This window comes from Scophthalmus maximus, chromosome 10 (genome assembly GCF_022379125.1).
Source record: "Scophthalmus maximus strain ysfricsl-2021 chromosome 10, ASM2237912v1, whole genome shotgun sequence".
Lineage (NCBI taxonomy): Eukaryota > Metazoa > Chordata > Actinopteri > Pleuronectiformes > Scophthalmidae > Scophthalmus > Scophthalmus maximus.
Genome location: NC_061524.1, coordinates 7893926 through 8097014, shown reverse-complemented (window position 1 = coordinate 8097014; position 203089 = coordinate 7893926). Strand labels below are relative to the sequence as shown.

Genomic DNA, 203089 nt, shown 5'->3' with positions numbered 1-203089 from the left:
TGTAATTTTCACTGCTCCAGTTGTCTCCTCCAACTGCGTGGAAACTGGAATTTGGCAGTGGACGAACAGAGTTGCTGTAGGCAGGATCTGATCGATAGAAGGGTAAAAGAATAGAACGCTTTCCTGGCTACCCTTTTTTTTTCATATTGATTAAATTGATTGACAAAGTCACTGTTCTTGTTCCGTCTCTCCAATAGCAGAGCATCTAGAGGGCTCTAGTCTCATATTGCTGCCTTTCAAATGACAAATGTGTATTGATTTGGCCAGTCGCAGACGCCCTGTCAGTATCAACATTCAGACTCATGCGACTGATTTGTTTTCGTCGAGCCCCAAAAATGTCCCGTTCCCCAAGTCGCACGTTAACAACGGGATTACAGAGCTTCTGCCCAGACAGCTTGTAGAGTTTGTAGTACTCGTTATCACATAACATTGAAGAAATTATAGTTTCCGTTCAAGTCTGCTTTGTTGATGTCTGGACACTTTGTTCTTCAGCAGCTGACACTGGATACTACCTATCGTGTTCCCTTATTCTGATGATGGAAGTGTGAAGACAGTGTCTGTATATGTACAATATATGTTTTCAAAAAGTTCAACTTTAGGCTGGAGAAGTAAGAAACTGCTTTTGTCACCAGTAAAATATTTTTGTTTAGTTTTTACCTGCTGTGTAGAAGTCCTACCTATGCCCACACACTTGACTTGTTCTCATTTCCATAATTATATATATGTTGTAAATTATTATTGTTATAATTTTTTTTAACATTGTGTGTGAAGGTATGCAACATTTAGATTTTGTGTGTGTACTTTTATCACTGCCAGGGTCGTTCTCTTTGCTGTCATACTTGAGTCCTTTGTTCCAGTTACATAATGTTCTTGACAAAGTACCAAAAGAGATTTCTGGTATTTGTGAAGATAAGAATCACGATTGTTACCTGGATTTTATTCCACAATTTGTCTGTCTACCAGTCTAGAAACCTGAGGCGATATAGTTCACATTATTGCAAAATACGCAAAAAGAATCAAACCGAGGCAGACAAGAAGCTGGAACCAGAAAATGTTTGCCATTTTCACTGTAGAAACACCCACGTGATCAGTTATTGGTTATTACATCTTAAGCCCAATCAATTCTGCATTTGTTGACCAATCAATGAATCGACCCTATTGTCCCTGCGCCAGAAGAAAGTCTGAAGAAATGTGTTCACAGCACACAAAGGGATTAGTCACGTCAGTTTCGCCATGTGTCCCGGTACAGTCGCTCAGGAAAAGGGCCTGTTCGTTGATCAGCAGCTCTATAGGAAGTTTATTACTCAAGAGACGTGGCGTTACGAGTCTTTTGATTGCTAAGCAGCATAATTTTCCTTCACTGGGATATTTACCCTTTTGATTTTTGCCCAATCTAGAGAGATAGTTACTTTATTTATCCCTAGCTGGGAAATTCCGGTGTAACAGCAGCACGTTTCACACAGCACACTTTAAGAATATATACAATATATACACAAACAATTGTAAAATGTAGGAATTGCAAAAAAAATATAGAGAATAAGAATAATACATTTAAAGAATTGATGTGAAATATTAACAGTAGAAGTAATGCAGTAGAATAATCAGTTACCGGTAGTGTGCAGAGGAACATGGTAACGTGAAGGTGCAGATGCCTGTCACAGTCCAGGCCACATGAATAAATATGAGGCATCTGTGACATAAGAGATACTGCCTCTGGGATCCCATTACATTTGAGTGCGATAGCATGTTAACATTTGCTATTTAGCACCAAAGTGCAGCCGAGGCTTGTGAGGAACCTCATTTGCTATTTGGCAGGCATTTGGAAAATGACATTTTCGTGTTTTGATCTGCTGACTGGGCTCGACACAAAGTCTCACAGAGCCTTTCCTTTAACCTCTGGAGACAATTACACATTTCTAAAATAGTTGTTGAAATGTCTCAGTTTCGACCAAAGTGACGAAATCTAACCGAAAGGATTACCCTCCTTATTTATTTTCCTTTAAGTTTCAGTTTGCTGAAAGTTATCGAGGGGAGGACCATGCCTCTCCCCCCTCCATCGAAGAGAGGGCCGCAACGTGACGAAGAGAAATGAGATGCGCCTCCTGCTTGTGTAACCGTGAGCGGCGTGATGGAGGGGCTACCGCTGCATGCCTGGCAGTCGGTGCAAGGGCAGAGATAAGAGAGTCGAGACAGTATGGAATCTGATACGGTGCATGTGCATCATTTCCAACTTGTGGAATACTAATGTCAGCTGCTCCTCACGCTGGCATGAACGGCCGACCCTTGTGGCTCTGCCCGCACTACTTCTTACCACAAATTCTGCCCGGTCAATTTCTTTCCCCACCATAACCCCATTTTCTCAGCCAATCCACCTGCGCCATGGAAAGACGAGGGGTGCCCGAGTCCTCGTTTTGGCCAAGTGGGGCAAGCCATGTCGAGCTTCTCGACTGTGGTGTACAGCCCTTCTGACGAGCGGGGTTGACCGACGTAGTGTAAGTACACATGAAACCTGTGCTTCTTTATTCAAGGCCCGATTGTTGTGTCTGCTAACCGTGGGTGCCCGGACAGGGCTCTGATTCATGGTAATGCTTTATTTGACAGCAGCGCTTCCTTGGCATAGTTTGGGGGATTTGTTCTATTGCAAGCTAGAAAAAGACGAGTCGTCGTTTTTGTCTGGCTTTGCAGGCGAATACGCATTACAGACCAAGACCCAAGCCAATGTGCGTCCTCCATCTATTCATACCACTAACTGGCTTGTTGTCCCACACTGGAAAATAAATATCATGCGTTTGTGGTAGATATCAGGGAAATGGAAGACAATATGTGTCAAATTTGATGGCTTTTTATCTTAAGCCAAGGTGATTGGCTTGATCTTGGCGTAGTTAACCTCACATAACACTACAGCGAGGGCTGCACGGTGGTGTAGTGGTTAGCACGTTGTCCTCAGAGCAAGAGGGTTCTGGGTTCGAATCCCGGTTCAAACCAACCGGGGCGTTTCTGTGTGGAGTTCTCATGTTCTCCTCATGTATGCGTGGGTTCTCTCCGGGTTCTCCGGCCTCCTCCCACAGTCCAAACACATGCAGAATGGGGTCAGGTTCATTGGAGACTCTAAATTGACCGTAGGCGTGAATGTGAGAGTGAATGGTTGTCTGTCTCTGTATGTGGCCCTGCGATAGGCTGGCGACCTGTCCAGGGTGAACCCCTGCCTCTCGCCCAATGTTAGCCGGGATTGGCTCCAGCCCCCCCTGTGACCCTTAAATGGATAAAGCGGTAGACGATGGATGGATGGAACACTACAACGTATAAAGCCCCTGGTCGCAAAGCAAATTATGGAAGTGATGTTGTTGAACACTCTTGATGGCTTTTTTCCCCATCATGCTGCCAGGTAGAACTAAAAGCCATAGCCAAATCAAAAACAACAGTCAAGCAGAGTGATTGCCTTTTCACTTTGAATGGGGAGGAGGAACACATCCAGTCATCAGGCCTCATTTTATTACCAGCAATTCCCCCTACATTTTCATTCATTACACGGCAGGATTTGGGCTTTCCACATTTGGTCTCCATAGTCATATAATCATATTAACCATGCTTAGAAATGCAGTTAGACCGTATAACCAAATCAGAACAGCAGGGGTTGTAGCTCACTCTGAACACACATTTTTTATTGATTTTATAATGTAATGTGTTGAGAGATGCTGTGCACAATAAGTCTCCGTTCGGAGGTGAGTGAAGTAGCTCCACCGCTTTATGCTCAAAATCACATGATGGCCATTACAGTACTAAAGTCATTTGGGTTTTACAAAGGAGGAGGGGGGGGGGGGGTCGTCAATCAATTGTAGGTCTCATTAATTCACGCTACAGAAATTTACCAAAAACACTGGATGCACAGGCATTTAAAGTCATACCGACTCAAAGCAAAAGTTCATTACTAGCAGACAGAACAAGGATGAAATTAATTTATTGATTTTTTTATTGTGTGTGTGTGTGTGTGTGTGTAAAATTGTAATTGTATTTCTGTGTGCTAATCTCAGTACGTATTTGCAGATTTGTTTACAGACACCGAAATCTGATTACGCACACGGATTGAGATACAGTTACGTAAATCTATGCACACATAATATTGCTACAACATGGCCCCATAATTGATTATAAATATATTACCATATCTGCAGAATAGGTATTATGTTTGTGCTTAATTTCTCTGTGATACATAGTCATCTTCAATATCATAATATCAAAACTACTGCAACACAATAAGGATGAAAAATGGAAAAAGGCAGGCTCACTGATGACAATGTCAGTTATTCTACTATGACATTTCTCGGATTATTTTATTTAGCTAAACCTTGAATCAGTAAGATAAACAGAGAAATGTCACGCTTTCCCTCATCACAACATTCCATATTTGTACATGTTTGGGGTACACAGAAGCAATCTGTGTTCCAATTTACTTGCAATGTTGTTCAACCTCTTTGTTGGGAATAGAGAGAGGTACTGTCTTTTTTTCACAGATTTTTCATTTGATAAATGTGGTGAATGTACAACTCATGAGCACAGCACATTGAGATAATATTCACAGACGGATACGTCTAAACCAATTGTGATGCCTTACACCTATTCCATGTTTATGTTGTGTTTTGATAACTCTTACATACTCAAAACAGTCATTAGAATATGGGCCTTTTAATATCTGTAGCAAACTTTCATTCAGTAGTAGTCGAGATACTTAAGTTTGGACCAAAGTTCGTGTTACGAACAACACCTCTGGTGTTGCTTACAATATTTCCATAAGAAATTAGATACATGAATGCAAAGAGCAGTGAAGACTGATGTCGGAATTCATTGAGCAAGTCAGTCCATGTATTCCTCCTACAGAAAATCTCCTTTTAGACATTGACTAATGTACATCATCACCATGTCTGGCCGACTGAATGTACAATGCCACCATATGTTTTGACTATTCAAGGAAAGACGGGCTAATGGCTTGGACGGGTTTCCTTGTTGTTTTCAAGGCCAAATTTTCAGTTCATCCTGTCCTAGTTCATCCTTCTTCGCCTTCAAGGTTACATAGATGCATATCCCACAAGTGTCACGTTGTCCAAACATCAGATATGCTCAAAAGGCCGGATGGGAACTCATTCAGTAATTTAACACTCTGAAGTTCTTGTTCTATTGTATCTGGACATGTGCGAAAGCTCAATCTACAGTGTATTCATACAACAATCCTCATATACTCCGATGACAGAGTTTATTCTAATGGAACACTTACAGGCCCTTTGCTGTATGGATGCTTTCCGGCTTCTCAATGGCCATGCTTGCCCTTGTGCGTTCAGCTCTTAAAGTCAACAATATATTCAGACAGAATAGTGCAGTAATCCACAGTACTGTGGGCATGTCTGTAGAAATGCACTCATAAATAATACAGAGGTCATTTCGCTGCAAATAGCCTCTGTGTCACTAGAAATACTAGCGGTAAGATTATCATAATGCCCTGCCTCGTGAATGCTTTGCCCAGACGTCGCAGAATGTTTTCCAGAAATGTTCCCAATTTCCCAGCATACATGCGGCTAAGCGCACAACTCAAAATCTTCAGCACTTTGTTTGGAGGTGGTGGATTGGAAAATGCTCACATAAGCAGATCATGTAATGTTCATATGACATGTTCTGGGCCTCTTTTGTTTTGGATGAGTTTGCAGATGAGGTCTGGACTTCAGGTTCACCTCTCAAGTCAGGCCTTGTATGCAGTCAAGGTTCCATGAAGGTGCGTCAGAGGCAGGTTACACACATTGCTCCTCGAAGCAAGGCATTAGTGTCACGAGTGCTCACGCGGTGTTTAAGAATGCACTCTGACATCCTCCCTGCCCTCTGCTCATATGGAGCAGGCTCATATAGATGATCTGCCAACGCATGATCACGGGATAAAACACAGTAAATAATCTTGGCAGAGATATACGGGGAATATAGCATAAAAACGGGAAACGGCTCCTGCTGGATATGAACACGAGGCATTGCCTCATATATTACGTCTTCTATTTTTACCTGCCCTCCGACAGAGTCAATATGTAATTTGGTAATGGGCCTTGAGCGATTTCTTATTTTTCATCAAAATGAGTACAGTCACTTAAAACATGTTTGACGTCGATGTTTATGAGTAGTTTCTTTTCGGGCTGTAATGCTCTCCTGCAGGGCTCACACTAGTAATTAGCACTGATTCATGGAAATAGGACTGATTGTGATACAGGTCACTGAGCTGCAACACGCGCGCTGGAGCTGACTGGAGATCCACAGAGAACAACAGTGTAGTATGGTGAAAACAGGAGCATTCTGGGAGATGATGTTCCAGCTCTCAGGCATGTTGTGTGCACAGCATCGCCGCAGTGCACCTACCAGTGAAGCGGAATTCCATAGTAAGGTCTTGACCTTACTATAAAAAATTCATGCCTTGAGATACAGTATGTTGTGATTCGGCGCTATATGAATAAAACTAATTCTAACTGAATTTAATTGAATACCGGGGCACAAACTACATATAATCCATTATTGTTTTTTTGTGTGGGAATGTATCCCCAGAGAGCGAGGATCGCATTGCATCAGGTTGATGATGAGGCCCTCCAGGCAGCGCTGACTGACAGGCTGGGTCAGTCTCACTGATTAACCAGCCGGCGGAGTGTCAGTCATGGCAGAGGAGGAACACACTAGATTGTGGTTGACACTACGCGGATGGAGGTGTGGACCTCAGGCAAGGAGCTGCACTCGTGACACCGCTCTGGGGCTTAGACTCCAGGTGCAGCTTTCTCCGCTCGCACCTCCCTCCCCTCCTGTGGCTCCAGAGGAAACTGTGCTTGGCCAATCTATAGTGTGGACTGTGGGGCAGTGGTTGCGATGCCATGATTAAAGTACACTGGAGGCTAGAGAAGGTTCTGTGTCGTTTGAATTGTAATGGATATAGTGATGCACCTAAATACTTTTTGAAGAGGTATGTTAAAAGAAATTTTAAATCAATGCCAATGTCTGTATGCCAACACGCTTACAATGTCAATATCAACATGCAGATGTAATGCTTACCATCTTAGCTTACCAAGAAAGGCTCTTGTTGGTAGCATTGCATGAATTATTGGACAAATTTAAAATATGTCATCACGATGTCGTCAAAAGTCAGGTGGATAATTAAAGTTCTGACAGTTCATCATACGCATTATGTGAACTGTTGCTGTTGTTGTTTTCATGGAATTCATTTTAAAAGCTTTCAGTCTGAGGTTAAAGTCAGGAAAATGTCCCTCGAGTCCAGACCATCCACAATATGTTGAGGTATATCAGCCCAGAGCAAAGTGGTGGAGCGACTGGCTGACACTTCCATCTTTAGACACTATAGTAGTGTGGTTAAACAAAAGGTATTTACACAAAAGTACAGGGCACACAGCTCAAAAAAAGTTGCAGTTGATCTTTAATGTTATGTAAAAAAAAGTTTTCATTATGAAATTCATGTGCGGTGCACGCAGGGTATGCATCGCCTTGCCAATGCCTTTCATTTAGTTTCACAGAATATACAACCTACATATGTATGGGTTTCATTGATGTTTGTACCCATTGACACTAAGTGCGCTTGAGTCCGGGATGAAGTATTTTATTTTTCGAAAGGTCACCAGATAACCCTGAATCCCTCTTGTCACAGCACCGCCGGCTCCACTACAAATGGGGTATTGAACACCGGCCGAGGACAGCGTTAGCTGAGGGATGGCAGTAGAGTAATCAGGCCAGAGAGATGGATCTGTGGGTCGTCTCCTGTGGTCTCTGGGAAAACTCTAGGCACCTGTGGAAAATCACGCAGGAGACAATCCTTGAAGTTGTCGAAACCGTGATCAATCATACCAGGTTCACAATAGATTTTTGGGGATCATTTGCATTTTATTATTTTTTTTTAAATATATATATATATATATAATTTATTTATTATTTATAGTTTTGCAAGTAGCAAAATCACCAAACACATGAATGGGAACTCTCTTTGCATTGTAAGACATTCACAATCACTCACACCTCAATCAGCCTGCACCACCATAGAAACAAAGCCGTCTGTGTTTAGGTTTGTGTGTCTGTGTGTATGCATATGCAGTGAAGTGCAAAAATATATTCAGACAGCCCCAGGCATGAAGTCATAGCACGAGAGCAATGTGTACCTCATATAGTGGAGGGTGAGTACAAGTGGACAGGAAAAACCAAACTACTGCGACCCTCGAGAACCCTTCTCCCTCAATCTAAGACGGCCCCAGAGCAACACGCTCCTTCCATCTTGTGAGCGGGCTACGACGATACCTGTTTACATTTACATTTTTACTCAGATATTTATGGGGTCCTAGCAAAGAAAAGTAGGTCATCCGGCATGCAATCCTCCCCAAACCTACGCACACGATAATGAGGTCATGGTTTCCTCTCCAGAATGATGTCTCATGCCCAACATTCAGAGCTGCCAAATCAAATTAGGATATTAGATTTGTTGTTTCTCCAAATCAATTCTAGTAGGGGAGGTGTTGGCTTTTGAGAGGTGGAAATAAAATTGAAAAAAGGTGAAATTAATCAGCTGGCCTGTTTGGCTGCAGTGCCAAATGAGAAGTCATAGTTACGTTGGGACAGGAGGAACTTAACTAACTCCCTCTAATTGCTCTAATTTTTTTTTTGTTGATCTCCTGCAATGAAGGACATCATTTTATAAGAATATGATTTGAAACAAATAATACAATATTAAAATCGGGTTAAATAAAACCCTATTTGATGAAAAACAAGTAACCGTGTGGCACAGTGGAAGCCACATGGTTACTCGTTGACGATCTTCTAAACTTGTCAGTTTGATTTTTAACGATCTGGCGGAATCTGGATGACTGAGCCATGGCTTTTTCTGCTTTATTCTGCTCTCAGCCACTGGTGCGAAAGCCACGCCCAACAAACACACACACACACATAGAACAGGAAAATAAAAGGGCTCATTACCTAACACTTCACCCCCCCACTCTCAAAAAGCTCTAACCATTACATTTGAGTGTTTTTTTTTGCTCTCCTGCCATTTTCCTCCGTTTGAACAGCCAAATATTCAAAAGCTTGTTGCTCCTTCTCTGTCTGCTGGCCAAAAACACTGTTATGTATGGAGTCAGGCAAATGATGAAAAGTCATCATCTGATATTATCAGACAGGAGTTTCCATGTGGTTCCTTCAGAACCGGTGTGGTAAAATCAAACCTGGCAACATGAGTCAAACAAACCAGACTGGGATGAGAATCCCTCAGAAATACATTTACCTCTGCTTAGCATTTCCTTCATTCTTCGCCCAATGTTCTCTCTATAATAAGATTAACTTTCAAAAGATCCCGTAATCCATCAATGACATTAGCTCGAGAATTCCATCATGCCAGCGAGTCAAAATACATTACTGATTAAATATGGGATAGATGAGTCTGGCCTTGAGCCTGCCATGTGGAGATTGCATGGTACACTGTCAGGGTCCCCTTCATTACACACCTCTCTTTGGTGAAGAGGAATGGACACAGTGTGTGGTGGCGGCATTGTGGCTTTAGGGGCTGACCATTGCGGCTCATCTCATGCCGTCTTCCCCACAATTCCCATCTGTCTTGGTTTCGTTCTAGCTCTCTAAGCGGCGAGACTTATTAATGGCTGTGTGTCAGAGATGAGGCTCCACGTTCCCTCCCCAGTAAGGGGACGTGGAGCAACTATGCCTCTACTAATGATCTGGAGGACTCACCGGGTTTCTGATCGATTCTTTCAATCTGTATAGATTTTGATTTAATTGTTCCGGGTTGCATTGCATCAGTTACATTTTAGTCGACTGTTTTGAAAATCTCCTTGTTGGACCCAAAGGTAGACGCAAACCCAGAGATGTGTGCGTAATGAAAATTGTTTATTGTAGAGTTTTAAGAGAATTTGTCTGAGGCTTAGGCCGGGATTACTGGGGAGCAGGGCGAGCAGCCGAACATGGAGTTTGGCCAAGACTGATTTGGCATTCCTGGAGAGTTGCGTGGACAGCAGGAGGTCAGAGTCGGGGCTGCCTGGGTACTGGATCTCAGCCTGAATCTTGTAGACAGGACAAGAAGCTGGACGAGGCAGGTCACATGCACAGGTAGAAGGGAATCTGACGCCCCGGGCGAAAAAATTAACTGGAACCAAAAGCAACACAGGGGGGGGGGGGGATGCACAGTGTGCGCACACAGCTGCACCAGCTGAAGCGCTAGTGACTGAAATGACAGCGAGGAGCAGTCAAATGATATTTCAACTTGCCTGCCTGACACGAGCAAGATTGCCGGCTGACAGAAAGTCTGAGCAGATAACCAAGTGTATTCAGGGGGTGATAATAATTGTGAGCCAGAGACATGAAGTGTAGCCCAAAGACAAGTGATGAAGTCAAAGAGATTTTCTCGCAGCTCAAACTAATATCAACTTTATTATAATCACATTGACAGCAAACATATAATGTGACAGAGGGCTTTCACAAATACACCGAAAGAACGGTGGAACTAACGCAGGATCCTATTGTGCCAAAGGGACGCCCCTTTTCCAAGGAGGTGAAAGAGAATATATTCATACAAGACTAATTATTTTAGAGCCCAATTTAGCAAGTATTTAAATATCATTACCTATTCTAGTCAAAATCTATCACTGACATTCAGATTTATTTTTAGTCTCCGTCTGAATCTCCCAAAGCTACCAACAACACGGGGCCTTTCCATCCAGGCCCATTTCATCAGAATTCACCATTTTCTGCCCTTTTTTTTCCCCGGGTTTTAAAATATTAATATTGAAGCGATGACAAAATGATGACATCTTATCAATTAATGATGGGTGTAAAAGTGCAGGGGAAATAGAAAGCCCTAATGTCCTTTTTCATCTTGTGTAAAGAAAGACTGATGTTGTGGAATATTTATACACCAGCAATTAGACCCGGCCTTTTAAAGTGGCAATCTCAAAGATTTTCATTTAAATAAATGCCTGTTGAGTCACTGTCCATCGACACATTAGGTAACACAACGGTGACTGAGCCTATGCCCCACTGATGAAACTATTGCAGTTTTAATGTATTTACAGTTTTATGAACCGGGTGTTGACATTCCCCCCCAGAAAACATAAACGTAAAAAGTTGCTGCAAATGCAAACCAAACATTTTCAACTCTCTTAGCTTCACATCAAAAGCATGTAACTGGAAAAAAAACATGAGTTGACTTTCACAGGAAGTCACAGGGAATGCAATGTGTTTGTCGGTGAGTGAGGCACTCACGGCAAATGTTCATGAAAAATGTATCTACCAAACAAGCTGTTGATTCACGCGCACGTCAGAGTTGCTCGCAGAACAAGGTCAATTATTGCCCGACTTCTTTGTTTAAACAAGAAAAGTTTGGTAATCTGCCCCTTGGAATTCTGTGACCATTCGTATTAGACGTTACCGTCGGTAACCACAGGTATCGCCACATCATCCAGCGCTGATTGCCACTTTAACCACTCCCAGCTCTGACAAATCATTCATCATCTACGAGCAACGTTCGTGGTGTTGTTTTGAACAGCTCGATCACGCACTGATTCCCATGCATCCAAAAACCCCCCAAAAACGTTTTAGTAAGATGATGATGAGTCAGTGCTTTGTTTCCAGCTTGTTGCGATGCGAGAGAAAATATTCAAAATCATTAAATCTTTTCATATCTATGCATTTTCTGTATCTCTTAAGAGATGAAGGCAATAAAGGCCTAAGGCAATGGTCAAAAAAAGATAGTAAATGATTTGGTTTGCATGCCATCATGAGATAATAAAGTTATTTACTTGGATTCTGTGTACAGTCTGTTTGGCTCTGAGGATTTTTCGTCCTCTGCAGCAGTTTTAAGAAGCCGCGTTTTGTTGTGGAGCAGCGCCAGCTAATTTGCTGGGTGTTATATTTATTGTCCTGTGTTGACATGTGAACATCAGTCAGTGTCTCAGCTGATACAGAATCAGTTAATGAAACCAAAGATTTTAATTACATGCACTAAAATCTCTAATCCCTCCAATCCCTCCCCATTGTACCTTTAAATTGGGAGTTGAATGCATAGAAAGAAAATGATTGAAATAAATGACCTCGAAAAGTATATTTGTTCCTTTTAGACTCAGTGGTTCTGCATTTCAGCACATACCCAGATGGGCAAAAGAGCTCTGACATTTCATGAGGGATGTTCGACTGTCTGTAACTGCGACTGTGGATGATGATCAAAGCAAAGACTGACACAGTCAAATGTTAGACCTCAGACATCCAGACTGTGTTCAAGTCGCTTTCATTTCGGTAGCTTTCTTCTACACCACCAACAAGTATGGCCTTGGTACTAACCTGCTGACTAGTCATAGTGACACAGACCAACGTCATTATTAGCTTATTTGAATGTGATCTCAGCTTGCAGTCAAAATAATTGATTCTAAAGTTCTTCATTCTGAAATAAATGTCCAGTCAATGCTAAATTGGATTGAGACAATCAAAGCACCAACCACTAAACCACCGTGCAGCCTCAATTCAAATCAATGAAATTACATTTTTATTTGTATAGCCCCTAATCGCAACATACATTTTCTCAAGGCACTTTATATAGTGAGGCCGAGACCTCACAGTATTACAGAGAAACCCACCATTTGAGTCCAAACATTTACGAAATGAGCATCATGCTGTATTGGAGAAGACTTGAAATGAGCGATTGAGACCGTAAACTCCTCAGGAAAATGTTTACTGACGATGTGAATCAAGTGAGAAGTAGAGGGTCATTTTCTCATAGACTTCTATATAAACTGTCTTCTTTTTGCAACCTGTGGAGTCGCCGTCTGTTAGTTTTCCCTGAGAATACAGGCTTCAGTCACTTCCATTCTTATATACAGTCTATGATTATAACTTACAAGCCTGTCACAAGCTGGTAATGTGACTATATCACATGATGCACGAAATATCCCTCGTATTTAATGTCCTTGATCGAGAATAATTCATAATAATCAACATTGATGCTTGATGCATTATGTTAGATTACCATTTCTTATTTACACGGGCTATTCACAATTTTTATGGTCATGTATATGTAATAATGATACTAATGAATGCAATGGTAATGGACAAAGCTTGGATGCTTTCAAGCATTCGAGTCGGCCCTGTACCATTTACTATATTTTTCAGCCTTTTGTCACAATGCAAATTCAGATAACAACATACAGTACCATTTTGCCATCACTCAGTCCTATCTGTCACAAATAGAGACTTTCACCCCAGAGCTCCAACTAAAACTCGTGGATCAAACACACACATCTTCATACACAGTAATTACTTTAAAAGCTTGTCATGTAATAGCTGCACTTACCTTATAAAGCTCACTTTGAATCTGTGCTGTTGGATGAACACTTAAGTGTTTTTTTGTGGTTTTTTTTCGCCTTTCAGGTTCCTCAGTTCAGCTGCTTTGTGAGTGATGCCCCCCATGACACATAAGCAGCTCTCTGTCGTTGGCAAGATACAGCTTCATTTCGCTGGCAATGAATGATGGTTTGTGCTGAGGTTAGTGGTGATAAACACATCTACCAGGAAGGCGCCGACATAGCAGCATATTTTCATGCTACACAACCAAACAGCCGTTGGCTACGATATGTTTTCAAGAATTCTGGTGGTCTTTTGGTATTTAAGAGCCACAGTGGATGGAGGGAAGACAGAGCAGTGCTTTCAAAGCACTTGAAGAGACAATGCAATTTGCCCTTTCCCTATTCAGGGCGTACATCTGAAGAAACAAAGAGAAAAGGGATCACCTGTGGACTGCAGGTTTGCAAGAGAGAGGGTTCAATTACTCAGTTGGATCTTTGGGCTCCAGTTAAAAGCATAATGACACCCACAAAGTCCTCAAATTCAGCGATATATGAGAGCCCTGTAATTAGTGAGTCAGAAAAGCACAAATTTGGTGATACAAATGGGAAAAAGTGGATAACACATTGTTCAATAGATGGAACTTTCCTCTGTCTAGTTTAGAGTGACAAGTCTTTGTGTCCATAGTATACTTAATGCACTTTCAATATTACCCTTTTGTATATGGATTCCAAATGTCACAAGGTCACATCAATTGGTGCAATCTGTGAACCAGGGGGGTGTTGTGTTTTAGAAGTCCCCAGAGGGGCGGATCATGAGGGGGAGTCGATGACAGAGAGGGTTGACATGCCTACCTGCACATCTGTATTGGATGGAATACCCAATAATCAAAAGCAATTTGCTCAGTGTGTTCAACTGAGTCAGACAATATTGAGGACATTTCCTTCTAATGTCACCATAAAAGGCCATGTGATGTGCTCTGGAGACGTTGCTGCAGCTTCAGGGCCGTTTGAGACAGTCCATGATGTGTGGCATTGTCTTTGGAACATGCATGTGGTCAAACATCCATCATCACAAGTAGGTTGCAAATATTGATCGCTTCAATGTAGGGGCAGGACAGGACCTTGAAACCACCTCTTTGGGGAGAAACGTGATCTTGAGAGAATGAAGAGAGAAATTAATTTTTCCAGCACCAGAGAAACTTCAAAGCCTTCTGTCATTTAGTTTTCTGTGGTATTACTTGGCAGAGGCTAAACTAGTTACACAGCAGATCGAAGGCCGATGCTCTCATGAATCCCACGTTCTTTCTTTTGTCATCCTTAAAGGAGACAAATTATTCTCGTATTCAGGTTCAGTTTTTTGGTTCATAATTTGGGTTATTACTTGAAAAGGTCGACATGCTCTAATGTTCAGTAAACACATCAGTTTCCTCATACTCTTCATTCCATCAGGGGTTCAGCTATGCCCTATGACCGAAAGCGAACCCCCAACCTTCTGTACCAAGGTCAGCAGGGTAACCCGCTAAGCTACACCAGGCGCTATGTGAGACAAGACAGCCTGTCTTGGTCGCTGTGATGAGGAAAAAGTATGGAAAAGACTGTAGACAATGCTGTAGGGACAATACTGTGGTTACCTAAAGATCAAGACATTGAATAATACCTCACTAGTGAGTCTTAAATTAAGGTGGTTGTTATCAAGTGCTGAAATATGACTACTGAGGTTGTCAGGGACACTTGACATCATCACACCAAACAGGAAAACTGATCTACTCACTACTTGGCCTTTACAGGCTTTTTTTTTTATATCATACTCACATTCTTAGAAACTATTATCAACTTTTAAAGAGCAAAGGTTTGGAGATGTAATCTCACAAAATCAAATTTCAAGTGGGACGCTTAGAGGTAGGAATTTCAAGTCATGCGACAGTGGTGTATTTTGTTTTTAGTCTAACATTAGCTGATACCTCTGGGTACCTCTATTTAGGCCTCAAAAGTAGAGTTCATTTTGTGAAGATTCAACAAAATGTATAATGTAAGTATCATGTATAATGTAAGTATCATTCAAAAATATGTCACCCCTCCAGCACTGCAGTCAACATTGAAGGTAGAATAGTCTTCCTTGGATTTGAATTTATGACAAACCCTTCTGTTTTGGAAAAACTACAAATAAAACAAAACAGTGCGTAGTTGCTTTTCAAAAAATATATTTTAATACAGACATTTTTTTATAACCAGCGTGCATCTATGATCTATACACCCATGTAAATCAAAGTCAAGACAGAAGTACTCATGACACAAAAACATACAGCATAACAAGTCTTGACATGCCTTTCTAGGTACAACACAACAGACGACCAGAGGTGCTTGATATTCAGGGTAGGGAAGTGAGAGATAGGAGCCATAACCCATCTATACATGGTAGAAGTGTGTGCCCCCCCCCCCTTTTTATCAGCATGCAGTGCAGTCTTTTTTTCACCAAAATGTAACACTGGCAGGTTTGTTTGATTTATATCCTGTCCGATCTTCAAGGTGAAGTCACTGTATCCAAAAGCCCCTTCACACCTACTGTATCTACAACCCAGCGGGTCTGAGTGTATGTATGTGTGCAAGTGGTGGGGAGGCTGGGGAAAGTTTGAATGCCATCTTTCTGATACTGAAGACAGGTGTCACTGACCAGATGTTCTATTGATGAATAGACATTACAAAGGTAGGCAGAGCTGAGGTTGTAGATTTCCTATCAAGACATGGCCCTACACACCAACACACATTTCAAGCAACGATATAACAAAGTAATATTGAACATCTTGTGCCAATATCTGCAGCTCATTTCTCCTCACAAAATTCCATTTTGTTTGCTAAAATAAACCAGTGTATTACTAAATACTCCGGCTCCTTGGCCCACACTAAAACTAAGACTGTCATGCAGTAAAGGGGCTCTCGCAACATTAACTTTTCTTTTTCCTGGTCGTGTGGCGTCGCTGCCTCTGATGATGATTTTTGAATGAAGCCCCTGGCTCACTGGGGTGCCTTGCCTGGGCTCACGTCCACACATTAATGTACCTTTTCAGTCAATAAGTCATATCATATAATGTAAAAAAAAAAAAGCTGAGCTACCCATGTAAAACCTTACGTGGTACATTTATAACAAAACTCTTATTTGGCCTTACTGCAGAGGTCAGGCTACAAACCATTCGAGCCATACTTCGTTGTCAGATTGATGTTTGACCATTGTATGTCAATTGATTGGTTGCATGTATTATCCCAGAGAAAGTTCATACATATTTTTGCGTTATTCAGCAGGGCCAAGAGAGATATCTGAAAAACACTCGGGTTTAAATATTTTTTTCTTCTAGGGAGTGTTTGCAAATTATGCATTTACAAGTTGTGTTTACACTTAACAGCCAATCAACTGATAGCCTCTTGATTGAGGACCATTTGCAAGACAACTTGGAAGAGGTTGACTGTAACACTGATCATGTGGAAACACAAAACATGGCCATACTGGAGTAGAGCAATTATATTTCTTTTACAAACAGTAACAGCAAATTCGGACACATTTTTGTATACACTGCTTTAAAAAATATGAGATATGGCTTGGACATTTTCACATCGGATGGATTACCTATGCTACAAAATAGGGTGCATGACAGATGAAAGCTTCTTATTTTTGGTTCACTTTTTATGTCGGAGGGGAAGAACTGCCACCACACATATTTCTAAGCTTTTAGCCAAATGTTGTCAACTTACACTCGCATACAGAGAACTCGAGAATATTAGCTTTTGTTCAGAGTTATGTTTTAGGCCATTTAATATATGTAAATCTGAAAATGACCTCCTTTGAGAAAAAATATTTAGATCTTGCAAAGTGTCTTTGCAAGCTAGCTAGTTAGATAACCAGACTGGCTAGTTGCAAAAGTTGACTCCGTCTCAATCCGGACACTGCACACTATGTCCTCTGTAAATGATGCTGCAACATTTGACAGCGATATTCCACTGTCTAAGACGCTGCTCCTTGTGCGTTCTTTACTGCCAAAGCCGTCATTTTCACAAATTAAAAAAAATTGGGTTTTACGTCTATTAGCGCCTCTTTCACAGAACACAGAAGCCTTACCGATTACGAAAAACAATGATTAGTGCAGGTTTAAGTTGCAAAAATGTTGTGAAAAAGTTGTAGTTTCCATAGTTAAAAACAAAGCAATATTAAATTGTAATTCTGGGAAACATGTCTGTGAGATAGAAGCTAACTTGCCAGTTTTCTTTACCGTGGTCTCGTGCTGTTTTGCTAACTACGAGGCATCACATTTAGTTGGACGCGGATGCGTCGATGCTCAAAGATGATAAATGGTGCCAGACACGATTAGAACACACACTTAGTTCATTGCAAACGGAAACCACAGTGTTACTTTTTTCAACACAGTGAATCGCTGTTCAAGAGAATACAGTGTTTTGACAAATATCCAGTAATAGTGAACAAACATGCACCACAAAGTCAAGAAGAAGACATTTTACATCTCACCGCTGCGTCTACAGTAGCTAACGCCGAAGTGTTCAACCGCGTGACAGTGTAGCTTTAATTTTGCTGTTAACCTGTGCCAATGATGGGAATACTCATTTTTGCACACGGCTGCTCAGTAGAGCTACTCTTGTGCCAAGACATTTATTAGTGCTTTGTCTCCACAGTGCCTATAGAGCGCTTGTTTTAATACAGGCAGTGTACTGCAATCTTTGTGTGTAGTGTGTGTGTACGTGTGCCACTCGGTTCTGTGCATGTTTGTTTATCCCCTGATGGAACTTCATGAATATGTTGCATCGGCCTCCTATATCTGCAAAAGAGACACTAGGAGACCTGCATCCTGAAGTCCCAATGCCCATCTTCGCTAAAGATGAAAGCTTTGACCCAATCTAGTCTACGCGGGCTAAAGTGTGGTGAAAGTATCCAGATTCAGAAGACCACTCCGTCATCTTGACGAGCGGAGATGAATGAGGAACGCGCTGCCAATGTACTGAAACAGCATAGAAAAACAACGCTCTCTCTGCAGGCGCCATCACAGGGCTTCAAAGGAGAAGGCGAGGACGAGATGAAAGGCTGGATGTATTGTGGTGTTTTGAAAAGGGAAAAAAAAACCCAAACTGGCTAGCACTATACTAACTGATGTCAAGGTTTGCATTTTTAGCAGTCTCTTTTTTTTTCCACGGGTATACGAAGGCTGATGCTATATAGTTGAATCAAGTGCCCTCTGATGTGACACACGAGCAGGTTTGTAGTGATGGTCACGAGAACATTCCAAATATTCTCTAATATCAGGACAATGGGGAGTCCAGCAAGCAAATATTAACAAGCTATCTAGTGGATGAAGAGCTGGGCATTTTCAAGACTCCTTCTTGTCCCCGCTGTTGTGCCTTTTCAAATATTGAACAAACTACTGAAACATGTCAGCGCACAAAACATTTTTAATGTTCCGTGTCTGTCCTTAATTTCTTTTGCCTTTACAGCATCCACCGTAAAAACCCTTTCAAGAGCCTACTCTGTTTTGCGCCCTCCATCTCCCAAAGTTCAGTAAAAGTCCAAACAGTATCTAGATTACAGAAGGTTATTATGGGCCCTGGTGATCTCGAGGACAGTAAGAGAACACCTACTGGGATGAGGTCTACTGTTACATCGGACACACTTTGTTCTCCGGGATGGGCAGCTGAGCAAAGGAGCCACAGTCGGTTTGAGAATCGTCAGACCTGGGTGATGCACTGCCACCCAGGGGGATGCGGGCTGCAATCGCTGACATTTCTCCTGTTTGACTCTCTGCAGTAATCCCGGGTCGCTCGGAGGTCTGGTTCATGTTGCCGTCTGGGATGGTCCCCATGCCGGTGAAGAGCTGGATTAGGCATTTCCTGAACTGGGCAGAAAACAAGTGAGTTAAATGCAGTTAGCTTGACATGAGTTTAAAATTTGCCATTGCAATATTTTAGGCATCATTTTTAAAGTACATGGAATATTATCTATATTTAGCTACTCAAAAAGCATACGCTCTGGCCCTTGATCAACTTAGGCAATTTTTTGTCCCTATGCAAAAAACCTGTCTCTCCTAGGTGAAATCAGTTAGTCCGGAAAATACAGTATACTAATGACTACTTCTAAAAATCATACACCATAAGTAACTATATGACACAACATGCAACTGTGTCTGTATTGTCCTCTCAAACCCGCACACACTTGCGCAATGGCAGTGACAATGAGGCCCTGTCCATAGCTGTTCTTGGAAGAACATAATCACTAATAGCCCCAAAATCATTGCTTTCCACATTACTTTTAATCTAAACACACTAATTGACCTTTTTCAGTGTTGAAGTTCCCACTCTGTGAAGCCCCGGGGAGAAATCATGATTCCTGACCCATAATGACCTGTCTAATTTAACACGCAAGCCTCCTATCCGCTTGCCCCAAGCCAGTTCTCCTTCTCAACGTGTGCCATTAACTCCTCAATTACCCGCATGAAAAAAGCAGAGGGCTACCCTATGACTTTGTTCCCTCTGGCACCTTAAATATGCTGTCAAGCCCCTCACATCTAGTACGTGTACCAGACTTTCCTAAACCCTTCTGTTTCTTTAAAAATCTGTTTTAGGCTTTTCTAGGCAGTCAAAAAGGCTGTGACAACAGTTTGGATATTAACTCTGCAATACCATGATAGATCCTGTACTGTATGAATGCATATATCCAAATTAAATAATGGTCAGTTGATTGGTTGACCCTTTATTTTACATGGATAGAAACTCTAACTAAATAGATGATGCATGAAACATCTCTGTGCTGCAGGTGCCACTGCCAAAGGCTAAAGACAAAAAAGGAATTTCACAAGAAGAATACTGTACCTCAAACCTGCACTTGTTCTTATTTGGGGGGAAGCGTAATGAGTTGTAATACACAAGAACATACAGTATGACCTTCAACAGTTGTTAATGCTAATTTATTATCAGACAACTTGCCTATTCACACAGACTGCTGACACGTAGCTAAATTAGGATCAGCACGGACAGTTAAACGGTTGGTATATGAACTCTTCAAACCAGTTCTAAAGACGTGTTGTCACACCACATCAGAAATCAGATTAAAAGCACCTCATAATGAGGATAATCTCCAACAAGACTTTCACAGTGTTGCGCTTGGTCGTTCACACGTAGTGTGTAACAAATGGAGAGAAAAAGAGAGCTAGAGAGAGAATCACAATTCCCGGCTCCTTTTCTTTTCTGCACAGCCGACCAATCCTTGGTAGGAAGTATGTGTGAATGCCGGGTCATCTGTGTCGGAAAGTTACAGAAATGGTTTGACATACAGTGACCGTTACTGTATGTCAAACCATTTCTGTAAAAACACCACTATCCGACATTTTTTTTTTAGGTGTCTGCTTTGCATCACCTATTGCTCAAGCATTGTGGCAATGTGTAGCCTCATGTGAAATTGATTTTAAAGAATACTAGTAGAAGTGATAACTGGATATTTCTAGACTGTTCTGTCATCTTCGACCTTTTGACCAAGGAAATCCCTGGGGGCTGTCTACCTCAAAAAGTTCTTCTACAAGTAGCTGTGGCCATGCATCATAGAAATCCCCTGAGTCTCAATCCCCCCCCCCCCCCCCCCCCCCCCTTATTCACTTTGTTATGTAACTCAGAGGCCCCTGTTCAGACCTGGGGTCAACGTCCGTCTGGGGCAATCCGATCACAAGAGTACAGTGAAAGTGTTAATGCCAGGTTTGAAGAGGGCCAGACGGGGAGAGAAAGGTGTATGACGGTCAGCTGATCTACAAGCAGGAGACGAGTCGAAGCAGCGGGAGCTCAGCTTGAATCAGAATCTGCCCGATAGGTGTCCTTGTTAACATCCGGCCGGTGTCTTAGTGGAGAAACTGGATGACCCATTTAAAACGAGTGCAGCTTAAAAGTGGGGCAGTCAGACGGACTGCAGATTGTATGCAGCTTTCCCGCAAGTGGGTTCTTATATTGTGCAATGTGCCAAGCACATATTCTGTACATGCACTGCAGGTGGACTTTTCTGAAAATAGATCATTTTAGAATCTTACATTTAGTTATGTTCGCCACAACTGGCATTGGCAGTTTCAATGTTCACTATACTGGCAGGACTGAATAGAGAGAAATAAAACCTGACATGTAAAGTGAAAACTTGCCCCAGACAATGGAGCAATGTGCAAATGCTGAGTGATAAATGTGAACATGAAAAGGCCGTTAAGCACTTCAGGAGAGTTTTTTTCAACTTTGCACAATGCTGCCTCCAAAGCGGGAAGTAAAAAAAAACTTCAAACAAACTGATGTGACATCAGTAAATTGGACACAGCATGCTTGTGTTTACCAGAGATACAACAACTGCACTAAAGTCTTCTAGGAGCAGGCGAATCCTGCAGGGCATCAGAGATTTGCTTGAGGACACAGTGAGCTCTATTTTTGCACACAGCGACTGTTTCCCAAGTATCACTCAGTGCATCGTGACACATACTGTACATCATTCACACAACTGCCACAGCACAAATTATTATCATTATGAAATTACTCTGTAATCATCGTGGGAAGCAAGTGTCAGCTCACAGAAGAAGTGTCAGACATGCACTGAAGGCTGGACATTTTCCTGATCTTTTCCTGTCGGCCCGTCTAGTAACATCGCCAGAAAATGTCATCGTGAGCCCAGTCTCTGAAAGATTTGCGGCGAGCGAGTGGGCGGGTGAATGTTCTGGAAATGTCCCCGCTCTTGTGAACGCGTCTGACTCGGACCATGTCCGGCTGTGTTCTACATATGTGAACGGCAATTCGGTTATTCTGAATAAAGTATGATTGTTTTACAGAGAAGCTGCCAAAACAATTGCACTGTGGTTACAATACCAAAAGTGACTAATGGAATCTAGAAGCATATGGATGGGGCTTTTTATATTTGTACAGTCAACAACGATTAGCCAGAGCGTGTGAGTTTCACTTACACTGAGAAGGAGAGCTGGACAGCATAATGGAAAATTAAACAAGGTACATGACATGAAAATAATGTCAGCACAGGCCCTTTCACATTTGCAATTCTTAAGAGCATTCCATAGGTGGCTAATGTATTTTTTAATAATAGAGGCACACATGGACAATTGTGCCTTATTCATACACTATGAATTATTGAGAGACAGACTTACAGCCAACATAACAACTGGGGGAAAAAAGGCGTCTTAGTATTCTGCAGCAGCTTTCATCTGTTGCACACATGCAGTGATGTGTCTCAGACGTGGCAGAGGAGTATCCGACCATCTACTCTGCTGTCACCAGTTTGGTGCTGGGCACTGCACTGCGCTGAGCGCACAAGGCTGAAATGACCAAATCGACTCTTCTAATCTGAACTGAAATAAAAACACAATCCCTGGGCTCTAAAGTCAAGAGTTACCTGTTTGTTCATGAAGACATAGATGACTGGGTTGTAGACGGTGGCTGTCTTGGAAAAGAAGGCGGGGATGGAAGCCAGCCTCGGATCGAGTTCAATGGTCGGATGAGCAGTGACCAGTATGGAGAAGGCTGCGTATGGCGTCCAGCCCACCATGAAAGCGACAATCATGACCACCACCATGCGGGTCACCTGTCGCTCTGGCTTCCTGGCAGTGGCCAGACGACCATGAGATACCTGGAGGATGCAGAAAATGATGACTAACCCTGTACAACTCAGCACTTTCCAACTCTTTGAGTAGTCAGAATTTATCAAATTTGATATTCATAATCGAAGCCCAGTGTCAATTAATAGCTCAAACTAGTCACCACTGCCGTGATGGACAGCCCGTGGTGGTTGAGTGATAACAGTATGAGGGCTGAAGTCTATAGTGTCCAACAGGTGAAATAGTCAGCTTCCCGTCCTTGACTCAAAAAGCTCCATTTCAGCAAAACCATTTCCTTTCTGTTGTTTAAACAGGTCGCAACAACTCTTATTTGATGACGATACATTTACTGACTTTAATGAATAATTAATTTACTAAAATAGGAGGCAAACTCTTCAGGGCCCCTTTAAAAACTGCTCCTGCAGAGTTTAATTGTTACTGATGAAGCTCCTCGTGCACGTCTCCTTCCCCCTAATTAACTACAATGGCTCTCAGTAGAGCACAGACCTTCACCAGGGCCAAACAATCCAATATGTCTGTCTTGGACCTTATAATTGGAAAATGAAAATGGAAAAGAAGGAATTAAGCTGATAATCTGCATCAAAGAGTACTTTTTGTGTGATCCTGCCAACAAATGCACAGTCATGGGTCAAACCATAACGTCCCTGGCAGAGGTAACTACGGGCCTACAGCAGGTCACCAAAACTGTGTAGTTGGATTCCCGTTGAGGGCAGTTGCCTTTTTGGTTAATTTGGATTTTCAGCCTTCACTACAACCACCATGAAACAGTCTACTTGTCAACCTATGTCGCACTTAATGGCTCCAGTGTGCAGCCTTTAGACTTACTTTTTTATCTCACCATCCATGAAAGTTTTATCTACACTGTCAGATATTAGGGGGACTGATAAAGTTAATGAGTGTACATCATGAAAAAAACCTGTAAACTTACAGGAGATGCACGTGTTTTTTTCTTTATATCATTTGTCAGCTGCAGCTATACATCATTTGAAATCCAAAAGACTGAAAAGACAAGCAGTTTGCTTTAAGAAGAACACAGTCCCTCTGTGATAATAACTCTTCCTTCCACGCACAACTCAATCTGATTCCTTCCATTCTTCCTACTAGTCTCTGCTGCCGACGTCGAAGTCTTATCTTTCTGAAAACTGAAAAGAATGATGGTAATGCATTTGTGTGAAATCTGAAAGCACACCTTATGTAATGGTCAGAAATTGCTGTCCATGTGTGTTAAATGAGGACTGACCTTCCTGAGCTTCCGGAGGAGTTTTCCATAGCAAAAGAATATCAGTCCGAGAGGGAAAATGAAACAGGTGGTGAAGAAAGTGATGATGTAGCTGTGATCCACTATGTTGGTTGAATACCTGTGCAGAGACAGTCAAAAAAAAGAGGTTGACAATCACTCTTTTGGTCTTTTATACATGCATTCATCTACCACTGCAATACAGTTTTCAAAATATAATGGTTTACTAAACAGAAATCTCCCGGTATCACGTAAAAGTTCACATAAGACCAAACCAAACGGTTTTCTGAGAACACTCGAGTGTCTCTTTAAGAACAAAATGGTTAACAGTTCCCTATTTTCTCGGCTACGAGCTGAAGGCAAAATGTCATTTTGACATTCAGAGGCTTTTATCTGGCTGGAAAGAAAGATGGCAGTTTTACACCTCATTTGAGCGCCATTTGAAAGGGACATTTCACAGCTGAGGCAAATATCTGTGGCACAATCAGGCGCCCAGAGGCCTCTAATTTAGTCTAATTATGTTATTTCCACGATAATACAGTCCACCGTCAAATAAACCAAAGCCCAGATTCATTTGTAAGGAAGTACCAGGCGAACAGTGTTTTGTGTGTGTGTGTGTGTGTGTGTGTGTGTGTGTGTGTGTGTGTGTGTGTGTGTGTGTGTGTGTGTGTGTGTGTGTGTGTGTGTGTGTGTGTGTGTGTGTGTGTGTGTGTGTGTGTGTGTGTGTGTGTGTGTGTGTGTGTGCGTGTGCGTGTGTGTGTGTGTGCGTGCGTGCCATGCTTGCATGCACCTTAATCCTTGTTGAACCAGGGAAGTGAGGCTGAGCACACATTTGTGATGCTGTAGATGCTCATTCCTTATTCAAATATTGCCATCATGTGTCACATATGTAAAATAGTAATTCATGATGAAATATTGGTTCATTTGTTTAATTATTTACTTGCTCAGGCAGTTGAAAAAAACTAAAACTAAAATTTAAAGAAAAGCATTCAGGTGCTGGTCCTCCGAGAAAATGGCTTCACTTTCCGGGCCAAGAGGCGGCACCCTTTTTTTTATATACAGTCTATGTTTGATACACTGGACAAAACAAACCATTCGATTTCCCCAGTGTGTGCGCCAAAAAAAAAATCCAGAACAAGCTTTCTCCAAAATCGCTTACTGCCCCTTTCATGAGCCTCTTCTTGTCTGTGTTGGGCATTTTAAATAATCTCCAAGAGGTCGCCAGCCAAACTGCCATGTTTGATGAGGTGGATAACATGAACCTGTCCTGCCAAATCTGTCAAAACAATTCCAAAAAACATAATGAGTTTAAAGAAGAAGTCTTCCCACCACCAGCTGGTGCGCCCCTGCTCATGACTGTCAGAGTGAATCTGCTCATTTACACCGGGGAGCTCAGTGCTGCTCCACAGCTAAAGTCAAAACAACACTGGGGTTGTCAGGTCTTTTTGTTAAACTATCACCAGGGGATACCAAATTGTAAAACGTTTGAATCCAACACGCAAGACAGGTTTCATTTTTATTTCAGATGAACAAGCTCAATGATGCGTGGAAATCTCACATCAGCCACCACTCTGGCTCTTTACTGTGGCTTCAGACAGTATTGTATTTCATTTCATATCACGCCACTTCACCTCTCACTTAGCGAGTTGGTCCACAACACCACGTGTTACAATGCCGTCTTGCGATCCCACCCGTTCATAAAGCGACTCATGTGACCCTAACAACTCACATGTGATCTCATGCGTCAGGTCACGTGCACTGTGGAGCAGGTTGTCTTCAAGGACCTCTCTGTATTTATGTGCATTCATCCTTCCCTCAGATCTGACCAGTCCACTCGTCACTGACACCTTTTATACAAACTTCTTGCACATAACAGCAGTCATTTTGTCATTAAGAACAAAAAAATATATATATTAGTTGACAACTATTCAACTGATAAAAGCGATTAAAGTGACCTACAAAAACAGAAACAATGATGACAACTATGTATAATAATGTGAAATGGACCAATCAACAAATCTATTAAATTTCTTTTCTGTGGAATCATGTACAATGAGCTTATCTTATCAAGATTATCTTATCTTAACATTTCTCAGACAGGTAATAAAATTTCAGCGATCAATGAAGTGACTGACTACAAAATGCCCCCAAAAATAAATACATAAATTAGAGAGATATTTTAACAAGGGCAGTGGACATGGCTCCTGATCTGCTGTTCACACACAGACATTCCTAGCAACTCCAGGGAATGGCGTCGGTAATTTCCATCTGTGTTTTTGTATTACACATCTTTCGGAATAGCTGGGCAAAAGAAGGTAATTAAAATCATCCTCCGTACACTGGCGGTGGATCGTGTCCGAACCCCTCACCAAAGGATTGAGCCACATACTGAAAATCCACTGACAAAATCCGTCCATTTAATGTACGCTTTTTAAGATTTCAGAAGCCGTCCACGCGCTGAATATTGGCACGTACCCGGTGATAAAAGGACGCACACAAATGAGGCATTTCAAATGCATCAGCTTGTGCCTGTGGACCTCACACACCTGTTAACCAAATCTTTTCTGACAGAACTTGTGTGCATCCAGAGGTGGAACAGGTCAATGAGATCCCCTCATGGAGTATCTCCATGAGGGGATCTCATAATCGTATTGTCTCAACCTTTCATTCCCCACCCCCTGTATGCTCCATCTGAGTAATGTTCCCTCGCAGGGCTTGAGGCCAACACTCCGACCCCTATCTGCGCGACTTTGATCAAAGCAGCTAAATAGCATTACCCAGATGGCGCCCTGAGGGCCGAGGTTATAGCTGACCTGCTTCTTTAATTTTTTTTCCATGAGACACACTTTGAGCTAACACAGCTAAAGCAGCATTATAGATCTGAGCCACGGGCTCAAACGTCTCTGATCTCTCTGTGTTTTGTGTGCGAGGTGTGTGGTGATGCTTTTCTGGGTTAAAGGTTGAGTTGAGCCACAGGGGTTACGCGAGGGTTTAAGTCTGGTATCAAAGCGGCAATGGACAACTAGCGCTGCTTTCAGACGTGCAATGAAGTCCAGACATTTTCCTGAAATTTTCCAGAGGGTCTATATGTGATAACACATGTGGCTCCGGACATTTTCATAAACGCATATTTTTTCCCCGAAAAAACTGCGGTCTTCAGCATGTGGGCCACATCACCCAAATGGCAAAAGCTTATTTTCTCACTTACTCATTGTGCCTGGATTTTGAGATATTGTGCTCGGAAACCTGTGCCGCCACCTCAGTACAATGGAGGAGAATAGAATTTAAGTTTGTGCCGATCACAGCGGTAAAACTGACGACTGAAAAAATTCCACAGCGATCCATCTCCCTGCAAACGTCACTGTCACCCGTTTGTAATTGGGTCGATTGCTTGGGCTGTAAGAACTGGCGACAAGAAAACATCCGCAGCAAGAAAGAAAAAGTTGGAGAGTTCTGTGGATTGACCCTTTAAGATCACTTTTGCAATTCCGTGTGATGCTTTAAACAGTCATCGATCTCTGTGGGTTACAGAGAGAAGAAAAAATGTAATAAAATGTCTTTCCTACCAGTCAGGTTCACAGGTGGTCCCGATCCGGCTCACGGTGTATCTGTTCCAGCCCAGCACTGGGGGGAAGGTCCAGATGAAGGAGAAGGTCCAGACGAACAGCAGACCCAGGATCGCATGCCTGGCCTGCAGTCGGATGTTCCCCAGGGGCCGGCAGATCACGAAAAACCGCTCGAAGGACAGAACGGCCAGTGACCACAGGGCTACGATGCCTGAGGCGGACAGCAGGAGGTCAGTGTGAGGAGGCTTAGAGAGAAACACACACCTTCAAGTCCTGGGATAAGTTTGTATTACCTATGAAAATCTTTTGTTTGTAATAAGTAGTAAACCTAAAGGGCATCCCTTACTCCTCTTTTCCTGCACCGAGTGAAATCTCCTCACTTTAATTTCCCCATTGTGGGTCCAATAAAGGTATATCTTATCTTATCTCCAATTTTGGAACGTGTCCAGCTGGGATCGCCTGCTTAACATCTCCCCCTTCTGTGCAACCACATCTCTTAATGTTTGAAAATAATGTCCCAATTCTCTTCAGCGCAGAGGTTGACGTGGCAGCGCTGTTCCTAGGAACAATTTAATGATCCGAGGTGACTGCCTTCTAATTGGCCACAAAAAGCGGACTTTAATCAAGGTAAAAAGGCCACTTTCACAGACCAGTTAATTACTTTCACGCCAAGGAGCTGCGAGCGCCTGACTCTCAGGCTCACTAGAGAGCGGAAACCCCGATGTTCATGTATGTCACACATATTTAAACATGAGGCATGCGAATACAATTGACGTCAATACTGCTGTTTTGTCCAAAGTGAACTAAAATATGACCATCAACCTGAGCTTCTGCAGACGAGACAAACTAAAAAAAACAGAAACAAGAAATATTGTCGCCCTGAGCTGATGTGGGGAAGGGTGAGCTTACCAATTTCTAATTTACTCACACATACCGCCCAGGCACCCCAACATGACGCACATACGCACAGATTAGACTATTGCAAAAGCAGCTGTCAATCACTGAGGGTAATTGGAGCAGCTTTTCCACCACAAGATGCTTTTAACGCTCAAGCATCACCACAGTGGCCTATTGATTATAGATCTGCGAGGCTTTCCTAAATGATCGTTTATTGCATGAGAATGTTTCTTACCAGCTTCTCCTCCTAATAACAAAATATGTGTTTTTTTGCTGCAGCTGCTCTTTGCCCTGACTAGTACACCTCTTAAATCATTCATGGTGCTCGTCCGGGTGGTAATTCAGTGCACCGCCAGGATCCACCATGCAATCTATCCATGAAATACAGTAATTCTCATGTGCTCCTGGTTGTCATGCGGGGCGTAAGATGGCTTTCTCCAGCATGAGTATGTAAAGTCTATAACCTGGGAATATGTGTATTCAGATAATACACATCGTAACACGTCTGGGAGAGAGAAAAAAATCCATGTGGTACCAAAGCTGCCTCATTCAAACGCCACAAGTTATTGAAAGTGACCAACTATTGCAAGTTAAAGTAATTTGATCATATTCTCCAGATAGTAAATTAACATTAACATTTTGTTGTTTAAAGGTCTATCTGGCAATCTGATGTAATAAAGGCACCCTGTGACTTCCCGTGTCACTCCTCAGTAAGTTGTAGAAGCCAAAATAGGATTGTGCAAACCAAGTTACCCAATCCAATAATGAGCCCTTTTGCCCGACATAAGCAAGTTCTCTTCCTTGATGTACTGGAGGCTACTTAGCAGGACCTCTTTATTCTGTCTTTAGCTGGAGCTCCAGTAGAAGCTGTGAAACCAAACCACTGACTTTGTGAAATGTTATTGGTGGTCACGGTGCTGGTAACGTATGGCAAGTCATGCACTACAGTGTGAGGGGACAGTTCTGTGCCGAACTGCTGCTGACATCCGCCGTGACTGTGGATTTGAATTCTGCCTCAAAGACTCACAATGGGCTTTGTCACTGATCCTACAGGTACAGTGGTGAAAATGCAGATACAGGACCTCAGACAGACAGGTGACTTTTTTCCCCCACGGTTGGGGCTTTTTAATCCTCATAAACGAATGATTTATTGATTTCATTTTGCACACACTGATACTCCATCACCCCAACACTCGTGCTCCGATTTCAGTTTGCCGAATGCTCCATAATACAGATTACATGGACATAACTGCATTGTGAGGAAAGAGCTTTACAGAGTGCAGCGGGATTTACAAAATCTATACAAGAGCTTAGTGAACAAGAAAGTTTTCAAACTAAAAAAAAAAAGCACTCCTCTGCGATTAATATGATATTTGTACTGTACTTTACATTGTGTATTCAACTGTATGTTCTTTAAGTCTCACTATGTTGCATAAACAAGTCATATTTTTTAATTTTGTCAATAGCTGTAGTGGCACCGATTTGTCCTTTTTATATTTCACCTCCCTCCCAGATGTCCTAATTTATAAACAGATGTTAAAGTCAGTGCTGATGGAGGTCTGATCATTTTGCCATGTGGGGATGCTGTTCATCTCACAGCTTTGAAAATAACTGCAGTTATGAAAGTAGCATTTATGCAGCCATGCAATTAGTGCTGGGGGGGAAAACGTGTAAACCTACCAAAAAAAGTGACAGCAAAGCCCTCCAGGATGCAAGCCCACTTCCCGAGGAAGAAATAGCCCCTGGAGTTCGTCAGGAAACTTATTACTCCGCCGGTGAGGGAGACGAGAAAGTCAGCGATGGCCAAGTTGACTATGATGTAGTTCAGGGGCTGTCGCAGTTGCTTGAACTTGAAAGTGACGAACATCACCAGGAAGTTTTCGCTCAGCGACAGCGAGGTGACCACGAACATGAGCACCGCCAGGATGGTGAAGTTCCACGGCGCGATGTTCCTGATGGGCGCGTTGAACGGGTCGTCGGTGGCGGGCAGCTCGGCCGCCACGGTGAACGACACCGCGTTCACGGACAGGCTCAGAGTGTCCATCGTCCGGGCCCGCGGAGGAGGCGGCTACTTGCTCGGTGACCCGGAACCCAGAGAGACCCCCGTCGCGTCTGCTGCTCTCATACCACCAACTTCGCGCGGAGTCACTCGCGGCTCTGCGCGCTCGCCAGTCTGCGGTCAGACACGCTGGCCGCGCCGCGGAGCGTCCTCTGCGCCCTGGGACTCTGCCTTGGTCGACTTCTGGTGTGGAAACCCGCGTCGGCCGAGGCGCATGGCGGGACACGGGTCCTCCCGCGGGGGCTCTGACCCGGGCTGCCGTTGGAACGCGTGCGTCTACAGCCTGGAGAGCGCGCGAGAGCGGAGCCGCGGCCGCGCGTCGCCGGCAGAGGCGCGTCTTGACATGCGCCGGCAGCAAGTGCGCGAATGTCGGATCCGCGGCATCTTGGAGGCTCTTATATAGGCTGCTCCGACATCGCCGCTGCCCTCGTGGGGGACGCCACGCGTCCTCTCCCGCGTGCGCTCCTGTTCCGCGCGCGCGGCCGAAGGAACGATTGCGCCCGCTGAGTGTTGCGCGCTTGACGCACACTCTGACCGAACCCGGCGGCTTGTCGCGGCCATCGATCCCACTCTGCTGTTTTAGGGATTGACCCCAGTCAAGTGAGGTCCGTGCTCTTTGGGGGCGCGTTCCCAGAATCACACATTGACGCCTGCTGGCTTTGCCTTTCTGGAGCACAAACTCGTGCACCGTGCGTAATGAGACAAAACAGCAGGCCAGTTGGTGGAGTGATCAAAATGAAGTACGTGTCCACCACTCACTTGTTACCTGTAGAGCTAAAATGCACCGGCAGCTTTGAGTTTTATGTCAAACACCAGCATGGACCAGTTAAATGAAGCCTTTTAATGAACTTGGAGGCGCCGCTGCACAGGAGCTACGATTCACTAGTCAAAAAATGCCTTGTCTGACTAATTCAATCAATAACAACAGCCACCACTCACCAACAAGCTAATGAACTTTAAAAAAGGAACAATTAATCGCACAAAGATTGAAGTTTTACTTCAGTCTTCCAAAAGTCACAACGTTTACCACTGTCACCTTTTAGACACATATCGGTTGTGACCCCGAGAGAAAATGATCAGTAGCTCGAAAGGTTGAAAGAGACATCTACGAGCTGAAGTTGTACTGAAAAGCTGCGACTGACATTAAGCTGATTTCCTCCTCTTGTATTTCAATAATCACAGATCGCACTTTAAGGCAATCATGGTCATTTGTATTTTAGGTTCCAATTTTCAAGTTTACCTACAGTCAGAACTTGAAGGTCAAGTCCACACAGAACTTCTCCTAAAGGGGGAATCACCATCCCGCTGCGTCCTCCTCTCTGCCCTGAGTCTTTGATCCAGTTCCCTCTTGTGGAAGCCAGCTTCTCACACCAGTCACCATCACGTAAATGAAGATTTATTGCCTGCGCTGTCTGTCCAGACCCCCGTATGACTGCTTCTCCTTTGGCAGGGGTTTTTAAAAGTGCCATTGCCAGGTCTAACTTTTTACTTTGCTCCAAAAAGAGTCGAAGGAGCAGATCCACTTAGTTTAGTCTCTGTGGTTTTCATTCGCTCTGCAGTGGCACCGACTTGTACAAGACCTGAGAAAACTACTACTTTTGCATGGAGCATTAATCCAGCGATTTAAATGTCAGAGACGAAAACTAAACAAATACCGAAGAAATCCCAATAGTGTAGGTTACAACATGACATCACAACCTGATGTTGACAGACAACACAGTCCCACCTCATCCCACATTACGTGATCGCCGGAATCACATCAGGCCAGTGACCTGTGGAATTGGCGGCTCCAGCTGTTTCGCAAAAGCTCAGGATTGGAGGGAAATTTCAAAGCCCACGGGGGGGAGAACCCTGAGAAGCACTGGCAGCTGAGGGACGGACGCATCAGTGATCCTTCCCTCTGCTCTCTGTTACAGTGTGTAAGTGCTGAAAGTCAGAGAGACCCTGCACAGATGTCTAGTTTTTTAAGCAAACCATTCATGAAAAACTGGAATTTGATGACACGTATAGACGCGTAAACATAACATAATTAATGTCACTTGTGAATGTCAAACATTTAATATGTTTTAACATCCAATGATACAGTATTCATCCACCCCAATATAATTTTTTTATAGAATATTGTGTATTGCCTCCCCACTATATTTTCTGTTACACTGTATATATTATTTCTGTTTTTATATATACAGTTGCATGTTTACTTATTTATTACTTCTTTTTTTTTTCACTGATGTTTTTTTTTTCACTATCCCCTTTTGTTATTGTTACGTGGCAAATTTCCCCATTCTGGTCACCTCGGGTTTTAGTTTTTTAGAACAGCATCCGTTGTAGTTCTAGTTTTAGAACAAATCAGCTTGGAAAAGGTGAAGCCTTCTTTTGTCCGACTCCATTTGAAAAGGACAACCTGTGGTGGCAAATGTGACTGTGAATTTAAGTTTATCACTGTGAACTGCACAGCGACATGCTGGAACAGGTGCAGAGGAGTGCAGGACGAACGGCCGCTTTAAGCAGCCTTGGCTCAGAAATATTCCTCACATGATATAATATAAAACTGATATGAGGCTATAAAAAAGTAGTCTTTATGTCATATTTCATAAGCCCACACCTGCCCTTCCGTGCTCCCCTGGTTTCCTGTTGTAAGGCCTCTCACCAACACAAGAGTCTGGAGCATGAAGGTGAGATAATGCTCTGCTCTCCCGGTGGACAGGAGGAAACAAGGGTCTTGTTTATTTCACTTCCCATGCTCACATTCACCATCACCTGCCGAGTGCAGAAAATGCCCTCCAGCACTGGAGCGTGGGTGTGTGCGTGTTTTTCTGTGTGTTTGTGTGTGTGTTTGTGTGCGTGCGTGTGTTTGTGTGTGTGTGCGTGTGTGTGTGTGTGTTTGCGATAACATCCTGGGACTTATCCTAGGTGAGTTTAGACATGGGTGCTTCACTCCACTCGTCTACCTGATGATGGAGTGAAAAACAGAAAACAGTTTGGAGACTTGGCAGTAAATTGTTTTTCTAAAGCTCTCTAAGTTCACGGTTGGACACACTGATGTATATAGTCTTATACGGGGATTTGAACTGAAATGTTATGACTACACACACGCGCCCGCGCGCACACAGCTTTTTAAGATTTGTGAATACAAGAGGCTGATGGTGCACTTTAAGTTCCCTCGCAGACCGGTTTGGTTATCAGAAGTCGACTTAAAAAACATAAATAGGGATTTAGTGTGCCATGATTTCAAAGGTTCTACGCAGTAACTACCACACAAACAAACATTTCAGCCTCACTGGGGGAAAAAAAAAAATTCCAATACCATCCGCATCAGGCATTTGAGATTTCATGGCCACTTTGAACATCTGCCTCAGCAGACCTGCAGACTGCATGTGGCACCGGAGCAAGGAGTGTGTCTCACATGTTGATATAGTTGGCGGCTCTACGCCGAGCATTTTAACATCAAATGCACATCATGGCTTGTTCACAAAAGTTCACAAAAATGAGCTCAAGACGAAAATTACATTACCCCTGTACTATGTGTGTGACAGTGATCAGGAGAGTCGGGGGTAATGCAACGTATAATAACCATTATACAACAATAAGGTGAATGATTAATTCACCTCATCACTCTGAACGTCTTTTCACAATGTTGCACTTGATTATGTGATTATTAGTCGATCTAATTTTGGGGGATATGGGCCCAAAGCCTTGTGGCTTTTGCATTGACCTGCGGTTGTATCAGCAGATCACGCCTTTATTATAATGGGGAGTGGAAATCATGTCCTCATGAAGGGTTCATGTGTTCACAAACGACATTATCATATGAATGCAAAGAATGTGGGGGAGAGACTGGGAGAGACTGGGAATGTCAGCGAAGAAGAGCAACACGTCAGTCAGACAACGTCTGTGCTGTCATATACTTGTTTTCCTGTTTGTCTGCACAACACAAGTTAAAAATTTAAATTGATCCCACTAACAATACTGTTAAAATTAAAACACACTCCTCTATTACCTTAGAGTGTCGTGAAAACTTCAAAATATGTGTATAACAGTTGTGATGTGAAAGTCTTCAGAAGGGTTTGGACTCGAAACAGACATGGTTAGGAAGTTAGAAGGTATCGTGTGATGACTTATGCAAGGCCAGTTTTGATCTTTTTATTGGGGGGGCTCATTCTTTAATATATCTAACCGACTTGAACAAAACAAACCATCCTCAAAGACGGTAGCACCTGCTGTCAAAAACTGTAATTTTTTTATAGTGTCCCTCCAGGTCAAAATCCACGTTAGCATCAAAAAGGCAAACTTGATGTTCTATTAAATTCGGATTATGATTTAATAGGATGCAAATATTGAAGGCCATCCAGGGGAAGATGTTTGCCCGTCTTTGTCACACGACTGTCGAACAGCGGCCACACTAATTCATTCTTTCTTTGTGAAATCACAATTAGGCAGACGGACAGTTCCGGCCAGCCCTCACAGACCCCCTGCCATCCCCCTGCCATCCCCCTTGCTATCCCCCTGCCATCCCCCTGCCATCCCCCCTGCCATCCTCCCCACAGCTCTGCACGTTTTCCAAGAGTTTTGAGTAATGACTTAGTGAAAGGTCCTACATTGATTACTCTTGAGGCTCGGCTGGAGGGTACGCTCCGTGAGCTAAAAAGCAGCAGACCATCGATAGGACTCCCCCGGGGAATTGCACAACCCCCCCGCCCCCAGGAGCCGACTGCAAGTGCTCGTCTTTATGCATGTGTTAGACCCAAAACAAACACAATAGGTTGTTGAGAAGGAAATGGTCTCCAGCAGAGTTCATGTTGGTAACAGAGGAATGAGTCTCAGTATTTACATTTCATACACTGGGAGAGACGGGAAATGTTCAGCAGTCAAAAATAATCTCATTTGGATTCTTCCGTCCAAATCATAACTTCTTTTATATTAAATTATGTTTAATCTCACAAATTCAATAACCGTGTATTTCACTGTCTCCTCCCTGCCCTTTTATTTTGAGTAGTGAACGTTGTACCAAAAGAAAAGCAAATCTGACAGACAGTAGAAAAATATATACAAAAACACACAGAAGGTGCATGGGGAAATGTTCAAAGAAAGAATAGCAACATAAATGTATGGTTTATGGTGATTCCATAGCAATTGACCCAGCACAGGAGCTCTCAGTGAATGTCATAGATTTTCTTCTTTTTTTTTAAATCTGTGAAGGAAGGAAGGAAAGAATGATACAAAGAATGATAAAAATCCTGGTATTAAACTCAGATTAGCTCAAACTTTAAGTTATAACAAACAAAAAAGTGCTGGTTGTGGAGCAATAGGATATTTGCAAAGTTTAATAGAAGTTTTCACATGAATTTTTTATTTGATCAAATCCATGACATGAACCAAGAGAAGTTCTCAATTGTGGGCGAGTTGCCATGAAATGACACTTATCTTGACTTCATAGATCAAGTAACCTGGAAGATTCATCCTCGCTATCACCATCCAAGAATTTGTGTATGGTGTGTGTGTGTGTGTGTGTGTGTGTGTGTGTGTGTGTGTGTGTGTGTGTGTGTGTGTGTGTGTGTGTGTGTGTGTGTGTGTGTGTGTGTGTGTGTGTGTGTGTGTGTGTGTGTGTGTGTGTGTGTGTGTGTGTGTGTGTGTGTGTGTGTGTGTGTGTGTGTGTGTGTGTGTGTGTGTGTGTGTGTGTGTGTGTGTGTGTGTGTGTGTCTGTGTGTGTGTGTGTGTGTGTGTGTCTGTGTGTGTGTGTGTGTGTCTGTGTGTGTGTACACTTTCAACATTGTGAGGACATCTTGGCAGGTCCTCCAGATGGACAAGAGAACAGGTTCAAGACTTGGTTTCAGCGGCAGTGTGAGTTAGAATTAGGATTAGGATTATATGAGGGTAAGGGGTTGGGGTAAGGTATTTAGTTTAGTAAGGGTTAGGGTTATGCATTGCTTTTTTTTTCCTTATTATCACAGCTATAGTTAATAATGAGGATCCTGAGATCATGTCCTCAGTAAAATTTTTTCTCAAAACTGTGTGGTTTTAGCAACACTGGAGGAGTTTATATCGTCCCAATAAATAAAGGAAACATTCAAACAGAGTGTGTATTTTACAGTGTGCTAGATGAGAAGATTAATATCACACTGCTCTTATCACAGTAAATGTGAAGCATAGCTTGGCCAAAAAAAACAGAAACCGGCGAAAAACTGACCTAGCTTTGTGTGACGTAAAAAAAATTTAAAAATCCACCTATCCAAAGTAGTAGTAGTAGTAGTAGTAGATACTTTACTTATCCCGAGGGAAATTCCGGCATCCAGCAGCATTTACAAACATACATACATTAAACATACATCAATCCTACATAAAATAAAAATACAAAATTAAATTAAATATTAAACTAACTATAAATAAAAACTAGCTTATCACTACAGTGCAAAACGGGAAAATGTGCAAATGAAGGTTGAAATAATAATAATCCTTTTCTATTGTCCTCCCTGCCTTTACTAGGAGCTGCTGTACAGTCTGATGGCCAGGGGGGCGAAAGAGTTTTTCAGTCTGTTGGTGGAGCTGGACTGGGACAGCAGCAAATGATGCGTTAAGGGGACTTGACTTGGACCTCGGCATTTCAAAAACCTATAGCGACAGCTCTGCTGTTCATTTCACATGTGATGCAGAGTGACATCATTCATTTAAACTCCAGGTGCAGCTCACCGGTCCACAGGATGTCACTTTGAATGACAGCACAGACGGACCGGTTAACGCTCAGATTTTTGTAGCAACGGGCCTCAACTATTTTTCTTGAATCCGAAAGTTTGGGTGGACTCGGAGGAGACCTGACTCAGCTCAGCCACTGCAGATGAACCACGGACGGTCGTCCAAATCCAGTTCGCTCCGGCCCCCTCTGATTTCCCTCCCTTTGAATGAACACCTATTGAGTCGGCGGTCCTATGTGAAGCCCAGATGACCTATGACAGAGTGTCAGTATCATTCCTGCACCTTCAACCCCAGTTAATTTCTTCCACTCTGTGGACCTTTTATAGATCAAACAGCCTCGGCACCGACTGTGTGTGTGTCTGGTCTGGGAAGGGTGGAGGTGACAGAATAAGACTTTGTTGACTTGTTTTGATGACACTCATCCTGGGACCTTTCACAATATGCCAGTCGGACGAATGACATTACACGTTTCTCTCTCCCAGTTTATTTGCCTCCTCCCTTATCAGCCACATGAGAGGCCCAGACAACCTCCCATCAGGAGATGACTGATAATTGTCTGCGCCTTTCCAGGAAAATGCAGGTAAGGGAAATGGACTGGCATTTATCCCCCCCCCCCCCCCCCCATTCATCTATAGGTCCTGCTGGAGAAAATGGAGCCGAGGCTACGGACCGCTGTAACTGTAAACTGAATTTCTTTCATGAATAAGAAATGAAAATCTGTTAAAGTTTAAATTCTTTCTCATTCTCATCCTAAACCATTCAGACGTCATGTTCACCCACAGGTAAATTGGTGGCATAATAGCAAAGTTGGGAATAACGGAATGCTCTCATTAAGTCACACACGTCAGCGGCAATCAAACCTCAGCCTTTACCGCTACTGTAGTTATCTTATTCATGTTCCCCCCGCCACATTTGGAACCTATATAAATGCTAATTGCTCCTTTGTAATTGTACACAATGCCAGGCATCCCCTGCACATGCTAATAATATGCAACAGTCCCACATGAAGCCGCTGCAACCTTTGTGATTGTTGAGATAAATGACTTTGGTGTTAAACTGTTCATTTGACGTAACCTTTTAGCACCGTGCTGAACAAGAGAGCTCAGCATTATGCCGTTCATTTGGTGTAATGTGACACTCACGCAGACGGGCCGCCACTGGTGCCGCAGTGGTTTGACCTTTACAAACCACTCTCCAAGGGGCGTGTCCCTAAATGTCGGATCACTTCCTATCATGGAGGAAAAAGTTACTTATGTCTTACTTGTTATCCTGCTTACGTACGGGGAAGTCATGTGTCGAACGCTACAACGTGCCAGAATCATGTGCACAATTAAATCATACAAATCCGCCTGTGGTCCGCCTGTGCTTCTCATTTGGTAGTGGCAAGGGTAGATAAGAATATTATAGACAGCTTTAAAGTTAGAACCCTTGAGATCTACACAAAACAAAATCCAAAACTGACCAGGAGCTCAGTCAAAGGAGGGTTTCAACCGTGGTCTGTTCTAATATTTAGTATCTTCCAGTCTGATATGTATCTTTTTTTTTTAGTTTCCCTAACACAATGTCACAGGACAATACATTCTGAGACTACAGCAACTGTCATTCCTTTAACTCAAATGCATAAGCATACAACCTGATGTTACAGGTGGTGGAAGGGGGTGGAGGAGGGTGCAGCAGGCCAGGCTGAGGGAGAGTGAGGCCGACGAACGGACAGTCCTTCATGCCTTTAGGACGTCCCACACGTGGGCAGGCAGAGAGGGAGAGGGAGGGGTCGTCACAATATCAAGAGTCTAAAAATTAAAAATTAAAATAATCCCACGTAGGTTAGGTATACAGTGAGTTAAATCTTCAGAACCTGCTGCACCATTCTTTCCTATTTTGTGAATCATTTTACACATTTATTCACAATAAAGACGGATGCGTTGGGTGTCTTTGGACTAGACTTTAAACAGATGTTTGAGTCGAAGGCGGGTCACTGAGCTGACACGTGCAACGTGACTGACAGCCAGTGGATCTTGGTCGCATGTCAAATCCCTCTCATTTCTCGTCTGCATCTTTTCTTTTTTTTTTTAAAGGATTTCACTAATATCTAGTGACTTCATTTTGAAGTCAGGGCAGAGCCGGTCAGTGAGAGGTGAGACCACTGATAAGAGCGACGTTAGCTCCCCGTGTGGCTGCTTGGAGAACATCTCAGCGGAGCTAAATGAGCATGGCCTCAAGGGAGGAGTGTGATGGAGCAGCTGGCCGTCCGTTGGGACCTTCAGCACTGCTGGAAACCCAGACTGGATGCCCCTGATGCATGTCTCAGGCCACAGACACTTCTCAGAAAGTCAACCAGATTTATCTGCCCTCGCCCTCATGCATGTTTGTGTATGTGTGTCTGTGCACGTGCTTGTGCACGCTTATGTGCAAGTAGGAATATGTGGATGTCTGCTTCCCGTGTGAACATATGGTGAACTTTGCAGGCAGCTTCAAAGCCTACAAATGTCAGTCTGATGCCAATGTGCTGAAAAAAAGTGATACTGAACAGATTTTCCCCTTTGTCTTCCTTCATGTTCTGGACAGAATGAGCATTGACTGTTTTAAAAAAAAAGATGAAGCTGTTATTCTCTGGAATGACCAGCAGAGGGCGACTCCACTGGTTGGAAAAAGAAGTCCTTTTCTATAGAAGAGAAAATGACTCAAGTAAATAGTATAATTAACAAAGCATATGAGAGAAATTAAATTAAAAAATTGCAGTCGACTTTTGCCACATTAACCCCACGTTCATTTCTTCACATATTTTTTGTTGTTTACTGTCCAGTCAAGGAAAAAGTTGGACAGACATCGATGAAACTCCAAATGAAATCTTCCCCAGATTAATTAAAACAAATCTTTAAATCTATCTTTAAATCTAAATTCTCTTCAAAAGCACGAATGGGATTGCATTTAGAGCAGTGCAACTCCAAGGTGACAAGTTTCTGCCGGCCTTCAATGAGGTGCGCTGCAAATTTGAGATAGAACACGAATCACATCAAGAGGGCAGCGGGGAAGGGCGAGGCAGGCGGAGGCGGCGCTCCAGAAGCGAGGCCGGCCTCAGCTGTTCGCCTGGAGACTCGAGAAGGCCGGCGAGATGTTGATCTGTCTACATGCAAAAAAAACCCACAACCCCCCTCCCCTTCCTCATCTCCCTGCGACCACATGGGGACTTTAGGCAGACATGATGTTCTTCACTTCCTTCATCTGTAATTCACAAGATGACCCACTTTGTGCACATCCAGATAAATTAGGCCCATACTTTCTAATCAAATGACCGATAACTCCGATAACCGTCTTATGATCTCGACCAGATCAGTCAGTCAGCTGTTTTCCTTTGGGTGTCAACAAAAAGAGTGTTTATCAAACGGTCCAGATATAGACTGGACACCATAGACGGGCAGTTGTGCTTGAAATTAGTTCTGTTGAATCATTTTTACTGGATTTACACAATTAGTGAAATAATAACAAATATACAACTGATCAATATAATATCAATTATATTGTTAATGGTTTATAATAAAAACATTATGAAATATTTATGGAATAGGATTGATATGCATCATTCTGCTTGGTAACTAAACAAAACAAACCTTACTGTAGAACATCACGGAGGACGACACCTCTGGAGGAAATTCCCAAAACATTTGATTTTTGGAAATGAAAACTGTTTGTTTCTACGAATGCCACTCTCACAAAGCATGAGGTCAAACACTTAACGTCAGCCGTGTGTGGTGCCGAACTGTCTGTAAGCCAATGTTATATATTAAAAGTAAAAACACAAAGCATACACAAAGAAATGTTTCATAAGTGGAATCTTTAAATATGACAAATGAAGCTTAATGTGAAAGTCTGCATGTTGCTTCTTTTATAATTCATGTGCAAGAGCGAAGCTCAGTTCAAGAATGTAAACGTTGATTTCGCTGCTGCTCGAGGAAGATGTTTCTCTCAAACTCGTTCAAACTAAAATGAAGCAGTACAGTATTCCTTTCCTGAATATGCACATCATCAACTGTGACTTTATTGGATCTAAAAGATTGTGGCGAGACACACGTTCTGATACTCTTTGTTGAGTGCCAGAAAACGCAAAAAAAAGAACATTTTCACCAACTCCACATACACACTACAAAATGTTCTCCTAATGGTTGAGTGGATCAGTTTATGTTGGTTCATCAAATGTCTCCAGACCTACTGTCTCTCTGCACATCACTTCATCATCTGCTTTGATCATTTTCCCACTGAACAAGGCTCTGCCACAAATTCACCAGAGGTAGTGGAGTTTTTTTTTCCCCGCCTGCATTCTTTCAACTTCTATATGAAAGTAAAGATACATAAGCAGAAAGCAGCCCGACAGATTGGCAGGGCAGGCAAGTGTCCAAGTTAGGAGGGGAAGAGAACAGCTTGAAGGCTAATGAGCCAATCAAGTGGATATCCTCTGGAAAAATATGTCAGGAGTTGCTCTCATCCTGGTGATGTGCTTAGCTGAAATGTGGCTTAATTCCTCTTCAGACACACACACACGCACGCACGCACGCACGCACGCACGCACACACACACACATACACACGCACACACGCGCGCGCCCTTCTCAGAAGATTTAGATGAAAGAAGCAGAATAAACCTATTAACCTGTTGGACAACATGTGAAAAATACCACATCACTACATTCAGCATCTATCAGATCCCTGACAAAAAACATATTTTACCAATGTGTTCCATTTATTTGTACACCTTGCTTCATTCATCAGCAATTTTTCCTCATGGTGTTCATATAATGCATTCTCATGCTTAAACGTTACTTCAGTATTCTGAGGTGGTGGTTATCTCCCAAAGTCTTTTCAGTGTCCAACTCTCTTTCCACAGGTAGTGTTTTCTTACAGCGTAGAGGAATCTTAACACCCCAGAAAATGTAATTTCATGGAAACTTCATGACCTGGCTGAATATGGAGCAATTGAGTCCAGTCTCCCCCCGCGACCCTTTAAGGATAAGTGGTATAGCTAATAGATGGATGGATGAATTTGGATTCCTTTCTTGCACAGAGCTAAGGGTTTTCTTCCCCATCATTTAAATTGGAACTGCTTTAACTAAATGAACTCAGTTCAGTCATTAAGTCCACCAAGACACCAGTAACAATTTAGCAATATCGAATCGCTGATTCGTGTAGCCTATGGATAAACTGCACACAATATCAGTCTGGAGTAATGGATTCAGCTCTCGGACTTGTCAGTGAGATTTTCGTGGAGTGCAGAGGCAAAGTCCTCGGACTGACGTCTGTCTGAGCACTACAGTCCGCGTTGCTTAAACAGAGTCTGACACACCACCAGCCTCATGTGAATTCATGAGGGCAGGGGAGTTGGCGACAGCTCTCCTGTAGTGAATCACTAAATGGCCCGTGAGCAGGCGCCGGCCCTGGGGAGAACGCTCAGGGTGGAGCAGCTGCAGACACGTCCACAGTCCCCAACTGAGGGCCACTCAAATCCTGACATTGGTTCATAGCAAAGCGTAGATAACGCGCGGTGCGACTCTGTATCAACCCAGAGAGCTACAAGAGAAGAGAGGCCCCCGGGAGAGAAAATGGCAGGCGATAACAGAGGTTTCTGCTTCGGATTACGTTCATGACGGAGTGCTCCGCCGTGGCCCAGCGCCCGCTCTCCTTCTCCGCATCCACGTGCAAATGTCACCTGGAAAACACGGCACCATACAGCAAGTTACAACCTCGGTTTGTCTCCAGGTTTTATATGGGGACACAAACAACAGCTTTTTCAGCTTGAAAGCGCTCGAGTCACTACACGATGGAGGTGATGAATGTCTTCGCTTGGCCCAAACTCTCACCTGGTGCAAAGTGGCATCATGCACAAGTGTCTGTGAGCGTTTCAGACCGACACGGCCGTCATTTCCCCCAACCTGTCGTTACCTGCTCCAGTCGCATTGAGCACGCTTCGCATAGGCGTGTCGGTCTTAACATGAGGTGTGGGCCGCCGCGTATTGATATTCCGAGGCAGTGTAAGTGATATACACCGTTGATCTGCTCGCAGGTTTCCTCTGCATTTAAAAGGGTTTGGCCCGTGACTTTGGTTCAAGGGTTCAAAAATCTACATTTTTAAAGTTAGGTTATGGATGAGACAGTGGTCTCGAGTGTGCCGCATGGCTGCCTGCAGTGTCGGTGTGCAAATTTCCCCCAATATGTGTGTTTATTTATTTATATATTTTTCATCCTGTCAGGACACGCCGGCTCGCTGCATTTGTCAGGTAATGCGCTGAGTCGACTTCATCATTATCATACATCTCGTCCCTGTTCCTGTACCGTTGGTCCTCTTGTCCTTGCATGCTCACCAGTTTTCTCCCCGTGTGTTGTCACCGGCACGTTTCTTGTTGCATATTCAGTCGTGAACGCGGTAGAATAATTCTTTTATTGCCACTAAGTGTCGAGTGACTCTGAAACATGAATAGTGAAGGAAAGCGGCGGCGTTTGTGACACATAACATCTCCCACCACCACATTGAGCATTACTCTCTGCTTATTGCTCTTATTTTAAGGATTTGAAATTTTGATTTGTGGATGAGCAAAGATATTGTCAAAACAGTGAGTCATGTGTTGTGCTCAGTGTGCCTCGTTGTATATGATTACCTGGTGGGTGCACTACTTGACTCATAGGCTTATTGTAAATTCCACTTTATTACACTGATAATTTGAAGCAAAGGAGTCTCTAATACCTTTGCCCAGTGGTTTTGTTTTCTGTTTGTTTAGTCCCCCTCCCGCCCAGAACTTCATCCAAGCTCTGTGTTTTGTCAGGATAGGACCCACATGCAGACTCCAGGACAGGCAGATTTAGTGAAGATGCTTTAATAATGAAAAAGCTGGATAACAAGCATGCGAGATGAGCTGACAAGATTGGCAGGCAGAACTACAGGCGGGGTAGAGGAAACATGGAATAACACACAATGGTAACAAGAACACTCTGGAACAGAAGCACGACCCTTGAGCAGACGAACAGACGACAGAAGGGACCAAAGTTTAAATGTGGTTTTCTTCATGCAGAGCTAGAGTTGGCTGGTCATTGAATTGTGATGGGAAATAATTTATCTTTATACCGACTCAAAGCTATGACATGTTTGTGTTTCTGTATGAAGAAAAGGCCCACGGCAATGCATCGAATAATGTGTAAAATATGTCTAATGCTGCAAGATGATGCCACATACAGTGTTATGTGGTATAGTGGGTCTGATTGATCAAGTGATTGATAAACCGAGTGGTGACGCTCTCTTACTAATGCTTTTTTTCATCAACTAGAGAAGTTGGGGTCGGGAGGGAACCTTTCCCTACTGAACCTCTGAATCTGCCAGGGTCAAACTCATTTGCTACCAACAGCCTCAGTGGTCATTAATGATTGGACCTGAGGGAGTGAAGCTGACACTGCAGCAAGGCAATAGTATGGATCAGTTGTTGGTGTCGCACAGGCTCCTGTGGTCATAACAGACAATTCTTGACAAAGCGTTGGGATCACCCCAAAAGAAACAGCAGCAGCAGGAATCTCGGGAGACATCTTTAGTCACAGATGTGCAATTGGCCCAGGGAAACAATGTAATTCAACCAGCAATAACTGTCTGCAATAGCATGTTATTGGTTTATGTTTCTAGTCACCTGATGCATATTTCAGCTCCGTTTTGGTCTCCGCCAACGCCTACATGCCACGTTTACCATTGGTAACGTCAAGCAGGATCTCACTGGAATATTGCATCTGAAGGGATTATTTCAGTCAGTGTGGAGGTCTTTTTCATGCAGGCACACAGTTACAATACAAGTCATTCACATCAAAATGAAATGGGAAATAATAATAATGGTTTTTCACAGCTGCGCCAGAAGCTGAAAGGAAGCCGGGTCACTGTGAGGTTACGATCTAATCCTGATTTACTCACAGAATCACATCTGAGCCCATGAGCTGAGGCTTTTAATTGCTCTGAATGACAGTCGCCGTCTGCAGACAATACCTTCATTTGTTCCTAACACTATGTGGCTGGACGGTTACATGTCGGACATGACGGGCGCAGTCGAGGTGTAATTACGCTCACCGTTGATTCACAGTCCGGCCGATCTCCTGCTCTTCTGTTCCTTTACAGTCAGATTGTGCGATGAGGTGTCCGGCTGAGCTGAATGGTAATGAGGGCACGGAGGGGGGCAAAAAAATCCCTCGTGACGGGTCGCTATCATCCATCAGCCTTTATCCCGAGTCCACACAGATCTCCTTCAGGCCTCCATTATCAGCCGTGATGGTGGAGTGTGAATGCTCATCAGATTTTCCAGGAAAAATAATTAGCACTAACGGGGCTCTTTAATACTAATGTGTATGTTTTATCCGAAGCCTCCTGATCCATGTTTACACAGCACCATGACCTTTAAAACACACAGATACTGGACACTCATAGAAAATGGATGGTTTTGGAGGGGTTTCCTTCCTGCCATCAAATGCGTCTTTGTTTGGAGGCCGACATGGGTACGATGCCCAGGCATCGGCTTTGTACATCTCTGCGAGGTGCTGCAACATGTTGCGATTCATCAAGCGGCTATACCTCTCCTCCACCTCCGACCGTGCGCCAGTTCAACTCGGTGAGGGAATAAATGAGCTGTCGGGCAGCCCGCAGGAGCGCTCAGACAAACCAAAGATGGGACTCTCCGTCTCCTCGCCACCCAGCGCGGGCATCCACGCCGCTGTGTGCCGAGGCTGCTGGTCGATCGATAAACCTACACGCTAATTGCTTCTTGAAAAAGAAAACGCGCGCCTTTAGAAGCCACTTAAAAAACATCGATTGAAAATTTTGTTCTGCAAACTTGCTCTTCGGGGATGACTTTGGAAGGAGCAGTGGGCATTGCGCATGAAATATCCTTGTTATCTGGGCAATTTTAAGTTCTGACCCAGAAACAAGAGCTGTGGCGCCGGGCCCGGCCGCTCATTTGTCTTCATCTGGGTAAACTTCTTATCCTTCATCTGCCTTTAATTCTCTCACTTCTTATTCACTCGGTCATCAATATCGGCCGCAGCCTGAGGGGGGCGGGCCAGCTGCCAAGGAGAGCCCACATTGACACTCTCTCCGTGACAAATGTCCTCAAGAAGAAAAGAAAATGCAGAATTTTGTTCAGGAAAGACGGGGAGACTCAAACCGTGGCGGCTGCCGGGGCCTTGGAGCTGCGTCAGAGGCAGCGCTGACCTTTGGGTGTCGGAGCGATCAATCAGCCCGACCCTGTGGGTGCTCCTGCCCTCCTCAGCAGCCCAGTCCGTACCCTTGATATCTGCCTTACAGGGGGCATTACATTAATCTCAGCGCTGACAATTGTTACCAGAGCACCAGACGATGCTCCGGCAGCTCCTCCATCTTACCCAACGCCAGTCCTCTGGTCGACTTGATGACCACAGATCGTTCTCAGCCCCACGAGACCCGTCTCATTTCCATCCTATCCTAACCTTGGATTGTGATTCTGTGTTTTATATTGACAGTCCAACTTCTTTTGGATCAATGAAATCATCATACTGTGAAGAACTGTTTTTCTACCAACTGGGTTTGTCTAAACACTGACTCACCAAAAGGACACAGCCATCATTAGTTGGACATCACTGACAAATTTCAGAAAACTCTAAACCAATGGGCTTTCTCTTTTGGAAACATTAACATTTTAGCAAAAGGTTAATGTCGCATGATTGACAGATACTGTATCTCATTTCGATGCTCAACTCCCCCAAAAATAACTAAATCAAAGCGTTCCCGAATGCAGATGCTTTTAAGAGACACTGCTGTGATCATCCGAGGGTTCGGTCGTAGCGATCACTGCATTAATTATTCGACGTGTTCAATAAGGGCTGGTGTTTATCACGTCTGAACTCAGTTATCGGCCGTCGTTACACCGGATCCACCTTCCTCTGTTTTGTGTCATCAATGGTCGTGTCAGTATCATATGAGCATTCTTAAAGTTCACATAGTCCACATTCTTTCAAATCCACACGATGCCCTATGCAATAGCAACATTCAAACAACTTCATTCATGTGGTCCATTCAGGTTTAAGTCACACACACTTGAACTTCCATCCTTGTGAGGACACTCAGTGACATCATTTATTCCCTGGCTCCTAACCTCGACCTTATCACAATTAAATGCCCGACGCAAACCTCACCTGGGCCATAAAACCAAGTTTTAATAGCTTCTAGGATTGAACTTGCCTGCATTCCTTAAAAAAATGCTCCGATTGGTCCAGCCTGAGAGCGGATTGACTCGCAAGTCCTGCAGATCACAAGCACCCGAGTGACAAGCGTGTTTGGGTCTATGAATCGCCTTGTTCCGCCTTGTGATGGTGATCTGACAATGCCGCTCATTTTTAAATCGCTGTGCAGGTGCTGTTAGTACAGCATATGGGTCTTTAGTCTGAGTCGTGCCCAGTTGTTGCGAATAGGAAAAGAACACGGCTCAACCATCCTCCTAATGTGGACTCTGTCCTCTGTATTCTACACCGCCTCATTTCTTCCTTCATCCCCGTCATCGTTACTACATCTGGCTGAGGTCACCAAATAACACAACACAACGATGGTTCACATGCAACCTGCACAGGCAATCTTTTTCCCCTTCTTTCTAAGGACACTCTCACAAGAGGAGGTCTGTGTAGCTGGTTCCTGCTATGATTTTCATACCTACGCGTTTTTCGTATTGAGCTATAAAATAATTTCAAAACTCTGCCGCTCTGCTTTCAAGGCAAAGCTTCTCCAGAGAGATAATTATAAGTTGAGTTAAACCTCAGCGCTCGAAACCAAAAGGATACCTCCACTTTTTATTCGGACTATAGTCAGGACGAAGTGTCCACGTGAAAACTGTTCGGTTGCGGTACAGTTTCAAGAGATTCGAAATAAGCGCAGTTCGAAATAAGCAGCCGCAGATCTGCATCAACACGAAAATTCCTTGACACTGAACTCTCCTCACCTCTTCGCCTTCGCCAAATTGCATTTACACACGTGCAGTGTACAAAATGGATAGTTAGTTGGAGCATTTTATGATAACACGCTGCGCCGTATCTGTGAATCTCCACTTGATTAGATCTCTGCACTAACGACCCAGAGCAGCTGGGACGCACAAGGCCGCAGGCTGTGTGTGTGTGTGTGTGTGTGTGTGTGTGTGTGTGTGTGTGTGTGTGTGTGTGTGTGTAATCTCAGTACCTCAAGGTGACTGTCTCTCCCTTGATCTCGCAGAGGGACTGAATCAAACACAGATATGTAAGGTCACTTACAACATTGCCATTAGTTAGGTGAAATGCAGCCTGCAGCCAACTGAGACATCATGAATCGGATGCTCTTTCCCATCAGGCACTGTGTTACTTACAGCTGCCACTACAAGATGACACATATTACACATGCAGCACATTCAGAGGGGAACAAAAAAAATATAAAAACCGTTTGTCCCATTTGCATTAGTCTGAGGCACAGAGTGTAGAATTGATGCCGTGTTTCTCATCACGCTGCAGCCACAAAGCAATAAACTGACCCGAGTAGCCTTTGTTAAACCAGCGATCACTGAAGTATCCTAGGGAATTTCAAAGGGATGAAATTCAAAAATCCATAAGTATCCGTGGAAGACATGGTTGTCTGCCGTCCAGAACCTGCCCGGGCCGAGGAAATAAGGCTGCCCGAGATTTTGGCCAAAAGCGATGTTTTCCTAAGATCCAGTCAATGAAAGCCCAGCTGCATCACCCAGCACTTTCATTTCCCTCATGTCCCCCACGTTATTGCTCCCTGATCTGGGCAGTAATGCGGCCTTCAATCTCTGATTTCCAAATGGCCAAATAACACAGAAACAGAGAAAAAAAAGAATGTTTTGTCGGGAGCAACGTGTCCTCAGATGACTGTCCTTCGTCGTGCCTCAAGGTTTTACACTGTACTTTCACCAGGCTCGTGTCACAGGAAGGTGATTCAGTTTGAGATTAAGGGGAAGAAAAAGAACTCGCTCGTCCGACGTCGTTTGTCGTCAGAAACCGTGGAAGAGAACTGGAGCGCGTGAAAGGAAAAGGCCTGAACTGAACCTACCTGTTGCAACGGACCCTGAGCCAGTAAGATTTCAACAGGACACTTGGCTCGTGTGTCAGCATTTTTTTTTACGTACTGTAACCACGACTCAGCCCAGATTCACTGCCAGTGTTTGGATGTCTGATTGAGACGTGGGCACGAGGGCCGCCTTTCACTCATGGTCTGAACACACTCACACACACACACACACACACACACACACACACACACACACACACACACACACACACACACACACACACACACATACATACACATACACATACACATACATACACACACACACACACACATACACACACAAACACACACATACATACACATACACATACATACACACACAAACACACACATACACACACAAACACACACACACACACACACACAGACACACACACGCTAACTCACACACACACAAACACACACACACACACACACACACACACACACACACACACTCTCACACACACAGACACACACTCACACACACACACACACACACACACAACCAGGGGGCTTATGCAGTTTGTCGTCCTTCGCCTTGACGCAGGCTGCCATCTAGTGGCTTTACTGGGATCCTACGCCTCCTCTGATGTTCACAGTGTTGTTAGAGACTTTCCAACTCACTCTACAGGAAAATGACAAACGATACCTAGAATGTTTTTTGTGATGTCATTACAAAAGACAAGGTCCAACGAATTCAGTGTTTCCCAAAAGCCATTTCTGCGGTATTGAACGCAACCTTGGGTAAAGACATAGACTGAAAACTAGAGTTGTGTACTGATGAGTGGAAAAGGTCAGGTTGTGAGGATTCAGGTGAGCAAGTTTTAGAAGTATGATCACCTTAGTGATGTTCTCGAAGCAAACATGAGTCAAATCCCAGTCATGAAGTAACTCCATTTTTCTCGAGTTCACTATCAGTATATTGTAATCTTGTGTGTTTAAATCACATTATTAATTTGCAAAACAGAAATTAATTCATGGTTTTCGTTTTGTTACTAGGTGTAACTGGTGTTTTGTTGCCTGTTGATTTAAAAAAATGCTAGGATATGTCCTGTGTGTGTGTGGGTGTGTGTGTGTGTGTGTTTGTGTGAGTGAATTGTTTTCTGCTCCTGGCCTCTAGAGGGAGCCACGGGAACTGGAACCACTGTATTTATTTTGAAGGCGCATGATGATGAAGGTTTCTCTCTGTGGTGCATTACAGTAGCTCCAATGCTGAACACACACAATAAACTATTAATTATTACAAATGAAAAGTTGTTTTTAAATTAATATTGGGTATCGTGAATCTTTGTGTAATTAGTGACAGTAAAACATTCAAAGTTTACTGAATAGGCCCAAGGTCATTAGTGAAGTCATTTGAAGTTTCTGTTAAATGGATCACATTGAATATGTGTTATTTATTTTCTAATATATAACTTTTTGTGATTTTATTATTGTTTGAACCTTTCCTGAAGCAATTTGTAACTAAATGTAACTATGCAACGTGAGGGAATGCAAACAGGTCACATACTGCTTGTGTATTCTGTTATTCAACTATTTTTTACGTAATATTAAAAAAAGAAATGACAGAATATAGGAGTTTCTGAGAAAATTAGACGGCAAAAGTTTAAATATTTAAAGTGATCAATGTTTGCCATCCTCTGAAATTTGACCTGATGCTTCAAATAAATAACAATAGAGTAAACGAAACAGAAAAAAATGTAATCAATTCTGATATAGTTTTCCTTTGGAAACTGATTTCACACTTTGCTGAGTGACCAGCTGAGATGCAACAGAAAAAAAACTCAAAAAATGAAAAACTCAAAAATGTGTCAGTGGCTAAACCATCACACCGCTCTTGACTTCATTGACAGGAAAGCAGCTCATAGAGTAAATCTAGCAGCTTCACTTCGTGCCACTAGAGGGCGCTGCTGGACAAATTATACAGGTTTTCACTTTGATTTTCTTTCCACACACTGAATCACAAGATTGAAATGGTCCCAGCCCGTTTTCGTCCGTTTGACTGATCAGTGTGTGTTTAGAGACAGAAACCCCTCGTGAGAACAGTCAGGAAATAGTCTCACATGCTTGTGAAAATTCTATGTTTGCTTTTTAAACAGTTATAGTCCTTTATTTTCGTGCCTCTTTTTGGGGGGATACTTTTTTCATTTTCCAAAGGGACGTATTTTACATGGCACCTGTGTGTTTGTGTTTGTGTGTGTGTGTGTGTGTGTGTGTCGCTGTGATAATTGTTTGACTGGCGGAGGGACACCGACCGGGCGGTGTTGGAGCAGCTGGACGTCCCCCGGTGACCGAAGCAGATCCACTGTGGCTCCCAACAAACGTCTTTTTGTCCAAACATCTGCTTATCTTCCCTGTCACTGCTCCGTCAATTCCCATTTGTGTCGAGGTTACACTCAGATAAGATTATCTTTACGCTGTTTATTAACCTATTTCCCTTCAGTGGTGGGGACAAAGGGCCCCGCGCAGCGCGCCACCAGCAGGCCAACGACCCATTACTGAAAAAAAAAAAATCAGAATTCACTGCGTAAATCAACAGTGTTGTGTCACTCGGCGCTCAGAGCAACAGGTTTTTAACTCTTCTACTGCTAATAAATAAATGCTAAATAATAAAATCCTACATTCTGTAAAATGTTATTATTATGCGATTGATTAGTAGTTTTAATATTGTAGGCTTGATCAGTTACATGGGATTTTAATGTCTTCTCTTTTTCAATAATTATGTATCGAAATGTTCCATTTCTCTAATGAGCGCCGCATGTATTTCTTTGGCAAATCTGACTTTAAGAGTTTAAACTTTCGAAATTAATTGTAAATTTACGAGATGAAATTTAAAAAAAAAATCGAATAATTAATTATGTTAAATTTTTTTTTGTTTTTTTACGGTGACGGGCTGTTTGGCAGCTCGCGGTCCTCTGGCTGTTAGATGAACTGGAGAAAGTGCCAATCTTTCTGTAATTGATCTCACGCTGGGTCAGCCACTAACTGCTCCATTTAACTCCACCATCATTTTTTTTGCAAAGACGAAGTAGATTGAGCAACGGGTGTCTGGCAAGAAAATATATAATCCGCTTTTCTTTTCTTTTCTTTTTTTTTCTTCTTCTCCCAACAGCTTCTCCTGCAGTGATCATTTTTAGAAAGACCTTAAAACAAGATAATAAAATCAATGTATATCATCAGGGGGAGATATATGGGAATAAATTAGAGATAGAGGGACATTAACAGGATTAGAAAAAGTGTGTGTACTGCATCCCCCTGCAGCCTGGAGAAATACAGTCAAAATTGTGAATCACCTCGCGTTGAAAAACCTTTTAAAATCCACAATCTTTCCCCGGTGAGCAAATGGGCAGCAAGGTGCATTCGCCGGAGCCTTTCAAATGCTAACGTGGCCCATATTTCACTCTTACAACCTGCTCACATCTCCATAAAATATTACAGCACTCAGAGTGATGACTGGAGCCTGGAGGCTTTTTTCTCACTCACTCACACACACACACACACACACACACACACAGACTCACACACACACACACACACACACACACACACACACACACACACACACATATACATATACATATACACACATTCTCAGTCACCGTAATAACACGTTTGCCCCCCCCCCCCAAAAAAAAGAAAGAAAAGAAAAACAGGGATTATCTCCCTCATATAAAATCCAGCTCCGTCCTTTTAAAGACTTTGTAGCTACTCTCAAAATGATCCGCTTCACTTTTGTTTATTTGCTTTCACCCTGAAACACTGATGTTCAACAAGGTGGAGTGAAGAGATTAAAAAGAATAAAACATTTTTAGAAGGTGGAAAACAACCACGACCGGAATAACTCATTTATCTCATTCTACAAAGTAAAAATGAATCAACGACACAACTGCTTGAGCAAAGGAAATAAACCAAAATGAAAAAAGACAAAACACGCTGCCTGGACGAAAAGTCATAAGCATGAACATATTATCATATCAAATATGGTCTATCATCTTTCAAAAATCGAATGTAAAATTATCTTTTTGTATTTATTTATTTTTTACGACAAATTAAGTTGGCTAAACAGAGTAATGTCCCCGTGTCTTCTCTGTCTGAGTCACTAACATCGTAAAGATTCGCTCCTCGCCGCCGCCGGGTCCATGTCCCACTTTTAATACACTCAGCAGCTCATAATGTAAATGTATATTCTTTGTCATATGTGGAAACAATGATTTCCACGCCGGGAGACGCATCATTAACAGCAGCTAAAAGATCTTAATAGAGTGTGGCTGGCGTGGTGCATTCAGGGTCTCCTCAGACAGACCCTGTCTGTAAGATTCTTGGATCCACATTCAATTGATTTTAGCATGATTTTGTTTGTTCTGTATTGCTCACATGGTACAGAACATTTTGAGAAATTCTCTCTGATTTTCATGAATTGAAGTAAAAAAGAAAACATTTTTTAGATTTATTTAAAGTAAAAAAAAAACTTTTTCTATGAAGCATAGGCCCATATAAATCCAACTATCCTATTTACCATGTTAGCTTATTTTCTCCTGGCGTTGACTCGGTACATAACGTATCTTTCAGACGACGAAACATCATCCGTCATTAATAAATCCAGTCGGTCATTGAAGCACTAACAACGGCTCACTCATTCTGCAGCTCACCAAAAAAAAAAAAAAAAAAAGTTCCCCTTTCCGACGGCGCGTGAAGGCAGCCGCAGTTCCAGCGGAGACCGCACGTGTGAAGCGGCGGAGTTTCCCTCTCGGCCAATCGCGGCGCTGTCACACTCGGGCCCCGTCCAATGGGAATGGCGCGCGTTCAGGTGGCCGCGCTGTTATCAGCTGGTCGCGCTTCACTCTGGAGCTGAGAGCGAGTCAATTGATGGCGAGAGCCGCCGAGACCCTTAATGGTTCCCATCAAAGCCACTGAGAGCATCACCACGGCGGACCCACTTCCGCGAGGATCCCTGTGGCGGACGCGCGCAGCCGCCTCCCAGCTGACAGAGCTCCGACCAAAACAAACACGAGGAAAGACAGTTTTCGCGGGAGTTTGACGGAAGCGCTTCGCCTCCCGAGAGAAAAGAACTTGGGGTGTTTTGGCTCCAAGTCTTGGTCCTCCTCCAGCCGGGATACTTCGCGAGAGGACGGACATCGAGCGGCTCCTGAACACCACAGTCCCGCTCTGCGCCCTTTGACTTTCTCCTTGTTTTTCCCTTCCCCGTTTTTTTTTTTTCTTCCCAAGTGAGTTTGGTGTTTCATGTTCACAAATGTTAGCGGTCGGGCAGATGGAGGCTAACCGGCAGAGTGCTTTCGTCCTGGGCAGCACCCCGCTGGCGGCGCTGCACAACATGACCGAGATGAAGACGTCCCTGTTCCCGTACGCGCTGCAGCAGAACCCGGCGGGCTTCAAGGCGCCGTCGTTCTCCAACCTGAACTCCCACCTCGCCGGGGGCACCCCGCACGGAATAAGCGACATCCTGGGGAGACCCATCACCACGGCCGGGCAGCTGCTGTCCGGCTTCCCCAGGATAAACGGCCTGGCCACCACCGCAGCCGCCGCCGCGGCGGGGATGTACTTCAGCCCGGCGGTGTCGCGGTACCCGAAGCCCCTGGCCGAGCTGCCGGGCAGGGCGCCCATTTTCTGGCCCGGGGTGATGCAGGGATCCCCGTGGAGGGACCCGCGGCTTCACTGTCCCAGTAAGTCGTGTCTCTCTTGCCTGTGCACTTGAATCGTTCGTTTATGAATTGTGTAAATTCATAAAATAGCCAGGGCTCCACTGTGGGCTGGCAGAATTATTATCGTTATTATACGTTTGGCTTGTCTTGTGATTTTATATGGTTCTTGTACGAGTCCTGTCATTACACAAAAAATGATCCAGCGATATTGTATTTTTTATAGTAATCTCAGAAAATCTAAATCTAGTTTTATTAATATATGTATATAGCTTTTTAATAGACAACATTCACCATGAAGGTGTTAGTGCTCGTCAGACACTGAAGTGTCTAACACAACATTAAATATTAATACTGTGACACTTGGCAGGACTTTTAGACCTGTAAAATAATAATTCAAAAATATATGACTCAATGAACCATCGTAAACAATCAGTCAGTAAACTCCCCATGTTGCTCAGACACTGAGGAGTTTTTTGGGGAATATTTTTGGGGCTCGTTTTGTAAACGTGTAACATTTAGTAGCGTCACATTTTTACTTGCAGCACAGTTTATTAATAATAATAATAATAATAATAATAATAACAATAATAATAATAATAAAAGTTTTACATCAACTTCCACGTTCAATCACATAACCCGTGTCTGCTCTGCTGTGTCTCTTTTCAACAGCTCAGGGGAACATCATGCTGGACAAGGACGGAAAGAAGAAACACTCCAGACCCACGTTTTCTGGACAGCAGATCTTCGCGCTGGAAAAGACCTTCGAGCAGACCAAGTACCTGGCCGGGCCGGAGAGAGCGCGCCTGGCCTACTCCCTAGGCATGACCGAGAGCCAAGTGAAGGTACGGAGACACCTGTCTGGAAACATGTCTATAGAAAATGTAGAAATTATGATTATTATGATTGTGATTATTATGATTATTATTTGTATTATAATGAGAGGAGTCGTTGAAACTGTGAGATCTCACTTTTAGCAGTGCAGGTCAAGAAAGACAAGCTGTATCTGAATAATGATATACAACCTGCTTATTATTATAATTGTTCATATTATTAATATGATAACTTGTATTTGTGTACAGGATAGTTTACACCTGTCGTGGTTGTTTCTATCTGGACCTGTTGAGCATCATCTCACTGTGCCCTCTCTCCTCCTCCTCCTCCTCCTCGTCGACAGGTTTGGTTCCAGAACAGAAGAACCAAATGGCGGAAGAGACACGCGGCGGAAATGGCCACGGCCAAGAAGAAGCACGACTCCGAGACGGAGAAGATGAAGGAGAGCTCGGACAACGAGGAGGACGACGAGTACAACAAGCCGCTGGACCCGAACTCGGACGACGAGAAAATCACGAGACTGTTGAAAAAGCACAAGGCCACCAACCTGGCGCTGATCAGCCCGTGCAGCAACAGCTCGGACACGTTGTGATGGTGCCCTCAGCTGCTGAGGGGGTGGGGTGGGGGGGGCAACGTGGTGGGGGAGGGGGGGGAGGGTCCAGCAGAGACTCGTCGCACTCTTTCGGACCCCCTTTCCACCTGACGTGACGAACATGCGTCTGAGAGGGGATCGAGTTTTGAAAAAACAAAACAACCAAGCGTGCGCAAAGACGCGCTGAGGACGCGTTGGCTGCATCCAAACCCACTTTTCTCACACACACACACACACACACACACACACACACACACACACACACACTGCACTGCCAGCTGACTGACCATGACGAGTTCACGTCAGTCGGAAAAAAGGACACAGATATCGGACTGTACTCGGCAGTGAGTGTCTCTCTCTCTCACACACGCACACACACACACACACACACACACACACACACAACAAGTGGAGTTTTAACAACATGGTGTAAATGTAAAAAAACAAAACACGAACGTACGATCCGGATCAGTGTTGGATTTTATTTAGCGTGACTTCGTTACTTCGGCACTTCTTGCTGCTTTACCGTTTCTCCTGCAAGTGCAACTAATGACATTTGTTACATTATCGTTATCTGTATTTTTTGACTTGACCCCACGTCAGGCACCTTGAGGTCAGCGAGGCCTCCGCTCTCGTCCCCGAACCCCACGTTTGATGGCTGATGATGTAATTGTCAGTTCTGCTATTAGTTATCTAATTTTTCATCTGAAGACAAATGATATTGTCATATTTTTTTTTTGTTGTTGTTTAAACAAAAAGCAACATGGTTTTTCTCCACGCAGTCTTATGGGAGGAGGTCTTGAAGCTGATGAGAATCCAACACTGGTCCGGGTCCCGGACGCATGTGGTCGAGGTGCAGGTGTGAACGGGGCCTGCGATGCTTGTAAAGCTCAGTCTAACCAGGGTATCCACTGTCCTCAGAAGGTTTCGATGGTGGGGGGGCGCAGGTTGGAGATGAATGAATGCTTTAGTGCTGTAGCCTAAAGGATTGAGAAAAAAAAAATGTACGTGAGATTGTGTGTATATATATTTTTTACTGAAATAAGTTATGTTGTTTCCGCGAGTGGAAACGTGGCCGCCTTTCTTTCTTTTTTTCCTTCTTCTTCCCTCCGCAGCCCTGACGCGCTTATTCCCTCCCAGATATTCCCGCTGCTTGGTTTTTATCCCTGCAGAGCAAAGTCGTGCCCCCCCCCCCCCCCCCCCCCACTTTCCTCTAACCTGCTCAAATCCTCCGTTCAGCAACCGGCACACAAATGTATAAGCGCAACAAAAATGCTGTAAATAATAATCACTGTAAAGGAAGAAAAAAAAAACACCCGCTTGTTTTCACGACGTCACACCAGATACACACTTTTCTGTTCTTCTTCTTTTTTTGTTTCAATTTGAAAGAGTTTTATGTTTTTACCTCATCACCACACAGCGGAAGAGACAAACTGGACTTATGTTGGAAATTAAAGAGTATTATTGCTTCCGGGAAGGTTATAGGAAGAAAAGAAAAGAAAAAAACACTTTGTATTATGAATAAATTATTTAACAAGCATTTTTTTTGTTTTTTGTTTTTTATTATGGGTTTTGTTTGAATGTATGGGCTTAATATAAATTAAAAGACAAATTCATGACTATCGATAATTGAATTTCGTTATTGGGAACGATGGTGCTTTTGGAGGAATAATGCTGGTGTAAGGATGGTTTATAATTTCGAAAAGATTGGAGGATTCATGACGGAAAATAAGGCACTAATTGTTTTATTCTTTTTTAAATAATAAAACATTATATTGCGACCAGATAATACAAATAATAATAATAATAATATAAAAAAAGGGCCATGTGATACTTTCATTTCTTTTTAGGTTCTGCTTTTATTTTTGTTAATAGTGGATAAAAATTCTATACTGCATTATTTTTATTTTTTATTATAGCAAACAGATAAATATAAGGTATTTAATTTAAAACGAATATTTGTCATCAGTCATACTATTTCAAAACGTGCCATAATTATTGTTATTACCATTTTCGTTTTTATTGCTATTAATTTAAAACGTGTTATTATTTGTAGTATATTTGTGGGATATAGCTGTTTCACCAAAGTCTCTCCCACGAGTCTGTTCTCCTTTAAAAGATAATTTGATATTGATTCTTTTTAACGCTTGATTAATTTATTTCAAGAACTTGTCTGGTGACAGTTTGGGCCTGTGATGTTCGAGGTCTGGTGAAAAAACACCTGATGGATCCGTTCTCAGCTCGGACTCGGGTGAAGTGGAGCTCCTCTGGCAGAAGTGCGCCCCCTCTGTCTCTAGCGCGCCGCTGCACTTGGTGTCATTCCCCGGCAGTCTGCACACTCTCCCTCTGGATTCTTCTGCCAATCTGGAATTAACAGTCAGGAAATCACGTCACGTTATTTAAGAATCTCTAATAATCCGAGCATCGAGTGAATCCTTCCATGTCAGATCTTGTGATTCTGAAGCAGGAAAAACGAAGCAGGAAAATACTACTCCTGATACTATATCAGCACTTTTTTTAACTAAAAAATTCCCCTAAATTAACCCAAATAAATGATTGGATTGACTGAACTGTTGAGACTCATATTCAGGAAACAAATTACACAAAAAGTCCTGTCTAAATTGCACAATTATTTTTCAAATGTTACAAGAAGTTTAAAAATGGATTGATGTGATTCATTTGTGGCTCACAGATGCAAAGTGGTGGCAGATTTTTTTGTGGGGCTTTGGAAGTGGAGAATATGAATATCCTACATTAGTCAATCTTACAACAGTACAGGCCCATAGGAATATTATTTTTCGTTTGCTGCTGTGCAGAGGCCCATCTTCAGTCAGCTAACCCTGGTGTTTCCCCACTATCATCACTATGCTGTAATAATAATAACAATACACTGATGATGGTGTGGAAGGCTAAATGATTTTCATACAATATTTCACACTTGTTGTGCTGTGAAGAGGAACAATGAGGACAAACAACCGTTGAGCTCTATGGTTTGTTTTTTTATTGCTTGAGAACTGCATCACTTACAGTAGAGGCCAGGCCGTCCAGAAGGGGCTAGAATAAAATCTCTATCAGCCTTTATAAGATGGAGTGAAGAAAAAACTGCGGCTTATACTCCTACAGTAAACTCACAAAGCCCAGCAGGAACGAAAACAAGCAGGTTTCATTTCTTTTTTTTTCGTTTTACACTTTTTGCCTAAGAACCAAATCGCACGAGACAACATAAATTCTGTGGCAGGCACAAAATCATTTCTACTTAAGGTGATTTAGATTTATTTAAAAAAAAAAAAAAAAATCACGGAGGATCAATCTGACGGCTCCACACAAATCGGAAATCTGTAGTGTAGTAAATGAAATCGTTAAAAAGAAACGCTGGCGTCTCCAAACACACCCTGTAATGCTCAAATTATTTGCAGTGAAGGCTGCTGAAGGCTACATACAAAACAAATAAAAAGCAAGTCTTCCTGCTCTCTCCCCCCGCGCTTAGAGTTTCTCTCTCTTTTTTGTGTTTTACATTTCGTAATCAATACCTTTACCATCTGACTTAAGTATTTTATAACTCGTACACACTTCATTTCTGTGTGGGATACTTGGCACCATAACGCAGTAACAAAAATAGACAAGAAGAAGTTTACATTTTAAGGATACCCAAGCCTATCTAAAAATATCACATTCAGAATCATAATATCATAGAAATAAGTTAGAGTGAGAATAATAACGTGAGAGTGCTATGTATGAAACATTATCTTATATACTTGCATGGTCTCTATGGCACTGCTTAAAACATTCTTGGATAGGCGACGAGTCACTGAATAGGTTTTTTTTTCTCTCTCCTCCGGTTTCTCTCGTCTTGCACTGACTCGTCAAAAGGTCACGGTCGACGCTCGGCCCCCTGCTCGCCACTTCAGCATAAACATTTTGGTAAGAATCATAAATTATCTCTTTAAAAAGTACAGTATATAAAATGAGACTCAACTGATGTCAGGCATGGCAGTGTGTTGTGCACACAAAAACAACAACAACTCAAAAACCCCCAAAAAATAATAATATATATATATGTATATGTATATAAATTGTTGAACTAAACTGAAAAGATCGGTCTATTCTAACAATGGGACCAAGGAGTTTGGTCAGAGAAGAGAACGGCACTAAATTCATCAACAAACTCTATGTTATAATGTCTAATGTACAAATAAACCTAACAATATAGATACACAACTTTTTTGCATTGCACTTTTGTTTTTTTTAAACACCTTACATACTGTATGGAAAGTAGTTCCTATACACAGAGGCATACCTAAAAATGGCAAGCACGGTGTCTTAAAGTATGTAGTAAGACTGATTTCAATTAGAGTTTTGGCAAATGAGGCTGTGGCGTGGAAAAGAGTCGTCCGTCCTGCTTTTCTCCTCTCGGGGGGAATGGGGTTGCATGGCAACGGTGAGGTCAGCGATGTGTGTCTTGTCTGGAGCCGGGGCCCTCGGGCGCTCGTCCACATCTCGGCAAGTGTTTTATGGAGAGAGAAAGGGGCTGCGGTTTTCGTATGAATGAGGTGTCAGGACAACTGCAACTGGTCAGCACGGCTGAAAAAAGTTTGTCTAGGTTCTTCAGTGTACGCTTGTGCAAAGTGTGTGTGCGCATACGTGTGTGTGCGTGTGTGTGTGTTTGTGTGTGTGTGTGTGAGTGTCAGTGTGTGTGTGTGGTTGTGTGTTTGTGTGTGTCCATCCTGTTTGTTTCTCCGGTGTTCTCACAGAGGCGCTTCACGAAATATGTTCTCCCCCCCTTTGGCAACTCTTCCCTGTGGAGGAAAAAAGGAAAGAAAGAAAAGAGAAAAGCTTTATTCCTTAAATTCCAAGACGTCACTTCAGTCAAAGAAAAATGACCTGATGCCGACTTCTCTGAGTTAACGTACGAGATGCAGCTCAAGTGGTGTAAAGCAAATGTCTTAAAATGAACAAAAGCATTTTAAGCAGTCGTGTCACATTTTTCCACTGATGGAGTTTTATTCCAGAATAAAACTCTTCAATCAAGGCACTTTTTATTTTTTATTGGCCTTTCAGAAATACTGTTGTGCACAGTAATGAGAAAAAGGGTCAAGCAAATCAAAGCAAACAGTAGCAACAATGGGAAGAATTATAATAAAGAAAAAATTAATATTTACCACGACATCACTGCACCACACAACACTTGTGCTTATTTGCATTAGGTTTACCTGCCCCCGCTGTTATTCGGAAGGACAGGAAGACAGGCTGCCGGGGAGGGAACAGAGACGAGGCACAGTTAGAAAGTACATGCTGAAGACTTTATTAATGCTCTCCAGGACAAGAGTTCACTCTCTCCCTCTCTCAGCACCGACGAGACACAGGTTAAACTCACATACCAGGCCCATGCATTTTTGCGTCCGCGTGCTAACTACATCGGACATTTTTTTAAACATAGCCAGCTGTGATTTTAGCGGTGGTGTGTGGCTGCGAGGTGACGGCCGCTGCAGTACAAGTCAGTGTGCTCGGGTTACCTCGCACACACACACTACTGCCCACATCGCACTAAGTGATGATGAAAGACCTGACTTAAGGCGCCTCTCTTCCAGCACAGGGCCTTCCGTCTGACAGCGCAGAGACTGAAGCAACAGTGTTAAACACTTTATATACAGTCAGCTTTACACACACACACACACACACACACACACACACACACACACACACACACACACACACACACACACACACACACACACACACACACACACACACTCTCTTGTACAATGACCTCTCTCCTTCATTTTAAAGCTTCTTCCTGGAAATAAGGGCTTATTGTTGAGCAGCGTTATTCCAGAAATGTGTAGAAATGCTAGTGGGTGAAATGCACTCACAAGTCATGAAAACGTCTGGACTTCAGTGCATGTCTGAAAGCAGCTTATGTACAATACGTAGTTGATTCACCAAATGTGTTGACACGTATATCTGCCTCGTTTTTGCTCCACGATCAGGATCACAATCAACAGTTCATTCACAACAGCACAATCACACAAAGTGAGGATGTGTGTTACCTTGTGGTCCCCCATGCAGACATTGGGCCCAATGTTGTCATAGACTATAGACTTCTCTTCGTTTTCAGGCTGTGGAGACACAAAACAAAACACAAAAATATTTTTGTGATGAAAAAATGTGATGAACAATTGTCGAACTCATCGTGTGAAGGGACGAGTACACACAGGGTGCACAGTCAGCAGCACCCTGTGTGTGTGTTTACACTGTACAGTCATTACATGCTTGTATCAGGTTTTATGACACATTCATGGAAGAGCAAACAATGTACCAGCTTCATTAAACACAATTAAACACAGGATTAGGTTTCCTTAACCTTTCTAAATAAGAGTGGGCCCCAATATGTCTTTGAGGTGGCAACTGTTTTGGAGTTGTTACATTGGTTAATCTGGTAGTAACAAAAGTTTATTGTGTCACCAGTTCAATCAATATTCACTTTGTAACTTTAGATATATAATCAGGGGAACACAGCTACTGTTAAGTAGCTTAGACATTATTGTATACCTAATTCATTATAGATTAAGCCAATTTACAGGCACATCAAAAAAAAATCAATCACTGACTAAAGGAAGGTCAGAAACATATTTGTTATATATATTTTTTTCATTATCACAAATGTAATGTAAAATATGAATTGATTTAGTTGAATTCCTTCAATGAATCACTGCTACAGAGTGAACGCACCTTTAGAAACTCTGCAGAGATATTTTTACTTTGAAACTAACGTGCAGCGCAGCGGAGAGAAATGGGAAGCAGCGGTGAATTACAAAGTGGACATTTGCCTCTCGAACCAAATACACTCCCACTGCCATCTAAGTGCCCATGTGAGAGAATCGTGTTTCAATATCACTGTCTTTGCACAAAGAAGCCGTTACCCACTCACACATGAATCTGCAGACTGGAGTATAAATCACACTTGTCTGGTCGAACTAAAGACTTTTTAAACAGCCGCCCCAACCCCCATGTACGCGCGCGCACACACACACACACACACACACACTGGCTGGTGGGTGGGTGCTACCAGTTGTGTCTCGGTGATCTGCACTGGCGCTTCAGACGAAAGAGACAGAGAGCCTGAGAATGAACCATAAAGCAGAATCCAAATTAACTTCAGACCAATCCTGCAGCGGAGCAGGGTCAGCACACTGTGCGCCTCCACCTCACTACCTCTTTCTAGCGGGCCACGCACTGCCACCTCGCTATTTGTCTGGCAGCCGGCCCCCCGAGCTCCCGCCTCCCACAGCCCCAGATACATTCATCAAACACACACTTGATAATTTACAAAGGCAGCATAAAATTGTGGATTTTTCGGGCTGCATAATCTTTAGACAGATAAACAAATTACCCGGGGCCCACCGGCGGAGAGGGAGCGCTCGCTCGGATAAACATTCATTACTGGCCCTCCCGGAGCTGGTGCCGCGCCGCACGGCCAGCAGGCAACCTTTGGCGTGTTAGGGCTCGGCAAGCAGAAAATAACATGATGGCGAGTTAACCGACCGTGCCATGATAGATGACGCCTCACGCTGGGCTGTTTACGGGCCCATGTCTCAACAATCTGTAACGCTCAGAGCCAGAGAGTGTGTGCTCAGTGAATCATCAGCCAATCTGCGAACACACTAACTGTTCCACTCTGTTCCTGCATTACAAGCAATTAGCCGGTGCTTAAGGGGAAGAAAAGCAAACAACAACCCAGCTGTGTATGTGTGCGCGTGTGTGTGTGTTTGAGAAAACACTTTTTTTCATAATTCTGACACACTCAATTGGTGAAAACAACCTGGGCGTAACGTTAAAAATGATTGACAGTGTGTTTTACACCTACGCTGTTGTAAGAATCTGCACTCGTTCACTGTTGTGTCTGAGTCGCTCTGCAGTTACACCGCCGAGACACTAGTTGGCAGGAGGGTTTCTATGCTACTGTGTTGAGTTTCAACATGTCCTTCAAACAAGTTTCAAACATGTTTTAGCCTGAAAGTGAAGTTTGAAGTATTGTAGTCTGGATGGGGAAAAAGAGCTGTTTGGAAACGATGGCGCAGTCACCCGCATTCGCTTCCTGATTGGTTCATATGAGTCAAGACTCGACTACCAGCGGTGAAGGCAATACGTTATAAATACTTATTTTTACGTACTAGCTCCACCTCGTCATCAGTCCAAGACAACAAAAAAAATCCCTTTTCTTACTTTTCACCACTGTTGTCTCTCGTACATGGTAAGACTAAATGTGATGCTACCTAACGGACCAATTACAGTGGTTGCGTTCTGCATTGTATAGCTACATTTCTGGGCAGGCGCTCGGCATCAGGGTACGTGACTACGTCGCAACGAGGGTGTCACTTCTCTACAGGAGTATAAGCAGGGCTGTACTGTGATACAGTGTTCAGTGTTATTGTTCTAGAGACTGCAGAGACCTTGTGACGTTTCAGTCAGTAAAGAAGAAAGGTCAGGAAGGAATTTCTCATCTGTGGCAGACAAAAGAAAGACAAACTTCCTGAGCAGCCCCCCTGCGGAGGCATGCTACTGTACAATACACACTGCTGCTTTGTTTTTACACACATTAACAGATGAAAGACTGTGTGTTCCAGCACCGGAAACCCTCAAAAGTCAAAGCTGAGCTTACTGCTTTTTGGTTGTCACAGCACTTCATCGATATCACTAGCACTTTGAGATTGCTTTTAGCAATGAAAAGTGCTCTATAAATAAAATGTATTATTATTATTATTTTTATATCAAGAGGTTAGGTTGGGGAAACCTTTGCAAAGCTGCATGGTGGATCTCTTTTCACACTGGACCAAAAAACAACAACTTTTGTCTTCAGTGGGAAAAGGTGATATCAGCCTTAATTCCTTGGTCAAATGACTCTGCAGTCGTCAGTGGTATTTATCAGCAGCAGCTCTGAACTGCAGAGATGGAAACATGACATACGAATGGATGGACTCATTTTAGCATCTTTTCTGACTCCTTTCAGAGGCAACAAAGGACTTTTGCATCCATCTGTAACTTCTGTGACTCGTTGCCATCTCAGACACAAAGTACATCTGTCTCCAGTCAGTCAGTGCATTTAAAAAACCCTAATATATAATTTAGGTGTAAAAATTAAAAAAAATTGAGTAGCCCAAAAGACTAAATAATCATGAGTGAACAGACTGAAGCACAGGCTGTAGGCGGAGGTGGCAGATCGGTTACAGTTTACAATGCTGCGATGGATTAAGAAGCCGAGCGGGTTCCTGCAGGGTTCAACTCTCGGAGGAAGGAAACAGATCTGTGGTTTTATGAACAAGATGGGTGCCCACTGGAACTCTATATGTCTGGAATATATACACTGTGTAAGTGGACCCATGGCTTAGCGCTGCGAATTAATATTCACAGACACCTCATCCTTCCATCTGTGAAGTGACCGAGGAGAGGAGGGTAATGTGGATCAAGGACGAAGGAGTTGTGGAAATAAAGAGTGCGGCATTAATAAAGACCCCTGTGTTTTAGTGGAGGGGGGAGTGAGGACGTGTGGGTCAAGAACAAAAACCCTGTGGATGTGGATACAAAGCGTCAGATTCAGGCTCACCTTTAAGACCAGGTCTCTGGCAGAAGGAGACATGAGGATTCGGTCGCACCAGGCGGGGCATCTGGTGTTCATGTACTGCTTCCCCTGACTGCTGTCTTCACTGTACGGATAACTGAAAAGACACAAATCAGAAAAATACAAATGACGCACGATAAACACCTAAGAACATCTCGTAATTTATGAGCGTTTAAATGCTATCCAGGTAATAAGGGACTTTATATTCTAGTACAGTGCCGCGCAAAAGGAACGAGACACTAAAGCAAAAGCCCACGAGGAGAGCAATAAATATGATGCATGCGAATCAACACGGCTGCAGAGGAGCAATAAATATGAGACGTCACGTCATCCGCCTTATCTCGGAGACGATGATCAAAATGTTTTCCAGAGAAAACAGGAGGTCCATTAGTATGACCAATCATCTGAGTAATCTCTTGAATCAACACACATGGATGGCTCAATCAAATGGGTCTTTCTCTGCCAACTGTACAGGTTGTGTGAGTGTGAGTGTGTGTTTGTGGTTGAGAGAGAGAGGGAAAATAAAAAAGAGGAGGGAATGAGAGAGCTTTAGGCGGAGTGGGCCAGAGGGAGATCCAGTTGCCCATATGTATAGCTCCATCCCTACACGGTCATCAAAAACAGATTAGGTGCCGCGGCAAATGGCCAAGAGAGAGATTATGTCTTGGAACAGCAGGGAACAATCGTATGATTTAAGCGGCGGCAGGGCTGGAGTCGAGCGGGGAGCCATTGAGCTGATACAGATTTACATTGTTGAGAATTCAATTTGCCCCTTCGACTCATCAAAGTGCTTCAGATTTACACGCCACCAATCCAATTTGTTTGTCGGCGCTCATCAGGATGTAAGACTGGGCTTACACACTGTAGTACCAATCCAATTTGCTCCTCCAGTGCCACGCGTGCAAACCGTAGCATAGCACAAAGTGCCTCCTCTTTGGGAATGGTGATATCCTAATGATAAAATAAACACACACACACACACACACACACGCTAGGCCTTCGATTCATCACACTTACCAAGCTCTGATGGCTTTACTGGACTTTGTGCAAAGGCAGACTGTGTTTAGTAAGCATTTAGCTGTGGTTGCTTTATATGTACTGTATGTTTGCATTCAAATGACTTTACGTGTCTGATACTACGGCTGCAGCTGCAACCACCACTACAAGTTCTAGTGGTAATATGAGTACAGAACATCATTTCAACCAAAACTCTTGACTAATACACATGGACTAAATGCAGAGGGACAGTTAGCAGTTGGTTGTATGTACAGTGTGATTCTAAAAGCACAAGAATGCTGGCTGATTTTAATGTTTCATCTGAGCAGAAGATTTAGAAACTGTCAGGCCACCATTAGAGTGCTTTTACTTCTGAACTTTTAATATGTGATAGCGATTGCAAATTTCTTGGACTTCACTCTTTTTTCTTTTACATTCTTAAAGGCTGAACATATTTGGCAGAAAAACAGCGAACAAGTAGGTGCTCTACTCGGGTGCCACCCCTCGCCTGCATGTTCCTGCTGTTATGAACTCTGGATTCTGGACATTTTCTGGAGTCTAAGATTACTTATTGGTGAATGTTTCCAGTGCTATTTTGTGCATATCTAGACCAATTCTGGCTATTTCTCTTTTATTTCCAACTATGTCAATGAGTAGAGTACAATGAAATCGGTCAGACTGATCATTTTACAAATTCACTCACACGAGCAGAGATATGTGCTGTCAGGGGGATCGTTTCTGTAAATAATGAACATACAGTATCTGTCAGTAAGTTTATGGCAACTTATGTGGTAATGGGGTTAAGCCTGGGGCACGCACGCACGCGCACGCGCACACACACACACACACACACACACACACACACACACACACACACACACACACACACACACACACACACACACACACACACACACACACACACACACACACACACACACACACACACACACACACACACACACACACACACACACACACACACACACAGGGAGAGAGCCCCCTACCAGGTGTACAAACAGACCTGCTGAGAGCTACTTAGAGAAGTTCCCTGCCTCCAATTAGCATTAATAGCACTTAAACCATGGGGGAAATGCATGGGGTTTTTAGTATGCTAATCAAAGTGATCCCGGGATAAAAGAGAATGAAGAAGAGCATGAAGAATAGGATGAGTGACGCGGAGATAGACAGGGAGGCAGAGGAGAGGGGATAAAGACGGATCAGACAGAAAGAGGCAAAGTGAGGGTGAAAGAGAGCAAAGTCTTCAAAGGGCCTGTGGAGCTGCTCGACTTCCGGGTGGCCTGAATGCTCCCGCTTCCTGAGGGACGGTGCCTGGCCTCAAACAGCCTGTGAACAATCCTGCTATCAGGAACTCTGTTATAGCTTTATTGACTAACAAGCCGGGGTCATTTTGGTGTTAAAGAGATTGAGAGAAAATCAAGTTTCCCCCCTCACCTCCTTCAAACAATGAACTCCCGGCTGATAGCAAACTTCCCGAAGCACTTCAGCGACAAAACGCTGTTATCGTTCCGTCATTTTTGATGACAGCCGGCCATTGTGGAAGCTGATTAAAAATACCTCACAGTGGCCATTAAAGGGCCATTCCGTGTCCCAGTGTGTGCAGGTATAAGTTGTTCCCCTTTCTGTTTTACCGCACCCTCCATTGGCTCCAATAGAGATAACAAGTCTTAATGCAACAGCAAACAGTCGAACGGCGCACTGGGGCCAAAATGATAAATGTGTCTGATTAACGAGCTCACAAACCTATCGGCGAAGGTAAACGGTCCGAGAGGGCGTGTGGGCTGGAGGCCGTCAGCTCATATCAGACACTTATTGCCTGCAGCAAGACTAATTACACTAATTAATGGGCCAGGCTGATAACTCCCAACAATTGTGTTCCTGTGTGGGAGGGGGAGCAGCACTTCAACGTATCCACACATAGTGAGAACACGCAAACAGCCTAAGAGAGATGTACAATAAAAAGGAGAGAGCAAAAATGATGAGAAAACGCTGAGGACCAGATGTGACAGTGTGAATAGAGAGTCTGTTCTTTAAATAAAGGTTCTTTGTCTTTAAGGAAGAATAATTTGATGACAGTCACACAATAACAGGTCAAATGGCTGAACTACTGCCTGACTGGGATGTTTTTGAACCAATATGTTCTCACTTCTCAATTCATGCACCGGAGCAAAATATTTCCCAGATTTCAGATTTCCACTGCTTTATGACATGTGCATAGATTTGTTGAGACGCAAACAATTTTGAACACTAACTTCCATGGCGGAAAAAATACAGATTTGTTGTCAACCTAAAAATCTAAGGGAAAACCACTTCATCTTTTTGTAGAATTAAAGATCGTATGTCTAAACTCGAAGGTTGACTAATATATATATTTTCATTATTTGATTATATTATTTAGTAATTAATCAAGCATTCTGCCAAGTCCAATCTTTTGAAACACGGTTGCATCATTGAGAATAAAAGTGGGACACGGCATCTGTCTCTTGAGTGTGAGATAAGTTCAAAAGTAACAGCTAAAAAAAAGATGCTGCTTTTAAAGAAATTCTACATCAAAAAACAAAAACATCTTTACAGTACATAATAAGCTGATAATCTACAAAAGTTCACAAGTGATGAAAAAACATAAAATGACACTCCTTAGGCTAACTGAAACATTTATCTTGCCGTGAGTTTTACAGCTACCACCTCTCGCGTGAAGCTGAGGCAAGAATACTGTTTTCCTGCACGTTCTTCCGTTCTTTTGTGCTGCTGACCACATCTCAGATGATACGTGTGTGTGTGTGTGTGTTTACAGTCACATATTGAGACCCTCCATCACCCATCGAGAGCTCATTCATTCATGCTTGGTTTAGGGTTTAATGTTTGACTTGGCTGCTGACACATTACTCACATGCTTTCCGGCCGATGTCAGCTTGTTTGTCTTGCAATAGTAGAAAAAAAAGAAGAAAAACTGGCGAGGTGAGCAAGGGCCCTACCTACAGTGTGTCACCGACACCCAGCCTCACCCAAGCCGAGGGAGAGGCTGCCGTGGCATACGTTACTCTACTTTACAAGCTACTGTCTCTACACACCCAAACAATGAACGATAAAAAGATAAAATATGCTGGTAGCCCAGACTACCTACCAACATCACTAAGAAAAAACAAATTATTATCATCATTGATAAAAAAAACAGTCTGACAGCGCTATGAACACAAGTGTACACATAGCAGTCCCTGGTCTCTTCTCGTTCCCCTTCTCCCCATTTCTCTCCTATCAACCCAGCAACAGGACGTCCACCCACCCAGAGTCCGGTTCTGTCGGATGTCTCTTTGTGTTGCCAAGTGCTTGCTCATGTTTTGTTTCTCTCCATATTGTTGTAAGCTCTTGAACTTACTCTGCAAAGTGCCTTGAGTAAATGTCTGTTATGATTTGACCCTACATAAGTACAATTAATATAATTGAATTGATCTGAATTCATTGCTCCAGGCCCGACTTTCTTGTCCCACGTGCGCCTTTCTCCCGATCAGAAGCCATTACTTTGCTCTACATGGACACAAATGGGGCTATTCACTTGCTCAGTATTTAATGAGGGCAATATAAACTTGGAAAATACAGAAAGGGCTGGAAGCTGCAGATAAGAGTCATAGCATCAGCGACATCAAGGGTCAAGGGAGTGGCCAGCGCTGGGCTGGCATCGGCTAAAAAGTCAGAAATTGTGGGGTTTCGAACGACTCACTGCCTCTACAGCTATGTTTGTTTGCCGTTGTCAGGGGAGGCTTGGCAAAACACACACACACACACACACACACACACACACACACACACACACACACACACACACACACACACACACACACACACACACACACACACACACACACACACACACACACACACACACACACACACACACACACACTCGAAAAAGATCAGCCAAACGCTATCAATAAAGCTGGATGTTTGCTTCAGTTTGTCGAGCTGGGAGGCTCGCAGGCACAACATTGGCATAGTGCAGTACAAACAGAGCGAAATGCCATCAATAGCTCATGGCTCACAGCCTGCTGGGGGCTCAGCTATGACATGCTCTGCCTTTAGCTGCTCTAAATGAAGACGAGCAGACACAGATGGCGTCCATTCAATTCTCCCCGTGTGCGAGTGTTTCAAGCAAAAGCCTCCCACTCAGTGGCATCATCTCAGACAAGAGGCAATGACACATGACAGCGGACAATCTCCGGCTATTATCGCCACAATGGCCCCTCATCATTTTCACTGGCTCTCTAGTAGTTAGAATGATGGATGCGCTGATGGTTGTAAAACAATGTTCCCTGTTCAGTAGATCAGCCTGTAATACTCGGCCGAGTGGCAGCGCTGAGCCGACACGAGCCGCACACTTACAGTCGCTCGGCCGCAGCGCTGTGGCCAAACACCGTCGTTAAACAACCTCCTTATAGCACGGTTGTTCATAGTGCAGGGAACAAGAAGCCTCCTTCATATAGGATGCAAACAGTTGGGCTATAGGAGGAATGTATTGGCAGTGAAATACACGTGGTGAGAGGGTGACATCATTCGTACAGGCCTTCAGAGGCCAGGCGTGTTGTGGTAAGAGTGTTGTTCGCAGGACAACAACAGTCACTGTGTGCAGGAGAGCCATCTGTGTGAGCACTTCCTATGAGCTAAAACGAGTCTCGAGAAAATCCTCCACTGCTCTGATAATTCACTCATGCTCTTATTAGCAGTTATTGAGGACTTGGCAGGAAGCCATTTGTGTCACCAAAACGTCCTCTCATTTGAGGGGCAAAGTCATTCTGCCCTTCATTGCCATTCATGAACCTGTGACTGTTGTGGAGTTTCCCAACCTGCACTTTAAAAAAATGTGAGCTCACATGCCGACGCTGAACCAAATAGCCAAGACAAAACTGTTTATGTTTCTGCCTCCACTAGTTTCACCTCTTTGACCTCTGGGCCACACTCTGGTCCCTTGCGTCTTTCCAAAGTCTAGACTTGACAAACACATTGGACTGGAGCCATCCTGTTAGGTCTAACACATTCCCTTCGTTCTACATGTGCTCGGCCAAGCAATGGAATACATGGAAAAAACACCAGAAGATGCTTTCACACAGGAAAAGCAGCAAAATTTGCATTCTCACGTACAGCCCCTCCAGAAAGGTTTAAGGAAAATGTTCAGACTGACTGAAAGCAGATGAAGATACAAATATTTCCAGTCTGCTTGCCATTTCCCAAACTTTACACTTTTAGGTTGCTGGCAGCCGAACGTTTAAAAAAAAGAATCCAGGGTAGGTCTACTTCTCTTTCATTACATTACATTAATTTCCATCCATCTTTCCAGATGATAAATGTCTTTGTATACATGTAGCTGCAAGAGCCTGCATGGAGTAAGTAAGTAGGTAACAGTAGCTGATGAAGGATGGGAGCTGCCACTTTTTCATCGCTGGCCAAGAAGAAACCCTAATTTCCACATTTTTCGCTCTTACAAAGCACCACATCTAAACGTCTGTGAACATGCATAAATAGCTGTAATGCTTCTAGTAACACAAGCTGTATCTCACTAGTACTCTCTCCACCTCTTTCACAAACACAGACACTGGGACAGCAGCCATCTTTTACTCTCCTCCTCCTCCTCCTTCTGCTCCCAACTTTTTCCTCCCACCATCGCTGCACAACTTCCACACCATGTCGCTGCCATGAAATCACTCATGGTTTGTCCATTGATGGAGTTGTACCGCCACACTTATGTCACTCAAAATCTCCGTCAAAGCCCATTCGCAGTAACCATGTTACGGGCAGAATACATTCTTCCACTGCTCCCTCATTGTCCACTGCATTTCCTCCTGAAGCCGGGGTCCCGATTCAATTTTTGCATCGATCTCACGCAAAAAAAGGCCAAAGAAATCAGATCAGGGGAGTACTAAAAGCTTTCCCCTAAATCAATCAAAATGCATGAATAAGTTACTGGTGCCTTAGTATGTTTTAGAGCATATTACCTTTATTATGCCATTTCAAATATGAAATAAAAAGAACCATAATGTATAGTAAAACTTACCATAATTTTCATTCAAATGGCCGCGCTGTGGCCTACGCAAAGATAATGACATAATGGCCGGTTGGAGTCTCGTACATTACGCCTGATGGAGAAACTGTGTCCAAATAAATGATTGGTTTCAGATTAATAGACTCGACTATTCTCTGGCAGAACACTGGCTATGAAAACCACACACGGGCTCCTGTGTACGACTGCATGTGCGTTGCATAAGTCGTACGGCGGCTGATCAGTGCGCGGCGGCCGACTGGCTCCAGGTCCGACTGTGACGAGGCCCGGGCAAATTCCTCACCCCAGTGCCCAAGTACTTAGACTTGTCACGGCCAACTTTGACAGACGAATTCTTGAAAGTAAAGAGATGTGCATTTCGCGACTTGGGAGTGTCTGCAGCAATGTCAGGAGGAAGAATTCAAGTGTATGTATGTATAGGGACAGAGATGTATGACTGTTCAATCCAAAAGATTGGAGATGAGCTGCTGCTCAGGGAGGAATCCGCTGTAGTTACCAAAAGATATGAAGCTAGAGATACAATTTTCTGAACCGCGACTGCTGCCACATATGTTATATGTCCATCGGTCAATTTGTTATCCACCTGACAGCACGTCTCATTTTGGGACAACTTCCTACCCGGCGCTGGACAACAGACAGAATTAACTTGCAGATTAAATGTTTGTGACCACTATTGATTTATAGATTTGGACAAAAGTGAGCCGTGTGCGTGCATGAGTGTGTGTGCATGCGTGCGTGTGTCAGCGAGGGTGTGTTCTGATGGCCTGCATTAAAAAGAGTAATAACCTCACAGATGGTGAGGGGCTGGTCCGGTGCAGGCTATGTGACGGAGAACAATCCTTGAGGCTTGATTGCTCAAGGAGCACAAGGCAGACCTGACAGGGGGAGGGGTACAAGTATATATGTGTGTGTGTGAGAAGTAGGAGGAGGGGGTTGTTTAAGTTTAACTAGGCCACTGCTACCCATTACAAGGCTGACAATCAGGCGTGTTCCCCACACAAGAGTAGATCAAATCAAATTTCATATGCTGCTCCCCGGGTTCCATCTATTTGATTCATCATCACCTCAAGTATGTGGAAATCATTTGCATTCTTCCATTGCAGCACATTCATTTCTCCCTGTGGAGAGATGATTCAGTATTATATGGATAGGTGCAAAAGTCAGCCAGTGTAAAAGGACAATAAATCCACCTGTCACTTATGCAAAGTGATGTAAATGGGGTCCCTGATTAAGACACAGAGTCATTTAAAAAACAGGGACTGGAAGAACCTTGACACACACTCACTCTCTCTCTCTCTCTCACACACACACACACACACACATTTTGATAGCGCTGTGTATTTCAAGCCTCACTCTCGCTGACACACACACACACTCACACTCTAAAATCCCCCACCGCCCTACGCCTGCCACTAGAGCAGTTTATCAAGTAATTATTGTTTGATTACAGCGTTTCATTATCTGCACTGATTGAGTCACAACCGACGGCAAAGGTCAAGCACCATTAACGCGCTGCTCCCGAAACATATTTCCACGCCGGCCGCGTGTTTGCCCTCCCACTCCTCTGAAAGGGCTAATTGCAAATGCATTTGTTTGAGGAAGAGGAGAGGAGACCACCCGCTCCAATTTCCCCCAAGTCCCACTGAGACGGAATACCAATGGCACTCAGAGCCAACGCACGCCGACAAACACAACACACACACACACAACACACACACACACACACACAACACACAACACACACACACACACACACACACACACACACACACACACACACACACACACACACAGATACACATGGGAGCAGTTTGGGACCAAATCCAATCGCGGTTAACAACTGATTCCCATCAAGCACAGATCTAAACAGCTCTCATGGAACCATTTTGGACAAAAGAGGGGGGTTGACCGGCTCCTTTTGATCTTACATATTAATAATAACTCTTCATGGCCAAGGTCTGGTGAGCATAATCACTGCCTTTACCAACATGTGCACTATGGGTGGACTCTTAATGCACAAGGTTTGCTCAACTCATGTCATTGCCTCACTGTCAAGCGAAAACCATACATCTTAAAATTCAGTAAAATTCAAATTCAAATTTGGTTTCTGATAAACTGCAAGATTATGTGTGCTTTAATGATTGATAAAAAAAAAATTTTCTTAGCTCATTGAATTTAACAAATACATGGTTTACACAGGAAAGAGATGATTTGTTATTATTTCTGTTGTGTTATAGGTGTTAGTCTTTTGAACAACTACAGTTGTCCTACCTGGGTGGGAATGAAATCTCCAGTTCATGCAGGCGATCCTTGTACACCGACAGCTCTTTGTCAAACTCTAAAAGCTATAGAAAGAAAAAAAAGGAGAGAGAAAAGTTTAAATTATTAGCATTTAAAAAAACAAACATTTTTGATCACAGAAACTGAGCCTGAATAGTCATACAGGTACAGACACACACATTCCTCTCTAAAAAAGGGTTCGGACAAACAGTTTTCCACCGCAGACCTCTGAGAAGTTTTTGTGATTAGGACTGTTGTCCAAAATTGTCTTCAGAAAAAAGGGAGATTTTTCCCATTGTACAGAGACGTACCAAGACAATTCAAGGACATTGTCAAGCCTCTTTCTGACTCATGACACTTTCATTTGATTTGTCTCCTTTCAACTGAAACCAGGAGTCAATAAGTTGTAAATAAGAATAAGCCCAAAAAGAATCAATGAGGATATTTGTCCTTATTGAGCCACATCCATACGCCCAACATTGACAGCAGTTATGTGTGTGTGTGTGTGTGTGTGTCTGTGTGTGTGTGTTCCCATAGCCCTGTCCTACCGGGGGTCTAATCTCTCCACACCAACAGAGCATCCACACATCTTCATCAATCATGTCTCCTCACCCAGCTGTACTCTCTCACTAGAGTGTACACACATACTTCCCCCAATTTCCCCCCTTTCACAAAAGCCATAAATCATTAGTGAGAAGTGCAATTAGCGGCTCCTTGTACACATTAATTATCTGGGAGATGAACAGGTAGCGCGGGCACCTGCATGACTGCCTCACTGAGAGACTGACAGTGACGTTTCCCAGCAACCCCGGCGGACCTTGCGGTAGCCCCACCCTTCCCTCGCAGACAGGAAGCCATCAGGATGGAGGCGAGGCATGTTCGGTTAGTGGTAAATTGGGCTATTGTGCATGTTTCAGACAGCGGGCTACAATTATGGCCTGATGAAGATCTCATCCTAGAGTAAGGCAGTCTGACGTTAATGACATTACATTGGTGTATTACATGCAGCGATATGTTGACGGATACATGATGAAATATCTGCACATGGGTAAGATGGGACACAGCAGAGGCATGGGAGGAGGGAGGTGGATGTCACATGAGTATTATTATATCAGCAGAAGGTAACTACAGTCTTCCATCTACACTGACATATTTATGTTGTGCATGTGTGACCATCTACACGTTGTTTGTCTCCACATGACTGTTGAGTACACGTGCAAATCAGCCAAAGTCGAGTGTGTGCTTTTGCAGCGACGCTGTGTTTGTGTGCGTGCGTGTGTGTGTGATTATGTGTCAGTGGTGTAGAACAGTGGCCATTACTTGCAGGCAGAGGGGGCCTCCCAGACGGAGTCTCAGTGGTTCAGGAGGGCAGATGTGCGGCATTCATCAAACTCACACTGCTGGGGTCACAGGAGAGACTCACACACTGTGGATGAGGGATGGCAGAGCAGGGGATGCAACCCCACGCTCCACTGTACACCCCATCTCACCATCCACCCACTGGTTCCTTCCTCTAGTGTGTGTGTGTGTGCGTTGCAGTCTGACTGATTGTGAATTTTTGAGGCTGGTATCAATATTGATAATTGTGAGCTTTAAAAAAAGTAAAATCTGATAATTCATTGTGCAGCTGTTTTTATACATAAATATAGAACCTTTTTTAAAACCCCCATATTATGCTGTGCCTGTCAAGCTATCTTAGTTCAGGCATAATACATGTGCAATCTACAATAATGTCTGAAATCTTCATCTTCCTTTAAAAGAAAAAACATGGATCCCCGATTTCACTCCGGGGCAGAGAAAAGCAGCTTCTCATTTCTAGCCGCAGACTATTGATTTTGTCAGCTGCGACAAGCAGAATATATCAGCTGCACCTTGCTAGACAATTTCGCTACAAACAGAAGCTTCACGAGTAGATTGAAATTGCCGTCTCTGACGTGACTTTTTGATAAATTAATCTGACTACAGCGCTCACAATCTAAATACGTCGTCCTCCAGCAGTGATCGACACACCGGTGTCGACAATGTTGTTATCTAACATCATGTTTCATCTCCGTGGTCTCCCAGGTCTTAACAGACATCGGCGTAATTATTGTCAGACGGTTATCGCTTGTCCACTTCATATTTGCAGTTGTCCGAGCTGTGGAGCTCACAGGTAATGGAACGTCAGCTGGAGAGTCATTTGTTCCCTGAGTTTGTCCTTCAGGCACTGTCTCTTCCAGCAGGCCTGGTGCAGGATTGAAAAGGGAACTTGCAGTGTGTTTACCCAGGAGGAGGCACAGACCTAAAGACCAAAGTCTGTAGACAAGTGCCTCCTTTTTGCAATAAAACCAAAGATTACAGTGCATGAAAGACTGTAATGTGATGTTCGCCTGTAGAATGTTAAGATGTGCTCTGTACCTCTTTTTTGTAGATACAGTATACAGTAAATCCTGCTCAGAGTTGATAAATAGCCTTATATCTGCATATATGCACCACTACACTTGAGGAGGAAATACTACACAACAGATGTGATCGTCAAATTAAAAAAAAGTAATCTGTAATCAGTGGAGAGGTTTTGTAATTAATCAACAATTTAAACATTGGCCAATAGTATTTTTTAATTAAACAAATACAATATATAAATACATTTTTAATGAATTGTTGCCGCAATGTGTAAAGGCAGGGAAAAGTTGCAAGTAACTTATCTCTTGTTGCTTTTCTTGTTTAATAACTACTTTTTGTGTTGACATTGCTTGTTACTTACCAACTACAACTGATACAGACATTTTGTAGTAAATTGATATCAGCCTTTATATTGGTCCATTATCTGTGTGTGTGTGTGTGTGTGTGTGTGTATGTGTGTGTGTGTGTGTGTGTGTGTGTGTGTGAGTGTGAGTAAACGTTTATATAGCAATGCATGCTACAATCTATAACTGACAAATTTCTGTATGTACCCATGTGCTTTACCTCAAACAAACAGAATCACAACTGTGGTACATAGTACATAGATACACCTCAGATTATAAGTGTGTGACCGCTTGAACAGCAGGGGGATGAGCAACATATGGCTGTGTGTGTATCTACCGAGTGTGTGTAGCTTAGGTGAATTTTGAGTAATTCATTCAGGTGAATGGAAAACCCTGCAGCCACAAATTTCACACTACATTTCATCCCGGGTCAATTAAGCATAATGCCCTGCTGCTCTGGTAGGTCGGTGGTAAAAAACAAACAAAAAAACAGCTCATATTTGTCCGAGGCCTCGTGACTCTATAGAGCCGGGAGACGGCAGAAACGACCTTGGATGTCATTGGAGGAAGCGGTGCGAGATGATTCTGCTCCGGCAATATCGCAGAGGGAGAGAGATGAAGAAGTGTCTGGGTAAAAACGACCCTGTCATGGCCTCAAATTTCTGACTCTGCTTGGATGATCAGCACGCTCTTAAATCAGAGTGGCAGTGATAGTTTAGCGGCAGGAAGTTGAGGGAGGTAAAAAAAAGAAAGAAAGAGGGGACATGAGGTCTTTGGCCCCTAACTGTCCCTCTTAGTGTGCTGGCCCGATTGTCCACCACCTGTAATTGTGCTTTGATTTACGCATTGTCAAATATCTCCTGTGACAACACCTGCTGCCAATAAAACCCATCAATAAATGTAGAGGTGAGAGGTCATTTAATTTGATTTTTACACCTCACACTTGGGCTTTCATTGCAGGGGCCATATTTTTCCTTCTTTTTTATGGGATCTTCATTATTTTGTGTGGAAAAGCGATAAACTGTCACTGACAGCGGGAGGGTGGCTGATTGGTACTGGGAGGGTTTAAGCCCAAACAACACGACACTGAACTCTTATTTTCATGTCTGTAAAACATGGGGGGGGGGGTGGGGGGGGGGGGGGGGGGGGGGGGGGGGGGGGGGGGGGGGGGGATTAAATTATTTGAGAATGACGGGGAAAACTAGGAAAGATTTGTCCGCATGTGGACAGACTTTTTTCAGCTGAGACGCATCGTTAGACGATGGAAATATCAATGGGAATATCTACTAAACAAAGCGAGGCAATGGCAGCGGTGCAGAACGCTCACTGTACATGTGTGCTGTTCTGATAAGGGCTAAGTAAGCAGTCGATACTTACGAGCTACAGTAAAAACCATACACCCAGTGCAGCATTAGTTTATCTAGACCTACTGTAAATCTTTTAAGGTCAGATTTCATTTAGCAGGACTTCTGTATTACTTACACTTAAGTTCTTTGATGGGTAAAATCTGAAAGAACTTTGGACTTGAAGCAGCATTTGTTCTCTCTTTCTTTTTTCAATGTCCCTTTCAAGTTTAAAAACGGTCTCTGGGCTTGAGTAATGCTGAGTACGACGCTGCCGGCATCACAAAGAGAGGCAGGCGAGACAGAAAGGTTCATCACTTACTACAGCTAGTACACAAACACACCCTCCTCCTACCCCCCCCCCCCCCCCCCCCCCCCCCCCCCATCTGCCGACACTACGCTGATAAAATTATAATAAAGAGATACTGAAACGAAATCAATGGGGACGGCCCAGTGGGTGTGTGAGGAAAGAAACCGTGCAGATCCACAGATGCACAGTACACATTCGCGCAAACACACACACGCAAACACACAACCGCGCTGCTCCCATCTCTCCAGCAGAGCGAGGCCCCGCAGTGCCCCTTGACGCCACGAGAGCCCGGAAAATTTAATCTTCCCAAATACTCATCAGGGCTCTCCATCGTCCCGCCTTGACAGCGCTGGGGATAATTAATTATACAATTTCGTTGGGAATATCGACTAAACAAACCTATTAATCATAGCAAAAGTCAATAGGCATGGACACATTCAATCATGTCCTGGCCAATGATTACTCCTCTCAAAATACAATAATTATTTTCAAGAGCTGCCTCGAATTAAATTTCTGTCAAGCTGGTACAAGTCTTACAGTTGATGAAGGATGCAATGGATTTTTCTCCCCCCCTTCCCCAGTGGAGGAGTGTGAGGAGGAACATTTATCCTTTTGGAAAGGTAGTTTGTTTTATAAGGATCATAACATGGTGTGTTTAACTAGACCATGACCATCAGATTATCTCTGATGCCCCCATTATGTCGTCCATCTTGTCAGGCTTGGTGGGGATCAGGAGAGGGAGGATGAAGTGAGGGGGTGCCTCAGCCTGCTGCAGCTACTGTTACACATTCTGGGCTCCTACATATTCCTGCTGTTTAAATTCAATGATGTCTAACAGTACAATGCGCAGGGTCAATAACTGCCAGCTTCTCCATCTCCCAAACTCCATCTCTGCTTAACCAGTTGAATGATGTCCATGACTTCTGTTTTTGGTGGTGGCTTGTTGATATGATTTCGCAGGGGAACGATATTGAGAAAACAATATTTATCCAGGAAATGTGATGAATATTTCTCTAAAAGAATCGTCACATCTCCCAATGGATGGTTAAACAATAAATAGCCAACAAGATTCCAAGGAAAAAGAGTTACGTCAGGCTTATTTATTTTGTTAAAGCCTGCTCAGGAGCCAAATAAACTGATGAATTCAAAAAACCATAATAAACTAACTCAAGGATATTTTTCAAACTTTTCTGTCACTAAAACTAACTTGAAACCAACTATATTGTCCTGATGTAGTTTTGGTTTGGCCATAAAACTAAGTATACAAAAAATAAATATATACTATATGTTTATTTCATAAATGGGAGCTTACAGCACATAACAAACAAACAGTGTGGCCACATAATGTGGTTGAGACCCCATGATGTGGAACATTAATACACTCGACCCTGACTTGGATAACCGTGTTGGACGTGCAAAATGGAACATGTGTGCAAAATCAAAAACCTTCATTACAGCAAAAGCTTTGTTCCACTGTCCAACATCAGGCAGAACTGTTAACATGTTGAGAACCAAAACTTCAACCATTTATTAGCTCTAATCAACAAATTCTTTCGAATCGAAATTTCGTAAAGCACAATATCGAGTTATCACCAATAACTTATATTATACTTTATATAGTGTGGCAACCGTGTGAATAGACTCTGTGCCTTCAGTCTGCCGAGACCAGTGGCTTCATGGACTGTTCTGTGGGTGTGTGCGTCTTTTTATAAAAGGTCCAACTTTGAACTGCTTAATCTAATATACAGCCATATAAAAGTGCAAGTGTGTGCCGAGTGTTTTTCTTCTGCAGACACTTAAGACTCACTTCATCCACACTTAGTCTTATTTAAAAGTTATCCCAGAGACATTTGGCCCCTCAGCTGGGACAAAGAGAACGTGTGTTGGGCCAAAGTGATGCGAGGCTGTCAAATAAAGCGTCTGCATGATGCGCCTTGGCAGCTCCAAGTGACTCGTTTGTATTTTACCATTACACTACACTTCCTGTACCCACTATCCAAATAGTAGAAAAAAGCCCTCAAATCAAATTTTGCGGCTGCAATGACTCTTTTGATTGATTTCATTCTCTTGTGTTGTGTCCCTTTCAGAAAAAATATACATAGTCAATAAAAAAAATGCATTTGTGACAAATAACTACAAGAGGGGGGATAAAAGAGAAGATTAATAAATAAAGGATTAGGAAGCATAAGGGAGACTTACTGAGTTCCCATTGTTTTCCCGGAAAACGTCCTGGTTGACATAATTAAAAAACTTCTTTTCAAGCTGAAGCACAACCTAAATCAAAGGAGAGAGAAAAACGTGATTAATACCAATACGCATGTGAACTTCAGGTTGTAATTAGAGAACTAATGAACAGCGGTGCATCACAGCTCTGTTCATTCTGTGTGTTACCTCTACTTAAGTTATATGACAATATAGACAAAGAAAATAATTCATATCTGAAGTTTTAATTATGTTTGATGTTTATTAAAATTGTGGAATTTCACATTGAATCAGTTTATTTTAATTGAATTGATGACATGCTCCCAGTCTGCTGTGGTGTTAGCCGTTAGCATGCCAGCCCTGCTAGTCCCTTATTTTATGAAGATGGGCAGATAAATGTTGTGGCAAGTAAGAAGTTATTTATTTTTTTTAATTAATATTTAGCAAGAAGGTGTTAGGATGACAATGCCATTCAAGTTCCTGTTCAACAATATAAATATTAAACTTTATTTATAGAGCACTTTTCAAAATCCTCATTACTAAGCACAATAAAACAGATTAGTTATTTTTATTTAAATCACTAGTTTTGGTATGGAACAATTTATTGCATAAAAACCTGTGAAGAACAGAAATACGGAAATTAAAACTCAAATTAAAATCGATAAAAATAAGTCTTAAGAAGGAACAGCACCAGAACAGGAAGAAGCACGGACTCAGCCGACCCGATATCCTCGGGGAAGGTCGGTTATGAAAGGTGAGCATTGATGCATCATTATCTTACCTTTCGATCATTATCACTTTCTCGAAATATTAGTTTGTCGACTTCGTTGGTGTCGGCGGCCCGGACTGTCTGCATGGTGGCAGTGGAGCAGAGACTCTGCAGATGAGAGCGGAAGAGAAGGAGGAATTAATCTAACCGTGTACACGTTTGAATGAAGAAAAAGAAAGATAGACAAAATAAATCATTTTTATATTTATTTCATTGTTACCCAGATGTGCATAGCTCAAGTACGGCCCACACTACCACACATTGTGCAGTAGTTTCCAATTCTTTGTGAGCAAATTATCACTGAAGCTCTTGTACCCAACTCCATGCACAAAACTGTGCCGCATTTGAAAGATTTTTAAAAGAACCATCTCACAAACTACCACCTCCACTGTCCCTCCGCTTTATCTTGGTCTATGCACTGACCCCGCGGACTGTGTGCATGGTTAAATTCCCCTTTGTGGACTCTTTTAACAATTAGTTAAACATTCGGCCATCTGTGTTTGAAGACAGTTGAATGAGGTAATCCCTCAGCCAGTGGTTCCCATACCACACGGCGGAGACTGGGCGACCTGATTGAAATTCAAAGCACAGATCAGATAATCAGGTCAAGCCAATATAGCTGGCAGAAAAAGGCCCTTTCTAGTGAAATGTCACAAATCAGTCCCGCTTCGGACACGAAGAAACTTCACACCAGATTAGAACAAACACGGCGCTCTGAGAGAAAGTGGAGCAACTCTCTGCAGTCCCCCCGCTCTGCCACAACCCCATTCCTTCATGCTCACCCCCCCCACCCCCTTCCCCAAAAGCAACTTTCTAAAGCCCTAACAAATCGCTCCATCTTTCACTCATTTAGGCCATCCAAATGCAGGGTCAATATGGTCCCCTGGCAGCCAAATGCTAATGCGCTTAAGTGCGCTTAAGCAGCTTTGTGCAATGAATAGGCCAAAGACGGAGCTAGTGAGAAGGGCAAGAGATACTTTCCCTGTCAAAAAGTCATTGTGGCCCCAGTGAGCGAAGACAACCACAGAAAGTCATTTTTTTCCCTCTGATTAGCACCAAATGTGGTCATGTGGTATACTTTCTGTTTTGTTGTTAGGTTTGGATACAGGTGATAAAAACTACAGCGTTTCAAGAGACTCTAGCACGGGTTAGAAGTTAAACGTTTAAAAAAATATGTTTCTGAAATGGTCCTTATCGTTTCTGGATTCAACAAGAATCTTGTTATTCTACTAGCGCGCCTCCTTCTGCCACCCTGCTTTGCAAATCTAAAAGTCAGTCGAGCAGAAATTCCTGGCCACCACATGGCTACTGCTGAAGCCAGAAGCTCAAACTGCTCACTGGCACAATACGAATATTAAAAGCCCACAATTAGCCCCCTTTTTCCACAAATCATTTTTTAATCCAGCAAGCAAAGCGTGGATTAAAAAAAAAGGTTCATCACAAAACATGTCCTAATTTGGCAGTGGTACATCACCTATATTTAAAAAGTACAGGCAAATGTATGTGGAGACAGGATGACAACGAGACAGGATGATACATGTTGGCTCCTACTTAAAGAAGAGTGGGCTGACATCATCCTCTGTGACATAACTGAGCCACAGGTTTTGTCTTTGTGTGAGCTAGTACCTTGTGCCAAGTGTGGCACTGCAAGGAGGGTTCACTTTGAAAAAAAGAAGACAATTAGCTAATGCTGCCTTTTCTTAAAGAAAAAAAAAGAGAAAGTAATTCCCCAGAATGATTACACTCTGGATTTGTGGGTGAATTAAACAGTTTTAGCTTCAAGGAAACTAATGATTCCATTGGCAGATTTTATAGCCGGCCTGTTGCGAGAGCAACAACAAATTGCAGAGTTCTGCACATCACTACGGGTGTGGCCAGTTCGTAAGGTTACCTGAGCTGTTTTCAGACACTGATCTCCAGAAAGTGTCGGGGAAAATAGGGCAAGTTTGCAATTTACATATGATGAACGCAGCAGTAGGGGCGGACCCCTACCTTTAAAAAGGAACATTCTGTGGTGTCTGGGTAGAGAATGCAGGAGGACATGAATTCTGCAGTAAGCAGATTTTTTGCTTAGTCATCAACACAATTTCCCTGAATTTTTCCTGCTGATTCTAACTTGGGCTCACTCATAAATTTTACTAGGGGGTTTGGGGGAGAAATGTCCTGAGCAGCATCTTTACGGTACATTCTCGTTCTCACATACAGACCCTCCTGGAAAAGGGTGAACAACTCTGGAGAAGACCCTAAGCATACTGCCAGATGCTGACATGTGGCTGATTGATCCATTGACATGGTTCACTGATTGACCAATCAGCGCATCGGAGCAGTTGGTGGTGGGTGATCGAACGCGATTGATTACGGCTCTTCTACTGTCGTCCTCTTTGAAAAAACATCCTCCACCTCCAACAAACACATGCTTCCTGCTAATCCCAGCATCTCAGTCATAAACGCTGTCCACCGAACACTGATATGGGCAGAATGAGAACCCCATGTTGTCACTTAAGGCTACATCAATGCAGTGATGTCTCCTAGTGCCAGCAGAGCCCAGGTGCTTTTGCACAATCTCTGAACAGATCTCTCTCTTCAAAGTCCCTCGATTTACATGTAAACACTCTCTCGCTGACCACCCTAAATTATATTACTATAATTCATTTGGCCGCAATTGGCTCCGTCTGTGATACATGCCAATTAGTCTGAGGGAGACGGAGCCGAGAAGACGGGCAATGGGAAAATATTAACGAGCAGCTGTCAGGAAATAGCAGCTCTGGTCCAGGAGACAGTAGGGATGTCTTCACTCCACCGCGCTCCTCAACTGATCCTGCACAGTGACTTTGCAATACATTCTCTGCATTATGGGTCAAAGGTCAACACTGAGTGTTTGTAGAGGGCCAGAGGCCCGGGGGGCAGGGATGAGAGGTTGCCGAGGAAGGCGCTGGCTTTGTGCATCAATGGAGGATAATCTCATGACTGTCGGAGGAGGAAGCGGCTGTTTAAAGGAGCTCTCTATTCCAGCTGCTCTCCTTAGAAGAGAGGTTAAAGCAATCTTTCCCACTTCAAAGACCAAAGGCAAAGGCACACACACACACATGCACCACACACACTCAAGCCTTCTGTCTATGGTCCTGCCAACAGATGGAGGTGATCCACTGTCCCCAACTTAAATACTAAGACCCCCCCCTCCATGCATATCAAACACAGGGGTGTTTCACAAATCAACAGTTACAAAAGAAACCAACAGAAAAAAAGATGTTAAATTAGAATCAAACTGTGAAATCTTAACTGAAATATGTTCATTGTATTAACAAAAAATAAAGCTTTATCTGGTTAACACTGGCTTCCTACATAGTTGATAGATAAAAAGGAATTCTACAATCAATAAAATCACATCTAAAAAAAAGTCCATCGCTTATTTATCTTTGCTTCCCCAAGCCCATTAGTCTCTACTGAAGATGTAAATCTTTAAAAACAAAATCACCAATAGATTTGAAAAGACAGAGAAGTGGAAATAAAAAATGGTTTTCATATATTAGTTTCTGGCAGCAAGACGGTGTATATGGGACTGAAGATGAACTAAAATGCGTGTGTTCATGTAAGTTAGTGTTAATTTAGTGAGCTGTATTTAGATAGTTGATAGATTAGTCCTGAAATACAAAGTCAAGGTTGGTTTTCGTCATTTAAGATAACATCACCCTTTTTAGTTTTTCTTTTATTCTTGACTTAGTCAAAGATTTAAAAAAAAACATTCCAGTCCAGTTTCAGTGAGGACCAAGAATGAGCCTTTTAGTCAAACTTCAGCTAAATGCTTTTAAATAGGATTTTATCCAACTGAATTTAACATTTAAACCTGGAAAGGGGCAACAACAGGATTTGAGATCCAGTGTGACCTACAGTACTATCTAAAGACCTTTTGACAGTGTATGCATTTGATTTATGCATCAGTCCACACTGGAATGGACCTGAAGACATTGTAGTCGGTCCATAGATGTCAGTTGACTTTGCATTTTCAATACAATCAGGATCACAGTCGGTTAAGTACGACCCAGTAGCAGAAATCTGCGACGTGACGGGGCACGAGCCAATGCACAAATCATCCTAACTACTCTGGAGTTCTTATATTTATTCCTACCGCCCTCACCCCACTCCCACGCAATGATTCACACTATTCAATAAACAGTCATTCCACCAATATAATAATCCACTGAGTGCATTTGGAGCTGAGTGATTAAACCTCAATTAGGTAGAGCGAGTACGAGGCTGTGTGCGGAGAGAGACAGAGGATGAGTAGACAATGAGCTAACTATTCATTCTTCATTACCAGAGGCAGGGGACAGGGGCTCCCCTTTGTGACAGCAGGGGCAGTGGCATTGTCAGAATGCGCCATTATTCTCTCGTTGGCACGCAAAGCGCGGCTGCCAGCTGAGCGAAGGTGTGCCAGCGGGGCTGGCAAGTTCAGCATGAATTGCTTAGCACTCCGATCGCTTTTCTTCCGCTCGCCACCGTTCATCACGCCCATCCCCGCGTGCATGATTGCGACATCTGCCCGAGCAGGGTGGAAGGGGGCATCCAAAGTAGGCAACAACAAATTTGGCCTCCCGTGTTCCTGCCAGCTATTACACAGGGAAGCCAGTAAATCAGCTGTGACCCTTCCCCACCCGATCTGACTGGACACAAGCCAGAGTTATCCTCTCCTCTCTCCCCGAGTCCGACTAATTTAATGCCTCCAAACACAGTGGATTCATCACTGACACACACACACACACACACAAACACACACACACACATATGTGGCACAACACAGGCAACATGGAGGACAGTCAAGAGCGGACACATTATCAGCCGCAAAGTTAGCCTGTGTGTGACCCACTGGTCAACGCTTGACCCTAGTAAACCTGGTCTGTGTCAACCACGACCAGCAAGTAACACACACACACACACACACACACACACACACACACACACACACACACACACACACACACACACACACACACACACACACACACACACACACACACACACACACACACACACACACACACACACACACACACACACACACAAGCTCTCAACCCTTCCCATGAACTCGCTGAGCTGCGTGAGAGCCGACGCGGAGGCTTGTTGGCAGTGTGTGCGTAGTAGGAGGTCTCCTAACCTGCCACGCCCTCGCCAAAAAAAAAAAAAAAAAAAAAAGCTCCGAGAGGTAAGAGGGTGTGCGAGGTAGAGATAATGTGCCCTATTTATCTTGTGCATTATAACATCTGGGAAACTTCTCCTAAAAACAATGGCGCTGCATTGAGGGCTGCCATTCTGGCTTTACCTTCACAAACTGGCCAAAAGCATTTGTCCCCTCGGAATGGATAATGGACAGGCCACAAATCATTCAGGACAACAGGACGGAGGGGTGTGTGTGTGTGTGTGTGTGTGTGTGTGTGTGTGAGAGAGAGAGAAACTGAATGTATGTGTATGTTTTGTGTGAGAGTGTGATTGTGTGTGAGTGTGAGTGTGTGTGTTCCCCCCTGGTATTTAACTTCTCTGCTGGCCCATTCTGCAGGGCCCCGCAGGACAAATTGCCCTGCATGGTTGTCTTTGAGAGGCAGTGCAGCGCGCAGAGAAAGGGACAGGGCTGAAACACAGGGAACAGGCCTATAAAAATTCATCACTTTGACCCCGGCGACCTCCCACTCCTGGGGGGTTACACACACACACACACACACACACACACACACACACACACACACACACACACACACACACACACACACACACACACACACACACACACACACACCTAAACTCATGGTCTCAGCTGGGAGCAACTCTTCTTAAATGCTCTCCAAACATTTTAGGGCTAAAGATTCATCGTATAAGAGAAACACTCAGTAACTTAAAGCAGACAACTCGAGCCACCGACATGAAATGAGCCTCCTCTCCGTCTCTTTCTCTAACACATGCACACTCGCAGACACAATGGCCATGCAAAGAAGCCTTCTACACAGGAAAAGGCCACCAGATGCTTCATTGTGACTGTGTCTGTGTGTAAAGTAGTGGCAGTAAAAGGAGGGTGGGTTCTCCTGAGGCATATTAGTCCCACTAAGAGGAGGACATTGTTTCAGGCCCGGCTCTCGACACATTACTGCCACCTGTACAAAGAAAACCTAATGAGAGATTTAATCTGAGAAAACCTCCCCTGCCACTTTTAGTCAGCACTTTGAAACCAGGCGCGGCAGATGTCTGCAAGGCTGTTTAACGCACCGACTTCTCCTCACCTCTAAGGCCATGCATGCTTAAATGCTCAATAGCATCTTAATGTGGCATTCATTTGAATGTTGTTAGCTGCAGCTGTTATGTTTTGAAAAGGGAGCTTTGTGATCCGAAGGAGTGGGCCCGCCAGCGCCACAGCCATTCATGCTTTTCTTTCAACGCTTCGGTGAACATTTATCCTATTAATGAGGAAACAAATTCACATTACAACCGTGAAGCAATAATTGTAGCACATTGAAAACATTGCCAAAATGGAGCTATTGACGGAGGGAAAACACTTACGGAGCACCGGAAATCATTGCACTCTCATTTAATTTACCTATTCCACCGTAGCTCTCGCTGAGGATCAATTAAAGGTAGCAGAGGTGAGGTAATTTGTCGCTGCTGAGTCAATTACAGAATATCGAAGACCCAATCAGTGACTGGTGATTAGCGATGGTCCAATAGGAATGCAGTCTGTTGAGTTCATTACTCGGGTATTCGATAAAGATCATGACCAAACAATTAATGAAAGTCTGATCCTGGGCCCCTTTAGAGAGGACAGGAGCTCGGCGAGCACCGTGCGGAGATTGCTCGATATGATCAACTAATTACACTAAGATTCAATCGATAAACTCTATAAACCGAAAATTTTTATTTTTCTTCTTCATCTTCTCTGTAGCAACAGTTAAGCCCCCAGAGCAGTTGACGGCCTTTTCAGCCAGGTGACCTTCCTTCCTTCCAGTGTGCACTGGAGGAGAAGACCCCGGTGGAGCACAAAACCCTCCTCGCACACAAAGAACATTGATTCATTTGGAGCACCACCCTTTAATTTGTTTGCACCATTTCATCTAAATGATGTGCTTGTCCGCCAGGGTGGGAGAGAGAGAGGTGTAATTCAGCCAAGCAAAGGGGGGGAAGAGGAAGGTACAGCGGGGGGGGGGGGGGGGGGGGGGGGGGGGGGGGGGGGGGAGGGGTCTTGACACCCCAGCACAGGGCGCTAGGCAACCATCTAGTGGGTGGGCTTTGTGATACATTTTACCAATTTTTCATGCCCATCCCTCTTGATGTGACCCCACTCAGGGCCTTTTATGCCCGTGACAGCTCTGCGCAGGAAAACATGCTGCCGCTCTGATAGCATGAAATCGGGAACAAAGACCCCCAGGGAGAGGAGAAGGGGGCCACCGAGGCACGCTGTGCTCCGGTCCCGCCTGGCTCCGGACACAAACAGATGTTAGGCCAGCCCCGGCTCTCTCTGCCCCCTGAAAGAGGAGGCCCTGTCGGAGAAATGGGCCTGAAATGCATTGTTTTGGACCTCCTCTAAGACAAAAACTGCAACCACTCCTTCTGAAAGGGCCCGGCAATATGGCCGTCACAGATAAATCACACAAGAGGGGGCTGAGAGAAGAGGCCCATGAATTCTCAATGTGGCCCTTAATGGGCCCTCTTAAATATGATGGGATATTTGTGTGTGAATGGAGCCCAGTGACTTTTAATGTCAGGTTGCAGAGTTGTTTAAAAGCCCATGGTGCCAACGCGGGGTTTACAGCTACAATGAGCCGTGCTGTAGGAACATCACTCTGCTGCTGACAGTAAAGATTCTCGCTGGGGGAAAAACCTGTAGGCCAAATGTTTAAATATCGCTCACACCTCTTCTGGCTGCTGTAACAAAAGCAGCATTTATCATCACTCATCCTTTTTTTCATTAAGTAAAGGAATGAGCTGCGGCAAACAAACACCACGAGTTAAAAGATATTGCCTGAGTTGAATAAGAATTGCGAGGACCGACCTGTTGAGTGGGCAGTGAATTCAGCCATGTGCAGTCTCATTCTTATGGAGACTGCTGTTTTGCATATGCATTAGAACCAAACTATAATGAATATAATGCTGCAAATGGACGTCGAGATGGTGTGTGTGTGTGTGCATGTTTGTGCACAACCCCCAGAGACAACATGTGTTATCTTGGCAACCACTCGATCCTTTAGAGAGAGAGAGAAAAGCAATTATTGTGTTGTGCCTGACAAAGGCTGAGGACTGCATTAGTCAAAAATAGACTGACATCATACAAGTTGGACACTAAATGTGCCAGGCACAAAGAGATCCCTATCCTTCACAGTTTATGCCACATTTGATCTGGACTAAATAATAGCGTCACTGTTAGGCTGCTGCTGTTCGTGCTTGCGGGATTTTCAAAGGCGCGGGGTCCACGTCGACGCGCGGGAGACAAAGACAAAACATCAATAAAGTAAGAGATGAAGAAAGACAGAGCTGGGAGACAAACTTGATTATTGATGATTTATAGAGAGGATTGCATTGTTTGGAAGAAGTGGTGGATTAAACAAAAACGACAGATTCAGTATCGAGTCGTCGTGAATTCACAGACTGATGGGATTATTTACTAATTGAATTTGGAATAGTTATATTGTTTGCATAATCTTGACAATGACATCACGGTGATGGAGACTTATCTCCATTATTTAAATAAAATGCCAATAGATTAAATTGCATTATGTAAAAGAAACATTTTTTTTTTTATGAGTTTCAGACTGTTGGAGTTTCAGACTGTTGGATGGATAAAACAAGCTATTTAAATAATTAGGATTGGCATTTTACAGATGAATCAATGACTCGAGAAAAGAATCAGTAGATTGATTGATAATAAAAAAATAACCTTTTGTTGTGGCTGTGATTTGCTGACGTGCTGAAGAGTGGGGAGACATTTTCGGAGAATGAGGAAATGAGCTTGACAGGAAGTTAAAGATCAAACAGGACAAAACAGAGGAGAGAGACTTAGACTTAGAAAGATGACGGGACAAAGTAAATGATAAGATAAGTAAGTGACAGGATGAGTGAGGGGAATACACTTGGGAGAATGAGGGTAAATTTAAGAGCATTAAGTACTTTTATGTTTTTAACAGCAGTATTTAGCAATTTACAACAAAACTCAGCAGAAGAAAATAAAAAAAGCCTGAAACATGTGCAACACGTCGGTGTTTCTGGGAGATAAGCGACAGTACAGCAGCAGTTGCAGCAAATCTGGTGTTAAAAGAGACATCTCAACTGTGGCTCCAGCTGGAGGAGACAGCAGTGGTGAAGGATTGAGGGGTAACTCAGGTTACATCCCTGACCGGGGCCAACCCTAGGGGGCCTACGAGGCAACCGACCCCCCCCCCCCCCCCCCAACCCCAGGTCCAGTTAGTGCCAGGCTCTGCGCTCATCCTTGGCCTTGTCTGTCACGCCACCCCACCGTTGGCATGGTGTTCCCTGCTGCCAGTCACAGTGCCGCCCCTCTCCAAGTACACAGTGGCAATAGCATGGCTGGCGCCGGGCTCAAACGGCCTGTTGTTAATGAGCAGGACCAAACAGAAGCCATTGCTTGTTCTTCATTTGCCAGCGTTTTAATTATATGGACAGCGCTGCCATCAAAGCTGCATCGCTCAAGTTACGCCCTCATAGCTGAAATCCTCCTCTGTGACTTCAGTGCTGTATTCATTAGCGTCGATAAGCAAACGGAGGGAAGAGAGAGAGAGAGAGAGAGAACAGACGCTGTTGTCTGGAGGGAATAGTCTCCCTCTATATCCAGATGGGTTATCTGTGATATAATGGGTCCTCATTGTGATAGATTGGACTCTTCTAGTCAGATAATATGCTTTTATTGTATTGTAAAGTAACAACTCCAAAAGCTTCACCTGTGCAGCTCTAAACAAGCCCGGGTCAAATAGCGGGTGTTAATAACTTTGCTTGTCTTTGTATGGCGTAGTAAACAGGGGAGGGTGACTGCACCGGGACAATTAAGACAGTGTCAGGTGGGTTGTCCTCACAGAAATGTATATTGATTTAGTAGGCTACAACGGACCGTGTAGAGGATTTGTAAATACAATTTGGCGCAGCACTAAAACAGTCAAATACAACCCTCCTCTCAGTTGTCCCAGGCTTGCTCACCAGCTACTCTATATTTGAGAATTAATTAAGCAAAGGTAGAGAATAGAGCACAGCTCTGAAAAACTAAGGCATTAAACTGTCAATTTTCATATAATTAAATCTGATTAGCTCACACGAGGGTCGGCTTGTGTGTGTGTGTAATATGCGCGCGTGTGTGTGTATACATCTGTGACTCTGGGTGTAAATGCAAGAGTGCATGCAGGAAGCTGAGGGCAGCCAAGGAGGCTCGCGGTCCCCAGTGTCAGGGGTTCCACAGAACAGAGGCCCAATCAGTGCTGGCCCACTGGTTAATGGATGGATGGCACCCAAAATTAATTAGCCTGACTAATGTAGTGTACACTTAATTACACTGGCCACCTTTTGATTTATAGAGGGCCAGACACGCACACATGCTAGTCAATTCAGACTAAAAAAAGAAAACTGTTTAGCCTTTACTGGTGCAAATTATTTACCCAGACTGGGTTCAGCAGCCGGGACAATGGCCATCAACTATTTGATGAACTGTTGTTGGTTTGCGCAGGTGACATGCACCGACAACATGTTTTTTTTTCTTTGATCATTCAAACTGTAACAACTATAGTATCCATATTAGGATATTAATAAAGACAGCATTAATTAAAGAAAATGATAGTGCTCCCTAGATAAAAAGTTGCAGAAACTCCTCTTTGATTCTATAACACTTTCCCAGACTGGGTCTAAAAATTTTTTTTTGGTTTCTCCAAATAGCATTTATCCTTTATTTAATCAGGAAGATCCTATTGAGATACAATATATCTTCTGCCAGGGAGTCCTGGTCAAGATGGGCAGCAAGGAAAAAAAGAAAGTTTCATTTATAAAAACAAGAAGGAACAGAAAACACAAAATAGAAACTAAAAACACAGCAAACAGACCAAAGCACAGAATAGACACCGAAACGAACGGGAGTCAATTGCAAAAATGAATTAAGGAAAATATATATGTTTTTAAATATTAAAAGCAATGAAAAAAATGAATTATGGAAAATACAAAGCACATGTTGAAAAAATGAATTGTATATGTATAAAAAATAGAGGAGCAATTCATTCAGAGCCTAATGAATATAATACTAAACATACTTGCAACAATAACCTTAAGTATAAACAAACACACACACATTTCCACCACCGCTGTCATGGGCATGCGCACTGAGCGCTGCCACCGTGTGAGAAATGAATGATCTATCATGTTGGCCTGTCATTACCGAGCATTTTACAGCATTCATTAGGAGTGGGGCAAGACTGGGCCCCACCTTTAATTTCATGCTGCTCAAGCGAGAGAAAGGACACAGGACAAAAGGAAGGAAGATTGATGCCTGAGGTCCGGCCCGACGCACTTCCAGCAGCTGCAGACAGGGGGTGCTGGTCCGGACTGTCCTCCAGTCAGTGAGAGGCCAGCTAGCCTAATGAAATCTGTCCATGTAGCAGCAGATCAGGCCCAATTAAAGCAGCCCCACGCTGTGTCACGGGGACAGTAGATCAAGTCAGCAATTAACCTTTGCGCTGGCCTCTATCAATCCTTAAATTTCGAGCAGGCTGGCCAGCAGCACACAATCTCTGCAGATATTAAATTTACATTCTATTAAGTTTAATTAGGAGGGATTTTAAATATACTAGGAATCTAGGCACAGGGCCCTGAGACTGTCATCGATATCGCTGATTCACGGCCACTGGCCACCTCAAAGGACACACACAGACACAGACAGACACACACACACACACACACACACACACACACACACACACACACACACACACACACACACACACACACACACACACACACACACACACACACACACACACACACACACACACACACACACACACACACACACACACACACACACACACCCTTCTAACTAAAGCATGGAACCAAGAAAAAAAACAGTGTTTGCTGTTGGTGTGAATGGGTCAACAGGGGTTATTTGACCTGGCCTCATGTCTGAGATTTTTGAAAATCAAAGCGCTGAACATGGTCCCCATAATAAGATTTTAGGGGTTACTATAGAATAACTTTTGTCCCATTATCTATTCTTCAAACATGACAGATATTGGCAGTTTGCAAAAAAGATTCACCATCCTGTTCCTGCTTGCTCCCCCTGAGTTTCTCATCACTTGAACTGTAAATCTGTCTGCACTGTTTTGTGAACTAGAATCAAGGCTTATTAAATGTCTTTGAAAACATAGCTTCATTTTGAGGGAGTGGACAGTAAAAATATGACAAAATACAGTATTAATGAACGAATAATGAACATAAATTATCATTGCTACTCATTCCTTTAGCAGCAGCAACGAACCAGGTGTAAAATTTCAGAGCAGCAGTAAAGGTTTAACTATTCACCAATCAAAGTCGGATTAGGGATAACAATTGTGTGACTACATGGGTAAAAGACACATGGGTAAAAGACACAAAATAAAAGGAGACAAAAGGGAAGTGGGTGAGAAAGAGTGATCAATATTTTAACTGAAACTTCTTTATTTTAATTAAGGCATAAAGTTGATGAGAGGAATTGCATTGGATGATCAATAATAGGCACAGAATTGAATTTTGTGCTTGAATTGCAGGGATCCCAATCCTCTATCTCCTAATTATCCATTATCCAAGAAGATTTTAGAGCGGAAGTGCACACCAAAAGAAAATATGTCTATATTGAATTACCCCATGTCAACAACCTGTTTTATCCAAACAACTATACAAAATTCAATGAAATCTGAAGTGATGATTGTAGGGAGCCTAGTGTGTAACGTGGGTTGAGGTTCTATATAATACATGGGGTTTGTCAATAAAAGGGGTGTAACTCAGATTAATCCTTTCACACAGGTGGCCTTTGAAATGTCAATGATCTAACACTGGTGCTTGGATCCTGTTTGAGAACTTGCGAATCCCATCTCATGTGCTAAAGGTGTTACGGTCTGATTTTAATCCAACAGGTCTCCAGTGAGGGAGTAACAGGCAGAGAATCTTTAGTCAGTTAATTACTACTGGCTTGAATGTGGCTTGAACACGAGTGCTCGGTAAGGGATTAAAAGAAAAACGGGCAGGCAGCATAACAGCAAGTGGACTGTGAAGTATCTGATTTGCCGGACAAAACGCATCCTTTGAGGTTTCCCGTTTTATCAGCACCGATGCAAAGCGTGATCAAGCCAAAGCATGATCAGACCCAGGGGAGAGGAAAGACAAGGATGGTGGGGACTGGACCACCTCCAGGCTGCTCAGCCCTAGCATTAGTCTCCACGTGGCTGTGTCCTTTGTCTGCCAGTCAAAGGGCCGCTGAATGGGGGTCAATTGAAACCAATTCCCTATGTCGGACACAATTAATGGGGTTGCCCGGGCTGGGTAGGAGGGGGGCGGCCGCAGGCCTTTGGTTACTGATCCTGCCGCACAAGCATGCCAGGAATTTGCCACCTGGAATTTGCCTGTGACAATAACAAATCCACCCCCTTCCAAACCTACCTCCTTTTCTGTACACACATGGATACATCCTAAAATACCCCCTGTCCCATCCACCCACCCACCCACAAAAGAGGATGGGTAACATGGGAGTGGCTAGTGGTTGTCCACAGTCTAGTTGCCCACAATGGACCCGGGGTAGAGAAGAAGAAGTGGTTTAGTGTGCAGCTGTAGTTAAATGCACTGGAGTACTTTCTGATCCAGTGACTCTCAAAGTGGGGCCTGGGGATCCTTCATGAGAGCGTCACGGTTCCCCTTGGTTTTCATCAAAGTAGGTTCATTTTGCAATTATTTTGTCCACTAAGCAGCACAAAAGTATCTATTTGCATAGCTTCTTCAGGCCCTTTTCCTATTGATTGAACTCGGAGAGAGAGAAAAGTGATGAAACGGAGACTCTCCGACAGTGAGAACGAGGGGCCAGCCTCCCTCTGTCGGAATCAATCTTCGGATAAGTATGGACGATCGATCCAACCACCGGCCACATCTACAGTTAAGCACTTCAGTGGATGTGCACTAATTGTCCTGTTGACATTAATTGTCATTAAAGGGCTTAAAACGGCCTCCCGGCTGTGAGTTACATCCTGCACCGACGGTCGCAGCCCATTTGTTTATTGGTGATGTCACAGCTCTCGCTGGTGCAAACACCGGTCACTGTTTAATCACACAGGTCGACCACTGCATGGGACGGGTTCACGTGAAGCAGTGCCGCACCCTCTAATGGCAAGTTTCTTTTTTTGTTGTCCCCTTTAAATGGTCACTATGTTTGAAGAGCTCAATAAGCTAAAGGGAAAATGTGTGTGTGTGTGTGTGTGTGTGTGTGTGTGTTTGTGTGTTTTATGCCATAGTGCACCGCTTTAACTTTCTGAGGGGAAGTCTAAAAGCCCCCCCTGCATGGTTGCCATTCCCCTTTAAATGGGGTGAATCAATCAGATTCATTTGGCCTAACAAATTGGTTTGTGTGTGTGTTTGTGTGTATTCGCTCTGGATGTAAAGAGGGGGCCAAGGTGCATAAGAAAGGTACTGTGTGGAGGTGAGAGGGGCCAGAGATGGATACCCACTGATGCAAGCCCAACACATCCCTGGAAAAGGGGTCGCGACCCTTACTGCACTCAAACAGCATTTCAGAGCGGCACAGACACACAGTGGGAGAGAACAACACAGACGAGACAGGAAACATGCCGCGAACCCAAATCATCTCACCTGACTTTGTATGACTGGATTCTTTCCTTTCTACTAAATGCATCCATATTGTATTAAACTGAGTATTGGTAATAAAAACAATTTTTTCATTTCATATCATTTATTATGAAGAAAAACTGAGTTCTTTATCACAGTAAAGCCGATTAGATATGAATTAGCATATTACTGTTATAAAATCACCGTGGTGACCTACAACATGTGCCAGGTGACATTTAATTGCAATAGTTGACTTCTGAATAGCCTCAGTGTTTGCACATCTGATGTTGTGGGTTCTGCGCTCGGAGTTATTATCTCCAAAGCAACACTGTTCACATGATCACTGGCTTAATGTGACCCAATTACAGCACCAAAATCAAATGTACTGCACAAACTTTGAGGCAATCAATCAATGCCCCTGATAGATTTGCTGAGTAAAAGCATGTGATGACCATCCCACTTTGCTGGAGGGGGATGTTGATTTACCTCGCCCCTAGTGGCTGGATGGCTGCACTAGACCAACTTTGTTCTTCGGCGCCACACAGAGAGAAGTCCTTCCTAAGTCATTTGAGCAAAACCCGGCCATTCAGTAAGCTTTCCCTCCTCTTCCCTTCTCCCCTGAAAGGGGCTCTGATTGAAACGAACAATGCCCACACCTTGAACAGGCCCACTGCTTCGAGGCCATTGTGCAGGGAAAGGAGGGAGAGGATCGGTCAACAAGTGGCTCTCCCACTCTCTTATCATAGGACCCCACTGTCTGTGGTGGGCCCTTATGACTCGTTATGCCACTATCCCCACCACCCCACCCATCGCGTCATGGAGAATGCTGAATGACTGGGCTACCTTGGCTTTCACTGGCCTCATTTGCACCAAGAGAAGGAGGAGGAGGAGGAGGAAAGAGGGGAAGGAGGGAGGGAGCAGGAGAGGAAGGGAGAGAGAAAGAGCAGTGAATGGCACCATAACATAACAATGCACTTGGAGGCTCAGTTGGCAAACACAGCTGGGCCAGCCACAGTGAAGCGTTTAATGAGTCATAACTCTGAAGAGACAGGGGGCTACTAAAACCACTTTTACTATATTGCAGTCTCTTTCTAATACACACAAACACAAGCACACACACACACACACACACACACACACACACTTTGTATCACTTTGAGTGTGATAATACTTAAAAGCACATGTATATAAAAGGTTATCATACAGTCGTGTGTACATTTTCCCATGACATTTGTACACATAATCGATATAATTATCCTACAAATTGAAAATGTATCAGGATGGAAACAAAAACACTCACCTCAATAACCTGCTTCGAGTCCAACCTGAAGTTAAAGTCCCCGAAGACAAAATATGGCACCTTTTCGAAACGCTGGTCTGAGATCCTGCAAAACAATACAACCACTCGTCAGTATTGTGGATGTTTTTGAACAATCGTCGCAACCTGTGTGTCGAGTGCTGGCCGCCGGGACGCACCACAAAAACATATCGTGACCCTAATAATCCCAAATCATTGTCATCAATGATTAATAACAAAGAAGATCATCTTGGCAAACATCACCATTACCTGTCAAAGACTTTCTTTTTTTTAAAGCTGTCATGATCCCTCTGACTTCAAAGTATTTAACTCATGAGGGCCACAGCACCACCTAGTGGTCTGAACACTTTGATTAGAAGCTTTTCACCTTCGCAGAGCTGAGACTGACTGATTTTTTTTTTGTCAAGCTCTTTGACATCGGTCAAAAAGTCAGAAAGTCGTGATTTATAAGATACGACGCGGGGTATGGACGCAATGATGGGACAGATAGAGAAAATGACAAAAACATGTAATCTGAATTATACATTTTTAAGGAAAAACAGAAGAACTGTGATGAGGATGTATATGTGATTGAACAGTTTGAACAGAAACAATATTATTTTAATAACCCTGTCACCCTCAGAAAACAACGTATTAAAGAAATCTGAAGCTTCCGAGTCCCCACCTCATCCCTGCACCGGGGTTATGTTCATCTTTTCAGAGCTCGTCTGCTCTACATGTTTTTGGGTACAGGCGAGGAGTTTTGAAGTTAACATGCTTTTTAGTTCAAACTGTTCATTCTCAGCGGACACCACTATAAATCAACAATAAATCTCGATCGTTTCCTTTGATCAGCTCCTTTGAAGGAAAAGAAAATTAACTTTGTTGATTTAATCAAAGGAAGAGTGAAGCATCCCAAAGCCTCTGACTCTTTAGGTTTGTTGGTTTGTTTCTCAAGTCAGAAACGGACTGAAGTCACCATCTACCACAGGCTCTTTTTAAGGGTCTTTAAATCCAGCGCATTTTATTGTCTCTTGTCTTGCAAACGTTTTTAATACAGTGAATGCATTGCTTTTAAAGCCCCAACGGTGTCAGAGGTTTCACACAGTATTGATCCTCTCCGTCATGATCTACTTCCAAATCTCCAGATCCTCGCCACAGCACACACACACACACACACACACACACACACACACACACACACACACACACACACACACACACACACACACACACACACACACACACACACACACACACACACACACACACACACACACACACACACACACACACACACACACACACACCTAAGCGACATATAATTAACTCCTTTGCCTCATCACTTTCTTAAAAGTGGCTCTCCTACAGAGCAGAGATAGGAAATTAAGGTGGACGTAGCAAAGCCTCTTAATTAATGATTCAGAATGCTTGGCTCGCTATCTCCACTAATCGTGCAGATAAATCTCACCGCGGACTTCCCAGGCCCAGATAACAATATATTTATGGGGCTGTAAAGAGAGAAGAAGGTTCTTCTTAGTGGTGGGTCTCGGCTCTGGCCGGCTGCCGTAAAGCCCGGCCACTCCTCCTCCAGTAGGCAGGGCGAGGGAACGGCACGGAGGCGAAGGTGACTGGAGTACGAGGCAGGGAACGCAGCTATTATATTAAATGGATAGTTTGTCATTTTGACATTGTATTATATTAAACTGAAACTGGATCGTCTTTCTATTCTATGGGTTCTTCAGGAGGGGTCAACATGAAGATGGGAGCATGATCTAGAGTTTCATATAACAAAATAATCTTTGCCATTTGACAAATGGCATTAACTGACTTATTTTCTGTGGATTAATTTCAATGACTCCTTGCTTAAGCTCCGTTCTAGTTAGAGGGAAGCCGTTACCAACAATATTGGCAGAGCAAATGGCTGTTGAAGCTCATGGTCAAAGGCTCAAACAGAAGTGATGACATACTAGATTGTCAGTATGAGAGATCTTTGTGCCTTGATCTACTTCGTAGGTTTCTGTGGAAGGATGCACTTTGTTTTTCAAGTTGCTGACAATGATCCCAAAGTCACAAGAGCCAACAATTTGAGCAGCCATTGATGCTCTGAACTCCTATAATCTGACTCATTCCATTTTACTATAGCTGTTTTTGTAAGAATGTCCACGTACATTTTCCTGATCTTTCCTGGAGGGGCTATATGTGAGAATGCAAATGTCAACAAATGTTGCCCAGGACATTTCCAGAACCTTTCCTGCCAGCCTCTAAGTATCATTTTTGGAAAATGTCCAAGTGAGGCCGTTCGAGAATACAGAAAGAAATACAGAAGAATATTCCGAAAACCTTTTCTATTTAGTCTGAACACTAATTGTGTCACACTTTCTTCTGCTGCTTTCATCATATGTTGAAATCTGTTTTCAGGTCTGAAACTATTGTTAAAATGACTAAATTATGCTCTACTACTGATCACAACCTAAATGGACTGTGTGTGTGTGTGTGTGTGTGTGTGTGTGTGTGTGCGTGTCACACACAAGTCGCTCATTAACACTCTCTGACTTCACATTCTGGCGCTAAGAGACTCGGCTCTATTTAAACAGGGCTAGTGGTCAGTTTATCCTGTTGGGGGGGGGGGGGGGGGGGGCAGTAAAATGGCTGCACATACACGTCAGTGCCGTTGTTATAGGCGTGGGAACTCGTGTACTACTACTTTGTGCTAATAAAATTTACCACATTTGATGTTATGGGTGCAGAATTAAAGCTGAAATTAAATTGAATGAAGTACAAACTCAGTTTTACTTTCTAGCATCCTTTGCCAATCAAACAATGACACAAAGATGAAGAGAAGAGTTGGGAAGTGCACAGAAAAAGAGTGGCTGAAAAGCGAGACAGGGAGTAAGTGAGTCTATGGGTCTTTCCCCTCAACGTCCTGCAGCTTTATCCCACTAACAGCCATGTCTAATACCCGCAGCCTGGCTGTTTTGTCTGCTGCTCCAAGGTATCAGCCACAGGTCAAAAGGTAACAATGTGTTTACACGATCATTTCCTAAAGCACTCATGGTGACCCGCTGGTGTGAAAGTTGACTTTTTCCTTGGCCTTTGTGGGGGAGCGAAGAATTGCAACATTACTTACAGCTACTAGGATTGAAAGGGGCCTGAGGGTGGGGGGTCTGAAACTTGGGGGGCCCCCCACGACTGACCCTCACCCCCGGCGGGGGCCCCCATTAGCCTCGTCATCACAGTTCATTCAGGCAAACTGTTACAGTGTCAGTGACATTCTCCCACAAAGACGCACTCCTTTACACAGTCTATAAACGTGCTTTCTCCTGGCCAATTCATCGCGCAGTGACACCCCTGAAAGAGGCTCTTCACAAGGGCCGTTCTCACTGAGGTTTGGGCTGGGCCTTCGTCAGGCCTTCCTAGGGGCCACACAAAGACAGGGGTCAGACGCTAATTTATAACACAGTCCCCAGCTCTGCTCCCAGGCTCCTTAAACCATCAGCACAAAGCAACCACAGCACATTCTCTCGCTCTCTGCGATCCTACCTTTGTCCCTCACAGAAACATACCGTCATCGAAGGCAACAAACATGCAAAGAAAAGGGAAAGAACAATCTGAAAATGTTCGAGCACCAAAGAAACAAACAGCATCTAGATCTCGCAGGTAACACTAATGTATAGCTCAATATTTCTTGCCTAATTTAATACCATTCTCCTTCACACCAGCCTCAATCCCTCACTGACTCCTCGTCAGATTATATGCTGTGACTGACAGCTAAACTGAGCCATAATAGACAGTTTATATGGGATTATGAGGGTGCAAGCGGGGGCCATGTCATGATTATATTGACAAGATGACTTACCATAAGTTGGCCAGTCAGGTTTGACTTTGCACACAATAGCTGGGCTGAACGCAGTCATCCATTGTAAGTAAATGTTGAGAATTTGGGAGAATGTTAACATTGTGAAGAATGTGCTGGGTGACGTCTTTCTGAATAGAGCCGGGGTTGCCCCTGACAGGACCTTTGACACGGCAGGACGGGCTTCCCCTCGTCCCCCCTGTTAGCACCCCGACTCCTCAGCAACGCCCATCCCGACAAGAGCACCACACAGAAAGATGTGGCGCTGTGAGGGGGTGCAAGGATGTTGCGGCGGTCACACAGAGGTTAGCGAATAAGTCGGCTCAAACTAACTGTCGACACATAGTCAAGATCGAGAAAAGTGAAGACATCTTACGGGATAGTGTGTGGAGTGGGCAAGAACATTTTCTGAAACTGTCACTAAGAGGTGACTTTCATACTGAAGAATCTTAACTGCATGGACTTGTCTAAAACAGATAGGGTTTGAAAATTGTGGAAGAAAAACAATCCATAATTTGTGGAATCACCTTTAGCCGAGACGGGATTAGCAGCCGGGCAAACTGACTCCAGATGCCAGACTACAATTGTTCCCGTAAGCGGAAGGTTCCCCCTGGTGTCGCTTGGTTTCTGGTCATTTGATTCCATGCGTATTTGTTAGTGAATGTGCCGTAGTACGTAAAGTACAATATCAACTGTATTCTGCATTATTATAGAATATTAAGCAACATCTTTTGGAATGGCACTGTGTCCAAGTCTTTATTGTGCTAATGTGGTGCTTTTTCCTCAGAAGGGGGAAGGTACCAAAATGAAATTCCAAAAGAAATTGTGTCTAATCAAATAACCATGAACTGACATACAGTAAACCTGAGCTTTTAGTTGTTTGCTAGGTCTCTGTACAAAGTATAATCAAATTTTGGGATTTTTTAAGCAATGCACTAGGTGTATAAACAAAGATGAACAGCAAATCAATATCACAACCTCTCTTTTTTGGGGAACTTGGGAGACACTCCACTTGATTAGTCCCCCCCATGATTGATTCTGTATTAGTCAAGCTGGCTTTATACTGGTGACATCATTACATTTCTTTTTAACTGTAAAGTTTAAATTCTGGAGTGGTGGCAACACCAATAAATAGAAACTGTGGGAACATAGGTTATTTTTAGATGGTGATGCCTGTATATCCCTGTGTGCGTGTGTGTGTCTGTGTGTGTGTAGCAAAAAAACCAAACAGGTCAACTGTGAGCAGAGAGGGAAGATTAACCTCTGCTCCTGCTGGCCTCCCAGGGTGAGAAGGCAGTTCAGTGACGCCACAAACACTCAAACACACTCACCTGCACGAAAAACGAACACGCACACACACTAACTCACTCACTCACTCACCTGCACGCACACACACACAGTAAGACAGTGACAGTCATGTATAGCTATTGTAAGCAGAAATGACTCCTACTTCTCATTCAGATACCAGATATAAAAAAATCCGGATTTAAAAAAAAATTGTAAATATTGTATATTGTATGTATATGCTGCATTGAATATTGTGATTGTTTAGCATACAGTGTATATTTGCGCACGCACACACACACACACACACACACACACACACACACACACACACACACACACACACACACACACACACACACACACACACACACACACACACACACACACACACACACACACACACACACACACACACACACACACACACACACACACACACACACTACTCTTTAATAAATTCATTCAGGCTTTATGGAGGATCTGCGTGTGATTATCCAGTCCTCCTTCTTGCTGATCAACATGTCTATTGGCTGGAAACTAGCCGGCCTCTCTCTCCTCTTTCAGCCTGTTGTTCTGGGAAAAGCCTAAAGGGAAACATTTAGATTGGAGGGGTCTTTGAGACGCTCTGACAGTTGACTGATGACGTCCATAAAATGACAAAGCATCGCTGTGTGGTGGCTAGTGCGGCCCACTGCCTCCCCATGGGAAACTAATTGCTTTGAATTGTTAACGGCAACATTATTTTTCTGCCAATCATTGCTTTTCAATGCCCCGAAAATGAGCATGAAACAAGTCTTTTCAGCGAACAAAACAGTTAAATGTCCCCAATGTTGATCAAATTAACTTCAGCACTGTGACAATGGACTATATTTGTGTGAAAATAATGGCGCGTCACAAAGGACACCTTTATGCCAGGATTTCACAGTTGTAATGTAAAACTGTTCTCCCCTGAACCGGACCAGCCACTCTGAATGGCTGTTTCAAAAAAGAAACAAACCCCATAACACAAAAGGGATTTTTTTTTTTTTTGGTCAAGGACAAGGGGGAAAAAACCCTGTTGATTTTATCTCATGCTATCATTTCATGGGCTCATTTAGGAGCCATGTTTTCAATACTCCAGAGGGGTCCAGGTTTTCAGCCTCACTTTCTTTATGTCAGGTGTCCTGGTCAAAACTAAGCAAATAATCATAATGATTGACTGCAGACACATCTTTAGTATCTTGTCCATTTATAACAGTCTGTGTCAAATTCTTAAAATCTTATAAGTTGCCCAGCATAAAGCTATATAGTTGTTTATTTTTACATTGTGTGCAAAAACTCTATTATAACCCTGATTATAAAACAATGATCTCTGTACATCAAGGCCTGGCTGAGTCAACAAGGTGAATGCAGCCCCTGAGCAGATATGTGCATTTTCAAAGGACAAGGAAACAAGCAGGGGGATGCATTTCAAGCAGAGCCTCACTCTGCTCTCATGGACGTGGGCCACACATCAGCGCAGGCTGTAGAGCAGTGCTTTTTTGATGTGACTCAATAGTGAGGTCTTGCTGGCTAAACGCTGTTCCTTCTCAGCATTGTTCCCCAGAGGCCTTGAAGCACTTCGGAGATAAACACCGTTTAGCAGTTGAAAGGGCCACAGAGGAAAAGGCTTATCAGATGTGTCCTCAATGGGCTGCAAGCTGTATTATTAGGCCTGGGCCCCAGATAAGATTGAGGCTGAAGTCTGATGCCCCGGCAGCAGAGCTCTGTCCCCCTGCACTGCTGTGTGTGATCAGCTCCTGTGCCGGCTGCCTGCTGGATCTCAGCTGGTGGTGTGTTCGACAGCACCCCCTCCCCTCTCCTCCTCTCGCAGTCCCCAATGGGAGATTAGAGCTCAGAGAGGGAGAGAGCAGAGAGGAGAGGGAAGGAGGGGGAGTTTGGCTTTAGATATTCCCCCTGTCCCTTTTCCTGCTCTGTTTTCTGGGGGTAGGAGTCAGAGTTAGGACAATGGCCAAAAAGATGGTTCCCAACCAGCCGCTGAATGGGAACACTGTTGGTGGTAGCGCTTCATTCAAAGCCCGGCCCGGGCACATTGTCCTCCCAGATCGGCAGAGGAGAATGGAGTTTGCTGGTGGCTGCCAAAAGGTTAGCAGCCTCTGTGAAAGGACCGACCCATTATTCACTGCCCTTTACAGAGCCCAAACACCCTTTGTGCTCCTCCTCCCTTCCCTCTGCACCGCCAGCTTTTTCTCACTTCGGTGCTCCGGATCTGCACCCGACGGTTTCCCCCCCAAAGTGAGCGACTGAGGCGCGATGCCCCCACTATCCCACCCCTGTGCCCCCAGCAAGGGATACCAGGGTAGTCGGAGCATATAACGACCTCCCCACCAGCACCACCTTGCCTCACACCGCCTACCCCTCATCCCCACCCTTGTCAAAAAGGAACCTTAAATGATATGGCCCAGAAGTAACAACAAGGTTACCATTCCAACACAAGGGGATTTAGAGAGAGGGAGCATGGAAACTGCCGCTCAGGCAACACTATTCCGATTGAATCCCCTCGATTCAATGAAGACTCAGAGACTTCGCTATTAGGTGGGAACCTTTGGAAATAAATCAACTGCAAAAGCACGATGAAAGCAGAGGAAACACAATGAAAACACTTTAAATGTAAGTAACAACGGAGGTCCTTTTCAAACTTCACGATGACAGTAAATCCAGGTAAGTTACAGCACAATAAAAATTGCCAAAGCTGCCATATTCTCAAAACACTCCCACTTCCCTGTCCATTAAAGGCAGACCATTCTTTCATCAAATCAAGAATGAAGCACAGGTAAAATATGACCTCGTAGACAATAATTTTAAAAGTGCCTCGTAATTCATGCACATCAGAAAGGCCTGGAGATAATGTATGCCACCCATATGCATGTAGTTATTCAAAGGCGAGGCGGCGGGGAGTCAGTCTTGCATTCTGATGCTACTTGAATGGGAGGTCACCTGCTGCGAAGCTGGTACGAGGCTCTTATCCAGTGTTAGCATGGCCAGGTGGGGAGCAGGGGTTGCATCGCGTACTCTATCATTCTGCTCCGCCGCAAATGGATATCCCATAAATCACATTACCATGGCCCATGAATGGATAGCCCGGCCTGTTAAAGCCTGTATTAAGGCTGGCTACTCGCAGTGAAGAAACCTTTACCGTTACTGTTATTACAATACCTACACCTACACGTGACAAATTTATTCTCAGGGTTGATCCACTTGGGAGCAAATATGCACACATGGTAAACTGCCTGATTGTTAACAATACATATGGAATAGAATTGTAGATTTTTGGCCTGATGTTGTTGCTATAAGTAAAATTTGGGGAACCACAACAAAATGTGAGGGGTTCATCCTCTATGGACAATGAATACCTGCAGCAAATTCCATTGATATCACTGCATTAATTTTCAATATCTAAAGCTAACAAACATCTTGGGGCTGAACCCTTAAAGTCTCCAAAATGGAAAGGATTCCTCTTCTGGGGAGCATGAACAATGCTCAGGACACATCATAGTGATTAACCAAAGTGTTTGTGAAGCAGAAATTGTGTCCTGATAGTTGTGCGAGATACGAGTACAAGATTTCGTTTTTGAAGCACTTTTTGGACCAAAGTGTTATAGACAGACTCAAAGCTGAACAGCCTGCGAATATTTGAATCCTTTCACGCTTGCCAGTGAGACAAAAATGAGGATGAATATAGGATTACACCACAAAAAAAAGAGAAAATGTTGGAAAGTAAGGAGATAGAGGGAGGGACAGAAAAAGAACAGACTTGGAAGATCACAAACCATGTAGTAAGTAAGACCCCCCTATTTCTGCAGACGGATGTAATCCCGCTGCTCTTGGCCTGAATCCCATCAAAACCTTTTCTGCCATTCAGTGTCACTACTCGATTACAATCATGTCAGACAAAACTGAGATTCCCCCCCTTGCCCCCCAAAAAAACAATATTCGTGGGATAAGCTTATGTGTCCCTTTTGATGTATATGAATTTTACCTTGTGAAAACCAAAAGGTTGTCAGTTTCTTTTGGGGTTTTTTCTTTTTTCTTTAACAGTCGAAACAAACTCTATGAGACTTTGCTGAGCAAAAAGTTCATAGAAATTATTACCTTGCAAATATACTGACATTATTATTATTCAGGTCATCTGAAAAAAAAGTTGGTAAACTATAGCTTCTTTCAGACATGCCCTGAAGTCCGGACATTTTCCTGAACTTTTCCTGGCAGCCCCCTAGAAAATACAGCAGCGAAATATCTAGAAGATTCATGGCGAGCGAGGGGGCGCTCTACCCCGGCTTTACCCCTTGCCTGAATGTTTTCCTGCTGTTGTTCACTTGGACAATCTACTTCTACGTGCTTCATATGTGAAAGGCAAAATAGAGGCGGAGTTTGGTGTGTACAGTACCTCTCTAAAACGTAGCCCAAGGCCTTCTGCCTGGTCCCGGAGTAGACTGAGGGGCTTTTCTCCCAGGCCACCAGGTTGGAAGCATCATGGAAAAGGTGGATGTTGACCAAATCAAAGGTACTGGGAAGAAACAACACAGTGTGAGTGAGCTTCCTCTTCTAGAACATCATACAAGGTATCAAACGTTGAATTCCAAGCAACAGAAAAAAAAATGAACACTCTAAATGCGACTGAAATATCACTATCTGTCCTGACACCGCAAACATATTATCTATCATGTAACCCGGATGAAATGAAATGGAGAAAGACTCTCTAAACACTTATTAACCCAGGGCCCATGAGCACAACATTACACCACTGCAATCATTAATCTGTTTTTCTTTTTTCGTTTGTCCTGTCAGGAGAAAAGCAAGATCGCTCAATGTACAGTGATGAACAGTGCCCTGCTGATCCTATCAGTCTGGGGGTATTTTGTTAGCATCATGTTCAGCAGGGTGGGGGGGCCCAGAGAAATTGGTCTTATCTCGAGGGGTTTATTCTGCAGTGACATCCTGGACAAATGAATACGTGCATGGTCTTTGCTATCTCTGTCTATCCCATCTCTGATCTGATCTCTCTATTCTTCACCAGCATCTCTCTCTCTCTCTCTCTCAGCTGCTCTTGTCAAACGTCAGGCCCCTATTAAATGCTTACCGTTTCAGCTCTTTGGTTCTCATGTCATCCTTCTATTAGATTACTATCCCTGTCTTTCACCCCTCTGCTCCCTCCCCCTCAGCCCGCCCCGATCCCCTGCTCTGCACACTGGAAGCCAGCGTTTGTATTCACCCCATACAGGTTCTATGGCATGTAATATTTTTTGTCATCTGTCATATGCAACTGCTTGACTAACACGATTATGTGTAATGAAATCCATGCTTGCTTCTGTGGCACACTGTCCGGAGAGGATTCAGCAGTGCAACCCGCTCTCTATGTCTGTACTTCCTGTGATAACCACAACACACACACACACACAACGCACGCACGCACGCACACACGCACGCACGCACGCACGCGGCCAGGCATGACTCACATGGTTAGATCTTCATCTCTAATCACAATGATACAGTTGTAATGATTCAAGGTTGAACAGAGATGAGGAGGGAAGTGTCATTGAAGGGACTTATTACTAAAACTCACCAGTCAGCCAGGGCCCATCGAGTTCTGATGAATCCCTTTCTGGACCACTTGCACTGCAGAACGGAGAGACTCAATTTAGCATGACAATGGCAGACTTTGACATTACCCAGGCTTCAGTTGTCATCAAGGGGTAAAATTAGAGCAACAACGTCAAATGATTAATGGATGAGAAGTAACAACCTCCACTACCTGAGAGCGACATTTCCCATTTTCCAACACGAGCAAAAACTATTTAGTTCAGTTTGTTTGTTTATTTTTTAATGAAATTAATCACATTTTATCACTTTTAGAGAAAGGTTGTTGGTGGATTTACACAGATAAACATTAATGTTGATTGGTAACAAAAGTACTTAGTTACTAAGTAGGTAAGTACATTTACTCAAGTACTGTACTTTTAGTTTTACTAAACTTGCGAATCTGGTGCCCTTTTATTCTTCTTCTATACACAATCCCAGAGGGGATTATTTTATTTTATTCTTAATTCCATTACATTTTAAGTGACAGTTTAAGGTACAGATTACTGTACACATTAAGAGTCGTTTACACACAAAATATGATTTATTGTTACAGGTAAAAGTAGCAAAAGGTATAGGGAAATGTGAAACATATCTTGATAGTGACCAGTCAAAACATTAAACAGAAATGCATCTAAACTTCTCCTCGTCAGTTGCTTTGCAACGTGTCTGTCTGATGATTAGTAAATAAGAGATTGAATACAGACAGGGGGACAGACATGATTAATGTATTTTATGAGACTTTGTTTTCATACTGCACCTTTTTTAACTCTGGTATTTTTGTTACTTTTCTTCCATTCGTGTACTTTTTGACAGTATCTCTTACTTGATGGCTACTATGACAAATTAAATGAAGCCATAAATCTGTCCATCATTTTACCCCTCTCTCTCCAGGACCTGCAGCCTGTATAGGTGGGAGTTAAACAAACGCAAAAAGCATTCAACTCAGTGTGGACGTCTAGTATGCAGCTGCTTGATCAGACTCCACCAGCCTCGAGTTAACCATCCAATCACAAGTCCAAAGATCTTTTTCAAACAGCACATGATTCACCATGAAGCTGGTTATTAAATGAGAGGCAAATTGATGTTGTGAGTGTTCTCATTCTGAATAGATAAATACGTCTCTTTCCCTGAGCCTTGCTCTCTTTCTCTGTCTATCTCCCTATGATACTCCTGATGGGGAGTTAACTGCACTGATGGATAAACTAATTATGGACCAGGTCACATAATTACAAATTGACTAATTTTATTTTATCTTAAAAAAAAAGAAAAGAGAAAAACTCATATGCAAATTAAAGGGCTAAGAGGTATTTGATTGCGCCTCACATCCTTCAATCTGCATTAGTACAAGATTAACTGTATCAAATTGAATTACATTAGCATACTTGAATTAATCCATACTGCCTCTGCAGGATGTATGGGCCCAATTATAACTCGCTGTCCCAATATTGTGACTTGGAAAGGAGCAAATGGAATTAGAATTTAGATTAGACATTACACTTGGAAAAATGTTTTATTTAATTTACTGAATATACTAAAAAAGATAAACACAAGCAGTGAGGATAGACTCACTGCATGTGTTTATGTACACAAATTGTACACGACATGCACACGGACTTGCACGTTACTTTGTCGCAGGGAAAAATACATTATGCGTCTGTCGGAGTAAGTTGAGGAGAGAAAGTCTGGCGGTGTAGAGGATGAGGAGGGACAAGATGAAGAGTGAGCGTCAACGGGGGGGTTGGACCTTCTCAGTGCACATACAAGCTCTGACTGCTGCCAGAGACGTTTAATCTCGATTTAATTTAAAGAGCCATTAACTACAATCACAGCATTAAAATCCATCACTTCCTTGACACCTAGCCCCAGATTGCCCCATTTCCTCCACGTATGACTGATTGACCCGCCCCCCTCCCGCTTCATCGCCTGCTTATAAACACGCTCACAACACACACACACACACACACACACACACACGCTGTAATCACATGGACGACCATCACAGTCAAGTGGAACAAGCATCCAAACATCACTAAGTTTAGGAAAAATGCACCATGGTCTCTACTTTTACCCAATTTAAGTCCTTTTGTTTTGCAATCGGAGTCGAGTGGAGATGATTATCTCACAAAATCAATCAAAGTGCCGAAAGGTGAAAAGTGTCCCTCTCTCCTGGTTGACAAGATGACATCATGATTCGGTCGCTGCAGCTGATATTGCAGCAGATTTGATGGCAGAGATGCTGTCCGGCCCCATTTAATCTCTGCTGAAACATCATCATCACCCATTCCTCCCCCATCCCCAGACAGACACACACACACACACACACACACACACACACACACACACACACACACACACACACACACACACACACACACACACACACACACACACACACACACACACACACACACACACACACACACACACACACACACACACACACACACACACACACACCTTGTTTGTTTTTTATAAGTAAAAATTTAGCCAATTTGCTGCCAATTTAATGTGTTGACATGTTGCTGTTGTTTTGAGGAGAAAACGTTGCTGGATGAAATGGATAGTGGCCCATATGTAATCATATCATATATCAGGTTTGGTGGCTATAAAGAGTCACCGGACAGGGATGAGGGTGGGAGTCAAAGGGCAACGGTAAAAGGTCACAAGGCTCGGGTTGACATTGGCTGACCTTCCAAAGGTCAGCGATGGCGTCTCCGCCCATGACAGTGATGAATGGCAGCTACACACTGGGTCACATCCAAGGGTGTTGGCCAATACATGTACGCGTTGACCGCACGAGAGAGAGAGACACACACACACACACCCACACACACACACACACCACACACACACACCACACACACCACATACACACCACACACACCACACACACACACACAGAGACAGAGAATGAGACATAAAAGAGCAAAAAGGAAAAAAAGTGGAAACTAGAACCATCAGATTCACTTCAAACTGGAGACCACTACATAAAACTCCCCAATTGAGATCAGTGGAAAATTACTACGCTTGTGTAAAATGTCAGACGTGCCACAGTCGGGACACACACACAAACACTCCCAAGTCCTCGTCTACAACACCCTCCCGTCGCCGTTTCCCGGTCCATCCCGTTTTATCCTTTGACCTCTTATATTTCAACTCAAAGTCTGACCCCCATAAATAATATTATGGCGGGGTGATGTTTTGGTGGGTGATAGAAGAGTTCAGGACGAGGAAGGGAGGGGGTATGAGTAGGGGGGGGGGGGGGGGGGGGGGGGGGGGGACGACGACAAAAGCCCTGTGACAGAAATGCACTGTGAGTAATAAGTAATACACACAAACACTGATTGATTTGAGCCCTGGTAGACAGTCACATTTATCTTTATTCCATCATCCAGGGTGGCCCATCAAATAAGACAGGGCCTCACATAGGGTTTATATAACTGGACAGCACATAATGGTACGGCTGTGTGTGTGTGTGTGTGTGTGTGTGTGTGTGTGTGTGTGTGTTTGTGGGAGCTCTGATGTACCAAAAGCACAGTCAGCTCTCAAATATTGCAAATATTGTATGAAGCTGAGAAATTATGTATTTAAAAAGCCAGACATAATTCTATGACAGATTTTTGAAGTGAGTCTGTTTTTTTGTTTGTTTTTTGGTGGGATGCCTCTGCATTTATAGAAAATGAGAGAAGAAAGCCTTCATTTGGCTTTCATTTCAACATTATCCCCGTGTTTATGAGCTGCTTGCAGTCTCATGGTTCACGCCTGTCGCCGAGAACAGCATCTGTGTCACAGGTGTCTTGTCTGGTGATAAACACAGGGAGCAGTTTACAAGCAACGCCGGTTTAAATGACTTCATCTCCTTAACGTACGCATCGCGTCTATGAATCACACAACGGGGCTTAAATCAGCGGAGAAAAAATATATATATAAAAGGAAGTTAACTTTCATCAGGGGCAGAACTGGAAAGTAATCACGGCCCCGTATCAGAGCTTACTACAGAGGGCACTAAAAGGCGTATGAAAAGTCAATGCTTTTATGGACACGCTCATGGTGCCAAACAACAAATAGAAACTCAGATGGATGTTGATCTACAGCCTGTCGCCTATTTTCTTCCTTTCTATTTTTTCTTTTTTTTCCCAGGCTGTGTAAAACAATCAATAGCAAGGGCACATTAAGGTCTGGGTCGTATACTTTATTTATATAAGGCAATGACAAATCCTTATGATGCAATGTTTTTTTTGGAGGCATGTATTACTGCGCCAAACAAATAAATATATTAATGTGCACTGGGGAGACGGAGAGATTGACGGAACAACGGGGAACGACAGGCCGCCAAATCCATCACGGCGACCTTTCAAAAGAAATGCGCCCACTATTTTGTCCACTTCCTTCTTATTCAGCATTTCAATTAATGTCGCTGCTATTCTCCCCTTCACTTCCAGCTATAACTCAGGGAGGACTTACGGTAAGAACTGACGTTTTGCATACGGACGGGTTGTCACTTAAATCAGAATCTAACTAGGCGCAGAGAGGGCCACGGGCAGAAAGTGTGAATGTAAGTGATTTCAACCCATATTTTATTTCAGGACACTTCATTTCATGAGTTTTAAAAGCCAAAATAAGAGGGCCATCAAGAGCATGATTTAGGTTGAATGAAAAGGGATATTTTCATAACATCATAATATTATTTACACATAGAGAAAATGTCTGGTTTAATTTTGTGTTTTCTGTTCTCTTTCCGTAATGGTTGGGAACCATCAAGCAGCACGCTCTGAGCTGAAAGAGAAATGAATTGCTAAATCAAAAGATTTTTTTCTGCAGCTTTTTCGATAAGTTAGTAAGTCAAACAGAAAGTACAAATGTTCTGGTATTTTCAGCTTTTCTCACTTAATTTAAAATTCTAAATCTTTGGGCTGCAGACAAAATGAGCAGTGTGACGACGTCACCTTGAGCTCTGGGAAAGTGTGGTGGAGATGTTTTTTACATTTCCACGGACAAAACGAATAATCAGTTTATGTTAAAAATAACTGACTGGACTGAAATTAATCACAAATTAAAAGACATGTCTAAGTTAGTTGCAGCTCTGATCTGCAACAAGAATCTCGTGAGGATTTGTAAATACGGACGCACACTTCCATGTGTCTAAACCACGAGCATCGCTCAAGTGCACTGAAATGTACAGAATGACATTTTGTGTTTGCTTCAAACTCACGCACAACCACACACACACAGCCCTCCCTCCATGATGTCATCAGCATCCCGTTCAGTGACACTTTATTAATGGGGGACTGTAAAGGTAAGACACGAGCAGGGAAACACACACATCCGTCTCCCAGCGGCCACCTGAGCTGTCTGCTGTCACTCTCTAACCTTCCTCCGATGATTCTGTCTGACAACCTGGATGAGTTTCAAATATTATTTATTATTTGCACTAAAAAATGAGTTATGGGCATGTGAGCAAAAATACCTGGCCTCTGTGTTTTACATTTTTTTTTTTACTTTAATTAATTTGGTTCAGGTAACAAGACCCAAAACCGGTTCGGGGACTCTGCGTGGCGCCCTGTCGGGTCCAAGATCCCCGCGTAATAGGATTCCTCAAAGCTGCAGATGGATGGCAAATCTAGGCGGTTTCATCTACTAAAAGAGGGCATAAATCACCAGCGGAGGAAGCGGGGACGAGGCAGGGGTTATCACCAGTCTGCCTCCCTCATGAGAGCTTTGCATTAAAGCATTAGTGAAATTAATTCATCTTTCATAAGAGGTTTGAGCAGTATCTGTGATCTATGATAACAACCAATTTCTCACTATGGAGGGGAGGAGGAGGGACGCAGGAGGGAGAAAAAAAATACTCGGCGACCCTGATAGACTACACAAATCTGCTCTTTTTAAATGGGCTAACATTATCTGGAGTGCTGCTCTCTGGAGCATCATCCCAGATTCATATCCCAGCCGGGAAAGAGGCATAAATCACTGGGCAAAACTTTTCTCATCTGCCCCCCCGCGACACACACCTCCTTTCTCCCTACATCACTCCCCTCATCCTTCTCACAGTGTGCCGTGCCAGGTTTGTTTTGTGGTTTCCTTTGCTTGTCCTGTTAAACGCAGAACAATGCTTCACTGTAAGCATTTTAAATGGCTTTGCACCTCAATCAGTGTAATTGGTTTTAGATCATCTCTGAAATGGGGAAATGGGAAACCACAGACGTGAGCCTGTTTGTGTGTGAGTGCGTGTGTGTGTCTGAATGCATATGTTTGTGTGTATGTCTAGGGTGGCTCGGGGGTGGGCGGCGGCGGGGTGGGGGGAGTCCTGCAGTGTGTGAAAGAGACGGAAATTGGGGGGAAGTGTGTGAAGGGGCCGTATCCATCTGTTTTGCATATATTTGCAGAGGCGGCCGTCGGAGCATGGTTGACAGATGAGTGGGGAGTGCAGGGATGACACACGGGCGGTCGTGCTCTTTATTACTATATCAGCACTGCTATGCTCACCGCGCAGCCCCCTCCCCGCCAGCTCTCTGATGGCGCACCGCAACCGAAAACCAGGAAACGGAACACAGCAGAGTGAGCAGAGAATTGCTCCACGGGACACGGCAGAAACAACAAGGACTTTTCTCTGTTTTCGTGATTTGAATTTTTTGACTGATTTGTTTTCAAATCAGCCATGTGTCAGCCAGATTTCCTCAAAGCAGAAAACAAAAAAACTTGGGACTGTAAAATAGAGGTAGAAAAAGACAGGGCTATGAAAGGGCTTTTGAAAAATCAATAAAAAAAGGAGGGACATTTTATTTTTATATGAATTATTATCTGAAGTCTGGCATTGATTTCTTTTTTTTTATTATTCTTATTTAGGGGGAAATATGTACAATTTTTATTTAGTTTCTGTCTTTATCAAAAACACAAGGATGTGAACACAATGATATGAAATGTCACCTAGCCATTGATCACTTTTTCAATTTAACAGCTTTATTAAAACTGCATACTGTATATGATGTAGAAGAGAGATGTGTTCATTTGTCATGCGATATCCGTCAGTCAGCGTCTCGACAGGAAGCCGTCATTAGACGACAACAGCACCATCAGTCACGTGTCACGTGTGTTTACTGCTGAACCCACCTCAGGAAAGTAGTCCTGCGGAAACTTCTCCTTCTCCAGCGTAGGTGTGCTTTCTAGTGTCTCCGAGCAGGTTTCCTTCCCCACCACCTTCTTGAACTTCTTGGCTAAAGGGACGACAGACAGAGAGGAGGAGAGGGGGAGGAGGGAGGGGGGTGAAGAGGGAGAAACACTGTTTACTCCTACGACCACAGCAGGTACCCCATGTGTCATTGAGAATCTCCTAATGTCATTAGAGCCCCGGCTTCACCAGACAACTGCCCCACCTGCTGGTCAAAAAGAGGAACATGTATTCAGCTAAGAGAAGTGTGACAGGTTGAGAAATAAAAATAAATAAATAAATAAATAAACATTTGCCAGTTTTTACTTTTTATCTCACAGGGAGATGACTGAACTAAATAAAGTGAATCAGGAACATGTCGACATACATCCTGAGAAAATAATGCAGTTAATTCCCCAGACTCAGTAATAAACGTAACTGTAACCTTTTTTTTTTTTTTTTTGAAAGAGACACCATTTGCTACCATGATTTCCAAACTGAAGTTGTGTTAAATTATGAATTCAAGTGAGATTTAATTTCCTGAGTTTAGAATTTTTTTTACAGAATATAACAACGTCAACAAACGACAAAGCACCATTTTGTCTGCTCTAAATAATCAATTAGTCTGTTTTCCTAGAAGACAGATTCATCCTCTCTTGGCCTTTCTTTTGTTCCTTATTTGAATCAAGTGTCTCTGTGTTGTGTGTTGTAGAGACAATTGAGTATCTTTGCACAAGTTTGAGTAATACATGAATAAATCTAGTAATAAAGTGTATATTTAATTGTGTCAGTGAAGGACAATTTATGGGGGTGACAATATATTGTTGTGATGTAAAAAACACATCATGGTCATTTTGATTCTTCAGATTTAGTTTGATATAAAGACATAAAAGAGATATAGAGCTATAAAAAAAACCTGTTGTTGTTTTTTATTCAAGAGATTCTGTTAATTTACATTTTGCACAAAAAATATGAGATTAATGATTTTAAAATGTCGGAATGGTCAATGTTGAAAACACAGGTTTTCTTGTTATGCCTGAGGAGGAATAATATGGAACATTGAACAGTCACAGTTTGTTTTCTGTCCAACAACCAAATAAAAAATAGTGAATGTTTCCACACGTGATCCCAGTTTCAGTCTTTTACCCGTTACACCTGTTGGGCAACTGTATTGTTACTGATGATACTTCACGTACTTCATCATCTAAAGTCTTTTATTTTGACATGTCACAAAAGGAACACAATATGTCTAAATATGAAATTATAATGGCCCTTTAGCTCAATTAGCTGTTTCAGTTTGAGCGTGCTGGTTCACCCTGGCTCCAAGTTCCCTAGGCTTGTCTTACTGGGACACTTAAACTGAACAAAGCCATTGTTACTGCTTAGATAAGCCGCATTTCAGATATAAGTACCCGGGGATCTTTTAGTCCCAGGAACTTTATTTCAAGAAACTAAAAAGGTTCCAGCAGACCCTCGTTCCCCTGCTTTTCCACCGCAGTCTAGACCAGGGGTGATCGGCACGCTGACGTACAAACTACCCACGGCTACAAAAAACTGTTCTACTCCCGTCCTCCAGGGGGCAGTAATGCAGAAGACATTACAGCGATGATTACGCTGTAAAAATTGAGCAACACTAAAACAACAGTAAGACTTAATAGTGGAAAAGAGACGATCATTGGTAATTACCCATATTTAAAACCGAAATGCTAGACTTAAAGTAAGAAACAGTTTTCATGAGCTATTGTGGCCATTGACCAGTGGAAATAAAACGCTAGGACACTCAACCAATCAGGCATCATCAGTAATGAAAGCCCCGCCCCAAAGGCTCCTGTACTTCAGAAAAACACTTTTTACACTTTTTTTTTGTAAAAAAGATTCTCTCACTCCCACTCATGGAAAAGGTTCCTAGTTCCTGGGGAAAGTTCCTGCAGTTGAAGCTTTATTGATTACGCCTGTGCTTTTCCTACAGTGAAAGGTCAAAATGTCTGCTGTCACAAAACACTACAAAGCAACACAATAAGTACTGTTGTTAAAAATCAAAGGCACGTGTGTACAAGGGGAGTGGTCCTCTCCCCTCTCGACCCCGCCCCTGCCTTCGCCCTGTCCTTCACTGGAGTAACTGGTGCTAATGCTGACTTGGGTCTAATAGGAAGTGAGGTGCCTCCACATCTATATCCCGTCTTTAATTAGCGCGGCCACTGGACCCCAGGGCCCTCTGACACTGCCGGCTGATGAGACCGCTGTAACTGTCCAATAACCCGCCACACACCATTACTGTGGGCCCGAAATCTTATGAATTAAATCCTAATATTAATAAGCATTACCATTCGGTCCCGCTCCCGTTACATTATCCTCAAAGCCAATCTTAGCTTGCTGGTTTTGATGGAAGCGGGAATAGCCTGCAAATGGTTGTGTGCGATATGCAGGGGTGGGATGAGGGGGCACGATGTGAGGATTTCATTTCGAGACAGGGCAGATGATGTATGTGAGGAAGTGTGTTGGAGGGGAGGTACTCACCTTTGAAATCAAACTGGTGGAGGTTTTTCAAAGACTCGTGGATAAAGTAGAAACTTCCGAGAGCCTGAAAGAGAAAAACGCAAGAGTGAGAGTTGGCAGATTTCGGATGAATTATCCCTCTCTTCTGTTAAAAAAAAATAACTGGATGCGTTCCAGATTCATCAGACCCTTTTACAGATGAAGAATCTCCACATTCCCCACTGTTTCTGCTAAATGTCCAATGTTTTCAGGAGCCACGATTCATCTCATTATTTCTCCAGTTTCCAAGATCCCAGCCCATAACCTCTTCACACTGACGATTGTACAAAGGAACTTAAGTGAGAATGCTTGACTAATAAACTGGGCTGAAAGTGAAGTACCTCGCTCTTTAACACACTCCACAGCACACTACCGACTGCTCCGCTCAATGGGAAGCAACAAACACTACACACCATCAACTACACAACAACAGGTGCAAAGTGCTCCCCAGTTACAGTACACCCCAGTCCTCGGGCTCAGTCTTCTAATGTGGCGAGACAACACTTTGAGCTTTCAAAGGACACATTCAGATGGACTTTTGAATGAGCAAAGATCAACTTCAATAGGCTTAAAATCTTAATTTTCCCTGTGAACAATCAGGAAACTTTCCCGGTCGGCGGACAAGCCAATCAAAGTCTGTGGGAAGAATTACGAGTCGCGCAGAAGGGGGATTTGATGCGGTTCACAGTCCACTACACTGCTTTCTGTTGCCCTCTTTACATTTAGGGCAAATGGAGGCAAAGCTCAAGCTCAATCCCCTGTGTCTTCGAGATAGCAGATCTTTGGGCTCGGGATAATTCTGACTCTTCCACCCCCCCCCCCCCCCCAAAAGTCAGAATGGTGAGTAACTTTTACTATGAAAGCCAGAGTGGTCGAACTAAAACATGACTGAGGAAATCAAGGCAAAGACTTAGATGAGAAATACGCCGACACAGCTAAAAGGAGGGAGTTGAGAGTGAAGAGAAAGACAACACTCGTGCTCAGGTACAGGAGAAGGGGCTGAGACGGTGCGATCAAAAGGAGGAGGAGACATATGAAGAAAAAAAAAAGGGCCCCATGGAGGAGGATACAGTGTTTTCTTGTGTTTTTACTACTGAGGCCGGGCGCCAGACACTTCTCTTTCCAACACGCTGGGAGAGAGAGTTTGGACGGGGCCCGGCCTCTGCATTATTTATGAGTGCCGGCGCATCTTGAGATTAAACATTTGCTGATTTGTCAAAAGCACAAACATGAGGTCCTGCCCATCTCCTTGACATATAAGTTCAGCCGACGGAAAAAACACTGTCGCACATTTAATTGATGAGAACGGCGGCTAGTGACCCGAACCCCCACCGCGCTCCCCTCCCTCCTTCATTCCGTCTCCTGCTCCGGGGGATGACTGAGAAAAAAAGGACGGGAGGCAGGCGGGCGGGGTGGAGGGTTGGGTGGAGGGTTGGGGGGGGGGTTGCATTTGAGAGGGGCGTTGGGCAATCGCAGGACTCAAGGTCACTGCTTCCCAGCGCGAGGGGATGGCTTCCAGGAAGGCCCCCTATACTTATTTGTGCTCACTTGTCTTTATGTTCTCCTTCACCTCAAAGTGCCAACAACGGACCTGGAGACGGAGACGGATTGGAAAACGGGGCGAGGGAGGAAACATGCTGCCATTTGTCAAAACAGGTGCCGCCGCGCTAACTGCTGCTGTTTGTGTGAATATTTCAGTGGGTAGTGAAATAAAAATGACTGCGTTGAAATATGACATGGGGGGGAAAAGTACTTTTTTATTACAAATTGAATTGAAGTGCATTTCTTTTCTGTAAAGTCAATGTACCACTACTGCTTGATCAACAATAAAATCAATAAGACAAAAATATTAGTAATTGATTGATGGTTAACTGGTTACAGCTGCACAAAGTGTGCATTTATGAATTATTAAGAGTTCACTTTGGGCTCTGGAAAATTGTGATGGGTGTTTCGCTATTTTTTTGACTTTTATCAGACAAAATGATCCTTAACTTAATTAAAAAAAATTTATACATGTAATACAATAATGACTGTAAAGGCTCCTGAATAATGACAGTCTGTAAAAAAAAAAGCACATATAATATAATAACTGATGGATTAAACCCTTCACTTTACTGCCACAGTCTCTCCAGCAGTGGAAGCTGATCCCTCATGTGCCCTCAATGCCTGAGACTACTGAAAATAAAATTAATATGACATCAAACAAATCGGCATGAATCAATTTTCAAATAAATGATAAACAACTGTGCTTAAGTGGCTATCCGTGTAATCGCAAAAAATCTACTTAACCCTCAACCCTAATAAATATTTATTTGACATCGGGGTTCAGAACCCAACAGCTCGCTCTCCTCTCCTCTGCCTCCCCCGTGCACTCTTCATGAAGAAGCTATTATATTAGCGGGTCGCAATTAATCCATTTGTCTCCTCACATGACAGGCTCAAAATATTAATTTGGGCCGCACTGCGCTGACAGGCCTTGCTTATCTTTTACCAGTAGCTTTACAATGGCCTGTGTCAAACGTATGTTTGTCACGTCCCTCTTTATTGATTAGCTGCCAGATTCGCTTGAAATAATTAAAAGTATATTTTACATATTTATAAACCTCCGCTGCCACGGCGGCTACTTAATTTTCCATTAGTAAAATGCAGTCTATTAAGTGCACCATGAGGGTCCGTGGGGGGGAGGGGGGAGGAAATGAGTAATCACCATAATTGTAGACAGAAAGACAATAACCGCACCATAAAAGCTGGGGTTTTATGACTCGTTCTGGCAATGCTACCTCTTATCACGAGTCATATTGGCTACACTGCTCACAGATAAGGGTACAATGACACAACGACGACGACCGTGCTCGCTCTCCATGTAAGTGTGTGTGTGTGTGTGTGTGTGTGTGTGTGTGTGTGTGTGTGTGTGTGTAGTTGACATTTCCAAAACCCCAGCAGATACGGGCTGAACAAGTCCCAATAGACTGGCTGGGGGAAAATAGAGACTTGAGCGCTGCAGTACATAGCCTGCATACTTTGCTCCGCTGAATGCTTTATCGATACCGAGGGCTGCAAAAATTAGTTCTGGCCGACGAAGAGAAGCAGGAATTCTGTGACCCCTGCATAGATTTTCTGCGTCTAATGTGAAAAATGAGCCATAAAGCAAACATAAAAGTAATAATTTTTCTTCAAGGTCTCACCTCCAATCTGTGCTAAGGGAGAAGGGGCCGGTCCCCTGAGAGCCGACACACACACACTCCAGTGTCATCACAGTGTCACTTTACAACTTCAGAGGCTAATGTTCCGCTGCTCCCCCGACACTGTCAAAGTGCAGGATTATGGCTTTCTGGAGCACAGCAACGAGAACGTGTGTCCAACGAGCGTTTTAATAGGAAAAATAAATGATACGCTCCATAAGCACCCACAGCAAGGGGAAGTCAACTAGAATATGTTGGCTGTTAGTTTGGATCAGGATGGTATTCTTTGGTCAGAGGAGGTGCGTTTTCAGAGTGGGATTTAATGTGTTTAAGGAAGTATTATAATGATTATAGATTATTGTTCATTGTGCTAACAGCCGTTGGTACCTCCCCTACACACCTCAAAATGATTGCTTGTTCTATGTCAAAAAAGAGGAGGATGTTGTACTTCTCTGATGAAATGTTCTTTGCTGAAAATAAAATGGCAAACTGAAGCAATGATAATGAGATTTTTTTTTCTGTTTTTTTGGCACGTCACTTTAAATCTTCTGCAAGAACCACTTGCTTTTCACTTTTTGGCAAAGTTGCACCTCACTCCATCTTGTTTTGAAGTTTAGGATCTTCGGTGCTTTGTCTGCTTCCAACAAGTCTTGAATCTTATACTTTTGTAGGTTCCACATTAATAAGACAACACAACAAAGTCCAACAGGGCGTAGAAACACCAGCAGTTTTAGATTGATCACACCTGAAATGTTGGTCATAATTCCTCATTGCACAGTAAGATTTATATATTTTTTTGTTAATCTATTAGTCAATCAATAGAAAAAAACAAGCTGCAATACTTTAAGTCAATTTTCAGCAAAAACACCAAAAATGTTCTGGTTTTCTTAGTCTTCCATAATACTGAACTGGATCTCTGTCAGTTTTAGAACATTGGTCCGACAACTTATTTTTGACATTTTATATACTAAACTATATATAGAGAGAGAAAAAAATAAGTATATTGACTTATTGAATAAGTTTGGTTACATTATTTGGCCTGGATGAGACTGAATGCTGATGTCTTTTTAAGTGATGTTCCCAGATCTTATTAGTGCAGGCGAGAATGATGGCCAAAACTATGAAAATTATACTCAAGCTGCCATAAAGCTCAATTATCCTTCAACAACACTTAACTTTAAAATGATACTGGCTCTCTCTGCCTGTGAGCTACGAGGTCCATTACAGGCACCTCAGAGAAATATCCTCCTCTGGGTTATCAGTGGCATTTTGCCTCAGCGGCGACAGAACGACCTGTTTTCCAGTTTATATCTCATTGCTCAGAAACCCCTGGGGTCCCCTCGTCTGTCAAATCACAAGTGATGCCGCACTTCCACATAAACCCGCACACAGCTACACGGCCACATAAAAACAACTCACACACGCACGCAAACAAAAACATAAGTTACGTCAAAACAGCTTAGAGCAGAAGGCACAGACTAATACTTCATCCATACAACTACATTTTCATTTTAAAACCGCATTTTAAAACTAAAACGATTCCCGTCCAAACAACCGTTTTAGCTCCATATCCATTTTAATTCATTGTTCAGAGCAAAACACCTGAATGGTGTACAATGGTCATGCACGTGCCGGCGTAAACAGGAAGCAGATTGTCTACTCTGCAGGCATTTCTTTTGTTACATATACAAAATCAAACTATAACAGGTGAATCCGTCAGCAGACAATAGAACAGCAGACTATGTGCTCTGACAACAGCGTCACAGTGTAAGATTCCACAAATCTATTTCAAGATCAGCCTCTATGTCCCAGCATTGATGTGCAGGATCCCGGGGCTAGATGAGCACCTTCACAGGAGCATCTCTGCACAAACAGCATGTTTGTCATCCGTGCCAAGAAAAAAACACCCCAGCACAAAAGTGAGCAGCGTCAATAGAGATGCTTTTTCAGCCCAGAGATACAAACCGAGAGAACCCTAGTATTTTGCCCCCTCCAGAGCCCAACGCCCACCGCCCACCCCTGGCTGCCATATGTGTTTGCCAAGGGCCTCTCCCAGTGCCATTGATTGAGTATTCAGAGTATTGAGCCACAGTGTCTATTATTCATCGGCTGCCTGGAAGGCCTGACTGGATACACAGACAAAACTCTCATTAAAACTTCCTCTGTCACTTCCTGTGATTTGAAAGCCGCATGTGTGTCGGAGCCATCCGTCACGTCCTGAAGGAGCTCTTGTCTCTGGGGTGTGCGTGTGTGTGTGTGTGTGTGTGTGTGTGTGTCTGTGTCTCTGTGTGTGTGTGTGTGTGTGTGTGTGTGTGGGGGGGGGGGGGGGGGACGACGACGACATGTTACCGTACATTTAGTAATTCGGATTTTAGCTAACTTACTCTCTTTAATGCTCTTCCGCAGCCCCCATGAGAAACCTCACGAGCAAACCTTGTGAGGAAATTGGTTTACATGGCAACGCAGGACTAGAATTGATCCCTTGCAATTAAAACAGGAAGAGCAGATCCTCCACTCGGATTCACTGACAGGCCTAAACCTCATTTTGACTGGTACTGCGACTGCAGGGGATGATACAGACCAGCAGCAACACTGAGATGCTGCGATCTGTAATATATGATAACAAAACCACACCAGCAGAATTGGAAGACTGTAATAGTCATTGTAAAGAAAACCTGATGACAAGATGATGAATGGAGCAAAATGAAAAATCATCTTTAGGATCCATCCTCTGGGGATCATGAAATGTATCCACAAGATTTCGTGTCTGTCCTTCTATTTCTTCTGATATCGCCATCTGGACAGAAGTCGTGGACTGACTGACATCATGGTCATCATCCCTGAATCTGCAAACAGGAAAACGACTGTATGTGCTGCATTTCCCAAACACAAACTCTGTCCATTTATTTATGGTCTATTTCAAGTAAACCCCCACTGCTGCAGTTATGAAACATGTGCTTTAGCTCTGTAAGACTCGGAAAAAGCTTTTGGCAGAGTGTTTCCGGGCTTCCACTTCATTATTCTAAAATCTCCCAGAATGCAGAGCGACATGCGCTCATGATTGATCTCAAAACCACTGATTTTATTTTCTTTTGAGGAAAATATTATGGATGGGTCTAAACAAGCCATAATTGGCCAAACCCACGGCAGCGCCTGACCTGCCAACAATCCAGACCCACTCCCAAGGTTGGCTGCCTCCCTGGGAAATATTGTGCATTAATTTCATTTAGTCTCCCCTCCAACATTCAATGGTAGAAGTTAATTAAATTGCTTGTCCATTGTGTTCATCCACTTACAAAGTTAATGATATTGTGCCGGGGAATTAAAGAGCGTTTTATAAAGCGCACGGGATGGGAGCTGGCAGGCACTACATTGCCCAGTTGAACCCTGTCAGTCGGCGGGCTTCTGGACCCCCTAATTAGCGGTGAAATGGATGCTTCCATCTGCCAATTTCCTGCCACGCTCATCAGTCGTGCAGTCGCTCCCCTAACCTGCCCGGCAGAGGGGTCTAAAGCAATAAAACCATCACAGCAATGACATTCAACCAAAAAAAAAAAAAAAAAAAAAAGGGAATAAGCGTATACATGATATGACTCAGACTTTAAAATAGCTTCTTTATAATGCTTGGACATTTATTTATTTTTTGCTCTAGACCACATCATTGGCCTCTTAAGCATAATTCAGATGGAAGACTCTGATAACTTCGTTAAAAATGTTCCCTACACACAGTAATAGCACCTCATTTCAGAGAGGGCGGTTTGAACAAATGTCTTCTAATAAAGCAATAAGAAAGGAATAATACATGTTGTGTACTTATAGGAAAGGTACATCTCTCCAGTCCGATAGTTAAAACATAAAAAATCTTCCCGTTTTCCACTTAGGTAGCAGTGCCCTGTTTGGGAATGATTAATGCTCATATATATTCCAGCTGCGTATTTACTAATACCATGTTGCTACTTCAGCAGCTTTTAACGAGGACATAAAAACCGAGGATCAACGTAAATGGGATTATACCTGTGGGGACTGTGCTGCTGTTGACCTCTTAATGAGGCTGGAAGAAATGGTGCTTTGCAAGTCCGTATGAATGAATGCTTCAAACAAATTAAATGGGGGCGCGGTGAGGGCATTTTCCTTGGACCTTAACCCAGGTGCATGGCAGGCTCAAAAGTATAGAAAACATCTAAAGTTAGATTATGACGTTTCTTCTTGTGCCAATCAAGTATCAGGTAACAAAAAGCAGATGACTTCAGACATGCACGGAAGTACGAACATTTTCCTGAGCGTTTACGAGAGGGGCTGTATGTGAGAATGCACTTATCCACAAATGCTGCTCCACAAATAGTACTGACACACTAAAAAAAATATTAAAACAAATGCCAATATGCGGAGAACCGTTTAGAAAGTCTTTAACAAGCTACAGTTTGATAAAGATACGTCATCTACACTATATTTAACAATATGTTTTTTAGTCCCTAAAGGGGTCACCAGGACCTTGTATGCATTTATTATCTTCAGTTTTTACCTCATTAGAGAGCAATGTCAAAGACCACTCTGCTGTGTCTCATGCGCTGGTGAATTGCTGTTGACTAGAGCAGTTTGACAAACCAAGCAGAGCGATTTTTAAGGTCACCCAACCCCATGATTTACAGACAGCTCGGCTGTAACTTCATAATAGAGCTCAGGTCCAAAACACTGCAGCGCACAATTTAATCAGGGCGCAAGAACAACTAGTACTAAAACAGGATGTAACATTCATTCATTGACATACAGTGAAGAGCAATATGTGGGACAATTATGGTTCTGAAGGGGGATTTTACACAGTTTGTCCCTGCTAACAAGGTCAACTCTTCAACCATAAGTGTATCAGACTGCAATTGGGCATGAAAAGATCTTTCTTCTTTCTTCACAAGGAAATAATCTTTTGATAGCAATCTTCAAATAAACCCTTGATCTCGGGGCCGACATTGTAAATGTCCACTTTCCTTAAATAACTATTCTGTCTTGACTAAACAAAATCATCATTTTAAAAGGAGATATGAAGATGATGAATTTTGACCTCATTAGATTGTTCCCAGAGATGAAAAATCAAAGTCTGGACAATTGAAGTAACCATTAGTAATTAAAGTGACATTACCTCCTCCCTTATTTTCTCAGGCCGCTGCTCGGTTGCCAGAGCCATTATTCAATCGTTTCGGATGCTGGGGGATAAAATGCCTTTAATATACTTATGCTCATTAATGTAAATCATATTTGGCTATGGATGTCCAATAATCAAAAAGAATATTTCAGCTTGTAATTCCCTGTCTGTAAAAGTATTCCCATTAGGGGAAGAGGCTCATGCAAATGACAAGTCTTTGAGCTCATTGATTTTTTTCCACCATTTTTGCATTTTGGAAAGGCTGCTAATGTTGTCATGGACTGTTCATCAATCTATATTATCTGATTTAATATTGTGCCTATTCATGTGGCCTCATTTTTGAAAGAGATGATTGAATTAGGATCATACAGGCTGTCGGGATAATTGAAGCAATATGATTTTAACTGATCACTGAGGTTGAATGAAGACTGTAAAGAAGTTTGAAAAGTTTTTTCATATTGACTGAATCCGCAACTTGTTTTCTAGCCATTAATAAATTCACTTTTTTTCCATCTTAAACATGTTGCTGCATTTGTAAAGGTGAAGCACGTGTACGCGGACATGTCAACATCTGGGGTAGAGTGACCGGTGATACAAGCAACTTCAATGTCAAATAGTCTGTATTGAGCAAACTCAACTCTCCCTAAGGACACTGGGATAGCTGTCAGAGCCGTGATGTCAGCTGGAAAAGTAATCAGTCAGCTTCTGTCGAGAGGCAGCTTTGAATCTGTCCCTGTCCCACACTGCAGGTGGCTCGCTCATGTGGCCTTGTAGTGACAAAGTGGCATCCTTGGCTGCCCAATGAGATACAGCTCTATCGCAGAGCCCCATAATGAAATATATTAGTTTGCTGCATCTTAGTGGCATTACTTTGTCACTTGTGAGAAGAATTTATCAGGAAGGTTCCCATTTCTCTGCATCAAGAGCCCTTCCTCCTCCCTTAGTACAAACACAACTCTTCCTAAATGAAGGCAACATCGTCTCTAGATCATGAGCCATCTCGTGAAACATCTATATAATATGACAGCTTCCACGGCACAGGCACAATTGATGGCGGTCTGCAGTATCTCTTTAGGCCCAGAGACTGGGGAGCACTCCCATGAAGACCAAGACGAGAAGTCGCCGCATCAGATGAGAGGGTTCAGTTTTGAGGTCGGGCTCAAAAAAAATAATTTTTTCCTCCTCGATGTATAAAAAAAATAAGCAGCTTTCTGTCTGTGTGCTGCCCGGGTATAGGCAGAGGCGTTCTTGGAACACAACAGTGACCACAGGACCGTGAAGCTTTAGAGGAGTCTGCAAAAACACACGCAGCAGCTCGTCTCAGGCTAAGACGCCCGTCCGGTGGCTCTTTGTGGCCTTCTTTGTCTTTATGTAAAAACCGATGCTCGCCAATGATGTGTTATGTAAAATTCCCAGAGGCTTGATTTAAATGGCTGGATATCCTCCATGCTAGCTTAGTTATACTCCAGTGCATCGCCCCTGAGAGCACATGGACGCTGCCTGAAAAGCAAATGTAAATGCAGCCTCAGCTTCTTAGATAACAAGAAATTATGTCATGGGTTTTTCCCTCTTATTGTATTATTATAATAATAAATAAAAAAGGGCGAACAACGGAGGACTTTTCTTACGCAGATGTTTCTTTTTATCCGTACAATCGCAGCATCCGGCCTTTCCCGTGGCCACTCATAAAAGACAGCTTTAAGATGTGATTGAGCAGAGGTCCTGTGCCAGGGGCAAGAGTGGCAGCAAAACCCACGTCTGCTCTCCTGTAAATATCACACCCTCAGAAATGTGGGAAGAAAAGAGGATTTGGAGGGGCCTGTGCGGTTCTACAACAAGTCTCCTGGGCCAATCCTTTGAGAGCTCGACAGATGACCAGGTGGTACGGAATTGTGTATCATAAAGTCATGTGTAAGTAGGGGAGAATACACAATGTACAGTGCATCTGTTACATCTGAGGACAAATCCAACTGCCTTTGCTGGAGCCAATCATTAACATTAGGCAAAGCAACGTTTGTGCACAAAGCTAAATTACCGAACCAAAATAAAGAAGCTTAGTTTCCCCACTCACCCTGGACATGTTGTCAAAATTACTAGACAGCTGCAAACCACTAGAGACACTAGCTCTTATTCAATCTTTTAGCTAGCACGCAGTGGAACCAAGACATAGTTTTTTACAATTTGTTTCTTTCTAATCACACACTTTGATATATATATATAATTTTCAGCAGAGAAACAGCGCAATCCTAATTTGTATGCGCTCCTGTTGACTCGTCAGTGGTTCGTTCGAAATAACAAGTTGGAAACTTTCTTTGTGCCATGTCCCCCTGTAGACGTTAAATACATCTTGCTAATTTGATAGCCTTGTTAGCAGAGGACCACTCTTTTTTTTTACTAATTGTTTCTTAAATCAGTCACATTCACAGACCACGTTACACAGCAGGCGTTTTGACTTGAGCAGGAAGAAGCACACGTGGAAGTATTGACATTAATCAGGGCTCCATTCCAGCAATCAATTGCAGTGTAATGTGGCAATTAATGGGATTAGTTGGACGTTTGTCTGACAAATTAAAAGGTCAAAATGCTGTTAAGACAAATGGCTAGAATTCCGCTTTAGCTGAACTTCAGAAGGCCTGGACCCTATTTAGGGAAACCCTGGTTAAGACAGTGAACCAGCTGTTCCACTTTTGCCCAATGAGGCCTCTAGAAGGTATCCTACATCAGCTACAAGCACCCAATAAGATCCTCTATATGAACAATTATCCATACATTCCTTCATGCTTATTCCACAGATGTACGCTTCTCAAGTCTCACAGATACAGACGCACTCAACATAGACAAGGCGATTCAGTTCGCTGGAGCTCAGCATTCTGAGAAATGCTTCATTTCCAGCTGGCCAAAGGATGCTTTGAAAAGTGTTTTTCTTCATTTTCAGAAATGTGATTAGGCAGTTAAAATTAAGAGCCCGAATTTAACTGAAAGAGCATAACATCCAATCTAATTAGATGGCTCTTTAATGAGTTGGTAATTAGCTACGGCATGGTGCACACAGGGTGCCATTGTGGCTTGAACTTGTGCAGGGACCCTGCTGACTGGAGCACCCTTTGTGTTAGATTGGTTCCCACTTGGGAAGCATTACTCTCTGAAATATGGTTATGCTTTGCTTTATACCTTTATACACCACTTGGATGTATGCTAGGGGTCAGGCAGAGGTTTGGGCTGCTCTTCGGGGGGTTGCTGTGCAACATTTAGAATTTGTGTGTTCTGTGAATCCCAGGACGTAGAGTTTTAAGATTCATGTTTTAAATTAATTTTCATGCAGAGTGGATGAGAGTTCAGAAGAACAACATAAAATAAGGGCAACCGACATTGGGAGTGAAGTCAATAAATGGGCCTATATATTTGCTTGGTCAATCATAGGAGGTGCATTCCGGTGTGTGCATGACACATCACAGACAATAGATCATAAACTATTGCACGCTCCGCCCTCAAACAAATGCACAGTTTAGTTTCATCAGGCAGGCTCTGGCAGGCCCATTGCTGCATCTTGCCTTTCCGCTTGCCCAGCACCGCCCCTCATCTGCTGAAGCCTGTCTACCTCTGACCTCCAGAACCCCACAGCGACTGCATTAATTTTCCCAACCAAAATCAATCGGCAGAGGAATGGGAGAAGGAGGAAGGCCCTCGTTATTAGTCTGGGCAGGACACACCCTCTGACTGGGAGTGTACGGCTGTTTTTATAGGTAATAGTTTAACAGGGGGTGGCGGCTAGGGGACAAAGGGATTGCTCATTTCCCCTGACCCCAGAGATGAGTCATTCCAAATAAACTTACACATGCCCCATTTAATATCATTAGAAAATTCGGCCTTAAGAAAATTTTGGGGTTATTTGATGTGAACTTGTTCTCTCTTAATCACAAGGAGGGGAAGCATATGAGACTAATTTGGTTGAAAAGATGGCATTGGAGTGTTGAGGTCTGAAAAGGAAAATAATGCATTCAGTCAAGGGCAAGAGCACGCATATGACTGCAAATTCCCTGCCATGTGGCTCTTTCATTTTTGTATATCTATTTATATGCTGGCTAGCTGAACAGACTCGCAAACATTCTCCAAAATCGGATTAGGAAATTATGAGCCCTATCATTAGCTGGCTGTGTCAGTCTCGAGCTTCGGCTTCCTATTTCCTAATGAAGAGCAAGTTAAAAATGATTAAATCACGTAGCGAATGTGCTTATGACCCATTAATATGTAGTATAAAACAGAAACATGACAACAATATTGGCTACACATTTAAAGATCTGAATAAACTGTCCACGGTGGGTAGAATATAGAGTTATGACAGTTAAATAGGAAAGGCAGGCGCTGCATGGAGAGCTTGTGATGCCATTACTCTGACAGCAAGCGGGGGATCATCAGCCCCGGTGACTTAGTGTGTGTGTGTGTGTGTGTGTGTGTGTGTGTGTGTGTGTTTAAAATGGCCTATGTGTTTAAAATGTGCTGCACAATACCTGCTAATTCTATTAAGTGCTTCTGTGGTGTGGTTTTGTGGTTATGGGTTGATGTAAATGGACGGCTGGTTGACTAAACAATGCAATAGCATTAGAATAAGGTGATTGGATAACAGAGTGGAGTAGAAGGCCCGAGCCCCGAACACCCGAGGCCTTGCCAAGTCCATTACGTGTATTGGAGACATCTTGATATCCGTCATGGGGAGTTGCCAGCCAAGAGAGAGGAGGTTGTTGTTTTGTTTAGCCCTCATCGTCAAGATAGCTTCCACCTCCCGACATCCAGGTGTAGGTAATGCAATCAAATGAGGACCTCACAAACAAACAACCCCCCCCCACACGCACGCACGCACGCCTTTCAATCCACTCTGGGACTTTTAGGCCATTTTAGGAAACACTGGTCGTCAACTGGCTCAAGGACAAGCACAGTTCTGTTTTCAGTCATGATGTGCACTAGACAGAGAGAGACGACAGAGGGGAAACGCAGGCAACGAGAGGAGGGGAATGACGTGACACTAAGTCGAACCGGGGACTCGCTGCTCAGGTTTGCTTATTTGAAATTCAAACATTTGTTTGAATGTGCGAAAAGAGATCAAATATTCAAACTGTAATGACCTATTTTAATTTTAATATTACAGTCACCTTGTGGTAAAACAGAAAACACTTAAAATTCACCATCAGCTTGACCTATTGCATGTCCTATTGACCTATCCGTAAACAAAGCTGATCAATAACTAGAATCACCTCCTCCCGGTTGTATGCCGTCTCCAACCTGTCAAGTTGCAGGGAATATGGTCACAATCTCCCAAATCGTTTTGAAGCTACGACGTTGAAAAATGGACACAAAAGTGTTGTTTTTTCAACGACATGACATCACATTTGACCATTGGGATGTAAAATGGTATCACTTCATCGTTTTATCCTATTAAACATTTCTCAGAAAAATTGTCACAATCACGGTATTACTTCTTAAGTTGTGGCAAAAAAACCAAAAACATTTGGGACGCCAGTGTGACCTTGACCTTTGACCACCAAAATCGAACCGTTTCTTTTTGAGTCCATGCGAGTGTATGTCCCTCAAGGCAGACCTCAGATATCACGTTTACAGGGGCAAAAAAAAAAAAGCCATTTTATAACACTTTATGGACCAAACAAATAATCGATTAAAAAAGAAAATTATCAGCTTAATTGATAATAAAATAATTGCTAGATGCAGCCAAACATACTTAAGTTTATAATGGTAAAGTCCTATATTGATTTTCAAAGAAGATATTTCATGTCTCGTGTAACAAATGCATTGTAATGGTCTTCCTTCCTGTGTCTGCTCACAGCTGTATTCTTATCAGGCCCCTCACACTAAGAGCCAGTCATTAAACGCACTTGTGTGTGGAGTGTGTTCATCGGAGACAGGTGTCAAGAGGTTGTTTTTACTGCTGTAATTACCCTGCAACACATCGCTTACCGCCAGAGCCACGGGCTTTCTTTCAAACTGGGGAGAAATTGCTTGGATTTAATCTAACGATTTTCCCCTCTGATATTAACCAGCCGTGCGTGACACCCAGCCAGGGCGAGGAGATCAATTCCCCAGGAAAGTGTCGTCTTCCTCAGACACGCCGGTGAGCCAGGATGAGAGGGAGAATCACGGACCGGCACTTCCACCGCCGGGGGAGATGTTTAGATTAGAGGCTGGTGGCTCGCTGCAGGTGTCTCACCCACGCTCCCTCTCGCACTCAAACATCCCCCCCCTGCTCCTCCCTCCTCCTGTACATGATACCTGGCACGGGGCAAGGTGCTCCCAGAGGAGGCAGGGGATATATATATACACTTAGGCGGGAAAAAGGTCAGACGGGCTGAATGTGGCAGGCAAACAGGCGGTGGGGGTCTGGGGGCATGGGGATGAATCACAGGAGAATTGGTGCATGGCAGTGAATGAATAACCCGCCATGGCTCCCCAAACCCCATTATTTCCCTCCTTTTCCAGTGGGGCCTGAAATTCATGTCTGCGCATGCTGGCAGTTCATTAGGGGGAGGATGTCATTCCTCTTCTGGCTGCAGCAGGACAGCCCAGGCGGGCCCCAGGAGGACCAGGCCCTGTTTAATTCCACATCAACCGCTCCACTGAGGGCCTTAATCTCTGCTTGTGTGATCAATACTATATCAGTGTAAATTAAAATGACAATTTTAAAGTAATTAAGCCTGTTAATGCTCGATTCAAATGTCATTATTTGCCTGAGGAGAAGCTGGCTGCATGTGTAAAGGCTACTGTACGTGTGAGGGGGAATTGTTTTTTTCTGCTTTTTTTTTTTTTTTTTTTAAAGAGGAGGGTAAATTACGAGCCATGTCCACAGTGACAGGTAAAGCTCTTTAACTGGCACAGCCTGATGTTGCCGCCGCAGCCACCAAAAGGAGGGCTTAACAAAAGCAGATTAACTCTCCACCCATGCCAGCCCAGGGACCTCTCCAATTTCAGAGGAGGATAACCCAATTGCTGAAATCTGATTTGTGCAACCAAACCCAATTATGGCCATATTAGATGAGAAGTGGCAGGGAGAGAATGCTTGCCGAGGGAGGCAGGAAAAATAGAGCGGGTGGAAGGGGCGGGAGATGGTGGCGGGGCAAAAGAAACGTTACACAATAAAAATGCACTTAACTATAGAATGAAGCCCAGCAGTAATTGTGTGATTTGATTATTTTTTGTCTCCCTCCTCACTCGGCTTTTGAAAGCCTATTTAGAGTCATTGTTAGAGAGAAATAAATGAGGCCCCGCGTTAACCTTGTCCACCTTGTGTGTGTATGTGTGTGTGCGTGTGTGTCATGTCTCATGTGAAGCGAGGTGACGTGTAAGTGAAAAGGAAATGAAATGATCACATTGTTGGTTGTTATTTTGACAGGCTCGCAGCCAATAGCCGGAGACCCTCCACTCCTCTTAGACCAGATTCGCCAATTACACCCAGTCACACCGATTAGGGGCCGCACGGGGGTCCCGACAACCACACTTCCTCCTGCAACTGCAGCCTGGCTGAGACGCGATGTAACATCATTAAGAATCAGCTGCACTTTCCACTTTCTTCATCTGCCATTTTCCACGATTTTCTCTGCAATCAGCAGCTAATGTGTTAACAAAAATAAGAGGAAGTGCAGTGATTAAAAATAAGCCATTAGCCGTTGGTGGTGGACATCAGTCGTGTGACGTGTCCGTCACTATTCAGCTCGCTCAGCGAACAAAGCCGGCAGCTGTCACGACACAGAATAACTCTGACGCTGCTGCTGAACCACCTTAGTGACAGTTGGAGGAAATCGTCCGCAGTCGTAGTTATTTGGCGGATGCGCAGCAAATGTCCCACAGTGGTGTGATCGCTTCAGATGAATGTTAAGGATTAAATGAATGCTAATTATTATTAATGTGCACTATCTTTATCGTACATGATCACATTTTGGGCCTAGGTGCAGTTTGAGAAGCATAAAGTCAACAATCCAAAAGTACACACCCAAAACTTTAAAAGGACTTTTACAGTAAATGAACACGTTGTGAGCTATTAAATCTATGAAACGTAGCCGAATTTATCACAGTCGGCAACACTTCAATGCAAAAAACCTGAGCCACGTCCTCAGTGATGCAGCTCCATGAATTATTAAATACATGCCAATAGTGGACAGATAGAAAGCATCCCTGCTGAAAAACAAGGGCAGTCTGTGGGTATTTAATTAGCAGGGTGGCTGCTCCTATGCATGCCTGATCATGCAGGGTAAAGGACACCCAGGGGCCTTTCAGGGGGCCGGAGGAAAGCTTGGCATTGTATTGGTTTGCATCCAAGCTGTCCGATCCATCATGCTGTCCGTTGACTCGTGTTTGCAGAGCCAGCCCTTATTAATTATCAGCTCATTTGGAGAGGACGGGGTGTTAAGGGTGGAGTGTGGGCGGTAGGTGGTTGCTCATCTTTGATCAATGGAATCTATCGCTCCGACAGAACTCTGCCGAGGGCCATTAGGGTCAATTTGTACTGGCACACTGGATGCTTCCTCCAGGAGAGGAGGAGAGAACACTCCTTGGATGGAGATGTGGGAGGCGAGTGTGTTAGCTGTAGACAGCTGAGCCACATCACTTCATCCTATTGGCAAGCACCGGTGATAGCATTGGAAATTGTTTTTTTGGGCCTAGAGGCCTAAAGACATGTAGCCAACACTCAAATCCCTTCTTCACTGTGTAAAAGACACTTATACTCAGTAAAACAAAACACTAGTGCTTGTTTAAATGTTGGCCCACACTTTATATTCAAATCATCAAGCTCTCTATAGACTAATGATGATTACAAGGTCTGTAAATCTAGAACTCATTTTAGTCAAAAACTTCGGTCCATAGGGTCAAATTGGGTTTGGACATTTTCAGAGTTTGCAGTTCACATATGAACACAGAGGGAGGATGTCCGAGTCAGATTCGTTCACGACAGTGGGGACACTTCCAGAACATTCAGGTGAGGGGCAGGGCCTGGGTAGAGCGCCGACTCGCTTACCGTGAATACCAGAGATTTTTCGTCTGAATTCTCACACTGACTCATTTGTACATTTTTGGAAATTTGACTGGCAGTAAAAGCTCAGCACAATGTCTGCAGCCACATTTGTGGACATTCTCACATACAGCCCCTGGGGAAAAGTTCAGGAAAATGTCCAGACTTCAGTGAATGTCTCAAAGCAGCTGTAGAACGCAGTGACTCCAGTGCACTTGGTGGCAGTAATGCACCTCTCAGACGGTTTGCCAACCGCTAATAAACACACAAAAAATCTGCATGACAACTAACCAACACATCATGTTTTAATTTTTCACAACAACCAATATATATTTTTGATAACATTAGAGAGCCAGCCACGAAATGTTGTTCTGGTGTGCACTTGTCTGGTTTTGTGGAATGACAATAAAGTCTGTCTCTCGATAACAAATTGTCAGTTCAGCCGGTTCAAATAAAAACAAATCATTTGAGCTCGTAAGCCGGACTGGAACGAAATGATAACAGACACAATTCTATTTGCGGATTAACAAAATAAAAAAATGTGATGGATTAAACTACTTTATATATCTAGTTATACAATATACATAAAATAATACAACATTTAAATACATATTTCTACTTTATATTTTTAAGTACATTATACCACGTACTTAAGTAAAAAGTATATAAGTGAAACTTTATATGCAAGATTATTATTTATGATTGATCGAGAATTTTTTCCACATTTTTACCATAAATATTAATAAAACGAAATAATATGGTATAACAGGGAATCTTTGAGGTGTTTAAATAAACATATCCATTTGTGTGTGTGTGTGTGTGTGTATGACGCATGTTGCTGTGCAGATCTTTGGAGTTAAGTGGCTTGGATGGGGTGAGTGGGGGTCTTTTTTTCTCCTTGGAGAGTGGGACTGTGAGGGCTCTCAATAGACAGAGGATTATGGAAATCAAAGCTGAGAGATTAGCTAATGGGAATATAATGGCCACTGACTGCCGGGTCGGCTGGGCCATGCAAATGAGGAGGCTATAGCCGCTGGCGGAGGAAGAATCGATATGTATGGACAAAGTGCTGGCTGGCGATAGCCCTATATCAGTGACGCTGCACGGACACACACACAGACACACACACAGACACACACACAGACACACACACACACACACACACACACACACACACACACACACACACACACACACACACACACACACACACACACACACACACACACACACACACACACACACACACACACACACACAGTGAGGGCCTAACGCCAGCAGACAGGAGTGAGCTTTCAGCGGGAGGACGCGGCTCAAGTGGGGAACCGGTGATATCGCCAGCTCCAGCCCCGGTCGCTCGCTCGCTCGCTCTCACTGATGTCAACAGGCAGCATGTGATTCTGCCCGATGCCTGGCATTCATCCTCACTGACACAGCACTGAGATGTAGGTACTGGCCCGGCCCCACTCACCACGCTCCATCAAATATCTATTCATCACACCTTGGCCCCAAAAACTGAACAAACGTCCTTGTGCACAATCAATAGCGCCGCGACCAGGACGGCCAAGTATTACGGCAGCATTTAGGTACACTAAGTAGTTTATTTTGCCACAGACTCTGGACAATCTGACATCTGCCGTTTAGGATGTGCAGATATTAACCTCCTTCGGGTGTATGAGGTAAAGTGGGTGTCGTAAAATGCAATTGACTGGGACACATGACGGCTTTCATCATCAAACTAAATGGAACATCTCCCCTCTTATATATCAGAATACCAATTTTGAGCACGTCAGAAAAATTTCAATTTCAGGTGGGAGCGGCGGGACTCTGGCTCCCCGCGCCTGGCCTCTCCCCTCTCATTTTCATTCCTGCCCGAACGGCCCGGCCATTCATCAGGACCTCGGGCAGAGGACACCTCCCGCCTGCTCACAAATGCATGGAGCAGGCAATAAAATTAACCTTGTGGCAATTGTTTTCCCACCCGTTTGATGGCCCCGTGTCAGCTCATCTGTTACCGCGGGGGGGAATAAAAAAGTCAAGCGCGGATGTGCAAAAAATTATGACTCTGGAGGGGAGGCCGGGTGGGGGTGAAGAGGGGGGTTGCACCTGAATAGAGCCGAGCTAATGCCAGATTATGAAGTCAAAACCCGATCAATCAGTGTTAGGGTAGCTGAATAGACGGTCGCTTGTTGATTTGTGTCTGTGAACAATAAAGAACATCAAGAGGCTGGTTGTGGGTGTAATGGAGACTACTCAGCAACAAGATGGTGGGAGATACATATATATTCTTTTACAGTTCAGCTAGCCTCCATCCCTGACCTGGCCCTTTCACTGGGCGGGGAGGGACAAGACGGAGGAGAGGGGAGGGTGAGAGGTGGAGGGGGGATAAAAATCCTTCAGAGGGTGTTTATTTGCTCTCCACACCTCCTAAGCGATCAATATTTTTAATTTGGGTCCGAGTTATTATTTTTCACATCACTGCGCCGGGGAGCAGAGTAAAGTGGCTCATATTTTAGCACTAAAAAGATCGATATGACAGGCTCACCTTCACTCTGCCCCCTCGGTGGCTGGGGGCCGCACATCATAATGGACGGTGGCGAGGTACACCCAGCCCGCCTCATGCTGGAATCACATCATTATCTGTGGACCCCCACCCCCAACACACACGTACACTCAACCCACCCTCCACAACAGGACAACAACACCTCCACCTCTAACACAACTGATTTACTTCCCTCGGCTACATCCCATCAAAACACACACGCACGCACGCACGCACGCACGCACGCACACACAGTTAAACACTTTATCAGAGCACTGTTTGTGGGGAGAAGCCTGGTGTGAGTTTGTGTGTGCGAGCAGCGACCCACAGCCCAGTGCCACGATGAACCAGGAGGGCAAAAGGCTCGAGTTCTACAGATCTGACTCCTCGTAATAAATGCATCAATTTCTCCACCTCTTTACACAATCCATTAATTATATCTACATTTTCAGTCAAAATATTTTCACAAGGTGGGAATGCCCACTCTCTCTGCCTCATAACTCAAGTCTGATGGCAGTTTCATTGATTGTCGCTCAACACATGTCCAGAGCGTGTGCGTGTGTGTTTTTCCCCCCGCGTGCGCGCTAACGTGGATGTTTGTTAGGCTTTGTCACTATATACGTGCGTGTGTGTGTGTGTGTGTATGCACTTGTGTCTGCCCTGAGAGTATGAGTGATGGCCTGAGGAGAGTTATGGCCCGGCGATATTACCAAGCTGACATCTACTCCATTCAAGTGGCCTCAGTCGGTGCCGTACTTCTCACCATATTGAAATAAGAGCCCTCTTAGATTTAGTTTGCAATATTTTAACCTGCTTTATATGCCTGCTGCAGTCTTTTTAAACACAGAGCCGAGAGGTGGAGGAGGGAGGAGTGGGGAGGGGGAGGGCTGCTCCTGCTAGTTAACCTCTGTGTGTAAAACCAACAGACTGTACATAGAGACCCCTCCTCTATGACCCCACTTTCTCAGGAAGGTATATAATCTCTATATGCAACCTGGTTTTGTTTCATCATAAAAAGGTGGGGGGGGGTACAGGATGCAGTTAAAAAAGAGAAGAGGGGGGGACGATAAATGCGAGTGACACGCATTTCTGGGCAACACAGTAAACACACTCGCGCTGAGGCCCTGTCAGCACAGAGGGACACTAAGTGTTCATAAATTCCTGGCCAGGCCGAGCGGCACTGATGATTGCATTACAGCACGCTGCCTCTGGAGCAGAGGGAGGCCGAGCTGCTGGCAGCGGCTGACAGGGCTGCTCCGCTGACCACAGATCAGGAGGCGGCTCAGGGAAGGAAAACACAAAAAATAAGGCATTTGGCTGATCATTTTTGTTGAAAGCCTTAAATTTAATTTTAGACACGAGACTCATAGACTTATACACATGTGGCTGTTTTGGTAAGTATGGAGTAAGAAAGGTTCGTCCACAACTCCAGACATTACTTTGCATTTTAATCATTGTTGTTCTCGTGCAGTTTCTCTAATTTGCGTGTCACGCATAACTTTTAGGGATTACTAACGCCATATTTTATTTTCTGCTTGCACGTACATGAAAAAACCAAACTAAAAACATAAATTATAATATGTACTTTCTTCTGTATTCTAGTAATTTGGTGACTGAAAAATGCAATGCCATTTATTCTTATGAATGGATTTTTTCCTCACACCTCCTTGGCTTTCTTTAAGGAACTGGCTCATTTGAATGTTTCATATGTAAAACAGCCAACTCTAGTCTTTGTGCATTGTCTTTATTGACAAAATCTATTTGTTTGTATATTGCAAGACGAAGCATTGTGAAGATCCATTGTGAATGAAGTATTTTTGGTTTTGTGTTTCTGCTGTTTATGATGCTTCCGCTCTCCTCTCTCTCTCTTTCTGCTGCACTGCAGATTATAAACACATAATCATCTGTGTGCCATCCTGTCTCCAATTATCTGATCATCTTAAATTAACATGAAACTACATTAAATTAATTACATCTTAAGTTAAAATAGGTTCACATGCAGCCCAACAGTTATGCCTCATTCCAAATAATGCCACATTATATGCAACTATAATTCATCGGGAGTCGGGATTCACACTCGCTTTTCCTTTCGTAGTTTGTAATCTGACATAAGACGTGACTCCATTAAAATTAAATAAAAAACCACAAACACGCACAAAGGCTTGCTTTAAACTTTAGTGTGAGTGTTATTAGATCCACAAATTAAACCGGACAAAGTGCTTGGATACTAAAACACTCTGTCTAAGGGGGGAAAGGTTCGCAAGAACATAGACATGCATTCATACACACATACACACACGTACAGAGAGAGCCACCGTTTAAAAGGAGACAGCGGTGTCCTGTCAAGCCGCAGAGCCTGATTTATCCTCTGTCGCTGCACTCATTCCTGTCCTGCAGACCACTGACATGAGGGATGCCTTTAATTTCCCATTAAAATGCCCTGGAACAACTGAGGGCCGGGGAGGCGGCGCGTGCCGCTGTGTGTCACTGTCTGTGTATGTGCATTGCTTGATTGGACTGTGTGTGTGTGTGTGTGTGTGTGTGTGTGTGTGTATGTGTGTGTGTGTGTGTGTGTGTGCGTGTGTGTGTGTGCATGTGTGTGTGTGTGTGTGTGTGTGTGTGTGTGTGTGTGTGTGTGTGTGTGTGTGTGTGTGTGTGTGTATGCCAGAAGTGCGCATGACAGTTTGCGGACATCGCTGTGAACCTTCACAGACACCGGATTCCTAGCGTGTGTCAGGAAGCGGCAGCATCACAGCGCACATCATTCCAGATGACACGAGCCGCGGCTCCAGGGCCAGGCCGACGATAAATATTAATGGCCAAGAACAAGTGGATTGGGAGTTGAGTTATCAGGGCGGGCCTTTCTAATTGACATTTTACCTGCTGTATACCTTAACAGGGCTGTAAAACAGCGGGCCCGGCCTCGGTCGACGTGTCAGTCAAGCTCTTCCCCATCGCAGCTGCCTTCCTCTGGGAGGAGAGGAGGAGCTGCAGCTCAATGTTCAGATTCAGCATCACTGTGCCACATGTAGCATTTCAACATCAAGAAGTTATCAGCATGTATAATTTGAAAGAATTAAGTAAACGTGGTAATCAAACAAGCCTCCAGCTTCCTCTAGCGTGTACACAGCAGTCTAGAGGAATCGATCAGCAGGTTGGATTTGAGGGGAAAGATATAGTTACACAAATAAAACAATTGTTAATTCCCGGTCCACTTTTATGAGTAATTAAATGACTTTTTCTTACTGGCTTGACTAGTTTTTAGTTTATCCATTTCTACAGTATTTGATATTTAGCCATTTAAAAAGACCAGTGTCCACTTGTTATATGAATGTTTCTGGTTTTTTAACATTTCAGAAAATGACAGAAAATTGTTGTTGTTGTTTTTAAAACAATCACAGTTTAACAATCCCAAAGAAATTAAATTTGCTGTCAAAGAAAACAAAAGAAAAACAGCAAGCAGGAGTCACAGATTTTTTTTTTTCAGTTGGCATTTTTTAAATAATTTCAAACATGTTGATCAAGTTTGTGTTGCTCATCTACTTGATCAACAATTTTTTCAGCTTTAATCACAGTGGGGAAAAAAGAGAAGAAGACGACGACGAGTCTTTCAACAGAACTTCACATGTTCATTTATCAATCACATTCCTCTCTTTCGGTGACACAGGGATGTAGTTCAAACACACTCTCACACTGGGCAGGCATGTAAACAATCTGACAGGCCTTTACCATGCACTTGCCACATTACTACACTCCCGCTCATCCAAAACATTCACTTGTCGACTTCCGAAGAAACTACACACACAAACGCGTAACAGAATAGGAAAAACACAAGAAAAACACACACTTATCACAAAGTGGAAGCTCTGGACCCAGGAAAGTGTCCCCACTTCCATTATCTGGAAATTGACAGGCGGGGCAGACAACAAACAATTATCCCTTGAGCACAGGGGCCAAAAAAAATCGAAGACTGAGAAAACAAATACCGGTGATGTCATCAAAGCTAAATGGCAAGCCCTGTGTGAGAAAGACTGGAGAGTCTATTCATATTTACTGTTGCCAGGATTTCAATATCAACATCATAGAAAGCACATCAGATGTTTCTCTTTCCACTGACTGCTTCACAAAGAGAAGCACACACTGCCGTCTCTATTTGACGAGATTTGAGGATGCAACAAAAAGGTTAATCTATAGACAAACACCATTATATAAACAGCTCATAATGCTGGGATATTAGCGGCGCTTATATGGGATGGCAGATAATTATATTTTCTAAAGGCCAATGTTTGTAATATTTTTTTGAAAAGAGCAAATGTGACTCGGTGGGTGCTGTGATTTATGAGCATTTGTGGCGGTGCAGCCTAGCGTGGCGATAACGCCGAAAACACAGGAGGAGGAACTAGAAGCGCGGTCCACATCGGGAGACGTTTGCTCTGTTGTGCTATGCTCCTTTTTTTCCCCTACATAATCACCTGTGAACGCAGAGATGATATTCAGACGTGCAGTCTGTCGACTGAGTGTCAGATATGAAACTACCCTTTAATCCACACTTGTTGTAATCCACAGGATGATCACAGAGCTCAGGGTTAAAGTGGGAGCTGCTGCGTTTGAGTATTTGGCTCCACCAAGAGGCCACGTTCGACACAGTGGCTGAGCTGTGGGACGGATGAATGGATGACAGGCAGCCAGTCAACCAAGATCAAAGGTTCACGGTCGTATTAGATATTAATAGATATTAGTCATATTTATTGATGTGTCAGGAAAACGGGAAACATTTTACTTGAATATGATAAGTATCTCTCAGAGGACAACATATCGGATATTTTTTTTAAATTGGAGTTTAGTTATTTGCATTGATTTTAGTTGTATTGTTTAGGCCAAAGTTTTTTTTTCTGTGTATATTCACAGGTTTAAAATGACCTAAATAAAACTAAGCTAATAATAATTACACGCTAATGTTAAAGAATTGATTGTTGCTAACAAATTCTGATATTAATTTATCCCAATAATAATAGTTAAACTAAAGTTTTGACCTCTTTGTGACAACTGAATTATTTCTAAGTGTCTACTGCCATCCCGTGGCCACGAGCTGTTATTACAGCTTGAATTAACCACTCAAGTATAGCAGTTAAGTATAGTGATCCCATGACGCATCTGTATGTAGTGTGTCTTTGCATCAACAAACAGCTTCTACTCAACCAACATATGAAAGTTCACAGTGTTGTGTTTGTCTGTCTGTGGATCTTATTTCACATGTTGATTTCTTGAATTGCAACTCATTTGATGCCGTTTAAAACCAAACACCAAACACAATGGTCCATGTTTTCTAGCATTTCTTTGTCTGATATTTTAACAATGTCTCTTTTTCCACTTTGTAATAGAACATTTATACTTATTTTGTTATGATCACAGTTTCAATTCTGGATGAAATGGCTTTTATTTTTTAAGTCAGTCTATATCTATATCACAGTTGAGCCCATGACTGAACCTTAATCATTTTAAGACATTTATGTACTTTCCCCGTGGAATGCACTTTTTCCCATTAACACACGAGACATCACTTACTGTGAAATGCTCCTGGGACTTGTAGTTCTCATCGAGGTAGATGCGGGCTCTGCTGTACTCCTTCATGGCATCACTGGACAAAAGCTCTCTGATGGACAGAACACACATACACAAACACAATTATATAGATGAGAGGGAACGTCAAATCCAACAAATCCCCCCCCAAAATAATCTAGGTGTTTGTCAAGCTGAAGTTGCTGAACCACATTTAACAATAAAGAAAGACATTTTGCTGAGCTGACGTACAACTTCGATGCAACCAGTGGGGGGAGTAGTCCGCTCAGTTTAAAAACTGTCCAATCCGACATTCCTCCCAAACCAGCAAACAGGTTATTTCTTTATTAGCCATTATCATTATGGTCAAAACAATTTGTGCAACAACCGCATTATGAGCCCAGTACTTACTTGACAAAAGTATCCACGTGTGACATGGACGCCTCGTAATTCTTCCCGCCTACCTCTTGACAGTGCACGGCCAAGAAGTGAGGCTTATGTGACTGGACTGTCTGTGAGGGCAGAGAGAAGAAAAAGGTTAAAAGGGAAGGACAGTGACAAACACGTCCACTGCACTTAAAGTGTTTTAAAGCTAGTTAAATTATTCAACCGACAGCAAATGATCGAAGTGATTCTTCCTAACTCGGCTGTGTGACATGCTACTATATTTGCCTTTGCGAACGTAGGCAAAAGACACTTTGTGAGCTGGTTCCACAGGCACAACGTTGGCCACTCTTCAGCTTCCAGTCTGCAGCTCTGTGTGTACGTACAGCAGGACGTGACAGATGCTCACACGTCACCACTTCTGCCTGACACTCACACAAAAAACAGCTCCTCTGCTCCAGGAATATGTCGGCAACCCCTATTAGAATATGTGCAGCACTCCAGCAAATACATATGGAAGAGTATTAGGGCCAGGCACGGGGACGGGGACGGACGGACGGACATGGGGACATTTTTTATGCCACCCCTCTTCAGAGACCTTACAGCGATTGACGCACTGCGTGCATGTGATAAAATATGATTTCCTTGTTAATAAAACTGTTCACCAGTTCATCCACAAAAGGCAGAGAAATTCCAAATTTGTTCACAACATTTCACAATATCTTTTTAAATTTTTATTCTCCTCCGATTTATTACAACTTCAGTCTTGACTCCACATTTTTCCGAACTTCTGTGAACACAGGCTTAGATTTATTAACGTTATCTTGCGTGTATATTATATCATTCATACAAATAAGTGTTTCCATATGTAAAGTGAAAGTGGCAACATCCACTTTCCCCGTGTCACGTGACCTCGTGTCGCTTTCCTTAAACATTCCCTCTTAAATATGACGAGGTGTTTGTGAGCGGCCCCCGTCCAAGGTGTTCAGAGTGGCTGACCTCTAATGGAAAAATCAATACCACCGAGTGATTTACAGCACTCACAAGCACTCACAGTGCTCGGGCCTAAAGATGGCAGGCACAGGCTATGCATCACTGTCACGGGGTATGAGGGGGGGAGTTGGAGGGTCCGCAAATGGTCCCTGGACCTTGATGGAGCCCTGCTACTTCACCAGCACCCCGCCTCAGCGCGGCATTATGCTCACTACAGGCCCAATCAAATAAAAGTAATGTATGGCAATAACACTATGGATTTTCCATCAACCTATGGCTTGTCACTTAGCTGGATGACCCAGCAGCGGGGACCTACAGCAGCACAAACTTGGAAAGATTAGTGGACCTATCAACTCGCACCAGTAAAGGTCACACTCTCAAGGAGCCTGCAACTAATGTCGGGCTCAAATGTGACATGTGGGACGTGCACGTGTGTGTGTGTGTGTGCACACATACTGACGTGCACGTGCTAATCGCCTCGCATTGTATTTATCTTTCCAGGGGCTGTAAATTCAGGTCTGCGCCAGCAAACAGACAGGTGGTAATTTCATTACGAGAATTACCAATGCTATCAGCCCAAAACCAAACAGCATCAGCCAACTGACCTTGTTTTACAAAGAGCAAAAAAACCTGTGGCTGGTTTTCTAATTGCATCCATTACTGTTAACAAGAAACCCTTTTGACATTTGGGCTGAAGTATTAGCATGCTAAACATTTGCCGTATTTACAGAACATGTTTTTGTGATGGAATCCACAGTAGTGGCCGTGTCTAAACAGCCCTAAGACGGTGACAGCTGCTGCGGCAGTGGTGAGAAAAGCCTGTCTGGCCTGTGCTGACACGACGGAGGGAGCCGCTGCCATGTGGGACCATTTCTCAACCTCGCAAAGGATGTCGAAGACGCCCATGTGTTTCGCCGTCTCTTAACTTAAGTGTAACTTGAGTAAAGTGTCAGTTTAAGTGCAACGAGTAGAAGACTCCGTTGAAGTTGAAGCACCAGGAGTGTTTCGGTGGGCGGTTAACTGGCCTGGAAGTGTGAGCTGAAGTGCAAGTCCCGACAGAAAGTAGTGACAGATCAAGTGTGTGCGCTGAAAGGGAGACATCAGATAGTTTCCGCTGATGTGTAATCACTGAGAGCAGCAGCAGTAAAAAACAGTGGAAGTTGTCAGAATTGGTCCCAACAACTCGTAATCCCTATTCATTCCAAAGAATATAAATTGTTGTTTTACTGTTTGATTCATCTTAATGAACTGGTGTAAAGGTCAAAAGCACTGTGCACCAGATACAATCTAGCAGACAGATGGAGCCATTGATGAGGACTAATCGGGAGGGCCTGAGTCCTATTTCATGGTTCCCATTCGGAGGTGGGGAATAATCAGATAGATCAGAAGTTTGTGAGCTGACGTACAACAAGGATTCTTTGCTTTAATCCGAATAAGGGAAAAAGGTCTGGAGTCTCAGGGTAAGAGGGTGGATGACGTCACTGCCCAAATGCGGATCATTCACTGATAAAAAGCCTTTGTGTATATAATCGTATGGGAACCATGGGGCTTCAGAATACAATCTCAAAGGTAATAATTTCTGTTGAGAGCTAATCGAAAGGCTTCAATTCAATTAGATCACCAAATGACAAATCATGAACAGCATGCTGATCTGACACGATCGCTGCCCTGTGACTGACCAGTGAAGTTTCCGATGCAAACTGGCTGCGGGATTTATCCAATGCAAATCAGTGTTTATGCTCCCACAGTGGTATTGTCCAATTGCCATTTAACCCCGGCTACTGCACACATGGAGCAGGCAAATGACCCTGCTTTGTGTATGTGTTAAAGACTGGGATATCCTGAGAGGGGGCGAGAGTCATAAAACAGGATTTGATTGGACTCGCTGGCATAAGAAATAAAGAAATGAGAACCAAATACTTTGAGGGGGGGGGGGGGGGATCATTGCCTGTATCACAGGCTATCATTTTTTATCTTTACCTTATTTAGATTTAGACGGTCCATTCAAATTCAACCAAGGGCTGAGCGAAAGTCCTGAGACATCACCACAGCTTGTTCATTGAAAAGACTTCTGATAACTTGTGATCACAGCAACTGAAACATTTTCTTTGCAGCGGGAAACTGTTTCCTTTAACTATTTTCCTTTAACTGTAAGCCTGATGGATGTTTCACTGCTCTTTCCGGTTATTCACCAGCTCTGACTTAAAGAAAACGCTGAGTGAGTAACATTTAGTTTCATTCTGTTATTTCAGACTGTACCTGTATGAGTAAGTATTGGCTAACAGGCTTCAAAATCAGTTTCCCTACACTCCTGCAATCGGAGGTAAATTCCCGTAAATAGTTCTGATGAAATTCCTTCTTTCACAGACATGCGCCGCACCTTTCTAAGAAAAAGAGACTTCGACCTGCAGACGTCTGGGGCCAATTCAGTTTGCTCTCACCTGCCTAAATAAACTGCACTAAACAAGTTAACGCAGCAGAGTTTGTCTCGACTGCTCCAAACACGCTTGGTATGAAGAGGCCCCGTCAGAAAACACAATTGTAAGTGACACAGGAGACATGAAAGGGAGATCCAGAGAGGTGGAAGAGTGAGCGCTGTAGAAGGTTCTGTGAGCTGGTAAAAGTATGCTCATGAACTATGACCAAGGTGTGTCAGAAAATAAATAATTTAATTTGCTCAAGGAATTCCCCTGGAATACAGCAAGAGCCACGATTTACAGAGAAAAACAGCACAGACACCTACATAAAGACGTGAGTGCTCGTACCAACACCCTCTCTGCTGACGGTGCAGATCGATAAAAGCCAGTTCAACAACCTTTATTGTTTGTTTTCCAGGATACCGCAGTGGAATTATGCCGTGATTGGTTTTTTTGACACAAAGAAAAAAGGAGACGGCTCTTTCCTGAGAAGCAGTAGATTGAGTGTGGTATGCACACAGTTGCCTTGGAGCTTGGGCCGCCACAGTTATTGCACTACCGCGGTTACGCCATCACGCCGTGCCCGCCACAGAGTCAAACTGACAACTGAGTCACCACCACAAACAAAGAAAAAAGAAAAGAAATACTGTACATCAGTGCATGTCTGAAAACAGCTTGTTTTTGGACTGTTACTTCATTGTAGAGCTGTGTGCAGCGTTGAGGACCGTGATGTTCTCTGGTAGATCTTAATAAAAATTGTTTTTTAAAAATCTAAATCAAATCCCTCCGGTTGATCCGGTTAAATGATTCCTGATGACACAATGCTCCTACATGATTTAAGCGACGGTGCCAATTCACTTCATTGGGTGTGAGACCAAAGTTTTTCCTGTGTGAAACAGCCTTTGGATTCTTGCCAAGTCAACTCACAGCAGAAGTCAGAAGTCAGGACGCTGAATTGTATCAATCATACAATGCGCTTTTCCTTTTTTAATTTCCGCCGAAGTTTGTCAATGAGCAAATCCTAGCTCATGACCGAGCAGCAGGCGGACCGACGGACCAGAGGACACAGTGGGTGTATTGTGTGCGCAGAGGGGTCACGATGAAGCTTGTGCAGCGTGGCTGATTGTAGTTAACTCTGGGCCGTCACTGCTGGTTGTTCCCAGCTGCGCCGGGTCCAGAGTCTGATGCTTCTTTCCATGACGTCAGCCGGCAGCAGCACAGAGCTGGTATGAGGGCAGAGGCCTGGTTCACACAGGGGCACACCTCTCTCGTCTTCTATCTCTCTCATGCGTTCCCGCTTTTACACACATACACACACACACACTTTGTAAACACACGAGCAGATGTGATACCTTCCTCTGAAGCGCCTGCGGCACAATGCAAACAGAATTCCTCCACGGCCATAACCGGGACAGGTTTTCTCTACATACACAGAATGAAGTCACCTGATCACCTGGCAGAGGACACGTTTTGAAATGCCACTGACACTGATAATTACAAGGACCAGCGAATCCAAATTTGACAAAGACTGGTGAAGGACATGCAGCTGGGCAGATGTTTGTGTATTTGTATTTTCTGTATAGTCTGAAATAAAGGGACTTTGGCACTTTATTGGCACATTGAGGCACTTTGAATAGATTAGATGAGTTCGCTGGAACGCAATCAAACATACTATTAAACGTGCGCATTATCGCTGTCACGCGCATATTATCATATTATCAGTATCAGAGCCAAGTGGAGTGTAATTTATTTATTGGCATTAGTTTGAAGCAATTCGGATTTGATCACTGTAGCAAATTAGGTTCCAGGAACACTGTGTGTCAACTGTGTCAGTGAAAACCACAGGTAAGCATGCACAAACATGTTGAGGGAAAGCATGCACAAACATGTTGAGGTAAGCATGCACAAACATGGTGAGGTAAGCATGCACAAACAATCCGCCTCACTAAGGATATCAACGCTGACAGCTATCAAAACAGCCTTGTTCACAGTTTGGTCTTTTCAAACAACTGGACGCATTACTTGGAAACTGCATTTGAACTTCAATGTTTTGTTTCAGAGAGGCGAAGCAAGAACAATGGAAGACACACAGCTAATTCCAGCTAAATCCCCTTTACAGAATGTATACAAACACAGCACACCCACATCAGCTACCAATGACTCGGCCAATGACTTAGTAGCTACGCTAGACTAACTATCTCCCACTTTCCGGCCAGAAGCCAGTTAAGACTTGTTAACTTTCAATTTCTGAGAGAAAAAGCAGGCGTGTTGATAACATGGGGAAACCTTCTTGCAGTTGTTTCATATTTCACTGCACATAGTTATTTTGTTTTCAACTCAACAACACACCAAAGAAGTGGACAGTGTGTCTTTAGTCGTGCCAGCTCTCAGGCCCGAGTCACGGAAAAAACGCCAACGAATGGGCTTGAAGATGTGACACCGTTTCCTAAAATACCTCCAAATAGCGTTTTATCCTCTCTTGAAAAAAAAAAGGGTCTCTACTGTGTATCTGTAGTTGATGATGGGCTCATTTCGAAATAACACTATCACTCCTACTGTATCAGCAGCTGTATTCAGTTGTATTTCATTTCTGCTGAGTAAGTAGACATCATGATGTTCTAGCCCTCAGGAACATAGTTGCTGTTGCTTTGACGTAACATCATGGAACCTACTGGTTTAACAGCTTCCAGGAAACCTAATCACGCACTCAAGGCTAAAAAATATTGGAAGATAGAATTGGAAGATAGAAGATTATAAGAGCCTGACAGAGATTTAGGATTGTTTGTCCTTGGCCTTTGGAGTGCCAATCTATTGTTTAGTGAGTTTATAGGGGGAAACCTATTATCTCATGTAGGATACATGAGGCAACCTTGTGTATCGGGTTTAGATAACATGACTTTTAACTACCTAGTGTTGCTATCATTTTTATGTCTTTCTGACAGCATCTGAATATGTGAGGGACATTATTCTTGTATGAGGCTTGAGGCTAAATTAAATGACGACAGTCAGACGAGTGTGTGTGTGTGTATCTTGCGTGAAATATGCCTGCATTTGTACACATATGAATGTGTTCCTATTCCCAAGAGCCTACTAAAGAATGATTTTTTTGTCATGTCTCCTCATTGAGGACCTTCTGAATTTATATTTGGAAAAACTTGACACAGAACAAACGTTTGACTTAGTGCTGCAGAATCACATTCCCCCTGCAAAACAACCACATTATGAATGAAGCTTTAAGAAACGGGATTCATCCGAAACAGAATCCCCTTGTCGTCTGTGTGAAGCAGACTTTACCTGAAGGTTTCAGGAATGTATGATCTCCCTACCGTTACATTCATACCGACCATTCAAAAAAACACTGAGCACTTTCACTGAGGTACACTCTTCGAGGCACTGTGGAGTTTATTCTTTCATTCATCAATAAGCTCATAACTCAGAGCTGTGGAGTTGTGACTGGAAAAATGAATGTCTGCGTCATGTGCAGTTCTTCCAGGACACTTTCAAGTAATAAAGTTGTGACAAACCACTTCCTGGTGATAAAAAAAAAATCTGCCTGGGGCTTAAGGGTTTTGTTTTTACAGTGATGATATGTCTTTTTAAACTCTCCTTTCTCTCCACTGGTCTTAAATGACACTTTCACCTGTAGTATCAAAGCTTAACGTAGCTATAGCTTGACTTGGATCCTTCACCTATATAGCTGCATTATCAATCTGCATACATTCATATGTGCATTTCTCAATGCCCACCATTCTTACAGATTCATTTGGAGATATGGCTTATTTCATTCATATCTCTTCTCCTCTTTCTTCGTCTGTGTTCCTCTTCAGCTATCTATCATGATCCATCTCCTTGAGTTTTTAAAATCAGACTTTCCATTTTGTGTCACTTACATTTGTCTTTGCAGGCATTGTGACAACCTCTATATGAAGGGTTTGATACTGGTAAAGTGACTTTGCTTGGTTAAAATTTGAACTCCTCATTTTTTGTGTGGGGATTTAAAAACGGACTAAAATAAAATAATGCAGCTTCTGTGCATATTTTTTTTTTGCCTTTTTCACAACCACACCAGAGTTGTAAAGAAAAACCCTGGATACCAAAGCAAAACTGTCAGTCTGTGTGTCTCTCTTCTCTCTTACAGGGGCACTTTCAGACAGTTCACTTCCCTTACCTCAGTGGAAAGAGTTGTGGTTAGTCAGAGGTTCCTATGTGTCTGAAAAGACATGACTGCGCTCGAGCTTTCGCTTTTATAAAAAAAATTAAAATCCTTTCGCATTTAGAAGGGTGAAAATAAGGTTAATGAATATCAGAGAGGCAGAAGATAGGTTCGATGTGGAAGGATAGAAATAACACATTTTTAAACATGCATTGAAGGTTTTCAAAAAAATAAAAACCAAGTGCATTAGAGGTTAGAGTAGAATGAGACTGAGATTGTCTCTTTGCACACAAGACCTTGTAATTTAAGTGGGCATGTGCTTTCACTTGACTTAATCTGCAGAACCTCCAACAAAGGCTTTTTCCTTGCAGTCCTGTGACAACCCGTTGATGCTATAGGAACAAATGCCAGCCCTCACGTGTCGTCAGCACTTCAGCCACTGCTCTAACACTGAAGATCACAATTGTGTTATGTACATTACAACGGCAAAAGCTGTAGGGTAATAGAGTACATGAAGAAGTGCAGGTTTGGACTAACCGGTTTCGCCATTATCTTCTTTGAGGGACAAAAATCTGTACCGTAGTACAGTAATATGTTACTTGTTGGACGTACATCATGAAACATTTGAGGCTGTAGACTGCATCACTTACCTGGTAAAACTCCCTCAGCCATGTTTTTTGTAGATTTTCAGGCTGAAAGAGAGAGAGAGAGAGAGAGAGAAAAACACAATCTGTTAGCGACATCATTAAGAGTATTTCCTCGTTTTTCTTGAAAACATCTCAGAACACTCTTGATCAAAAACAAACCTAACACATTGGTTAGGAAATACAACCCAGTGACTGTTTATAAAGATGGATGAAGTGACTCCCAAACTCCCAAAAAGTGACGCCAAAACATATTGACCGTCCCTTGATGGCGGGCTGCAGTAACAGTTATAAACCCTGCCTCCTACATATTAGCACATGGCACATGGACCACACCAAAGAGTCAAATGACACACCACATACATTTTTCCCAAAAATGGTTTCTGTCATTTGAGATAGTTCTTATCACACAGATGAATGTTCAAGTGTTTTTTTCTTTTTGATAAGTTTGTTTTTAACCAGTTGATGTTTTTGAAAATGTGGGGAGATGTCATGATTGACAGCTGACATTGACACCTCATGATTGTCCCTGTGTTTGTATAGGCGTGGCTACAGCTTCACCACTCAATCACTACTGTGCAGACTCTGGCATTTCCAGGATATTTTAGCTCAATTTTGTTGTACAGTGGGAGGAAGTGGACATGTGTCGTCCATCTTTATATTTTATATACAGTCATTGGAGCAACCATGTGCATACATTTACTGACAGGAAGTCGACTCTTCTCAGTCAAAGTGTCATTCCCACAGGGTCACGAATCGTGTACAGCGGGGCACTGTAGAGCCTCTTGCCCTCTCTGTCTCTTTCTCTCACCTGCTTTTACTCTGCCTGCATCTGTCGTTCCCTCTCCCTCCCTCTCTCCTCTTCCTCTTTAAAAGGATATTCCCAGACCTGGACTTCATTCGGTCTGTGCAGTGGAAACAAGGCCCTGGGCAGTCTACCATTTAAGGAGAGATCTCCCTATGTCGATAACTAGGTCTGATGAACAGCTCTGTGTGTGTGTGTGTGTGTGTGTGCGTGCGTGCGTGCGTGCGTGCGTGCGTGCGTGCGTGTTAACAAGACTGGTCTATAATAAGAATACACTAGGGATCAGCAAGATCTGTAACAAAGCCCTAATTTAATAGAGAAGTAGGTGCAGTATCCTTGGATGGTATTAGAGCACAAAGCACACCAAGGACAAATAGCTAGCTTTGTTTCATATGTTGACGTACAATGTTTTTATTTTTTTGTAGGGAGAAATAACGAGCTTTAGCTATTCCTTGATGAACATCGTTTTTTCTTCAGCCTTCTCGCTGTAGCTCTGTAGCTAACATCAGCTGATTTCAGGCATGCATTACAGAGTTCACTGTATGTGAGAAAGCAAATGTCCACGAATGTTGCTCCCGACATAAGAAAAATGGCTAGTGCCCCCTAGTCAAATTTCCGTTAAAAAGAAGAGAATACAGCAGGATAATCCCCAGAAAAATACCCAGCGAGCAAATGGGCTTGTTGATGACTAAACAAAAACACTGCTGTCCACAGCTGAATTTATTGTCATGTCCTGCCTCCTGCATGCTCGACCCAGACGCCACACAATGTTTATGGAAATGTTCCTGTTGGTGTGAACCCACCTGACTCGTACTGACCGTATTTGAACGGCAAACTGCAGAAAATGTCTGGGGTATTTTCCGGAGGTCGTGACTGAAAACAGCTACAGAGTCATGCGAGAGATTTCAGGCTCCACATCCAACTCACGGAAATAAAAATAAATAGTCCCTGCGGTTCTCAAAATGCTGATCTAACCGTCTCGAACAACAAACGAGCATTAAGAAATGTATTTCAAGGAAACAAGTTAAGAAAGCAAAATATAACTGTGGTGTACAGAATGTATTAGGTAAAAATAGTACACCTGCACTTTGCACAGATATAACACAAACATACTCACAGATTAATAAATACAGCTAAGAGCTTATCCCTGGCACATGTTGACTTTTCCAGGGAACCCTTAATATCTCAAGACCTAGCATGTGTGTGTGTGTGTGTGTGTGTGTGTGTGTGTGTGTGTGTGTGTGTGTGTGTGTGTGTGTGTGTGTGTGTCGTCCCAGCCTCAGCATGATCAGACAGAGCATAGGTCTATATAAGGACATGAGCACTGGACCTTGTCATTAGTCACATGAATGAAGGAAGAGAAAAAGAGAGTAAGACGGAGACAGGCAAACAGAGGAACAGAAAGGTTCAGACCAGACCAGGGAGCTGCCACCCGACCATCGTGGTAGAGAAGGGCCCGAACATGAGGCATGAGTTTAAATTTACAGGTCGGCCTGATACAGGAAGTGCAGGTCATGTGTTCATTTTGTGCATCATTGTACATTTAAAATGTGTTCCTGTGTGTGTCTGGAGTTCAGATCCTAATTCTGTGATGTGTGGATTCCAGCGATTGTGCAGCACCATCCACTAACGTGACGGCCCTTGACAAATCATTCAGATATTTCTAGCTCTTTATATCGGTTGCTGCTCGCAAGGACAACTGTTAGCCGCGTTCAAGGCAGCTTCAAAGATTTCCTGTGTATCATACACAGGCGCGCGCGCACACTCAGCAGCACAGAGCGATGGATTAGAATCTCTCAAAAAGAATCTCCCTGCTAGTGCACAAGTGGACCTTGCATGACAGAAGGCAGCAGACACCAGCTTGACGGAGCGGTGACCATATTAATGAGGCAATAAAACCATGCCGTCGACAGTTTTATAAACAAGACTTAAAGTATCTCTTCTGGGGAATACGTGTCCTAGATCAACCTGACGTGGAGCGGAGAGCGGAAAGAAAACAGCTACAGCAGCTCGGTTGTGTAGCAACCCGTCCAGAGCCTTTTTCTAGAGCGCTCAGATTTAGACTGACCCAGCTCTGATGTGCAGTGGAGACGTAATGAATCTGATGATTCTCAGGAACAGATGTCGGCCTCGCCAGGACGGCTCGGAGTGGCCCCTTGGAGGCCTGAGCCCGGGAGAGAAAGTGGGCTAATAGGTAGGGCGAACATAGTCTATATCTGTAGCCGCGGCACTTTGCCACCCACCCTCAGCTTTTCCGTTAAGATAATTTGCAGTTAATTAGAAAGTGGGGCTATAGTGTCATAAAGGTAAAAATAAACCCATACCCTCCCCAGCCTCTCCTCCGTGTACACCTCTTCTTCCTCTGCTGGCACTTTCGCTCGCTTAGTTCTCTCCACCTCCTCTCTCTTCTGCCTCTGTTTTTTTTTTTTTTTTTTGCAGTCGATGGCCTACTTCTCAGACAGAACGAGGAACTAAGAGACCCAGCTTTGGCGTGTAGTGGAAATCTATCTAACATCCCAATCATTAAAAAGGTAGATCTGAAGAGTCCCTGTATTCTTGATGAGCGTAGCAGCAAAGCATCAATTATGGACGGAATAAAGTAATAATGAACCCTGCCCTCAGTTCATTAGGTTGTGACCAAAAGGTCAGATTTTGCTTTGATCACGAACTTACCTACGAACTGTCTTTATGCTGCATCACGCTTTTAACTGCAAAGGCTTCATTATACTTTCTTCGGTGGTTGAGAGTGTAAGACTATTTGATTACAAGATATTTGCTGATTGCAAATGCTCGATTTTTGAATTTAACAAATGCCATGCAAAGCACTTTGGCCACACTGGACAAATTGTGGTGTCACACTGAAATTCTACAGTGCAAGTGACCTTGGACTGGTATTTGAATATTTGAAAAATGTTTTATACATTTCAAGATTTGATTTCCATCCATTATCTATACCCCTTAGGGTTGCAGGGCAGCTGGACCCAATCTGAGCTGACAAGAGGCGTGGTACGCCCTGGACAGGAAGTCAGCCCATCACAGGGCAAGATTAGATTTAATATATTTAATTTTCACCTACCCCTGAATAGTGTCAAGCGTCAGTTTTTCATCTAACTTTCTACCGTCTACCACATGGCTAGTCCCACTGAAATCTGCTGGCATTATATTGGATGTAAGGATATCGTAACTGACCCCTTTCTGGTTTAAAAGCAAAAGCAAAACCATCTGCATGACTGTACTGATTTTTTTTCATGAATCTATTTGTGATTATAATGAACTGACTATTTGAGTGAACATCTTGTCCCCATTTGGAAATTTTAATTCTATTCTAAAGTGGAGTGACCTTTCTATCTACAGGAAATGATGGATCAAAATGTGTTCCTGCGTAAAAAGCTTTTACGAACCTGGAAACCAGAACAATCAGAGAGCTTGTCCCGTTCATATTCATTTGTCATGAGACTGGTCGGGCAAATCACAACCATGTATTTAAAATGGGTCAGGTTGGAAACAATGACCAGAGAGAAGAGCGCCCCTGAAGCATAATTGTCAGCAACCAAGATGGCTACCTCTGATGTGGTGAGGTCTGTTGAATCAGCTATGGAGACCGTGTCAAACAAACTGGAGGGCATATTTTTTTTCTAAAGGAGAACAAAAAACGACTTGTCTGTTAACATTGTTCTGTCAATCTGCACTTCATCATGTTTCATCGCCCTGATTGGTTGTTTGTCCGCCCTCCGACCTTTGATGACGCCCCCTGGATATCGAAAATGAACTACAAGGGTCCAGACCCATTCACGAATGCAAACTGCTCAGGCAACGCAAATCTAACCATTGACTAGATGCATAAGACTTTACTTCATACTAGCAAAATCAGCTTAGTATCTTTATTTTACGACTGTTTCTTGCTAAATGTACAATGGAAACATTCCTCGCTTGTACTTATGTGGCAAGATGACACTCAGAGGTCACAACCTTGAGGCCACCACTGGGTCACAGTGGTCGTGGCCACTTAAATGGTGGCCGTTCTTCCTCTTGTGGCTCCTCGGTGAGGCATTCTTTGGCTGATAGCGCAGCCGCATTTCCCCCGCCCCCCAGCCCAGCTTGGTATAACAGCAGGCTATTTAAACTGAGACTAGTAGGGAATTTACGTCAAGACTGGTCCAATTAGAGACCCCTGTGGCAATCTTCTGGGAACACGTGGCTGCCACATGAGTTTCCTCCTCCTCCATCTACTCCTCATGCTCCAACTAATCCTCACCCTGTTTTCTCAAGGCCTCACATTCAACTACAACATTATTATTTTAATCAGGTTCTGCTGACCGCTCGGCTCGTCCATCCTCCTGTCTCCGCTGTCTATTTTGGTTATTTTTGCTTCGTCCTGCGCAACAATTACACTATTCTCCCTTTGCCAGCAAGTGTGCCCAGCTCTCAGTTTCTCAGACCACACCGGCATTGGGTTAGAGAGACACTGTTATAAAAAAAAAACTATGCTCTGCAGCATGCAACCTCCATAATTGAAAAGAAGAGGAGAAGAAGAAGGAGTCTTAAAAAAGCAACGGTTGCCTGGTTACACCTGGCACTTACACCAGACACACAGGTCTACCACAGCAAAAAAAGGCTGCATTTGAGGCACAACTTATAAACCAAGGTACAGTACAGTTTGACTCTGTTGTAGTTCTGACTCTCCAACTCCATCTGACACACATAGAGTCCACATGGATCTCACTTTAGATTGAATCAGACACGTGGCTGAAAATAGGACGACCTTCGGCACTTGTTCTCAACATTCCTTCGAGGACATGTGAACATAGAGTATAACATGGATGAAAGGCACATGGAAGATGCTTTTATCTGGAGTCTGACACGTGGGTTTGAATGAAGCTATGAAAGGATAAGATTCAGAGCCAGAACTATACAGAATACAGCAGCCAAAGAGGAAAGCTTTCAATCCTGTTTTATAATTGAAACCAAATTAGCTGTTGCTTTAGATTAAAGCGGCACTGCAGCGGTTTTGAAGCATGTTTTTGGTCAGTTTGCTGGACGAATCTGTAAAGCCTGCCTTTCAAACAAGAGGTATGGAGGTGGAAATGAATATGACTTACAAGAGAAATGCGATTGAATTCCAACATGATGTGTGGGATCCAGTTTGAGTGGAGCTTGACCCTTACTAGGGATTCAAAGTCAGCACTTTGCTGGAAAACTAAATGGCTGGTGCCACAAACAACAAGGTGCCACGTTATCACTTTCACCAAGTCAATACGATGAGCATATTGGCATACAGTTGCCCATTTACACAATTCGACAGGGACGTTATCATTACATTAGCAGAAGTTAGCAAAACTAGCAGTATTAGGTTTTGTGTTTGTGCACAATATCCATTGTCCTTTTTGCTCAGTTTTGGTCTTGACCAACACCTGAGGGAAGCTAAAATGCTACATAAAGCTAAGAGGCACTGCAGAGTCCGGTGATAGTTCTCTGTGGGTCAGTCACTACACATGACAGCAAGCTCAATTTGAGTAGAAAAACAAGGCATGATAAATGGAAAGGGATCCTTTTTTCCCCCTAAATCATATCCAACTAATTTGCCATGCAAAATGAGAATAAATCAGGAAAATACCAGGAAGGCCTGGAATGATTCCCCAGACACAAGCACAGCTCATGAAAACATCTTTTCAGAGAGAATCGCTTCACTGCTGTTCCAAGCTTGGCTGATTTATAAGTATAATTTCTTTCATTCAATTCCTCGTATCCAATGCAAACATCCAAGTGAAAACTAAATTCTACTGGATCCCAGACAGTAATCGGAACGAAGATGTAGTTGTGGTTGCCATACACTGAGGCCTTTCACGCTGAAGCCTTGTTTTGTCCAAACCTCGTGGCAAAGCTCTGCGTGTGTGCATGTGCGTGTGCGTGCATGTGCGCGTGTGTGTGTGTGTGTGTGTGTGTGTGTGTGTGTGTGTGTGTGTGTGTGTGTGTGTGTTACGAAAGGATGTTAGAAAGGAGGTTACTGGCTTTCAAGGGAGCATCCAGCTAATCAAAAATAACTCTGTCTTGATGGGAACCGTTGACTGAGGGAGGGGCTCAGCGGAAGAGCACCTGGAACATCAGCAGAGGAGTCTGTTGATTGGCCGACCCCGCCGCCTTCCACTGCTTGCGGCCAATGTCACTTTTTCCCTAACAACTCTCCTCCACAGCTGCTCTGTGGAGGCTGCCTGATGCCGAGGCGGGTCCCCTCCGTGTTTTATGTAACTCTTCATCAAAGAGGCTCATTATGGAATTAATTAGAGCAAACACTCTGAGGAAACACTGAATTTGTTCCGGGGCTGGCTCCCGAGAGTTGTCTTCATCCTTTTGGATGTACTGTGGGTACGGAGGAGGTACTGTACGGGGGAGTGTTTGTCGGATCATTAAATAGTCCACACCTTTTCAACATAAGACTCAGGGGGGCTGCATTTGAAGATGTTTAAACTTTTAGAAACGGATTATCTGACAAGCACACCCACCAGTGTGGAGTGGAGAAAGTATGTTGGATCTAAACTTCTCCTTCTTCACAAAACTCCCTCGGCCACTTGCAAACAAGGGGGTGTGAATGCCCTCAAAGAGAGACTATACAGTGTGCACTGTATCCCCATTTCTCTTTGTAGTCAAATGTTCATCCACATAACAACAAATGCTAACCAAAGTTCCAGAAAATCGGCAAAAGACAAATGCGAATGAATGTGTTTCCATTTAATGTGTTATGCCACTATTCGGAATTAGTGGATGGAGATTCCATCCAACTACAGCAGAAGCAAAAGGCAAAACAAAAATTGTAAGAAAAAAAAGGAGTACCAGTCAACAACAGGCAAAAGAAAGCGGTGCTGACACAATATAAAAATCTGCATTTTTGTCTCTTTTTTTTCTATTTAACGTCTATGTGTGAGGTTACAGTCTCCTTAAAACACAAACTTTTCTCATCAGTCAAATGTAAAAGGAAAAACGTGATTTTCGTGATATTTACACTTTTGTTACCACTCTGGGGTTTTATGGCCAAATTGAAAATATTCATAAAAATAGGTCACCCAGCCTCATGGTGTAGCCTTTGGAACGATTTCGTATAAACAATTTTCCTGGAAAAAACTCACAGAATGAGTGTTTTGACTTTCAGATTTGGCCACTGGTAAACAAATGTCCTCCGCCTCCATTACAATACGATATTCTACACAACTGGCTGATTCATGTTGTCTGGCTAAAATTCAAATTTAAACCAAACTGATAATCTTGTTTTTGCCGATGTCTGGTGATTTACTTCTCAAGTTTCTGCTGTGATGTCAAAGTGTTTTCCAGGGTGTGTCAGTCCACCACAACATCACTGTCCAGGGTGGTTACCCACACCAGGGGTGACTGCCCTCTCTCACGGGTAGTCACCTGCCTTTAACCCAATGCATGCTGGGCACAATTATGACAATTATTTATTCCATAATCATGTTTATGATTTTATACTAAGAATTTAGCTCAAAGTTATTTGTATGAGCGATGGGAAAAGAGAATGAGAAACAGGATCAGACAAGCTGCACAAATTCAGCATAAACACAAGGGTAGCTGCAAGTTGTATCTAGTAGCATTAACAACACCAATGTGCGCACACACCAACCCGTGTTAGTGTGAATCAACACTGCAGTCAGCTGGGATTTGTGAAGATTAACTGTCAGCACACAAATACATTACTCAGAAAAGCCACAACTGTGCAGTTCAGAGAGCCTTTTCCTCACAGCCTGACACTGCAATGTTATTCAAAGAGCTCACACACCTCTTACAAGAACGGATACAGTACCTGATGATACACTACATTGGACAGTGGAGGCTCGGGTGTTGCTGTGTGAAACTGTGCACTGCGACACTGACTTGAGACTTGCACGAGGAATCTGTCAAATATTTAATCTGATGAATTATTTCACTATAACTTTCTCTTTGGGTTGACAACAAAGAATTCATTCCTAAAATAATTCTGATCTTATCGTGACCTTGGATATTGCTTTGAATATACAATATTATAAACTCAGTGTTGAATTTTTTTCTGCACTGTTTAACACTCATATTAGGCGTAAAGGGAGCCCAACACCACAGAGCGATGCTACTATCTGAGTATTGCGAGCTCTCCCACTCACACCTCTGCCATTTGTTACTCAACACAGACAGCCAACTCATCCCGACAACATGATGCACAAAGCTGCTGTGCTGCACTAAGGCACCTTCTCAAAAACAGGAACCTTACAGACATGACAATTTCCAGCGAAAGCACAAATTAAAGAAGTGTGTGACTATTGCGTTTTACTCTGAGACTTACAAAGAAACATTTTTTGGGGGGGGGGTTTCCAATGAGTACATCTTTATTGTTTCTTAATAAAGCGTTTACTTCATCCCCACTTTTATATCTCAGGGTTGCTGTTGGAAGCATGTGTGTGTTGAAAGGTCAGGCACTTGCAGCAAAATGAGGACATGTCTCCACAAGACGCCTAAAAATAACCAAATTGGAGGGGGGCTGGGGAAGACACTTAAAGTGATAATGTTATTAACATTTATTTAAATGGGCACTGTCTTGTATTGACTGTTTACTGTATAACTCTACAGGGCCAACTGTGGAGATCCTCTTGTTTTAATTCTTGTCAATTCTTTTACAAATTTAGCCAAGTCCATAAGGTTTTATTTCGTTCCACGGTGAAGCTCAGCATCCCAGTGTCTGTGTGTAAAAGATGTGGGATGGAAGACAAGAGGGAAGTGCTGTACAAGAGAGGAAGGGAGTGTCTCGTGTTTTCGGTGGCACCCAGACCCACCACACTGTAATTACGAGTCACAAATCAAGCGAGAGATAAAGACTATCCATACTGTGAAGACCAGCTGTGTCTCCCTTTTGATCCAGTCTGAGGCCTGTTCACATTCGGCTGCCTGTGATTACAGAGCTGAAGGCTGCTGGCTGCATCGCCATTGTTCAGCAGGGCTTCAGGGGCAATCGTTCTTTTTTCCGGTGAACATGACCGCGATACAGTGCAAATGATGAACTGGAACTGGTCAAATCACAAAGAATAACCATTTTCCAGATGTTCGTTTCTCGACGGACTGAGTCTCGCGTGATGTTTTGTATGGCTTTTTATGGGCCGAATAATAAATAAATAAATGAAAATGCAGCTGTTGCCCATGGAGATAAGACTTTTTTCTCAAATCAGCAACTTTTTCAATCACTGGCGTACCCAAGACTAGCCGGGCCTGGTTAATAAGGTTGGCTCTGCTTCAAGGAGACGGCATCATTCTTTAGCTACTTGTTCACAACAAGAGACATCTATAGTGAAGGACACAACTGGATTTTTATTTTTTTTTCCAAAACATTTCACACTTCAAGTGAGGCAGCTCATTAACAGCTGAGGCTGATCGTACAAAGAACGAGCGAAACAAAAACCCAAAACTTTTACAAGCCCAGGCATGTTCTGGAAGTAGAGTACCCTGTATCCTGTATGTAAACCAAAAGAGCATGTAAGCATTATGTATTATGAAAATGTACTAAGCTAAGGATTTGATATTGTTTTGAGCAGAACATGAATTCAATCTGAGATGGCTCTTCTGTGGCTCTTCTGTGCTCTCTCCATCTCACCAACACAAAAATGAAAAGAAACAGTGCGGTTTATTGTTTTTGGTTCGATTTAACTCTGTTATGACTTCCCACTCGGTTATGGTGCCTACCACAAGGGCGCATATACGAACCTTAAGCAGTACCACCATTTATTATTTACAATATTTGACTACGCCATAGCACCCAGCCGTGTTTACTTTTCGGCTGACGTGGTTAATTCAACAGAAGGAGTAGAGACGGTAGCTATGCTGCAGAGAAAGTCACATTATTGAGGATCCCAACAGAGGGGGTATATGCACAACATTTATGATGCCTGGAAACTTGCCAAAGTTTTATCCCAAATATAACTCTTTCTCCGTTATGAGTCATTTTTTTCCAAGAACCATTGGGATTTCTCTAAAAAGTTGCATGAGAAATGCATTTACTTCACAGGCTGCTGGACTCATTTATTATTCTACTACACTGATATTATTCATAACTTTTTTTAAGAGAAGAACAAACAATTCAATTAGGAGTTATAAGTCCTCGGTCCTTCAGGGTCAGGGCTGTGACCTTCGTCAGTAGACTCTGATGAAGACAAATGGCATCATTAACATTTTCTAAATACTAAAAAATGTTGCTGAAGCCATGATCCTTCTGTTTTTTTGGGGCCATATGGAAAACATGACTAGGAGCAGGGAATCTCCAACGGTCATAATCCCGAAAACAAACACCTATTTAAATTCACAATGAAGCAGAAGCAGTTAGTAAATTGTTCTAATGCAGTCAGTCAATACTGGAAACTCCAATGTAAAGACAGACTCTCCAGAGGAGCTATTTAATAATTTTTGACAACATCATTTAAAATTCAGCCTTAAAACAGTCTACACAAACTCGCCTGAACAACTGGCGAGGTGCTCAGTGTTGCGTTGGCCTGAGGACATCCTGAGAGACACTAATTACCAAACTGGTTCTGCTCACACATTCAATCTGCAAAAAGGACAAACTCATTAAAAGTATGTATAATTTAGCAACGGAAGAAAGAGAGACCGAGAATTGGGCTGTCACAGATTCAACATTTGGTGCTCTACTTTCTCAAGCTTTGAAAAGTCACTCAGACGCTTTCCATCCCTGTAGGCAACTGCACGGAAAGGCTCCCTGGGATTGGAGAGCAGCTTCTTTTTTAAATGCAGTGCTGTTATGTCGTTGTTTGTTTGTGTGAAAAGTCTGAATTGATTCAACACAATCAAAAAAAAAGAGAGTTTTGGTGTTAATCTTAAAAACTACAACTTGGCTGAGTACTGTCATCAGATCAGTTTCAGATTTTGTAAAAAAGACGAGGCTAGAGGTATGAAATCTGAAGATAAGGACATTGTACCTGTACATATTTAGACATCCATAGATCTATGTGAGACAGGTTTACAATTTTTATTCAGTGTGAAACAGTACAAAAAACAAACTCTAAAAGAATCTTAATCACACAAATGATTTTGCACTCTTACTTGTACAGTATTTTGGGGTTTGTTTCATTTCACGATTAAAACACATTCAAAACACAAAAGTATTATTCTATTTAAAGTCAGGGCAAGCTGTTCATTTTAAAAATATAATACATTGCACCAATTTTAGCGTCTCGTGTCTATTTTTGGCCCAACCGTGATGGAGGGATGACGCCTGCGGTAAAAGTTAGGCTACCTTAATTGGCCCGAGATGGATAATAACCATGAGACTGCAAACCCCCGTCGGCACATTCAAGTCTGAAGTGTGGGAACATTTGCCCCCCTTTGTTACACATTTAAGGAGCTTTAATCCTCAAGTTTTCTGCTACTGTGTGAGAGTGACATGTAACAACCTGTATCACCTATGATAAAAAATACCCTGTAGCCCTGTCTGCGTGCAGCAGAGCGCGCGGTTCGCCATGTAGCTGAGCTTGTATTAAATTTGGCTAAACAAGATGAGTTGTTGCACAAATTAATCTTTAATTTGGTAAACAAAGTGACTGTGAACTACCATCTTGCAAGGAAGCAACAGGAAATGGTTAAGAGTAGGAGGAGGAGAGACAATACAATGTCTGTAGTACAAGCTGTGTTTCCTTCAGGTGGTAGAGTAGATCTACTTCCTGTACAAGAATCACACTATGCTAGTGATACTGTTACAGTACTTCAGCACTTTTTCTGTCTCTCTTGGGGGTCACCAGATCATCGTTGCATCATCTGTCTCCCCGTTATTTTTTTTCCCTTTTTCTGTCAATGATGTACTCTGCCCCCTTGGTACCAATTTTTTTGGTCTTTTCCCCTTGCTGTTGTCTGTTCTTATCTCACACCGCTCTCCTGCACACAGCATCCTGTTTGCACTGGGGCAGGACAAACATTGTCTCTGTGTGACGCCGAAGACATTTCACAGGCTATCACGTTTTCAGCATGGGCCCGATATCTCTATAATTGTGTTCTTCCTGCTGTGGGAGGGTTTGAGAGAGAGTGAGAATGGAAAGAAGAAAAAAAGGAAGAGGAGGAGGAGGGAAAAGAGCAAGAAACAGAAGGGGGGGTGCACAGAAGGGTCAGCTTCTATTTCCACCAAGGCCCCATTAAAATGTCTCAGAGAAGCCCCCTAACAATTCTTTCTGTCACCACGTACTATGTAGAGCAGAAAGATCAACAATGTGGACCGGTGTCACACAAAAATAGGTTAAATCCATCATAGTTCATCAGGCAAGCCCAAAACGGGACAAACTAGACTCCCTCCTGCTCTTCAGAACAGAGAGCATGTCCGAACTATGACCAAAACGAGAATATATCTCCTCCAGCAGCCCCCTCGCCTAACGGCTCCCCTTGGTACTGACCTATCAAAGAGTGCCAGAAAACTGGACTTCCAAAATAAACAGTGGAGAGGGTGCTGGGTTTATACAACACAGTGCCCATAACCCAGACCTCAACCAGAACCAGAGTGGATGAGTCACGCCACAGAAACACCACAACAGTCCTCAGCGGTTAAAACCAGGACCAGACAAAGACAAGGGACACGCGACAGGCTTGTTAAAGAAACGACTGAAGCTTCGCCTACGGCCTGCATGTAAAGGTTCAGTACAGGGTTGGTGATGAATGACATGAGTGTTTCCCCGTGACACGGCCCTGAAGCTGAACTCTTCCTTCACTTTTCCTGCATAACATATACTCCCTGTGGCTCCTCCCCGGATATTTTAAGACATTTCCATTTGCTTTCACAGACGTCAGAACATAAACCGTTCATGACACTCTGGAGGGATCCCCTCGACGGGCACAGATCACGTAAGCCCCTCTGTAAGAGTTACTCTCCTTCATTTTCTGTTTATCTGAGCCCGGCCCTGTAAGGGTCGTTAGATCGTAGAGTTCACACTTAATAATTTCACAACCCAGCTTCAGAACTTTCTTGTTAGCTGACATCACAGAGCAGCAGTTAGGAAAGTGAAGAGGCTAGCATACATTTCAGAGGATGTTATAAGTGTGTCATATTTTTGGCAGTGTGACGATTTAATAACTTATTTTAGAGTTAGAAAACTACCCCAGTCGTCATGTAGGTTATTTGAAAGAGAAGAGAGGAGACAATTGGATGTATGAAGTATCATCTGTAAAATGAACAGGTGTTCTGACGTAAAAGAAATGGCCGACAACATGTAACTCAGTTCTATTTTTTCTCTGCATAGTGAGATCACAAGTGTACCAACGTTGTTTGACCTTTGGCCCAAGGCAAGACTAAGAGTGATCACCAAAGACATTTGGATTTATCCTCTGGAGAGAATAAAGGTCTGTGCAGAATTCCTTGGAAATCCATCCAATAGTTGTGGAGATACTTTCCGCAAGGATGTCCTTGACAGATGTCGAAATTATTGTGCTTTATCCTCTGAGGACCATGATTAACTGTACTAAAGTTTGTGCCAATCTCATAAATGCAGACATTTTTCACTGCATAATGAAACTTTGACTTGAAGGTGGCACAGGAAGGTAAAAAAACAAAAAACCGAAGTGATTTGATTTAATATTACATGATAATCCATCAAATAGCTGTCGAGTTATTTCATTAAAAAACAAGAATACTAACCTCAATATAGCTTATGGGAACCTGTCAGATGATTACCAAAGTTATCTTCTGGGCAAAATGAATGTCTGTAAAAAAAATATTTCAAGGCAATCTATCCAAAAGCTGTTGAGAAGTGGTGGACTGACACAAGTCGGTCATCAGACGAATACTGCTACGCCTGGAGCCAAGCTGCTAACATGGCTGATATTCTTTAACTACATTACCTCCACCGAGGCTGAGCAACCCCCCCCCCTGCAACGGAGAGGAATCCTTTAAAAAGTTCCTGGATCCGAATCTGGATCCCTTTACAAAATGTAATCCCCTGTTACCATGGTTGTGTATATTGTATGTTTTGTACAGTACACACCTACATCTGTCTCCTTGTTGAAGCACAGCAGCAGCAGTACAATCAATTGAATTTATTCTAATCCATTTTATGAGCTTTGAGTTTTCACAGATCTAACAAGATACTGACAAATGGGTGAAATCCTACAACGACCTTCACATTCAGTGGTACAGATGAATGAGAGCGTTAATGTGAGCAAAAGCACTCAAAAGCAGCCACGCTGCTTTTCGCATTCTCAAAATGATTCAGTGTTTTGGGGCATTAATTCTCTGCAGCATTGTCCTTGTCGTCTGTCAGGGGTAAATAAGCGCAGCACGCCTCACAACAAACAAACACCTCATCAGTTTTACAGATGCAACCACCAGCATTCCTATTTACTTCAGTCTGCTCCCATACATCATCTGATATATCTAATCACGTCTCCCGGGCACTGCTGTCACTCTCTGGTGACCTTTCAGCAGAATACATGCATACAATGAGACAGGACGAAATGAGGAAACTGCGCACAGTCAGACTGCTGCACACAAACACAAACAGACACAGGATGAGGAGCGTTGACTGGTCACCACTAAAGATGTGTAAACAGGAATTGGGAGACAAAGTTGTATGTAATCTTGCTGTTCCAGATGCAAAATTCATACAAACTGAGAAACACCCTCTGTTAAGATACACACTGTTGTCTCTAATGAAAACTAAACCACTCAGGCGAACTCAAACACCCCGCGGCAAACAAACACAAGGAGACCGGCGCAAACCATTATGCACGTGAACTACACTTCCACAGAGGGAAACTGAACGTACGTTGAAGGTACACACAAACGCACACTTGGCCTATTTTCAAGCACCAGGATATGGGCCTGAGGTTATTTTGCCAGATCAGATTTTGGATCAGTTTCAGTGTCACCAAATATACAGTCTATGGAATTTTGTACTCCTTTTTCAAGCGAAGAAGAGGGAAGCAGAAAGATGACAGACAGGGAAAGGCCAAACCCAGGCCAGCATCCCCGGCCACCTATCTTCTTAAGTGTCCCTTCACACACCACTTTACCTCTGCCAGCAGCCAATCAGATAAGACGCTCACCCTGCCTCTCACGTCTCACTGTCACTGTGTGTGGACCTGTGTGTGCAAACATGTTCATGAGAGCACAAATGACAGAAAAAGTGCCTCGGTCAATACCAACACCCATTGTGCTGAGACTGCAAACATATAGTAGCTTCCACTCCACTTAACGCTTCTTAACCACTGCTTTTTTTTTTTTCTTCCTTCAGAGTAAACCAACTGAGCACACACTTTTCAGCATATTTAAACAATAAACATACACTGGAAACTCTCACCACGACTGCCGTCTTTCACTTCTCAACATTGAAAGGCTTCCACTGGAAAAGCTTTCAGCGTGAGTGGTTCACTATCTTGTTTAAATGCAACATAAGCTGCTTTCAGACGTGCACAGGCGTCCGGACATCATTCTGAAGTCATCCGGAGGGGCAGTATGTGAGAACGAAAATGGTGGACAAACAATGGTCTACTGCTGACTTGGAGATGCTGCTATTCACGACGGCGGGGATGAGCTGCGGTCTGGCCTGCAAGCTGTGTTTTCATTGCCATGTATCCTCCAGTCAGATGTTTAACCTGCTAGGATGAAATCTCAACCACGTAGTTGTAGATACATCAAGACTTCATGTGAGCTGGAAAATCATAAGCTACAAGTCTGATCTGCTACAGGTAGTCAACCAGGTGCAGAAGAGTTCAGCAGAGGAAGATATCACAAGGCCAGAGGTGTGAGGTCGGCGGCACACTGCCTGTAAAACAGATCAATGTTTCTACATTCCCTTTCTATGCACGTCTAATACAATAAAGACGTGCCACAGGCAATGGGTTTAAACTCATTTTACAAGACAGGAGCGCAGACCAGATGCCAAACCTTGTAAAGCCTTTTGCTCTTTTGCGTCTGACACTTAAGCGTCCACAGGCTTATATGCCAGATTGTTTTTCCCTTTATTCTGACATTGCTGCAACAGTAACGATGGAGTGTTTCAGCAACCTGACGGACACTCTAGGCAGGTTTTGGACAGGAGCATACATTTTAAAAGTTTTATTCACACGGTTTAACAGGGTTTTCCATCTGTCAAGCGGACAAAGCAAATATCTATAAAAGCTAAATTATGTTCATTAGCAGGGGGATAGATGTGCTCTTTTTTTCAGCCATCCTTTCTAAGTAGCCTCTCACTGGCCAAATTTAGGTAATAAAAACCTGTAAAGCCACAGCACGGTAGAGGCCGTTCCATCTGTTCAGCTGTGGACTGGACCAGTCCCGTGGAGCCTGAGAAACGAACGGACAATAGTCTGATGGAGCGCCGACAGGCTGCAGGCAAATGGCCAGTTCAACCCTTCAGACACGTGTATGTTTGTGTGTGTACGTGCCACGTCCAGTGTCTTTCTTTTATCTACAGACTCGCAATCCATCGACCGCTTAATCTGCTGCTCGACCGTCAACCTTTCTGCTCTAATCCACATTACAAGTGTCCCTGTGGGAACTTTGCCACCAAAAGCACCAGGAAGAGCATTATTTATATTTTTAGTCAGGTCAAATCACAACTTAACCCTCAAAATTCTCGACCGCCGTATGATTTATCGTCTCCTTTGTCAACTTTGTCACTGAAAGAGCAAATTTGGGTGAGGCTCCATGGTTTCTCAGGCCAAGGGAACCACGGGAGAATAGGGAAATAATAGGATGTCTTAGACAAAGATATAGTCGTCGTTGAGATCTATATTTAGCAGCCAGAGGAGACGCAGACGTGGTGGAGAAACGAGGGTGGGTTGGCATTGTTCAAGTTGTCCGCAGTGGAAACTTTACTGTCGCCAGTGGAAGTGTCTCCAAGTGATAACCCTCTGCAAAGGCCAGGGGTGATAAGGTAGTGAGAGGGGCGCCACACACACACACACACACACACACACACACACACACACACACACACACACACACACACACACACACACACACACACACACACACACACACACACACACACACACACACACACACACACACACACACACACACACACACACACACACACACACACACACACACACACACACACACACGTACGTACGTGTGCTGGAAAACTGGCAGAGCCCCAGTGACAATTTCAGAAACAAAGGGGAAATCAGTGGGGAGCGGTCTCACCCCCCACCCAGCTGTCCACAGCTCAGACAGGAACGTCGGCACGGTCAACAAGAGAGCTGCAGATGACCCTGCTTTCACCTTACAACTCTGATCATCATTATTACTGTATTTTTAGAAAACAATATTTGTATTTTTTTTTTATACAATGTTCTCTTTTGACATCGTCCTTTTCCATTGGCACAGATAACATTTTTAAATATCACAGTAGGAAGGAAAACAGTTGTGCATAATGAAATTAAAGATGGCCATATTCCATTCAGCTTCTTCAGTTTCAGGATCAGGGTGTTGCGCACGCTGGCTCCCTGTTGCAATGCCATGATTTAGTTGAATAGTGAGTCATTATTCATGTTATTAGTAAAAGCGCACAGCAAGAGGTGTACGTATCAGTGTACGTCTTGCTTCAAATGGGAACCAGGGGGCATCAAACATTCAAATCCTGACGTTCACTGGAAGGGAGCTTTCCATTATGGCTCTTCAAGTTGCTGAGAGAAACCAGGCACATGTTCGGACTAATGGAGGATACACTTTTCATACCGACATGAACACACTTTTATTTCACCAAAAATGCATGTTCGTGAGCAAATAATACCTGGTATTTATTGCAGCACAACATGCAGTAACACCACCCAGGTGCTCTGACCAACACTGTGACTCCAAAAGGTGGAAAACCAAAAGGGTAAGAGGAAAAACATGGTCGGCACAAGGCCATGTTTAATTACTTGGCCAGACCAGCTAGTACTTTCTCAAGCTGGGGGCTACGGTGGAAAAAAAAAAACAACGGCCTTAACTGGGAAATATTCACACACCAACTGAATGTGGACCAGAGACAATAAGCACTCTCCATCAAAGGCTTAGGGTTAAATAAACACCAGTTCTGCCGGGTACTGTGTGGAGTGTATGGGAAAGAGATGAAGGGGACTGGTGAGCGTAGAGGTCTCTGCAGGGGATCAAGGGAGTGAGAGGAGAGCAGGAGTGCAACCCAGCTGGAGAGTCATTTTTCTCTGGATTCATAAACCTGCATCAAAACACAGTGGGTGCAAAGAATGTAGACATATGGGAAGACGGTTTGTGAAAGCCTGCAGGTAAAAGCTTGCTAATAAAATTGGGTTACCCAAGTGTCAAAAATCTAAGCTGCATGACCCTTAGATATGTGAACACTTGTCTCTATGCAAAGACGGACACATAATTAAAGCTGGAGGATTCGAAGGATGCTGTTGTCCTTTATTCAATTCAAACTACCGGTTGGGTTTTAAGAGCAATTTCACACCTGGCATTTCTAAAGCTTCGTGATGGATGGGATGTGGCCTGCCTGTGGTTTCTTTCACAATTAATGTGTAACAGCAGAGATAATGGTGCAAACCAAGGAGCTTTTGCTCATGTTTACTTAGTGAATATATTATGCCTCGGGTCACTACACTGTAAACATTATACACACAACACACACACACCTCGCAGCAGGGTAGTTTATTGATGTCACTCTCATTCCCGTGTATTAAATAATAACCAAACAATCAAAATGCCTGTAAAGCTAAAAAAAAAACAGCAGCTGGTTAGCTTAGCTTAACATAATGAGTGGAAACAATTAACATCTCCCCTTCAGAGCAGAACTTAACAATTCAGGTAACCTACCATTTTATTTTATTAATGCTAAGCTAAGCTAACCTTCTGGCTCTAGCTTTATATTTTGCTTACAGGTACAGAGTGGTATATTTTCTCATTTTTAACGTTTTAGAAAGAGAATTAAATTATTTTCCCAGAGTGTCAAACTAGAGTCAATAAGCACACATCCTCCCTCCACCTTAGATTGTACATTATACATCATTATTCATTCAGTCCAAAGAGTGGACAGCTGACTCTGCTGTCATGGATACAATGAAATGAACAAAGATCTTGTTCACAGCATCCTTTATCAGTCCAACTCTGATGAACACAACTTCACAGTTTACTCATCACTGGTGCTAACACACAACAAGCAGCCAATCATTCACTGTTCCACTCTGGTTTGATATTATTGCAGTCAAACCAGACAATTAATAAAAACATTAAAACAATACGGTCCAAAAAAAAAGGTGACCACTCAAATAATTTATTCTTATTTTGGACCTTGTTTTAATTAAAACAGTCAAGGTCAGTTTGCTTTCAACACAGCACAACTACATCTGCAATGACAAAACAAATTTCAATTACAATATATTTCCAAACAAAAAAGACTTCTTTAACACAATAATATTATTTCTGGAATTATTGAATTAAAAGTGAGGCACTGCTGAGCCTATAATAACATTATGAAAGCTGAAAAGCTTCCTTTCCATTTATCCAATCTGTAGAGACATGTGATATCTGTGACCACAATGTTATGCATCCCTCTTTTAAAAAAAAGGGAAAATCCTGCAGCTGCCTGTGATACGAACGTCCTTGGTTCATTGTGGGGAACAGAGCAGGGAGCTCAGACTACGTTGAGGTCCCGCTTCTGTGACAGCACGGGGCCGGCTGTGAGCCATGGCTCTTTTATTAAAGAAGTTTGGCTTCTGTGGAGATAAACGAGGTGCGGGCGCTTCTGTAATCATTCAATTTGTGTCTCACGCCAGCAGACTCGGCTGCTCAGAGAAAAATGCAGCAGCACAGAGAAAACCACGGCTGTGTGTTCACGCGAGTGTGGGACTATGACAGTTTAAAACCGACATCACAACAGATTGAATGCAAGTGAAAATGAATGTGGATCATAGGTGAAAACATGTGTGGACGGATGACCCTGCTGTTGCTAAGCGCGCTCTTTAAAAACAAACACACACACACACACACTTTGGGTTTACAAGAAGAAAGTGAGCCACATTCCTTTGATAAACAGCCCTGACACATGCTTTAATACCGCACATAAACTGTGCAGAGATTTCCAGGTATGAATACCAACACTTACACGACCCACTGTTAAAGACAGAGATAACATAAACCTTGTTCTGCAAACTACACAACAACCTCGACTTCCAGGAGATTATATTCAAAAGTTGTTCTTAGAGAAGATCGCAGCTCAGGTTTTATTTGTACATTTAGATCCGAGCCCTAACAAATTGTTGAATCCAAAAAATAAAAGCCAGAGCTAAGCAAGAAGCTGTTCATTTTCCGACTGCGTTGTTATGTGAATTGAGGACAAAGGTCATGATTCTCATCATGCGTGGACAGAGAGACAGGAAGTCAAGGTCAAAATGGAAGACACCTCCAAAGGGGGTTGAGAGTCACCGGGCTACGATCCTGACTGATAAAATGGTAATGCCGAACCAACCGGACATAGTGGTGGTCGACAAACAGGCAGTAGTGATAGATGTGGCGATGCCATGCGACAGCAACACCAAGAACAAGGGGGCACGAGAAAGCTCAAAACAAATAACGAGATAGCAAAGATGTGGAAAGTGAAGGCAACAGAGGTGCCAGTGGTGATCGGAGCACTTGGGGCAGTCACGCCACAAACTGGGAGAGTGGCTCCATCAAATTCCAGGAACAACATCCAAGATCTCTATCCAGAAGAGCGCAGTCCTAAGAACAGCTAAGATACTGCACAGAGCCCTCAGGCTCCAAGGCCTCTGGTCGAAGACCCGAGCTCGAAGGAGAAAACACAAGACCGCCCACAAGGGGTGAGTATGGAATTTTCTTTGTAATTTGGGAGCAATGAACCTATGTTAATCTTAAATTTAATGTAATGCAATGTAAGTCCTTTTATAAGGAATAACCCCCTCTTTCATTCTCTCTCATTTTACCCAATTAGAACATGCCTCACAGCCTCAAACAGAGAGCATGGATGACTTAACAGCCAGGCATGTCTGGACATGGAGGTTTCGTTATTGGACATCCAATAATCCACTGTGTTCTCTGGCTGGAGATAGAGACATGGAGTCTTCCTCCAGGTAGCTCCTCTTTGCATGTTATAATTATTTTCATATTGATCAATCTGCAGGTCCAAAAATAGTCAAAAGATAAATCGAAATCCCACAGCTTACACTAGAAAGTCATTAGAGAAGCTGCAAAAAAAGGCCAGATTTTTACTTATCAAAATAATTGATGATCAATTCTCTATCAATAAACTCATCCATTTATTGGCTAATCATTGCAGCTGTATTAGCAACTGGCAGGCATCATGCTCTTTGCTCGACATATTACCACCTAATCAGCCCTAGAGGGTTTATGAGTATTCTGTTTAACCCCGTTTTGTGTTGACGATGGAAATGTCAGAACTGGGTTAAAATAGCCGGTATAGCAGTTAAAGCTAATTTACTCCCTTCGTAAACACATTACTGCTGCTGGCTCGGAAACATCTGGCATTTTTCTGTGGTTGTCAGGCTGCGTTAAAATCAGACTCACACTACGCAACATTATGACGTCAACAAGAAGTGGCAGCAAGCAGTGCAAATCAAATAACACACTTAATAATTAGTTCGTAAACATCTCCCGTCTTATGTATGTCTTTCGTTAATGACTAGGGCAAATGCAACATTCGGCAGAGGTGACTATTACGTCATGTACTGAATGGGAAGATGACAAATTAACGTTTCAGATAAAACTCTTGCCTCCTCACACCTCAACTCACTTCTGACAAAGCTTTCATTGCATCTTTTCCATTGTACTCCCTGCATGTGGGGTTTTATGGGAACTGAGCCCCCGCTGATGTGACTTCAGGGATTCTTATGAACGAGTCCTTGGCCTAATCAGCAGGGTGGGTGGGGGTATCCCACTCTGGAATTCCCATCCTGGATGATGATTGTTCTTGGAGTGAGGCCAAAGCTTCCCTTGCTGCGTGGCGACACTCCCACCCTTATCAATCCATGTACCTTTGTCTCAATGGATTTCCTATTGCGAATCAACATTTTAAAAACTTTTTCCATTTAACTCTGTGCTCAAACAAAAATGAGATTCCCCACCCCTGGCGTATGCTGTTAACATGTAGGCTGGCCGCCACTGTTATTATTTCTTGCAATCAGGATTTTTTTTTTTTTTTACCAGCTTCTATCAGTAGGCTTACATTTTATTTCAGCCTGACCAATTCCACACTTCTATTAGAGTAACATTGACAGAAAAATTCCAATTGAATTTCAAGTCAACAACAAGCTGCCAATTGTCCCTCTCCTTTCTCCCAAGTGGGGTCAGTGAGATCTGGAAAAAGTTGGCTGGGTCGACCCACTGTAAAGTCCCTTTCTCTTGTCATATTTTGACAGACACAAAGCGTGTTGCTTTGTAGAGAGAGACCCCCACCATAAACTACCCTTTCTAGTTCAGTGACAGATGCTTATTTTTGCCTGATAAGATCAACAGCTCAGGCCAGCCGGGGTGACGGACTACATCAACAGCATGATCATGTCCACACCACTGCTGGTTTGGGCCTGAAAACACTCTTCTGTTCTCGGGCACGGTGACCTGACTCAGCACCTGGGAGAGACAGCTCAGAAAAACAGCCGATCCGTGCCAACAGGGGGTACGAGCGAGGATACAGCGATGCTCCCGACTGCTTTAGGAGATGAACTGAGTGTTAACATCTGCTCTAATTTTAAAACATGACATAAGGATGTTCTTACTATGGGGCACTCTGTGACCTCCTAATTTGGATAAGACTTAGCGATGAATCACATGGAGCAACTAAAGTATGACCCTCAGTTCAGCCTCACATCGAGAGGGCGAGCAACCGAATCAACAGCTCAAAACAGCAACGTGTGAGAGCTCAGGTTTGTCAGAGGTGAAGCAGCCTCAGACGTCCAAATGAACCCTGATGTAATGTGTGTAGAGTCAGAGACCAAAGAGAAGGCAGAGGCCAAGAGATCGGTACTGTAAATTTGACAATGTAACGGACCATCAAGAACGGTCAATCCCAAGCAGCTTTCAGACATGCCAGACATTTTCCTGAAGTTTTCTGGAAGTGTGACAACGAATATGTCCACAAATGTTCCAGACATTGTTGCCAGCTCCCTGCTAAAATTTCGGAAAATGTCAGTGAGCCCATTTGAGAATACTGCAGGGACATCACTGGAAAATTAAGTGTTAACTGTAAACAAAAACACTGTCATGTCCTGCCTCCTGTATGCTCCACCTAATCGCCAAGGAACGTTATTTAATATGAATTATACAGATAATATATGTTTACTAGTTGAATAACTGCTTCTGAAGGATGCTGCACAGCGGTGAGGAGTATGTTGTACTCGTCTTTGCCTGCTGGTGGCAACTTTCAGCCCTTTCCCCACATCTTTTCCCTTTTGACTCTCCAATTCCGTGTTATGACAGGATGGAGGAGGGCAGAGCAGGGAGAACACCAAAATAGCATCATCTGATCTTTCTTTCATAAACTTTTCCACTCCTGCAGCAACGCACTGGAACAGACTTTGGCAGGGGAAGAAACACAAAATCAAGCTGTCAGATGAAGTATTTGGTCACAGCATCAGCTGCTGGAGCTTCTCCCAATAAAACTGGAGCTGAAACACCGGGGGGTGGACACACGGCGAAGACGTGACATTTAGAATGAAGCCGTTCTCACGTTGTTAGCTTCCTCCATCCCAGCCTCTTGTCAACACAGCATCACTCGTGGGATCACACATTTGCACTACTATTGCCAACACTATAAATACACACCCTGAATGCTCAATTACATTATTCAGTTAGGGAATTCACTACCATCAGCCATGTGACTAAAAGCTAAATATAGTTTCCAGGGTGTATGCTGCCTGCAGTAACATCCTAACATGTTTCCAAGGGATGCAGACACTATATATAATAGCCACCGATTACAAAATGCCTGGTGCAGTGTGTGCACAGCTTCCAGGTTTGAGGAAGTGCTCCCATTTTTTTTCCTTGCTCCGTTCTATCTTTAGAGATTTAAATATGCCAGCTCAGTGGGTTCGGGCGGTGATTGCCTGAGCTAATGAGCTGTCAGTGGACTGGAGAGGGAGAAATGGAGGGACCGATTGAAGCGATGAAAACATACGTTGGAAGACCGAACCCACAAGCAGGGGGGGAATTCGTAGCAGTCCATTGCGTCACGACATGGTCATCTAAGCTTGGCGGACAAGAGGTGTGAGTAATCAAAAGCCGAGCGGTTGTAATCAAATGGAAACCGATGCTAGTGGCCAGTGTTTACTGCGGTGAGGCATGGACCATCGTGAGGGTTATATGAGCTGGGGAGAGCAACACATCTTCAGCAATAAAGGGGAGCTGGATAGTTGGATAGTTTGATTTTAATAGTTTGGCTTCATGCAACAGAGTTTTCCACTCAGTCTCATCCAGTTACTGAGATCACATAACAGACAAGCGCACTCAAATCACACCTTATAGTTTGTTTTCTCTGGACTGAATCGTAGTGGAAGGCCAGAAAACATCCCTGACAGACGTGGTAGAGGTCCGGGGAGGTGGGAGATGTTAAGTGAAGCACGATGGATGCATTCACATGAATATGAAGACTAGGGCGGTAGCTTGCAGTCAGCACTTGAGCATTGTGTTAATTTTTCTCAAGCATTAATTTAGATGTCCAAGCTTTTCATTTTGGATCCGTTTCTTGTACAGTAGACCACATTAACACTGTAAGAGGTAAACCTCCATCCTATACCTTTATCCTGACATGGGGCGGTTATCGGTGACACCCTAGTCTAGCCAGCACGGCTTCCACCAGTTAAAACAAACCAGTACTCAAAGGACAACACTCCATATCCCTCATAACATGTTTGATGTGAACATGCGCACATACTGAAAGTCCACCATCAACCTCTGTCTGTTCTGCACGTTGGTGAAACTGGCTTGGTGGAGAAAAACTCGACCCAATTCACACACATTCGTTTATTTATTCTGCTTTGGCCTAACTTCACTGTAGTAGCCATTGGTGGAGGTGGCAGTGTCAGTTTACTGTCAATGGGGAATCACTAATGGCCATAACTATGACGAACTGTGTATTATATGGTGACTTTGGAGGAGGATGGGAATTGAGAACTGTTTCCAAATTGTCCTGAGCATCAGAATCATACGCCTCTGGGCTTTTCTATTCCTTTTATGTATGCCGGCATTGCTTTTTATGAAAGCTGCAAAATTGCAAAGCAATGACACCCCATTTGTGTGTCTATGCTGCTAGAAACTTGCAACAAGAAGGAGTGACGGTGGTCAGGAAGGATCCCGTCATCAGCACGACGGCTTCATTTCACGAACAACTGTCTTTTGTAATATCTGTACATTTTTCAACTGAGGTCGCAAAACACCAGGAATAAGCAGAAATGGGAACAAACAAACACGGGAGAGGTCAGTGTTTGCTGCCATAATTAGATTCACAGGGGGATGGTTCAGCGGGCCAACAGTGGAAAAAGACAGAGGCTCCAGGATGACTGTTCATCTTCTGCTTTAGATGTTGCTCAAACAATAACTGGAGACAGGGAAAATTTGAATCCCCTAAGTGAGAGAACGAGGCTTACCCAGGCAGAATACCCGTCATTAACACCAAGTCGTTGGTTTTAGTCACCGTACACAGGCCACGAGTGCATCTCACAAACCGTTATTATAAGGGTTATGGTTATTTTCCATATGAATAAGTGACGCCGTGAGGTCAGAAACCCTTGGCGTTAAAAAAAAGGAAAACATGGAAATTTAACTGTAAGACAGCATCTTGGACCACAGCTCTGCGTGGCTTAATAGTTTATATAATAATAATAGTGACAGGTAGAATGATTACAGCTGCTCAAAAGCAACTTTGGCTACTGAGAGCTGCTCATTGATCTATTATTAGAGGTTTCTTCAACCCGTAACACAAAGAAATGACGACTTTTAAGACAGAGGAATCTTTGAAGGCTTTACTTACATTTGCTAAACTTGTGGATACCTTTTGCTTCACTGATTATATAGAAAATACCGATTTTTTTTGGCAGCAAGTTTGAATCTAAACGGACCAGATAGAAATTAAATGTATTTGATATCTGAGAAGAAGAAAGCAAACTTGTGTAGCTTTGCTCAACGGCCGGCAGTGCTGCTACAGTTTATAACAACAATAATTGTAAATGCAAAAACGCAGCACATGTAGCAGACATCGACTAAAAGCTGATTCAACATTGTCAATCACACAACAGCGTTTATCTTAGGTTTCTTCTTAGCTAATATTAGAAAGACCAAGTGAGGCTGTAACAGCTAAACGGGGTTTGCGTTTTATTGCTCACAAATTCTACTTTTCATCTGTGCACTTGGGCTTCCAAAAGTGTTCACACACAGAACCATTCAGCCAGGTCATTTGAGTTGTGACGGGCAGAGGGAAGTTTTCACAAAGCACATTTTCCATCCAGAAATCAAACTCTATGGGATGATATGGAAATATACCTCCAATTTTTTTCCAAGGCCCGCTGCGTATCATATTAGATTTTTGTTGGCTCTGGGTCAGGCTACTTGCCGCCACAACACACCATCTTCTCGTCTACGACAGAACCTAATAGTGGAATGTCCATTAAGAAGCGGTCCACAAAGACTTCATTCAACCCGTGTACGCATCATAAGGGGGTGCCAACACACTGCAGACTAAAGATAGCCTCAAATATGACCAACACACCCACTCACAGAGGGAAACGTGCTCCTATGTGCGTTTTGGCTCCGTCTGTTAGAAGTCTGGTGGAGGAGAGAAAAAAATAATCCACAGAACACCCATAGTGTGTGGCGCTTGTAAGAAAGAGGCTATTTATAGGCTTACTCCAGTGAGGGAGACTGACTCTTCCCTCATGTTTTAGATCGGCACTTCACACGGGTGAGAGGCGGGAGGACGAGGGGGGAACCCTGTATTGACACAACACTGAAACTGACACACAGTGTTTGAGCTTGAAGCATTTAATTGGAACAGTTGCACTTTCCGCTACATTTTTTTGTGCCACTAGGTTCCAATCTACAAAACATGATAACAACGCCCACCGATACATTCACCAGTCGGCACAGGAACTCCTTGGGACGCCTGACATACACCGAACATGATGCGTTTGCCTGTTCTTCTGCCGAGAGAGGGTGAATGGCTTTTGTCGAGAGTCACTACCTGAATGCTGCTTGTTCTCGTGATGGTGCAAATTGAAGTTAGAAAAAGGCTACACTCACAGCTGGTGCTGGTGTTATCCATACAACAAACTACTTTAGGACGCTTCCTTGTGTGGATAGTGCAGAGGAAGACCTGAGATGAATGAGAAAACCCTAACAGACAGGTGTAAAACATCAGCTGTGACACCGTGTGTTGCAGGAATCCTCCCAAGTGATGCAGCGGCTGTAAACAAAACCACTGATTTAAGTTAAGTGGCCACCAATATTTGCAAACTCCCTGTTGATTTGTGCTTCCTTGTCCCATGTTCACTACAATTTGGTTTTTCATTGCCCTGATGCACATCGGCCTTAAACGGTGAGTGTGCTCCCTGCGGAGGGTGCATCTCAATGTTTGCCTCAAGTTACAGGCTGGATCATAGGAGACAATCAGCTGAGGATGAGCACTCACTCATCTTTACATTGTCAGGTAAAAAAAAGAAAATGAGAGGGAAAAGGTGGGTCAGTACATGCTGCAGAAAACACAACCAGCACAGACACCAGCCGTGTGTCTTCTTCGTGGTGGTGAGAGGCCCCGTGTGTGTGACGGGTGAGAGTGTACAGGTGTTGGGGTTAAGGCTTGACACACACACACACACACACACACGAGTCGTGACCAGGTGAGACGTTAGGAACATGACACGAAGATGGAGGCGGGACAGCACAGACATTAGTTGGGAACAGGCAGCGGTGACAGACAGTGTTGGTCAGTGGGGAAACTCACATCCTCGAACAGGGATCCGACGTTGGCCGTCACCAGCAGTATTCCTGTGCCTTGCGCCGCTGTCAGCTTCCCTGCCATGGTTCTCTCTCGCAGGTGGGTCGGAGGGGGGGGGGGCCGGGGGGGGGGGCAGAGACCAGAAAAACACGATAAAAGTAAAACTCGCAGGAGCCGGCGAATGCCTGGCGAAGGAACCGGTTACAACGCTGCGAGTGTGCGACTGGCGCCGGGGTTGAGGCGGCTCGGCTGGAGCATATTTTTTTGCTTTTGCAGTAGAAGGGTCCGTTGGCGGCGGCGGCGGCTGAACGGCGGTTAGCGTGCTGCGTTCTCGTGCTACTTTTTCACCCTCGGCGCCATCGTAAAAAAAAGTTTCCGTTTTTTTTAATCCACGGCGAGTGCCCGAGGTGTCTGGTTCATTTTCTGCCGCGAGTGTTCGCCCCCGTCGCTCCGCAGCGCAGTGAAGAAGTGTCCCCTCCTGGAGCAGGACTCTCCGCCAGGACCACTGCCGTCGACGTTCGGACACGATAGGCTGGAGTCCTTCGCTGCTCTGACGTCACCGCGCCAATGGAAACACGGGGCTGCCTTAAAGGGCCAGCGCACCGTAAACACGGCAGCCCCGGCACCGGCGAGACACGGCGTCCATTATCGGACACGACAGGGCTACCCCCATTGACTGTGTATATTTTTTTAAAAATCGACCTATTCACAAGCGGGTGAGGTCGAATTGTCAAATTGGCTTAGGGCGTTTCCTAAATCTTGTCGTGACCCGGAAGTGTTTGATCAGCAGCCATGATAAGAGCTGTTTGGATTCTCTAAATGCATAGGAAAGGAGCTTCAATGCTTCCTTTCCTATCACCTTTTGCATAGTAAAAGGAGATATAGACGCCCCACAATTCATTGCGGCAGCGCTATTTCACGTGAATGTAAACGATTCAATCCGAAGTAGAAGAAGAAGAAGAAGTAGAAGAGTATGAATATGACCCAGAAGAGACGCACGTCATTGTGTAAGATACTGTTGCATATGAATCATTTTCTTCTGATTTCACACGGTGGTAATACACACTGAAGAATGCTGGATGGAGCCGCTCCGGAAAGTAAAGGCTATGAGAAAGTCCATAAATGGTGTATTCTCTTGAATGACCAGCAGAGGGTGACTGCACCAGTTGCAAAAATAAATCAATTTCTATAGAGAAAACGTCCCTACTTCTAACTTGATTTATAACATCAGCAAACCTTTTTCTGAAGAGTTTATAGTCTCAATCATAAATTTAAAGTCTTCCTCAATACAGCACAATGTTCATTTTGTCAATTATGATCCCATTTAGAGTAAAATAGACAATGCAGCACATATGCATTTGGGGTGTGGTGATACCATGTGATTGACAGCTGGTTCCGTCCAATGGCTGCAGGTTGCAGGTGTAGGGGGAGGTGCAGTGGATGATCAGTCAGGCCCACCCCTCACTCCTCCAAATATGGTTACTTTTAAAAATAAAAAAACAAGATGGCGCTGTCCAAAATGCTAAACATAAACCAATGGGTGACATCACGGTGGGCTGATACACAGTGGACGTTGTTGCATCTTAAGTTTCTTTTAAAATTGAATAACAGTCAGGCTTAAACTAGTTTAATTTACAGCTTCAAAGTGTGGAGTAATTCTTTTTATCACCTCCAAGTGCACAGAGATGAACCTTGCCTTGCTTACTACTGAGGTACTTCACTGAGTTTAGACATGTGAGCATAATCATAGACCCTGTGCCAGGTGTAATTAAGTTGTAAGACAAGTTTAGTGGCAGAGTGAATATGTTTACAAAAAGGTTTTTACAAAGAGAATTACAAAAGACGTGGCGGAGACTGGGAGTCTTGTTGTCACATTCAGAATGAAAAACAAAATGGGCACATTCATTGAGACTGGATCCATGCAACTGCGATCAACTGGACAGGTTACAGCTGTCCTCTGCTGGTTAGAGATGCAGATCGAGTCTGTTTCAGTTTAAAGATTTTTCAGTGCAAAGGTTTTGACAAAAAAAACCTTAAATATTGTTTGTAGATTAAGAGCACATACAGAGAGTTACATATCCTAAAGAGACTTTGAAGTTTTAAAGCTGCAGTGAGAGATTTTTGACCCCTAGAGGACGGAGAGACAAAACAAACACATGGCAAATATGCATTTACACCAATTTTTTTAAATAATTTAAACACATGATCTTAAGGGCATGGTGGCAAATGCATTTAGGACGTGATCCTATCCAAATCCACTTTTGGTAGTTTAACAAAAAAACATCTGAAAGCTATTTCCCATTCTGTTTAAAAGCCAGGTGTGACCTTGATTGGTTGACTGCTGGTATAATGGCCCATTTGCCAGGTTAAGAATCCACACAACGTATTCTGCCTATTGTACTACAACACATTAACCTATTCTTGCAGTCTTGATAATGCTCCCTGTAAATAACAAGGAAATACTTCTTGGGACCAGGATTTTGTTTGTCAAAAGCGCAATCTCTCCCCGATGCCTCAAGATAGCAATGTGCCAAAATATCACACCTCATTTTAATACCAACACACCCATGGCTGCTCAGATAAGAGCTGGTGCATTTACTATTTAAAACAATGGGTGTTAGACAGGGGAAAGTACAACTGCCTCTGCCTGAATCTAGTGGAGACGTTTGAATTGGCACCTCTTTGCAAATAAGGTTTAATGTTCATACATAATTATAAAGCATGTTAACATATGTTAATGTATGTTTGCAAAGTATTTGTTACATATTTATTGAAAACAGAGCAATGTGGACATCCCATTTCTCTTTAGGTTGCTAGATGCTCCACATTATCTATATGCACAGGGCAGGTAGTGTAAAATTGATCCTGTGAGTTCGGAGCAAAGGAAAAGTATTTTAAATTATCTAAAATGGGTTTATGGAAACTACACACCAAAGCTGTGAGGAGAAAAGGGCTGAAAACTGCAAAGCGCTTTAGCTTAAGTCATTGATCTATAGTGGGCTCAGCATTACTAGAAACTAAATCAAATTACAGAGTAATTTACAGACTAAATTAAAGAGTGATGTGATTCATTGCTAATATTAAAAGGAGATGCTTAATGCATCTTTAATGTGTACCACAGACCTTTGAGCTACCAGAGTGCTCCCTAAGGATATGCGGGGTAAATGGCTCAGTTTTAAAACACGCTAAGGACAAAACCACAATTCACTGCAGACACAGTAGTTAACTGATAGGGTGACATATGCCTTTTCACAGCAGATGTTTGACATGTCACTGTAGGAAACATGTAAATAATTAAACAAATGAATTGTGCATGCTGGCTAATTGTCATACTAGCATCCCTTACTCGTATACTTAATTTCAATGGAGCCAATGTCATAATTTGATTAGTAACACGTAATATATGATGACACATCTTTCCAAAATGTCTGCTGTGAACATGTCCAGTTACGTAAACACTCTAATTGCATTCACAACTGGAAAATAAGGGTTCAAGAGGAAATGGTGTGATTTTTGTAAGCGTGGATATACGTTGTTGTCATCGTTACTATCATCATCATTTGCTCACATCAGGTTTGACAAGAGGCTCAGCCATCTGGCGAATGCCTAACAGCAGATAGCTCTCTCACTAATACATGTATCTGGGTTCAATCAGCAGCCCTTGGCCGGCAGCTGAAATCACCCTGACCTGACGCACATTCCCTCGCATGTTGTGCTACAGAGTTTATACTGTAATTGCCATTTCCATTACGTGTTTGAGATCCTTGCATAGATCTAGACGTCCTTCGCCAAACGTGGATACGCACTCTTTGATATGAAGATTTCCTGTTTTGGTTTTGGCAGGCAGATCTTGGAAAATGTGATATTATGTAGGACTGGAAAGCAAATCAGAGTGCATGACTGGATTTTTCCCGAGGGTGCCCGGAGACACAACCAAAGCCCATGTGTAATGGATTATTGTGAATGAGAATGGATTATATTGGCCTATTCCTATAGCATCACAGAACCTGTTTGTTGACAACATCTTGCTCAGCCAGTATTATCTCACCTGTTTACTGACAAAAGGCTTAGAACTGAACTGGAAAAACACATATAACCTCATCTGAAAATTGACTGTCAAGTGTGAGCTTAGACTAAACACACGACTATAGAAAGTACAGATCAAATGGATTTTAACCCTAAAATATGTGCAGGAATATCAGTCAGCAGACAATTGCATGCAAATTCTGTGGAGAGAAAAATTATCCGTCATGTGGCTTTGTGTCACTGTTCAACTTCTGAGACCGAACATCTGGCAAAAACACAGCGTGACTCCTCTGCATCATTAACAGATCGCCATGTATTAATTTCAGACATGCTTCTCACACAGCATGACGTCACCTCCCCCTGATGGTTTTGAGGGAGCCTGGGACTGGAAATGGCCCACCCCGGTTAAAGGCAGTCTGAGGTCAACGGCTTGGAGCAGGCAGTTGACAATGAGCTCCTGTTCCTAAGGCGACCGATGAGGTAAAGGAATCAGCGTCAGAATTAACTTCATTGAGTCAGTTCAATTGATATCTCGGCGTCATCAGTTCTGATATATTGTATCATTTGTGTGAATTGTACATTCAGGAAGTGTTCAGCTGTGCACAGACGACAGGAGGGAAGGCTGGTGAGAATCAAACGACTTAAGGATGGCTCATGCAGCTATTTGTCAACAACATCAGGCGTGCGTGTGTGTGTGTGTGTGTGTGTGTGTGTGTGTGTTTGTGTGCATGCGTGTCTGTGAGGAGAGAAAATATGTGTGATTCTCATGTTGTGATTGTGTTTGCATGTTTGCATGGGTATATGTTTATTCATGTGGTGTCTCACCGTGTTCTGTTTGTGTGAACAAGATATGCCATTCAGACACATGACGAGAATAATGATAACATTCAAAGGGAAGAAGTCGGTGCCAGTGCTATTGTGTGTGTGTGTGTGTGTGTGTGTGTGTGTGTGTGTGTGTGTATGTGTGTGCGTGTGCAACTGTGCGTGTGCGTGTGCGTGTGCGTGTGCATGTGTGCGTGTGTGCATGAACAGAGCTTTAATTAAACATGGGTCAGGCCGTCCTTGACAACAATCCAAACTAGATAATGTCTCCTTTTTTGCAGAATGTACTCGTCACTGTCACAGTTAACGGAGTACATCAGAATAATGTAAACAGTGCGAAGTGTACCGGAACATTCTTAGTCTGACTGACTAATGTTGATCATAGAGTTAACATTGTGCTAGTGCATATGCTTACAGTTAGTCGTGCCGGGTCTGGATGACTGAGAGTCAATAGTGCAGCTCAGGAGGAGGCTGAAAGAAGATAAAGTACAAGAAGAAGGAAAAAAACATCAGCGGTGTCCTTAATAGGCAGAAGAAGACAAAGGGAAAGGCGAGACGGAGGATGAGGAAAATGAAGTTGGCACCTCACCACAAGCAGAGCTCAGCAGGCCCAGCATGCAGAGAAACAGTGGGACATTTTGAAAAGAGGCACAGTGAAACTCAGACGCCTCTTAAAATGTTTGCATCCACATTGTTGACATTGTGACTTGTTGCACTCGCTCGGTCTGGTTGAGCTGACTGTGCGCCTGTCGTCGAGGGTTTGCTTACCTGGCAACCCCGGTAAGATGAGGAGACCGGCACCAATCTCTACAGTAAATGATTGGAGCCGGTGGCAGCCGCTAGTTAGCTTAGCATAGGGACAGGAAGGGGAATGAAACAGCTGCACCTTCTCTATCCAAATGTAACAACGATGAGTCAATATGAACTTCTATTGCTAAAAAAAGAAAAAAGGAAAAATGAAAATCCTAAATGTTAAAAAGAAATGTTGTGGTTGTGTGTTGGAAGGTTATAAGGTGTACATTAGTAAGCGTTAAAGGTTTTTTCATGATTGTTTCAACCATGCTTCCAGGCTAAATGCTAACCGTCCCCATGCTCTTGCTTCACAGTAACAGTGCGTGTTGCGCAGACACGAGGACAGCATCCCTCTCCTCATCTAATCCAATGCAAGGCAGCAAATTCACATGTTTCCCCAAATTTGCACAGCACTCCCTCAAAATGACACATTCACAGAAATGTTCAAATTCCCCTGCGACGGTATCCCAGATGCCATCTATCTGCCAAGGCCCCGTACACCTCCAACACTTATCGTCCCGCTAATCTTGGAAGGGAGCGCCAGTGGAAATGGCCCTAAATATAACCGGACAAATATGTGTGGAGGTCTGTGTGCACAGAGATAACCACACAGGTAATGTGTTCCATGAGGGTCTGTAAATACTACACTGTTAGCTCTAGGCAGGATATCCCACAGGGGAAACATAAGGCGGGTAATGAAATGTGTGTGTGAGTGCGTGTGTGTGTGTGTGTGTGCGCGTGCGTGTGTGTCCACTGCTGAAACAAAAAAAAGATCTATGCTCTGACCAGAGGCCCCTCCTCCTCCTCCTCCTCCTCCTCCTCCTCTCTGGGTAATGGAAAAAATTATGTTGGAATTCCAGACTGCGAGCAAGTATGTGCACTTTGACCCCGATCTCCCCACTGCTTAAATTCGCTAATCTAAAAATAGGCAAACCTGGAAATAATCTGGCTTTCTCATGGCTCCAAAGGAGCAGGGATTCAGCCGTCGGATTTCGGACTGGGGCCGACGTGAAGTTTAATCTTCCGCTGCGGCCGGGAGTCGGCCATGTAAACCTGATGTATGTGTCCCGAGGGAGCCAGCGTTGTTAGCATGGGAATTTACCAGAGAAAACAGTTTCATTAGTTAGAAGGGAGGTCTGTGTGCTCTCTTGAGCTGTGAGGATCGGAGAGGTTGTGTGGACAAAGTCTTATCTCTGTCTCATCCCTGGGAAAACGCATGTCTCCCTGATGTAGTTCCATTTCATTTGAACAGCACGTGTTCCTATATGTTGTTTGAACAAAACTATAGTCTGTTTCACCCGAGGATGTACACAATCTAAGCTGTCCTTTTTTTGTGGTTAGACCATATCAGACACAATTTCAGTAGTTTAAAACATGTTTAGAAGGGATGCAGACAATGTAAATGGCCTTACATTGTGTTTTCTTTCATTTGTGACCCACAAACAGCAACATTGGTTTCATGCAGTGTGACTTTCACTGCTATATTTGTTTTATCTTTCTCAACGTACTGTATAAGCCTGCAAGATTGTTAAAAGGATTTGATTCCACATTGACTGACTATTTGAGATCAATGCAATTGTTTATTCATTCTCTTGATTTACACCTTGCTGGTATTTGATTTGTTGGTGATGTGATGTTCCTCAGCCAAGTGGCCTCAGACAAGTGGGCTTGGCACAGAAAGGTCGGCGGTTCCAGTTCCTGGACCAGCAGGAAGAAATGTGGTAACTTGGGCAGAGTGAGTCCACGGTGCATTTCCCTTCCTTTAACATTCAATGGCTGAAATACTCTAAGACAATGGGCCTAACCACTAAACAGCCTAAGCATGTTCCTCTATCAGATGTAAGCGCTGTAATGTAACAGTTGTATCAATGGTGGACAAAGTATATATATATATATATATATATATATATATATATAACGATCTTGATCTTGGGTATCGTATATATTTCTGGTAGCAAAAATAACTTCAGAAAGACGATCTTCCAACTCCAACATGAATTTCTTCGGTTACAAAAAGAAAACGAGCACCTCGGTCTAAAGGACCCCTCCTCACTCAGCTGTCCACGTGGCCTCCTCTTACTGGGATTTCAGCCCTTCTCCACCAATGGGGTTCTGTCCCTCGCTCTTTCTGAGGAGGACAACCAATCCAAGCGTTGTATCCAAAAGCTACAATAGTCTCGCTGCGGACGTGATCAGTTCAACAGTGGCCAGAAACCAAATTTTCTCTTTCCAGCGTATCTATATTAGCTTATTGACAAAATGTTGACTACCAGATCCACTTACCAGCTATTTTGTCACACTAAGAACAACACGTATTGACAGTTGTTCTTTCATATTAAAAGAGTTTTCTTTGTTTTTCAGTAAAAGGAATCTACTCGGTTGGAGATGGAGCTTTCACTATGTGGCCTTGGTGTGCAGCTTCAGTCACATGAGTTGATTAAGCTGCAGATAAAGCTAGTAAGTGAACGTTGAGTTAAAAAAAATGTTCCCCCTTTTTTTTTGGCAGAGCTGGATAAAATATTAAAAACAACTACCTCATTTTTGGCCAACACCGTTCCATCAAATTGAAGCATTATTCGTTGTATATAAAAACTTTCCGTACAACGTGCTGTGCAGGTAGTGTTGCTTTGGATTCTCTTCCATTAATGCCTTTTCTCATTTGTGCTTATTTGAAGTGAATGCACTGAGATTACGGTTGAAACATAATGTCCACCACACAAAAACCCAAGCACACAAAGTGGACACACACAGGGCCATGAAGTTAACCCTGTCGCGCTACTTCAGTGGGGTCAGTTCTCAAAGTCAGCCTTTTGTGCCGGGACTGTGCCCTTAAATCCCTGGCATGCTTCTCCACCTCCCTCTCTCGCCCGGGGAGACTCCCACTGTGAGGGACCGTATTTTGGAGCTCCCACAGGGGTTCTTTATAATATCACCACATACTAATTTATCCTCCCTTACCAATTAATTTGGAACACATTATTCTACTGGGACAAAGGTCAGTTATTCTCAGAAAGAGGCTGCTGATGGCCTCGATCCTTTTTAGTTCAAGTGGGACCGACTGGTGAGACTGTCCCCGCTTCAACTCGTTGCTCACACTATTTCCAGAACATTTCTGGTGATGTAACTTTGAAATTAAGTGAACCTTTTACTTTATACAGACAAAAGAAACACTCAACACGCTGCAAACTCAATAATCAGTTTTTAAACTGATAAAACAAATATGCCAAAAAACAGTTGGTTATTTACTCGAACAGCAGACATGGGGCAACATTAGCATTTATTTGGACTTTGGACTTTGGAGGGTCACTCAGTGTTGAATGTATGAAATATCTTAACAAGACTCGGTTCCCTTCAACTGCAGAAATGTTATACCGTCTTTTATGTCAGCAACGTTCATCTTCTGATCCGTTCATCAGCGCTCCCATCATCCTACACTTACAACAGACATGAGCCCCGGGTCCTCACGGCACCATGATCCGGCCCTGGGCTGAATTACTTAAAGCTTATTATCACCTTTCAAATCAAACACGTAACATCTCCTCCTCTTCTCTTCTCTATTAATTTCCCCTCGTGCCCTTTCGTATCATAATGATGCCACACACTGATATTGCAGGTTCGTCCCCAAATCTGTTTATCATGGAGCGTGTGCCAGGATGATTCTCCCTGTATTACTGCCATCTAGAGGTGACACTCACACACTCACACACACACTCACACTCACACACACTCACACACACACTCACACACTCACACACACACTCACACACTTACACAAACACACACACACAGACACGCACACACACACACTTACACAAACACACACAAACACACACACACACACACACACACACACACACACACAAACACACAGGACTCCATGATTTCTATTAAAAAGCCAAACTAATTGACTGATGATGATCCTCTGTCACAAGCCGGACCTTATCAATGGCAACATTTCCTGCAGTAAACAGGGTCGATACTCAGAATCACTGATGCATCACACGACTAAAAACAACACAAACAACAGAGGAGATTTGCCAGGGTCATGGATCAGCTCTCCGACCAATTATTCACACCATGGCTGGCTAGATGTCAAGCCAATGACCTGATTCAGATTTCTTGTGAGGAGATGACTGTACTAAATATAAACCGATGGGATTTGGCCCATTTTCCTTTTCGTTTGTTTTGATTCTTTTTTTTTCTTCTTTCTGTTGGTTGCTTGACAAACACAAAGCTCTTAAAGGTGCTGACAACAGTCCTGTGTGTTTCTAGGAAACGGCCGCCGCCAAAATGGGAAACAAGCCTCTCTGTGTGCTGCTCTCCAGAGCCTTATGTAAATGTCCCTGGCAGAGTGGGGCTTAATTGACATCGACTGGTGTGCCTCGGCCCAGACTGGAAATGATGAGACTGTTCCACCTTGTGACCAACAGATGTTTGCTCTCAGATCATGACTGAGTGAAGACGTGTAGATGCACAAACTGGCTCGAGGCACCCGACTGTACTGTAAGTGAGACTGCATGCTGCTCCTCATTACACACATTAGGGGCAGAGGTGAAAGTCTGAAATCCTCTTTCTAACTGCAGGTTGATGTCAACATGATAATGGGAACAGTAAGGGAATGTCTGTTCTCGCTCTCGGCCAGGAGATGGCAGCATAGAATCTATTCTTCCATCTCCCGGCATTGATCTGTTGTATTGATCCCTACAGTTGCAACATAATGCAGCAGAAGAGAGGATGAGAAACATTAAATGTAGTGTTGTTTCAGGTCCTTTTCATCGGTACATTAGACAAAGAGCAGCAGTGTCACATGTAACTGAGGGAAATCATTCAAGGACACTTCATATATCCTGTTGTACAGACTGTTCATTTTCCGTTGTTATTATATTTGCAGATAGGCTTCTATATGTGTGTTTTTTCTGCCTGTACTTGCAGACTCTTATGTTTATTACAGAATGTGTTACTCATCTCTACCACTGTGGTCTGGTGTGGTTTGAGGTGTGATGCGTTTCCTGTGTTTAGCATGGACACATTTGATCTTGATAAGACAACTGCCAACTGAAAAGCCTGACACATGTAATATTCTCTGACAGGTGAAAGTGTCAACTTTTTTGTAATAAACCAATGAAATCTATTTAAATAGAGACATTGATGCAACACAGCAAAACATTATTTTCTCTTGTTTTAATTGCTGTTCTTTTCATCTCCATTTTTTCCCCCTTTCTCTGAAGCATTTTGTAACTTTGTATTATTTTTATAATCCTACAGTCAAACATAGAAGAACGGGACAACAGAGTGAAATCAAGAATAAATGCAATAAATATAACATCAGTGAAGCAGCACATTTCAGCAGCATCTCAGCTGGAAACATCCTATTATGTTCTGTTCCTTCAGTAATAATAAAAAAGGCAATTATTTGTGCCTTCAATCAGAGATTAATCACCAATAAACAAACAAAACAAACAAACAGAAAATCAATACATTAAGCAAAATCAGGCAAATATTATAAATAAATAAATCATTTTTCTACAAGTTGTAATCCTTTGGATGCAGCATTTGATGGGGCCCTAACCAAAATTTAATTTGGGGGCCCCACCACTACCTCGGCTCTGCCAATAGTTATGATTGATCATGGTCAATGCACATTGATTTGCTCACCTACTGTAAATCTGACACACCCACTAACAATTTCATTAGTTGCAGCATGTGTTGCTTAAATCTGTAGTTTGAGTTAACCAGGACATTAATATGAGATCAAGCCCTCTTTGGGGGCCCTCTTATGGCCCCAGGGGCCGTTATCAGGCCCTTAGTTTACTCATGCCTCGGGCCAGTGTTTGGATGTGGTACATTCAAACACACACAGCTGCTGGACTCTGCCAGTGGTTAGTGCAGCCACCCTCCAACACGTTCGATTAAAACAACGAGAGACCAAAGAACATTGATATTTAATTAATGAAACAACCTGCTTCATTTTCATACTCCCAACAGTAATTTATCATCCGCGAGTCACATCTTTTGAAGCCGAACTGCCTAAATGTGTAGCATTTCATTCTGCATCTCTAGCTGAACACCTGGTGGTATTAGCCACCATCGCCTTCCAGCTTAGTTTGAATTCTTTACCAGGTGTTTCTTTAATTTGATTTTTTTAAGAGTTAATGAAAACAATCTTTAAAATGAAGGTAACACTGCATAATAGATATTCTCATTTTGTAACCCAACATCATCTTGAACAGATATGTCCCTAGAGAAGTTAAATGTGTAGAATTTTGTTGAACAAACAAAAAAAAAAAATCAAAACGCAAATGCAACAATTAAGTGCTTCACTGGAGTTGCACAAATACTGGAATATAAGTAATTTACTGAAACGCAAAGTTATTAAACATGAGTATTTGTGATGTTGAGTAGCAACATGAGGGTGTGTCCATCCTATTGACCTCAGTCAAATAATAATAATAATAATATGACTGAATGAACGTATGATTGGATGAATATATAATAAATAGTCTTGTGCACAGCAGCACACTTGAGCCTCTTTCAACCATTGGCGTGAATATCTTTCATTCATAAAGTTGGTCTATTATTAATGAGTATTTCATAAAGCACTGAAGAGTGTTAGGATTCTGTGATCACTTACACAGTGTCAGTTTCCTCTAAAGTTCCACTGGGTGGCAGTGTTGGACTTGTGTAGCCTTCATTCAATGGATATTATAAGACCTTTATGTGTGTTTGTGAAGACACTCATTCAGTCACTCCTGGGCCACTTGGTAGAGATTGGATCATTTAGCCAGTTTCGCATTATCTGACCCAGTGACCCTCCCGTCAACAAGATGCAAGACGCATCATGTGAGTATTTAAAAAAAAATAATCATTCGATTTGCCAGTTCAACACCAATCATCAAGACACCTTCAGAGCCCTTTGGTGAATTTAGGCCAAGTTGAACTCAAACAGCTTTTGAAGGCTGGTCTCTTCAGTGATGTGGGTGGTATCCAGGAGTCAGTGTGGACATATCTGGCTAATGCCCACACTGACCAGAATCCCCTTACCCAGTCCAGATGAGGGGGCCAGGATAACATCCTGAGTGACAGGTCCGCGGCAGCTGTGTGATGAGGGAGGTCCCCCCCCCCACCCCAAACCCCTCGTCTCTGAGCACCCTTTCACAGAGGGAGGCGTTTGTTACTGTGTGACAGCTGTCACCGCCCCCCTCCTCTCGCCCTCACCCCCAGCCCCCCCCCCCCCCCCCCCTCCAGAACTGCTTTCCACATCATTACCTCTCACCACAACCTGCTGTCTCCTACAAACCTGAGACTAGTTAATAGGAGAAGAAACCACTGCATGCCAAGAGCGAACTCTGGTGCAGTGATTAAAGCGATTCCATTCCTCCCTTAGCTATTTTGTGGAACCAGCCGGGACAATACTGAAAGGACGAAGAGAAAAAAAGAAATAGCAAACAGAAGTTCCCTTTTTTTCTTTAAACAGAAAAGTCAGAGACACACGATGTCACACTTGTTTGATTGACAGGTGACATTTGCGAAGTGGAGTGCAAAAATAAGTCAGCAATGGGCAGTTAGCAGCAAATTTGTGTCAAGAGAAAAGCACGGAAGTGTCTGGAAAACCAAGTCAGAAAGTAGACATGACTCTACTTTACACAGGCCCACAGAGCTGTGGATGATACATGTCATACCTTTACTGAAAATAGACGAGTTTGCCTGAATAATACCGAGGTTTGACCCAAGTCAACTGTATTATTAAGATCATCTACATTGAATACTGTACTGTAGGTATGTTTAACTAGGAATGTTTGCATCTTAGTTTTGCATGTTGGCCTGCTTAATTCACCCTGCGGTGGACAACTAATCTTGTGCCGCTCCATCTTGTAGATGTTTAAATATTTCACCAGATAAATGAAACTCAATTTTTTTTACTTGCAAATCCTTCCAGTAACTGTGGAGACTTTTCAGTCTTGACCAAATATTGGATCAACACTGCCCCTGGAGCCATGCCACTAGTGTGGCTGATGAAAAAATAAAAAAGAGAAAAAGAAATACTTGCATTGCACAATATTATGTCAAATTCTTCTCTCTCTCTCTCTCTTTTGATTTTTTAAAAAATCATTTGAAATCCAGTATATTTTTACCTCTTCCAGCCACTGAACTCAGGCTCAGGCCTCCCTGTGGTGACGGATCACACATTGCCTTTGCATACCTTCAGCCCGAGAGGTTAGACACCGCTGCTGTAGGTTTTAGTCCTATCATCATATAAACTAAACCCACAAGGAGGTATGGTCATTTCTGAGAAATTATCCAAGGGCGGCCCATGGTCGGATGAACGTGTTGACCCAGTGTGTGATTCAAAGACATTTGCATATATTATACATAATATGCAGTATACAATTTCATAACATAACTGTCGAGGGTTGGGACAATATTGACCTTGACTTTTATTATGAATGGAATGTCTTCCTGTTATTGTCATAAATCCCCAATGCTGATGACTGCATTATAAAACAGCTGGATTTCGTAACATTGAAACCAGTTCACACAGTCCAATCTAATCTAATGGAAACACACTGGTAAGACGCTTTCAGTAACCAGCGATCTTGCTGTGAAAATGGTTTCATGTTTAATTTCAAATGAGTCAGCAGTGAGACAGCGGTTTTATAAGAGAATAAACGTCTCCACCCACGGCTGTAAACGGGTGTTGAATTCTTTCCTGTGAATGTACAATGAGGTCCTGTTGCAACACACCGATGACTGCTTCACCGTGTTTACGACTCTACATACTGGAAAATGCAGAACAAACTAACAAGAAGTACACAATGGACCCTAAATCACAGCGTGAGTTCAGGAAGTTTAGTTTCATGTGCTTCATCTGAACGTTGATTTATTTCCTCCATTGCTGCATTCAAATGAGATTTAGCACGGAGGGAGCGAAACGCGGTGGGGCACTTCTTAGAAACATCCCCACACACTGAGCAGGGTTCTATCGACCATGTCAAGGGGAATTTGCAGATTTTAAAGGGGCATTGAGGAGCATTTTTTTCCACTGAGTAAAACCCCCTGAATGTTACAGAGCAGCCAGTTTGTCAGATGAGTCACAGATTGAGCCGCTAATTCAGGGAGGAGGTTAATCCAATGAAGGCGGTGACACAGTTCTTCCTGTACGTACCACCGTCCCGTTGATTCATGGCCTGCTTTCCACAAAGTCCCCTGGCACTGTCACCTCATACCAAACACACACACACACACACACACACACACACACACATGGACCACAAGCGTGCACACACACACACACACGGACCACACGCGTGCACACACACACACACACACACACACACTTTTAAGGCTTTACTATGTGTAGAAAAACTAAACTAAAACTAATAAGCACGTTAAAGAAAAAAAGTCTAACATTTTTGTTTTAGTAGAATTTGCTAGATATCTAACTCAATCCAACTTGAGAAGATTTGGATTATCATCCAACAAAGTAAAAACACTACATTAGGTCTTATTAAGGCAGTTTTTTTGTGACTGGGATCACTGCTTTTGTGTGTGTGTGTGTGTGTGTGTGTGTGTGTGTGTGTGTGTGTCTCTGATGCCAGGAGGCATTACATTAAAATATGTTTCACCTCAGCGGTGAGAGGGGAAACACGGCAGTTAATTATTTCAGATCTGACATTAAATTAAACACAGATTTTGCCCGGTTTAATTAGGGGGTAATTAATTTCTGGTCTGATTAAGGACGAATCACAGATACATTCAATGTGGCGGATTTGTGCAAACGCGTGAAGCACAGTGCGTAACAGTTGTTGCGGACGGCTTTAGATACAGAGCTCTGCTCTTTCCTGTCGGAGAAAGACATTGATTTCTTCCCTGCTGATAGCTGTGTGTGTGTGTGTGTGTGTGTGTGTGTGTGTGTGTGTGTGTGTGTGTGTGCGCGCGCTTGTGTGTGTCAGTCATCTCTGAGCTGTCGATGAGATGACTGACCTGTCAGGGAGAGAGATGTGGCGGTTAGACACCACCATGGCCAGAGGGAATTGTGAATTGTGAAATGTGTTGCCACTATGTTGGATCTCGCCGTCCTCCTCCTCCTATGGATGAGGCGGGGGGAACGTACCTAGTTCTTTTGCTGTACATTTCCCACAGAGTCTTTATTCCTCTGGGCTGTGTGAAAAACATTAATGCAAAACTGTTTTCTGATCTAAATGTGCATCTACTTCTTTGCTGTACAGTAAATGTTTGAGCATTTTGAGCTACGATACTGAAAAAATGGTAAGTGTAGGCATCCAGCTGACATTACAGACGCACTATCAACACCTGGGCCTGGTGTCGGTCGAATGCTAACAACATAACCATTGTTTTACCAGGGATATCCAGTTTCACTTTAAATGTCGGGGTCATATTTCAGGATGTTGGCCAGATCACAATTACACCGTGTGACAAACGTCACGGCCAGGTGGAACAAGCTAGATCCAGTCTCTGGGCGTGCACGGTAAGCTGCTTGGCAACGGCAACATGAATGCTAATATTAATATAACGTGAGGGTTGGATGTGTGGTAGTTGGATCACTCTGAGTACAAATAAACAGCAGGATGGAGACGGATATCTTTCTCAAGCAGTTCTTTACTGCTCTCCCCTCAGCAGTCGCACAACAATCACCTTCTTCCTGGTTACGCCTGATCACATGTCTGAACTAACCAATCAGAAGCTAGAAGGTCTTATACTGAGCTAAACATCTGTATGAAGCACAGAGGCAGATTCAACAAATCATATTATCCACTCTAAGATGCTGATGTCAGTAATACAACATAATAAACATGTAAATATTTACTGTGAACATTGTAAATGTATTTTTCAACGAATTAACACAAACATATGAATTATCTTCATTCCTAAACCTTACATTAACATTACTGTCGTCGTCTAGAAGCCACAGGGGCTAACAATTGCAGGCGGGTGACGTAATGCAGGAAATGCAAAGTCAAAATGACAGAGTGAAGATCAGACTATTGGGTTTTATCATCATTTACCTGAGAAAATGTGTCTCTGGTTAAAATTAGGATATATTAACTTTCCATTTAGCAAAAAAAATGACCTTCCATAGCCTCTAGTCATAGCAAAGATGTTCACAAACATGTAACAACTCGCAAATTGTGATGTTTCAGGAAATAACAAATTACAAAGTCTTGTATAGCACAAAAGGGAAAAACAGACTCTTCTCAGGAACATCGTAGACCTTCTGTGGTAGAAATGCTACGGCCAATCTATTTTCTGCCCCATTTCGATTTGTGCCAGGCTGTTTGGCTCAGGACAGTTTGTACTAATACCTGTTTGGCTGTGTCTGAGGTTCATCTGCCGCCCTGCCCAGCCGCGTCCAACCTGTCTCTTATTAACTCTTGACTTGGAATCGCTCTACTCAGAAACAGAGAGCCAGCTCTGTAAACAGGACCCTGCCAAGCTCCGCTCGCCTGCCTGACCCCGCTCTCCACCACCAAACCTCAGATCCTCCCTCGACCAGCATCCACCCCCAGACCCTCAGTCCACCCGCCTCTGTCCAAATACCCTCTGCAAGTTTTAAAATAAACCCTTTACACTTTTCTCAAGTCTCTGCTCTAGTGTCTCGCGTTTACAACCCAGTACGTCCTGAAAATTCTGAACAAGCTGTAGCTGAGAAAGTGTTTTGCTTCTCCGAAAGTTTAACACCAGTGTCACCAAAACAGACATATGAATGATATTGCAGCAAATGTTTGTGCAATGTGTGATGTCGGGGACCACCATTTTTGCTAAAACAGAATAGAGCATGTGCCAGGGTACATTAAAACAACATTTGCAGTGGTCACAGAATTCAATAGATTAAAATGGGTTTTAATGAGGTTGCAGGGTTTAGGATGACTTTTGGTGTTTTGTGTCATTTTGCAAATTCAAAACTACCTTACAAGTTCCAATTTGTAAATGGAAATGGCAACACTTGAAGGAAACGTACGTGTGAACACTCATATATCCAGTTTTGGAATGAAAATCATATTCAAATATACTAACAGGCAGGTTGTTGTTTTTTTAAATATCACTTTAAAGTTGCTGGCTATTCTGAGAAATCTAAATTTTAAGAAATATTATCAACATTAGTAAGCACATACCAATTACTCCTGTATCTATCTAAGCTTTCACATGTGTTTGAAGGCCTTAGCCTACAAAGCAAGTGGCTTACCATAGAATTATTAGAATAACATAATGAAACATTAAAAGTGATTCCTCGATTTTTAATTCGTGTATTTTTTTATTGCAGTAATATCACATCTTTGACCCAGACTTACTGAAAATGTTTCCTAGGGCGCACCAGAGGGATCTGAAACCCCCCAAATAATCTTTATCTAAAGCTCTGGGGAGTATAGCAGCAATCACAGGGGCGAAAATACACATTATCTCAAACGTACACTTTGACTTTCCTTTTGCCTGAAATCACGTTGCTGATCCAGGCAAGTGAGAGAGTCCTTGATGAGGCAGCGATACTGAGCCCTCTTTAACATACCGGTGCATTTCACGTGGACAGACAGAGATAATGACTGTGCAGCTACGGTTATGAACGCACACATTGGCATTTCCTCCCTCTGGGAACACAGTCTGCAATCCCAGCCCGACACAGTGACTCACCGTGACACATGCTGCGAGGACACACAACGAGAGAGGGAGTGAGAGAAATGAAAGAGAGCCAGAAAAACGTTGTCATTTGTCTTGCACATTTATCATTCTTCGGTGTCCCTTCTTATCGGGATGAGAGCGTGTAGGACATTTCAAAGAGTTGAACCTGCGGGTATCAAGTGTGCTTTCCCAGCTGTGGGACTGAACTCGAAGTGAGAGTGGCGGAGTGACCCCGAGCAGCTCCTTTCACCCGCCGCGGACAGGGCGGTGGCGTGCAGAGGACTTAGCGAGCTGTGGTTATTATTCTTCCTCTGCAGCACCATCTGATGCTGATCTGCCATACAAGGCCAAGAATGTCAAATATGAGGGAGGGCCAGAAGTGTACGGAGCAGGCTCGCTCGCTTTCGCATCTCAGGACGTGCGCGTTCACTGCATGCGTACGGTTTGTGAGCTCGCAGACAGCCACATGTGCGCGCACACACACACACACACACACACACACACACACACAAATAATTATTGAAGAATCAACAGTTCCCAGGGCGCAGGAGGTGGAGGCTATGCAAACTCAGCTGCTCTGGCTTCCAGTAAGCAAGTAAGCTCATCAGCTTAACCACAACCCGAGCACAAATCTGTTTTCTTTCCTTCCGGAGAGCCCAGCTAAGACCATCTGCACAGACCCCCCAAGCACGGGAGGTAAACTCTCTTGTGCTTGTCCCAATTCTTTTCTTTGCTATTTTTGTATATCGACGTGAACCATTTGTGTCAGCACCAACGCTCAAGGCCGCCATGGCCCTCGGGGGAAGGCCGCTCACATCAACATGAACATGAACCGACAGAGACGGTGGAGGAGAATGGTAAAGGCAGAGTGAGGGCTCGGCCCCAGCAGAGGTTACTGATCAGTTCCTCTAAATCAGAGGATTTAGAGGAACTGATCAGTAAATTCAATTGCAGAGGTGAACTCATTTTGGCTCACCCTTGTCGCACAGTCTGTGTTTTTTTGGCTGCTGGAATGATCCCTCCACTCCTGACGTGAGCAGCAATGTAAGAGCTGGGGGACAAGATCTGAAGTGCAGCAGAAGCTAATATGAGGAAGCTAATATGATATGATGACCCATTTTCAAACCACATTCCTGTTCAAATGTTACACTGACGACATTTCGGTGACTTCCCCTCTTCACACACGACAGGACCGAGCGGAGACTCTTGAACTCACTTGGCTGTCGAAGCTTTAATGAGCACTGTGAGCACAAGAGGTGCTGACGCTCGCGTTGAATAGAGCGGAAACAAATACATTTTCACACGGGGTTTTACCATCTAATGTTGTTTGATAGCACAGTCGATGGAGAGCGGAACAAGAACTGCGATCTCGCCTTCACGTTCACGAGAGGGCGTTTGCCGAAAGTGATTTGGAAATGCTTGTGGGTCCGACCTCAGGTTGCTTTAATGAGAACTGGTTGCTCATTCAGACATGGAATGGACATGAAATGAGTCTCGTGAGACTCATTAGGTGCGTATCATCCAAAGTTACCAATAGTAACACACTGTTCCGAAAGGGCCGGAGTGTAAAATTCCCACTCGAGTCACTCACAAAACCTCATGCGAGCGTTGCCTGAAGTGACTGGCCCTTTGTCGGGGATCTCTCGAGCTGTTTTCAGACATGAACTCCAGAAAATGTCCGGAAAAATTGGGTCTGGACATGTCCAAAGCATAAATAGTTTTTCCATAAAGCTCACAGCACCACCTGTTTCCCGAGATAAGGCGCATGTCTTTGTGCCTGATGGGAGGCCAGCAATACCAAAGTGTGTCAGATCTGTTTCTACTCCGTATTTTTAGGCTCTGTTTCAGATGCTGTGTGGTTTTGGTTTGTCGTGTCCCATTGTCCCGGTGGTGCAGCTGCGTATAGAGCAACCTGCTCTGGGACCCCAAATTGTGACAGATTTACTGCTCATTGCAACTGCGGCAAATTTGCCAACACCCAAAAAGTTATTTTAGTGGATTAAAGATGATACTCGTTCGAGTGTGCTTTCACGCATGGCAACAATCCAATTCGCCGCATGGAAGCAACGCTTTGAATAAACATTAACGGGGTAAACCACGGTAAAGTCAGTGTGTGTGTGTCGTGTTGCATGTGAACGTAGTGTGGTGATCCATTTTGGCACCTGTAGCGGCCCAGCCACTACCCATCATCAGAAGGTGCTAATCCAGTGGATCCTGCTAACCACACACACACACACACACACACACACACACACACACACACACACACACACACACACACAAACACACACACACACACACACACACAAACACACCCTCCTCCAAGATAATTAGATTGCAGTCTGTTCAGACCGGAGAGTTTTGGGAGCTGTAATGTTAATAGTCCTGGATTAGTGAGACAATGGAGGTGGTGTTGGGATCAAGCTGTGAGGAGGCAGGGTTCACAGATGGGATCAGCATAGCTGCAGGGTCGGGCGGCGCACACGCGCACACACACACACGCACACACACAAGGGAGTTGACAAAGGAGTCGCCACACGTGTGCAGAAAATCTACATACACAGTGCGAAATTGAAAGTGGTGGC

At 43.3% G+C, this 203089-nt stretch overlaps 3 protein-coding genes and 1 long non-coding RNA gene across 11 annotated transcripts; 2 read left to right on the top strand and 2 right to left on the bottom strand.

The window, feature by feature from the left end:
* Positions 1-15533: 15533 nt before the first annotated feature.
* On the bottom strand, positions 15534-31397 carry valopa (vertebrate ancient long opsin a). The gene is made up of 5 exons (XM_035606498.2): positions 30365-31397; positions 27788-27998; positions 24225-24342; positions 22762-22995; positions 15534-19237 (listed from the first exon to the last, which is right to left on the bottom strand). Exons 1-5 carry the CDS (start codon positions 30726-30728, stop codon positions 19001-19003), a joined length of 1164 nt encoding a protein of 387 aa, XP_035462391.1. The 5' UTR covers positions 30729-31397; the 3' UTR covers positions 15534-19000.
* LOC118283985 lies at positions 18450-40992 on the top strand. 7 transcript variants are annotated; one of them, XR_007031630.1, is made up of 6 exons: positions 18451-18603; positions 19150-19252; positions 27791-28017; positions 28324-28414; positions 29738-29779; positions 37227-38395. It is a non-coding gene; the product is annotated as an uncharacterized LOC118283985 (long non-coding RNA). The 7 variants fall into 7 exon arrangements; XR_004784733.2 differs by lacking the exons at positions 28324-28414; positions 29738-29779 and adding an exon at positions 39509-40960 and having other exon boundaries at positions 18450-18603; positions 37227-38013; XR_007031627.1 differs by lacking the exon at positions 28324-28414 and having other exon boundaries at positions 18452-18603.
* A 12131-nt stretch (positions 40993-53123) lies between these two features.
* nkx6.2 (NK6 homeobox 2) lies at positions 53124-58131 on the top strand. The gene is made up of 3 exons (XM_035606499.2): positions 53124-55189; positions 55838-56010; positions 56343-58131. The coding sequence occupies exons 1-3, from the start codon at positions 54760-54762 to the stop codon at positions 56589-56591; spliced, it is 852 nt and encodes a 283-aa protein (XP_035462392.1). The 5' UTR covers positions 53124-54759; the 3' UTR covers positions 56592-58131.
* Positions 58132-59569: 1438 nt separating this feature from the next.
* Positions 59570-182765, bottom strand: LOC118283723 (inositol polyphosphate-5-phosphatase A). 2 transcript variants are annotated; one of them, XM_035606009.2, is made up of 16 exons: positions 182238-182765; positions 153498-153539; positions 145312-145412; positions 144907-144994; positions 119453-119516; positions 116899-117002; positions 109772-109824; positions 108596-108715; positions 99030-99114; positions 82916-83011; positions 82132-82206; positions 75545-75618; positions 66193-66304; positions 62639-62707; positions 61802-61838; positions 59570-61387 (listed from the first exon to the last, which is right to left on the bottom strand). In XM_035606009.2, the coding sequence occupies exons 1-16, from the start codon at positions 182313-182315 to the stop codon at positions 61350-61352; spliced, it is 1236 nt and encodes a 411-aa protein (XP_035461902.1). In that variant the 5' UTR covers positions 182316-182765; the 3' UTR covers positions 59570-61349. The 2 variants fall into 2 exon arrangements, with proteins under 2 accessions (XP_035461902.1, XP_035461901.1); XM_035606008.2 differs by having other exon boundaries at positions 61751-61838; positions 182238-182764.
* Positions 182766-203089: the final 20324 nt, after the last annotated feature.

Excerpts from the sequence above, each read along its gene's own strand:
- valopa (XM_035606498.2), bottom strand. The coding sequence starts at position 30,728 with ATGGACACTCTGAGCCTGTCCGTGAACGCGGTGTCGTTCACCGTGGCG. Across the intron at positions 27,999-30,364 it reads CTTTGCTGTCACTTTTTTTG|GCATCGTAGCCCTGTGGTCA; the intron begins GTAGGTTTACAC and ends TGTCCGCCTCAG. Across the intron at positions 22,996-24,224 it reads TCCTCCGGAAGCTCAGGAAG|GTATCTCATGGTCGTCTGGC; the intron begins GTCAGTCCTCAT and ends TGCATCCTCCAG.
- nkx6.2 (XM_035606499.2), top strand. The coding sequence starts at position 54,760 with ATGTTAGCGGTCGGGCAGATGGAGGCTAACCGGCAGAGTGCTTTCGTC. Across the intron at positions 55,190-55,837 it reads CCCGCGGCTTCACTGTCCCA|CTCAGGGGAACATCATGCTG; the intron begins GTAAGTCGTGTC and ends TCTTTTCAACAG. Across the intron at positions 56,011-56,342 it reads TGACCGAGAGCCAAGTGAAG|GTTTGGTTCCAGAACAGAAG; the intron begins GTACGGAGACAC and ends CCTCGTCGACAG.
- LOC118283723 (XM_035606008.2), bottom strand. The coding sequence starts at position 182,315 with ATGGCAGGGAAGCTGACAGCGGCGCAAGGCACAGGAATACTGCTGGTG. Across the intron at positions 145,413-153,497 it reads GGCTGAGGGAGTTTTACCAG|ACAGTCCAGTCACATAAGCC; the intron begins GTAAGTGATGCA and ends CTGCCCTCACAG. Across the intron at positions 61,839-62,638 it reads TCTGCATGGGGGACCACAAG|CCTGTCTTCCTGTCCTTCCG; the intron begins GTAACACACATC and ends CCTCCCCGGCAG.